The following is a 244,709-nucleotide window of genomic DNA, read 5'->3' on the forward strand; positions in this document are numbered from 1 at the left end:
AACCTAGCCAATATAAGATGGCAGACATTTCTTGGTGGCATCATGGGTCTTGAAGAGGAACCTGAAAGAGGATGATGTCCCTACCTGTTGGTCCAGGGAGGAAGTTCTGCATATAAGGGCCTGGATTTTGTGGTGCATTCTGCATTTCAGGGTTGGTCTCCTTGGCCCACAGTACTGCCAAGCCGGATGATGTGGATGAGAGACTTGCCAAATACCCTTTGGTTAAATAGAATATGCACTAAGCTGGGAGCAAGGAGGCCGTGAATTCTATGATCACCTCTCCCACTGACTGCTCTGTCTATTCTGTACTCTAAAACCTTTAGCATTGAACATAGCCTCATGCCCCTTACTCAGGTGGAGAGACAAGTATCTTGTTCTATATGTATCTGATATGAACATCAACAAATAGTCTCTTATTATAGGATAGGGAGAAAAAGAGGGAACTATCCATTTTTTTTTCTTCAACCTTCATCTCAAATAATTCATTGGAGTCCCTTTAACTGTATGTTCCATGCTAACTAATCCCCGATTTTACAGTCGCATTAGTAAATTATGCAGTGCTTCTCACTGATTTAGTTGCCTTCTCTGATCATTTAAATCTCTGCTATATCTTTACCATAGCCATAGTATGCCATACTTGGGTCTTACAGTTGCTAAAGCACTGAATGTGCTCTGTTGTTTTTTTTCTTTTCCATTAATGCACTTAGGTATTACAATACTTGTTTGTTTAAAAACTACTTTGACAGTTCACTTGACTCTGGATTTCATGCTGTAGTCATTAAGTGTGGATGCTGACTGTGTCCTGGGCAGTTATAGCTGCTATGATCACTCTCTGTCTGACTATTACACTTGTAATTAAGCAGAGAGTCTGGGGTGTTGAGACATTTACTCGCTCACTAACAGAAACAGTCCCTGGGATGCTTACTGTGTGCAACTGTGCAGAGGATAATTATCTCCTCTTAATGAGTTCTGTGGGAGCACTGCTGGATGATGTACATGGTGATATTGCTGGATCTTGGAAGCTGGATGTACCTGTTAGATTCTGCTGCTCCATTTAGCACCACAGCCTTTCTCAAGAGTGCTGTACCTTCATAATAGCGAAGTGGGGAAAGTGTTAATTAAATGAAAGTTTACCTAGCTGTTTTTCCTTCTCTAAGTAGGATTTAAGCAAACCTGTTAGAATTCCTTGATCTTATTCTCCCTGTTTCTTCCACTCACCTTACAGCCTGGCTATCACCAGCTCTGGGCATGATTGCACTCTTAAATCCCTCTCTTATATGATAAAATGATAAGGTGTATGGAGGAGACAATATTCTCTCTTTACTTCCCTGAACACAAACGGTGCTCTCCTAGGAGACAGGAAATCATTCAGAATTCCTGAGGCATACACAGATGTGAAGGCATGGAATAACTTTCTTCTTGCACCCATTCTACCTTTGATTGGTGTGAGTAATATCAAAAAAGGAGAAAAACAAATGGCCTATGGTAATGCCTGTGTCTTTGTAGGCTCACTGACTTCTGGGCACAGTACCAACATGGTCTGGATTGATCTAGTGTGGATTTGCTAAATAATGGGTGTGATTATTCAGATTTGTTTTAATACCTTCGCTCTCCAACCTCTCTTTTGGGGGAAGGGGTATCCTTTGACATCCCCACATCACATTCATGTCACTAGAGTCTTAGAAGGAAGAGAGTAACTTGACTCTTTGGCTGCTAAACAGTCTCTTCTCTCCCTGCTGTCCACCCACCCAAACAACAGTCACAGGGAAATCCACTGCACTACAGTTACGGTTCAGGCAGCAAAGCTGATCTGGATTAACTGACTCGATTAGTTACAAGCACGTAGATGAGGAGGTGGCAGGGGGTGTACTGTTCCTGTGTTAGGGTGTGTGACCTCCACATTACTGAGGAAGTAAAAGATTGCCTCTCCTGAAGGATACGAAGTCAGTGTCACTTCCTGATCTTTAAAAAAATGCTGTTCTCTGTGCTGAGCCCACAAGGATGAGGGACTAAGACTATGTCTACACTACCCAGCTTTTGTTGCTACAGCTGTGCTGCTAAAAGTCATGCAGTGTAGCCACTGTTTGTCTGTTCTCCTGCCGACATAAAACTTCCACCCCCAACGAGTGGAGTTTGCGTTGTCAGCAGGAGAGTGCATCTGACAACAATGCACTATTCACACTGGCACTTGTCGTGGCAAAACTTTTGTCTTTTCAGGGTGGGGGTGGGAGGACACCTCTGAAAGGCAAAAGTTTTGTCGTTCAATTGCCAGCGTAGACATAGCCTAAGGCCCAAGGCTTGCTGCAGTGAATTCAGGAGGAGTCTTGCCATTGACTTCCATGTGAGCAGGATTTGACCCTACAGCAGAAGCAGAAAGCAATTCCACCTCCCTGCTTCTTGACAAAGGGGGATTGGGATTGTGACACTAATTCCCATGTTCTTCAGAGAAATATTGTTATAGTATGATTATGGCATATCTAAGATGTATTTTATGCAAGATGGGTCATGTGAGATATCATTGGAAAGGTTATGATTTACTGAATATGATTATCATATTTGTATGCATGAATCATTTTGGTATCTGAAGTTAGGAATATTGTTGATGCACCTATTACAAATGTGTTTACACCTGGTGAACGCCCACTGGACAGAATACAAGCAGTCTAGATTGCTGGCTGGAAAGGGCCATCAGGAAAAACAATAGGTCTTTGAAGATGCTGATCTCCCACCTTCCTGGAAAGCCTTCCTGTGTACGCTGTAAATAGACTTTGAGTTATGGCTGCAGGGCCATGTGATCATATCATCTGATATTGGACTCCATGATAAAATTAGTACTTTTCCACTGACCGGGGGTGGGGGGTGGGAATCACACTGGAAGACAAAGGATTCCTTTTGCCATATGTAAAACCTATTTAAGGCCAGGGAGTGACATAATCGTGGTTCCTTCTTCACCGTCTGCCTGCCCAAGATGACTGCTGTAAACATCTAAGACTGAACTGGGGAAGAAAGGATTGAACCTAGGCTGGAGGGTGTTTTGTCTGTGAAAGAAATACCTGGGGTTTTAAGCTGCAAGCGAGAGCAGCTTGCCTTCAAGAATCTCTGCAATCTGCCTAAAACAACATTTAGGGTGAGAATTTGCTAGTTATAACCATTTCTTTAGTATATTAAGCTTAACTTGTGTGTTTGTTTCATTTGCTAGATAATCTGCTTTGATCTGTTTGCTATCACTTAAAATTTATCTTTTGTAGTTAATAAACTTGTTTTTGTTTTCTCTAAAACCAGTTTGTGGAATTCATAACGGGGGGGGGGGGAAAGCTGTGCATATCTTCCTCCACGTTGAGGAAGGGGACGGATTTCAATGAGCTTATGCTGCATAGTTCTCTGTGCCTCAGAAGATGATACAATTTTGGGTTTACACCCCAGAGGGGGTGTGCACTTGAGTGCTGGGCAATTCTTTCACTGAGCTTTCTCATGCAGAGCTGATCTCTGCATCTGTGTGAAACTGCAGCTGGGTGTGTTCCTACCTGTTTGTGTGCTGGTAAAGCCTGAGGGCTTGTCTGATTTGTCTCAGCAATACAATATGAAGGGAGCCCAGGCTGGTGGGACAAGCGGGCTCAGTGGTACCCCAATTCCAAGTGGCAGCCCAAGGGAAACCCATCACAAGGATGTTGCACCTCTTAAGGGGAAGACCGTAATCCTGAGCTGTGCTCATTCATTGCCCACAAATAGGTCAAAGGGAAGGATAACTCTGTCTCTGTGGTGGCAGAGCCATGTGCGGTGTGGGGGCAGTTCAGAAATGCTATGGTTACAGCTTGCCACTACTATGGAGGAGACCAGGATCAGCTCCTCAGACCAATAGCACAGTAGGGGAAGGGAAAGCTTTTCCTTGCTTAAAGGGGTCAGTGCAGATTACATAGGAGCAGCATGGGTAGGTTGGCTTCGGGGGGATTCTAATCTGCTGGCTATGGCTGAAAGAGGTTTGTCCCACAAAGGGACCAAGGGATGTGCTTTAATCAAAGGGGAGGGAGGGGATTTCTCTACAGATACACACTGGATTGAGGTGATTTGCAGCTAGTTAGGTCTTGTATACACAGGAAAGTTATAAAGTAAGGTGAGGACTTTAACTGGTAGAGCCCCCTCTCCCCCCAGGTGGACACTTATTTTAGTATAAAAGGGCCCTTTTCAGTTTAGTTTGTCATTTTGGAAGCAGTTTAAACCAAGCTGAAAAAGCCACTCTTATTCTGGAATAAAGGTGTCCACACGGGAAGTAATACTGAAATACTATAAAAAGAAAAGGAGTACTTGTGGCACCTTAGAGACTAACAAATTTATTTGAGCATAAGCTATCGTGAGCTACAGCTCACTTCATCGGATGCATTCAGGGGAAAAGTTATAAAGTAAGGTGAGGGCTGAATATTCCCCCTCTGCACCCCAACCCACTGCCTCAACCCACAGCCTCCTCCTGCACTCCTGAATATTCCACTGAATGCATCCGATGAAGTGAGTTGGAGCTCATGAAAACTTATGCTCAAATAAATTTGTTAGTCTATAAGGTGCCACTAGTACTCCTTTTCTTTTTGCGAATACAGACTAACACGGCTGCTTCTCTGAAACCTGAAATACTGTAGTGGTTTAATGATACCATTGTAATTACATGGAATAACTGGTAACACTTTCCTGTATGAACAAGCCCTGATCTCACTTAGACAGCAGCAGAGTACAAAATGGTGTGTGCTGGTGGGGAGGGAAAGGGCAGACTGGCCATTGGAACCCTTTGGGTTTTGCCCAAGTCAGTTTTATTTGCTACCACATTTGTTTCCTTGATGCAGCTGCCAAACTGAAATAGTGTCAGGTCTCAACAAGAGTGAAATTATAGCCCGGATAACAGCCCATTGCAGAGGGGCACATGCTGCAAGTTCAAGTGTCTCATTGTGTGAGTGTGAGCTGTTATTTCTCCAGAGACCGAGTATGGAAGTTGATGGACTGCTGATTGCTTTTAGCATGCCCTGCGTTCCTGTTTGAGGGTGAGGCACTTTGAAATACCTCAGAAACTGTCTTGAGTGGGAGAAAGCAGCAGCCACTAGCTATTGTGCTAGTGGCCCAAAACAAGGGCTCTTGCTGCAGATCATCAACCACAATAATTTCCATCGGAAGGCAGGATTGAATAGAGCTGGTCCTTTCCAGGCCCTCAGCTGCTGTAACAGATGAGCTGTCTGGCTGTCTCCAGCTGTTGCTCTGCCTTTTCCTCAGAGAGAAGGACTTAGTCTGAAGGTTGTCTAACAATAAACACGTTTAAGGGAGACCCAGATCAAAATATTTGCTGTCACCTAACAATGAGCATTGATAAACTTTCCCCGGTTGATCTTGTGGTGTGAAGGATTTCCAAAGCCTGAACTTTCAGTCATTGTCACTGAGTTGCCATTTTACTCTCTCAGTTTGAGCCACTCCTCCCCTCAGCTTGCATTAGGACAAGCAGCCCTAGAACTCTGAAATCCATGGGCAGTGGGTACTATAGGCTGGGGAGGCTGAACTTTCCCAACCAGTCTGGTGTGGCCTCATCCACACCCTACCCCCAGACCCCCTCTTCCGTGGTCCAGGCTGGCTGGGGCTGGGGCGGCACCACCTGCCCCGTGCTCTGAGGCTGGAGGCTCTGCAGCCGTGTTGCCCGGCTCAGGTTGCCAGGCATCCGGTTTTCGACTGGAATGCCCAGGAGAAAAGGGATCCTGGTGGTTCCGGTCAGCACTGCCGACCGGGCCATTAAAAGTCCAGTCAGCAGTGCTGCGGGTCTAAGTCACGCTAGTCCCTACCTGTCCTGGCACTGCGCTGCACCCCTGAAGTGGCCAGCAGGTCCGGCTCCTAGGTGAGGGGGCCATGGGGCTCCACACACTCCACACACCATCCCAAACACTGGCTCCAGATTCCCATTGGCTGGGAACCACAGCCAATGGGACCTGGGAGGGCGGTGCCTGCGGGTGAGAGCAGCGCGCGGAGCCTCCTGCCCCGCTGCCTAGGAGCTGGACCTACTGGCCATTTCCAGGGCGCAGCACGGAGCCAGGACAGTCAGGGAGCCTGCCTTAGCCCCACTGACCAGGAGCCGCCCAAGGTAAGCCCACACCCTAACCCCGAGCCCTATCCTCCTCCCCAGCCCTGAGCCCCCCCAAACCTGAAGCCCCCTCTTGCACCTCAAACGCCTCATCCCTGGCCCCACCCCAGAGCCTGTACCCCCAGCCAGATCCCTCACTCCCTCTGCACCCCAACCCGCTGCCTCAACCCACAGCCCCCTGCTGCACTCCGAATCCCGCATTCCTGGCCCCACCCCAGAGCCCGCACCTGCAGCCCAGAGCCCATATCCAGGGGTTAGCTGGAGCCGGTTTGCAACAGTTTGCGCGAACCGGTTGTTAAATTTTGCAGCCGGTTGAGAACCGGTTGTTAAAGGGGTGGGCAAACTCCTGTCCTGCCCATCCCGCCCCAGCTCTCGGCTCCCGCTGTGAATATGTACTCACCTGGTGACACTGTGCGCCTTTGGCGGCATTTCGGCGGCGGGCCCTTCACTCGTTCTGGGTGTTCGGCGGCACTTCGGCGGCAGATCCTTCAGTGCCGCCGAAGACCCGGAGCAAGTGAAGAACCTGCCACCGAAGTGCCGCCGAAGACCCGGAGCGACTGAAGGAACTGGATCTTCAGCTTCTGGCAGCTCATCACTGCCCGTACCCCCTCCCACGCCCCAATCCCCTGCCTCAACCCACGGCGCCCTCCCACATTCCAAATCCCTCAGCCCCACCTCACAGCCTGGAGCCCCCTCCTGTAACCCAAACCCCTCATCCCCAGCCCCACCCCAGAGCCTGCACCCCCAGCCAGAGCCCTCACCCCCTCCCACTCACCAACTCCCTGCCCCAGCCTGGAGCCCCCTTCTGCACCTGAAGCCCTCATTTCTGGTCCCACCCCGGAGCCCACATCCCCAGTTAGAGCCCTCACCCCAACTCCCTGCTCCAGCCTAGTGAAAGTGAGTGAGGGTAGGGGAGAGCAAGCCACCGAGGGAGAAGGAATGTAGTGAGTGGAGGGTGGGGTCTCAGGGAAAGGATGAGGAAGGGGGTGTGGCCTCAGGGAAGGGGCGGAGCAGGCATGTTTGGTTTTGTGCAATTAGAATGTTGGCAACCCTATGCCCAGTCACATGGCACTCCAGGGCTGGGGGAGCTCGGATGGCCATGGGCTGGGGTGGGGTGGGGGAGACTGTCAGCTGTGGTGGGGGTGCTCGGGGCTCCTGTGGGGGAGGAAGGGGCAAAAGGGGAGGAAGAGAGGCAGGGCCTCAGGCAGAAGGGGAGGGGCTGGGGGTTAGCCGCCCCCAACGGCTGGTTCACCAGCCGCCCATGCTGAAATCCCTTTCTTCTCTTCCCCTCCCTGCCACTGCTGCTTTCTGTGATAGGGCCTTGCTAGAGGCAGAGGCCACTGGGGTGAGGCTCTGTTTTTAGCCTCTCTTCTTGTCTGCCCTTCTGCCTCCCTGTCTGCTTGCTTAGTGCTGTCAGTTCAGAGATTTGTTCCTAATTAAATGATTGCAATTCTTGGCCAGACAAGCAATGCCCAGTGCACACTGCAGTAGGATCCACCCAATAACAACTGCTCCCTCCTCCCATCTTCTAACAGCATTGAATTGCATTTGATAAGCGATTGTGGATGAGACAAACCAGCAAGACTGGAATCAGTGATTGCTGGTAATAAGCCGGGAGAGAGAAATGGGCCTTGCATCCAGTCAAGAAGGACTTCAACAGTCTGTTCCATGTTTTTGTGTTGAAGGTCTCCTGGAAATCTTACCTAGTGGACTAGTGGACTTTCCCTTTCAGAGATGCAAGATGACCTCTTTTCCAAGGCGAATTCCACATTTCCATGCTGCAAAATCCCAAAAGAGGTAATTCCCCAGGAATAAAAAAGTACAGCTATATGGAATGTCCATTGAATTGGGCTGAGAGCAGCATGGAGAAGGTGTAAAGATCCTTAAAATTCCTGAACTGTGTCAAATGCATCCACTCAACAGAAACCAGGAAGTGGACAGGGAGGCAGGCCCGTTGCATATATTTATTAATGATAAACATTAAGGGGTGTATAAATAAATCAACTAGCACTGCTCATAGTAGACAGCAATAACAGCCAATCTCCTGTGACAATTTGGGGTTCCACCCAGACCAGTGAGGGGTTGGTCACTGCCTGCCCTGCGACTCTGGATACCTTCAATGCTGTGCTGCTGCAGACTCCAACAGCCAGCAGATAAACATGCAGGTCCTACCCTGGCTTCCCCTGCCAAGTTACTGCTTGCAGAGTGACCCCCAACACCTCCTGCAGTCCTAGATTTCCCTAAAACTGGCTCCAGCAGTGTCCAGCCCTCTCCTGGAATGCTCAACAAAGTTATTTAGTTTGCTGCTCCTTTAAAGAGCCAGAAACACCATCTTGTGAGCTTGGCTGGAGTTAATAATCTCTTCAAGTCAGTCAGAGTACTGGGCTGGTTTAGATAAAAAGTAAAACAAATTTACATAATCAGAGAGTTTTTAAGTGAGTTTGGCATGCCAATGTGCTTTTCATTGTCTTTGGTCACACCTTGCTCCATTTACATGGGAGACCCATGCACAACTGCATTCCTGTGTCTGGAAAAACCCTCTTTATTAACTCCCCCGACATGCCTGGTTTAAACACATTTTAATCATAATTCCAGCAGCTCTGTGTAATTATTTGTGAGTTGACCGTACATACATCACACACGAAGATTAATCGTCAGTGAGCTGTTAGATGTCCAATGACATATTACATGACACCCTATAGATGCAGATGATAACAGTAGCAAGTTGGGGAACATTGAGCTGGTCAGGCCAGCTGACACTTCTGGTTTAGGGGATGCTCTTTGGGTCTTATCCCTTACCAAGCATCCCAACCCACCAAGTGGAAAAAACTTTCCAGCCTTAGCCCAAGGTTAAAGAAATGCTTGGCTGAAAAGATGAACCTTGGAGGCGATCAGGATCTGGCAGACCAGCAATGGGAACACCCTCGAGTTGGGGTGTGGGGGGGTATCCACTGAGAGTGCCCTATCACCTACTCTGTTCTCTTAGGAGACATCTTAACCTGAAATGCTCCATCTCTTATTCTCCTGGGTTCAGAGACCAGAAAAGAGGTTCTCAGGGAGCTGCAGGTGGTTGAGCAAGAAGACAGAGGTTGGAGGATAAAGTCCAGTTCCTTGGAGACATAATGTCTTGCAAACACACAAAGGATTTTCCCCCACACCTTCAGTTTTATTACTGCAGCTTTTCTAGTTGGGAGTTACAAATCAACACCTCCCAGGTCCACCAGTCCCTTGCAGGCAGGAGAGGGATAGGAAGAGAGAAGAATCAGTTGGGGAAAGGAGGGAAGTGTCAACTTAAGAGAAGAGAGAACTGCTGGGCTAGGCAGCAAGGTAGGCAGGGGAAGAGGAGGAGGCTTGCACTAGAGAGAGATACAACCCTAGAGCAAAAAAAGAGGCTGGGACAGCAAGCAAGAGGGAGGGGAGAGAGCCAGGGTAGGAGGCAGAGAGAGATGAGGTGAGGAAGCAGCCTGGAAGGCTGAAGGCTGTACCCTGCCCGTCTGCACTTGCCTCCTGTTGGTTTTGAAGGTGGGTCAGAAATTCTCGGGGCACATTCTCTTCCCCTCACTCCAGAACAAGGAAATAGAAGAGAGAAGAAAGCAAAATCACAAGCTGCTGCTGTGAGCTTTTATCCCCTTCCTTCCCTTCTCTGCACTGAAACGACAGAGTTGTGCTGTGCAGATCCTTCCAGTGCTGCGCCGCTCCAGACCTGCTCCCTGGGAAATAGAACAGGGGAAGGAGGGAGAGGAGGAGGCAGCTAAACCCAGCAGCAGCGAGAATGTGAAGCCTGAAGAAGCTTCTGGCCACTTTGCTCAGGAAGAAGGATGGAGATTCCCAAAGCTCTCAAGTGCCTGACCCTGCTGCTGAGTTTGTTACCCTGCCTCAGATGTGTGGAGGTAGGAGATTTTTTTTTAAAATATATCTCCCTTGTAATGTAACATGGCTTTTTAATATCCTGTGCAAGGGGACATTGCACTTAGCAAATATGCTCTCTGAAGCACCCTGCTATCTTCTGTCCCTGGACCAGGGGGTTTATGCTGGGAGGAGGGCTATGTATCTTCTTTTGCCTATGAAAAAGCATAATCAGAAAATACAACCCACAGGAAGCTGAGCAGGGTGCATGGGGTGCAGCTGCTTTGGCTCATGTTTTCTCAAGCACTGCAGTGACCAAAGCAGGAGGGTCTCTTTGTCTCTGCCTATTGCCGATAGATTAATCTCCCCTATTACTGTTGTGGACTGATAATTTATAGCTACATGGACCTGGGGCCAAGGATGTAGGACAGGCTGTTTGCACTCGTGCTAAAATGTGAGGGGGCTAAGGGGACCAATCTTTGGTGAGAGGGCTTTGGAAGGAGCACATTGCTCCATGGGTCTGGACTGCAGTCCCTTCCTTCACGATCAGTCTCCAAGTTGTGGTGGATCCATTCTCCATGCAGTCCATTATTAATCCAGCCTATCACATGCAGACTGGCCTGGGCATGCACATCCTGTGGGAGCGGGGAGTTAGGAGACATGGATTCTGGTTCTGTCACCTGTCTTGCTGTGGGAGCTTGGGCAAGCACAGGACTCCTGTGGCTCAGCTTGCCCGGTTCTGAAAGGGGAGAGGCATTCCCGTCTCTGTAAAGTGCTTTGAGATCTTCAGATGACTGTGGCTATAAAAGTACAAAGAATTGTTGGTTTACTCTCCATTGTGTAGGCTCAGTGCTGTATGATACACACACAGAGAGGGGCTCCCTGCTCAATGGAGTGTAAAAATCTAACTGCTGTTTACACACACATACACACATGTACCCCCTTTCCCCCGCCCCAAACACAGGCCCCTCCTCATCCCAGCTAATCTGGCATTTCCAGAAATGTCATTGATACATTTCTGATCTAGAATTTCAGGTCTGGCTTTTCTGGGGTGATCTTGGTGCTGTCCCATTGTCGACAGCACCTGCTGATCAGATTCAGTTCTGGCATAAGCAGGTCTGACCCCTGTTGAAACCAGTGGGAATTGCCTCAGTTTACTCCAGAGATGGATGTGGCCCACAGTCTTTAATACAGGAAAAGAATTAGCTTCAATCCCAAATTGTTCTCTCCCCCCTTTACAGAACAAGAGGTGAAGCTGAGAGAGACAAAACCATGGCAGCTCCAGTAAAAAGAGAGAGTGAGAACAGCTTCCGATGGCTAGACTTCTAAAGATATACATGCCCCCACTCTGTAAATTAGTGATCCTTGCACATGTAAAAAGCTGCTGGTTATTTAAAAGTAAACTCAAGTGTGAGGAGCTAGGAAATATACTTCAGACTCTTTGCCTCAGGCTGTTGCCACTGGTCTGGGAAGAGCTTACACCTGCCTGCAAATCCTGTGAAAGCACGAGGTCATGTCAGAGTGGAGTTCGCCCTCCCCCAGCCAGCAATGGTGTGGATACCATCAGAAAGCTTCTGCTCATGCTACGGTATGCAGCTGGAGCTAGGCAGCAGCCCCAGAAACCTCAGAGCTTTGTTTCATATCCCTGGTGCTTGTTCCTAATATGTCAAGCCCTGTTTGGTGTGGTGTGGTGTGGTGTGAGGTATCATTACACTTCTTCAAGCCCTGAACTGTATTAAAGGCAAAATCTTAAAGTTCCTGTTGAGTTCCCTCTTACAGACACTCATTGTTTTGTGTGTGGGTGCGCTCTCTGAGTGTGAACACTGACTCCTGAGGGCACCACCGCATCAGGTAGATGCTCTATCTTCAGACCTGTTCACTGTCACAGCCATAGGAAGCCACTTCCATGGTTTGTGCAGGGAGAGAGGGAGGGACTACTAATACATTTTTAGAGGGCATGACTATTTCTTTCAGTCTCCCCTTTTGCCCCCTACATCTTGGTCAGGCCCCTGTTTCTCCCTTCCTCTCCTGCTTGCTCCAGCTCCCCATGCCTCTCAGAGCGCTTGGATAAAAGCCTGGAAATGACACGCAGCAGCCCTTTAGCGGCATGGTTGTTGTAGGAAGGGTAAGCCTCTGCAGCCTACAAATTATTCATTTTGTTATTCGTGGGCAGAGCTGTGATTGGGCTCTAAGAGGAGTAATAGGGGAATCAGGGAAGAGGCGGTTACTAGGGTGTGTTTCCCCAGAGCAGCCAGAGGCTGAGCAGCTTTCATGACTTGCCCATGTTTATTTCACAGGATAATCATCTCTCTGCTTTTGCTTTGTGTTTCTTTCCCAGGCTCTCCTGGGATCGCAGCCCAGCCAAAACCATTTGCAGAGTGCAGGTAAGAACAAGAAGTTATTAATTCAGTCGCCAGTCAGATGCCTCACTGTGCCCTGAGACCATGAGCAGAATGGAAACTGTTGGCTTGCTCTCATCCTCTGTCTTGTCCCATCATCGTGCCATTTTCTGCTCTGTTGCACGCTTGGGTTTCTGTTTCTCTCCCTCCTTTACATTTCCAGCCTCATTTTTTCTTCATCTCGAATACTGCTGCAGTTTTCTCTTCATCCCACATTTTCTTTCCCTTTCCTCTCTCTTTGTCTCTTTCACATTGTCTCCTTCTTTAATCCATTTTAATAAATATTGAGGTCTTACCGACCCCTCATCATGGCTTTGTCAGTGAATCCAAGTCAGGCTACAGATCGTCTTCCAAGTGACTCTCTCTAGACATTTATGTTGCTTTCTTCACAGTGTATCTGTACCTGCTGATATACATGGCACCACAGCCCATTCCAGCTGGGCTTGCAAACCTCTCTGTTGTTTTCAAGGTCAATGGCACAGTGTAATTCTTCTGTACACATCAGCTCTTTGTCGTACAGGACATATTTATCCTTGCTGTTGCAGAAGGGTTTGCTAAGGGTATTGGCTTCTGGTTGTTTATTAAATGAATAGAGCTATTATACTGAAATTCATTCCAGGGTCTTCTCCCACATGTTGCACTTGGAGAGACCTATCTGGTATAGAAAGCCAATTGTGTTTTTCCCTCTCTTATTCCAGATGAATGAAGGAGGATTTCAATCTGTCACAAAAACTACATATTTAATTTACTGACATTTTTTTCACAGGCAGGAATTTTGGATAAACACTGGTCTGGATTTTTGTGCCTGCTTAGAATGGGTTTGCTGTACTCCCCGTAAACCCACTGCTTTCAAATAGACAAGCTGATGTACTCATGTAAATAAAGAACATGCATGTAGTGCATGCTGGAATAAGAGTCTCCACATGGGGGGACTATAAATTCACCCCCTCCTTTGCAGAATCTGATTTCACAGGGGCCTGGGTCTGGCTCATCTCAAAGATAAAGTGTGGCTTTCAAGTAGGCTTATGTCCAAATGTAGGGGTATCTTATTCAGGAGTCAGAGTGGGTGGGGTGAGAAGTAGTATTAGTGGAGCTTGCATTCTGCCTACCATCCCAAAATAGCTGGGTGTCTTCATTAGGGTCCAGAGTTAACACTCATTTCAGATGATAGGGGAGTTCACAACTCTCAGTGCTATTATTTTTCAGGAAACATTTGATTAGATCACATTTACAAGGCTTTCTTCACAACCCCAGGGCAGAGAGTCTTGATTTGTAAAAGAAAATGAAGGTTCAATGTTGCAGAAATGGAAGGAGCCAGCAGAAGAGGGCTGTTATGTGACACATACTGGCTTTATCCAAGCCCTTCTTGGCAGCAAGCCATCCTGAAAGCTTCCTTTCTGTCTCCAGGGTCCGGCTTGTGTGGCATTGGGCCCCTCGGGTATTACAATGGCTCATTGGCTGTCACTGAGTCTGGGTCGGAGTGTTTGAACTGGGCAGAGTTCCCTGATTATGTCCAGCAGTACCCAGACAGGGGCTTAGGGAACCACAACTACTGCAGAAATCCAGACGGGGGAGCCACGCCTTGGTGCTTCTACCGGCTTGCTTCTGGAGTGATTGGCTGGGCCAGCTGTGACTGTAATCAGGGTAAGTACCCCTCAGCATCGCTTGGCTTGGGGGTCTTGGCTGCATGCTCTCAGACCTTATCCATGGGCAGGTGGGGGCGTGGGGGGAGAGGGTAGGTGGAGGTGCCAAGATGCATACAGCTTGGTGTTGGACCCAGAGCAATGAGCACAGCACAATAGTTGGTCAGAATTTTCAGAAAAGTTTGGCTTCTGTTTAGGCCACTAACCAAGGACTTGTCTCGATGAGAAAATTATACTGGTATAAGGTAAGGTGTGAATTTATAACCCCAGTGTGGACACTCTTATGCCAGTATAAAAGCATCTTTCTCGGCTTATCTTAAACTGCTTCCAAAGAGATATAAGCTAAAGTCAAAAGAAGCCACTCGTAGGCCTGGTCCACACTAGGAAGTTAGATCGCTATAAATATGTTGCTTAGGGGTGTGAAAAATCCACCCCCTTGAACAACGCAGTTGAACTGACCTATACCCTGGTGTAGACAGCGCTAGGTCGATGGGAGAATTCCCTCATTAACCTAGCTATGGCCTCTTGGGGAGGTGGATTACCGATACCGACGGGAAAACCTCTCCTGTTGGTGTAAGTAACATCTTCACTGAAGCTCTACAGTGGTGGTGGTGCAGCATTTTAAGTATAGACAAGCCCTTGTTCTGGAGTCTGAGGCTATGTCTACACTATGAACCTTACAATGGCACAGCTGTACCAGCTCCCCTGTAGCCACTCTTCACCAGCAGAAGAAAGCATAGGCACTGGAACTAGGGGTGCTGCTGCATCCCCTGGCTTGAAGTGGTTCCCATCATATCCAGGGTTTACAGTTTGGTTTTATGACTCTCAGTACCTCCACTATACAAATTGTTCCAGCACCCCTGGGAGAGAACTCTTCTGCTGGCATAATTAAACCACCCGCAACAAGCAGCATTAGCTATGTCAGCAGGAGAGCCTCTCCTGCCGACACAGCGCTATCCACACCTGCACTTTTGTCGGTGAAACTTATGTCAGTCAGGGGTGTGTTTTTTCACACCCCATACCAACAAAAGTACCAGTGTAGATGAAGACTGAGGGTATGTCTGCACTACGAAATTAGGTCGATGTTATAGAAGTCGATTTTTAGAAATCGATTTTATACCGTCGATTGCGTATGTCCACACTAAGTGCATTAAGTTGGCGGAGTGCGTCCACAGTACCGTGGCTAGCATCGACTTTTGGAGCATTGTACTGTGGGTAGCTATCCCACAGTTCCTGCAGTCTCCACTGCCCATTGGAATTCTGGGTTGAGCTCCCAATGCTTGATGGGGCAAAAACATTATTGCGGTGGTTTTGGGTACATATCGTCAGTCGTCCCTCCCTCTGTGAAAGCAACAGCAGACAATCATTTCACGCCTTTTTTCTGTGCAGACGCCATACTGCTGTCAGCAGACGGTGCAGTAGGACTGCTAACCGTTGTCATCATCCACCGCTTCCGCTGCAACTCTGCTCTGCTGCTCTTGTCTCAATAGCAAATTTCTCCATGTTGTCTGTCATGTGCTCCCGGGTACTTGTGTTCTTCCTCGGGAAATGTGCGTGGTGCTAACAGTCGTCCTCCACCACTTCCGCTGCAACTCAGCTCTCCTGGTGCCATGAATCCATCTCGCAGGTCTTCTTGTTGTTCTGTATAAATATCTATTCTCGTGGCAACCATCATCATCCATCGCTTCCGCTGCAACTCTGCTCTTCTGCAGATGCCACACTCCGGCAAGCTCAGCTCACCGCTGCTGTTGTGAGCATTGCAAACACCTCGCGCATTATCCTGCAGTGTGTGCAGACCCTGCAAAAGCAGGCGAGGAGGCGACAATAGTGCGATCACGAGAGTGATGAGGACATGGACACACACTTCTCTCAAAGCATGGGCCCTGGCGATTTGGACATCATGGTGGTAATGGGGCAGGTTCAGGCCGTAGAACTCCGATTCTGGGCCCGGGAAACAAGCACAGACTGGTGGGACCACATAGTGTTGCAGGTCTGGGATGATTCCCAGTGGCTTTCGCATGCGTAAGGGCACTTTTTCATGGAACTTTTTGACCTGCTTTCCCCTGCCCTGAGGCGCCAGAATGCCAAGATGAGAGCAGCCCTCACAGTTGAGAAGAGAGTGGCGATAGCCCTCTGGAAGCTTGCAACGCCAGACAGCTACCGGTCAGTTGGGAATCAATTTGGAGTGGATAAATCTATTGTGGGGGATGCTGTGATCAAAGTAGCCAACGCAGTCACTGAGCTGCTGCTATCAAGGGTAGTGACTCTGGGAAATGTGCAGGTTATAGTGGATGGCTTTGCTGCAATGGGGTTCCCTAACTGTGGTGGGTCGATAGACGGAATGCATATCCCTATCTTGGGACTGGACCACCTTGGCAGCCAGTATGTAAATCGCAAGGGGTACTTTTCAATGGTGCTGCAAGCATTGGTGGATCACAAGGGGCGTTTCACCAACATCAACATGAGATGGTCGGGAAAGGTGCATGACGCTCGCATCTTCAGGAACTCTGATCTGTTTGAACAGCTGCAGGAAGGAACATACTTCCCAGACCAGAAAATAACTGTTGGGGATGTTGAAATGCCTATAGTTATCCTTGGTGACCCAGCCTACCCCTTAATGCTATGGCTTATGAAGCCATACACAGGCACCCTGGACTGTAGTCAGGAGCAGTTCAACTATAGGCTGAGCAAGTGCAGAATGGTGGTAGAATGTGCATTTGGATGTTTAAAAGCGCGCTGGAGCAGTTTACTGACTCGCTTAGACCTCAGCGAAACAAATATTCCCACTGTTAATTGCTGCTTGCTGTGTGCTCCTCAATCTCTGTGAGAGTAAGGGGGAGATGTTTATGGCGGGGTGGGAGGTTGAGGCAAATCGCCTGGTGGCCAATTACGCGCAGACAGACACCAGGGCCATTAGAAGAGCACAGCTGGGTGCCCTGCGCATCAGAGAAGCTTTGAAAACCAGTTTCATGACTGGCCAGGTTACGGTATGACTGTTCTGTTTGTTTCTCCTTGATGAAAACCCGCCCCCTTGGTTGACTCTACTTCCCTGTAAGCCAACCGACCGACCCCTCCTTTGATCACCACTTTCAGAGGCAATAAAGACAGGTTTCAGAGTAGCAGCCGTGTTAGTCTGTATTCGCAAAAAGAAAAGGAGTACTTGTGGCACCTTAGAGACTAACCAATTTATTAGTCTCTAAGGTGCCACAAGTACTCCTTTTCTAGAGGCAATAAAGTCATTATTGTATCAAAATCATGCATTCTTTATTAATTCTTCACACAAATAGGGGGAAAACTTGCAAAATAGCCCGGGAGGGGTGAGTGAGAAGGGAAGCACGGTGTGGGGTGGTGGATGAGGGGAGGAGGGAAGGACCAGGCCACACTACAGTTCAAAACTTATTGAATGCCAACCTTCTGTTGCTTGGGCAATCCTCTGGGGTGGAGTGGCTGGGTGCCCATAGCCTCCCCCGCTGCGTTCTTGGGCATCTGGGTGAGGAGCATATGGAACTTGGGGAGGAGGACAGGCGGTTATACAGGGGCTGCAGTGGTGGTCTGTGCTCCTGCTGCCTTTCCTGCAGCTCCACCAGACGCCTGAGCATGTCAGTTTGCTTCCCCATTAGACTCATTGCATTGCATCCTGCCTCCTTTCATCACGCTCCTCCCTCCTCTCATCGCATTCATTTAACACTTTCCTGGACTGTCATTGGTTGCCTCCACACATTCTGCTGAGCTCTTTCAGTGTGGGAGGACTGCATGAGCTCTGAGAACATTTAATCATGAGTGCGTTTTTTTCGCCTTGTAATCTGCGCTAGCCTCTGGGACGGAGATGATAGGGGGAGCGTAGAAACATTTGCAGCTGTGGGAGGAAAAAAAGGGAGAGTAGTATTTAAAAAGATACATTTTAGAGAACAAAGGGAAGACTATTTCACACTGAAGCAAGCAATTCACATTACATAGCACATGTGCTTTTGGTACAAGGTCGCATTTTGCCTCTTATATTGAGTGCCTGCCAGTTTGGTGTGAGACATCACACACACTCAGCTGCACAACAGAATTTGGCTTGCAGGCAGCCATGGTAAGGCAAAGGGTTTCGGCTTCTTCAACCTTCAAAACGTGGGAACGGTTTCAAACAGCAGCGCCCTCCTTTCCCATACCAAGCAAAGCCTGTTGGGTTGGCCATTTAAAAGGAGGGGCTGTGGTTTTGGGGTGAATGTGCAGCACAACCCAACCCCAGCCCCCCCAGTTCTCTGGGATGATCGCTTCACACACACACACCCACAACTGCATAGTATCAGGAAATATCCCTGTCAGCCAAAGGTGAACAGCTCAGCATGAACAGGTCTCCCCCCACCGTGTGGCTAACAGCGTGGATGATTTCTTTTCAGCCAAAGGCAAACAGCCCAGCAGGAACGGGCACCTCTGAATGTCCCCTTAAACAAATTTCCTGTATTTGAACCAGGTGGCCGTGAATGCTATCACTCTCCTGAGGCTAACAAAGAGATAAAGAACGGATGTTGCTTGAATGCCACCAAGGGCCAGGCCCATTCGCTGCAATGCTTTGTTCTGCAATGATTCCAGACTACTTGCTACTGGTTTGGCGTGGTAAAAGTGTCCTACTATGGAGGATGGACTAAGGCCGCCCTCCCCAGAAACCTTTTGCAAAGGCTTTGGGAGTACCTCCAGGAGAGCTTCATGAAGATGTCCCTGGAGGATTTTCGCTTCATCCCCAGACACGTTAACAGACTTTTCCAGTAACTATACTAGCCGTGAATGCATCCCAAGTCTTCAGGGCAAATTAATCATTAAACATGCTTGCTTTTAAATCCTGTATTATATTTACAAAGGTACACTCACCAGAGGTGCCTTCTCCTGCTTCATGGTCTGGGAATCCACCTTGGGAGGGTTGGGAGGTTATTGGCTCCAGGGTGACGAACAGTTCCTGGCTGCCGGGGAAAAGGGATTCTTTGCTTGCCTGCTGTGCGCTATCCTAAACCTCCTCCTCATCATCATCTTCCTCATCCACAAAATCCTCATCCCTGTTGCGTGGGGCTCCCCCCTTGCAGGTATCCATGGACAGTGTTGGGGTAGTGGTAGGGATGCTCCCTAGAATTGCATGCCGCTCATCATAGAAATGCCATGTATGGGGCTCTGACCCGGAGCGACCGTTTGCATCCTTTGTTTTTTGGTAGGCTTGCCTCAGCTCCTTAACTTTCATGTGGCACTGCTGTGTGTCCCTGTTGTAGCCTCTATCCATCATGCCCTTGGAGATTTAGGCATATATATTGGCATTTCGTCTTTTGGAACGGAGTTCTGCCTGCACGGATTCATCTCCCCATGCAGCGATCAGATCCAGTACCTCCCGTTCGGTCCATGCTGGAGCTCTTTTGTGATTCTGGGACTCCATGGTCATCTGTGCTGATCAGCTCGCCATGCTGGTCAAACAGGAAATGAAATTCAAAAGTTCCCGGGGCTTTTCCTGTCTACCTGGCCAGTGCATCTGAGTTGAGAGTGCTGTCCAGAGCAGTCATAATGGAGCACTCTGGGATAGCTCCCAGAGGCCAATACCATCGAATTGCATCCACAGTACCCCAAATTTGACCCAGTCGATTTTAGCGTTACTCCCCTTGCCAGGGAGGAGTACAGAAATCAATTTTAAGAGCCCTTTAAGTCGACAAAACAGGCTTGGTCATGTGGACGGGTGCAGGGTTAAATTGACCTAATGCTGCTAAATTCGACCTAAACTCGTAATGTAGACCAGGGCTGAGTGGCCACATGGGAGCTATACCAGTATAACTATAGCAGTTTATAATTATACTGGTGTAACTATAGCAGTGTATAGAAGAAATATGTAGAAGCTGGCCTTCTGTGAAAATCTGGCTATTAGTGTCGCAAGGGAAGTGACTGTTGTTTTACAATCTGCCCCTTATTCCAGTGCCTAAGTGAGAGCTGAGCCCTTTAGAAAATCTGGCCCCAGTTGTGGGTGCCGATCCCTTGAACATTTGGCCTCACAGCCTTATTTGCAATGTGTTAGGAAACGGTATTTCAACCCCTTTTTAAAAACACCATTTCAACAAAACTAGGTTCCACCTCCCCGCACTGGCACAAACACTTTCAAATATGGCTTCCTCCAGATGAGAGGTGCCTCCTATGGGTGGGGCCTGTGTGCCTGCCCGTCCCTCCTGCGTCACTTTCTTTTTCCTCAAAGCCATTTCTATTTGAGGCCAGCAGAGTATAGCTGTGTGTTTCTGTTCCAGTGCTCAAAGCATGGGTGGAGGTGTGGGGAAGGCCCTTCCCAGTAACTCTCAGTGGCGTGAGGAGGTTTCCAGGTGTTGATGGAGATCTGTTCTATTGTAGCACTTTAAAGGGAGTGAATTCCTGCCTCCTCCTTTTCCTGGTGCAATTGCAGAGGAACAGCCCATTGTTACTGGCCCTCTAGTCATACCGCTTCCTGTGGGGCCATTGACCTTGGGGGCAGTCTAGTGCACATTCAAAATTCCTGATTGGTTACACAATCAAGTGTCTCAGTGTAGGAGTTTCAGAGATTGATAATACCTAAAGCCCTTTACAGTCTATACCTCACAGCTCATTACAAAGATGAATAAGTGGAGTTATCCCTATTTCACAGATGGGGAAACTGAGGCATGGTGCTAAAGGCAGATCCCAGGCCTCCTGGCTCCTCAGTCTCCTGCTCTATCCATTGTACAGCCCTGGCTCTCAAAAGAAGGTGGCAAAGGCCAGCCTCCCAAACAGCTGTCACCCACGTGGGGAAGGTGCCGGTGTGGTGCTTCTCCATACAGCATTGCCTGAGGAATAGCCCTGGAAAATGGGGGTGAGAGAGGCTGGCTGCAGCTCAACCGCAGCATGGGAAATCAGGGTGTCCAGTCCGTTTCCAGAGCCATCTTGCACAGTGCCTGCTGAGAGTGCAGCAGGGAGCACTTTGGCATCAGAGTCTTTCTTTCGGAAGGTGCTGTGCGGCTGTCTGAAGGTGGCAGGGTGGAGCTGTACTTCAGCGGACTCTGGGGTACCATCTGTGCTGACCATTGGACAGACTGGGATGCCAGCGTGGTCTGCAGGCAGCTGGGAGTCAGGTAGGAACTTTAGAGGCAGATTCCAGGGATCACCCACAAAGGAGAACAGTCTCTGCCTCCTTGGTATCTGAATTTGCTCTGTCCCCTGGTCTCCCAGTGAGCAGTGCTGAATGTACGCTGCTGTTTTCCTTCTGTGGCCATGGCCCATCCCCTGTCCAGACCCTCAGTCACCACTGCAAGAAGAGAGTCTAGACTACCAAACCTCAGTGACTTTCTCTGAGAGATTCCCTCCCAAGCCCCATCCCTTTCCCCTCCCACCGGAACAGGGAGGGGGTAGAGTCTGGAGAGAAGGAAGAGGCTTTGCTAATTCACACTGGCACCCCCACCTGCCTTACAACATGAAATAATGGTGAAAATTCCATTGGCTCTGCTCCCACAGCAGGTGAGAGACTGGCTCCTCTTCCTGCCAGGGAGGCCTGGCCCCTCCCTCTGGAACCTGCAGCCTTTCTGAGAAAGGAGCAACCTGGCACAAAGGTTGCCTGTGTGGCAGGATGGTTTTGGCCTTGGGCTGGAAGGTTTCTACTGAATTTTGTATCCCCTGGGAGTGGTGCTGGCTAGTGACCTGGCAAAGCAGCTTTCATCACATTGGAGGACCCAGTGAAAAGCTCAAAGGGCCCCCAGAAGGGGAGTGCTGACACAGTGCCACCAGTTCTGTGGGAAGAGCCAGGAGCTCATGCTTAGCTCTGAGGTCTCAACAGTCAGTCTGCTGAGCTGCCCCCTGCTTTGGAAGTGGGGAGGTTCTCCCCCTACGAAGGGGGCTCTCCTGGATTCTTGGAGGTCAAGGTCACTATGCCCGCCGATCTGCCTCCTTCGGGGTGGTGTTTCAGCACTGCCCCAGATTCTCCAGGGGGAGGAGAAATATGCTCTTGTCTCCTCCTGAACTTGCCCCGTCTCAGAGGTTGCTGCCCTCCCTTCAAGCAGCTGGCCCCACTCCCTGGTGATGTATGAGTCTACCTGAGCTGCGGGCAGGGCTTCTACCTGAAAGAAGGAAGGAAAAAAGAGGGTCAATCAGGAGCCACTAACGTCCATGTGACCATGAAAATAAAAGGAAGGCCCATGACTGGCTAATTACTTACCCCCAGCCTTGCGTTTATGATAACTGAGGCCAGTGGAAATGAGTGCAGCTGCACTTTAAGACATTGCCTACAGCTGACAAGCTCCACAAAGAGCAAAACCAGTCAGGATCCTGTAACACTGTCCTACAGAGCTGCCAGTGTCCCCTGGAGAAGCTGCTTGCCAAGCCTTCCCTAAGAGCAGTGATTTGAATCCTCTTCCAGCCGAGGCCCCACTTTACAAATAGTAGAAGTTTCAGGACTCATCTTCTCCAAAGGGGGAGGATGGGTCCTCATGTGCCTCCTTGCGAACCCATGTTGCAGAGAATCAGCCCTGCTTCTCTCCCTGCTGTTTGTTTCTGTGCCTCGTTCTTTATCGCTGGCATGACGAGCATATCTGTCCTTTAGACCCACCTGCTCTCACTACTTTCTGCCTTTGAGACGTGATCCTTTCTGTGTGACTTCCTTATGTCTTCCACAACAGCTGCTGGGAATAGGGAAGGCTTCTGTGCCTGTTGGTGGCTTGCCACTTGGTTTCAGATGGCAGCCTTGGGTGCATGCCCGCCTCTTTGGGCTTGGTGCATATACAGTACATTGTGGCCGGGGTCCAATGTAGGTTCAGGTCACAGGCACCATGTGAAAATGTGGGAGTGACAGAGAGGGGGGATGGTGACTCAGATAGTGCCAGAGATGTTAGTATTATCCTTGTGCTCTCCTCTCTGTGCTCAGTGAGATAGGCACAGCTAGGAAGAACTTCCTTGCTGCCTGGGGGCCGGTTCCCCTCCGTCTGCAGTCAGCAAACTGCCATGGGGATGAGAAGGCCCTGCTGCAGTGTGGCTACCAGGAGGCTGCGTCCGGAGCCTGTAACCAGGGAATCGCAGCAGCGGAGTGCGTTCCTCCTGCAGGTAAATCCCCAGGGAAAGGAGCTGGGACCCCCATCCCTCAGTGCCAAGTGTCCCAATTCACAGTGTTGCCACCAGGATATAAAATCTCAGCTGGCAAAGTTGCGGGGATGGATAAGATGGCGCAGGCTTGGCTTGGTCTACTTACTGCAGTAAAAATGGACTCCAGTTTCCAGCTGAGGATCAACCACGCCCTCCCAGCCCTGAGCACGCAGAGGGGAGGCATGTGGGGGGAGAAGGAAGCTGCCCCACTTCTCCCACAATCTGTTCCTAAACAATGAAAAAAGTCAGCAGTGAGCAGCTCACCCTCGGTAGGGGTTCCCTGAGCCAGGCCTCTGCCCCAGGGAGCATAGCCCCTGCTCATCGACGTCCCTTGAATGTCTGTGGTGAGCCATCTCTTGGCAAACAGCCCCACCACCACCACTAGGGGAGGGCTAACAGCACGGTCACTAGTGGTCAGAGGTGGCTGGGAGAGGCCAGGGCAGAGGCTGGTTCATCCTGAAGCCCTGTAATGGGTCTGCATCCCCAGTCATCAGATGCACTCTCTCTCTTCTGCTTGCTCCCTTTTCTGAAGAGCAGGTGCTGGTGCCCCGCTGCGGCTGGCTGGGGGAAAGGAGAGCTTCGCGGGGCGAGTGGAGGTCTACCACGACGGCAAGTGGGGCACCATCTGTGATGACCAATGGGACGACCGGGATGCCGAGGTGGTTTGCAGGCAACTGGGGTTCAGGTAAGTCCCCTTCTGGCTGGTGATGGAGTTCGGGGAGACTTCGGGACGTAAGAATTGCCAGAGTAAATCAGACCCATGGTCCATCCAGCTCAGGATCCCATCTCCCACAGTGGCCAACAGCAGCTGTGTCAGAGGGAAGATGTTCTTGTCATCCATGTAAATGTCTAGTCCTTTGATGAATCCTTCCAGTCACTTAGCCTCAGTAATACCTTTCAGCAATGCACTTCACCTGCCACATGTGAATGGTGCATATTGTCTTTGATCAGTTTTAATTGGATTGCCTTTCAGTTTCACTGACTGTCCCTTTGTCCTTGTGCCACACGAGAGGTAGAGGCAGCTCCTATTCACCTTCCTCTAGACTTTTCAGTGCTTTGTATGGGAGCTGCTTGGTGCTCAGCACCCCTGAAACTCAGGTCACTCATAGAGGTGCCTAAATAGGGACTTCAGAGCCTAACTGTAGATTTGATTTTTGAAAATCTTGGCCCTGGGAGTTTGAGGCGTAATATTGATAGAACCATCAAACCTTTGGAGTTTTGCCCATCCCTGATGTTGAAATGTCATCCTTGACCTGCCATGTTTCTGGATCATCCACGTTGCCAGAAAATTGCCAGGATATGATGTAATCATGTCACCACTGTTCAGACATGAATAAATGGATTTTACTTATTTACTGTCATGTACCAATTGCAAACTCATCTTTGAGATACTGAGGTTTCACATTGGGCTAGTGAATGGGCAGGTCACTGTGACTGAAATGCAGATAAGCTGTGGAATGAGCTAGAGGATCCCGGACTCCCAGCCCCTGTGCTGTAGCTAGGGCCCCAACCAAAGTAGCATCCCTATGCACAAGACTTTGTGTCCCACATAGGCTAGAGTGGGGGGAGGGTGTATCTTCCCTCCCTCTGTGTGTGTCTGTGTCCTCTGTAGTGGGACTCCAAAGGCCTTCTCGTGGGCTCACTATGGGCAGGGATCCGGCCCAATCCTGCTGGATGAAGTGGAGTGCTCAGGGAACGAGTTGTCACTGGACCAGTGCAAGAAGAATAACTGGGGACAGCAAAACTGTGATCACATTGAGGATGCAGGAGTGTCCTGTGACCCCTTCACAGGTACAGATCCACCTCACCTCTCCCTGTGCATCCTGTCCCACTCTTGTATTCCACAATCCTTTCAACAGGTATAGTCTGTCCCCCCTCCAGAGCAGGCACCTCCTTCCTGCTGGGCCTGGGTGCACAGTGGGGCAGAGGCAGGAGCAACTCAGAGCCAGACAATGTAGCCTTCCCACTGTCTTGCATGGGTGCAGCAGAGGCCGAGGGGAGTACTAGCCTGTGCCTTGTGGGCGAGCACATCTGCAAGGCCTTTGTGCAAAGTAATGGGGTGTTCCTCTGCTGAGTCTAACACACACTCTCTCTCTCTTCCCGCTCTCAGACTGCACACAGCCGTCAGCAGAGGAGGGTTCCTTTCTCCTTTACTAATTGCTTGCCTTTTCCTGTCCCATCCTCTCCAGAGGGCACAGTCAGGCTGGCAGGAGGCCGCACCCCCAGCGAAGGGAGGGTGGAGGTTTATTACAGGGGAGACTGGGGCACGGTGTGTGATGACGGCTGGACGGCTCTCAATGCCCAGGTGGTCTGCAGGCAGCTGGGCTTCAGGTACTGTAATGATGGTATTTAGAGAGGAACTGGTTTTACAGGTGACTAAGTTCCCTATTGGCAAGGTTTAAGCGCCATGTCCCCTCACTGGGAAAGCTGGGCCTTAGCATCTCCTGCCCGTGCTTTGTTAGAGAGCTGATCTCCCTGCTACCAGCCTTCCCAGGAAATGGTGAATCCTTTCTCGGGCACCTTCCGGGTTAGAGAGCTGGGCAAGTGCCAGTGCCCATTCCCAGGCAATGCTAAGCATGAGCATCTCTGCCCCTGATAGGGTGACCAGGCTCCTATTATCCCCCATCCCCTGCCCTGATTTTTCACACTTGCTGTCTGGTCACCCTAGTCCCTGGCCCACTTAGAGTGTCCATGCCTGTTGCCACCTTCATGGATTCCTCCCATTAAAGAAAGAAAGGTCTGTGCTTCTAAAGGATACTCCTTACGCTTCCAGCTGTATAACCTTGGACTGTGTGGGCTCATCAGCTCTCAGTTCAGATGGGTTCAGCTGGCTCAGTACTTGAATGGGAGACCTGCAAGGAAAATTGCAGTGGTGTTTGTGATTGTGGAGATGGTGCTTCCCTTTAAGCCAGTACTGAACTGATGCCCCAAAGGGGTGTGAGGAGGTGCTGCCTTTTGGATGAGATTTAGAACTAAAATAGTCTAGCAACCCCTAGTGAGAATTGCAGAGCACATGCAAGTGTGATTGTATGACCGATGGACACCAAGCAGTGGACTGGTTTTATCAGGTCCCCCGGGAAGCTGAGCCTATGGAGATGTCCCAGCTCCTCCCTCACTCTCTCCCATGTCACTGACTGTCAGTCAATGGAGTGGGTTACGAAGGTTTGTCTCTTTTACCATTGAGTTTTTCTCCATGTTGGTCTCCTTGGCTGTGTGGGTTCTTGAGGAAACAGGGCTCCAGCTAGATCTGGGAGTTGGGTCAGAGTGCAGGGTTCTGGGGAGTGGTGTGTTTGACGTGCTTTTCCATTTCCTTCTCCTAGTGGCCCTGCCAGCCTGGCATCTGAGGGGGAGTACACACTTGGCCAAGGCTTTATCCTTCTGGACGACATGGCTTGTACAGGCACAGAGTTCTCTCTCCTGGACTGTCCACACAGCAACTGGGGGCAGCATGACTGCTCGCATGCCGAGGATGTGGGGGTCCGATGCTCCCCTGAAACCAACAAGATCATTGAAGGCACTGCTGGTACCTTGTTCTGCCTCTTCCAGTGGAGGGTGCGGGGAATGGCTTACTGTTCCATCCCTTCTGGAGATTAAGGCAGGGGCAAGAGCACTCCTAGTCTGTGGACTGCTCCATGGATGGGGTTGCTTATGGGGAAGGGATTCCTGTGGCCTTCCTGCTATGATTATGCACCTGCTGTGAAGAGTCCCAGTTATCCCACTGAGTTGATGGTTCCACATGCTAAACGTGATGCACTGTGCGACCATTTCCTGCTGACGCTAAGAGGTTACATTTTCTAACGCATGTTCCGCATGGCCATTGGCCTGTTCTTCTCATGTCCCCACCAATCCCTTGATCCCACCCTGACACCTCTCCTCCCCACTGTGCTGGCCTAGCTCCCCCTTCCCTATGTGCAGTTTTCTTTTGCAAATCCATGTGAATTCTTCTGGCAGTGACTCCACCTTATAAACAGAAATGAAACCCTGGGAGCCACAATTGCTGCCCAGAATCCCATTGCTCAGTAGCGGGACGCTTAGACCTTGTTTACAGAGGAACATTGTACCCTTTAACTAAACCAGTTTAGAAACTGCTTAGTAAATTAGGGCTTGCAAAGAAAAATGGACTTAGGTTAAATGGATATCAGGGGCTGTTAAGTTGAAATCAGAGTCCATGCAAGGGGGTTACACCCATTTAATGAAATTGGTATGTAAATGGATTTAGTTAAGTTGGTTCAATTTCCTCATGTACCCAAGGCTTGATTCCCCATAGTCTTCCCTACAGCAGGCATACCCTGACTCTTCAGCTGGATTTTGTCATTTGGCTTTACAGCAGGATTTCTGGCCTTTCCCAGGGGGAGGAAGCCTCTCTCCCCACTTGAAATAAGCTCATCATTCTATTTCCAAGGTGCATGTGCACTTGCCCAGTGTTGGCTCCATATTTATTAACTTTCCCCCCTTCTCTGCCCTTTCATGTTCCCCGCTTTATTCAGCTTTCAGAACATAGTCTCTTCATGGTTATTCCATGTATGGTAAATTAATTTCTTATGCCCAGTGCCCTACCTATTTAGCAGGGATGTGGTGGAGGGGGTGGACGCTGCTTTATAAATTGAACTATTGGTGTTTCCTGGTTTCTGATGTCAGTTCTGTGGATCTCAGCTTTCTGTCCAGGTCCCAAGTCTCACTCGATGCGTTTCCCTTTGTTATGATCACTGGGCTTATTCTCGTGCAGGGCCCCCTGTGCGGCTGGCGGATGGAGAGAGCACCAAGGAGGGGCGGGTAGAGGTGTTCCTGAATGGGCAGTGGGGCAGTGTCTGTGACGATGGCTGGACAGACAGGGATGCAGCTGTGGTTTGCAGGCAGCTGGGTTACAGGTAAGAGGATCAGTAGGTGTAACTTGTAAGCAGGGGTCATTTCACCAGGATGGAGATTTGGGCTGTTTTGTATGTTTGAGCATTGCTGTGTGTACAGGAGAACTGTACTCTCACACACACCCTGCAGCTGTGGGGTGCTGGGCAGGCTGTAGGATTGGAATAGTGTACGACTATGCAGAGAAACCGATATTATTGCCACAAGAGTCTTTTGCTTCATACTCAGGGTATGTCTACAGTGCAGCTGGGACCGGTCTTCCCAGCCTGACTAGACAGACACAGGCTAGCTCCGCTCAAGCTAGTGTGTGAAAAATAACCGCATAGCCAGGGTTTGCACGGGCAGCAGCTTGGGCTAGTCACCTGGGTACAGAGTTGCCTGGACCCTTTGGGTCCATACTTGAGCCTCTAGCCTGAGCCACTGCTCCTGCTACCCCAGCTACACAGCTATTTTTAGCGCGAGTCTGTCTACCCGAGCAGGAACCACGTCTCCCTGCTGCAGCGTAGATGTACCCTCTGTGAAGATGGGTCATCCCTTGTCTCATTGCAGCGGCGCAGCAAAAGCCAGGACGATGGCATATTTTGGGGAGGGGCATGGCCCGATCCATCTAGACAACGTGGAGTGCAGTGGCACAGAGCGCACACTGGGGGAATGCGCCACACCCCATAGTGGGATTCACAACTGCTGGCACAGTGAAGATGCTGGTGTGATCTGCGACTATATGGAAGAGAAGGCCCAAGACACCAGACACGCAGGTGCTCCTGCCCCTTGCCCTGAAGTGTCTCCTGTTGGGAGAAGCTGGGACTGAGCAGATGTGAGCTTCCCAGCAGCTAGTGCAGCTATTCTCCTTGTCTCAGTGTCTTCTGTTAGAAATGTGGCCTGAAGTCACTGTGCGCTGCCCACAGCCAGCACTGCTGCTCCACCCCTTATAGTGCCTCTGAGCCTGCAGGAACTCCAGGCAGCCAGTGTTTCTGCCCCATTTTGCAGTGCGCCCTCCTATGCAGAGTGGCAGTAACTGTGCTCTCCCTTTGGTCTCTAGCAGGCTGAGGAAGTGGATTCTGCAGCAAGGGCTGAATGGCTCCTGCCCCAGGCCTGGAGCTAGAATCACAGCGAGTAACCACCTCCAGTCAATTGCAGGGCCGGATTAACCTTTTGTGGGCCTGGCGCCAAACATATTTGTGGGTCCCCATGGGGGCAATGGAGCATGGTGTGGAGAGGTCAGGTCCCTGGAGCTATGGGCCTGCCAGGGGCAATGGGGCATGGCGGGGGTGGCCCCGCTCTGCTCAGGCCAATGTGTGGGCACTCTTTACAAACCGGCAGCCGCCAGATGCACACTGCCCCACCCAGCGCTGTGCTGCCAGTGTGCCCTTTCCCCTCGGGGGCGGGCTCATGCCATGCCACGTAGCCCACCACCTGCCCAACAGCCCCCAACTCCCTATGCCCAGCGCCCCCCATCCAGAGACCCCCCCAGATCACTATGTCCAGTGCCCCCAATCTGCTATGCCCAGTGCCCCCCGCCCAGAGACCCCCCCCCAGAGACTCCCTACCACAAATGCAGTGCCTTGCACACCATCATCCCTGCGCAGCGCCCCCACCTGCCCACAGCCCCACAACTGCCCAGCACCCCCACACAACCCCATCACAATTGCCAAGCATCCCACACAGAACGCCCCCTGCCTAGTGCCCCAACACACTCACAGATCTCCCCCACCCCCCACTGTTCTTCCTCACAGACCCACCACCACAACTACACAGCACTCTACACAGACCCCCCCACTGCCCAGAACCCCAAAACACACAACCCTCCCCCATCACCCAGCACCCCCAACAGACCCACCCAGTACCCCAAAACACACAAATCTCCCCCACTGCCCAGCACCTTCCACCCCATCACAGAGCCCAGCACCCCGCTACAGACCCAATCCCCCGTGCCCTGCACCCCTGGTCTCCTCCCAGGGCTAGCGGACCCAGAGCAGCTCGCATTCCAAAAGCCCTTTCACAGTCCAACTCCCATCCCCAGCCCGAGTGGTGCTGGGGTAAGCAGGGCTCAGCGTCCGGCCTTACTGGGGGATGGAAGCTCTGGCCAGGGGCCCCCTGCACACCCAGCTCTGGGAGGAGATGCTGCTCTCCAGTGTGCACAGGTTCTGGCATCCGCTGCCCCACGCCGGCTCCTACTTTGTTGGTCTCCCAAGGGGTGAAGAGAAGACTGCAGCCGGCGGGCCGTGGCGGGCCGGCAGCGGGGAGGGGAGCCAGCGGGCAGGTGGAGGCTTATTCCGCTTCCCCCCCAAGGAGGGACAGCAGAGCCAGAGTGCAGCACAAGCGGAGTGGGCTGGGGCCCCTTCTGAGCATGGGCCTGGCACCACTGTAAACTTGGTAAACTGGTCAAATACCATTCTCACCATCCCCACAGAAACAAGCGTGCTGCACATATGGCTTTCACAGCAAAGTTCTTAATCAGACCAGTCCACTTCCTGGAGGATGAGGGATCCCAGGGAGAAGGGGCAGGGGGTGGCTTGATGTTTGTCAGTTAAGCAAAGGGGGGGCTGCCTAACCGCTCTGGTTTTGCTATGCAGGTTCAGCATCTGGCACGTGTGGGAGGCGCTTGCTTTACCGTCGCAAGAAAAGGATAATTGGTGGAGACAAGTCCCTCAGGTACTGTCCTCTGATGGCTGGGGAGAACCGAGCTGGCACCAACTTGCCTGCAAGGAGGCAGGGATGTGTCAGGCCATGCCAGAGGCAATGGTGCTTTGGAGAACCCTATTTTCTTCCCACAGAATGCAGGTTTCCCTAGGACAGCCACATACCATAGGGGGCCAGAATGGGGAAGCTGCTATTTTCTGTTCTGTGCTGCTGGCCCAACAGCCCTGGAGACTGAACTCTGTGTACCCACAGGATAGGGGCTGCAGCCGTGCAAGCTTTCCCCCTGCTACCTGGGTATGAGTGGTTCAGTCTCCATGGCCAATTCAGTCTGAGGCCCCTCTGCTGAGGCTATCATGGGGGGCAATTAATGCCAGTTGTGATAATGCTCTCAGTGACGGGGATGCTTTCTGCCTGGGAACAGAGCCACTGGGCTAACTCATTATACACAGACCACCCAGAAACACCTAGGATGACTCTGGGTCTCTGATGATCTGGCCCAGATTTTAACTGATGCCTCTCACAGCCAACTTCTAACAGAAAGCAGCTTGGAGCAAGGTGTTGATATATGTTTTGATGTTGATATATGTTATTGATATATGTTTAAGCTGCCATCAGCGCCCAATTAGTTGGTACAAATTACCAGGCGAATAATCTCCCTTATCCCGCAATGCAGTATCTAGCTGTAAAAGTAAGGGGATGTTGTTGTGCCCAGGGTCCCAGTGGGGGCTAGCTCTGGTCACTCAATTAGGGTGAACCTCAAAGAATGAGGCAGACAATCCCCATAAAGCTGGTGGATAGTCCAATACTTAGATTTACCAAGCCAGCCTAAAACAGCTTCTTTATTACCTTATTGATTACTCAGAAGTCTAAACAACACAGTTCCCTTAAAGTGATCCTACCTCAGGCTTCTATCCAGTACCCATGTCAAATATGATGAAAATTTCTGTAAATTTTATTTCATCATATACAGAAAATGTTCCACCAATCCCAAAGGATGGGACACATTATCTCCCAGGTTAATGAATGTTTCAGATCTTACCCAAATACATGCTACAGCCATTAATAATTAAACGAAAATGTATTAAAAAACAACAGAGAGAGAGTATGGTTAAAAGATCAATATACATACAGACATGAGTTCATAGAATCATAGAATATCAGGGTTGGAAGGGACCTCAGGAGGTTATCTAGTCCAACCCCCTGCTCAAAAGCAGGACCCATCCCCAATTAAATCATCCCAGCCAGGGCTTTGTCAAGCCTGACCTTAAAAACTTCTAAGGAAGGAGATTCCACCACCTCCCTAGGCAATGCATTCCAGTGTTTCACCACCCTCCTAGTGAAAAAGTTTTTCCTAATATCCAACCTAAACCTCCCCCACTGCAACTTGAGACCATTACTCCTTGTCCTGTCCTCTTCCACCACTGAGAATAGTCTAGAACCATCCTCTCTGGAACCACCTCTCAGGTAGTTGAAAGCAGCTATCAAATCCCCCCTCATTCTTCTCTTCCGCAGACTAAACAATCCCAGTTCCCACAGCCTATCCTCATAAGTCATGTGTTCCAGACCCCTAATCATTTTTGTTGCCCTTCTCTGGACTCTTTCCAATTTCTCCACATCCTTCTTGTAGTGTGGGCCCCAAAACTGGACACAGTACTCCAGATGAGGCCTCACCAATGTCGAATAGAGGGGGACGATCACGTCCCTCGATCTGCTTGTTATGCCCCTACTTATACATCCCAAAATGCCATTGGCCTTCTTGGCAACAAGGGCACACTGCTGACTCATATCCAGCTTCTCGTCCACTGTCACCCCTAGGTCCTTTTCCGCAGAACTGCTGCCTAGCCATTCGGTCCCTAGTCTGTAGCTGTGCATTGCGTTCTTCCGTCCTAAGTGCAGGACCCTGCACTTATCCTTCTTGAACCTCATCAGATTTCTTTTGGCCCAATCCTCCAATTTGTCTAGGTCCCTCTGTATCCTATCCCTGCCCTCCAGCGTATCTACCACTCCTCCCAGTTTAGTATCATCCGCAAATTTGCTGAGAGTGCAATTCACACCATCCTCCAGATCATTTATGAAGATATTGAACAAAACCGGCCCCAGGACCGACCCCTGGGGCACTCCACTTCACACCGGCTGCCAACTAGACATGGAGCCATTGATCACTACCCGTTGAGCCCGACAATCTAGCCAACTTTCTACCCACCTTATAGTGCATTCATCCAGCCCGTACTTCTTTAACTTGCTGACAAGAATACTGTGGGAGACAGTGTCAAAAGCTTTGCTAAAGTCAAGAAACAATACATCCACTTCTTTCCCTTCATCCACAGAACCAGTAATCTCATCATAGAAGGCGATTAGATTAGTCAGGCATGATCTTCCCTTGGTGAATCCATGCTGACTGTTCGTGATCACTTTCCTCTCATGTAAGTGCTTCAGGATTGATTCTTTGAGGACCTGCTCCATGATTTTTCCGGGGACTGAGGTGAGGCTGACTGGCCTGTAGTTCCCAGGATCCTCCTTCTTCCCTTTTTTAAAGATTGGCACTACATTAGCCTTTTTCCAGTCATTTCTGCCCTGCCTGTCCTTCCTGAACAGTTTATAACCATCCATGACAGTACTCCAGTCATGTGAGTTATCCCACCAAGTCTCTGTTATTCCAATCACGTCATAATTCCTTGACATCACCAGGGCCTCCAGTTCTCCCTGCTTGTTTCCAAGGCTTTGTGCATTTGTGTATAAGCACTTGAGATAACCTGCTGATCGCCCCTCATTCTCAGTATGAGGCAGGAGCCCTCCCCTCACAGACATTCCTGCCTGTGCTTCCTCCCGGTATCTCAATTCATTGCGATTCAGATTCATACTATAGCTTTGTAGTTGCAAAAAGAGTTCTTTCAGAAATAGTTCATAGGTTATAGTCCTATGTCCAAATATCATATTCAGGGTGTACCAGCATAACTGGGAACTCAGTCTTGCAACTCAAACTTCCCGTGATGAAGCCTAAGCAGATCTGAGATGACAGAATCAGAACCCGAGGATCTTTTATCAAATTTCATGTCCTTTTTGACAAGTTGGAGTTCAAAAGGTAATGAGTATGACTTTGAAGGAGGTCCATCACCGGTACTTAGCTATAGAATTAACATAAGGCAAGTTGCTTGTTCCTCCACCATTCAGAGGTTAGTTGCTATACATCTCAAAGAGAGATGAATACAGAGATATCCCATGTTTACAATTCATTTAAATGCTAGAATGTTCTTTTGATCTCTGAATTATCAGAATACAGCATAGACAGGGACTGTTGATTATATCATTGACCCTACTCATACATATGTAAATACACAAACATTATCCCTCCACAGGTTTTTTGAGGGTTATTTATTTTGCAGGATGTTTAACCCTTTCTGGCCATGCATCACAGTTGTCAAGAATGGATCATTGTTAGTTATGTGGGATTATATAAGAAGTTAGCCTAAGCGCCATCTGTCACAAGGACAGGGGCAATAATAATATATTACTGTATTCTAATGTTCAGTTGAATTAAGGAATAATTGCTACAAATCAGCAGGAATGCTGTTACCAAGGGATACACCTTCATATGTGGGGAACAGAGATAAACTATCTGTATATAAGAATACGCCCACTGATCTTTAACTCTACATAAACTGTTGAACTGAGTAGTACCTAGACTTGCTTCTTTCCAGCAACCACACTTAAGCCCACATCCAGCCATGGATATATAATTGCCTATTGTTCATGGTTGGAATCTTACACCTTTCTCAGACAAATCAGGTGCCTGCCTCTCTTGGAGTCAGGATACCAGACTAGTTGAACCATTAGTCAGATCTGGTATGGCAGTTCTTTTGTTCCATCTACAAGCAACCTGGAAAATACTAGCAATTGTCCTTCCTTGCCAGCTTTGGGCTGCAATTGTTCTATTACCCCTTTCCCTAAGGGCTCCTGGAGACTTTCTCTGAAGTCCAAGATTCTTCATGCTCAGTCCCACCACCACATTATGTGTGTTAAAGCAACAGTGATGCCCAGACTCTAGCTGCGAGCTGAAAGGCATTGCAATACTGGTTTCTATTTTCTGCATTTTGCAACTTGTGTGTATTCCAAAGTGCCTGTGGGACAGTCCATCACGGACTCCAGTCCTCGTTACCTGTCCCCACCAAGTCACTTGGAATGCTGGTTTCTGCTTTCAAAGCTGAGGACAGGGATCCTAGGCCTGTTTCCTGTCTGCCCCAAAGCAGTGGCTGTCAATGCTGCGGAAGCTGGAGGCGATACTGCTGGAATTGCTCCTTGATTTTCATTGTGCTCCCAGTGGTGAGTACAGCTTCACTAACTACCTCCCTCCAGTGGTGATTCCTGACGTTACCTTGACTGAAGAGCTGCACTAAGGGAAGATGAGAAGTGGCTGAGGAGAGATGGGGCAGTGTGGGTGGGGCAAGAGAGGACAGCAGCATGCCGTTGTGTACGTGCTGCCCATCATTCCTCTGTTTCTCTTTCAGAGGTGGTTGGCCATGGCAGGCCTCACTGCGGCTACAGGGGTTTCACAGAGACACTCGTCTGCTGTGTGGAGCCACACTGATCCACAGCTGCTGGGTCCTGACTGCAGCGCACTGCTTCAAAAGGTAATGGGGGGGGGGAGTTTTGGTTGAGGGAGGCATGAGCAAGGGACAGGGAAGATAATCCCGTGCTTATCACTGCCCTGCCCCCACCTATAGCAGCAGTTCCATCCAAAGAGGATGAGATCTCTGAGGAGCGGGGTTCCTGGAAACAGCTGCAGGAGCCATGAGCTCTGTGCGCTCCCAGCACTGCTGCTGCTAGAGAGGCCAGCTGAGAGCAAAGCCATGACCCAGGGGTTACTGGGCTATTTGTATGGGGCACGTGAGGGGATAGCCCCAGGACAGCTTTGCGTTATCCCTTGGCGTTCATTCGTGCTCAGCCTGTAACTTCCAAGTGCTATAATGTGGAATAAACCAGCTCTTTAGCACCCTGCCTATAGTTTGAGGAACAGTAAACTGGGGTGGTCAGGAGCCTGGAGTGGCTCTGGTCCAGTCACATGTTCCTGCTGCCTCAGTCTAGAGCAAAGGTCCCCAAAGTGTGGGGTGTGCACCCCTAGGGGTGTGTGGAGGAACATTCAGGGGGCTGCAGCAGGTCCGGGATAGCCCCCACAGGGGCAGGGAGGGAGCACCACCCAGCCCCTCCCCACCCACAGCTCTACTCCGGTCCCGCCCCCAGCCACATCCCCCAGCCCCACGCCTGACCCCAGCCCCAGCCTCGGCACAGCTCTGCTCCCGGCCCCATGCAAGCCCCCAGCCTTGGCTCCTGGCCACTGCTCTGTTCCCGGCTCAGAGCCAAGGCTGGGGTCAAGGCCGGGAGCAGAGCTGCACCTAGCCATGGGCCTGGCTGCCGGCCCCCACTGCAGCCCAGCTGCGTCTCTGTTCCCACCATCAGCCTCTGCCCCAAGCCACGGCCCTGCTCCTAGACCCAGACCCACCCCTAGATGTGGCCCCAACCTTGGCCCCCTGGCCACTGCCTGCACCCCACCCCCAGAGCCACAGCCCCACTCTCGGCCCTGGCTTGGTGTGAAGGGGGCAGGGGGGGCGGAAGGGCATGTACAGGGGTAAGGGGGGTCACGACCCTCAAAAGTTTGGGGACTGCTGATCTAGAGGGTCCGGAAGACCATTCATAGCCTGGTTTATGTCAGAGAGTTGGGGTGCTTGGTGGCGGCATGAGCAGATGTTCCCTTCCCTGCTAATGGGAACCACCAGTCCCCTGCTTAGCACTGACTTGCTGGGGACTGGGAAGAGCTGGCTCTGAGGCAGCTTGTGAAGTGGCCAGACAGCAATGCTCTCACCTGGTGTGCTTGTGGGCATTGTAGTGGTACTGAGACCTTTCTGCCGGTGGCATGGCCCTGGATCCAGCAGCGCAGTGCTCACGCCCCAGGCGGTCACCACATGAGCACTCAGGTGGCTCTTTGTTGCCTGGCCAGGTTTGGCACTGATGTGCGCCGCTACCGGCTGCGGGTAGGCGATTACCACACAGGCGTGAGGGAGGCGTTTGAGAGGGAGATGCCCATCGAGAGGATCGTCCTTCACAGGAACTACCGGTCCAGCAGCAATGACAATGATATTGCCCTGGTCAGGATGCGGGGCAGGGGTAGCCACTGCCTCTCCTTCAATCACCATGTCCTGCCCATCTGCCTCCCTGACAGGAAGGAGAAGGCTGCCATTAACAGTCAGGCCTGCATTATCTCCGGCTGGGGAGACACAGGTGAGTCAGAGGTAGATGATGCTCATGGGAGCAGCCTCAAGGGAGTGGGGGCTCAAATGTTGGGATATTCCCAGGTGAAAGGACTTGTGAGGGAGGAGCCCAGACAATACTGCAGTTGAAGGGATGGGCGGATACCATGGTGTGGTATAAGAACCCGAACAGAATGGATGCGCTGAGATGGAGGCAGCATGCTCACCCAGCACACCTGTACTCAGTAGTCTGGCTACTAATTCATTTCTAGATGCAATTCAAGGCAGTGTCCCTGATTCTCTTACTCTCTTTCTGTGCCCAGTGCCATTTTGTATTCTCCTCTTCTGGGGTCTCTCAGGGCCTCAGCTGGAATGCCTCCTTTGGAGCTGTGTGCCACAGAGACCAACGTAAGTTTCACTGACAGAAGCACTGGTGAGGACAGCACTGTCGGCAAGAGATACTACGTCAGCGGGAGAGCTACCGCTGCTCGTTAGGGGTGGTTTAATTATGCCGGCAGGAGAGCTTTCTCCCGCTGGCATGGAGCGGCTACATGGGAGACCTTACAGTGGCGCAGCTGCAGCGGTACAGCTGTGCTGTTGTAAGGTCTGTTGTGTAGACATAGCCCAAGTGGTGAGTTGTGCTGTTCTATTCTGTTTCAGGGAAGTCCTATTCAAGAACATTGCTTCAGGGGGCAGTGCCCCTTCTCCCAAGAGAAGATTGTGAGGCTCGTTACAGGGGCAAGTTTACTAACCGCATGATCTGTGCTGGAAACCTCTCTGAAGATAAGCGGGTGGACAGCTGCCAGGGTGACAGCGGTGGGCCGCTCATGTGTCAGAGATCAACTGGACGCTGGGTCATTCTGGGGATCATTTCCTGGGGTTATGGGTGTGGCCGGAAGGACTCCCCTGGAGTTTACACTAAGGTCAGCAAATTTGTGCCCTGGATCAAGAAAGTGACCAAGCTATAATTCAAGTCCCTGAGCATTGAGATCTTCAGCATTTAATCCCTCTTGCCCCTACAGAATTAAAACTTTGGCCCACACTTGGGAAATGTAGCTTCCTTCTACCTCCGCGGGGGGCTGCTGCTTCTGTGTGTACCTGAGAGAGACTTGTTTTGACCTTGAACACTGAGAAGAGACTTAACCACCGCGGAAAATAATTATGCCTGTCTCTTGGAAGTATTTCCTCTCACCGTTGGCCCTAATCTCTGAAGCAGGGAAGTGGATATGAGCTGGCAAGACAGATAGCTTTGCTCCTGTAGCTATCAAAATCCTGTAGAAAAATCATACTTGTCCCTCTGCTCCTGGATTGGGGGGATGGCTCTGTCAATATCACCTACAACTTTTGCATGCTCACACACTTTGGGCTTGTCTGCACTTGGAATGCTATAGCGGCACCGTTGCACCACTTCTGTGTAGACACTACATACGCCGACGGGAGGGGTTCTCCCATTGCCATAGGAATCCACCTCCTCGAGAGGCGATAGCGCTGTCTACATGGGAACATAGGTCGGCTTAACTACATCACTCAGATGTGTATTTTTCACAGTCCTGAGCAACGTAGCTGGGTCGATCTAATGTTCTAGTGTAGACCAGTTCTTTGATGGCACTGCAATAGAAGATGAGATCCACGAGAAATGCCACCAGTCTTTGCTGCAGGGATCTTTGGAGTGGATTGCTTGTAGCCACTTCCCAGACCCTACCTCTTGGGCAGCAGGACTGGGTTGGGAGGAGCAGGACGAGGAGGCTGCACATGTTTTCCTCTCCTCTCCCACCCCCAAGAGGTTTTTTTCTCCCTTTCCATATCCCCATGAGGGACTTGCTCTCTCTGAATATGAACTCCACTCCCATATTGTCCCTGGGAACACTTCTATCCCTGCTAGGAAACTCAAAGCCTTCCACATGTGCTCCCCTGACCACATATGTTCCAAATTTTCTCAGTGTTGTGAGACTCGTGATAAAATTGTAAGAGCTGGCAATATTCAGTGTTTTTTCTTAAAGCTCCAGCTCTTGGAGTCAGATGATCACATGAGAATCCTTCCTCGTTTAAAAAAACCCCAAAGTATCTAGCCATCATGGTTGCAAAGAGAAACTTGAAAATGTGACCACCAAAGGCTGAAAACCCAGAAGGTAAACAACTTCCCACCCTATCTTTTGTTAAAGCCACTCTCAAATGTTTGGGTCATGTTTTGGCAATACCTTTGGTGTATTTACCCCTGAGAGGTAGGGAAAGCCTGTTATCCCTATGGGGGGGAAGTGAGACAGGAAATCTGTAGCAGACCAGGGCCTTGAACTGAGGTCTCCTGCAGCTCCACCTAGTACCTTACCCACTGGACCAGCTCTACTTGCCTTTGTAGCATGACCCTTTTCATGCCCCTCAGGAATCAGAAGTCCAGCTGGTATAAACTGGTATAAACTGATGTAGCTGTATTGCTGTAGCTACACACTAAGGATCTGGCCCTGTGGTCTCATTATGAACAGAATTAATGTGATCTTATGAGACAAGAGGGGTTGTGATACTCACCAAAGTCTTCCTTGTTTTCTGTTTCTCCCACCCTGGGGCGGGTGACGAATGTAAGAAAATCCTAGGACTTCATTTCTTTACTGGAGTCAACTTACGCTTTTTGAGTAGGTGGAAGCAAATGAAGACCGACAGGAGGGCTCAGTGTACCCGTAGTTGAGGCTGCACACAGCAGAGCCAGGCGCTAGAGAACAAATTAGAGCCACAGATGATAAGCAATAATACCTGACCAAGGAGTTGAAGATGGTGCCGTATATCCATGCCTTCAGCATAAGGCTAGAGGATAGGACCTGTGGTTCTTGTACCAGCTGCGCGTGCTTTGGGTTCAGTGTCACATTGGAGGGTATGCATTTACGGGGGTCACATGCACGTACCTGCTGCCATCATGCCTGGGAGGGTGTCTGCACAGGTTGCATGTAAATATACTATCAGTTGTACAATAGCAGTGTCCATATTTTCACACCTCAGTGCAAGAATAGGTGACTGACACAGGGGTTATGCACTTAGTGGGTGAATTAACAAGACAAACGTTGCTAGTGTCACAGTGCATGAACGCTGTGTTACAATAGTAACCCTCAAGGCACATGGTGGTGGGGTTCCAGACACGTTTTAGCTTTGATAGGCAGCAACCGTACACCACATTTGCCTTAGCTCCACCGAGAGACCTTAGTGTAAAGGGAACCTACCAGGTTAAAAATCTAGCAGATTTCCCCACCTGTGAGTTCTCTCTCACTCTCTCCCGGGTTTGCATGGTGGTTGGGTTGTGAATGCTGTAGCAGCAGGAGAGTGAGTTTGTGTGTGTGGTTTTTGGAGGGGGGTGAGGGAGTGAGAGAACCTGGATTTGTACAGGAAATGGCCCACCTCGATTATCATACACATTGTGAAGAGAGTTGTCACTTTGGATGGGCTATTACCAGCAGGAGAGTGAGTTTGTGTGTGGGGGGGACGGAGGGTGAGAAAACCTGGATTTGTGTTGGAAATGGCCCAACTTGATGATTACTTTAGATAAGCTATTACCAGCAGGACAGTGGGGTGGAAGGAGGTATTGTTTCATGGTCTCTGTGTGTATATAATGTCTTCTGCAGTTTCCACGGTATGCATCCGATGAAGTGAGCTGTAGCTCACGAAAGCTCATGCTCAAATAAATTGGTTAGTCTCTAAGGTGCCACAAGTACTCCTTTTCTTTTTGCGAATACAGACTAACACGGCTGTTGCTCTGTAGCAGCAGAATGTTTCAAACAAGTTTCTGCTGGGATTGTTAAACTGTGTCTGTTGGTTGGGGGATGGGACTTTGTACAGAACTTGACTTTGAGTCAGATCTGATTTGTCAGTGCCCCTGTTAAGGGCTGAGTGTCTGCAGTGCCATATATATGAAGAGCATCTACAGTATTGTAACCATGTGACCTGCACCACCAGGCCTGACCTGTGTAGAACGGGGTGTGTGGCTCCTTGTGGGTTTGCTGTCCCGCAACTGCTGGCAGAAAATCCCCATCAGACAGATCCACTTGCTTCCTCCCTCAATTTAAATGACATGCTGGGGGGAGGGGAGGCCCTAGGGAATGGGGGGGTGAATATTTCCTAGAATTCTGGTGTTTACAGTGGAGTGAATTCTGCCACTGATTTCCACAGCAGCAGTGACAGTAACTGACTGGGGCACACATTTTGGCTTGGCTTTTACTTAGGGCTGACGAAAGACACTGTTCTCAGCTCACGTGGAGTTTCTGCTTCTCCAGCTGCTGACACCTCTACTTCGCAGCCTTGCTGACCATCTAGGCCCAGAATCCCACCAGGCAGAGTTTTTCTTGTGAAGGGAACAAAAGTCTCTGTATTTAGCTCCATGGACTTGTCCAGCTAGAAGGCAGGGCTGATGCAGGGGACCCAAGTAAAAAGTTACCATTTAGCAGACACAGGCCGGCATCGCCTCTTTGAGCCTACCATGTTCACACTGGTCTTTCTCCTGTTCTTCACAGTCACCATTGAAGTTGTGAGAAGCTTTCAATAAGTCCCTGTATGCTACGTAAAGCAGAATGAATGAGGGGGTATCACTTGTACATCATCTCATTCATTTTCCATGCTCCTTACCAGTACCCAGAGACAAGTCAAGTCTATAAATACTGTTCTTAATTCTCCTGACTTGCCTGTTTCAGAACAGCTCTCTTGCTAGTTAATTTGGCCTATAATTCCACTTTGACTTAAGGTACCTTGTCACAGGGGAGTAATGGAATGGCCTGGTTGAATCAGACCCGTGGTCTAGTCCAGTCTCCTATGTCCAGGAGTGGCCAGTACCAGATGCTTCAGAGGAAGGTGCAAGAAACTCTGTGCTGGGCAATTAGTTGAATAACCTCTCCTTAGGGAAGCTTGTGACTGATTCTTGTACCCAGTTAGTGGGTAGTTTATGCCTGAAGGTGGTTGAGGGGTCATAACTTTTTTTTGACTCCTGGCTAAGGTGACTTTCCCCACTTCCCACAGAAATGTCTAATACTTTAGTTAATTCAGCTAAGCTCTTGGCCTCTGCTGGCAATGCATTCCACGTATTAATTTTGATGCTACACAATACGTAATTTCCTTGTATTGGTTTAAAATGTATACCTTTCAGTTTCATTGCATGGCTCCTGTTCTTGTGTTCTTACTTATTAGTGTAAATAGGAGTGCTTGTTTTCTCTATACCAGTGGTTCTCAAAGCCAGTCCACCGCTTGTTCAGGGAAACCCCTGGAGGGCTGGACCGATTTGTTTACCTGCCGCGTCCGCAGGTTCGGCCGATCGTGGCTCCCACTGGTTGGATGAAATGAAAAATCAATCAAGTTCTTAAAAGAAGAATTTTATTTAAAGAAAAGGTAAAAGAATCACCTCTGTAAAATCAGGATGGTAAATACTTTACAGGGTAATCAGATTCAAAACATAGAGAATCCTTCTAGGCAAAACCTTAAATTACAAAAAGACACAAAAACAGGAATACACATTCCCTCCAGCACAGTGAATTTACAAGCCAAAACAAAGAAAACCTTATGCATTTTCTAGCTAGATTACTTACTAACTTTACAGGAGTTGGAGGGCTTGCATCCTTGATCTGTTGCCGGCAAAGGTATCACACAGACAGACAAAAGCCTTTCCCCCTCCCCCCTCCAGATTTGAAAGTATCTTGTTCCCTCATTGGTCATTTTGGGTCAGGTGCCAGCAAGGTTACCTTAGCTTCTTAACCCTTTACAGGTGAAAAGATTTTGCCTCTGGCCAGGAGGGATTTTATAGCACTGTATACAGAAAGGTGATTACCCTTCCCTTTATATTTATGACAGGGCTTAGTGCCAAAGCAGATGGCTGGTAGAATGTTCAATGTGGATGTTGAAACCAAATCCTGAGTCAGCAGAACAGGAGCACTGACTCTCCAGATTTTGTAGCAGTATAGCTATTCCCGTTAGAAAATACCAGCCCAACCCCTATAATGGACACAGTTATACTGAGGTAAAGGTGTCATAGCAGACTAGCTTATTCTCCTTCCTGTGTAGAAAGAAGACATACTGGTATAAGCAACTTTATACTGGTGTCAGAGCATCCGGTCAATGGGGTTGTGCCTCTCAGTATCCTAGTAGTTGGTAAAACGTGTGTGGCCTTCAGAGTTGCTGGGCGTGGGGAGACAAAACCCAAACAAGTGTAGTCTTTTCCCTGGCCTCCCTCCCCTCTTGAAAACCCACCTGTTGTGTGCAGGGAGCATGAGAAAGGGGCCCCTCTTTATCCTTGCAAGACTGTAGCCTGTCTTCTGACATGAAGAACAAACAGCTGCTGTTTGCCAGCTTTACCAAAAGGGAAGCTATATTACCATAAAGTGTGAACCAAGCGTAAGGACTGATTATTTCTTTTACTGTCCATAGCTGCCAGTGCTCTGGTACAGGCATCAGGGTGGCTTTGGCTCAAATAGCTGAGCTGGAAGGAAGGTGTCACTCAGGCCTGCACTCAGATTAAGGAGCAGGCCGGGGGAACCAGCTGGCAAGAATTAAAACTGCAACAAATTAAGCCTGCTGCAAAGCCCTTGCTGAACACCAGGGATCCTAGAAACCTGTTTGCTGTGGAAAAATACAGAATTTGTGTTTTTACAGAGAATCTTTAGTTTTTACATTTTGTGAAAAAATAAAAACATACAGAGTAGAACCCAGTTTATCTGAGCCTTCATTATCCAGCTCTCCATATTAAGCGAACCAGGGCTGACTGCCCAAGCCTCATGCAGTAGAGCTCGGGCTCTCAGTCCCGGGCAGCCGGGCTCCCACCTGGGGCTGACAGACACAGAAGTATGTGGCATATGCAGTTCTATTAATTGTATTATAATGATTGATAGCACTGGCAGTCTTCAAACTTGCTTAAAAATTGTAAATATATCAAACATTGCATTCAACTGATACCTATATATATTGTGGCTAGGGAAACTAAAGTTCAGCATTTCATTTTAATCATGGAAAAACATGGATTTTTATGTCTTTTTATTGGAGAATTTTGGGTTTTTTTAAAAACAAGGATCCCTACTGAACACATTGGAACTCCAAACCCGTGCAAGCCCAGGAGGGGTCAGGAGCCAGCAGGTAGCTGGCAAGTGCTTTGCTGTATAAAGGTCATACAGCAGCTCCTCTGTATTTATGTGCATCAGATATCATGCTGGATGTTGGGCATTCCTCCCTTTGCTGGGTAGGGTAACAAGCACTGCAAAGAGATTTGCAATATCAGCTTGCCCTGATTAGGGTGGTGGCAAGAAGGTAAAAACAGCCACCAATATGGATCTTTAGATGACTGGATTGGCCTGCTGGAGTCATCTGCAGAGAGCTACATTTCTTCTTCTAGTGATGTCCCCGTGGGTGCTGCATTTCAGGGGTTGGTGCGTCCCTGTGCATTTGATCAGAGAATTTCCAAACCAGTGCCCATCCAGGTCACACGTGTACAGTCCCTGTCTCACGGAGCCGTTGGTGCCTCATCTAGCACGCCTGTGACTTGATCCCCTCAGTTCCTTCTCAACCATCCTCTGCCTGAGATGGAGCTCCCAGGAGTGTCATGAAGTTAGCTCGTTTACCATTAAAATAGTTGACTTAGCATAGTTTTAACTTATCAGTTCGATTACTTACCCTTTTCCCCATTTTCTTTCCTAGTTACAAAAAAACAAAACACCTTTTCTTTTTCAGAGACTAGCTAAGATCATCCTTGGAGTGAACTGGTGTCTTTTCAGTTATGCCTGGTTCATCAGGCTTTAAGCGCTGATGGCATGTTGAGATGCCATATCAGTGTTGGACAGACACTCACAGTTTGATCCACCTGACTCTGAAGGGGGGGGCAAAGCCAAGAGGGAGGAAAGGACATTGTAGCAGGATGGTCACCCTCTCCTGTCCTGAAGGGCTTGAAATCAGCCCTGGGAGAGGGCTGTGGCTGGGATCAAGCAGTTCCCAGGCTGATTGAGGGAAGCAGGCTCAGCTGTAGCCACGCCCCAATCAGGGCTCAGCTGGCCCTTAAAGAGGGCAGTGGGCCAGGAGCAGACAGACTCTCTCTCTGCCTTTAGAGGGAGCAGGGTCTGGCTGCTGGGGAGTGTACCTCAGATGAAGCAGGGCTGGGGGAAGGCCAGAAGAGCTGGGGAGGTCTAGCCTGGAAACTCCCACAGACTGCAGGCCTAGAGTAAGGCCAAAAAGGGTACTGGAGTTGCAGGGGGCAGCCCACGAGTAGACAGAGGCAGCAGGTCCAAACCCCCCTTGCCTGTGATAAGTGTCTTATATACTGCAGTCTGCCCCAGTGACCCAGGACTAGATGGTGACTGGGCAGTAGCCATCTCCTGAGGCAAGGTGGGGATAGGGGGTTGGGGGTTCCCCTGGGAGGGGCAGACCCAGATCTGTGGGGGCACTGCCAGGGGGCAGCACCCCAGGGAAAGGGGCACCAGGGTCCAGGAGGAACACAAGGGCCAGCGGCAGCGAGACACTGGCCTGCAGAGGGTGCTCTGGAGGCTAGAAGAGCTAATTCCCTGAGAGACAAGCAGGAGGCGCCACAGGGGTGAGTCTCGCAGCATTACAGAGATGATAAAAGGAAGAGATGTTTTCCATGCTCTTCCTCTCTCTTCTACCTACATCTACAGACCCCAACACACCAAGTGACTGAAGCGCTGATCAAAGGGGAGAGCCCGGCTGAAGAGCTGCCAGCCAGCCTGTGGTGAGAAGCATCTAAATTTGTAAGGGCATTGAAAGTGTTAAGATCAGCTTAGAATGCATTTTGCTTTTATTTTATTTGACCAAATCTGACTTGTTATGTTATGACTTTTACTCACTTAAAATCTATCTTTACAGTTAATAAATTTGTTTGTTCTACCTGAAGCCGTGTGTTTGGTTTAAAATGTGTCAGACTCCCCTTGGGATAACAAGCCTGGTACATATCAATTTCTTTGTTAAACTGATGAACTTGTACAAGTTTGCAACATCCAGTGGGCGTAACTGAACACTGCAAGACAGAGGTTCCTAGGGTTGTGTCTGGGACTGGAGATATTGGCTAGTGTCATTCAGTTGCAAGTAGTTGGGAGCAGCTTACATGCCAGAGGCTGTGTGTGAACAGCCCAGAAGTGGGGGCTCGCAGAGCAGGGTAAGACTGACTCCCAGAGTCAAGGATAGGAGTGACCTAGCGGATCACCAGTCCAGACAACACCTTCCTGTATTCTTTCCCAAAGTTCTCAAGAGTACACAGACCTCAGTATTACATATCCTGGATGTTAGACCTGCACTAGCATTCTACCTCGATAGAACTAAGCCTTTCAGAAAATCCCTGAAGCACTTTGTGTCCACTACCAAACATTCTAAAGGAGCCACAATTTCCACACAGAGACTTTAAAAATGGATCTCAGGGTGTATTCAAACTTACTTTAACTCATCTACTGTAAATAGTGGATTCTCTATAACTTAAAGTCTTTAAATCATGGTTTGAGGACTTCAGTAACTCAGCCAGAGGTTAGGGGTCTATGACAGGAGTGGATGGGTGAGGTTCTGTGGCCTGCAATGCGCAGGTGGTCAGACTAGATTATCACGATGGTCCTTTCTGACCTTAACATCTATATGGAGACTAATTAAAGACTCAATGCTTTCAATAGCTGAGAGCTTCCCATTTCCTCCAGCCAGACAAGGGAAGGTCTTGTGTGCTGCCAGCTATTGAATAGTTTCTGTGAGCTGTCAGCTGAGTCCCTTTAGCTTCCCAAGCAGTTAAACCACAAATAGTTTTCTAAACTCTGAAGATCCTTTTCCGATTGCTAAGGCCTTGACTACATAACAAAGTTTTGTCAACAAAAGTAATGTTGACACTCAAATCGACATAATAAAAATCAGAATGTCATGTTCACACTCACTCCCTTTGTTGGCAGAGCATGCCCACAGTGGGGGCACTATCATCGACAGTGTGAGTAATGCACAGTGGGTACTGTGACAAAGTTCCTGCTCTACCTTGGTGGGTCTTGCACTTATTGGCGGATTTGCTCACCTTAGAGCTTCACAGCAGCCCTCAGCTTGGCCGTTTTTGTGAACCCACAGTCCAGGTCAACTCCTCCTGTGTCTGACCAGGAGTTGGGAGCATTTGGGGGGAACCTGGGCCCACCCTCTACTCTGGGTTCCAGCCCAGGCCCCTGTGGAATGCAGCTGTCTAGAGTGCCTCCTGGAACAGCTGTGTGACAGCTACAACTCTCTGGGCTACTTCCCCATGGCTCCTCACATGCATACCACAAACTGAAGTGAGCTCCTTTTTAAAACCCAGGTGCCCTGATTAGCCTGCCTTAATTGATTCTAGCAGCTTCTTGATTGGCTGCAGGTGTTCTAATCAGCCTGTCTTAATTATCTCCAGAAGGTTCCTGATTGCTCTGGAACCTTCCCTGTTTCTTACCAAGGGAAAAGGGACCTACTTAGCCTGGGGCTAATATATCTGCCTTCTATTACTCTCCTATAGCCATCTGGCCCAACCCTGTCACAGTACCTATCCCACAGTCCAGTTCAACACCTTCTGTCGCTAGGTGTTGTGGGAAGGCGAAGCGGATCGTGGCTGATCTTGGGACCAGGCTCAAGGTCCCATGATGCATTGCTTTCTGTCCCAGCATTCCATGGGCTTTCTTTCATGGCATTTTTGCAACAGCCCTTGTTTGTTGTGCACTCTGGCATCTTTGTGAGAAGGGATGGATCCTGCACTGCTCTCCTGTGCTCTGTTATCTCTCATGAGGACATCACGGATGGCTGTGCAGTTATTCATGAAATTCCTGACTGAAGAAGACTCCCAGGTGCCTGACATTCTGTGTGATCTGGGTAGGAGCAACTTTAGATTGCTTTTGGCATTCACAGAACAGCTGCAAAGGGTAGATGGTCACTTCTGTGCTCAGAAAACAAGCCCAGAATGGTGGGATCATATCCACATGCAGGTGTGGGATGATGAGCAGTGGCTACAGAACTTTCGGATGTGGAAAGCCACCTTGCTGCAACTGTGTGCAGAGTGTGCTCCAGGTGCGGCACAAAGACCCCAGAATGAGAACTGCCCTATCGATAGAGAAGCATGTGGCAATTGCTGTGTGGAAGCTGGCGGCTCCAGACTGCTACCAGTCGGCAGCAATTTGGAGTGGGGAAGTTGACCAATGGGGCTGCGTTAATGCAAGTGTTAAGGGCAATTAATCACATTTGGCTATGAAGGACCATGACTCTTGGAATTGTGTATGAAATAGTGGATGGCTTTGCAGAAATGGGATTCCCTAACTGTGGAGGGACGATAGATGGCACACACATATTCCCATTTTGGCACTAGACCACCTTGCCACGGAGTACATCAACAGGAAGGGGTACTTCTCCCTGGTGTTGCAGGCACTTGTGGATCACCGTGGGTGTTTCACTGACATCAGCACAGTGTGGTCCAGGAAAGTGCATGACGCACACATCTTCAGGTACACCGGCCTGTATAGAAAGTTACAAGTGGGGACTTTCTTTCCAAACCAGAAGATTACAGTGGGGGAGCCCAGAGGGGCCCAACTCAAGTGAGGGAGGATTTGAGGCAACAGTTTGAAAATGACAGGTTTCAGAGTAACAGCCGTGTTAGTCTGTATTCGCAAAAAGAAAAGGAGTACTTGTGGCACCTTAGAGACTAACCAATTTATTTGAGCATAAGCTTTCGTGAGCTACAGCTCACTTCATCGGATGCATACTGTGGAAACTGCAGAAGACATTATATACACAGAGACCATGAAACAATACCTCCTCCCACCCCACTCTCCTGCTGGTAATAGCTTATCTAAAGTGATCACTCTCCTTACAATGTGTATGATAATCAAGTTGGGCCATTTCCAGAACAAATCCAGGTTTTCTCTCCCCCCCCCCCCACAAACTCACTCTCCTGCTGGTAATAGCCCATCCAAAGGGACCACCCTCTTTACAATGTGTATGATAATCAAGTTGGGCCATTTCCAGCACAAATCAAGGTTTTCTCACCCCCCCCCTTTTTTTTTCCAAAAACCACACACACAAACTCACTCTCCTGCTGGTAATAGCTTATCCAAAGTGACCACTCTCCTTACAATGTGTATGAAAATCAAGGTGGACCATTTCCAGAACAAATCCAGGTTTTCTCACTCCCTCCCCCCCCACCAAACACACGCACACAAACTCACTCTCCTGCTGGTAATAGCTTATCCAAAGTGACCACTATCCCTACAATGTGCATGATAATCAAGGTGGGCCATTTCCAGCACAAATCCAGGTTTTCTCACCCAAATCCCCTCTCCCCCCCACACACAAACTCACGCTCCTGCTGGTAATAGCTCATCCAAAGTGACCACTCTCCCTACAATGTGCATGATAATCAAGGTGGGCCATTTCCAGCACAAATCCAGGTTTTATCACCCAACCCCCCCCCCACACACACACAAACTCACTCTCCTGCTGGTAATAGCTCATCCAAACTGACCACTCTCCTTACAATGTGTATGATAATCAAGGTGGGCCATTTCCAGCATAAATCCAAGTTTAACCAGAACGTCTGCGGGGGGGGGGGTAGGAAAAAACAAGGGGAAATAGGCTACCTTGCATAATGACTTAGCCACTCCCAGTCTCTATTTAAGCCTAAATTAATAGTATCCAATTTGCAAATTAATTCCAATTCAGCAGTTTCTCGCTGGAGTCTGGATTTGAAGTTTTTTTGTTGTAAGATAGCGACCTTCATGTCTGTAATTGCGTGACCAGAGAGATTGAAGTGTTCTCCGACTGGTTTATGAATGTTATAATTCTTGACATCTGAGTTGTGACCATTTATTCTTTTTCGTAGAGACTGTCCAGTTTGACCAATGTACATGGCAGAGGGGCATTCCTGGCACATGATGGCATATATCACATTGGTGGATGTGCAGGTGAATGAGCCTCTGATAGTGTGGCTGATGTTATTAGGCCCTGTGATGGTGTCCCCTGAATAGATATGTGGGCACAATTGGCAACAGGCTTTGTTGCAAGGATAGGTTCCTGGGTTAGTGGTTCTATTGTGTGGTTGTTGGTGAGTATTTGCTTCAGGTTGGGGGGCTAGGCTGTCTGTAGGCAAGGACTGGCCTGTCTCCCAAGATTTGTGAGAGTGTTGGGTCATCCTTCAGGATAGGTTTCAGATCCTTAATAACGCGTTGGAGGGGTTTTAGTTGGGGGCTGAAGGTGATGGCTAGTGGCGTTCTGTTATTTTTTTTGTTAGGCCTGTCCTGTAGTAGGTGACTTCTGGGAAAGTGAGCGTGGTCACTTTGGATAAGCTATTACCAGCAGGAGAGTGAGTTTGTGTGTGTTTTGGGGGGGGAGGGGGGGAGAAAACCTGGGATTTGTGCTGGAAATGGCCCAACTTGATTATCATACACATTGTAAAGAGAGTGATCACTTTAGATAAGCTATTACCAGCAGGAGAGTGGGGTGGGTGGAGGTATTGTTTCATGGTCTCTGTGTATATAATGTCTTCTGCAGTTTCCACAGTATGCATCTGATGAAGTGAGCTGTAGCTCATGAAAGCTTATGCTCAAATAAATTGGTTAGTCTCTAAGGTGCCACAAGTACTCCTTTTCACTTTGAAAATGAGAACCAGTCATGTATATCTCTTTGATTGGTGCTGCAATGTTACATTACACAGAGTTTTCCTAGAAAGCAATGGTGACATTTGGGGCCTTACATTCTAGTAAGCAAATGATTAAAATGCCTGTGCATGTATTGGTAGTGCCTGCTATCTCAATTTGTAGGAAACAAATAAAGACGAGTTACCATTTGAAAACTTCGCTTTTATTGCGCAAGAAACAGTGCACACAAAGATGCTTGGTGGGAAAGGAGGAACCAGGGAAGGGCAGACTTTCACAGCTGTGTGTAGGTCCAGCTATCATTGTGAAAGTTGTCCGAGGGGGTAGAGTGAAGGGGAAACCGAGAAGTCCTGGAAAGTGGAAAGGACTGTGCAGGCAGAGTTTGCGGGGGCATGGAAAAGAGTTTTGAATGTACTTTAGGGGAGGGCGGGCATGAATTCTGTCTGTAGCATTATTAAGGACTTCAGCATCTGCATTTGCTTCTCCATTACTTTAATCATCTGCTTAATTGCGTCCTTAACAAACGCGTGATTCTTTTTTCCGTTCTGCCGTTTGGCTTCCCAGCACTCCTTGTGTTCCCTTTTCTCTGCACTGGAGCAGTGCAGTACCTCCCAGAAGATGTCTTCTTTGCTGCATCTTGGGCTCTTTCTTACCTGGCAGAAACGCTCAGCCAAGGTGTGTGGGGTGTTCCTGGAGGACACATCTGCCAAAGTACAGGGGACAATGCACAGAAGTTGGATTATTAAATTCACACACAGCATTGAAACATTTCAGTAAAATACACCTTTTGCAACATAACAATCACTTTCTCACTGACCCGTGGCAAGCACACATCTCTGCAAACACCCAAAGCATGGTGAGTGTTGGTGGGCATAGGGGGGGTGCTCCACACAGGGAAAAAGAGTGCACACTCTGCAAGGGTCGTGCTGCAGCAGACTAGGGAAAAAAATTTTAAAATTCTCCCACACTTTTCCACATGCGGAATTCATTCTAGCAGACATCTCACTGCTGAGGGTAAGCAGGGAAGCGAGGGTACATCTACTCCATGCTTGTGGCTTCTGCCCTGTTCCCTGTGCTGCTCGCCTGTGTGTCGCTTTGGTCCCTGCACAAGTGATGGCTGAATGGCACGGGAAAGGAACAAAGCAGCTCTGCTATGGAACCTTCGGAAGAGGGTTGCCGAGTACCTCCAAGTGAACGAGCCTCTGACAGTGCGGCTGATGTGATTAGGCCCTGTGATGGTGTCCCCTGAATAGATATGTGGGCACAGTTGGCAACGGGCTTTGTTGCAAGGATAGGTTCCTGGGTTAGTGGTTCTGTTGTGTGGTGTGTGGTTACTGGTGAGTATTTGCTTCAGGTTGGGGGGCTGTCTGTAGGCAAGGACTGGCCTGTGTCGCAAGGACTGGCCTGTCTCCCAAGATCTGTGAGGGTGATGGGTCGTCCTTCAGGATAGGTTGTAGATCCTTGATGATGCGTTGGAGAGGTTTTAGTTGGGGGCTGAAGGTGATGCCTAGTGGCATTCTGTTATTATCTTTGTTGGGCCTGTCCTGTAGTAGGTGACTTCTGGGTACTCTTCTGGCTCTGTCAATTTGTTTCTTCACTTCAGCAGGTGGGTATTGTAGTTATAAGAATGCTTGATAGAGATCTTGTAAGTGTTTGTCTCTGTCTGAGGGGTTAGAGCAAATGCGGTTGTATAATCACATCAGCCACACTATCAGAGGCTTGTTCACCTGCACATCTACCAATGTGATATATGCCATCATGTGCCAGCAATGCCCCTCTGCCATGTACATTGGTCAAACTGGACAGTCTCTACACAAAAGAATAAATGGACACAAATCAGATTGTTAGGATATAGATATTCAGGCCTGTCTGTAAAGGCCTGTACTTTAAGAATTTACGTGTATTCTTATCACTTGGCTAGTTAGAGGTATAAAAGAAAGAATCAAAATCACTGTCTGCCAGTGTAAGGTCCTTATCTTACTGTGACAGTCTGAGGCCCTGTTCTTAGGCTAATGCCTTTCGCTAAGCAGCAGAGGCAGCCATAAGCTAGGAAGCGAACAGTCACATCCTCACATTCCAAACTAGTCACATTGAAATAAGGTGCTGTTGGGCTGTCAGGCACTATCAGGACAGGATTGTATTCCTATCACCTCCAGAGAAAGGGAAGTGCCTAGAAAATGTAAAAGGAAACTTAGTTTGATAGCATCCTGTCTGGCAAGAACTCACTTATCAATAGCTGGGATGTGAAATCTTCACTTCTGTATTGTTTTGTCATTATAGTTCCCACTTTGCTATTGTTTGTCTGTATAATCTCTGTCTGGTTCTGTGATTGTTTCTGTCTGCTGTATAATTAATTTTGCTGGGTGTAATCTTAATTATTGTGGTGGGATATAATTGGTTAGCTAATCATGTTACAATATGTTAGGATTGGTTAGTTAAATTTCAGTAGAATGATTGGTTAAGGTATAGCTAAGAATATTACTATATAAATTAGAGGCAAACAGGAAGTAAGTTGGGATTCGAAAATAAGGAAAAAGGAACTTGTATTTAAGCTTGCTGGAAGTTCACCCCAATAAACATCGAATTGTTTGCACCTTCGGACTTCGGGTATTCTTGCTCTCTGTTCATGCGAGAAGGACCAGGGAAGTGGGAGAGTGAAGGAATAAGAATTATAACATTCATAAACCAGTCGGAGAACACTTCAATCTCTCTGGTCACTCGATTTCAGACCTAAAGGTCACAATATTAGACAAAAAGACTTCAAAAACAAACAGACTCCAACGAGAAACTGCTGAATTGGAATTAATTTGCAAACTGGATACAATTAATTTAGGCTTGAATAGAGCCTGGGAGTGGATGTGTCATTACACAAAGTAAAACTATTTCCCCATGTTTATTTCCCCCACCCCCCACTGCTCCTCAGACGTTCCTGTTAACTGCTAGAAATGGCCGACCTTGATTATCACTACGAAAGGTTTTCTCCCCCCCCCGCTCTCCTGCTGGTAATAGCTCATCTTAAGTGATCACTCTCCTTACAGTGTGTATGATAACACCCATTTTTTCATGTTCTGTGTGTATATAAATCTCCTCCCTGTATTTTCCACTGAACGCATCAGACGAAGTGAGCTGTAGCTCACAAAAGCTTATGCTCAAATAAATTGGTTCGTCTCTAAGGTGCCACTAGTCCTCCTTTTCTTTCATTCTCTGGGTTAGGTCCTCTTTCCACCACCTCCAGGCCTGCTGAAGTATCCACGGGGCTCTTGGTGGAGGAGGTGGGGTCGCCAAGGATGGCGTCTAGCTCCTTATAGAACTGGCAGGTCTTAGGTGAAACACCAGAGTGATGGTTCGCCTGCCTCGCCTTATGGTACGCCTGCCTCAGCTCCTTTATCTTTGCTCTGCACTGCAGCATGTTCCGATCATAGCCCTTTTTGCACAAGCCTCAAGAAATGTGCTTGTAGGTATCTACCTACGTCTCAAGCGCAGCTGGGACTGAGAATAGTAAATATGGCAGGCGACCAGCTTGGCTTAACCGTGAAATCCTTGGTGATCTTAAACACAAAAAAAAGCTTATAAGAAGTGGAAGATTGGACAAATGACCAGGGAGGAATCTAAAAATATTGCTCAGGCATGCAGGAGTGAAATCAGGAAGGTCAAATCACAGCTGAAGTTGCAGCTAGCAAGGGATGTTAAGAGTAACAAGAAGGGTTTCTACAGGTATGTTAACAACAAGAAGGTAGTCAGGGAAAGTGTGGGCCCCTTACAGAATGGGGGAGGCAACCTAGTGACAGAGGATGTGAAAAAAGCTAATGTACTCAATGCTTTTTTCGCCTCTGTCTTCATGAACAAGGTCAGCTCCCAGACTGCTGCGCTGGGCATCACAGTATGGGGAGGAGGTGAAAGAAGTGGTTCAGGACTATTTAGAAAAGCTGGACGAGCCCAAGTCCATGGAGTCAGATGTGCTGCATCTGAGGGTTCTAAAGGAGTTGGCGAATGTGATTGCAGAGCCATTGGCCATTATCTTTGAAAATACATGGCGATCGGGCAAGGTCCTGGATGACTGGAAAAAGGCTAATGTAGTGCCCATCTTTAAAAAAGGGAAGAAGGAGGATCAAGCGACTACAGGCCAGTCCACCTCACCTCAGTCCCTGGAAAAATCATGGAGCAAGTCCTCAAAGAATCAATTTTCAAGCACTTAAAGGAGAGGAAAATGATCAGGAACAGCCAGCATGGATTCATCAAGGGCAAGTCATGCCTGACTAACCTAATTGCCTTCTATGATGAGATAACTGGCTCTGTGGATGAAGGGAAAGCAGTGGACGTGTTATTCCTTGACTTTAGCAAAGCTTTTGACACGGTCTCCCACAGTATTCTTGCCAGCAAGTTAAAGAAGTATGGGCTGGATGAATGGACTATAAGGTGGATAGAAATCTGGCTAGGTCATCAGGCTTAACGGGTCAATGGCTCCATGTCTAGTTGGCAGCCTGTATCAAGCGGAGTGCCCCAAGGATCAGTCCTGGGGCTGGTTTTGTTCAATATCTTCATTAACGATCTGGAGGATGGTGTGGATTGCACCCTCAGCAAGTTTGCAGATGACACTAAACTGGGAGGGGTGGTAGATACGCTGGAGGGTAGGGATAGGATACATTGGGACCTAGACAAATTAGAGGATTGGGCCAAAAGAAATCTGATGAGGTTCAACAAGGACAAGAGCAGAGTCCTGAACTTAGGACGGAAGAATCCCATGCACTGTTACAGACTAGGGACCGAGTGGCTAGGCAGCAGTTCTGCAGAAAAAGACCTAGGGGTTACGGTGGACGAGAAGCTGGATATGAGTCAACAGTGTGCCCTTGTTGCCAAGAAGGCTAATGGAATTTGGGGCTGTAAAAGTAGGAACATTGCCAGCTGATCGAGGGACGTGATCCTTCCCCTCTATTGGGTGTCTGGATTACTGTGTCCAGTTTTGGGCCCCACACTACAAGAAGGACATTGGTGAGGCCTCATCTGGAGTACTGTGTCCAGTTTTGGGCCCCACACTACAAGAAGGATGTGGATAAATTGGAGAGAGTCCAGCGAAGGGCAACAAAAATGATTAGGGGACTGGAACACATGAGTTATGAGGAGAGGCTGAGGGAGCTGGGATTGTTTAGTCTGCAGAAGAGAAGAATGAGGGGGGATTTGATAGCTGCTTTCAACTACCTGAAAGGGGGTTCCAAAGAGGATGGCTCTAGACTGTTCTCAATGGTAGCAGATGACAGAACGAGGAGTAATGGTCTCAAGTTGCAGTGGGGGAGGTTTAGATTGGATATTAGGAAAAACTTTTTCACTAAGAGGGTGGTGAAACACTGGAATGCGTTACCTAGGGAGGTGGTAGAATCTCCTTCCTTAGAGGTTTTTAAGGTCAGGCTTGACAAAGCCCTGGCTGGGATGATTTAACTGGGAATTGGTCCTGCTTTGAGCAGGGGGTTGGACTAGATGACCTTCTGGGGTCCCTTCCAACCCTGATATTCTATGATTCTATGATTCTAAGGATGTGGAAAAAGTGGAAAGAGTCCAGTGGAGGGCAACAGAAATGATCAGGGGGCTGGAGCACATGACTATGAGGAGAGGCTGAGGGAACTGAGATTATTTAGTCTGCAGAAGAGAAGAATGAGGGGGGATTTGATAGTTGCTTTCAACTACCTCAAAAGGGGTTCCACAGAGGATGGATCTAGACTGTTCTCAGTGGTACCAGATAATAGAACAAGGAGTAATGGTCTCAAGTTGCAGTGGGGGAGGTTTAGGTTGGATATTAGGAAAAACTTTTTCACTAGGAAGGTGGTGAAGCACTGGAATGTGTTACCTAGGGAGGTGGTGGAATCTCCTTCCATAGAGGTTTTTAAGGTCAGGCTTGATAAAGCCCTGGCTGGGATGATTTAGTTGGGGATTAGGTCCTGCTTTGAGCAGGGGGTTGGACTAGATGACCTCCTGAGGTCCCTTCCAACCCTGATATTCTATGACTGTACAGCCTCCTCTCCCCAAATACTGAGCAGATCCAGCAGCTCCACCGTGGTCCAAGCAGGAGAGCATTTGGTGCGATAACCTGCTATGGTCACCTGGGAAGATGTGATGAGACCTCTCTATGCCGAGCAAACAGGAAATGGAATTTCAAAAATTCCTGGGACTTCTCGGGGGAGAGGTTGTTTACCTGGCTGCAGGGCAGTGGAGTTCAAACTGCTGACCAGAGCGGTCACAATGGGCATTGTGGGACGCCTCCTGGCACAGGCACTGACTTTCCAATATGCCGGTTGGTGCTCGACTCCCAGCTCTGCCTCAGGCCCCGCCCCCATTCCACCCCTTCCCCCAAAGCACACCCCCATCCACCTAAACCTGGGAGGAAAACATGAAGACTGTGATAATGGTGGAGTCATTCTCTCTGCAGAACCCAGTGATCTTCACCCTACCAAAAGCACGCAAGATGTTACTTTAAGTTTAGCCATAGTAATTGATGGTAGGTTCTCAGAAATTTAAGTCACTACATTCCTTCTTAGCCCAACTCACTGAGAAGAGAGATTTATTTCCTAATCAGCTAGCAGCAACTGAGTCAGCTCAAATTACAAACACCTGTCTTCAATTCCTGAAGACAGTCCGCCTATTTAGAGAGAGATGTAAATATTGAAAATAGAAACTGATTACTTAAATCTAGGACCCCTGAATCTCCCTGAAGGAGAGGAACCCTCTCCTTCCCATTCAATGAGCCTTTTTCTTGAATGGATCATAGCTACTAGATTTACAGGTGAAAGAGAATTTAGCAAACAAGACTGATCTCCAATTACCCACATAATTTTAAAAACAGGCTACAAGACTACCATGAATGAGATCCTACTTACTCGGGCATGGAACAAACAAAAATGAGAACTAGTTTTTGTCCCATTATACAGTGAAAGAAAGATGTCCGAGATATACCCAGCAGCCCTGCCATGTTTAAACAAAAACTTTTATTTAAGAACTGAAATCTCTGAATCTTAAAAGCAGGAAAAACTGTGGGAAGGCACATATTGTTAAATTGAATGCTCACATGAGTTTGAAATAACACTATTTGTAAACACTAATTACTTTATGATTAGTCACATGGCTTATATGGAGCTTCATTAATTGTTGGAGATAACATCTTCTGTGTTTGTATAATGACCCTAAACTTTGAAGTCTCTAACTGAGAGCAGCCTACACTTATGAGCTATAGCCTGTACTAATTAGGAGAGCCTGTTCAAAATACTATTGATCATTTTTGTATAGATCCATGCCTGAATATTCAGAGTAGCCTTTCCTTTCCTGTACTGTCCTGATATCCCTCTGTTGAAGTCCTTACAGCTGACTAAGTGCTAAAATAGGGTAAACTCAGGTTCCTCATCAGTCCAGTTTAAAAACATTTGAATGACATAGGGCCCAATTCAGTGCTTAAGTACTTTGCTGAATCAAGGCCATAATGCAAATTTTGCTATGGCCGATTTTATTTAAACAGTAAGCAAATTTCATAGCACTTAAAGCTCCCTCTCCTAGACATATAATGAGGGCATAGAGAGGGCTATCTGCTACCTTGCTAGTTTTTCATCACTGCTAATTAGCCAAGAACCACTAAGAGTTTACTACTGGTTTTGTGGTAACTGTAATGACTGGATGTTTGGTGTGTCTTTAATAGTGGTTGTTTATTAACCAGTCTGCTTGCTTTGCCCTCAGCAGGATGTTACGGAGGCATGAGTAGCAGTTCCATAATGAAGGTATGTTAAAGAGCCCCCTGAAGCAGCACTTCAGTTCATCTTTTTTCCTGTTAATTGTAACTGGGTTCTACAATTATAATATAGCTTGTGTGTGAGAAAACTGCTGCAGTTTAGAAACTTCATTTAATTATTCCATTGGGAACAGATTGATAATGCAGTCTCCTTGTAAAAGGTGTTACTCTAAGTAGCAGCATTGCACACTAGGAAGCAATACTATACCAAAGAGTCTATTTAGACAATTATTTCTATACAGACATTAAACAAAATTATTTCTATACAGACATTAAACAAAATGCCGTTTCCTCACCTCATCTCTTTTGCAGTGATCAAGATTCTCTATAAAGAAAAGGAGGACTTGTGGCACCTTAGAGACTAACCAATTTATTAGAGCATAAGCTTTATGCATCTGAGGAAGTGAGCTGTAGCTCACGAAAGCTTATGCTCTAATAAATTGGTTAGTCTCTAAGGTGCCACAAGTCCTCCTTTTCTTTTTGCGAATACAGACTAACACGGCTGTTACTCTGAAACCTGTCAAAAGATTCTCTATGTGGAATACCAACAATGTTATTCACCTTTTCTTTCTTAAGACAGAGAAAATATGTTTTTCTCTAATTGTGGAAACATGCAAATATCTCGGCATATAATCCACTGAAAAGAGATCATAGAATCATAGAATATCAGAGTTGGAAGGGACCTCAGGAGGTCATCTAGTCCAACCCCCTGCTCAAAGCAGGACCAATCCCCAATTAAATCATCCCAGCCAGGGCTTTGTCAAGCCTGACCTTAAAAACTTCTAAGGAAGGAGATTCTACCACCTCCCTAGGTAACGCATTCCAGTGTTTCACCGCCCTCTTAGTGAAAAAGTTTTTCCTAATATCCAACCTAAACCTCCCCCACTGCAACTTGAGACCATTACTCCTTGTCCTGTCCTCTTCTACCACTGAGAATAGTCTAGAACCATCCTCTCTGGAACCACCTCTCAGGTAGTTGAAAGCAGCTATCAAATCCCCCCTCATTCTTCTCTTCTGCAGACTAAACAATCCCAGTTCCCTCAGCCTCTCCTCATAACTCATGTGTTCCAGACTCCTAATCATTTTTGTTGCCCTTCGCTGGACGCTCTCCAATTTATCCACATCCTTCTTGTAGTGTGGGGCCCAAAACTGGACACAGTACTCCAGATGAGGCCTCACCAATGTCAAATAGAGGGGAACGATCACGTCCCTCGATCTGCTCGCTATGCCCCTACTTATACATCCCAAAATGCCATTGGCCTTCTTGGCAACAAGGGCACACTGCTGACTCATATCCAGCTTCTCATCCACTGTCACCCCTAGGTCCTTTTCTGCAGAACTGCTGCCTAGCCATTTGGTCCCTAGTCTGTAGCTGTGCATTGGGTTCTTCCGTCCTAAGTGCAGGACCCTGCACTTATTCTTCTTGAACCTCATCCACACCATCTTCCAGATCATTAATGAAGATATTGAACAAAACTGGCCCCAGGACCGACCCCTGGGGCACTCCACTTGACACCGGCTGCCAACTAGACATGGAGCCATTGATCACTACCCACTGAGCCTGACAATATAGCCAACTTTCTACCCACCTTATAGTGCATTCATCCAGCCCATACTTCTTTAACTTGCTGACAAGAATACTGTGGGAGACAGTGTCAAAAGCTTTGCTAAAGTCAAGATACAATACATCCACTGCTTTCCCTTCATCCACAGAACCAGTAATCTCATCACAGAAGGGGATTAGATTAGTCAGGCATGACCTTCCCTTGGTGAATCCATGCTGACTGTTCCTGATCACTTTCCTCTCATGTAAGTGCTTCAGGATTGATTCTTTGAGGACCTGCTCCATGATTTTTCCGGGGACTGAAGTGAGGCTCACTGGCCTGTAGTTCCCAGGATCCTCCTTCTTCTCTTTTTTAAAGATTGGCACTACATTAGCCTTTTTCCAGTCATCTGGGACTTCCCCTGTTCGCCACGAGTTTTCAAAGATAATGGCCAATGGCTCTGCAATCACAGCCGCCAATTCCTTTAGCACTCTCGGATGCAACTCGTCCGGCCCCATGGACTTGTGCACGTCCAGCTTTTCTAAGTAGTCCCTAACCACCTCTTTCTCCACAGAGGGCTGGCCATCTACTCCCCATGTTGTGATGCCCAGCGCAGCAGTCTGGGAGCTGACCTTGTTAGTGAAGACAGAGGCAAAAAAAGCATTGAGTACATTAGCTTTTTCCACATCCTCTGTCACTAGGTTGCCTCCCTCATTCATTAAGGGGCCCACACTTTCCTTGGCTTTTTTCTTGTTGCCAACATACCTGAAGAAACCCTTCTTGTTACTCTTGACATCTCTTGCTAGCTGCAGCTCCAGGTGCGATTTGGCCCTCCTGATTTCATTCCTACATGCCCGAGCAATATTTTTATACTCTTCCTTGGTCATATGTCCAACCTTCCACTTCTTGTAAGCTTCTTTTTTATGTTTAAGATCCGCTAGGATTTCACCGTTAAGCCAAGCTGGTCGCCTGCCATATTTACTATTCTTTTGATTCATCGGGATGGTTTGTCCCTGTAACCTCAACAGGGATTCCTTGAAATACAGCCAGCTCTCCTGGACTCCTTTCCCCTTCATGTTAGTCCCCCAGGGGATCCTACCCATCCGTTCCCTGAGGGAGTCGAAGTCTTCTTTCCTGAAGTCCAGGGTCCGTATCCTGCTGCTTACCTTTCTTCCCTGTGTCAGGATCCTGAACTCAACCAACTCATGGTCACTGCCTCCCAGATTCCCATCCACTTTTGCTTCCCCCACTAATTCTTCCCGGTTTGTGAGCAGCAGGTCAAGAAAAGCTCCCCCCCTAGTTGGCTCCTCTAGCACTTGCACCAGGAAATTGTCCCCTTCGCTTTCCAAAAACTTTCTGGATTCTCTATATGTCTATCAGGAAAATTAAAGTCACCCATGAGAACCAGGGCGTGCGACCTAGTAGCTTCTGCGAGTTGCCGGAAGAAAGCTTCATCCACCTCATCCCCCTGGTCCGGTGGTCTATAGCAGACTCCCACCACTACATCACTCTTGTTGCTCACACTTCTAAACTTAATCCAGAGACACTCAGGTTTTTCTGCAGTTTCGTACCGGAGCTCTGAGCAGTCATACTGCTCCCTTACATACAGTGCTACTCCCCCACCTTGTCTGCCCTGCCTGTCCTTCCTGAACAGTTTATAACCATTCATGACAGTACTCCAGTCATGTGAGTTATCCCACCAAGTCTCTGTTATTCCAATCACGTCATAATTCCTTGAAATCACCATGACCTCCAGTTCTCCCTGCTTGTTTCCAAGGCTTTGTGCATTTGTATATAAGCACTTGAGATAACCTGCTGATCGCCCCTCATTCTCAGTATGAGGCAGGAGCCCTCCGCTCACAGACGTTCCTGCCTGTGCTTCCTCCCAGTATCCCGCTTTCCCACTTACCTCAGGACTTTGGTCTCCTTCCCCCGGTGAACCTAGTTTAAAGCCCTCCTCACTAGGTTAGACAGTCTGCTCGCAAAGATGCTCTTCCCTCTCTTCGTAAGATGGAGCCCGTCTCTGCCCAGCACTCCTCCTTCATGGAACACTATCCCATGGTCAAAGAATCCAAAGCCTTCTCTCCGACACCACCTGCGTAGCCATTCGTTGACTTCCACGATTTGACGGTCCCTACCCAGGGATAGTCATAGTCAATGTTTGTCCAAATTTATCAGTAAAACACCTACTGCGTTATTTCTCCTCTTTGGGAAACCCATAATCCCATGCTCCAGTTCATTCCATGTTATGTCATTTAAGCTTAATGCCAGTTCCTGAAGTAACCCCTTAGTCTGATTATTCATTCGTCTATTTGTATTGCATAGAATTGTAGGACTGGAAGGGACCTTGAGAGATCATCTAGTTCAGTCCCCTGCACTCATGGCAGGACTAAGTATTATCTAGACCATCCCTGACAGGTGTTTGTCCAATCTGCTCTTAAAAATCTCCAATGATGGAGATTCCACAACCTCCCTTGGCAATTTATTTATTCCAGTGCTTAACCACCCTGACCGTGAGGAATTTTTCCTAACGCCTGACCTAAACTTCTCTTGCTGCAATTTAAGCCCATTGATAACCTCAGAGGTTAAGGAGAACAACTTTTCTCCCTCCTCCTTGTAACAAACTTTTATGTACTTGAAAACTGTTATGTCTCCTCTCAATCTTCTGTTCTCCAGATTAAACAAACCCACTTCCCTCGTAGGTGATGTTTTCTAGACCTTTAATCATTTTTGTTGCTCTTCTCTGGACTTTCTTCAATTTCTCCACATCTTTCCTGAAATGGGGTGCCCAGAACTGGACACAATACTCCAGTTAAGGCCTAATCAGGGCGGAGTAGAGCGGAAGAATTACTTGTGTTTCCTTACAACAATCCTGCTAATACAACCCAGAATGACGTTTGCTTTTTTGCAACAGAGTTACACTGTTGGCTCATATTTAGTTGTGATCCACTATGACCCCCAGATCCCTTTCTGCAGTACTCCTTCCTAGGCAGTCATTTCCCATTTTGTATGTTTGCAACGGATTGTTCCTTCCTGAGCCCTGATCTACACTAGGACTTTAGGTCGAATTTAGCAGCGTTAAATCGATGTAAACCTGCACCCGTCCACACGATGAAGCCCTTTATTTCGACTTAAAGGGCTCTTAAAATCGATTTCCTTACTCCACCCCTGACAAGTGGATTTAGTGCTTAAATCGGCCTTGGAATTTGGGGTACTGTGGACACAATTCGACGGTATTGGCCTCCAGGAACTATCCCAGAGTGCTCCATTGTGACCGCTCTGGACAGCACTCTCAACTCAGATGCACTGGCCAGGTAGACAGGAAAAGAACCGCGAACTTTTGAATCTCATTTCCTGTTTGGCCAGCGTGGCAAGCTGCAGGTGACCATGCAGAGCTCATCAGCAGAGGTGACCATGATGGAGTCCCAGAATTGCAAAAGAGCTCCAGCATGGACTGAACGGGAGGTACGGGATCTGATCGCTGTATGGGGAGAGGAATCCATGCTATCAGAACTCGGTTCCAGTTTTCGAAATGCCAAAACCTTTCTCAAAATCTCCCAGGGCATGAAGGACAGAGGCCATAACAGGGACCCAAAGCAGTGCCGCGTGAAACTTAAGGAGCTGAGGCAAGCCTACCAGAAAAACAGAGAGGCAAACGGCTGCTCCGGGTCAGAGCCCCAAACATGCCGCTTCTATGATGAGCTGCATGCCATTTTAGGGGGTTCAGCCACCACTACCCCAGCCGTGTTGTTTGACTCCTTCAATGGAGATGGAGGCAACACGGAAGCAGGTTTTGGGGATGAAGATGAGGAGGAGGAGGAGAAGGAGGTTGTAGATAGCTCACAGCAAGCAAGCGGAGAAACCGGTTTTCCCGACCGCCAGGAACTGTTTCTCACCCTGGACCTGGAGCCAGTAGCCCCTGAACCCACCCAAGGCTGCCTCCTGGACCCGGCAGGCGGAGAAGGGACCTCCGGTGAGTGTACCTTTTAAAATACTATACATGGTTTAAAAGCAAGCATGTGAAAGGATTAATTTGCCCTGGCATTCGCGGCTCTCCTGGATGTACTCCCAAAGCCTTTGCAAAAGGTTTCTGGGGAGGGCAGCCTTATTGCGTCCTCCATGGTAGGACACTTTACCACTCCAAGCCAGTAACACGTACTCGGGAATCATTGTAGAACAAAGCATTGCAGTGTATGTTTGCTGGCATTCAAACAACATCCGTTCTTTATCTCTCTGTGTTATCCTCAGGAGAGTGAGATATCATTCATGGTCACCTGGTTGAAATAGGGTGCTTTTCTTCAGGGGACACTCAGAGGAGCCCATTCCTGCTGGGCTGTTTGCCTATGGCTGAACAGAAATGTTCCCCGCTGTTAGCCACGGGGAGGGGGGAGGGTTGAGGGGGTAGCCAGGCGGTGGGGGGAGGCAAAATGCGACCTTGTAATGAAAGCACATATGCTATGTATGTAATGTTAACAGCAAGGTTTATCCTGAAAGAGTGTAGCCACTGTTTTATAAAATGTGTCTTTTTAAATACTGCTGTCCCTTTTTTTTTCTCCACCAGCTGCATGTGTTTCAATGATCACAGGATCTTCTCCTTCCTAGAGGCTAGTGAAGATTAGAAAGAAAAAAAAATGCACTCATGATGAAATGTTCTCTGAGCTCATGCTGTCCTCCCACACTGACAGAGCACAGACGAATGAGTGGAGGCAAATAATGTCAGAGTGCAGGAAAGCACAAAATGACCGGGAGGAGAGGTGGTGGGCTGAAGAGAGTAAGTGGTGGGCTGAAGACAGGGCTGAAGCTCAAATGTGGTGGCAGCATGATGAGAGGAGGCAGGATTCAATGCTGAGGCTGCTGGAGGATCAAACCAGTATGCTCCAGTGTATGGTTGAGCTGCAGCAAAGGCAGCTGGAGCACAGACTGCCACTACAGCCCCTGTGTAACCAACCGCCCTCCTCCCCAAGTTCCATAGCCTCCACACCCAGATGCACAAGAACGCAGTGGGGGGGCCTCCGGCCAATCAGCCACTCCACCACAGAGGATTGCCCAAGCAACAGAAGGCTGGCATTCAATAAGTTTTAAAGTTTTAAACTTTTAAAGCGCTGTGTGGCCTTGTCCTTCCCTCCTCCACCACCCCTCCCAGGCTACCTTGGCAATTATCCCCCTATTTGTGTGATGAATGAATAAAGAATGCATGAATGTGAAGCAACAATGACTTTATTACCTCTGCAAGCGGGGATCGAAGGGAGAAGGGGAGGGTGGTTAGCTTACAGGGAAGTAGAGTGAACCAAGGGGCGGAGGGTTTCATCAAGGAGAAACAAACAAACTTTCACAGCGTAGCCTGGCCAGTCATGAAACTGGTTTTCAAAGCTTCTCTGATGCGAACCACGCCCTCTTGTGCTCTTCTAACCGCCCTGGTGTCTGGCTGCGCGTAACCAGCAGCCAGGCGATTTGCCTCAACCTCCCACCCCACCATAAATGTCTCCCCCTTACTCTCACAAATATTGTGGAGCACACAGCAAGCAGTAATAACAGTGGGAATATTGGTTTTGCTGAGGTCTAAGCGAGTCAGTAAACTGCACCAGCGCGCCTTTAAACGTCCAAATGCACATTCTACCACCATTCTGCACTTGCTCAGCCTGTAGTTATCATAGAATATCAGAGTTGGAAGGGACCTCAGGAGGTCATCTAGTCCAACCCCCTGCTCAAAGCAGGGCCAGTCCCCAATCTTTACTCCAGATCCCTAAATGGCCCCCTCAAGGATTGAACTCACAACCCTGGGTTTAGCAGGCCAATGCTCAAACCACTGAGCTATCCCTCCCAGCTCCTGACTACTGTCCAGGCTGCCTGTGTATGGCTTCATGAGCCATGGCATTAAGGGGTAGGCTGGGTCCCCAAGGATAACTATAGGCATTTCAAGGTCCCCAACAGTTATTTTCTGGTCTGGAGTAAAGTCCCTTCCTGCAGCTTTTGAAACAGACCAGAGTTCCTGAAGATGCGAGCGTCATGTACCTTTCCCAGCCATCCCACGTTGATGTTGGTGAAACGTCCCTTGTGATCCACCAGAGCTTGCAGCACTATTGAAAAGTACCCCTTGCGGTTTATGTACTCGCCGGCTTGGTGCTCCGGTGCCAAGATAGGGATATGGGTTCCGTCTATGGCCCCACCACAGTTAGGGAATCCCATTGCAGCAAAGCCATCCACTATGACCTGCACATTTCCCAGGGTCATTACCCTTGATATCAGCAGATCTTTGATTGCATGGGCTACTTGCACCACAGCAGCCTCCACAGTAGATTTGCCCACTCCAAATTGATTCCCAACTGACCGGTAGCTGTCTGGCGTTGCAAGCTTCCACAGGGCTATCGCCACTCGCTTCTCAACTGTGAGGGCTGCTCTCATCTTGGTATTCATGCGCTTCAGGGCAGGGGAAAGCAAGTCACAAAGTTCCATGAAAGTGCCCTTATGCATGAGAAAGTTTCGCAGCCACTGGGAATCGTTCCAGACCTGCAACACTATGCGGTCCCACCAGTCTGTGCTTGTTTCCCGAGCCCAGAATCAGCGTTCCACAGCATGAACCTGCCCCATTAGCACCATGATGCATGCATTGGCAGGGCCCATGCTTTCAGAGAAATCTGTGTCCATGTCCTGATCACTCACGTGACCGCGCTGACGTCGCCTCCTCGCCCCGTATCGCTCTGCCAGGTTCTGGTGCTGCATATGCTGCTGGATAATGCGTGTGGTGTTTAATGTGCTCCTCATTGCCAAAGTGAGCTGAGCGGCCTCCATGCTTGCCTTGGTATGGCGTCCGCATACAAAAAAGGCACGGAACGATTGTCTGCCGTTGCTCTGACGGAGGGAGGGGCGACTGATGACACGGCTTACAGGGAGCTAAAATCAACAAAGGGGGTGGCTTTACATCAAGGAGTATTTCAGGCAGGACTTCACGGAGGGTTCCAATAAGAAATGGTGCACCTAAGTTATTGTTCTTATTGGAACAAGGAGGTTAGTCTGGCTTCTGATTGATACATGGCTAGATTTACCTCGCTGCACCTTCTCTGTGAGTGACTGCAGTGTGACCTAGAGGAATGAGTCCCCTAGGCAGGGGAGGGGGGGAAGCAAATGAGTACAAAACAAATCTTGTCTATTTCTTGTTTTGATCCACTCCATCTATCTTTTACATCTTTGGCTGGCAGCAGACGGTGCAGAAGGACTGCAAGCCATCCACATCTCATGGCTGCTCGGCAGAAGACGGTGCAGTAGGACTGCTAGCCATCCTCATCTCTTGCCTGCCTAGCAGAAGATGGTACAGTAGGACTGCTAGCAATCCGTATTGCCTGCCTGCTCACCATAAGATGGTTCAATAGGACTGACTGCAGGACTAAAGAGAATGACCTGGTCAAGTCACTCCAAATTTAGTCCCTGCGCCCATGTTTGCCCAGGGACTCCTGGCCAACGTGGCCAGGAGCACCTCGGACATGACGATGACGGCTACCAATCATATTGTATCGTCTGCTGCCACAAGGCAATGGGTTGCTGCTACTGTGTAGCGATGCAGTACCGCATCTGCCAGCACCCAGGAGACATATGGTGACAGTGAGCTGAGCGGGCTCCATGCTTGCCGTGGTATGGTGTCTGCACAGGTAACTCAGGAAAAAAGGCGCGAAACGATTGTCTGCCCTTGCTTTCACAGAGGGAGGGTGGGAATGGGGGCCTGACGATATGTACCCAGAACCACCCGCGACAATGTTTTAGCCCCATCAGAGTGCTCCATTATGACTGCTCTGGACAGCACTCTCAATTTAGATGCACGATTGTTTGCCGTTGCTCTGACGCAGGGAGGGGCGACTGATGACATGTCTTACAGGGTTGGCTTCAGGGAGCTAAAATCTACAAAGGGGTGACTTTACATCAAGGAGTATTTCAGGCAGGACTTCACGGAGGGTTCCAATAAGAAATGGTGCACCTAAGTTATTGTTCTTATTGGAACAAGAAGGTTAGTCTGGCCTCTGATTGATACATGGCTAGATTTACCTCGCTGCACCTTCTCTGTGAGTGACTGCAGTGTGACCTAGAGGAATGAGTCCCCTAGATGGGGGTGGGGTGGGGAAGCAAATGAGTACAAAACAAATCTGGTCTATTTCTTGTTTTGATACACTCCATCTATCTTTTACATCTTTGGCTGGCAGCAGACGGTGCAGAAGGACTGCATGCCATCCACATCTCAGGGCTGCTCGGCAGAAGATGGTACAATACGACTGCTAGCCATCCTCATCTCTTGCCCGCCCGGAAGAAGATGATGCAATAGGACTGCTAGCCTGCCTGCTCACCATAAGATGGTTCAATAGGACTGACTGCAGGACTAAAGAGAATGACTTGATCAAGTTACTCCAAATTTAGTCCCTGCACCCATGTCTGCCCAGGCGCTCCTGATTGACCTCACACAGGCGACCAGGAGCACCTCGGACATGACGATGACAGCTATCAGTCCTATTGCACCGTCTGCTGCCACAAGGCAATGGGTTGCTGCTACTGTGTAGCAATGCAGTACGTGTTTGCCAGCACCCAGGAGACATACGGTGACAGTGAGCTGAGCGGGCTCCATGCTTGCCATGGTATGGCATCTGCAAGGTAACTCAGGAAAAAAGGCGCAAAACGATTGTCTGCCCTTGCTTTCACGGAGGGAGGGAGGGAACGGGGGCCTGACAATATGTACCCAGAACCACCCGCGACAATGTTTTAGCCCCATCAGGCATTGGGATCTCAACCCAGAATTCCAATGGGCAGCGGAGAATGCGGGAACTGTGGGATAGCTACCCAGAGTGCAACGCTCCGGAAGTCGACTCTAGCCTCGGTACTGTGGAAGCACTCCGCCAAGTTAATGCACTTAGAGCATTTTCTGTGGGGACACACACACTTGAATATATAAAACCGATTTCTAAAAAAACGACTTCTATAAATTCGACCTAATTTCGTAGTGTAGACATACCCTAAGTGTAGTACTTTGCATTTGTCCTTATTGACTTTCATCCTATTTACTTCAGACCACTTCTCCAGTTTGTCCAGATCATTTTGAATTTTAATCCTATCCTTCAAAGCACTTGCAACCCCTCCCAGCTTCGTATCATCCATAAACTTTATAAGTGTACTCTCTATGCCATTATCTAAAACATTGAAGAAGATATTGAATAGAACTGGACTCAGCTGATCCCTGCGGGGCCCCACTCAATATGCCCTTCCAGCTTGAATGTGAACCACTGATAAGTACTCTATGGGAATGGTTTTCCAATCAGTTATGCATCCACGTTATAGTAGCTCCATCTAGATTATATTTCTCTAGTTTGTTTTTGAGAAGGTCATGTGAGACAATATCAAAAGCCTTACTAAAGTCAAGATATACCACATCTACCGCTTCCCTGCCCATCCACAAAGCTTGTTACCATGTCAAAGAAAGCTATTAAGTTGGCTTGACACAATTTGTTCTTGACAAATCCATGCTGACTGTTACTTATCACCTTATTGTCTTCTTGGCGTTTGCAAATTGATTGTTTGATTATTTGTTCCATTATCTTTCCGAGTATGAACGTTAAGCTGACTGGTCTATAATTCCCTGGGTTGTCCTTATTTCCCTTCTTATAGATTGGCACTATATTTGCCCTTTTCCAGTCCTCTGGAATCTCTCCCACCTTCCATGAGTTTCCAAAGATAATCGCTAATGACTCAGATATCTCCTCAGTCAGCTCCTTGAGTATTCTAGGATGCATTTCATCAGGCCCCGGTGACTTGAAGACATCTAACTTGTCTAAGTAATTTTTAACTTGTTCTTTCCCCATTTTAGCCTCTGAGCCACCTCATTTTCACTGGCATTCACTATGTTAGATGCCCAATCACCTTCTTGGTGAAAACTGAAACAAAAAAGTCATTTAGCACTTCTGCCATTTCCACATTTTCCCCCCTCATTGAGTAACGGGCCTACCCTGTCCTTGATCTTCCTCTTGCTTCTAATGTATTTGTAGATGTTTTCTTGTTACACTTTATGTCTCTAGCTAGTTTAATCTCATTTTGTGCCTTGGCTTTTCTAATTTTGTCCCTACATACTTGTGTTATTTGTTTATATTTATCCTTTGTAATTTGACCTAGTTTCCACTTTTTGTAGGACTCTTTTTTGAGTTTCAGATCACTGAAGATCCCCTGGTTAAGCCATGGTGGTCTCTTGCCATACAGTCTATTTTTCCTACACAGTGGGATAGTTTGCTCTTGTGCCCTAAATAATGTCTCTTTGAAAAACTGCCAACTCTCTTGAACTGATTTTCCCCTTAGGCTTGCTTCCCATGGGAACTTACCGACCAATTCCCTGAGTTTGCTAAAGTCTGCCTTTTTGAAATCCATTTAGGGCTGTCGATTAATCACAGTTAACTCACTCGATTAACTCAAAAATTAATTGCGATTAATCACACTTTTAATCTCACTGTTAAACAATAGAATACCAACTGAAATTTATTAAATATTTTTGGATGTCTTTCTACATTTGCAAATATATTGATTTCAATTATAACACAGAATACAAAGTGTACAGTGCTCACTATATTATTTTTTTTTACAAATATTTGCACTGTAAAAATGATCAACAAATAAGCAGTATTTTTCAATTCACCTCATACAAATACTGAAGTGCAATCTCTATATTGTGAAAGTGAAATTTACAAATGTAGATTTTTTTTGTTACATAGCTGCACTCAAAGCAAAACAATGTAAAACTTTTGCACCTACAAGTCCACTCAGTCCTGCTTCTTGTTCAGCCAATAGCTAAAACAAACAAGTTTGTTTACATTTGCAGGAGATAATGCTGCCTGTCTCTTATTTACAATGTCACCTGAAAGTGAGAACAGGCATTTGCATGGCACTTTTATAGCTGGTATTGCAAGATATTTATGTGCCAGATATGCTAAACATTCATATGTCTCTTCGTGCTTTGGCCACCATTCGGTATCAGGTGAATTGAAAAATACTATTTCTTTTGTTTTTTACTGTGCAAATATTTGTAATCAAAAATAATAATATAAAGTGAGCACTGTACACTTTGTATTCTGTGTGGTAATTGAAATCAATATATTTGAAAACGTAGAAAACATCTAAAAATATTGAAATAAATGGCATTCTATTATTCTTTAACAGTGCAATTAATCACGATTAATTCTTTAATCACTTGACAGCCCTAAATATATTATGTTTATTGTGCTATATAGTATATACCTATTGGTTGTGTTTAACAGGAGGTCAGACTAGGTCAGCAGTTCTCAAACTGTGGGTTGTGAGCCCATTTTAATGATATCACCAGGGCCAGCATTAGATTTGTTGAGACCCAGGGCTGAAGCTGAAGCCTGAGTGGCAGGGCTCGGGCTTGGACTCGGGCTCCAGCCCCCTCTTCCCCAACCCAGGGTGGTGGGGCAAGGCATCAGGCTCTGCCTGGGGTCACATAGTAATTCTGGTTGTCAGAAGCGGGTCGCAATGTAATGAAGTTTGAGAACAGCTGGAGTAGGTTATCATAAGGTCTCTTCTGACTTTATAATCTATTAACCGCATCCTGTGGTAATTGAAGGGGAGTTGCTACATTGATACATCAAATCTTATCCTGTGGTTACATTAATCACTACTGATGAGAGAAGTTATTCTCTTGCTTTCTAGCACAAATATTTAACAGTAATTTTAAGATCTGGTATATATAATATCTTTGGTTTCAGAGTAGCAGCCGTGTTAGTCTGTAGTCGCAAAAAGAAAAGGAGTACTAGTGGCACCTTAGAGACTAACCAATTTATTTGAGCATAAGCTTATTGATTATGTCTCTAAGGTGCCACTAGTACTCCTTTTCTTTTTGATAGTATCTTTGATTACTCAATTTTCTATCAGAGCTACTTACCAGTGACTCATTTTACAATAATGAAACCATTTTTGAAGTAGCCTTTAATGTTATGCTAACACCCATATTATATACAGAATTCCACTAAAGAAAAACTCTCTGAAGCCTTCTTTCTATCTTTATCGGGAAAGGATTAGACAAAGACTGGAAGCTGCTAAATCCAAAAGGAAGCGTTTCTATTCCAAAATTCATGATTCCTCAAACTAGTTTTTGTTTTTCACTATTTCAACCTCAATGTTCAACTTCTGAGATCATTTCAATGCTTCTCAGATATGCACCTGTAAATGTCTGGCTAGAAGCACAGGAATCAGAGATTAAATAACCACATGAATATTCCCTTTCTACATGCTAAAAAAAATAAAGTACTAATAGAACAGAACTAAGTGCTCTTTGTGGATTGTGTCCTCCTAGCGCACACACGGGGGAGATCTCCAGTGCATTCTAGATCACTTCACTGAAGCATCAAAATTGTTTGGCCTCACAATTAGCCTGGAGAAAACTGTGGTGTTGTACCAGTCATCTTCACCACTCCATGCTATATCCCCTACCATATCCATTAGTGGAATCCAACTAAAGCAAGTTGGCAGTTTTACCTTTCTCGGCAGCAATGTCTCCAATGATGGATCTCTTGACAAAGAGCTCATGAACAGGATACAGAAAGCTTCTCAGTCACTAGGAAAGCTACGTAACAAAGTCCTGAAATCCCACAACATAACTCTCTCAACAAAAATAAAACTTTATAATGCTTTTGTGCTCACATCTCTCCTCTGCAGCTGTGAGACCTGGACACCATACAAATGGGATATCAAACAGCTAAAGGCCTTCCATATGTGGTCTCTGCGTGCCATTATGGGGATCCGCTGACAGAACAAAATTACCAACCTGGAGGTTCTCCAAAAGTCAAATGCCATAAGTATTGAGGCCATGCTGATAAAAGCCCAACTACACTGGGTTGGACACATCATTAGGATGCCTGAATATCGACTTCTCAGAAAAATTTTCTATGGAGAATTGGCACAACGACATCAGACTCAAGGCCGCCCCAGAAAGCACTACAAGGATGGCATCAAGAACAGCATACACTTTGGTGCAATTAAACAGGATGATCTTGAGAAGACTGCATTAAATAGATCAGCATGGCAACACACAAAACTCAGAGCTTTTCAAGCCTTTGAAGAGGACAGAAATAATCGATTGTTAGCTGCAAAGGGAAATTGGTGAGCTGCCAAGACGCTCACCAATGATTTTGTCTGCCCGATCTGGTCACAAGCATGCGCGTCACACTTTAGACTTCAGAGTCACTCTAGAACCCACAAAAAGAGAGAGCATGAAAACATCATCGTCAAATCGACGGACTACACACACACGCTAAAAAAATAAAGTATTTGTTCCATCCATCAGTGAACATAACAGCAATATTTTGAAATAAGTGACAAGGGGACAGTCTATTCCCCATCGATTTTGAGGGAGAAAGCATTTAGTATATTATAGGAATTACCATTATGACAAATCAAGAGTCACTCTAGCAGAACAATTGATCTTGGAAAATAAACTACTGTCTCCAACAGCAATTGATAATTGGAACTTCCCAAGAAAAAAGAATTTAAACTGAACAAGTTCAGTTGCAACTTGCCAAAATTATCACATACCCCTAGAGCATGCTCATTCTTTGTATCTCCTCTACTGGTTTAATGGCTTGGCTACATTTACCTTTTATAGCACTCTAACTTGCTGGCTCAGGGGGGTGAAAAATCACCCCCCTGAGCGCAGCAAGTCTGAGCACTTTAAAGCGCTAGTGTAAACAGACTCCGAGCTAAACCCCTTGTGGAGGTGGATTACCAGGAGCGCTGGGAGAGCTCTCTCCCAGGGCTCGCGCACAACCACATTCGCACTTCAAAGTGCTGCCATGGGAGCACTCCCGCAACAGCGCTTTGAAGTTTCCAGTGTAGCCGAAATAGTTGGCTGTATGCTTTTAGAAATCTGCCATTCCACTAAAGCCCTGTCTGCTTTACCCATACTTGTAATGGCAGACAATAAAAATAAGTGATTTAGATAACGATATTTTTAAATTTCTGCAATAAACTATTCTCCCTCAGAACTCCTACAGCAACAGGAAAAAAAAAAAGGATTTGAGAACCTAAAAATGCCACAGATAATGGAAGAATAATACAGTTTCCATGAGAAATAGCAGCTTTAAATTTAATAAACAGACCTTTCAAATGCACAGCACAAAGCAAAGACCCATCCCATTTGTTCTCCTTTGCAGGTCACCTTTAGAGACTACGCAATGTGCGAGAGGGAAATTAAGTCCAGTTAAAATCAGACCTTCGATATCCCAGCTGGGAGAACCTCATTGTTGCAGGATATGAAATCCCAAGCTCAGCTGTTCTTGCTATTGAGTTTGTCTAGCAGACTCAGAAAGGATAAATCTTACATTTGCACAGTGCTTTCCGTACCACTGGAAAATGAAAACTCTTTACAAATTCTATCCATTATATCCCGCACCCACCACTGAAATGCAGCCATTTCTGGGGTGGAACGTGCAATGTTTGATAGTGCACAGCAACAGTTTAGAACAGGAAATAGAGCAGGTGCAAGATCAGTTTTCCCCAACTTGCAGATGCTGAATTTGGAAGAGCAAGTATAAGGAGGAAGAATAAGATTTGTCTAATTCTCTTTCTTTCCCCTTCTTAAATACTGTGGTACTGTCATGCACAGCATCCTAAGGAAGAAAAGCTCACTGACTATTGAGTAATTTCTGCAGGGCTCTTTGTTGAATTTTCTCCTGACTTGCAGAGAAGTGTTGAAACTGTCAGATGTAGTTTCTCATGCTGTCCTCAAGAATAACTTTACCCTTTGTCTATGGGGAGAACTTGATAGGAAAATATGCCCATGCCTCATGCAATGCACACAGCTGGAAAAATTAACACAAAGGAGCTTCTTTATTACAGTGCGGGTTCATAATCACACCTGTACTCCCCTGCATGCTGGTCAGAGGAGAAAGCCACACACTCTGGATGGGTTGTACCAGCTTAAAGCAGCACATTTCTTGTCTGTTGAAATGCTTTTCCAGATCTCTGGCCACATGCCGCTTGCCTAATGACTTTCCTTGCATCTTCCATGCTATCAACACCCTAATGTTTCTGTGAAAGCCACAAAACATCACTTCACACAACAGTCCCACAACTTCCACTTGAGATGTTCTACAGATATGAGGGGAAATCTATGTGGGGGCTACTCTTGTTTTCAATGCCCACCTATTTAAGCAATTGCTTTTAATACACCTTAATGTCAAGGCCCCATGTCAGACCACAGAATCCCACCCTTAGGGTTGTTTTCTATTCATAAAAGTATGTCTCTTCCCACCTCCATTAGAACAAATATCTTGGGTAGAGATTTTTCAGAGCAGATGCAAGCCCCCAGACTGACTTGAAAGTTTCAACTTTGAACTTTATTTCTTCAGATCCCCATGATCTTTAAAGTCACAGTAGATTCAAAGCAATGCTGTCTATGATCATGCCTATTGTTGGGAGTATTGATAAGGATCCTATCTCTGTAGTAGCTGGATAGCTTTTAATCTCAGCTATTTAAAATGTAATACATTTACCCTAGTACCTGGGGCAGACACCATGACGACAGAGTGCTGCTATTTTAAACTCCAGAAGAAAGCTTTCTGAGTGGGATGAAAGCAAGTGCTAGCAGTTAATAAAGATTACTTTATTAACTGGTCATTACTGTATCAGACAGTGCCTCCCCAACATAGTTCAGGCTTAAATGTACTTCTGACAGAAAGAAAAGGAGGACTTGTGGCACCTTAGAGACTAACAAATTTATTAGAGCATAAGCTTTTGTGAGCAACAGCTCACTTCATCAGATGCATTCAGTGGATTTAAGCTTTCTTGAGCCTCATTGGGGGATTTTTCCACTGAATGCATCCGATGAAGTGAGCTATAGCTCATGAAAGCTTATGCGCTAATAAATTTGTTAGTCTCTAAGGTGCCACAAGTACTCCTTTTCTTTTTGTGAATACAGACTAACACGGCTGCTACTCTGAATTCTGACAGAAGTAAATTCTAGCTGTGAGGTCCTGGTAGGGAGACTTCCTTGACTTTAAGCTTTCTTGAGCCTCACTGGGGGATAGTTAACAAAATTGTTCTACTTAAACACAGTTGTTGCTAAAATGAGAAGAAGGTTGTTTCCTTGAACTATAGGAATAGGGATTCATGTTAGATAACTTACTATTTTCTAGCCAAGGGATTTGGGTATGCATAGTTTATCAAGTAATACCAAATCCACAGTGGTCAGGAAAATCATCCTATGAACCTGCTAACTACAATGGTGGTATGGCTCCCAGTGAAAGATGTGAGAGAAAGAAGAAAAATGGAAGTATAATGGACCTCAGTTCTCTGGCTGCTCACAGGCTACAGTCATTGAGACACTACACTCTCCTTCCAGCTGGAGAATCCTTTTCTTCTCACATTGTTCAGTGACCTTGGATGCCCGCATCAAGTTCTGCTTTGCAAGCTAGCAAAGAAACCTAATTCATTGTATTAAAGCTCACAGGCAGTGCCTAATTTGTAATGAAAGATGCCGGGGCTGAAGCAATTATTTTACATTCATAACTGATGCAGCAAGCACCAGAGGTGCCAAGGCTCTGAACTGCCAAGCCCTGGCACACATTAAGCACTGCTCCAGGCCAGATTTTCAGCTGGTGTATGTTGGCACAGCTTCCGAGAAGTCAGTAAGCCACAGCTGTTTACTCCAACTGGGGATTCAGGCCCTTGTGTTTAGTTAAAAGCAGCCTTCTCTATCCTCCCCTCAACACTATACAAGGGACCAAGCACAGTAATTACCCAATTATCTGACTATGTTATTAGCACAAAGAGTAATTACAGCAGCCATTGTTAATTAATAGTATCTCTTTTACTAGCAAGAAAACAGGAAAAGTCTCTGCATATTGGAGATTTTGAACTGGTTGAATAAAATTATTGTAAAAAATCTACCAAAGAATCTTATCTAAAGGAATGTTTATTTAAAAAAGATGGATTTCTATCCTCCAGAAACACACTCGGACCCCCATCCTACACACCTTTATGTATGAGCTGCTTTAGTTTAAGCACATAAGAACTCCCTTTGAGATCAACAAGGATATATATGTACTTGAAGTTAAGCATGTGTTCAAGTATCGCAAGATAGGGGCTTTAGTGAGGGGTGTGGAAGTATAACATTGTATAAGTATAACATTGTATAAGGGGACATGCTGGATACATTGTATATGAGAGGGCATGCCAAAACATGTTACAAAGTATCTGAGGGAGCATACGTAGGGACAGTTAGCTTTTGAATGGAGAAGCAATTAAGATAGAGCCAGCACGTCTAAGAAGCGGGCATCAGAAAGGAAGGTGTGAAGGGCAATTAGTTAAGTTAACTGGAAGCTGTTAAAGGAGATTGTTAAGGGTGGCAGGTAATTGAAGATACGTGACTGGTCTCAGGGATCTTGAAGGGTGGCGACTAAAATCTTTTTCTTCTTTTGTCTGTAACTTCTCTGTAACTTGTTCTCCAAAAAAATGTATAAATTAAGAGACACAAGCCCCATTCGGGGGGCTCACTTCTAAATGTCTTAGTAGAGCAGCTTTGCTAATAAAACAGAGTGGTCTGATAAATTGTGAGTCTGAGTCAAACTTTGACAATTTGGAGGTCCCACCGAGATGGCAAGCGGCTTCACTGAGGCTGTGTGATTCCTGACTGCCTTGCAGGACGATCGTGGCAGCCGGCACCTGGACGCTTAGTCCAAGCGATCCTCCACAAGACAGAAAGGTACACAGCAGCAGCGCAGTCTACGCCATTGAACTTGTTGGTTCCCACTCTGTTCGGGTAGGGGTCTTTGGATCCAGCTTCTGGAATCAGACGTCTCAGGTAATTATTATTTTGTGCTTTAACCGGTTTGAGGACTGTCTTGTCTTTGTGTCTATCCGTCTTCCCCGTGGTGTGTGTGTGAATCTGGGAGCCATCTCTGTCCGGAGACTGGCTGACCAAGGGGTCCCCGTCCCCATGGTCTGAATAAGTGGAATCTGCACAGCTGCAGCTGCACCACACCTTGGGTATAACCCCTGGTGTGAAAGCAAGGGCAGCTGAGGCAGTAGCCTGTGGGCTCCTTTCTGTGTGTTGCACCGGGTACCGCTCTGCTGAGCCCGAATTTCCTTCTTCTGTGAGTGCTGTGTGAAGTCCTCCTGGATGGGTAATCAGAAGTCTAAGGTAGAACAGTTCCCTAAGGGAGCTCCAGCTTATTTTATGTATTTTAGGAGGGGTCCGGACTCTTGTAGGTTTCTTGAAAAATGGTCCAAATTAGCTCTAGAGAACCCCAAATTACAGTGGCCACTGTTAGGTTCTTGGGACAAGGATCGAGTGGACGCTTTAAAAAGCAAACTCGTCCTCCCAAAAACCAAATTGGAGAGAGGAGAAGTAGACTGCTTCATGCAGTGGTGGGAAGAGGCAAATCGTAGGTAGACTGAGTCAAAACTCACCTCTCTTAAAAATTCTAATAAAAAACTAACAGTTCAATTGGATGCAGTCTCTCCCACCACTAGTCCGAGCGCTCCCCTTTGCCCAGTCCTGTGCAATGATCCGGATCAAACCCCACCCCCACCATACTCCTGCGCAAATAAGAAATCAGAAAAGGAAAAGTCATCAGTGACTACAGATAATGAAAGTGAAGAAGATACCCTCATTGGCCTCACAGCTCTGCAAAATATTATGAAGAAGAAATCCAAAGCAGACTGCAAAGATTCTCTTGACATCTCTTCTTGGAAAAGAGAACCTGATGGGAGGTTAATGAGAGACTCTGATCAAACTGTTGTGGCACCCTTACGAGTCCTTAAGATGGGAGAAAGTGAGTCCATATGGGATTATAAGCCCTGGACTCGTACGGAACTTTTATCTATAGTTAAAAGTTTTCCCAAACCACAGGAAAACTCTGTCAAATTTGCTGAGGAGTTTCTGTTAATCTGTGAAACCTATGAACCCTCTGAGACAGATTTCCTCCAACTGTGTAAATTGTTAGCTCCTGCCAGTTATTATGAAAAATGGTTGGCTGCTGCAGACTGGCCAGCTGAGGCACGCCACTCAACCATAAAAAGTACTGGCCCAGATTTGGCATACAGAGACCGGTGTATGGCTCTTTGGAAGCGCCTGCATCAAGCCATTCCCAAAGTGTGGTCTCCTAAAACAAACTGGACAGCAATATGTTGCTGTAAGCAAGGGCAAGACAGACGACTATAGGTCCCGGCTAACTGATATTTTCCTACAACATTCAGGAATACAAGAGCCCAATGTAAATGGGCAGGGGGCCTTGGCACATGCATTTGTTGATGGTCTTCTCCCTGCCACAGGCAGCATGTTAAAACGAATAAGTGTGGGATGGGAGACTGAAACCATGGACAAATTGCTGGCAGTAGCAGAGCATTGCAACCGCACTTTAAAAGGAAAGGAGGAACAGTCCTCCCAAAAGTTAATGGCTCTGCAGATACAGCATTATTCAGGACTAAGCAGACCACACCGGGGACAGGGACGGGGTTGCGAAAGGGGGCGGGGGGCTGGATTAACTGGGGTTTGTAACTACTGTAAACAGCCTGGACACTGGAAAAAAGAGTGTCCAAGACGACCTAATAATTGTATGGGAAATCAAGTGAATCCCCCGCTGGTTCCTCCAGCTGATCCCCAACCCTATTTTTCACCCCAACAATGACGGGATGCTGGGGAACCTCACAAAGTTTTAGCTCCCTTATTACCTCTGTCCCCTACTGGAGAATGTGTCCTGACTGTAAATGATCTCTCTCTCCCTTTCCTTGTTGATACTGGAGCTTCTCTTTCTACAATCCGCACCACTGACTTGCCTGAGGTTCCCTGATCTGGAAAATCTGTGTCTGCTGTTGGCATTACAAGGATCCCTACCTCTTTTCCCCTCTCAAACCTTTGTCTTTTCAGGTCGGTCCCCTCTCTGAGGAGCATGCATTCCTCCTCTCTGATTCCACCCCTGCAAACCTTCTGGGATGGGACTTGCTATGCAAACTTGGCTGTTCTATTTACTGCTCCCCAGATGGTGTCTATCTGCAAATCCCTCAGTCTTCCTTATGTGATTCTGTAGCCTCCCTGCTGTCTGAAACTTCCCTCTCCACTCCGGTCCCTTGCTGTCCCTTAACTCCATCCCTATAGCGCCTAATCTCTCAGGTTCCTTCCTCCCTATGGCCATCTCACCCATCTGAAGTGGGCCGATTAAATACTGACCCAGTTCGGATTACTGTAGACAATTCCAAACCTCTGCCTCGCCTGTCTCAGTATCCTTTGAATCCTGAGGCAGAGGCTGGGATTGCTCCAGTTATATCTGCATTAAAAGAACAAGGAATTATTGTCCCTTATTCCAGCCCCTGTAACACCCCTATCCTCCCAGTTCAAAAGGCTGATGGCAAATCGTGGCGATTTGTTCAAGACCCTGCTACCCTCCTTCCTTTACCTAGTGATGGTGAATCCCATGACTGCCTTGCAACTGTCTCCGCTATCACTGTCCCGCGCCCCGACCTTTCAGATGTACCTTTCCCTAACTCTGACCTGGTATTATTCACTGATGGGTCCTGTTATAGAAATGACCAAGGCCACCTTCTTGCAGGGTACGCTGTGGTCTCTCTCTCTGAGACCATAGAAGTTGTGCCCTTACCCTCTGTGACCTCTGCCCAGGTGGCTGAACTGATTGCTCTAACCCGTGCCTGCTTTCTAGCCGAGGGGCTCTCTGCCACTATTTTTACTGATTCTCGGTATGCCTTTGGGGTTGTGCATGACTTTGGCACCCTCTGGCAGGCTCGAGGTTTTCTTACCTCTACTGGTACCCCTATCAAGAATGGCCCCTACATTGCCGCCCTCCTGTATGCAGTTTTACTACCGTCTGCCTTGGCAATTGTTAAGTGTACTGGCCACTAAGCAGCAGACACCGAGGTGGCAAAAGGTAATGCACTTGCTGATGCTGCTGCAAAACATGCCGCCACTATAAAACCTTCACCAGAAGCGTTTCTTGGTCCCCTCTCTGTCTCTGTAACGCCACCATCCCTGTCTCATCTCGCTCAGCTCCAGGATTCTGCCCCAGAAACAGAGAAAGACTCCTGGAGTGCTTTGGGTTGCTCTTTGCATTCTGATTCCCTTTGGCGATCGCCCATTGGTACCTTTGTAGCCCCCCTCTCACTCTACCCGTCTCTAGCCGCCCTGCTACATGGTGTTTTGCATGTCGGCAAGGAGGGGATGGTCTCTGCTATGAGTAAGGCGGGGTGGTGGTCTCCCCATTTCAGCTCCTTTGCAACCCACCACTGTGCCACTTGTTTCAGAGTAACAGCCGTGTTAGTCTGTATTCGCAAAAAGAAAAGGAGGACTTGTGGCACCTTAGAGACTAACCAATTTATTAGAGCATAAGCTTTCGTGAGCTACATCTGAGGAAGTGAGCTGTAGCTCACGAAAGCTTATGCTCTAATAAATTGGTTAGTCTCTTTGGTGCCACAAGTCCTCCTTTTCTTTGTGCCACTTGTGTTACTTGTCAAAGCCACAATGTAGGCAAATCTGTAAAAGTAACACAAGGGTTCCGGGGTTTGCCTCAAGCACCTTTCCTACACTGGCAACTTGATTTTGTACAAATGCCAAAGTGTCAGAAATATGAATTCATTTTAGTTATAATATGTCTGTTTTCGGGTTGGATTGAAGCCTTTCCCTGTCGCAAAGCTGATTCATTGTCCATTGCAAAATGTCTGTTAAACCACATTATCCCTACCAAGGGAATTCCTGCCATTTTGTCTAGTGACTGAGGAACACATTTTACTGGAAAAATTGTTCAACATCTAAACCAGGTATTACATGTCACCCACCTGTTGCACTGCCCTTACCATCCACTTAGTGCAGGGGCAGTTGAAAGGCGAAATGGTGAGCTTAAAAATAAACTGGCAAAAATCTGCAGTTCCACAGGGTTAAACTGGCCAGCTGCTTTACCACTGGCCCTTATGGAAATTCGGTCATCCCCATCCCAGAGACACAAATTGAGTCCATTTGAAATCATCATGGGACGCCCTATGCGAACAATGGCTACTATTACCCCAGCCCCAGACCTAAACCTAACTCACAGCACGCTCCTCCAATACTGCAAAGGGTTAATGCAAGCTGTGAGCTCCTTCCATTCGCAGGTGCGAGCAGCTTGGCCGACGGAACCCACCTCTGCTGCCTGTCACACTCTTGAGCCTGGTGATTGGGTCTACCTGCGGCACCACCTTCGGAAGCACGCCTTGGAACCCCGGTGGAAGGGTCCATACCAGGTACCGCTCACCACCCAGACAGCAGTGAAATTATCCGGCATCGCTGCATGGATCCACGCCTCACAGTGTAAGCCAGCACCACCTCAAGGGGACCAAGCACCTCTGCAAGACCACGCAGGACCAGCTTCAACCCCAGAAGACAAAGAGGAACAGCCTGCAATACCTTACAATCTGCGCTCTCGTAACGGTTGCCAGAAGCAGAGGGTAAGCAGACAGCAGGACCCAACAGACAAGAAGCAGTAGTGAGCCTAGCGCCTGCTGCCTGGTGGACGTAAAACCGTGACTGCTGTTCCCTCGAAAGGGGTTGTCGGAACCAGAAAGAGTCCTGCTTCCAACATGTGTCCTTTGAGAAGCTTAATCCTCAGCTACTGTGTCCTGAGGGTCTGGGGAATCCAGAGTGACAGTGACAATTCTTTCATCCAACAACAGGTGCAGATAGCCCAGATCCTGAATATTTCTAATTGCTGGGTCTGCAGCCACATCCCAGCTCACTCAGAAGCTAGTATCCCCACCATGGCAATCCCTTTGAATTCCTCAGAGCTTGCTGGAGAACCCTATCCGCTTAAAAGGACATGGAAGGAAAATGACACTTGGGGGCTGGAAAAAACATATGTTCCTAAACTTATAAGTGTGGTGAAAGGAAAGGGCCACTGGTGCTGGGTGTGTAATGGGACAGGGCTGAATCTAGGGAGGAGCAGCTGTCTCCAATACATCGTGTCCCATGGTGTATGGGACTATTCAAACAAGGTTGGAGAATGGCAAACCGGGTATGGAAAGATAAACTTCCTCTCAACCTGGGATCAAACCAAAGATTCAATCTCTTGCTCCCCCTACAGCCTCCCTGAGAAAAACAGCACCATCTACAAATGTCATGTGAATGCTACCTCTTCTCCCAGTGAAAATCATCCTGTGCCCTTTGGGGGATACTATTCCTCCTTCGTAAATTCTTACATGTCAAAGGGTTGCAGTCAACCCTTCCCAGCTTTAATGGGACATCATTGGGTTTGTGGGGAAAATGCTTACACTGTGTTACCAGCAAATTGGTCAGGTATCTGTTATCCTGTTCAGCTTTTCCCACAATTCCGGGTGCTTCAATCCCTCCCACGAAATCGCCTCCGTAATTTCAGGCGAAAAAGGAGGGACTTGCCAGATGCTAAATGGTATGTGGATAACATAAGCCCCCTAACTTGGGAAGAAACTGTTGGCATTTCTTTAGTCCCAGTAGGGGGGGTAATCCACCATGCAAAAAGGCTTTTAAGGTTACAAGCTGTGGTTGAGATCATGGCCAATGAAACAGGAGAGAGCTTAAAAGCTCTAGCCAAAGAAGCAGGAGCAGTCCGACAAGTGGCCCTCCAAAACCGTCGGGCATTAGATATAATACTGGCAGCCAAAGGAGAGACCTGTGCTCTAATTGGAACAGAATGCTGTGTATACATACCTGATAATACTAATGAGGTAATAAATTGTGCTAGCCATCTGGAGCAAATTGCATACCTTCCCCACGAAGAACCAAGTTCCTTGTGGAAATGGATAAGTAACTTATTCAATTTCTCTGGTCTGGGAAACTGGTTGTTTCAAGGAATCCTGACTATCCTGTTTGGAATTCTAATAATCTTTGTGTGTTTTCAATTGATTTCTTGTTGTATCCAAAACTGCACAAGACACACCATCCATCAGGTTACCCCTAACCAGAGTGCTAATCTAATGTTGTTAAATGTCACCAGTGAAAGTAATGAAAAAGAACGATTGATGTATGGAATCCAGTAAGTCATTGGTCATGGGCGTAGCCTTGACCAAAAGGGGGGATTGTGGAAGTATAACATTGTATAAGTATAACGTTGTATAAGGGGACATGCTGAATACATTGTATATGAGAGGGCATGCCAAAACATGTTACAAAGTATCTGAGGGAGCATACGTAGGGACAGTTAGCTTTTGAATGGAGAAGCAATTAAGATAGAGCCAGCACGTCTAAGAAGCAGGCATCAGAATGGAAGGTGTGAAGGGCAATTAGTTAAGTTAACTGGAAGCTGTTAAAGGAGATTGTTAAGGGTGGCAGGTAATTGAAGATACGTGACTGGTCTCAGGGATCTCGAAGGGTGGTGACTAAAATCTTTTTCTTCTTTTGTCTGTAACTTCTCTGTAACTTGTTCTCCAAAAAACTGTATAAATTAAAAGACACAAGCCCCACTCAGGGAGCTCACTTCTAAATGTATTAGCAGAGCAGCTTTGCTAATAAAACAGAGTGGTCTGATAAATTGTGAGTCTGAGTCAAACTTTGACAGGGGCTTTAACAGGAATCCCTGACAAAAGCAAAACAACCATATTAAAGGAATAAACTGACAAGGCATTATATAGTAAAAGTCTATGTAAAGGAACATTAAATAAATAAATTCCCTATATACCCAGCCATCATCTGAGATACCTTCTTATGAAGACAGTCCAGAAGAATTGTTCAGATTTTTTAGAACACAACACCACACCACATTAGGTTGCATGAAATCCTGGACAGGGTCGTCTTAATTGACTTTAGAGCTGGTGAAGTATTTCTTTTCTTTACTGGCTAGGACAGCAACCTCCCCCCATTGCCAGTACTTTGGACTCAGAAATAGAGTAAGGGAATGATACTAGACTTATGCCCCATGGCCCCCACTGCTGCAGACATTTACATACATATGAGTAGTCCTACTGCACTCAGGTGAACTACGTACATGTATAAGTTAAGCATATGTTTGCAAGTTCAGGATCTTAAATGCTATGGCGATAGGTACCATAGGAACCTAGATAGATCGTGTACCCTTTAGCCACAAGAGCAGTTCCCCTTGAAATCACAGATACATAAAATAGCAATGTTAAGATATTGCTTGCCAATCAAGGCCTGCATGCTAAGTTAATGTGTAAAATTAGACAAATTCTGAGAGTTTCTAAACCAAGTAGCTTTGCTCCCTTTAAAGAGGTTTACATCCTCTCCCCCAGCACCACTGTTTCTCATTACTTCTGTCTTTATCTCCTTAGATCCTTTCCCCCTAGACTCTTATCTTTCCCCACCCTCACCTTTCCAGCCATAAAAAGAGCAATGCGCACACTGCCTGAGTTTGGTAGACATTCATTTATTCTAGTCCAGACAAAAGACTTAGTACTGACCATTCCCCAAATTCACACATTGGCTTTAAAATAATCTCAGACAAACAATGTAAAAACAAGCACTTTCAACACTGGGATAACAGGGGGAAAAGGCTTATATAGAGGCAGTGCTCTTTTACTATATTAGCAGTGTGATTTTTCTAGGTCTTCCCTCACAAAACCATAATTCTCCCAGCTCCCTTTTATTTATACCTTTTGTCCAGTAGTCGGTGGGATCACCTGTGTTCTGGGTGAAGCAATGTATCTAGCTCCACTTTAGATGTCTCCTTATATAAATGGAATGGGTGGTGGCTCCTCCTTCCTAATATTAGTGTTACTCAGAATATCTAAACCCATTTTACACCCCCACCCCCTCCACAGACCTAGCTTCCTCCAAGCTTTGTTAGAGCAAGAAGATTCTTTCTTGGTCTGAGGTAAGCAGAATGGGCTTTATAGTTTTATTTGACTGCTGAACATGACTCCTTCCACTAAATATTATTCCAGACATAATATTCATGCAGGAATTCCCCTCATCTTATTTCCTTTGTGTTCTCTTCTTTTCCCATAGACTTTCTTCCCCAATTAAAAACATGTACTTTTAAAGTTAAAATTTCATTGTGGGGTTCTTTGCTTGTTCTGTGTCCAGGACTTCAGATCAAATGAGAGTGAAGTTAAGTTATTCTTGTTTCATGCAGCATCACCAGTAATAGATGTTATGAGCCAAATTCTGCTCTCAGTAGCATGTGTGCAGCTCCATTGTGTTCAGTGGGTTTGCACAGGCATAACTGATAAATAATTCCATTGATGCACAAGAAGGAATAGAATCCAGGTCACTTCCTCTTGGTTATGTTGGCTCTCCAGGGTTAATGGAGTAAAATGTAGTAAAAGTTTATTTTAGTCACTCAAGTGATTGACACTGATTGACTGATACATGCCCGAGCAGATCTGCTGAACAAAGGGTGTTTTTTTTAATAGTGTTGCTCAGAGTAGAATTACCTTTCAAAAAGATACTTTATCCCTACAAAGAGTGCTTGATTCCCAGTCTCTGTTTTGGAATTGTTTGCTTAGCTTGGTGCTCTGCTCTGCTACATATGTGCTACGGACAGAAGCCAGCTATGCAAAAGGAGAGTATTGGATACGTTTACTTTTAGAGTAATCTTAGACAGACATTCCAAAAGGTGTATAAAATTCCCACACACTTTTTGTAACAAGTCTTTTGGCTAACCCTGCTGTTTTGGGCAGCATCCCTGCCTACTGGCAATCAGTTTCAAATGCATGTTGTGGTGTTTAGATGTTGCTTGTAATTATTAGAGTTGGGAGCACTGGCTGTTGGGAGTCTGAAAGGACAGGAAACAGGAAGGAGGGGTGAGGAGTTGAGAGGCTGGGAGAAAGCTACAGAGGGTGCAGCAGCAGCTTGGTACAGAGGTTTCCACTTTGAAAATAAAGTCCTGCTGAAGCTTGTTAGTACCTTGCCTGGTTGATACAACATTTTGGCAATGAGGATGGATCTTCTGCCTCTGAACCCACCTGCACCCTTTCTGCAAAGCCCAGGTGAGCCTCCAAATGCTTTTACTACCTGGATCCATATGTTTGAGACTTATCTGCTTGCAATCAGTACTACAGAGATTTCTGAAGTAAGAAAGCATGCTCTGCTAATCCACTGCCTAGAGCAGAAGGGCAGTGTATATTTTACACTTTTCCCCTTGCAGATGATAAATATGAGACTGTGCTCACTGCATTAAAGAATTTTTTTGTGCCAAAAGTGAATGTAGTACCTAATCGCTACAGATTTTGCCAGTGTGAGCTGAAATGAGGGAAAACTATGATGCACTATATTGCTTCCCTGAGGAGTCTGATTGTAATTTGTGACTTTGGGAATATGGCAGATAAGATGATTAGAGACCAGCTCATTGAGAAAACAACCATGCTTCATGTAAGAGAACACTTACTTCTAGAACCACAACTTACACTAGAAAAAGCAATAAGCATTGCTACTCAGATTGAGTTAGCTACAGCTGAAGCCAAAATAATGAGCATGGATACGGGAGGCACAGTCCAGGCTGTGATTCCTTTGCAGAAAAGTTCACTGCAGACCACTGCAGACACACAATTGCAAGAGGAAAACTAATGAAAAACCACCGAATCAGCAATTTCAAAATACAGTAAAAGCATGTTTTCACTGTGGATCCCCACAACACCTTGCAAGCTACACAGGATATCCGGCAAAAGTAGCTCAGTGCAATCACTGCAAAAAGATTGGGCATTTTGCTAAAGTATGTCGCAGCAGCCAGTTCAATCAACAGGTGCATGCAGTTACAATACCAGATGTTACTGTGCTGAGCGTGGACAAAATCACTACTGCACATATTCCAGAACAGATAAAGTGCACTGTAAACGTTTCTGCCATACCCTCAGGCAAACCACACTCTATTCAGCTAATGTTGGACACTGGCTCAGCAGTATCTATACTACCCGATTCCCTCTATCTGCATTACTTTAAAGATGTGCTTCTTACTGAACCCAAACTTCACTTGGTGTGCTATTTGAAAAACCAGATTCCAGTACATGGCTGCCTGCCAGTTATAGTTACTTTTGGTGATTGCTGTGTAACTACAGAATTCTACATTGTCCACAAAGGCACTCCTATCCTTGGCAGAGATTTATTGGCTGCTTTAAATCTCAGGGTAATTAATGGATGAATTGATCTTCCTCAGCAAAGCACTTTTGCGGTACACACACCAGTTTCGGCTGGGACCCAACACAAGGTTGAGGAGAAACTCGGCTGTGCTTATGGGTTTCTGCATAAAGTTAAAATGCGGAATAATGTGATGCCTGTAGGACAGAAGTTACGGCGCTTACCATTTTCAGTCAGGGAAGCTGTTTCAGAGGAACTTAGAAAACTTGTTCAAGAGGACATTATTGAAGAGATTAACTTCTTGGAATGGGTTTCACCTGTACTAGTGAGGCAGAAGAAGGGTGGAGGCATTCGCCTTTGTGTGGACTTAAGGGAGCCAAGTAAAGCTATTGTGATTGACAGCCATCCTCTTCCTCACATAGAAGTATTTGCAGAACTCCGTGGAGCAAAGATGTTTTCTACTCTTGATTTGCAGAGCACATACCACCAGGTTATGTTGCATGAAGATAGCAGAGACCTCACAGCATTTAGTACACATGAGGGACTATTTCGTTTTAAACGTGTTCCATACGGTCTCGCACCTGCCCCAAGTGCCTTTCAAAAAATGATATAATTGATTCTGAAGAATCAACATGGAGTTCAGTGCTATCTGGATGATATTATCATGTTTGGAAATACTTCTGAGGAGCATGACAATAACCTGCAGTATGTACTAAACTGCATCAGCACAGCAGGCCTCCAGCTCAATAGATCCAAATGCAAATTTAGGCAAAACTGAACTCTCCTTTCTTGGGCATACAATTTCACAGGCTGGACTAAAACCTAATCCAGATCATATCCTGGCAATTTCAAATGCTCCTTGTCCAACAGATTTGCAAACCTTACGTTCCTTCTTGGGTCTTACCTCCTTCCTAATTATGCTTCTGTCACTGAACCGTTACAGGAATTACTATGGAGAAATTCAAACTTAGCGTGGACAACGGATGCACAAGCTAGTTTTAAAACGGTGAAAGACTTGATTGTACATAGTCCAGTACTTGCACTATTCAGTCCTGCGTTGCCCACAATTGTAACTACTGATGCTTCTGATTATGGACTTGGGGCTGTTCTTACACAATTGCATGAGGACAACACAGAGAGGACTGTTGCATTTGCTTCAAGGACACTAAGTAATGCTGAGAGAAAATATTCTACAGTCAGAAAAGAAGCAGTTGCTTGTGTCTGGGCTACTGAAAAATGGAGAACTTACCTGTGGGGCCGCACATTCAAGTTGCACACAGACCACAGCCCTTTGATAACGTTGCTCACCACAAAAGGACTGGGAAGAGCATTACCGTATTGCTCGATGGTCTGCAAGACTACTCTCTTTCATTTATGAACAGCAATATAAGCCTGGACACCAAAATGTGGTAGCTGATTGCCTTTCTCGCCTGCCTTTGCCTTCACCAGATGGTTCACCGGAGAATGAGGATGTAGTAGTTGCGCTTATTACAAGCACTCTCACTGCAGTTACAAGAGAACAATTTCAAGCTGCTTGTTTAGCGTGTCCAATTCAACAAAAACTATGGGAATTTCTGACAAAGAGATGGCCCAGTCACCCTAAAAACCTTGACCCAGTTTTGCTGCCTTATTTTAGAGTTTGGGATGAGCTTTCTTTGTTTGATGGCTGTGTGCTATGAGGCACGCACCAGCTCCTTGTGCCAGAAGAATTACAGTCAAAACTCATACACCTGGCACATGATACTCATCAAGGAATTGTCAGAACCAAACAATGACTACGGGATCTGTATTGGTGGCCAGGGATGGACTCTCAAACTGAAGCACTCATAAAATCCTGTGTCACTTGCCAAATGCATGATAAGACAGCAGTGACATGTACCCTTCCATTATAGCCTGTTCCTCTTCCTGAATCTGCATGGAAAAAAGTGGTGATTGACATTGTAGGACCCTTAGACTGTCATTATGCCATCACTTTAATAGACTATTTCAGTAAATGGCCTGAGGTAGTGTTTACATCGCAAATCTCTTCTGTTACAGTAATTAAGTTCGTCTCTTCAGTTTTTAGCGGGGAAGGTAACCCCAAAGAACTGGTTTCAGATAATGGTAGTCAATTTACTTCCCTGGAGTTTGAAACTTTTCTAGCACAGAGGAACATTTTACACACAAGGTCATCCCTATATTACCCTCAAGCCAATGGGGAAATCAAACGGTTTAACAGAAGTTTGAAAGAGGGTATGCAAAAGGCTAAACTGGAAGGGCGATTGTGGATACCATTCACTACTGATTTCTTGCAAGCATACCGGGCTACATGACATGCCACAATGCAAAGATCAGCCACAGAGTTACTGCATGGGAAACAGATGAATAGTAAACTGAACATTGCTGGATTGTTAAAGGCACGACCTCATGCTGCAAACGAGGATGAGGTGAGAAAAACAGTTGAACAGAACCAAGCAAAGTCTAAGGCTTTCACAGACAAGTGGCGAGGTGCTAAGGAACCAAAGTTTGAGTGTGGTTCCTTCGTTAGAATATGAAAACCTGGAATTTTACGCAAAGGGGATCGTAAATTCACAGCTCCTCTTAAAATCATAGAGAAGAAGGGACCTTACACCTATTGACTTTCTGATGGGCGGGTATGGAATGCTTCTTACCTTGCACCTGCCTACGCACCAAGGGGAGACTATGCCAACACCCAGTCTGCATTGGATGACTTCACCATAGTACGAACACAACAAGACATTGCACTGGAACCGGGACTTGAGAGATGGCCTGTCAGACCCAGACGACCACCTGTCTGGACTAGAGACTGTGTTATGTAGTATCTACAGTGTTTTCAGTGTAATATTTCTGTCAACAGTATAGTGTCTTGTTTCATATTTGTTCCTGTAGTTAGAACAACAATGTTTATTTTAATTGGGAGAGTTTCTTAAGAGAGGAGGGAATGTGGTGTTTAGATGCTGCTTGTAATTATTAGAATTGGGAGCACTGGCTTTTGGGAGTCTGAAAGGACAGGAAACAGGAAGGAGTGGGGAGGAGTTGAGAGGCTGGGAGAAAGCTACCGAGGGTGCAGCAGCAGCTTGGTAAAGAGGTTTCCACTTTGAAAATAAAGTCCTTTTGAAGCTTGTTAGTACCTTGACTGGTTGATACAACACATGTGTGTAAGGTACTGGCCACTGACTGTGTCAGAGCAGCCACCTGAGCAAAAGGAGCTCACAAAACAGCGACACGACTGCCTGTCCTGAGGAATTCCAACAGTATAGAGGGCCTTTCCCACCCAGCACAGAATTGGATCTATGCCCCATCTTCCCATGTACACATGAGCCTGCTTGCAAGGGGTTACCCAGAGTTTATTGCACTTTTGGGGAGGTGGGTCTTCCTTCTTCAAAAGCAGTGAGGCCTAGGTGTCCTGTACCTTGGCTGCTGCAAGACCCATAGAGGCCTTGGATGGAGATGCAAGTTAAAGCATCCCAGGAAAGTGCGTGAGTTGCATTTTTCAAGGCTGGGCCTGTATCTGGAGTCTGACCCCCTCAAAAATGGGGGCTAGGATCCAGACTTGGGACCTTATTCAAAGATAAGAGGGGAGGGAAGCCCAAAGCTGATAGAAGGGGAGAGAATGATGGGGGAACATGCACCAATTTTGTACATATAACAGGAGGGAAAGCAGCATCAGCAGAGAGATCTGGCAGGAGCTGGGTTTGAGAGGCATTTATTAAGTGATCGCTAGAGGGGTGCAGCTGAGTGGGAGGAGTGAGGATGAGCAAAAGCCTCAGGATTCAGCAGGGGTGGAGGAGTGGAGAGGAAGCAGTGCTCATCTCCCTGTGCTTTGGGGAGTTCTGCCAGCATCTGGCCCTGAACAGTCTTCAGTGGGAACTGCCCACATGTGTCCTGCAGGGGATAAGCTTTCCCTGCTTGTATTGGGTGGGGGCAGCACCTGCTCTCCTCCACCCCTTGGGTGTTCTGGGTCACCCTCACTCTGAACTGTTAGCTGGTAGAAGACTACAAATCGCAGCATGCATTGCGAGCTCTCCCCACCCCCAACTACATATCCCAGCATGCTGTGTGAGAGCCCACTCCCTACAGGAACTACACATCCCAGCATGCAAGGTGAGCGCCTCCTGTAGGGTAACCTGGTGTCCGCTTTCCGACCAGAACACCTAATCAAAAAGAGACCCTGGTGGCCCTGGTCAGCACTGCTGACCAGGCCGTTAAAAGCCCGGGCGGCGGCAGTGCTGCAGGGCTAAGGCAGGCTAGTCCCTACCTGTCCTGGGGCACTGCACTGCGCCCTGGAAGCGGCCAGCAGGTCCAGAGCCTAAATGGGGCCCCCCCCACTCCTATTGGCTGGCAACCGGCCAATGGGAGCTGGGGGGCGGTGTCTGTGGGTGAAAGCAGCACATGCCACAGAGCCTCCTGCCTCCCCCCCCCCCCCCCCAGGAGCTGAACCTGCTGCGCCACTGACCGGGAGCTGCCCGAGGTAAGCCCGTGTCCCAGCCCTGAGCCCCCCCCAAACCCTAGAGCCCGCACCCCCAGCCTCACCCCATTGCCCCCTCCAACACCCTGAAGCCCTCATCCCCAGCCCAGAGCCCTCACCCCCTCCTACACCCCAAAACCCTGCCTCAACCTGCAGCCCCTTCCCGCACTCTGAATCCCTCGGCCCCACCCCCCAGCCTGGAGCCCCTTCCGGAACCCCAAGCCCCTCATCTCTGGACCCATCCCAGAGCCAGCACCCCCAGCCCAGAGTCCTCACCCCTCCCACACCCCAACCTCCTGCCCCAGTCCAGTGAAAGTGAGTGAGGGTAGGGAAGAGCAAGCCACTGGGGGGGGGTGTTGTGAGCAGGGGCAGGGCCTCGGGGAAGGGGCAGGACAGGGGCGAGGCCTCGGGGAAGGGTCAGGGCTAGGGCCTTCGGTTCTGTGTGATTAGAAAGCTGGCATTCGTCGCCTCCCACCCTACAGAAACTACACATCCCAGAATGTTGGGGAGCGCCCCCTCTCTCTACAAGAACTACATATCCCAGCATGCCATGTGAGGACCCCCTCCCTATTGGAACTACACATCCCAGCATGCACTGTGAGCCTCCCCTCCCTATAGGAACTACACATCCCAGAATGTCTGGTGAGGTGTTTTCCTCCAGCCGGTGGGGACTGCCAGTCCCAGCATGCACGCGGGCCCCGTGGCATGCTGGGACTGGCGGTGGCCGCGGGGCGGACGGCTGCGAGCGGAAGCCGGAAGCGGCGCGGCGGAAGCGGGTCCCGGCTGGAGGGGGGTCGGCAGGTGATACTGGGCAGCGCAGAGCCATCTTACCCGGCCGGGGACGGGAGTCCGGCCGCTGCCTGCGCCAGGAGAGGAGCCGGGACCGAGACCGGGCTGCGGTGGAGCCTGCGCGGGGAGCCGGGGCCATGGGGCGCTAGGGACCGGCAACCCGGAGCCGCGCGGTCCCAGCCCCGGGAGGCGGCGGCAGCTCCCCGTTCGTGTCCGCCAATCGCTGGAGCGGCGCCCCCGCACTTGCCCGCTGGCCCCATGGGGCAGGAGACGCTGCCAGCACTCTGGTAGCCACCCCCGGGACACCGCTTCTTCTCCCCCCTTGGGGCACCGCGCCTGCCCTCCAGCACCGCCTGGGCAGCCCCCCTCGGCCACTGACCCCTGGGGGCACCGCTCCCCCATCTCCGGGCACTGACCGGGGGTACCACTCCTTTCCTCTCTCCCCCAGGCACCGACCCCAGCGACACGGCTCCTTTCCTCCCCCGGGCACCGACTCGGGCACTGCTCCTCCGCAGAGCCCTCCAACCTTCCCCTGCCCAGGGCGCTGCTTTTCCCTTCGCTCTTCCCCCTAGCCCTGGGGCTGCTTCACCGGCGACGCGCCCCCTGCCTCCTAGGCAGTGCGTGAGAACCACCCCTCATTCCGACCCCTCACGAGAACAGGGGAGGTTTTACATCCATTCAAACGCAGAGAAGTGTCCCACCCTACCCCCCACTACCTTTTTTGTGATGGGGAGGTTTTTTGTTTTTTTTTTGCACTTGTTGTGAGAGAAAAGCACAATCTCAGGGAGACCTGAATCTATAGTGAAACTTAAAAGAAACAAACCACCCCTTCCCTCCCCCCCCCAATCAGACTCTCCAGGTCACTTGCAGCTGAAACCTTCAAACTTTTCTGTGTCTGTCAGACGCATGCCTGTGTCACGGCTGGAAGCATCAGTCAACAGACTAACCAAGTCCTGGGGTTTAAGTATGTTTTGTGGACATAAAAGTTTTTAAACTTTTTAAAGAACTTGGTATCTTTGGGATTTTTATGAGTTTCCCTTATTTTATGTCACTTTCCTGCTCTCCCTGCTTGAGACAGCTGTTGCTTTGTTTTTTCCCTGGTGTTGTAGTACAGGGACCTGAGTGGAGCTGGACTTTTAATTCTTGATAAAAGTTGTCCTGGAGTCACGTTGATCCATCTGTCTGAGTGAGCAGATCTGTCCCTTTCCTTCCTCGTGTCTATTGGATGTGATGGAACTCATGTTTGCAGAGTGGGAGGACGGGGAAAGGTTTTCGTTTGAAGACTCTGACCGCTTTGAGGAAGACTCCCTTTGTTCCTTCATCTCTGAGGCAGAGAGCCTTTGCCAGAACTGGAGAGGATGGAGGAAGCAATCAGCTGGACCCAATTCCCCTACTGTCAAAATGAAAGGTGAGAGCACAGTTTCACTGGGATGTTCTGGGAATTTGAGTGAAACTTCTGGGCCATGTGGGGATGGGGAAGCATGTAGACATGTTGGAACCATCCAAGGCATGAGCCAAAATCAGTTGCCTAGTAGGGGTAGCTTGTGAGTAGAGGTTGCACAAAATTGTGCTAGAAACTTGGATGCAATGATGGTTGCCTATTGGAGGAGATTGTTAATGCGGGTTTTCTGTAGTGCTTTTCTGTCTCAGACCATGTTTGCCAAAGCTGTTCTTGGGAATTTGGAGGGAAAAAACCAAAACCTACGTTGCAATAAGCAAGGTGCATACTTCAATGGGAATAATTAGTCACAGGCTCCCAGTTGTGTTTAACTGAATAAACTGCTACATAAAGATTGTCTTACTACAACAAACGCTCTAATGAAGTTGTGTGTTGGCTTCCCCCCCAACCAGTTTGTGTACAGTAGTCCATTTTCGTGTTCACTCTTCTGTATTTCACTTTATCCTTCTAGTGCCTGTAGCAAACTTTCAGCAGTAGCTGTTGAGCAGGCAGGTATGGAGACCTTATTGCAAGGAGTGACTGAGCTAGTACAGTAGTGTGTCAGCTCTGCCCCAAAGTTGATTATATTCCTGCCCTACTGACAGTTATCCCCTTCTGGCTGGAGAAAGCCTAATATACCGTACCAGCCTCCAGAAACTGATTTCCAAATAGTGGTAGCTGCTAACTTTTTGTCTGAGCTGATATGCGTTTGTATTAAACCATTTTATTGAACAATTGTATTAAATCATTTGTCTCAAGTGACTTTACCTCACAATTCAGGTACTGATCATACTGAATAGAGCCAGGCATAATGCTAGCAGAGCTATTTCAACCTTGCTTACATAATGACCATTTCTCTTTGTCCTGTGTCCCTCCATAGCTCTGTCAATCCCCATTAATTCTGACCTGTGTGACCTCACCTGCTTTTCTATTACTGCACTCCCCACAGCTCTGCACCTTTATCCTGAACTATGGCACTTACTGCTTTTCCAAGCCTAGGTCCTTCTTGAACAGAGAATGTTGTTTGTAATACGTTGTGCTGAAATATGGTAGTTTTGTGATGTGCATAAATGTCCGCTTGGCATTAGATTAGGACAAGAAAATGCATTTTACTTTGAACCATCATCTTCACATGACAGCCTAATTTTTCTCTGCTTAGTGAACTAGAACACTGGCACTAGTCCAGGATATTTAACCTCCTTTGTCTCTCTCTGCTGAGTGTCATGGGGCTATGAACAATGACGGGGAAGGAAAGGAGCTTGGAAATCTTGCCGAATGAAAGTGCAAGCTGGATGTTTTTTTGAGGTGCTGCTGTCATGATACATTTTGGTTTCAGTTATTGAACACTCCCAGGTAAAATGAATAAGGAATGGTAGCACCATGAAGTATCTAGCAAAGCCACATTATACTGACATATAGACACCAGCGCCCTGTTCAAAGCAGCATATAGACAACATGGCTTTTTTGTTTTTGTATGTTTCACTTTAAATCTGGTTGCACACGCTGAGGCACTGAAAGAGAAGGTGTCGTAGAGCTGAAAAAGTCCCAATGCAAAGAGGAAAGTCCCCTCTAGCTCTACAAAGATAGGGGTGTGAGACTGGTCCATGCAGGGTCAGGGGTCAGATTGTAGGGAAAAAAAGGTGGAGGTACCCTTTCAAACACTGCCCACAAAATAAGGGCTGTCCACGAGTCGCCAAAATGAGGCAGTGTTCACCACAGATTGTGCAGATGTTCAAAATACAATTGTGTGTGCTGCTGGACTCTCTTGATTTCTGCTCCCCCTCAGTGGGGCTTGAATATTCATTCCCATGGGCTCTTCTGGGATACTTTGACATGGTTTCTTCTTGACTTAGTTGGAAAGAAGTGGTGATATCTCCCAATTGTCATCCACTGGTGGCACCAAAATGAGAGAGCCACTCAAAGTCAATTGTGCAGATCTGTGATCCTCGCTCTCCTTTCTAACATGAAAAATAAAATGGTTGAAATATATAAATTATCACTAAAGCCTTATTGAGAGGAATGGGGCAGTTCACACTTCTGAGAGCGAAGGTTCCAGGCTTTCTGCAAATTCACATGGAGAGCTGTACTGGTTATACTTGGTTCACATTTCTGAGGTTTTCTTTGCAACCATAACTACTAGAGACGTACTTTTCTTTTAAATGGAAACTGATATTCTGGAGACGACGACGGTAACTTCAGAGAGGTGCTAGTTCTGCATACGGTGTGTGCTGGCTGTTTCTAAGCAGTACTCAAGGTTAATCTGTGAAATGTAAAACATGCGCTGTGTTTCACTTCATAAGCATATTTATTCATCTAACACAGAGGTACATCGTTTAAAGAAATGAAAAGCACACACAAGAACACAGCATAATTAGGGCATTTGGTAGCAAATGTAGACTGGATTTTCCTGAGAGATCCACTGTGTTACTGGAAACAGAGTAGTTCAGTCCTTTTTATGCTCACTCAATCCACCTACCATGAGGCTGAACGTAGAAGTGTAGGGCTGGAAAGGACCTTGTAAGGTCATCAAATCCAGCCCCCTGCACTGGGGTAGGACCAAGTAAACCTAGGCCAGCCCTGGCAGGTGTTTGTTTTAACTTGTTCTTAAAAACCTCCAATGATGGGATTCCACAGCCTCCTTTGGAAGCCTATTTCAGAGCTTAACTATCCTCACAGTTAGGTTGGATATTAGGAAAAACTTTCTAAGGTTCCCTTGCTGCAGATTAAGCCCAATACTAGTTTTAGTAAAAAGAAAAGGAGTACTTGTGGCACCTTAGAGACTAACCAATTTATTTGAGCATGAGCTTTCGTGAGCTACAGCTCACTTAGCTGTAGCTCATGAAAGCTTATGCTCAAATAAATTGGTTAGTCTCTAAGGTGCCACAAGTACTCCTTTTCTTTTTGCAAGTACAGACTAACACGGCTGTTACTCTGAAACTAGTTTTAGTGGACATGGGGAAGAATTAATCTCTCTCCTCTTTATGACAACTCTTACCATATCTGAAGACTGTTATGAAGGCGCCGCGCCCCCCCCCCCCCCACCCCCGGGGTCGTCTTTTCTCAAGACTAAACGTGCCTATTTTAACCTTTCCTCACAGGTCAGGTTTTCTAAAGCTTTGATCATTTTTGTTGCTCTCCTCTGTACTCTCTCCAGTTTGTCTTATTGTGACACCCCAAACTGGACACAGTACTCCAGCTGAGGTCTCAGCGGTGCTGAGTAGAGTGGAACAATTACCTTCTGTATCTTGCATACAATACTCCTGTTAATACACCCCAGAATGGGATTAGCCTTTTTCAACACTGGATTACATCGTTGGCTCATGTTCAATTTGTGATCCACTTTAACCTTGAGATCTTTTTCAACACTACTATTGCCTAGCCTGCTAGTCCCCAATTTGTATTTGTGCATTTGATTTTTGTTCTTCCAGAGTGAAGTACTTTGCACTTGTCTTTATTGAATTTCATCTTGTTGATTTCAGACCAATTTGCCCATTTGTCAAGGTCATTGTGAACTCTAAAGTGCTTACACCAACCCCCAGCTTGGTGTCTTCTGCATATTTTATAAGTGTACTCTATCTGGAATAGACCTCTCTGGAATTCTGCTAGATACTTACTCCCAGTTTGATAATGAACCATTGGTAACTGCTCTTTGAGTACAGTTTTTCTGTCAGTTATGCACTCTCTTCTGGTGATTTAATCTAGACCATGTTTCCCTACTCTGATGGGTGGTTGTGGAAGGATATTTGAACTTCTCCAGTGTGCTTTAAGGACTCATAGCTGTACTGCTTTTTCAGGAATGTTTAGGTGTACTGAATGCTCATACATCAGAAATTTAGGATAGTTACACCTGCTAAACTCTCATAGCATTTTAATTGCTCAGTATGAGCAAGTGGCAAAAAGACCTTCTTGTCATACTTTCTCTGTATTCTGGGATGGCATTTTCAGCAGTCACACAATGTGTTTTTGCTTTCTTTTCAGATAGTAGAATCAATAACGTTAAGTAGGAATCCATTTTGTCCCCTGTATGGATGCTAATACTTGTTGAATCTACACTAGCACTCATTAATTCAGCTGAACAGGTAATACAGTTACTCCTCACTTAACGATGTAGTTATGTTCCTGAAAAATGCGACTTTAAGTGAAACGATGTTAAGTGAATCCAATTTCCCCATAAGAATTAATGTAAATGGGGTGGGGGGTTAGGTTCCAGGGAAATTTTTTTTGCCAGATAAGACTATATTTGTCTGTGTGTGTAATACACACACAGTATAAGTTTTAAACAATTTAATACTGTACACAGTGATGATGATTGTGAAGCTTGGTTGAGATGGTGAAATCAGAGGGTGGGATATTTCCCAGGGGGATGCCTTACTGCTAAATGATGAACTAGCAATTGACTGAGCCCTCAAGGGTTAACTCGTTGTTAATGTAGCCTCACACTCTACAAGGCAGCAGGAATGGAGGGAGAGGAGACAGCATGACAGACAGAGACACACGCACAGGGTGTGTGTATGTGAGAGAGAGAGAGATGCGCATTTCCCCTTTAAGTATGCTGACCCACTATTAAGTACACTGCCTTGTAAAGTTAATCAGCAAGCTGAGACCACAGCTGCTGCCAGGAAGCTCCCTCCATCCTAAGCCTTGTCGTGTGTCCCCCTGCTCTATGGAGATGGGGTAAGCGGGGAGCAGGAGCAAGGGGGAGGGGAACACCCTGACATTAGCCCCCCCCCCACAGCAAGTAGGAGGCTCCAGGGAGCAGCTCCAAGGCAGAGGGCAGGAGCAGCACATGGCAGTGGGGAACTTAGGAGAGCGGGGAGCTGATAGGGGGGCTGCCGGTCCATCCTGGTTCCAAGCCCCCACCAGCTAGCTGCAATGTGCTGCTCTTCCTGCAAGCAGTGGACAAAGCAAGCGGCTGCCAAATGACATTATAAGGGAGCATCGCACAACTTTAAATGAGCATGTTCCCTAACTGATCAGCAACGAAACAACGTTAACCAGGATGACTTTAAGTGAGGAGTTACTGTAACTTCATTAGGGAGTTTCAGGAAAACATTCCCACTGTAGTTAAAGCTTTTGAGAGCAACTAAAAATCCTTTCTAACTTGCTATTTAACAACTCTTGGCAATAGTATACATTTTACTTCAGAAGAATTGTTGATTTCATTACTTCAGTCCATTCAATTGTTTGTTCCTACTTCTTAGACTCAGGTCATAAGGGACTATCATGATCATCTATTCTGACCACCTCCACACGGCAGACCACAGAACCTCATCCACCCACTCCTATAATAGTCCCCTAACCTCTGGCTGAGGTACTGAAGTCCTCAAATCATGGTTTAAATGCTTGAAGTTAGAGAATCCACCATTTACACTAGTTTAAACCTGAAAGTGATCCGTGATCCATGCTGCAGAGGAAGGTGAAAAACCCCCAGGGTCTCTGCCAATCTGTCCTGGGGGAAATTCCTTCCTAAGCCCAAATATGGTGATCAGTTGTACCCTGAATATATGGGGAAGACCTCCCAGACAGACACCTGGGAAAGAAATCTCTATAGTAACTCTGAACCCTCCTCTTCTAGTGTCTCCATCTTACTCAATGAAAGTGAAAAAAGATATAGTCTTACACCTGATGTTTGGTAATTGCTTGTTTGTGGTGTTGATCAGCAGCTTTCAGATTTACCAGTTGGACTGAGAAACCAGGCACCTTGTGAATTCAGCACCGTGAAGACTGAAAAATAAGTCGAGCTAGCCAGCTTTCCACCGAACCATGTTATTAAATGACTTTCCCACCTCCGAGAAATTTATGGAATTTAGCAAACCAAACCCCTGTAATGATTCACAGCTCCACCCCTCCCATATTATTTGACCCCACCCATTAGCCATCCAAGGACTACGCCCAGCCTCCTTCCCCTCTAAGCTTCAAAGCAATTTTTTATTTTCTAATAGGTATAACAAGGACCTCAGTGGTCTCATCATAGACCTTTTAATTTGTTTAAAATAAGTTAAAATTTTCATTTACACTTGAAACTAGATCCTAATATTTCTAGTATGAAAAATCTTTTCAAGCATATGATGTTCATGTAAACACTTCTGTGGTAGATAAAACAGCCCAAAATCCAATTGCCTCCCCTCCACATGTGCACACACAAATCCATTGTGTTGGGTTTTTCTGAAAAATGTTTTTCACGTTCCTGTCTTCCCACCCCCAGTCTCTTCTGTCTCAAGTCTCTCAAGGACAGATGTTTACCAAACACTTAAGAAGACTGCCAGGAATACTGAAGAACCGTGAAGTATTGTATTGCCAAATCTTTTTGCTCAATTTGTATTTGTGCATTTGCACCAACTTCTCCTGGAAGTATAATGACAACTCAGACCTGTGTAGTGATAAAACTCTATTCATACACAGGCAACTCGTGTGAAGAAAAGCTTAAATTTGCTTTTACAGCAAATTTGAATAGTTATACAGTGTGTTATGAAAGGCTAGAACTTGTACAGAGAAATTGTGGCAGCAAGTGGTCATCTAGAAAGCATCCTCATTAGCTGCAGAAGGTTAGTAGCAGCAGGTTTAACTTAATAGGCAGCAGGTTTAAAACAAACAAAAGAGTATTTGTTTGCACACAACAGAGTCAACCCATGGAACTCCTTGCCAGAGGATGTTGTGAAGGCCAAGATCATAACAGGGTTCAAAAAAGAACTAGATAAATTCAGGGAGGATAGGTCCATCAATGGCTATTAGCCAGGACGGGCAGGGATGTTTGCCAGAAGCTGGGAATGGGTGACAGGGGATGGATCACTTGATGATTACCTGTTCTGTTCATTCCCTCTGGAGCATCTGGCATTGGCCACTGTTGGAAGACTGGATACTGGGCTAGATGGACCTTTGGTTTGACCCAGTGTGGCCATTATGATGTTCTTGTGGTAGGACTCCTTTGAAGGGGTATAAATTGGAAAAAAGCCTCTGTCAAACTACTGGTAATACCCACTGTGTTAAGTTTGGGGGGACATGCTTTGAAAAATCAAACTGGAATGATACAGTACAGAGCATCTGGAACACTAGAAGGTTTGGCAGAGAGACCTGAGGGAAGGCTGGGGGCATGATCAGTTTAGAGAAAAGACTCAGAGATAGACAGAACAGTGTCTAAGTTTGTAAAATGCGATGTAAAGAGGACAGTGACTAAGGGTATGTCTTCGGCAGCGCTTTAATGTGGCTGTGTAGTTGTGGCACCAGCGCTGTGAGAGAGGTCTCCCAGCGCTGTAAAAAAACCCACCCCCACAAGGGGAGTAGCTACCAGCCTTGGGAGTGCGGCTCCCAGCACTGGTGCACTGTCTACACTGCCACTTTACAGCGCTGAAACTTGCAGCACTCAAGGGGTGTTTTTTTCACACCTCTGAGCAAGAAAGTTTCAGCGCTGTAAAGTGGCAGTGTAGACAAGGCCTAATTTTCATTAGTTAATAAGGACAGAAAGAATTAATGGGATCCAGAGAGCAACAGCCCCTCATTCTGCTACAAAGTCTTCCTGTAAAACATGCAACACATTAAAATTAATCATAGGTCAAACACTAAGTACCTAAAAGTAGCAACAGAAACTTGTAGTGTTCTTTTCTGAAGTTCATGTGCTGTCCCTTATGTTTTACTGCTCTCCAAACTGGAGAGGTCTATTGAGGTATCTGAGGTATTGTCTGTGGTGTACTATATACAGATGTAGAAGAACTTGGGGGTGGTGATATTTAAAATACGCACTGCATAGCCTGCTGCTGTGGTGCAGCTTTTTACTAGCGTATTGCATGGCCTGAACGTACTACTTCTATTTTGTTTGTGTTGTGGGAAGAGGGGTTTTTGCAAGTAACCCAGTCTTTATGCATATAGAATACACAAGATACAACACACCTGCTCATCATGTCCGAACTGGTTAATCAAATCTGTCCATATAGAACTGCAAACATTATAATGTACTACTGCTCCCAAATATATTAACAGAGCAACTGTTAAAAACCTGGTGGCCAGAGTGCAAAAGCCACACGTAAACACTCAGCGAAAGTTTACAGTAAAGTAAACCCTTTAAAAACTAGAGAAAATACCACAAAAACACATGATCTGATGAGAGATAATATACTGCTGAAAATAGGTCTCCTCACATGATGATGTTAGGGGGAGGACTCAGATGCTAGCAGTATGTAGACTTCTCTAGACCAGTGTTTCTAAAAAAAATAGTCCATGGACTGGCACCAGTCCCTGAGATCTCTCTGACACAGTTTAGGAAGGCAGCAGGCTAGTCCCTGGTATCAAAAAAGGTTAAGAAACATTGCTCTAGACTATCAGTCAACCCAGGGAATGTTGTTTCACCTGTTTTGTGGTGGGTATTGCAGGTGCCAGTGGCTCTTTAAATAGCAGCAAGGTAAACTAAAGTTAATTAGGAAACAGTTCGTGGATTATTAGAATAATTGCAACTATGGAATAAGCTGTATGGGGAGATTATGGGATCACCAGCGCTGTAGAGAATATAAGCGAGGCATTAGGTATTATTTTGTCAGGATTGGTTTTTTCCTGTGTTTGTAGTGTGCCTAGAACTGGGGGGCTTGGTTTATGACTAGATTCCCTAGACACTAAAGTAACACCACTGGTTTACAATGACTATAATAATCTTCAGTGCAGAAATGTGGGCCACAGAAGCAACACAGAGTTCTTTCCCAAACTCAGCATTTTGCTTTTGTGATTCAGATGGTACCCAGTGATATCTCCATCTTTTAGGAGTCTTTTCCTATTAGGTGAATAACTATCTAAAGCATAGGCCTGCCTCTTCACCTGCATTATACTCCGCACCCCCTTTAGAAGCCAAAAGTAATTATTTCCAGGCTCCCTTGAGACCATTTAGTGTGTGTGTGTGTCTCTGTCTCTGTCTCTCTCCCAAGAATGAGAACAGGAATGAGATCATAAAAGGTTTAGTGGGGAGAGGTTTGATTTTTTTTTTTTTTTACTAACTACCATTGGGTTGGACATTGGAAAAACTCAGATATAACCCTCCCCCTAAAATTACACATTTTGATTCCCTTTCTTTCACTAGTTTCAGAGTAACAGCCATGTTAGTCTGTATTCGCAAAAAGAAAAGGAGTACTTGTGGCACCTTAGAGACTAACCAATTTATTTGAGCATAAGCTTTCGTGAGCTGTAGCTCACGAAAGCTTATGCTCAAATAAATTGGTTAGTCTCTAAGGTGCCACAAGTACTCCTTTTCTTTCACTAGTGTCTTGTGGGTTCCTGTCTTTGCCTTGGTTTGGAATTTCTCACCTTTTTATTCAGAGGTCTTCCTGGATTCCCTTTTACTACTTAATATCTATCCTTGCCCACACGTCTTGTAGAGACCCTCTGATTGCTGGAGGATTGGAGATCACAGATGCGTCTGTCAGCCTGAGTTTCCAAAAGAATTATAGTAATCACACCTTTCCTTCTAGGGACTGAGTGCAAGGCTGTTTTACCCCAGGGGATGAGGATCTGTATTTGGTCCTAAACTCTGATTTGCTGCTAAGCCCCCTTCTATTTTCTGTTCCTTCCCTTTCTACCTTCTTTGTTTGGGTAACTCCTCACTTAAAGTCGTCCCAGTTAACATTGTTTTGTTGCTGATCAGTTAGGGAACATGCTTGTTTAAAATTGTGCGATGCTCCCTTATAACCTCATTTGGCAGCTGCCTGCTTTGTCCACTGCTTGCAGGAAGAGCAGCCCGTTGCAGCGAGCTGGTGGGGGCTTGGAACCAGGGTGGACCAGCAGCTCCCTATCAGCTCACTGCTCCCGTAAGTTCCCTGTGCGGCAGCCGCCCAGCAGGCTATCAATTGCTGGCAGTTCAGCTGTCCCTCCCCCCGCTAGCATGTGCTGCTCCTGCCCTCTGCCTTGGAGCTGCTCCCTGGAGCCTCCTGCTTGCTGTGCGGGGGGGACAACTAATGTCAGGTTGTGCGCGCACACACACACACACAGTCTCTGTCTGCCATGCTGTCTCCTCTCCCTCCATTCCTGTTACCTTGTTAATGGAGCCTCACACTCTACAACGAGTTAACCCTTGAGGGCTCAGTCAATGGCTAGTTCATCATTTAGCAGTAAGGCATCCCCCCGGGAAATATCCTACCCTCTGACTTCACCACCTCAACCAAGCTTCACAATCATCATTGCTGTGTACAGTATTAAATTATTTGTTTAAAACTTATACTCTGTGTGTGTGTATATATATATATATGAGTCTTTTGTCTGGCAAAAAAAAATTTCCCTGGAACCTAAGCCCCCTATTTACATCAATTCTTATGGGGAAATTGGATTCGCTTAACATTGTTTTGCTTAAAGTCGCATTTTTCAGGAACATAACTACATCGTTAAGTGAGGAGTTACTGTATTTAACCTATGCTCCTGTGCATAGCTTGTTTCCCATTGGTAACAGCAGAAGCGGTGTTATCTTTGTCAGTTTCATTCTGCTGGGCCACTGGTATGATCTGGTGCTGTGGGCATGGAGAGCAAGGAGAGACTAATTGTATTGCTGTCACAGCCACAGCTAGTCCAGCTCCTGCCCCCAGCGCGTCCCTGGGTCACCAGTTAGAATAGCAGTGTGGAACTAACAAAGACCTGCTGCTGCTCTGATGGTTACAAATATAGATATGGGAACATGTGATTCCTCCCTCCATTAAAACTGTGTGAGGGGCGGTAAAGCCATGACTTTTGCTGCAGTGAGAAGAGCTTCTACTATGTAAGAGTTTCCCAGGTGATTTATTGAATTTCAACTTCTAGGTTTGCTAAGCCTGTTCTCAAAACAGCTAACCTTTCTAAAATGAAGATGAATATTTTCAACTCTCTCAGCTGATCATTAGTGATGTTACATGTAAATTGTTCTGTCCCCAAAAGCAGTTATTTGGCTCCTTAAAACTTCCAGACTTGGTTCATCTCCAAAATGGCTTGGTGGATTGATGAGACTAAAGTGGCAATAGTCCAAGTTATACAGATCTGTGTTCTGTATTTGCACTGTCTCTGGTTCAAATGTGGTGAATGTAATCTGTTTCAAGAGCCAGTGGTCAAATGCAACATACTGTGACAATTTATAACTTTGGAACTCCAGTTCAGTTTGAAGAAGAGCAACAAAACCAGAAGATGTTACATAAACAGTTTACAGAGAAACATTACTTTTTTGTACATTTTTCATGCAAGCTATGCCTCCCAGAATGCTTTAGTTAAACAGAGGAATTAGGAAGACAAAGTAAGGGAGGTTTTCAGGTGAGATTTGAGAAAGTAAAGGCTGTTCCACTTACCAGGTAGCTACAGAAAAGGCTTTCGTGTCAGTAGTGGCAAGACTGAGGAGGGACCTGAAGCTTTGCACTGCCTCACTGAGAAGAATAGTTAATGTGTGTGGATCACTTTGTTCTTAAGGTGTGGTTTAATAACCATATTGTAGTTACCTTAATGTGTCAGCAAATGCATGCTTAGTATAATGACTTAAATATTCAAAGTGGTTTTTTCCTGAAATACTGAAGTACCATATGAAAACAGCTATTCGGTATCACTGAGCTTAGGCATATAGGCTGCTATGATGTCTAGGGTTTCTTTTTAAAATATATGTATAATTAAGGGTTACTGTATAGGATATTAATGAAAACTGAGATGCCCTGACATGTTTTCATATATGCTCAGAGTTGAAGGTAGTCCTAAAGGCTCATAGTAGGTAGTTGGCATGGATGTCATGTAATGCTACTGATTAGTCTCTAGTCCATACTAGGTTTTTGATTGCTCCTAGGTGCTGGATGATAGTATTTTTACTTGTTTGCTGTGGAAAAAGATACACACAAGCTCTGGAATACACACCTAAACATATTTTAAACTGCCTTCACTAAATAAGGACACTCCACTAGAGAGAAAGCTTGCATCATAGAACCTGCTTCAGTACGGGCGGGCAGGGACGGGACCCCCTAACTGCTCACCTCTAGTTGTCCCTGACCACCTCACACTAGAACCCAAATGTAGTATCATAAAAAAATTACAACTCATACTTGAGGAGGACTGCATCCTGAAATAAATCTTTCCCAAACTCCCTCGTCTGGCCTTCAGACAACCTCCCAACCTCTCCAAACTCATCATCAGAAGCAGGCTCCCCACAGAGCAGGACCCACCAGCTCAAAGCGGCACCAGACCCTGCCAGAATAACAGATTCAAAACCTGCCGATGTATCTCCACTGCTACGATGATCAATACCCTCCACAACGCACCTTTCAAGATCCATGGGTCCTACATGTGCCTATCACAACGTGGGGTGTATCTCATCCCGTGCACTAAATGTCCCAAAAACAACAGCTATGTGGGTGAAACGAGGCAATCACCACACTCTCGAATGAACTCGCACAGGAAAATGATAAATGGCAAAAACACCCAATCACCTATGAGTGAACACTTTTCACACATTTTCGTTCAATATCTGACCTCTTAGTCCTGATCCTCAAAGGAAACCTGCGCAACACTTTCAAAAGACAGGCCTCAGAGCTTAAATTCATAACTCTGCTGGACACTAAAAACCTTGGATTTAGCAGAGACACTCTTTTTACAGCTCATTACAGTAATGTGCAACGTACCCTATTGTCTGCTAACCTTTAATTGCCCTTTTCATTTTAAGTAGTCTCCTACAGCATGTATGAAACCCCTATGCTAAACAATCTGTCCTGCCTTGTATTTAGCTCAGATGCTCTGTTTACTTTCTCCAAATTGGACAAAGCTCTCTGTAAAGCTTGTCCCTTCCACCAACAGAAATTGGTCCAATAAAAGATATTCCCTCACCTATGTTGTCTCTTTCATACCCTGGGACCAACACAGCTACAACAGTGCTACAAACAGAAAGATAATCAAACAAGCAAAATGTTAAAAAGGAATATGAAGCCACTGGAAGACTTGCAGCAAAATTGAAGAAATGAGAAAAGTGCACAGGAAGGATCAATGAGTGCTCCCCAGAACGATTGTGCGGATGACACCTGGGTATTCCTGGGAGATCTGGGAAGGCCACTACCTGAGCTGATCATGACGAGACACGTTATCGCTCCATAGTTCATATTGAAGCTGGCTTTCTATTATAAACTTGATTATTCTTGCACTTGGACACACACAAACACTCTCTCTCTCTCGCTCATTTGTTTCATATTATAAATATTATGACATTTCATGGTGTCTTATCAGAGGGTGGGTATTTTTATGGAGACTTGGAGAAATCATACAAATATCTTGGATTTCAAAATTTCCACTGTTTAACTTAGTTCAAAGGGTTTTATGAGGCTTTTTTTTGTCTCCCCATATCTCAGAAGTAGCCTGTCTTAACAGTCAAAACTGATTTATCTTTTGGTGCTTGAAGTGTAAGAATGTCTTTTAGTATGATTTCAAGGGTTATTATAGTAATTAAAAACTTACAACTCATTTCACACAAATACTGAAATCTGTTTAAGCCTAAAATCCAATTATAAAAGTTACTTAAACGGTTTGTCATGGTAAAAAAGCGAATGTTGCAATTTTAGTTGAAACCGCCTTAACCCATTCATCCCTTTCCAAACCCCCCCCGACCCAAAATGAATGGCACACATTTTATCAAATAGATTAGGTTAAACAGTCTTTCCTTTGATTGAATTGATCTTTAACATTTTTAAAGAGGAATATACACAGAATATGGATACAATTATTATCGAAATAGCACTGGGTCTTGTTTTGATAAAGCATGTTATACATAATCTAAATTAACTCTTGTGAAGCGCTGTGCTCTGGAGAAATGGGTGGCAGTCAAGAGGCCCTGGTTCTCGCCAGGACTTGTGTGGCCTGGGTTGAGTTGCTTTTTTCTCAGTTTCCTGAACAGTAAAATAGCCATACTTATTTACCCACCTCACATATATTTTGTGAGGCTTAATTAGCTAATGACTGTATAGGGCTTTTAACACAAAGTACTAAAAGCGCTAAGTATCACTAGATTTTCTGTCTTCTCTAAGCACACTTTTCTATAGAGCATTAGGACGTTTTGCAGAAGCAAACTGCTTGTTAAAACTTAGAGACAGCCTAGCAACTTTATCTTGGCTTTTAGATGACCGCACTAAAAAAAATTCAAACAAGAACATTTTGTAATCAAACAGTTTAAATTAGGAAAAGTCAAATTAATTTTAAAGCATAAGCACTATTTTGGCAAAGCTATCAACTGATTTCTTTATATCTTCCAAAAGCCTTAAGTTGCTGAATAGATTCAGTGCCCTGGGGAATTTCTAAATTCTCCAGGTCACAGGAAATTAGGAGAAGCCACTAATTTTATCAGCTGTTTAAAGTTTAGGGGATGTGAAAGGAAATTGACTCATCCGAGCCAATGAAGTACTTGCATTTAAAATTAAGTGCTTACGATTTTCGTTGCAAAAATATTTCACTGGCTCAGCCGGGAGGTGGTTTCCTATTACTGCCCAAAAACTTGGCTGCGCTTTAAGTCAGTTTATCTGGCTATCAGCTGCTGGAAATTTAAGACATGAGGCAAATGTAGATTCCAAAATTAAGGCAGTGTCCAGTTATGCTCCAAGGAAAAGTGCTGAAGAAAACTTTGTGAATGACACAGTTTCCCAACCTATAGCTGTTGGGAGCCAGGTGCAGCTGAAAATATTATATGCCCAGCATATGCACTTTCCTAGGTGAACTCCTACAGCTTGGCAAGATCCAAAAATTGAAGTGAGTGATGGGTAGAATAGCAGACACATCTGCTTGTAGAGGCCATGAGGCTCTGGGGTAGGATAGAGAACACTGACGGAGATCATGTGCTTCTCCCTGTAGCACACTTGCCACAGAAGATGGAGCTTCAACTACGATCTAAGGACAGGCTCTTTCCCAGTTGAAGTGGGGAGGGGATCTGGACATTACCTCTAGATGGACCAATATCTTGTATCATTCTTTTGTCTGGGTTTAGTTCTCTGTCAGGTGTATGGTAAAGTTTCCTAGCCCCTCTTTGTAAGTGACAGTGCGGGAAATGGAGAGATAAAGGGAATAACACAGGAAAGAAATAATGTGGGATTTTTGGAACAAGAAATGGTATAAGGGAAGAGTTAGATGTCACAATGCAGTGGGGGGAGAGAAGTTTAAAAAAAAAAGTCACTGAAAAGAATGTAAGAATGCCATGATCTATTAGACTATAAAGTAAAATTAAGACTGTAAGGAGATGATGTTACAAAACGAACCTTATCCAGAATTTCTAAGTGTATATAATGAGAATCTCAATGACATAGTCCATCCATCCTGCATGACTTCCAGATGGAAAAGATGAAAAGCAAGAATTGGGTGGGGAAAAACTGGAGTCACAAGTTCTTGCTCCATTTCCTGTGCAATATTGAAACTCCTTCTGCATATATCATGGTCATGCCCCTTCTTTCAGAAATCTTGGTAAGAGATCAATATTGCACTGTGGAATTGCAAGGACTAAAAGGGCTAGTGTTCCAGAATCTAATTTATCAGGGGTTGTTACTTGACTTCCCACCAATAAACTACTGTAAAGAGTTAATTGTGACTCTGTCTGCTAGACTTGTGATTTGGGGGGGTAGGCATGTCTTCACGGTTGGAGATCTAGCAAAGGAATGGAAAAAGTGAGACAGCCTTAACAGTAAATATAGCCAACTTACCATCTGGCCTCTTTTTAAATATATTAATGAAAACAATACCAGCGTGTGGCCAAACCATTCTCAGTGGCATCTTGTCAATTTGTATGAGAGAACCAGACTCTTCCTTGAAGTAAATGTGCTAAGGAAAATTTTGCTGAATCTATGAATACTGTGTGTGACTTTATGGCATCTTCATGCTTTATTTTTTCCGTATGTTGGACTTACTGTTCAGTAATAAGAAAAGGAGTACTTGTGGCACCTTAGAGACTAACAGATTTATTTGAGCATAAGCTTTAGTGAGCATAAGCTGTAGCTCACGAAAGCTTATGCTCAAATAAATTTGTTAGTCTCTAAGGTGCCACAAGTACTCCTTTTCTTTTTGCAGATACAGACTAACACGGCTGCTACTCTGAAACCTGTTCTCAGTAATGTGACTTTTCTGTTAAGTGATGGCTATCAAGTAGACTAATCCTTCCATCGTCTAATTTTCTTCTTCCCTAAAGAAAATCATCTTTGGTATTGGGAAGTGTTTGGACTAGGCAACTTTCTGAATAGTCTTACCCCTAATTTACAGAATTTCATCTGGTTCATCCCCTGGAGGCCAGTGCAAGGGGATTAGATTTTTCGTGCTTTCTCCAGACTAGCTTAAATATTCTAAGTGATATTTCTCCTCTCTTGGGGTACTATTCCACTCTCTCACCTAAATCTTATTCTTTTTTGAGTGTCCTCTGAATATTATCACTCATGGGATGCTCTGACTGGTACAGCCTGAGCAGTAGAACTCAGGCTTCAATGCCTTCCTTATCCTTTCCCTCAGTAAACATCAAATGTTTCTGGGCCAAGGTATAAAAGGGGATGGTGCTTCAGCTGCCTCATTTTCGTTCAGCCAGTCATGGTTGGAAGGAAGTGGAGCTGTTCTGGAATACTGCCAGATCCTCACAATTACTAGTTAGTTTAGTTCGTTATAATTTTAGATTTAACTTAGAAAAGTCTTTGGTGCCAAGATGGCATAACCGAAGACAAAAAAGCCCAGATTTAAGAGATGCATTTCATGTCCAGCTGTGTTTCTGGTGTCTGATACACATGCAAGATGTTTATCATGTTTTGAGTGAAGGAAATGTTTGCTTTGCTCCAAAATGTTTGCTTTGCTTGACCTTCATGATGTGAAATGAAGAAGGAAAGACAGAAGAGGCTTCAGGCCATCTTACTCCAGAAAGCTCTGTCAGCACAGTTGACTGGAACTGAGAGACAGCAAACTTCCAACAAGTCTCGGAGACTGCCATAGTCTGAGCAAGGAAAAGTCAATCTGCATCTTTGGCACCGAGTACTAAGGAATCTGGTAGAGGAAAGGCTACTGCATACATAGAGTACCTAGTGTTATCAGACTCTGTCTCTAGGCCCAATCCACAAGAGTAGAACAAGGCTATTATAGTGACTGCAAAGACTCTATCCTTGTTGGTGTCGGCCTCCTTGTTAAGAGGCCATCTATACAAAAAAAGGCCCACCAAGTCTGGGTGTATTTAAAGAACCTGGCCCCAGTAAGGAGACTCAGTCTAAAATCAGGAGACACTCTTCAGATCCGATTGTTTTGGATACAGAAGAGCTGGATCAAAAAGAGAAGATGAAACAACCTGTTATGTAGGCTGAGGATACGACTCCAAATACTGAGGCTCCAAGGACCTGGTACTGCTATGGATGATGGTTGTGATGCTGACAGGCCAGATGCCAGCATATGCCAGAGTCTCAGAAGAATTCACCTGTATGTGAATAGTAAGTGTTAGTATAGGTTCAAACTAATTCACTCGTATGCTGATGCAGATCAAAGATGTTGATTCTTTTCGCCTGTAGTTCGCTATTATATTACTTCTACATTCTGTGTACCCTGTAATTAAATAACCTTAGATCAAAGATTGTGTTAATGAAGACTGTATTCAGGTGTTAGAACTTCATGAAAACTAATGGAATGTTACATGTATTGTTCTTGCTCATCTATTCTTATATAATGGCAAGCACATGCATTGTATATATCTCTGTAGCTATATTACTCCTCAAAGAACAGTGCTAACTTCAAAGCAAGGACCATTGAGTTCACAATGGGAATTCAGACTGTCTTCATTCCTTGTGCACAACCAACAAAGGAAGGCCCATGTGGGTACAAGGTGTCAGCTAATCTTCTGTATGAAGAAGTTATAAAATATGGAGTCAAGGCAAGATCCTTCATCTCTGAACTATTTGGATACTCCCAGGGAAGCGTGCCGGATGCAAGATAAAGATCACCAAAGTTATTCTGGGTAACCCCGAGAGACTTAAGGAAAACTAGCAGATTATTACATCTCTGCTGTAATTGTGGACTTACATAGACTCACCCGGTAATGTATTTTACCTGCTTTAGTCTCTCAATAACTCTCATTTCTTCTTAGCTAATAAATCTTTAGTTAGAGAATTGGCTACCAGCATTGTCTTTGGTAAGGTAAGATCCAGAGTACCAATTGATCTGGGGGTAAGTGACCTACCCTTTTGGATTGGGAACCTGAAATGGTGTGATTTTTGGTTTATGTAACCATTATCACTAAGCCCAGTTTGTCTGGGTGATAAGATATGCTGGAGAGTCTTAAGGGGACTGTCTGTGACTCAGTGGTAAAACTAACATAGTGATTCAGGAGTTCACATTTGTTACTGGCATGGTGAAATCTAATTATAAACTATACCACCAGTTTGGGGTGTTTGCCCTGTTTTTTGACAGTCTGATCGGAGATTGGCACTCACATTTCAGAGCCACTCCAGATAGCTCGACAATGGTTATGGCACAGATTTGTTGATTGGCTCTGGGTCCGTCTTGGTCGCTAGTGAATGCATGTGTGTCGCTGAGATTTTACTGGCACCAATTCAAATAGGTAGTCCTCCAGAGAAGTGGAGGGGGATAGTTAAGGTTAAAATATTTCTTGTAATTCTATCACCAAAGACTCCTTTTGGCTCTCCAGAAAAAAGGGTTATTTCCATATCCTTCCTTCATCATAGAAGGTTACTATTCTCCAGTTCCCTCTGAACCAAGAATGGGTGTGGATCAGAAAATGAATCTGAAGAAGAAATCTTATAAGCAGACTTGGTTACTTGTTCTGTATCTGTATGGGCAAAGGCATTTTCAGTATGTGGAGTTTTGGCTGGAGCAGCAATCCCCTGCTTGGTTTAGGATGTCTCACTGGCTTTCTGTTCCTCATCAGGAAATTCCAATGTGTATTAATACTCCTTCGCTGACTTGGTACTGCGAAGGGATTCAAGCTTTGGATCCAAAGGAGTTGGATCAAGTGGTCCATCAAAGTCCTGCTAGATCTTCTACATTTGTAACAGATGTTTGTCAGAGGAAGAATGAATAATGAAGATTCAAGAGTCAGATCTAGACTCTGGGTACTTAACTTCTCCAAATGAAAGGGTAGGGGTTTGGCTTCATCACCTTCATATGGTGCGATGCTCTTCCGTCAACTAGTGAGTCAGATGACAAGGACATTATAGATTCCTTTGATTCATGTTGATTCATGTTCACATCCTGTATTTGATATTTTAGAAGGAGCTATTGACGAAGTTATACTTCAGTTATTGGAAGGACTGTCAACCAGCAAAAACAATTTGGATTCCATCCTCCTCAGCTCAGCCTATGCTAAAATAGGCTGATAAACTGGACTAGTTTCCTCAGGAAGGTCTTGCTGTGTTTCATACTCACTCTTCTCCTAATTAACTGGTGGTAGAGGCTGCGATGCACAGATCAGAGTGCTCGAGTTAATTCTACTCCTAATAAAGACTGGAAGAGGCTGGATGTTTTTGAAAGAAAGGTATTTTCCTCAGCAACTTTAGGCATGAGAATAGCGAGCTGTCAAGTTGTAATGGTGAGATATCAATATCATCTGCAGAGAAAGATGTCTTTTATGCATATTTTGCCTGAGGAGCACTGAAAATTAGCAAATGCTCTTTTGATATAAGGACAGAATGTTTCTAAGTATCAGTTGTGGCCTACATCTGACTCATCAGCTGCTTCAGCCAGAGCAATAGACTTTTATTTCTTTAAGAAGACCTGCTTAGCTGAGAGAGGTGGGTTTTCCTACTGAGATAAGGATCTGAATTGAGGATCTTCTGTTTGAAGGAGATGGATTGTTTAGTGGACAGACAGCTGAAGGGCTGGAGAAAATGAAAGCTATGACATCTATGGCTAGATCTTTGGTTTTTTTTCCTCCTACAATTAAGTGACTGTCATCTGTTCCACTGTCAGAAACAATCCCTGCATTCTTCATTCCTCCTTACTCCTATCAGAAGGAATTATTAGCCTCAACATCATTCTCATAACTGCAACATCAGCAAAAGAAGAGGTCTTTTAAACATCAAAATAATAAGGGGAAATCTGCAACTACAATGTCTGCTACTACTACTGACTACTAATTTGAATGATAGGTTACACACTACAGTTAACTTCTGTACCAAATGACTAGAGGACAGCTAATCTGACACGAATTTTTAAAAAGAGCTCCAGAGCTGGTCCTGGCAATTCAGGCCCGTAAGCCTGACTTCAGTATTGGGCAAACTGGTTGAAACTATAGTAAAGAACAAAATTGTCAGACATATAAATGAACATAATTTGTTGGGGAAGAGTCAGCATGGTTTTTGTAAAGGGAAATCATGCCTCACCAATTTGCTAGAATTCTTTGAGGGGGTCAACAAGCATGTGGACAAGGGGGATTCAATGGATATAGTGTACTTAGATTTTCAGAAAGCCTTCCCCTGAGGTCCCTTCCAACCCTGACAAGGTCCCTCGCCAAGGCTCTTAAGCAAAGTAAGCTGTCATGGGATAAGAGGGAAGGTCCTCTCCTGGAATGGTAACTGGTTAAAAGATAGCGTGTGAGAGGGGAGGGCTCCTGCCTCATACTGAGAACGAGGGGCGATCAGCGGGTTATCTCAAGTGCCTATATACAAATGCACAAAGCCTGGGAAACAAGCAGGGAGAACTGGAGGTCCTGGCAAAGTCAGGGAATTATGATGTGATTGGAATAACAGAGACTTGGTGGGATAACTCACATGACTGGAGTACTGTCATGGATGGGTAAACACTATTCAGGAAGGACAGGGAGGCCAGAAAAGATGGGGGAGTTGCACTGTATGTGAGGGAGCAGTATGACTGCTCAGAGCTCAAGTATGAAACTACAGAAAAACCTGAGAGTCTCTGGATTAAGTTTAGAAGCGTGAGCAACAAGGGTGATGTCGTGGTGGGAGTCTGCTATAGACCACCGGACCAGGTGGATGAGGCTTTCTTCCGGCAACTCGCAGAAGCTACTAGCGTGCACGCCCTGGTTCTCATGGGCGACTTCAATCATCCTGATATCTGCTGGGAGAGCAATACAGTGGTGCACAGACAATCCAGGAAGTTTTTGGAAAGTGTAGGGGACAATTTCCTGGTGCAAGTGCTGGAGGAACCAATTAGGGGCAGAGCTCTTCTTGACCTGCTGCTCAGAAACTGGGAAGAATTAGTAGGGGAAGCAAAAGTGGATGGGAACCTGGGAGGCAGTGACCATGAGATGGTCGAGTTCAGGATCCTGACACAAGGAAGAAAGGAAAGCAGCAGAATACGGACCCTGGACTTCAGAAAAGCAGACTTTGACCCCCTCAGGGAACTGATGGGCAAGATCCCCTGGGAGAATAACATGAGGGGGAAAGGAGTCCAGGAGAGCTGGCTGTATTTTAAAGAATCCTTATTGAGGTTTCAGGGACAAACCATCCCGAAGTGTAGAAAGAATAGTAAATATGGCAGGCGACGAGCTTGACTTAACCGTGAAATCCTTGCTGCTCTTAAACACAAAAAAGAGGCTTACAAGAAGTGGAAGACTGGACAAATGACCAGGGATGAGTATGTAAATATTGCTCGGGTATGTAGGAATGAAATCAGGAAGGCTAAATCACACCTGGAGTTGCAGCTAGCGAAGGATGTTAAGAGTAACAAGAAGGGTTTCTTCAGGTATGTTAGCAACAAGAAGAAAGCCAAGGAAAGTGTGAGCCCCTTACTGAATGAGGGAGGCAACCTAGTGACAGAGGATTTGGAAAAAGCTGATGTACTCAATGCTTTTTTTGCCTCTGTCTTCACAAACAAGGTCAGCTCCCAGACTACTGCACTGGGCAGCACAGCATGGGGAGGAGGTGGCCAGCCTTCTGTGAAGGAAGAAGTGGTTTGGGACTATTTAGAAAAACTGGATGAGCACAAGTCCATGGGGCTGGATGCGTTGCATCCGAGAGTGCTAAAGGAATTGGTGGATGTGATTGCAGAGCCATTGTCCATTATCTTTGAAAACTCATGGCAATCGGGGGAAGTCCCGGAAGACTGGAAAAAGGCTAATGTAGTGCCAATCTTTAAAAAAGGGAAGAAGGAGGATCCTGGGAACTACAGGCCTGTCAGCCTCACCTCAGTCCCTGGAAAAATCATGGAGCGTGTCCTCAAGGAATCAATTCTGAAGCACTTAGAGGAGAGGAAAGTCATCAGGAACAGTCAGCGTGGATTCACCAAGGGCAAGTCATGACTGACTAATCTAATTGCCTTCTATGATGAGATAACTGGATCCGTGGATGAAGGGGAAGCAGTGGACATGTTATTCCTCGACTTTAGCAAAACTTTTGACACTGTCTCCCACAGTATTCTTGTCAGCAAGTTAAAGAAGTATGGGCTGGATGGATGCACTACAAGGTGGCTAGATTGTTGGGCTCAATGGGTAGTGATCAATGGCTCCATGTCTAGTTGGCAGCTGGTATCTAGCGGAGTGCCCCAAGGGTCGGTCCTGGGGCCGGTTTTGTTCAATATTTTCTTTAATGATCTGGAGGATGGTGTGGATTGCACCCTCAGCAAGTTTGCGGATGACACTAAACTGGGAGGAGTGGTAGATATGCTGGAGGGTAGGGATAGGATACAGAGGGATCTAGACAAATTGGAGGATTGGGCCAAAAGAAATGTGATGAGGTTTAACAAGGACAAGTGCAGAGTCCTGCACTTAGGACGGAAGAATCCAATGCACCGCTACAGACTAGGGACCGAATGGCTAGGCAGCAGTTCTGCAGAGAAGGACCTAGGGGTGACAATAGACAAGAAGCTGGATATGTGTCAACAGTGTGCCGTTGTTGCCAAGGAGGCCAATGGCATTTTGGGATGTATAAGTAGGGGCATTGCCAGCAGATCGAGGGATGTGATCGTTCCCCTCTATTCGACACTGGTGAGGCCTCATCTGGAGTACTGTGTCCAGTTTTGGGCCCCACACTACAAGAAGGATGTGGAGAAATTGGAGAGGGTCCAGCGAAGGGCAACAAAAATGATTAGGGGTCTGGAACACATGACTTCTTAGGAGAGTCTGAGGGAACTGGGATTGTTTAGCCTGCAGAAGAGAAGAATGAGGGGGGATTTGATCGCTCCTTTAACTACCTGAAAGGTGGATCCAAAGAGGATGGATCTAGACTATTCTCAGTGATAGCAGATGACAGGACAAGGAGTAATGGTCTCAAGTTGCAGTGGGGAAGGTTTAGGTTGGGTATTAGGAAAAGCTTTTTCACTGAGGGTGGTGAAACACTGGAATGCGTTACCTAGGGAGGTGGTGGAATCCCCTTCCTTAGAAGTTTTTAAGGTCAGGCTTGACAAAGCCCTGGCTGGGATGATTTAGTTGGGGTTGGTCCTGCTCTGGGCAGGGGGTTGGACTGGATGGCCTCCAGAGGTCTCTTCCAACTCTGTTATTCTATGATAAGAAACAAAAGGTAGGAATAAATGGTCAGTTTTCAGACTGGAGAGAGGTAAATAGTAGTGTCTCTCAGGGGTCTGTACTGGGAGCAGCCCTATTCAACATATTCATAAATGATCTGGAAAAAGGGGTAAACAGTGAGGTGGCAAAATTTGCAGATGATAGAAAATTACTCAAGATTGTTAAGTCCCAGGCAGACTGCAAAGAGCTACAAAAGGATCTCTCAAAACTGGGTAACAAAATGGCAGATGAAATTAAATGTTGATAAATGCGAAGTAATGCACATTGGGAAACATAATCCCAACTACACATATAAAATGTGTCTAAATGTTGGGGGTCTAAATTAGCTGTTACCACTCAAGAATGAGATCTTGGAATCATTATGGATAGTTCTCTGTAAACATCCACTCAATATGCAGCGGCAGTCAAAGTGAATAGAATGTTGGGAGTCGTTAAGAAAGGGATAGATAAGACAAAATATTGTATTGCCTCTATATAAATCCATGGTACACCCATATCTTGAATACTGCATGCAAATGTAGTCACCCTATCTCATAAAAGATGTATTAGAATTGGGAAAGGTTCAGAAAAGGGCTGCAAAAATGATTAGGGGTATGGAACGGTTTCCGTATGAGGAGACTGGGATTTTTCAGATTGGAAAAGAGATGACTAAGGGGGGATATGATAGAGGTCTATAAAATCATGATTGGCATGGAAAAAGTAAAGTTAGGAAGTGTTATTTATTCCTTCTCATAACACAAGAACTAGGGGTCACCAAATTAAATTAATAGGCAACAGGTTTAAAACAAAGAAAAGGAAGTATTTTTTTTCACACAAATGCACAGTCAACCTGTGGAACTCTTTACCAACGGATTTTTGTGAAGGCCAAGACTATAACGGGGTTCAAAAAAGAACTAGATAAATTCATGGAGGATAGATCCATCAATGTCTATTAGCCAGGAAGGACGGGGATGGTGTCCCTAGCCTCTGTTTGCCAGAAGCTGGGAATGGGTGACAGGGAATGGGTCACTTGATGATTACCTGTTCATTCCCTTTGGGGCACCTGGCATTGGCCACTATTGGAAGACAGGATATTGGGCTAGATGGACCTTTGGTCTGACTCATGTTCTTATGTTCTATATGTTCTATACTTTCTTCAAGACAGCAGATCTGACATGAAGACACAGAGCTGCAGTCCAGTGTTATTAGACACTTTTATGCCCCTTCCCGCCCATTTGGGGACTGCTTTTCCTATTTTACTGTCAGGGCAATCAATAACATCAAACAGGTGGATTCTAGAGAAGAATGCATGTGATACTCCATACAGTTCAAAACCCTTTCTTGTCCCAAGCCTATCCCTCTCCTGCCCCCCAGTCAGGGATGCAATTCAAGAGAGCCTGCTGAGGGAGGAGATTGGTTTCCTGTTACAATCAGGGGCAAGCGAAGGGGTCACTCATAAGCACAAAGGGAGAGGGTTTTATTTGCATTATTTCTTGATTCTGAAAAAAGGTGGTGGATCTGGCTCCATTTTAGATCTCAGAAAATGAAACAATGTTATAAAATTTTTGTTTCCGCATGTTGTCTCTAGCATAAGTCCCTTCTCTTTCCCCCCAGGATTGGTTTGCACCTTTGGATTTAAAAGATACATATTTCAATAAGACCATGTCATCACAGGTATCTACATTTTATGGTAGGAGAAAACCACTTTCAATACAGAGTCCTATGCTTTGATCTGTCCTTGGTTCCAAGGGTATTTTACTCCTGGGGGAATTCTGAGCCAAAAAATTAAAAATACTCCACACAATATTTTAAAATTCTACATATTTTATTGTCAAAATAACACCGTATAATCATGCCAGTTTCAATTATTTGGTAATATATTTTAAAATATCTCTCAGCAAATATGTCTAACAATACAGACAACACGAGATTATGGAAATGTTTTTTGGCATAGATTTCTTATTAGGCATTTGAATACAGAATTCTAAGTAATTTATTTAAACTACAATACAGAAATGTATTTCTCGTACCCCCTCAGAAGCAGTGCAAAGGCTTGGGGGAGTCAGGGGTAATGGAGATGCTGATGGAGAGGGAAAATTGCTGGGAAGGAGCTTGGTTGTGAACTTGGAGGGTTGTTGGGTGTGGGTGGGAGAAGTATGGAACAGGGTTGTGTTTTTTTGGGTGGGAAGGGATTGTTAGGGAGCCTCCACCATGCAGATCCTGGCTGATTCCTAGCCCCTCTCAATCAGGCACATCTGTTCCTGTCCACATGTGTCCCTGCACTCCCACTCAGCCAACCCCTCCCCATCCCATGTATCCATGCACCTCCCTTCTCTGTGTCCCTGCACCCCGCTCCCCTGCACCACAACTGCTTTGTTCTGGTGCCACAGCAGCCCTGGTGCGCGAAAGGAATAACTGCAGCACCTTTCCAGCAGAATGTATTTTCTGTGGTGGGGGAGTGTGTGAGGCACATGAATTCTGAGTGTACGCACTGCTGCAGGATTCCCCCAGGAGTAGTATTTACAGAATATCTCTCTTTGGCAGCATATGTAAGGAAGTGCAATTTTTGTATATCCATACCTAGACTATTGGTTAATAAAAGTATTATTGAGGAAGAAAAAGATTACATAGGATGTAAAGCAGATAAGTTTACTTTTTGCCAATCTGGGTTTATGCATGCATTGGGAAAAATCACTGTCCATCTTGGAGGATTCCTTTCATAGGGACCATACTGGACTTTGTGGTGGTCAAAGCCTTTCTTTCCAAAGAAAGGTGTGTAAAAATAAAATTGGCTGTACTTTCTGCTCCTGCAATCCCTACAACAGATATTATTCCTCTCCCCTTTGATTGATGCGTCTTTCAGCATTGACCACATCAGTGACCATCTACCCACTAATCTCTAAATGAGGGAACTACAGCACTGATTATTTTATCAGCTACAAATCGGGCATAGATTTGCATAAAAAATTCAAAATTCTACAGCGGATGTTAACAACATAAAGTGATGGATGGAACGGTCTAAATGTAACAGAGTATAGCATTCAGTCTTCCTATGCCATCGTTAATAGTTACCACAGATGTATCTACTCTGGGATGGGGGACTTATTTAGGTAACAATCTGATAATCAGCAGGCATGGTCACCAGGAGAGAGAAACTTCAGTGCTCTGGAATTGAGAGCAATAAGATCGGCTTTAAAATCACTTCTGCCTTGCGTAAGACACTGTGGTTCAAATGACAGGTTTCAGAGTAGCAGCTGTGTTAGTCTGTAGTCGCAAAAAGGAAAGGAGTACTTGTGGCACCTTAGAGACTAACAAATTTATTTGAGCATAAGCTTTCGTGAGCTACAGCTCACTTCATCGGATGCATGATGCATCCGATGAAGTGAGCTGTAGCTCACGAAAGCTTATGCTCAAATAAATTTGTTAGTCTCTAAGTTGCCACAAGTACTCCTTTTCTCTTTGTGGTTCAAATGATGACAGACAATAAAACAGCATTATATTATCTAAACAGGCAAGGGGAGAACCCATTCTCTAGAGAAGAGTTTTTCAATCCGTGGGTTGCGGCATGTCAGGTACTGGGTCGCCTTGCTCTGGTCAGCACTGCTGACCGGGAATTTAAAAGTCCCGTTGGCGGTTCTGTCCAACTAAGGCAGGCTAGTGCCTACCTTTTCCAACACCACGCTGTGCCCTGGAAGCGGCCAGCAGTGGCTTCTAGACAGGGGGCCACGGGGCTCCGCATGCTGCCCCCATCCCAAGTACCACCTCTGCACTCCTATTGGCCGGTGCCTGCAGGTGAGAGTGGCGTGAAGCCACTTGTGCACTTCCGCCTAGGAGTGGGACCTGCTGCTGGCCGCTTCTGGGGCCCAGTGAGGTCCGTGGCGCCAGGACAGGCGGGAAGCCCGGCTGCGCTGCTGACCAGGAGCCGCCTGAGGTTAGTCTGGTCCCCAATCCCTTGCCCCAGCCCTGAACTCCCCTAAACCTGGAACCCCTTCCTCCACCCCAAACTCCTCATCCCCAACCCCACCCCAGAGCCCACAGCCCAGAGCCCAGACCCCCTGCTGCACCCTGACCACCTGCCCCAGCCTTGAGCCCCCCCAACTCAGAATCCCTTCCTGTACCCCAAACCCCTCATCCCTGGCCCCACCCCAGAGCCTGCACCCCCAGCCCAGAGCCCTGACCCCCTCCTGCACTCCAACTCCCTACCCCAGCCCTGAGCCCCTCCCACACCGCAAACCCCTCATCCCCAGCTCCGTTGAGTCCCAGGCATCAACAATTTTCCTCAACTGGGTCCCCCAGAAAACAAAGTTTGAAAACCATTGCTCTAGAGTTGTGCAGAGAGGTAATGTCTTTATGGAATTGTTGTATAACACACAAGATTCACCTGATAGCAATTCATGTATGAAGGGAACTAAATACATTTGCAGACCATCTGAGCAAGTCAACATCTCGTATACAAAACTGGTTGCTGAAGGACGAAGTGGTATCACACCTCTTCAACACGTGGGGAACCCCTAATAGATTTTTTTGTTTTGTTTATGCCTCCAGCATCAACAAGAAGCATCAGAGAATTTGTAAAACTCAGACTTCTTTGAAGGTGTCAAAAAACATGTAGACAAGGGTGATCTAGTGGATATAAAGAAAAGGAGTACTTGTGGCATCTTAGAGACTAACCAATTTATTTGAGCATAAGCTTTCGTGAGCTACAGCTCACTTCATCGGAATGATCACTTCACTCACGAAAGCTTATGCTCAAATAAATTGGTTAGTCTCTAAGGTGCCACAAGTACTCCTTTTCTTTTTGCGAATACAGACTAACACGGCTGTTACTCTGAAACTAGTGGATATAGTGTACCTGGACTTTCAGAAAGTCTTTGACAATGTCCCTCACCAAAGGCTTTTAAGCAAAATAAGGAGTTATGGGGAAAAAGGAAAGGCCCTCTCATGGGGTTAAAAGATAGGGAAACAGAGTAGGAATAAATGGTCAGTTTTCACAGTGCAGAGTAGTAAATACCAACATCCTCAAAGGATCTGTCCTGGGGCTGGTGCATTTCAACATATTCATGAATGATGTGGAAAAGGGGTTAAACAGTGAGGTGGTGAAGTTTGCAGATGATACAAAATTTCTCAAGATAGTGAAGTCCAAGGCTGACTGCGAAGAGTTACAAAGGGATCTCACAAAACTGGGTGACAGGGCAATAAAATGACAGACGAGATTCAATATTGATAAACGCAAAGTAATCCATGTTGGAAAATGTAATCTCAACTATACATACAAAATGATGGGGTCTAATTTAGCTGTTACAACTCAAGAAAGGGATCATGGAATCATTGTGGATAGGTCTCTGAAAACGTGTCTCAACGTGCAGCATCAGTCCATAAAGTTAACAATGTTGGGAATCATTATGAAAGGGATAAGTAATAAGACAGAAAATATCATAATGCCACCATATAAATCCATGTTATGCACACGCCTTGAATACTGTGTGCAGTTCTGGGTGCCTCATCTTAAGAAATATATATTCGAATTGGAAAAGGTAAAAAGAATGGCAACAAAAATGATTTGGGGTATGAAACATCTTCTGTATGAGGAGAGACTAAAAAGAATGGGACTTTTCAGCTTGGAAAAGAGACAACTAAGGGGGGATATGATAGAGGTCTATAAAATCATGATTAGCATGGAAGAAGTAAATTTAGGAAGTGTTGTTTACTCCTTCACATAACACAAGAACCAGTGGCCACCCAATGGAATTCAAAGGCAGCAGACTTAAAACAAAAATAAGGAAGTACTTCTTCATACAACACACAGTCAACCTCATTGCCAGGGGATGTTAAGGCCAAAATTGTAACTGGGTTCAGAAAAGAATTAGCTACGTTCATGGAGGAAAGCTCCTATCATGGCATTAGCCAAGATTGTCAGGGATGCAACACCATATCTGGGTGTCCCTAAGCCTCTGACTGGGCTGGGATTGGATGACAGGGGATGGATCACTCTATAATTGCCCTGTTCTGTTTATTTCCTTTGAAGCATTTGGCACTGGCTGCTGTTGGAGACAGGATAGTGGGCTAGATGGACCATTGGTCCGACCCAGTGTGGCTGTTTTTATGTTCTTAAAGATTCTGCTTGCGAGCAGGCAGAGACAAAGGATCAGGGATCAAGAGCTTTTGTATGCATTTTGCCTCATTTCCATTATTCAAAGAGTGTTAAAATAAGAGAATCCCAGAGTAATTTTGATCGTGCTGTTGTGGGCCAAGTAGCAGTGATACCCAGACTTAGTTCATCTGTATAGAGGGTTATACAAACTTCTGCCATTAATATTGGGGGGGGGAGGTTTAGATTGGATATTAGGAAAAACTTTTTCACTAAGAGGGTGGTGAAACACTGGAATGCGTTACCTAGGGAGGTGGTAGAATCTCCTTCCTTAGAGGTTTTTAAGGTCAGGCTTGACAAAGCCCTGGCTGGGATGATTTAACTGGGAATTGGTCCTGCTTTGAGCAGGGGGTTGGACTAGATGACCTTCTGGGGTCCCTTCCAACCCTGATATTCTATGATTCTATGACTCTATGATTGGACTTGTTGATACAGAAAAAAGGAAATTTGTGTGCCAGTCAGATCTTGAGTTTTTTCACCTAACTACATGGTGGGCAAAGACTCTGGGACTACTAGAACAGTCTTATTCTCTAGAAGTGCAAAATGTACTAATTAATTCAAGGAAAGATTCCACACAATAACTTTTAATGAAAGTAGAGGTTGAGATTCAAAAATTTAAAGCTTTATAACCGTTAAACCACAAATTGTCAACATCATGTGTCAAAATATACAAAGTAAATATCTTTAAATGAAACTCAAATATGTGCTCAAGCTGCATTTTTTGTACTTCGCCCCTTACGTAAATTTCAATTATCAATAGAAATATTTGTCATTGGTTTGTGTGTGTATGGTGAAATCCAAGTTTACCAACGTTTACGAATAAAAATTAATCCTTCCAAGCCTATTCAAGATTCTGGAAAGGTCTTAATTTATATCCAGTATTCAGGAATCCTGTACCGTCTTGGCATTTAAACATAAAGCTTAACTATCTGTTTGAACCTATGTAGAGCTGTACTTTGTTCTATTTATCCATTAAGATAGTCGCCTTGAGGGCTATTCCTTCAGCAAGGCACATAAGTGAATTAAAAGCGCTAATGGTGGACCCACTATTGACTGTTTTTCAGAAGGATAAAGTAATTCTCTGTACACACCCAAGATTCTTACACAAATAATATCAGATTTTCATATACATCAATCTGTAATATTACTCGTATTTTTTCCCAAACCTCACACTCAGGAGAGTGAGGCTATATTATGTGCACTAGATGTTGGAAGGGTTTTAGTTTTCTATTTAGTTCAATCTCCAAATTTGTCCCTTATGAAAAGAGGAATAAAGGGAGAGCTGTAACTGTTCAGACTCTTTCAAGATGCGTTAGAGCAGCGGTTCTCAAATTTCATTGCACCGTGACCCCCTTCTGACAATAAAAATTACTGCTCAACCTCAGGAGGGTGGACTGAAGCCTGAGTCTGCCCGAGCCCTGCTGCAGGGGGGGGCAAAGCTAAAGCCCAAGGGCTTCTGCCCCAGGCGGGGGGCTTGTAACCTGAGCCTTGCCACCCAGGACGCAAGCCTTTGGGAGTCAGCTTTAGCCCTGGGCCCCAGCAAGTCTAACACCAGCCCTAGTGACCCCATTAAGACGGGATTGTGACCCACTTTGGGGTCCTGACCCACAGTTTGAGAACTGCTGGTTTAGACTATGTATTAAAAAAACCAAAAAGCTGATAAGATAATGGATCTCCCTCTTCCTGAGGGAATTAAAGCTCATTCTGCTGGATCAAAAGCAGCTTCTGTGGCATTTCCTAGACATATGCCTTTAATAGAAATATGCAGAGCAACAATATGGAGTACAGTCCACACATTTACTATGCATTACTCACTAAACTTAGAATCTATATCAGATGCAAAATTTGGTGAGGTAGTATTGCAGTCCTTATTTGATTAGGACTCCATGTTTCCCACATCCTGGGTCACAATTACTGCTTGTCAGTTTATCCTGTGACTGGGACTATGCAGAGGACACTCAAAGAAATGAAGAAAAGGAGGACTTGTGGCACCTTTGGGGACAATGTATACCTTCAGATCAGCGGCACTGCTATGGGTACCCGCATGGCCCCACAGTATGCCAACATTTTTATGGCTGATTTAGAACAACACTTCCTCAGCTCTCGTCCCCTAAAGCCCCTACTCTACTTGCGCTATATTGATGACATCTTCATCATCTGGACCCATGGAAAAGAAGCCCTTGAGGAATTCCACCATGATTTCAACAATTTCCATCCCACCACCAACCTCAGCCTGGTCCAGTCCACACAAGAGATCCACTTCCTGGACACTACAGTGCTAATAAACAATGGTCACATAAACACCACCCTATACCGGAAACCTACTGACCGCTATTCCTACCTGCATGCCTCCAGCTTTCACCCTGACCACACCACACGATCCATCGTCTACAGCCAAGCTCTGCGATACAACCGCATTTGCTCCAACCCCTCAGACAGAGACAAACACCTACAAGATCTCTGTCAAGCTTTCTTACAACTACAATACCCACCTGCAGAAGTAAAGAAACAGATTGATAGAGCCAGAAGAGTTCCCAGAAGTTACCTACTACAGGACAGGCCTAACAAAGAAAATAACAGAACGCCACTAGCCGTCACCTTCAGCCCCCAACTAAAACCCCTCCAACGCATTATTAAGGATCTACAACCTATCCTAAAGGATGACCCAACACTCTCACAAATCTTGGGAGACAGGCCAGTCCTTGCCTACAGACAGCCCCGCAACCTGAAGCAAATACTCACCAACAACCACATACCACACAACAGAACCACTAACCCAGGAACTTATCCTTGCAACAAAGCCCGTTGCCAACTGTGCCCACATATCTATTCAGGGGACACCATCACAGGGCCTAATAACATCAGCCACACTATCAGAGGCTCGTTCACCTGCACATCCACCAATGTGATATATGCCATCATGTGCCAGCAATGCCCCTCTGCCATGTACATTGGTCAAACTGGACAGTCTCTACGTAAAAGAATAAATGGACACAAATCAGATGTCAAGAATTATAACATTCATAAACCAGTCGGAGAACACTTCAATCTCTCTGGTCACGCGATCACAGACATGAAGGTCGCTATCTTAAAACAAAAAAACTTCAAATCCAGACTCCAGCGAGAAACTGCTGAATTGGAATTCATTTGCAAATTGGATACTATTAATTTAGGCTTAAATAGAGACTTGGAGTGGCTAAGTCATTATGCAAGGTAGCCTGTTTCCTCTTGTTTTTTCCTACCCCCCCCCCCCCCAGATGTTCTGGTTTAACTTGGATTTTAACTTGAAGAGTGGTCAGTTTGGATGAGCTATTACCAGCAGGAGAGTGAGTTTGTGTGTGTATGGGGGTGGGGGGGATGTGAGAACCTGGATTTATGCAGGAAATAGCCCAGCTTAATTGTCATGCACATTGTGTAAAGAGTTATCACTTTGGATGGGCTATCACCAGCAGGAGAGTGAATTTGTGTGGGGGGGTGGAGGGTGAGAAAACCTGGATTTGTGCTGGAAATCACTTTAGATAAGCTATTACCAGCAGGACAGTGGGGTGGGAATAGGTATTGTTTCATATTCTCTGTGTATATATAAAGCCTGCTGCAGTTTCCACGATATGCATCTGAAGAAGTGAGCTGTAGCTCACGAAAGCTTATGCTCTAATAAATTGGTTAGTCTCTAAGGTGCCACAAGTCCTCCTTTTCTTTTTGCGAATACAGACTAACACGGCTGTTACTCTGAAAGAAATGAAGGTTACTTACCTGAAACTGGAGTTCTTTGAGGTGGATTCTGCATATTCACGCTCCCCGTCCACCTTTCCCTTTTTCTTGGAGTCCTGCTTACCAAAGGAACCAGGGCCCAGGTGAAGGAACTGAATAGCTGAAGTGCCCCTGCCCCTTTTATACCTGTGACAGATATGGCAATTTCCTGCTATATCCTTGGGAGACCTTACTGCATTACATTTAAATGTGTTTGGGCTTCTTTGTGTTAAATGCAAATATGTATTATTGTGGGCCATGTTTGTACGTAACTGCTCTAGAGGGGAGATGTGATGTGAGGCCTGGGAGTTCAAAGTGTTATACTGAAAATGTGCCAGACAAGAAATGTATGTTTGGGACAATAAGTGTTAAGTGGGTTTCTTGAGGAATACATAGGGGATGGTTAATGCAAATTCCCCACTGGGTTATGCAAAAACGGTGCCTTTTGAAGCTATGCCCTGAGGAGAAGGTTTTTGCTGGGGACTGGAGATCAAAGGCCCAAGCTGTATAAAGAAATGAACTGTCCAGCTGGTGGATCTGGTTCTGAATCTGAGAAAATGATGAACTTGTAACCTTGGGGAAAACCCAGTTGTGGGTTTTGAAGAACTGACATCTACTAGAGCCTGAGGTTGGAGTTAGGGTGACCTCTGGTAATCTTTTAGCCTGTGCGTAGGTTCTTTTATTGTTTTTTAATATGGTTTCTTTGTAATGCTTTCACCTTAAGAATGAGTGTGCTTGCCTAGAAAGAGGTGGGTGGTAACTGGCAACTGTGGCAGTTATGCTGTTGATAGCCATTGGCGAGAAAGCAAAGCGCAGGCGCTGGCCTGTTCAGGAAGTCTGGCTTGCTGGGGATAGTAGCAGTGTAGGCAAGGAATTCTGCAGGCTGGAAATGCCCCAGTCAGGAGGAAATGACACATGGGTCTCCACCCAGATAAGTAACGGCTGGGAGCCAGAAGAAGTCTGAGGGTGGGTGCCCTTGGTAGACCACAGAGGGGAATACAGGTTCAGAGGCCTGAAACTGTGACAGTACCCTCCCCCTAGCATTTTCAGAATTCGTTCACTCATGGAAAGGGTGAGGGAGGAAAGGAAGGTCAGTGCTCCCACCAACACTGCTTGTAAGTGGAGTTCTACCATTCAGGTCAAAACATCCCATGAGTGAATAGGCAGAATTCATCTCAGAGAACTCTGGTTATAGGAAAGTAATCTTCATTTTCATACTCTCACTCCTTATATCTTGCTGAACAATTCCTTTCTTTCCTTGGCCAAATATATTCTGGCTATTCTCAGGGCTTGAAAATCACCTTGCCTGTGGCAAATAAGCTTTTCCGAGAGACTTCTGCAAAATCTAAGTTTTCACTGAAAAAAAATCAGTTTCTACATCTTATGGTTGCTAAGATAATCTTCCAAACACTTGGGTTTGCAGACATGTCTACTGCTTGTGCTACTGTTAAAAGCTTTTCCTTTTGCAGCTGCTATTCAGAACCCACTGGGCAGCAGTGAAACTATGTCAGTTTCAGTCTGCTGCTGCTTGTGGAAAGTCCTGAGCAGTAGCAGAGGCAGGCAATAGGAGCTATTCACTGGGGAGGAGAATCCAAAAACAGGTTGTGGGCAGAATAGAAAAGTATATGGCTTGTGTAACATCCAGAAGACCTAGGGAGGTGTAGAATAGAAAAGGCACACACCAGTCACAGCAACCAAAAAGCTGAGGAGTTGAAGGCAGGAACTAATGAAGAGAATGTTTTTTCTCTTATATTAGCTGATGTGGGTTAGGAAGGAGGCTTCAAATATATCCTACACCTACTAGTGAGGCTGATCGAAACCTCCAGGCAGAGTCCATAGGCAGCATCCTGGTAGGAGTCTCAGCACCCTTCCCTTCAGTAACAGTTGATTGGAAAGATAGGCTTCTCACCTGATTATTGTCCCTGGACAGTGGAGTCCCACCACATCTTTTGTATCTTTTAATTTATTTATTTTGCTAGTTGATTTGGTTCTCTTGTATTTAGTTTGTTTAGAAAAGGAGTACTTGTGGCACCTTGTGCATCCGATGAAGTGAGCTGTAGCTCACGAAAGCTTACGCTCAAATAAATTGGTTAGTCTCTAAAGTGCCACAAGTACTCCTTTTCTTTTTGCGAATACAGACTAACACGGCTGTTACTCTGAAACCTTTGTTTAGAAAGTTCTTCAAACGATGTGTGGGCACTTGGTAGTAAGGCAGATGGGTGAATGAGTAGGAAGAGGGAGAGACTAGGTTAGTGTTGCTAACTATCTGCACTGGGTGGTTTAAGTTCCATATTGCCTAAAAGCTTGTTCAAATCTTGTTCAAAACAATCAAATGGCATTGTTAAAAAACAAATTTCAGAACAAATTTCCATTCCAAGCAGTTCTCATCTCACAATGAAATTATAAAATTTGCAGCTTTTGCTTCCATCACACTTTCTCCAAGTTCTGTGGCTCATGTTACCTACATGGAACTGTATTTGTCCTTAAGCTGTTCAGTAGGCACAAAAACAAATACTGTGCTTTTGACTTCCAACTGGATCCTTGAGCAGGTGTGTGTGATTCTCCCCTCCCCCTCCCCGATGAATAATCAGTGCACAAGCTTGAACTGGTGTTGCTACAGGTTGATCCAAATGAGACCCTAATTGAAGAACGATAGTTTGAATTATTGTAATTTCCAATCAAATGCTTGTGGGATGCTTTGATTACTGATGAAAAGAGTTGGGTAACCATTTGGCATTTTAAATGCCATGATGTTGCTGTTGGTGAGTTAATTACAATCAGCAACTGCAGCGATGGACTGAACTTAGAATCTTATGAAAACCTAATTACTTGAAAAGTCCTAGAGGATGTGATTCAATAATTCTCTTTTCAGTTGCAGCAAATTATATGGAACTGTGTTAATCATTACCTGATATATGGGTCAATATATGCTGAGGTGATGTGGGCTATAAATCTGTTGAAAGGGCCTTTTCTGGAGTCTCAGGGGAGCCACACTGAGGTTAATCAATTAGGGTAAACTGCAAAGAATGGGGCAGACAATCCCCAAAGCTGGTGGATATTCCAATACTTAGATTTACCAAGCTAGCACAAAACAGCTTCTATAATACCTTATTGGTTATCCAGAAGCCAACGTTGTAGTTCCCTTAAAGCAACCCAGCCTCAGGCCTTCACCCAGGCACCCAACTCAAATATGATGAGGATTACTGAAATTCTTATTCATCATATAAAAAAGTTCTACCAATCCCAAAGGATCGGACATATTACCTCTCAGGTTAATTAATATTTCAGATCTTACTCAAATACACGCTTACAGCCGATTCTTATTTAACTAAACTAAAATCTATTAAAAAAGAAAAGAGAATTGGTTAAAAGATCAGCATACATACAGACATGAGTACAGCTCTGAGATCAGATTCATAGTAGAGATTGTGAGCTTTGTAGTTGCAAAGAGGTCTTTCAGAATTAGTCCATGGGTTATAGTCCAATGTTCATGTTCAGGGTGATACAGAATGGACTGGGAATCTCAGTCCTATGACTTAAGCTTCCCCTGCATGAAGCATCAAGCAGATCTGAGATGAAAAGGATCAGGACCGAAGGGTCTTTATACAGTTCAGGCCTTCTTTTGGCAGCTTGGAGTCCTTTATTGAACAATAGGCAATCATGGAGACTTTGAAGTAGACCTGTTCCCTAAGCATCACCAGTAATTAGCTACAGGGATTAACATAATGCAGTTGCCTGTTTTCCACCATTCGCAGGTGATTTGCTATACATTTCAAAGAGAGATGAATACAGTGATATCACTATGTTTACAGTTCATGTAAATGTTAAGATTTCCTTTTGATCTCTGAATTAACAGAATACATCATAGACAGGGACTGTTCAATTGCACTTAAAGCAGGTCTGTACAAAGGTCAGCTAAGCTGCTTATTCCTCCAAGGACAGGGGCAGTTTGATTTCTTTGGCAGGTGGTGAGCAACAAGTGTTTGAAGACTTCCTGCATAAATGTAAAAGGGTTCTCCCTGTAGCAGTTGGAGAGAAGTGTGGAAAATCCACACCCCTAAGTGATGCAGTTATACCAACCTAACTCCTGTTGTGGACAGAGCTATGTCATTGGGAGGGCTTCTCCTGTTGGCATAGCTACTGCCTCTTGGGGAGGTGGGGTACCTAGCCCTGTGGGAGAAGCCCGTTGGAGTAGATAGCATCTTCACTAAGCGCTGCAGTGGTGTAACTGCAGCACTGTAAATATAGACAAGCCCTAATATGTTGCAGAGGTCTTGGGAGAGTCCTTCCATCTGACAGACAAATATCTCAGCCTATATTTGACCAACATCTCATAAAGCTGTTGTGCTTTCTTTATCTTGTCTTTCCCTCCTTGCAAATGTTAAAGGTGTGCTTGTAGTTAGCTCTTCCTCCATTACAGCCTAATGGGAAGATGTGTTTCACACCTACCCTGACTTTCCCTTAAAAGCTGCTATACCAATTCCCTTTCCATTGTCTCTATCTTTTTCTTTAAAAACCCTATCAGATCATGGAGGAGGAATCTGCTGTACCTTTGTGACATCAGGTAATGCATACTGGGAGTCGCATAAGTGTCCTGTCCTAGACAGAGAAAAATCAAATTGGTGGCTTCATATAGGGCTGGTGGAAGGTTCTGGATTGACAGCCTTGGAAACTGGTGTCTGCAGCAACCCCACAGGTAGTGACAATGCAAGCTTCCCCACGTCTCTGCCAGTATGCTGGAACCCTGAACTGGAATGGGGATAACTAATTTTCCATGGTCCACTCGTTTCTTGATATCTCTGCTAAGGCTATCCATAACATTGCTAATTCTGAGTGGGTTTCGTGATACCTCTGCAGGCCTGGAGTCAGATTTTTAAAGGCTTTTAAGCTCCTAAAGATGTAGATAGGGGCCAAGTGGGATTTTAGATGTGCCTAGACACCTACCTACCACTGACTTTAATGAGAATTAGGCACCTAGGATCTTTTGAAAAGCCCACTAGGTCCCATCTGCATCTTTAGACACCGAAATACCTTAAAATTCTGGCTCTTAGACCTCCAATTCATGTTCCATTGGTCACCAAGCCCTCAACAGATGGTATCTGCTTTTGGTTACTGATCTGGGCTCAAGTTGAACTTTTGACTTGGAGGTGAAAATCCACATATACAATTATCTGAGCCATCCATTTAAAACAACTTCCCTCCAAACTACCATGATAAAATTAGCCTTCCTGACTCATTCAGTAATAAAGCACTTCAGTGTTTACCATCACATTTGTTTGGCGTAAGTGATGCTGCAGTCAGATTTAGGCATGAGGAAGAATCTGGTTAGAGATTAATTGTGCACACAACTCTTGATAACAGGCACTGATGGGAAAAGAAATACAATAAAAGTATAAGCTGCATGGTATTTGGTAAGGCTGTCTGATACACCGGAGGTGGCAGGGTTTCTCCATAGAAAGAGATACTAGGTCAGGAGTGGAGTCTGATTTTTCTGGTTTGGGCTCCACCATTTATTTTACCTGTGTTTGGAAACACTTGGCTCTTCTCTGTCATTGATACAGCTTTGAAACAGGGATATTTCAAATGTTACGACATGAGCATGAGTGGCTAATTTTATGTGATCTGTGGCCTCAGTGTATATTGAATGGGGGAGTGCAAATAACTGGCAGCACTGAGTATTCCTATAAGAGAACAGCAGCTGTTTGTTCTCTGTGCTCTGAATACACAATATCAAGGTTATGTAGCACACATTCTGCAAGGAGAGAAAGTAAGATTAGCAGTGCAGTGAAAATGACTAGCCTGAAGCTGGTCTGCTTCACTGGCTGTAGAGTTATTCAGAATGCAATCTGCTCAGTTTATCATGCAGCCTTGGCCAGCTCTGGCACAAGTACTGATTTGTAGCACTGTCTGGCTTTACAAAAACCTGCTGTTCATTTTAGGATCCTAACAGCTGTGGGTACTTGCCACTGCTGCTCTTTTTCTGAAATGAACCCTTGCGGGGACAGGATTGAAAAAAATGTGTTCTTGGATTGATCTGCTGTGGAGAACCCAGACAAGTTGTGGATGCCTTGTTTTTGCTGATGCTGAGTGGCATGTTTTGGATCTCAATCATGCTTGAGATTTGACTGGATGAAAGAGAGGCAAGGAAACAGTTCCTTGATATTTAGCTCTGTAGGTTCTGAGCTCATGCAGAGACAAATCGATCTCATCTGGTGTGCTTGGATCATTCAAAAAGCATCAGTAGAATACTAGACACTGAGAACTTGGCTGTTAGCACAGACACAGCACAGAAGATTGACTTTCCCTGACAAGATTGGGTAGATGTGGATGGGAGAAGCAGTAGAGTTAAATGGGAAATGTGAGTTGTAGTTCTTCCTTCCTTCCTTGCTTGAGATTTGACTTGTGTTTGGAGAAGTTTTATGTTGCCTCAGAGCTTAAGGTACCCTGAAGTTACTTTGTACATGTGTGTAGCCAGCTACCTGGAGTAATGCACATTGGGAAAAATGATCCCAACTACACATATATAATGTTGTGGTATGTTATCATTCAATACAGAGATCTTGGAATCATCGTGGATAGTTCTCTGAAAACTTCAGCTCAATGCGTAGCAGTGGTCAAAAAGCCTAACAGAATGTTAGGAACTATTAGGAAAAGGGTAGAAAATAAGACAGAAACTCATAATGCCACTATATAAATCCATGATATGTCCACACCTTGAATATGGGGTGCAGTTCTGATCACCCTGTCTCAGAAAGAATACCACTGGAACTGGAGGAGATTCAGAGAAGGGCAGCAAAGATGATCGAGTATGGAATGGCTTTTATACGAGGAGAGACTAAAAAGATTACGGCTGTTCAGTTTGGAAAAGAGACTATTAAGGGCGATGTGATAGAGGTCTACAAAATCATGAAAGGTGTGGAAAAAGTGAAGAGAAGTGTTACTTACCCTTTCCCACAATACAAAAACCAGCAGTTACCTGACGAAAATAATAGGCAGTGGGTTTAATACAAATGAGGGAGTACTTTTTCGCACAATTAACCGATGGAACTCATTGTCATGAAATGGTATGATGTCCAAAATTATAACTGGGTTCAAAAAAGAACTAGATAAGTCCTTGGAGGATAGATCCATCAATGGCAATTGGCCAGGATGGTCAGGGATGGTCATGTTTGGGGCAGTCCTAAACCTCTGACTGCCAGAAGCCAGGACGGGAGGATGGAGGTGGATCTCTTACAAATTGCTCTGGTACTGGCCGCTGTCAGAGATAGGATACTGGGCTAAATGGACTATTGGTCTGATGCAGTATGGCAGTCTTTATGTTCTTAACTAAAATTGTGCACTGGGCTCTTCTCACTAAGCCAGTACGTTTTTCTGGGATTTGAGTTCAGTAATGAAGGAACGCGCTAGGCTTTCTGTCATGGAATTAAGAACTTGCAGGAGCTGGCTTTCTCTCCCTTTTCCTAACCTGTTTGCAGTTATAAAATGTAACATGGAAGGGTGAAGGGGAGCAGACACCTCCCAGTGATATCAGTGGGTCGCTTCTGCTTATGCCAGAGGTGAATCTGGCCCCGTGTTTTTAGGATTACATATTGTATATGACGAAGGGATGATTCTTTTGAACGACTTGCCACTGAACTTATCATTGCTGATGTTGGAAATAGAAGGTGGGAGAAAGGGCAACTCCCTAGATGCACTGCTTCGAAACACATCCATTTGCAGGTGTGCTCACTCTCGCACATACTGCTGTTTGATCTCTTGAAGACATACTCTTGCATCACTGAACCAATAGGTGCTGCAGAAGAATGTGGCAACCTTTCTTTTCCCATCTATGGGTAGTCAGGAGGCCTGGGACCCCAGAATTGCCCACTGTGCTCCCAGTAGTACTTTATTTAGTTAATTTGTGATCTCTCCCCCTTTTTGATTCTACCGTGGCTAGCGTAACTCTTGGCTACTGTGCTGGAAGGGCAGGTATGGCAGCTACTCTTAGTTTGGTGGATGGTAGAATATTGCTGTACTACCAATCAGGGGGGTAGATTCTTGGTTCCCAGACCGTTTTACATCTCTGGTGTTGCATATGTGGAGCATGGTGAGCTTCAAATTGATGGATCCGGCAGCCGAGTATTCGCTCTCCAGCACTCAGCCAGGAACTGAATTTGTTGCCTCTGGTATTTAACTCTGCTCTTGTGTGGGCATGGGGCTGTGAAAAACTCTGAGTCTAGTAAAGAAAATTCTGAACTCTTCTCCAAAGGAATCCTTTTCTCACAAATGTGCCTAAAATTCAGAAGAAGCAGACTCTTCTCTTATTGTAAGTCTGCTGTGCATGCTAATAAAAGAACCATCACCTATGACCAGCTTGCGTACTCTTTTCAAGACTGTTTTAGCCTTAAAAAGTAGGAGAGTTGTAGTTGTGGGGGGGAGTGGGGGTTGGAACTAGAGGGTCTCAAAGGAAGCTTTTATGCAGTTTGGTCGTGACTGTTTTACACAAGAACTGAGGGTTTTTGCTGGGGGCAGCAGAGGAACAGGAATAGAGGGGAACTGGCATAGAAGCAGAGATGGGATTCAATGAATGTTAGCAGCTGTTTTAAGCAAAGCTGCAGTCGGGGGTTTAGCACAATGTCCTATTGATCCTACTTCTACTCTCCAGCTCAGTGTGGGAAGAAGAGGCTGCAAGTGTTGACTCATGAGAAATAAAATAGTCAGAGGCTGTCATCTAAGAGCAGATAGTTTATTCCCTCTCTTTTCCCTGCACCTGGATCCTGTTACCTAATGAAATGCTCTAATAGGCACTCTGCTGCCGGAGTGGGATACTGATTTGATTTCGGGCTTAAACCACCATGTTATGTCTGGACCTTGCTAACGGGGTTGCTCTGGTGGATTTGTTTTAAGCCCCGCCAGCTGTCTCTTTGGAGAAGTTTTCACTTTAAAGATAAACCTTTCACTACTCAACCATGTTTATGTTCGATGGGTTAGAAGAAGCCTGCCTCTTTCAGACACGTCCACCCCACCTTTTCAGAGCTGCTAACTTCTTGTGCGGGGGGAAGAGACTTTGGAAACCATACTATCTAGGAACAGTTCTGTAAATCTGTATGTGGCAATGTCCAACAGCAGTCTATGTATTTAGGTATTCAGTGTCCGTTTGTAATCATTCACTTTCAGTTGCTCATGACTTTCTCAAACAAATTCCTTTTGGGCTTAAGTTTCCATACTTAGCACAAAGGTTCTTTCTTAAAGTTGAGCGAAATTAGCCTAGCCATTTTTTAAAATTTTTTTTAGTTAAGTGCTCAGGAAAAAAACAAACACCCTATAAAGGTGATCAGAAATGTTGTGCTTTCATAACTTAGATGGCCAAAGTTAGAAACTTCAGACTTGGCTGATTTGTACCTATTGATACCTAAAAAATGTATCCAAACTCAACCCAGTTTCCTTAAGTATTTTTAAAGTTGTGTGTTTAAAATCTGCAACTTTTTGTTTGTGAAGTACAAGAAAATGAATATTCCTATTCAGTTTTTGGATGCATTTTCAAGAGTTGCCTGAGGAGAAACCTCACTTGTTGCCTCAAAAAATCAAATAGTTCCTAAACTCAAAACCAGACAGGGCATGTCTACACCACAGACTTAAGTCAATATCCAGTCGCTACAGAAATTAAGTTGGTAGTGCATGTCTACACCATAGTTCTTATATCGGTGGAGCATGCCATCACTAGCAGCACTTGTATTGATGCTGATAGCAATGCACCGTGGGTAGCTATCCAATAGTGCAACTCACCACAGGGGATTTTGGGAACAGCTTGCAATGCCTCATGGGACCAAAACATTTTCGCAGCGGGGACTGGGAACATGGCTTTAACGTCCCATGATGCAGTTTTCTCCCCCACACTCCCTGATCTCAGCTGCAACTGATAATGTTTTGTGCCATTTTTCAAAAGGCTAGCATAGCCACGAGTATGCCATCTCCTGAGAAGCACGGCTCCCACTCAGCTGTGCAGTATTATTGTGAGCATTACAAACACCACATGTAATGGTGTTTACTTATCCTACAGTATTTCCAGAGCTGGGAGAGGAGCCGCCACATGGAACATGACAACGTCCTTCAAGTAGCCCTTCTGGAAGCCATAGAATGAAACAATTCCCAGTTGTTGCTGGCAATTGCGCAGCATCTGTTTCTGGTCCTGAGAAACAAGCACTGACTGGTGGGATTGCATTGTTATGCAGTTATGGGATGATGAGAAGTGGTTGAAGAACTTTCATATGTGGCTACTTTCCAGGAACTGTGTGCAGAGCTCTCCCCAGCCCTGCAGTGCAGCGACACTAAAATGAGACCCACTCTGACAGTGGAGAAGTGAGTGGCAATCACTATGTGGAAGCTTGCAATGCCAGGCTGCTACCAATCAGAGGGGAAAAAATTTGGAGCTGTGGGGGCTGTTGTGATCCAAGTATGCAGGGCCATTAATTGCCTTTTGCTAAGAAGGATAGTGATTTTTGGCAACGTGCAGGAAATACTGGATGGTTTTGCCACGATGAGGTTCCCTTACTGCAGTGGGGTAATCGATGGCATGCATTTCCCTATGTAATGGTCCTCACTCAGGTTCTGGTTGGGAAGCATGGTCTAGTGGTCATAGCCATAACCCTGGACTGCCAAGGGGTTTGTGGGGAGGGGAGCCTGGGCCCTTCCACTCCACCAGGCTCTGGCCAAGGGCCTTTTGGGCTACCAGTAATCTGGCAACCAAGGCTGCTTAAGGCTGTCCTCCCTGGGTCTCTTCCTCTTCTCTACCTTTCCCCCCCTCGGGGGTCAGCTCAGTCCAAGGCCTTTGCCTGGTGGTGAAATCCAAATGAAAAGACGTAAAAGGGAATTTCCAAGGTCACAGGATACTTCCCTCTCTGGTTATCTCTTGGGTGGGTCCTCCCTTCTCTCAAGGAGGGCCTGTTTAAGCTTCTCGCTGCTCTGCTGAAGCTGTGGGCTGCAGGTCTGCTCATCTCCGTCTCTGCCACCCAAATGAGCTACTTCTCTGCCTTTTAATTCCTCCAGCAGATGGAGTATTTGCTTCAGGTGATCGCTTAACCCCTTGTTGCTCAGTACACCCCATCACACCCTAACTTGGCAGCAGACCACCTTGCAGAAAGGGATACTTTTCAATGGTGTTGCAAGCACTGGTGGATCACCGGGGGCGTTTTACCGACATCAATGTGGGAATGTCAGGGAAGGCACATGATGTCCACATCTTTAAGAACGCAGGTCTGTTCAGAAAGCTGCAAGTGGGGTTTTCTTTCCAGAATGCAAAATTACCATTGGTGACATTGAAATGTCAATATTGATGCTGGGAGACCCAGCCCTACACCTGGACAGCAGCAACGAACAGTTCAATAATAGGCTGAGCAGGTGCAGAATGGTGGTTGAATGTGCCTTTGGCCGTTTAAAGGGTTGCTGGCGCAGTTTGCTTACTAGGTTAGACCTCAGTGAAAGCAATATCCCCATGGTTATAACTGCCTGCTGTGTGCTCCATAATATCTGTGAGGCAACGGGTGAGAAGTTTCCACAGGGACGGAGTATGGAGGCGGATAGGTTGTCTGCTAATTTTTGAGCAGTCAGATATCAGGACAATAAGAAGAGCATTTGGAGCACTGCCTCTTAGGGAGGCTTTGAAAACCAGATTTAGTAGTGACCCACAGTAATGTGCACTGCTTCTTGAGTTCTGCCTTCCCATACTGTGAAACGTGCTGTGCCTGCTGGGTTTCTGTCTCCAGCAAATCCCCTCCGGTTTCTCGGTTTCCCAGTACCTCTCCTTCCCCCATAGTGTGAAGTAATAACGATTATTTCATTCTCAGGACCTGGACTTTTATTGCACAAACATATTAGAAGTGAAATATCAAAAAAAGAATGTAATCTTGGTCAGTCATTGGAATAAAATTTGGAGGAGAAAAACATAGTGATCTAGTCTTTTAGATACAGTAGCCTTTTATTGCTAGTACCCTCCTCCAGTGTGGAGTGGAAGGGAGAGGTTTCTCTTCCCCCCCACCCCCCTTGCCTCATGTTTGGGAGAGGGGGAAGGGGAATATGGCAATGCAGGAATGTCGTTCCTCAGGTACTACAGAGTGAGTCTACCCTCAAGGTGTTTCTCCTGAAGTTCTACCAGACACCTCTACATGTCTGTTTGTTCCTTTAGAATCCCCAGCATCTCCTGCTGCGTGCCATGCTCATGCTTCTGGGCTTTTCTCCTGCTCACAATGTCCATATCCAGTTTTTCAGAGAGAGAACTCCTCCATGCTCTCTGCTTGGTGTCAGCTGTCCCAGAGGCGTTCATAATCTCATTTAAACATGTCATCACCTGTTCTCTTTCACCTTCTTCTAATCTGGGACAATCTTCCGCTGGTGTGGAGGATGAGCTGAAGGCTCATCTTTCATCTGTAAGACATGGAAAGCACAAAGCAATTATTGTCAGTTCACAATCAGGGTCTAGTGCACAGCTGATATATAAAAATCACCCCCCTTATTCCACTGAAGTACAATGCAGAACATTTTCATTTACACAAGGTGTTCATTGAACTGGCTTGCTTTACCAGGCATGGTGAATATGGCCTGGGAACATGGGCACCGGACCGTCTGGAGCATTGGGTGGGCCACCCGCAATGGGAGCTCAGATGGCAGTGACTCCCTGCTCTTTGTAACATGGATGTTGTGAGGCAGTCGGGGACCACTGTTGACCATACGAAACTGCAAGCCTTGGCAGAGGCGGCTCAGGCAGTGGGCCTGCGGCGGTAAGAATGCACAAGCAAATTTCCCTTTCTCCCCCACCAACCTCCCCAACCCTTTCCCCCACACCCCCCATCAACTGCTGGTAGTCATGGCCCAAAGCTTGCAGCTTCTACGCTCAATGCCAGCCCCTGCCACCTAAATCACTGACATGTCTGGGAAATCGTGAAGGAGCGGAAAAGCACAATGTGGGTGAGATCACATGCACTATTGTTTGTTGTCAGAGCAATCAGAATGAAAACTGCCACCATCTCCCTAGGTGAGCCTAGCTGAAATCACTCTCCTGAGGGTAAGAGGCGGCAAGGGTACAGATGCTGCAAACATGCTGCTATGCTATGTACTGCAGTGATGCCAGGAGAGTTACTGCTGGAGTGGCGTGGGAAAGTGTGCTATCACGGTGGAAGACATAAGGCAGCCTTCCCCAGAAACCTCCTGCAATGGATTGCAGCGTACTGTCATATATAGAGCCCTACCCAATTCATGGTCCATTTTGGTCAATTTCATGGTCATAGGATTTTTAAAATAGTAAATTTCATGATTTCAGCTATTTAAATCTGAAATTTCACCATATTGAAATTGTAGGGGTCCTGACCCAAAAAGGAGTTGTGGGGAGTTTGCAAGGTTATTGTAGGGGAGTTGCAGTATTGCACCCTTACTTCTGCACTGCTGCTGGTGGCGGCGATGCTACCTTCAGAGCTGGGCAGCTGGAGAGCGGTGGCTGTTGGCCGGGAGCATAGCTCTGCAGGCAGCGCTGCCGCCAGCAGCAGCACAGAAGTAAGGATGGCCTGGTATGGTATTGCCACCCTTACTTCTGTGCTGCTGGTGGGGCACTGCTTTGAGAGCCACTGCTTTTTGGCCACCCAGCTCTGAAGGCAGTGCAGATGTAAAGGTGGCAATACCATGACCCCCCTAAAATAACCTTGTGATCTTCCCTTTTGAGTCAGGACTCCCAATTTGAGAAATGCTGGTCTCCCCCGTGAAATCTGTAATATTGGGTAAAAGCACACAAAAGACCAGTGGAGGGAGGTACCCAGATTTCATGGTCCGTGATGCATTTTTCATGGCCATGAATTTGGTAGGGCCATAGTCATGAAACTTCCCTGGAGATCTCTGTGGAGGATTCCCGGGCCATCCCTGTGCTTATAAACAGTCTTTTCTGTGGGGCACCTTCTGCCTAACTAGTGCGGCCATTGGGAAACAGACAGCCACTGTACCTCATTTTTTTTAAAAATTACGCATACAGTATAAGAACATGATACACCCCCACCCCCAAATATTAATTGGAATTGCAGATGCACCAGAGGAGCCTTCCCCAGCATCATGCTTAGCCGCGATGCTGTTCTGTGACTTGCTGGACTGCTCGAGGGTTTCAAACAGCTCCTGGCTGTCTGGGAGAATGGATCCCTGCTCACCCGTCTCCCATTCCCCTCTTCCTCATCCTTGGCCAAGACCACCACCTCAGTGTTGCCTGCGGTGGCGAATGACTGCAACTCTTCAGAGGTATCCACGCTGCTCTTGGGGGTGGTGGTTGTGGGTTGCCACTGAGAATTGCATGCAGCTCATTGTAGAAGCAGCATGTCTGCAGTACACAACCAGAACAACTGTTGACCTCCCTTGTCTTCTGGTACCCTTGTCAAAGTTCTTTGATTTTCACACACCACTGCTGTGTGTCCCTGGTGTAGCCCTTGTCCCCCATGCCCCACGCAATCTTTTCATATATGTCTAAGTTTCTACGGCTGGATCAGAGCTATGCTTGCACATACTCTTCTCCCCACCGACCAATAAGATCTACCACCTCTGGTGTACTCCAGGCTGGAGTGCGTTTGGGGTGTTGAGTTGCCATGATCATCCATGCTGGTGAGCTCCAGACACTGAACAAATAGGAAATGGGAATTCAAAAGTTCCTGGTGTTTTAACAAGGGAGGGGCTGTTCCATGTGTACCTGGCTGCTGAGCAGCAGAGTTGAAAACACTCATCAGAGTGGTCACAGCAGAGCATTGCGGGGTGCACTGTCTACACTGCCGCTTCGTTGACCTGCCAACATCAATTAAAGTGCTATGCCTCTCGTGGGGGTGGAGTAATTAAGCCAACACAGCAGGAGAGTTTTGTTGGTGGAATAGACCTGGTAATGTAGATACAGACATTATTAGGTTGATGTAAGCTGCCTTACATCAACTTAACTGTGTAGTGTAGACCAGGCCTCAGTATCTCAAAATGTATATGCTTATCTAAATTATCTACACATCATCTGATTTCTAAGGAAGCTGTGAAGACAGCAACAGAAAACAGAAGAACATATTGAGCCATCAAATATTTTGGCTAACCCAGTGCTGTTTTTGATCGATAAAATGGAATCCTCAACATTGATTCTATATTATAAGAGAGACAACGTGGGTGAAGTAATATCTTTTGTTGGACCAGCTTTTGTTGGTGAAAGAGACAAGCTTTTGAGCATCCTGGGACCAACATTGCTACAACAAAACTGCAGATCATATGTATTATAAATTATTTGTCTGAAAGATGCAGCTTCAAGGTGTGTGTACTTGTAAGGGTGAATTAGTTACCCTATTCTTCTAAAATTAGCTCTTTGCAATATGTGAGACCATATACAACCACTTCTTAAAAATATTTACTGTGGTCGCTGTAACTTAGTAGAAGTCATGTAGAGATATTAATTTATTTTTCCACTTAGAATGAGATTTTAATCCCTGACCCTAATATGGTATCTGGTATGCATGTTCCAGCAGTTGTTGGCTCTTGCCCACATCTGCTGTGTCCAATATGTTTTTAACAAAATTATCTGGTGCTTATTCCACTTCCATAATTGTGCATAATCTAAATCTAAAACATCTTCCTGTGGCTTAGCTGTGATGTGGGTACCAAAACTTTTTCCTATTTAGTTTTAAATTTTAAAATGATCTTTGCATCTGCTTCTGCTGCTTATCTCTCACGGAATCATACACCTCTATTTTTAAATGTCTATTAGCTGATGTGGAGTGAATTATGAAATCAGAGGTTTATATGACTTCAGATAGGGGAAAAAGCAGCATAAACAGATCTCATAAATGCAGATCCCATTTTCATTGCAATGCTGTTAGTAAAGTGAGAAGGAAGTAGGAGAAGCAGAATGGTTTCTAAATAAAATATAGTAAGAGAACCAAAAAAAGTGCCAGCATGGCTAAACAACAAAGTAAAAGAAGCAGTGAGAGACACAAAGTCATCCTTTAAAAAGTGGAAGTTAAATCCTAGTGAGGAAAATAGAAAGGAGCACAAACTCTGGCAAAAGAAATGTAAAAATATAATTAGGAAGGCCAAAAAAGAATATGAACAAGAGCCAGCCGAAGACTCGAAAGTACTAGCAAAAATTTTTGTAAGTACATCAGAAGCAGGAAGCCTGCTAAACAATCAGTGGGGCCACTGGACGATCGAGATGCTAAAGGAGCACTCAAGGACAATAAGGCCATTGCGGAGAAACTAAATAAATTTTTTGCATCAGTCTTCATGGCTGAGGGTGTGAGGGAGATTCCCAAACCTGCGCCATTCTTTTTAGGTGACAGATCTGAGGAACTGTCCCAGATTGAGGTGTCATTAGAGGAGGTTTTGGAGCAAATTGATAAATTAAACAGTAATAAGTTACCTGGACCAGATGGTATTCATCCAAGAGTTCTGAAGGAACTTAAATGTCAAATTGCTAAACTACTAACTGTAGTCTATAACCTATCATTTAAATCAGCTTCTGTACCAAATGACTGGAGACTAGCTAATGTGACGCCAGTTTTTAAAAAGGGCTCCAGAGGTGATTGCAGCAATTACAGGCTGGTAAGCCTGACTTCAGTACCTGGAAACTGGTTGAAGCTATAGTAAAGAACAAAATTTTTGGACACATAGATGAACATAATTTGTTGGGGAGGAGTCAACATGGTTTTTGTAAAGGGAAATCATGCCTCACCAATCTACTAGACTTCTTTGAGGGGGTCAACAAGCATATGGACAAGTGGGATCCAATGGATATAGTGTACTTAGATTTTCAGAAAGCCTTTGACAAGGTCCCTCACCAAAGGCTCTTAAGCAAAGTAAGCTGTCTTGGGATAAGAGGGAAGCTCCTCTTATGCATTGGTAACTGGTTAAAAGATAGGAAACAAAGGATACAAATAAATGGTCAGTTTTCAGAATGGAGAGAGGTAAATAGTGGTGTCCCCCAGGGGTCTGTACTGGGACCTGTCCTATTCAACATATTCGTAAATGATTTGAAAAAAGGGGTAAACAGTGAGGTGGCAAAATTTGCAAACGATACAAAACTACTCAAGATAGTTAAGTCCCAGGCAGACTGCGAAGAGCTACAAAAGGATCTCTCAAAACTGGGTGACTGGGCAACAAAATGACAATGAAACTCAATGTTGATAAATGCAAAGTAATGCACATTGGAAAACATAATCTCAACTGTACATGATGGTGTCTAAATTAGCTGTTATCACTCAAGAATGAGATCTTGGAGTCATTGTGGATAGTTCTCTGCAAACATCCACTCACTGTGCAGTGGCAGTCAAAAAAGCAAACAGAAAACTGGGAATCATAAAAAAAGGGATAGATAATAAGACAGAAAATATCATATTGCCTTTATATAAATCCCTGGTATGCCACATCTTGAATACTGCGTGCAGAAGTGGTCGCTCTATCTCAAAAAAGATATATTGGAACTGGAAATGGTTCAAAAAAGGGCAACAAAAATGATTAGGGGTATGGAAAGGCTGCCATGTGAGGAGAGATTAATAGGACTGGTACTTTTCAGCTTGGAAAAGAGACAACTAAGGAGGGATATGATAGAGGTCTATAAAATCATGATTGGCGTGGAGAAAGTAAATAAGGAAATTTTATTTACTCCTTCTCATAACACAAGAACTAGGGGTCACCAAATTAAATTAATAGGCAACAGGTTTAAAACCAAGAAAAGGAAGTATTTTTTCACACAATGCACAGTCAACCTGTGGAACTCCTTGCCAGAGGATGTTGTGAAGGCCAAGACTATAACAGGGTTCAAAAGAGAACTAGGTAAGTTCATGGAGGATAGGTCCATCAATGTCTATTAGCCAGAAAGGACAGGGATGGTGTCCCTAGCCTCTGTTTGCCAGAAACTATGAATGGGCGACAGGGAATGGATCACTTGATGATTACCTGTTCTGTTCATTCCCTCTGGGGCACCTGGAACTGGCCGCTGTCAGCAGACAGGATACTGGGCTAGATGGACCTTTGGTCTGACCCAGTATGGCCGTTCTTATGTTTCAGTTTTCCCATGTGGTATCAGTGAGCCTTTCTATGATTTCAGACGGGATGTCTATAGCTGATGGTCTGTTCACCCTCTCTCTTTCTTCCTTTCTTTCTGCCATGATTGTAAGGGATAAGCTTTTCTGCAGTTTCTCTTGGATCAGAAGTTGAATTCTGTTAGGCACAGTGATCATTTGTACTTCCAAACTAGAAACCTTGCACTTTCCTTTTTTTATAGGCCAATTTTACCCTTCTGAAATGGTGGTGATCCTTTTGAGATGAAATAGGTATAAAAACAGGTTAATCCAGTTTCAGCATTGAAATTCATAGAATGATACTAATTAGATCTATGCGGACAATTATAGGTGAATTCCATGAACAGTAAAATACAATATTATATGGAATGTATTCTCCCCTACTAGCATTGATTTTACTCGGTTAGCCCTATTATAAGCTTCCTGCCCCAAGCATCTTGCAGTTCAAGGCCTCGAACTTGCAAGCTGACCCTTCCTCTACACAGAGCCTAATTTATGTCAGCCCCACATGAATGCAGAGGTTGCCCCATACTGATCGGTTTGCAGGATCGTGGCCTAATTAGGCAAGAGAAGAATTAGGGAAGAGATGGCCAGCCCTCTGTGGAGATAGAGGTGGTTAGGGACTATTTAGAAAAACTGGACGTGCACAAGTCCATGGGGCCAGAACCGTTGCATCCGAGACTGCTGAAGGAATTGGCGGCTGTGATTGCAGAGCCACTGGCCATTATCTTTGAAAACTCGTGGCGAACCGGGGAATCCCGGATGACTGGAAAAAGGCTAATGTAGTGCCATTCTTTAAAAAAGGGAAGAAGGAGGATCCTGGGAACTACAGGCCAGTCAGCCTCACCTCAGTCCCTGGAAAAATCATGGAGCAGATCCTCAAAGAATCAATCCTGAAGCACTTGCATGAGAGGAAAGTGATCAGGAACAGCCAGCATGGATTCACCAAGGGAAGGTCATGCCTGACTAATCTAATCGCCTTTTATGATGAGATTACTGGTTCTGTGGATGAAGGGAAAGCAGTGGATGTATTGTTTCTTGACTTTAGCAAAGCTTTTGACACGGTCTCCCACAGTATTCTTGTCAGCAAGTTAAGGAAGTATGGGCTGGATGAATGCACTATAAGGTGGGTAGAAAGCTGGCTAGATTGTCGGGCTCAACGGGTAGTGATCAATGGCTCCATGTCTAGTTGGCAGCCGGTATCAAGCGGAGTGCCCCAAGGGTCGGTCCTGGGGCCGGTTTTGTTCCATATCTTCATAAATGATCTGGAGGATGGTGTGGATTGCACTCTCAGCAAATTTGCGGATGATACTAAACTGGGAGGAGTGGTAGATACGCTGGAGGGGAGGGATAGGATACAGAAAGACCTAGACAAATTGGAGGATTGGGCCAAAAGAAATCTGATGAGGTTCAATAAGGATAAGTGCAGGGTCCTGCACTTAGGACGGAAGAACCCAATGCACAGCTACAGACTAGGGACCGAATGGCTAGGCAGCAGTTCTGCGGAAAAGGACCTAGGGGTTACAGTGGATGAGAAGCTGGATATGAGTCAGCAGTGTGCCCTTGTTGCCAAGAAGGCCAATGGCATTTTGGGATGTATAAGTAGGGGCATAGCGAGCAGATCGAGGGACGTGATCGTTCCCCTCTATTCGACATTGGTGAGGCCTCATCTGGAGTACTGTGTCCAGTTTTGGGCCCCACACTTCAAGAAGGATGTGGATAAATTGGAGAGAGTCCAGCGAAGGGCAACAAAAATTATTAGGGGACTGGAACACATGAGTTCTGAGGAGAGGCTGAGGGAGCTGGGATTGTTTAGCCTGCAGAAGAGAAGAATGAGGGGGGATTTGATAGCTGCTTTCAACTACCTGAAAGGGGGTTCCAAAGAGGATGGCTCTAAACTGTTCTCAATGGTAGCAGATGACAGAACGAGGAGTAATGGTCTCAAGTTGCAGTGGGGGAGGTTTAGATTGGATATTAGGAAAAACTTTTTCGCTAAGAGGGTGGTGAAACACTGGAATGCGTTACCTAGGGAGGTGGTAGAATCTCCTTCCTTAGAGGTTTTTAAGGTCAGGCTTGACAAAGCCCTGGCTGGGATGATTTAACTGGGAATTGGTCCTGCTTCGAGCAGGGGGTTGGACTAGATGACCTTCTGGGGTCCCTTCCAACCCTGCTATTCTATGATTCTATGATTCTAAGTGTCAGCAGAGGAACAGAGATAGCTACTGAGTGAATGGCTGATAGGCATGGCACACATATTGTTAGCTCTATGGGTAAAGGGATACCTTGTCTTTGGAAGGCAGGGCTGAGGATAATAGGCTCAATGGAAGAAATGTGTGTTAGAGAAAGACTTGGAGGGGAAAAAGAACAAATACCCTATTTTCAGTTACTTTCTATTAAAATAAATCCTTTGAGCTGTAATTTCTCATGTTCATTCTCAGGCCAAAGGTGAGTGTTTTAAAAAAGAATTTTGCTAAATTTTGTTCCTCTTTGTTTTAGGTACTGAACTAAAGGGGAAAAATGAGGAGGTTGGGGATACATATTTAAATGACTAGTCGCCTTTTTGGGTTCTGATCATTTAGTTTGAAACTAACTTTTTCTTGGACTTTGTGCTCATGAGACAAGTGCCTTAGATGTGCTTACAGAAATGTAGTTCACAAAGTTGCGTTTTGCATATCTAAACCCAGATGTTTAATTAACCAACATAAATTTTGGTTGATGTATTTGTGTGGGGCTTGAAACTTAGAGAGAAAAAAAATTGCTGTAGTTTGTAATTCTTAAACACCAGGAAGTAGCTTTTCAGAGAGGAGGAAATAAAGGGAGAAGAAGAAAACAAATAGACACGTGAGAACACAGCAATACTGAAGACGGAAATGGGCAGAAATTAGAAAACAAAATGACGACTTCAGGTTTCAGATATGTTTATGCATGTTACAGTCAAACGTAGCGAGTATTTCCATGGCACGTAGCCCATATCTCTTAACTTCTTTATTTTGGGGAGTGGTATGGAGATGGTAGAATATTGTTGCTGACGGGACTTGAGTCACACAACTACTTACTTCTGGATAGAGTTGGTTTTTCTAAAAAAATTACATTCCACAACAGCAGATATTTTTTCCCTCAATTGCAGGCCATGGAGAAACATAGGAAAATTGTTAATGTTAAGGAAGCATTACAGTTGAAATCTGCAAATCACAATTTTGTAACCTAATTTTTTTCCACTGGCCAGCACTGCATCCTTCTTCTTTCCCTATCTGGACTGTTTCTACTGCATTGCTTCACCTCACCTTGCTTGTGCCCTTGTTTCTTTTGTAGATGCGCTGTAGTTCTCCATTCTGTGTATGTTGCATGTTACGTTTCAGTCTGCAGCACACAGTAGACGGCGTGGCTTGGGACAGTTATAACATCCAGGTGCCTGAGGTAGCAGAAATCGAGAAAGGTACAAAGTTTATTTTTAAGGAGCAGTGCTGAGAAGCTGCAAGTGGTGGGGCTGGTTTTACTATTTTTTGGTGAGTCTGCAAAACATTTTTTCAATGTTGTCCTCCCACCCACGCACCTTACACAAATATAAGAAAGTCACAGCATCCAGAAGTTTTATCACCATATACAAGATTAGCCTATATTCTGGAAGGATCCCCAAGGTCAGACTTCAGTGCATGACAATACTTAAATAACTTGTTCTATTGGGGAGGAGCGCTAATGACACTGAAAATCATGGATTGAATAGAGACACTGGATTTATAGCTTGTTACAACAATCTATAGCCCACTAACTGGCCCCCTCCCATCTTTTTTCCCTATGACTGTAGAATTATTAATGGTCCACTTTGCCTTGAATGGTCCCTTAAAATATATGTTCACTACTTAATGCTAAACAATCTGTTCCCCTTTGTATTTAGCTGTGACACGCTGAGTACATTTCCCATACCTGACGAAGAGCTCTGTGTAAGTTGAAAGCTTGTTTCTCTCACCAACAGAAATTGGTCCGATAAAAGATATTCCCTCAATCCAATAAGAAAAGGAGTACTTGTGGCACGTTAGAGACTAACCAATTTATTTGAGCATAAGCTTTCGTGAGCTACAGCTCACTTCATCGGAATGCTCACGAAAGCTTATGCTCAAATAAATTTGTGCCACAAGTACTCCTTTTCTTTTTGCAAATACAGACTAACACAGCTGCTACTCTGAAACCTCAATCCAATGATTCCCACAGTTAAAGTTGCAAACGGGTTTCTGTTCAATGCCCAGTCTTCAAGCCTCTTTAAAAAAAAATGCACATGCAGAGTTAGATTGGCTTGAAGACTGGCACACATGCCTCAAGTCGATGAATGTTGGGGTCTTCTGCTTAAGGAGTTCCTGATATACAATCCTCTTCCCCCCTCCCCCCAGAATAAGCCCGATTTTAAAATTCCTCTTTCTCTCCCTACCCCATTTTCCCTCTATTATAAGAATCTACACAAACTTATACTGTTAGAATTCCCAGGTTGAGATCTAGTGTCTGATACCATGATCAAGTTTCAAAATCAACACATTGAAAAATAAGGATTTTTTTTGGCTCTGTGGAAGGGGTCCTCAAACTGGTGTGAGCTATGTTTGGCTTGTGAGAGAGAGAGAGAGAGAGAGAAAGAAAGAAAGACACCTTTCCTCACAAAATGCCCAATAGCCTATGGAAAGGAGCACTGGCTGGGCATCAGGACAGCTGCCATGAGTTCATCTGCTCTGCCACTGACTGCTCTTAATATATCTGTACACTTAGCAGGCCTTGTTACTGCCCATGGTTTCTTGGAAAGCAGCAGCTATCATTCCTTCCAAACATCTTATAGATAAGAGAGCTGAGAGGCTGCACAAGGCTGATTTAGGTAGAGCTGGGACTAGAACTCAAGTTTCTTATATGGTGGAACCAGGTCTCAGTTACTTAGTCAGTCACATGCTGCCCTTCAGAATGGTCAGCGCTGTTGTTAGCATCCACTGCTCTAATCGCGAGGCCACATTCCTCTCTCAGAGCCAGGAAGAGAACCCAGGAATCCTGACTCCTAATATTCTACTGCTGTCTAGCACACAGCTGAATAACTCCTTTGCAGAATGTTTTAGCCAAAGTGGAAGAGGGCTGTGGTGTGAATTTGAAGGCCACATTTCAATCCCTTACTGCAAAGGAGCATTGACTAGGTGACCCTTGCGGTCCCTTCTAACTGTATGGTTCTATGATTATGGTTCCATAAGATGGCATGGCTCTTAAGAACATAAGAACGGCCATACAGGATCAGACCAAAGGTCCACCTAGCCCAGTATCCTATCTTCCAACTGGTGCCAACACCAGGTGCCCCAAAGGGAATGAACAGAACAGGTAATCATCAAGTGATCCGTCCCCTGTCGCCAATTTTCAGCTTCTGGAAAACAGAGTTCTTCTGCCAACTGAGTTCAGTTTGCAGCTAAATTTCTTCTTAAAACTAGGGTTTTGCATCCTCTAGATATATACCCAAAAAGTCAAATAAGTATTAAAATTGTTAGGTAAAGGGCCAAATAGATGCTTCTAGGAGAGCCAGGAATAGTACGTAGGTCCCTTTTATCTACTTGGGGAATGTTTTTATGACAGATTGACAGTCTCCTGTAATATCCTGAGCATACCTTGTGGAATTAAGTTAAACTTTATTGAACTTTGGGTATATTGTATTAAAAGTGCAATTGTCTATGTGGTGTTAGGGCACTGTATATACTTTGTCTAGTAGAGGGGGGCATGCTAGTGTTCTTCCTCTGTTATTAGTCCATTTAAGCCACCTCCTGGTGAGGTGTGCATATACTAGTTCAAACTGGATTTTCCAGGGACCAACAGCCAAAGAGAGGGTTTTTGGATAAATAGCCCCATTTTAAACTGGCTCATTATTTTCTTCCTGATCCTGAAAATGGACAGGACCCCTGGTCCATGGAGGGCCCCAAACCTTTGGGAAGAGTTGGAAGGACTAGGCTTACTAAATTCTAATAAGACTGTATGGTTGTTCTGAGCTGAAGTGGTGATGAACTGGTAACCACAAGGAATCCCTGTTGGGTAGCAAGTTGAAGGACTGTGCCTGCTAGTATCTATGTTTGGTGAACTCTGGTAAGTTTTTTGGCATGCATGGTTCCTAAGGTCCCTTTATTGCTTTTAATACATTTTCTCTGTAATGCTTTTTACTTTAAGAATACAGTAGGCTTTCACAGAAAGTGCTGCGTGATACCTCTTACCTATAGCAATTACACCTGTTAACTGCCTCTGAAAAGATAGCAGACAGGTGTCCTCGGGCAACCTGTCTGTGCTGAGAGTAGCTGTGCATGGAGCTGCACAGCCTGAAAATACCCCAGTCAAAAGGGAGGGAGATAAAGGTCTCCAGCCAGAAAGGCAACAGCTGGGGAGCACCCTTGCTTTACCACTGAGGGGAAATATAGATGCAGTTGCCCTGAACTGTGACAGATTTCACTACAGAGTTAACTCAAGTTATCCACACTGAGTTGCTCCTCTCAAGTAGCCTAGTTTGAGTGGAGTTGGCCTGCATCCACACTGCAAGGAGGTAGTTTTAACAGCTGACTAGTTGTGCTAACTTGAGCTGTATCCTGTAAACACCCCCTATGTCTCTTCTCCCCCCACCTCCCAAGGGTCAGCCAACTAGAATTAAAAGCACCACCATGCTCGATGTAAGGGGTTTTTGTGTGGATGGGACTCGAGTGAGGGGCAACACTCTAGGTAAGTTTGCAATGAAGACAAGCTGTTAACCATGCTGAGACAGTAAGAGCAGTCTAAATCTACGTGTTTGGCTATGCTGTCTGTACAGTGGAGCCTCCTGCTGCATACTCACCTATGCAAAGCACTGAGAGATAGACAGCTGCATTTGCCTAACAAATAATTGCACTTAAATACATTTCGGTGTGTCAAATGAGGACGGCAACTACAAGAACACAAAGAATGATTCTGTGGTTAAAATCATAGAATCATAGAATATCAGGGTTGGAAGGGACCTCAGGAGGTCATCTAGTCCAACCCCCTGCTCAAAGCAGGACCAATCCCCAATTAAATCATCCCAGCCAGGGCTTTGTCAAGCCTGACCTCTTCTAAACTTCTAAGGAAGGAGATTCCACAACCTCTCTAGGTAACGCATTCCAGTGCTTCACCACCCTCCTAGTGAAAAAGTTTTTCCTAATATCCAACCTAAACCTCCCACACTGCAATTTGAGACCATTACTCCTTATTCTGTCATCTGCTACCACTGAGAACAGTCCAGATCCGTCTACTTTGGAACCCCCTTTCAGGTAGTTGAAAGCAGCTATCAAATCCCCCCTCATTCTTTTCTTCCGCAGACTAAACAATCCCAGTTTCCTCAGCCTCTCCTCTTAAGTCATGTGTTCCAGTCCCCTAATCATTTTTGTTGCCTTCCGCTGGACGTTTTTCAATTTTTTCACATCCTTCTTGTAGTGTGGGGCCCAAAACTGGACACAATACTCCAGATGAGGCCTCACCAATGTCGAATAGAGGGGAACGATCACGTCCCTCTATCTGCTGGCAATGCCCCATCCCAAAATGCCATTGGCCTTCTTGGCAACAGCGGCACACAGTTGACTCATATCCAGCTTCTCATCCACTGTAACCCCTAGGTCCTTTTCTGCAAAACTGCATCCTGCCCCATGGACTTGTGCTCGTCCAGCTTTTCTAAATAGTCCCGAACCACTTCTTTCCCCACAGAGGGCTGGTCACCTCCTCCCCATGCTGTGCTGCCCAGTGCAGTAGTCTAGGAGCTGACCTTGTTCGTGAAGACAGAGGCAAAAAAAGCATTGAGTACATTAGCTTTTTGCACATCCTCTGTCACTAGGTTGCCTCCCTCATTCAGTAAGGTGCCCACACTTTCCTTGACTTTCTTCTTGTTGCTAACATACCTGAAGAAACCCTTCTTGTTACTCTTAACATCTCTTGCTAGCTGCAACTCCAGCTGTGATTTGGCCTTCCTGATTTCACTCCTGCATGCCCAAGCAATATTTTTATACTCATCCCTGGTCATTTGTCCAATCTTCCACTTCTTCTAAGCTTCTTTTTTGTGTTTAAGATCAGCAAGGATTTCACTGTTAAGCCAAGCTGGTCGCCTGCCATATTTACTATTCTTTCTACACTTCGGGATGGTTTGTCCCTGTAACCTCAATAAGGATTCTTTAAAATACAACCGGCTCTCCTGGACTCCTTTCCCCCTCATGATATTCTCCCAGGGGATCCTTCCCATCAGTTCCCTGAGGCTGTCAAAGTCTGCTTTTCTGAAGTCCAGGGTCCATATTCTGCTGCTCTCCTTTCTTCCTTGTGTCAGGATCCTGAACTTGACCATCTCATGGTCACTGCCTCCCAGGTTCCCATCCACTTTTGCTTCCCCTACTAATTCTTCCAGGTTTGTGAGCAGCAGGTCAAGAAGAGCTCTGCCCCTAGTTGGTTCCTCCAGCACTTGCACCAGGAAATTGTCCCCTACGCTTTCCAAAAACTTCCTGGATTGTCTGTGCACTGCTGTATTGCTCTCCCAGCAGATATCACGGTGATTGAAGTCTCCCATGAGAACCAGGGCCTGTGATCTAGTAACTTCTGTGAGTTGCCGGAAGAAAGCCTTGTCTACCTCATCCCCCTGGTCTGGTGGTCTATAGCAGACTCCCACCACGACATCACCCTTGTTGCTCACAATTCTAAACTTAATCCAGAGACTCTCAGGTTTTTCTGCAGTCTCAGAGCTCTGAGCAGTCATACTGCTCTCTTACTTACAATGCAATGGACAATGATTAAGACAATGGACTGGGAGCCAGGAAAATGGCTTTATCTTTTACTCTCTATGTGATGTTTGGCAAGTCACTTAAACAAGGACGCTCTGGAGGCGTCTACTAATTTTGGCTCAGGTCTCTGTACTTCAGAGTCTTGGTGTTTCAGCTAATAGTGAAAGGGTTGGATCTGTGTCAGGGATAGGTGTAGGTCAAGAATACTCTGCTGTTCAAGGATGAGGAGGCAGGGGATCAAATAGCCATGGAAAAAGTGAGCTGGATGGGCAGGGATAAGGCCAGGTCTACGTGTCTGAGGTCAGTATATAGAATTCCCTGGAAAACTGGAGGAGGAAGGATGGTCTTTTGGGTAAGGTACTGGACTGGGACTTGGTTCGATACCTGGCTCTGCCACAGATTTCCTGTGTGAGGTTGGCAAGTCACTTAATCTCTCTGCCTCAGTTTCCCCCTCTGTGGTTGACTTGGGACTGAGGAGCATTCTAAAGCATTGGGAGAGCCTACATTCCCAATCATGCTCTGCTCTGGGATTTTTCTGTACTGGGGGGGATACTTGAGCATCCCATGGACTAGTGTTGTGCTTTGTGCAACTGCTGTTAACTTTTTTTCTAACTGACAATAGTGCCTACACTCCAGGTTTTTCATAGCCATGCATGATTTTACATGTTTTCCCACACTTTTTGTGACCTGGCATTTCAGCCGTAATTCTTCATAGTCACCTTATTGCTGTATCCCAGTGGTGATCAAGTGTGGGAATGATGTAGGCCAATGTTTTGCTTAGTGTGATGTATTTAATTGTCAGTAGTGCTTACGCTTTGTCCTTTGACAAAATGAAGACTCTCTTTAAAAGAGATGTTGTATATGCAAGCTCTCTGTGGTGATGACTATGTCTCGGGCTCTGTTGTCAAAGGATGACCCTGAGGCAATAATCAGTATTGTCTGTGAAGATTTGATTTCCCAGCCATGAGAGAGTAAACCTGTCTTGTTGACAGAGAGATGCTAGAATCTCATGGCAGCCTGGCTCATTCACATGTTAAATAAACAAAAACAAGGAAATTTCACTTTAGAGTAAACTTGAGGGAGGAGACATGACCATTAGAAAAATCAGTGACAGACTTTCAGCCCTGGCCACTGGGTTCTAAAGGCTTACACTTTTAAAGTGATCTTTGCAAAGCAAATCATTTGAATCATTTATAAAAACACAAGTTGAGATTGACCTTCACATTTGTAGGTTTCTCAAAATGAGGGGCCCTGACGTTGTGAGCCCCGAAATCCAGGCTCTGCCATGCTGTCTGTCCCTTTGCAATAGGATGGTGATTGTGTCAGTGTTTTGGGGGACTGGTGAGTCAGGATATAGAGTAGAGAGCACCTCTCAGTCTCTCATTTAAATCCTCCCAAAGCTAAGCAGTGATTTTAAGGGTATGTCTGCACTAAAGCAAAACACCCGTGGCTGGCCATGTCAGCTGACTTGGGCTCTGGCTGCTTGGCTATAAAACTGTGATGTAGACGTCCGGGTTTAGACTGGAGCCCAATCTCTGGGAACCTCAACCCTCACAGTGTCCCAGAGCCCAGGCTCAGCCCAAGCCCAGACATATACACTGCAGTTTTATAGCCCCGCAGCCTGAGCCCTGCGAGCCTGAGTCAGCTGACACAGGCCAGTCACAGGTGTTTTATTGCAGTGTAGACATACCCTAAGTTGCTACCATTTGATCGTTGTGAAATGGGGCGGTGGTCTGTAATAAAGTGGGAATTTTCTGTAGTATTTTGAGTCCTGTGTGTGCCTCTGTTTCCCCTGTATGTTTCATGGCTTCTCAGTGGGGGAAAAGGACTGAGTTTGCTCTCAGGGAAGGCAGAGAGACATAGGGGTGTGTGTCCGTCTGTCTGTCCTCTCTGTCTGGATGGAATAAATAAGGCTTGTCAACAATTGAAATGTAGACGCTACATACACTGATTTGTAAGTGTAGATAATCTACCTCCCTGAGAGGTGGTAGCTAGGGTGACGGGAGAATTCTCTCATTGACCTAGTGCTGTCTATACTGGTGGTTAGGTTGACTTAACTATGCCATTCACGGGGGTGGATTTTTCACACCCCTGAGCAATGTAGTTAAGCCGACTGTAAATTTTCTGGTGTTGACCATGCCATAGAGTCATTATGGAACAGGCTGAAACAGACTCAGATCAACAAGGGATCCAGAGAGACAATGCAAGCTCCAGTGACTAATGGAGTGACACACTCAGCACGGAAGCTAAGCAGAGACCCCAGCTCAAGAACAAAGAACTGGAAGGTGTGACATGGGGGCTAAGTTGGCTCTGGAAGAACTAAGCTCAGGTCTACACTGCAGACCTATATCTGTATAACTACATTGCCCAGGGATGTACAAAAATCCATACCCCTGAGTGATGCAGTTAGACTGACCTAACCCCTTGTGTAGACAGCAGCATGTTGGCAGGAGAGCTTCTCCCGCCGACATAGTTGCAGCCTCTCGGGGAAGTGGTTTAACTAGGCTGACGGGAGAACTCGCTCCTGTTGGTTTACAGCGTCTTCCTTAAAGCGCTACAGACGCATGGCTGAATCCATGCAGCTGCGCCAATGCAGATTTTTAAGTGTAGATATGTCCTAAGAAGGTCTGAGAGAGACAGAGCCTGAAAGTGGAATTCACTACAGTTTGGCTGGGACTCTGGGCTGACCAGAATGGTCTATGCTTTAACTTTCGTTTCTCTGTTAACCTAAGGATTTCCTATGCTGTGTGCCAATTGACTAATAAGCCCTACTGTTCTGAAAAGCTGTTTGAGTGCCACTGCAAATACTGGGTGAGGAACATTAGTCACTGAAGAGTGTGCAAGTCTCTACCAGGAGTCTGTCTCAGTTGGACACACTGAGCAGAGCTCACGGTGTGAAGCAGGAGTGCTGAAGCCCAGAGGTTCAGACCTGGTCTACACTAGAAAATTAGATCGGTTTAACTACATCGGTTAGCCTTTTAAGTATAGACAAGCCATCGGTCTCAGGAGATGTTAAGGATCTGTGGCCTACCCTGAAGAAAGAATGAGATCCCCTGGGGGTTGAGCACTCTGAAGGAGCTGCCCCAAGAGACTATTCCAAAGCTGGGGACATAGCATCGATCCTGTGAATCCATGCCATGGTCTCATTCCTACTCCCAGTGGGTAGATATGCACAGCACATAAACCGCCATAATAACTGGCACTCATTCACTGCCTTCACTGAGACTCAGTTCAGTTTTTGTCACCAGCACTAAAAATTCACTTAGAGAGAGACAGCTTCAACTTGCTGTCTAAACAAGTTTTTTGAAAATACTAATGAAAAGTTAAAATTTGTTAGTCTCTAAGGTGCCACAAGTACTCATTTTCTTTTTGCAAATACAGACTAACACGGCTGCTACTCTGAAACCTATAATTAAACATTGTTTCAGATACTTCACTTGCCCCCAGATCCCTTTGTCAGCTTTTCCAGTTTCACAATCACATTTCAAAGTTTTTAGATCTTTTTTTCTCCTCTGGCATTGTGTGAAAGACCCAGACAAACAGGGAAAACTGACTCAAAACAAAGTGCTGTTGAAAGGACAAAGGGATGATTTTTAAAAAATATTTTAGTTATAGTAATCTTAGGCGTTAATTTGTGCCTGCATTGTTACCTAGTGTAGTAACAAATGTGATTTTAAAATTTCATCCTGTCTCACAAATAAAATGGCCATGGGGTTTTGATGGCCAGACAGTTGCAGATGGTAGAAAGCACTTGACGGAAAATGAGAATGGATCTAGTCTTTCCTCCTCCAACTCTGGTTTCACTGTTAACTGTAAAGGAAGGGACACCCTATTTCCTTTGTAATTCAGTTATGCTTAGATCTTTTGGATTTAACTATGGGATTAATGCACCACAAAATAGGGACACCCCCTTTTCAAGGCAGATTAAAGGTCAATGTTTCACATCCCTCTGGTGTTGGAAAAACAATTCTAGTCTGTAAAGGACTGACTCCATTAACTGCCCCTCTAATCAAAGGGACTGCTGCTTAGCATGTCTAGTAATTTCAGTGTAATCAGATGATCAGAAATGTAGATGTTTGAAAGCTGTGTATGCTCTTTCCATCTGTGTTCATGTAATCCCTCAATTTGACAGGCCTGTTTGTGTTGGGGGAGATCTTGGCTGTTCTGCTGCATGCATTTTCATCTCATCCTATCCCATCCTCTCAAGTTAAGAGTGCTGACTGTTCTGACTGGAGGACTGTCTCTGGGCAGAGTGAGGGAAAGCGCTTGGTGACATCAGTGCTTGGGTTTTCCTTTGAAATGTTGCCTGGAGGCTGGTGGGCAGGGAGAGACTGGGGCTGGATTGGTTTACATTCTGCCTGCCAGCAGAGGTTTAAAAGCTGGTTAGGGAGATTAAGAGACATAAAACATGGAATATCTGAAACTGTATTAATTAGGCACTGGACAAAGAAGGCTTTGGCAGGGGTAGGAGGTGGGGGTGGGGTGGGCAGTGTCTGACCAGGGCCACTGTCCCAGTGTGGGGATGGAAGTGGGTCTTAGCAAAGCAGTGGGGTGCTTGGAGATAAGTCCATTCCAGTATCTCTGGTTTTAGGGCCCAGGGCTGCAGTTTCAAGAGTGCAGGGTAGGCTGGATCCCTGCCACCCTGAGTAGTTGTGGGATAAGATTCCCTTAATCTGATAGCTAAAAAATGTAGGTTTCAGAGTAACAGCCGTGTTAGTCTGTATTCGCAAAAAGAAAAGGAGTACTTGTGGCACCTTAGAGACTAGCCAATTTATTTGAGCATGAGCTTTCGTGAGCTACAGCTCATAAGTGAGCTGTAGCTCACGAAAGCTCATGCTCAAATAAATTGGCTAGTCTCTAAGGTGCCACAAGTACTCCTTTTCTTTTTGCTAAAAAATGTATGGGCTGATCTACATATATAAAATGTATCTGACTGCATTGCTCGTCCCCTTCATAAGGCACTTCTGTTCTTGGGTAATTATTTAATATTTGTATTCCCCTAGCACCAAGTGCTCCCGGTCAGGATCAGGGTTCCATTGTGTTGAGTGCTATACAGATGTGTGCAGAGGCACTATGCCCCTTCATTTAAGAATGAACAATGTAAAGAGAGGTGGCAGTGAGAGGACTAAAACCATACACTGATGTGTATTTATTAGGGCTGTCAATTAATCACAGTTAACTCAAGTGATTAACTCAAAACAAATTAACTTGATTAAAAAATAATCATGATTAATCACAGTTTTAACCACACTGTTAAACAATAATAAAATACCAGTTTAAATTTATTATAAATACTTTTGTATGTTTTTCTTCATTTGCAAATATATTGATTTCAATTACAACACAGAATACAAAGTGTAGAGTGCTCACTTTATATTATTTTTATTAAAAATATTTGCACTGTAAAAAAGAAACAAAAGTAGTAGTATTTTTCAGTTCACCTTATACAAGAACTGTAGTGCAATCTCTTTATTGTGAAAGTGCAAATTACAAATGTAGAATTTTTTTTACATAACTGCAACTCAAAAATAAAACAATGTAAAACTTTAGAGCCTTCAAGTCCACTCAGTCCTCCTTCTTGTTCAGCCAAACTCTAAGACAAACAGTGTTTACAGTTACGGGAGATAATGCTGCCTGCTCCTTATTTACATTGTCACCTGAAAGGGAGAACTGGTGTTCTCATGGTGTTTGTTGTAGCTGGCATTGCAAGATATTTACGTGCCAGATAAACTAAACATTCATATGCCTCTTCATGCTTTGATTTTACAGTGCAAATATTTGTAATAAAAATGTGAATATAAAGTGAGCACTCTACATTTTGTATTCTGTGTTGTAATTGAAATCAATATATTTGAAAATGTAGAAAAACATCCAAAATATTTATAATACATTTAAATTGATATTCTATTATTGTTTAACAGTGCAATTAATTGCGATTAATTTTTTTAAACAGTTGACAGCCCTTTGTGTGTGTGTGTATATGTATTTTTATATTTATATATTTATATATATATAGTGACAAAGTTCCTGCTCTACCTTGGTGGGTCTTGCGCTTATTGGCGGATTTGCTGCCTTGGAGCTTCACGGCAGCCCTCAGCTTGGCCGTTTTTCTGAATTCACAGTCCAGGTCGACTCCTCCTGTGTCTGACCAGGAGTTGGGAGGATTTGGGGGGAACCCGGGCCCGCCCTCTACTCCGGGTTCCAGCCCAGGGCCCTGTGGAATGCAGCTGTCTAGAGTGCCTCCTGGAACAGTTATGTGAGAGCTACAATTCTCTGGGCTATTTCCCCATGGCCTTCTCCCAACACCTTCTTTATCCTCACCATAGGACCTTCCTCCTGGTGTCTGATAATGCTTGTACACACCTCAGTCCTCCAACAGTCCGCGTTCTCACTCTCGACTCCTAGTGCCTCTTGCTCCCAGCTCCTCACATGCACACCACAAACTGAAGTGAGCTCCTTTTTAAAACCCAGGTGTCCTGATTAGCCACCCTTAATTGATTCTAGCAGCTTCTTGATTGGCTGCAGTTGTTCTAATCAGCCTGTCTTAATTGTCTCCAGAAGGTTCCTGATTGTTCTGGAACCTTCCCTGTTACTTACCCAGGGAAAAGGGACCTACTTAACCTGGGGTTTATATATCTGCCTTCTATTACCCTCCTATAGCCATCTGGCCCAACCCTGTCACAATATAAATAATATTACATTAAATAGGTTAAAAGAAAGTTATTTAATTTGGAAGTTGATAACTCAAAAGTTAGGGAATGCCTGAGTTAAGGTTTCACAGGCAACCATAGGTCAGCCGCCTTCTGCATATGCATTATGATACAGTTTTTAATTATGTGATTGCTATGTCCCTACTTGAATTGCAGGATGACTGTCAAAAAATTGCAGCTAAGCTGTGGACAAGTCATGGAAAATTGTGGAAAAGTAATAACGGACCTTATTATTTGCGGTAATAAAGTCCATTCTGCGATTTTCTGCTGTTGGCCACCCGGGGCTGAGCATGGGGCCCCCTTCTGTCAAAATTGTGGTGGAAACCTAATGTTGTGGCATCTGTAATTTCCACAATATCACAAGTTAAGTAGAGCATTAATGATCACATAATATTTTTCTCCCACGGGATCCCTGCCTCATGTATTTCATTCGATAGTTCGTAAAATTTCTTATAAAGTGCCAGCCAGTCCTTGTCTGCCCCACAAGCTAGCCATTGTGAATTGGCCTTACTGATGAGTTCAGAGAGAGTCTTTCCTGCATATGAAGCATTGTAAACTCTTTGAGGCAGGGACTCTCTTATGATGTGTTTGTGAAGTGTCCAGCACAATCCTGCCCTGATCCTGGTTCGGACCGCTGGACACTCTAATATTAATGAATGATTAATATGACTGGAGATCAGCTAATTTCATGCCCGTGTGGCTTCTCTCCATTGTCTACAGTCTGGACCTGAAAGCTCAACTCACCATTTGTGAGTAGTCTTTGGCTGGAGTATCAGGAGCTGTTTTGTAAAAAGAAAAGGCTTTGTTCCCAGCCAGCCCATCAGAGCTGAATAGAGCAAAGGAGGCTACGGAGTGTAGTCCAGTTTAGTAATTATTTTGATGTGGTTGATATGTGAAAGGGAGGGATCTTAAATTATATAACCAATTCCCTTCTACAGATTAAAGAAGAGGATGGAGGGAGAGCAGTAGGGGAGTTGGTGTGGATTGGGAAGCTGGTGATCTAGGACCTCCTGATAAATTCACTAGTACCGTATTCCCAGTGGTACTGGTAAAAGTAAACTCTGCACTAATTAATGTCTGTGTATCTGCACTTAATACCAGTCACAGTTCGGTAGTATTTTGTGTAGAATAAACAAAATCCTATCATAATTCAGTTTTTCCTTACCAATTTTCTGGAAAAGGGGAGCATGAGATGGCAGAGTATTGCAGCTGAATCCCTTGGAAAGCTTCTCCTTTCTGGTTACCATGAGACACCTGTATCATGCAATCGTACAGGTCCTGGAGTGTGAGGAACTATGAGTACTTTACAGATTTCAATTTAGTCTTGCAGTGTTCCTGGAAATTAGGAAATACTGTGTCCGTTTTATAGTTGGGGAAGGTAAGGCTAGCCCAAGGTCACAGACTGACAAAACTGGGATTCACAAAAAGAAAAGGAGTACTTGTGGCACCTTAGAGACTAACCAATAAATTCAGAGTAACACAGCTGTTACTCTGAAAACTGGGATTAGAACCTTGGTCTCCTGACTCCCCTTCCTTTGCTTTAGCCACAAGCTCATCCTTCCTCCATTTAAAAGTTTCTGGGGTGGAAGGGAAGAGAATGTTTTCACTGACTGGGATTTTTAGATATGAGAGAAACTAGCCCTCTTATTAGGATTCATTGGGGCCATGGAAGAGCCTGTTGGGGGGGGAACCCCAGACCTTAAAATATAAATCTGCATCCCTTTGTAGCACTGAGTATCATAGCCAGGTGTGTCCAGCAGTATAATTAGTGAAGTCTCTGCAGTATCTTAAACTGATTCAGCAGCAGAGGGGGCTTGGGCTGTTCTTTGGGTTATACCATAATGAAAACATGCAATTTCCAATCTGGTAAATGGAAAAAAAGCCTAACCTTCAGGATTCGCCCCACAGGGTTCTTACAGAAATATGTGAAGTAATTTGTTACCTTTTCAATAAAAAGTCTGGCATGATTCAGCAAGTCCAGGTAACAAAACGTCTGGGTCATTGGAGCCTTATTGGGCCAACAGAACTCTCCACACACAAGCAGGTGGGTTCACAAGAGTGTGCAACTCCTGTGCCCTGGGGCTGGGAACAGACATTGGATTGGCAGGTGACTCTCCAGAAAAGTCTTATGCTGCCACTCCCTTGTAGCTAACCCAATTGGAGGAGAGAAATAAGAGGAGTAGCTTCCATTCCTTCTGTTTTCAGCCTCTGATTAGTTTGGCTCTATCTATGGGTAATTGTATCTAATATTGCTTGTCCTGTTAGATGGTTTGGTGATTCCACTGGTGGAACTGTCTGCGAAGCAGGTTGCGTTTCACATTCCATTCGAGGTAGTGGAGAAAGTCTACCCCCCCGTACCTGAACAGCTGCAGCTTCGGATCGCCTTCTGGAGCTTCCCAGAGAACGAGGAGGACATCAGGTAATATATTCTGTTCTGGTCGCATTTGTGCTTTGAAACAAATTGATCTCAATACAGGAGAGTCCTGGATCAAATTGGGGTCCCTCACTTTCTTGGTACCATTCTAATGCCTGCATCTTAGGCACATTTTGTGTAGGTTTTTCCTTAGTTGAATTTGTTGCTGAAGAGGCAGGATTTAACAGATCTGAAATTCTGAAAAAGACATGAATTCCTTTAGAGGTCTTTCAGGGTGTCTGTGGCAGTGAGACTAAGACTTGGGTTTGTGCTGTGGTGCTAAAAACAGTTGTGTAGATGTTGTGGCTTGGTCTGGAGGTTGGACTCTGAAGCCCATCGCCTCTAGGCCTTCACAGTCCAAGCTCCAGCCCAAGTCCGAATGTATACACACATTTTTAGCGCTGTAGTATGAGCTCAGGTCTGTAGACCCAGGCTCTGAGACTCACCTTTGCTAGTTGTGTAGACCTAGTCTTAGTTATGAATTGGAGAGGTATTGACCTCCTGGATGGCCAGAATAGGGGTGGGTCAGAGAAGTGGTTCGATTTCTTATGTGGTTTCAAATATATCAATGGTTATTTGATCAATAATCTTTCTGCTTTTGGTTCTTTTGGAATTTTGACTATCTGGTGGTTCTTCAGGAATTTCCCATAAATCTCTCCAGTTGAGGGATGCGAGCACGTGCATTCAGTGCGTAGCCAGAACCCTCTGCTAAAGCAGTGCTCTGGGAGTTCCTTTAGAAAGGGGCCCCCTTTCACTACTTAGATGAGAGTAAACATGTCTCACAGACAGGGGAAGGTTCCTACAGGAGGAGGAGTTCCAGATGTGTACAGTAGAGCTGTAGACGAATACAGGCAGCTAGTTTCAGTTTGTGATGACTGTAAAAAAACATCCAGTAACTTGCCTAATGGGTACAATGATAGCAAATCTCATTAAGCATTTTGGTGACTCTTAAAAAGGAATCTGTAGTCATGGTACATATTTGGAACCAGTGACACTGGGAACTGAAAAAGGGCCTGTAAAGCTAATCTGAGTCTCTGAAGAAGGTTTAACTTTAAAGCCTTTATGGTAATATGCAGGGTTGGCAATTTCCTGGGGAAAAACTGGTTTAGGACAGGGCACGGTAAATATCTGCTTAAACCCAGTTTGAACCGGGAAAGTAGAGGAAAAAATTGCATAGGGTCCAGTAAGCATAAAACAATTTTTTTCAAACTTTGGATACATCCATTCAAAACGGAGGAATAGATTTGGTCTGTCCACTACATCAAAGAATGCTAAAGAATGCTGTGTGCCCAAATGGACCTGGAGTGATAATCTGCAACTCTGCATACTTCTGATTGATTAATACTTCAAGCCTATAACTCTGCACTGTGGTTTTCATACAATCGAGTGTTTTTGACTGTTCTTTATATAAGATTAAATACTGAAATATGAGTCATGACATGTATAACTTCCTTGAGAAAATACCAAGCCAGTATGTATACCAGAACATTCCAATGTTCAATATTATAATTGTGTATTAATATTGCTCCCACTGCAGTTTTATTTTTATTTCTACAATCCTAAATTAATCTGTGAATCTGCTGCCTTGTGTAACCACAATTTGACTGTGTAACTAAAACTAAGTATAATGTGGTGTTCATTAACAAAACAGTTTTTAAAATAGAAAATGCCTTAAACTGTGACTAACTAGTTTTTCCCAAAGAGGTAAAAACCATTATTTTACCTGGGAGAAAATCGCCTCTGGTAAATACCATGCCATCCCTGGTGAAAAGTCAATGTCAATAACTCACAGGATCAGTTAGACAGCGATTAATGATTTTTGTAGATAAGGAGTTAGAGAAAAATGACAGAAAAGGATGGTCCCCACTTTAAAAGTGAAGCAAGAATGACTTTCAACAAAACCTAACTTATTTAAGACCCAAAAAAGAAGATGGTGTACAGATGTTTAAAAAATATAATGAACACTGTATTAACAAAATTGGAGACAGTCATTAACTGCCCAAAATATTGAAATTGCAACTAGTGACGACTTGGCTTTTTTGCCAGAGCAACATCACAACTACCATAAATTTGAAAGAGCCATTGCATTCTAAATCCCTATTGCATCCCTCAGCCCTGAAGAACCATTCTTGAGAAAGGTATGAAATTTCTCATCCTTCAGCTTAGCTGATTTTTTTAAAATTTAAAATAAAATCTGTGTAGTCGATTTGCATTAAGCCTGCATAAAAATATATATGCCTCTTTACATGATCAAAGCACTGTACAAACAATAGTTCATAAATTTCCTTTTAAACTTAATTTGTTATGAATGTTATTTTTAAGTGAGGAAAAGTGCTCTTAACATTTTGTGAAGAATTCCGTTAACAAAATCTTAAAATTTTAATCTAAAGCTGAATTTGAATCGCTCATATAGTTTGTGAACCAAATATTTTTTTCAGATACGTCCAATATTAAATTGCTGGCCCAAGCCTTAAAGTACTAACTTCAGATTTGATCCACTCATCTCAAAAATAACCATTCCTACTCACTCACCCCAAATCTGTAGCAAAAACAAAAGATAGAGAAGAACAACTATGGATTACTGATGACTAGGTCTGACAGTGCATCAGCTGGACGCTGTTCCTAAATGATACATCTGTCTCTCTCTCATACAGAACCACAGAGCCAATCTTCACTCGATGGTGCTATGGAGGCAGAACTCTTTACTGCAGTCACTCATCTCTTATATCTCACCTACCCAAATAACCAATTCAACAAATTCAGTTTGTGCCCTTTCATGTCTCTTGGCTAAAACTGTCCTTATGTATTCAAAGCAGTGAACACTTAGTGCTCCCGTAGGTTGGGAATGGGATGCAGTTCTGTTTTTTTCCAGTGAAGATTGTGTTTGAAAAGGAACTATGTTTGCTTTTCTTAGGTTGTACTCCTGCTTGGCGAATGGCAGTGCGGATGAGTTCCAGCGGGGGGAGCAGTTATTCCGGATGCGGGCTGTCAAAGACCCTCTGCAGATAGGTAAGAACGCTGCAGCTGAGCTTCTATAGGTATTTTATAGTCTCAGATCATAGCTCAGACAAAGGAGTAATGGTATGACCACAGACTCAAGATGAGCCTCCTTTTCCCAAAGGGCTCCTGTAGTTTAAAGCCTACAACAGGGGACCTGTAACCAGAAGCATCCTGGGTTAAACTTCCTGCTGAGCCGTGCACTTCTTCGCGTTGGAGCTCTGGACAAGTTACTTTGCTTCTTAGAGCCCCATTAGTCCAGGTGGAAAACTGAGTGAAAAGCAGGCACTTCCCTGACAATTAGATCTGAGCATCTCTTGGGGAAATTTCATATACTGCATGTGTCTCCATGATACTCTAATTTTTTTTATCAGTAACTTAATATATAACCTGGCTTTCTAATGGCAGGATGAAATTCATGCTGCTAGTAAAATAAGTGTGCTGCAGAGATGAAATGTGCAGTTATGATGAATCCATGTGTGCAGGTGTATGTATGTAATTGTACTACAAGAGGGGAAGGAAACCTGGTTTTCATCCCCCTCTATGCTCATCTTGTTCTTCTGCTTGTTACTGTAAGGCAAATCCTTATTTGTTGCATTTTTTTAACTAGGAAAAAAATTCCCATAACCCTCCTCTTTATAGGCAAGACAAGAAGGAATATCAAGTTAGTTGGCCACTGACTGATTTTAGACAGGAAGAAGTTAGGAGAAATAAGGACATTAGAATGGCAAATGAAAGAGCTAAGACAGTCAGATGCAGACGACCAAGGGTATGTTTACACTGTAATCAGAGGATTGAGTCTAGCACTGTAGACATTCGTGAGCTGCCTTTGATCTAGCTAGCTCAAATAATGATAGCAATGATGCCTTGGCAGCATGGGCAAGCTGCTTGAGTACATTCCCCAGGTCCCAAGCAGGCTTGTAAAATGTGTACTGCCCTGGTTTCATTGCTACTGTGCCTAAGTTACACCTCTGATTGGAGTGTAGACATTCCCTTAGTGTTGCTGTTTCTGGAAGATGGGCAAAATCAGGAGGGGGCTACACATGCATGAAATGTAAGCTGCAGGAGGACTTACAGCCGCTCACACATCTGCTGAAGATGAAACTGGGGAAGTTGAATGCATGTGCTATAGAGGAGAAAGATGGAAGAAGGTGGAAACAAGGAAGGGAAATTTGTATGGAGCTGTTCAATCTCACCGTTGCCGATAAATGCTCTGTTCTGGATGGATATTAAATGAACAGATTGAGGCAGAGGACCATCAGCCTGACAAGCTATTGAAAGGGAACCACAAAGCAGGGGAAAAGAAAATGGTCTTTGAGATGTCTGACTCAGAGCAGAATTGCAAACAGCCCCTTGGGTGTCAAAGCAAGGAAGAGGGATTTGAGAAAAAGGCATCTGGCAGGATTCTAGGGAATGTCCACTTAGTGCAGCCCACATGGGAAGAATCTCTTGCATGCATGAAGTTTTAACAGAACCAAGGACAACTTCAGGGGTCTTAGTAGTGGACTGGAACAGGGTCGATGAAAGTGGCTCCCGTTGATCAGAGAGGTGACATAATTTCTACCATTTCCCCTGATTGTTTTCTCTATCCTGTAAGCTAGTCTAAATCCATGCCATGGTCTCTGTGAGACACTAGATAAGTTGCTCAATAGCACGGGCAGGATTGGAAGAGATTTATAGACCTGATGCCATTAGCAGCCTAAAGGCATTGTAACAGCCCCTAATGGTCGTCTGCTGCTATAGACCTCATGGGCAAGTTGGAAGGTAGATCACAATGTTTTTTTCGTATAGAGGCAGCCTGTAAAAATGCCACTGCTCAGCACTCATAAGGGATTTCAACTAGTCCAGGACTGACTGTAATAACAATAGTTGGAGCTCTAGGGAAGGAGGCAGTGCTTCCTCATATTTGCAGAATATGGGCTATCAACCAGGCCAGTGACTAATCTGGAGCTAATCAGCGGAATCGAGCCAAATATGATTCATTTGAAGTTTGAGACCACTGATATCAGGAGTGAAATGCTGACAGGACCCTGAAGAAAGAGCCGTACAATAGCTATTGAGCTTCAAAGAAATGCAGAATGCGTTAAAACATTGGCTGAAATTCAATAATGCCTGGGAAACTAACAACAGAAAAGGACAAAGTATTTAATGTGGGGAGACTACCATCAAAACTTGTTCTAGTTATAAAAAGGCAACAGGGAGCAATGTTGGGTACTTTTAGGAAAGGGGTGGATAATAAAACAAAATATAATGCCACTATATAAATACCTGGTACACCCACTCTTTGAATACTGCATACAGTTCTGGTCACCTCGCTCAAAAAAAAAAAAGTTAGAATTGGAAAAGGGCAGAGAAGGGCAATGAAAATGAGTAGGAGTATGGAACAGCTTCTGTATGAGGAGAGATTAGAAAGACTGGCACTGTTCAGCATAGGAGAGATGACTAGGGAGGGGGGGTATAGAAGTCTCTAAAATCATGAATGCTGTTGAGAAAGAATAGGAAAGTGTTATTTATTCCTTCACTTTGTCATAACACAAGAACTAGGGTCACTGATGAAATAAATAGGCAGCAGGTTTAAAACAGAGGAAGTACTTCTTCGCACAACACACAGTCAACCATTGGTCTGACTAGTATGGCCATTCTTATGTTCTTAATGTAAAATTAACAAAGGACAGTAAAAATCATACACCAACTGGACCAGTGGAGGAGGATGGGGAGGCTTAAAAAGGGGGAAAGGGAGACTGCAAACTGCATAAGATAAAGTTAAGGGTCTTTTCATCTTGAAATGCAACTGGGCCTCTTTCAGCTAGTTGTGCACCCACCTTAAAGCCTCACTAAAATCAAGATATATCAAGTGCATTGGTTACCTCCTATCCAATAGGCCAGTAACCCTGTCAAAGAAGGAAATTAGATTGGTTTGGCATGATTTGTTCTTGACAAACCCATGCTGCTTATTCCTTATAACCCTCTTATCCTCTAGGTGCTTATGGATTGTTTATTAATTTGTTCCAGTATCTTTCCATGTATCAAAATTAGGCTGACCAGTCTATAATTCCCTGGGTCCTCTTTGTCCTTTCTTTAAAGATAGGTTTTCCATTTGCCATTTTCCAGTCCTCTGAGACTCATCCATCCTCCCTGAGTTCTCAAAGAAATTGCTAACGTTCTGAGATGGCTTCACCTAGTTCCTTAAGTATCCTAGGATGAATTTCATCAGGCCTTGCTGACTTGAACTCATCTAACATAGCTAAATATTCTTTAACTTGTTTTTTCCCTATTTTGTTTTGCGTTCCCTCCCACTAGTGGTTAATATTTATTGTGTTGAGTATCTGATCACCATTAACCTTTTTAGGGAAGACTGCAGCAAAATAGGCATTAAACACCTCAGCCATCTTGATGTCATCAATTATTAGCTCTCCTTCCTGACCAAGTAGAGGACCTATGCTTTCCTTTCTCTTGCTCCTAATACATTTAAAAAACTACTTCTTATTGCCTTTTATGTCCCTTGCTAGATGTAACTAATTTTGTGCCTTAGTCTTTCTGATTTTTGTCCCTATATGTTTGTGCTATTCTTTTGTATTCTCCTTAGCAATCCATCCATGTTTCTACTTTTTGCATGATTCCTTTTTGATTTTCAGATCATTTAGAGAGCTCACCACACATCTAACAACTGTGACAAAGTCAGGCCAGACGGCTGCAAGAAGATGCTCATATTAGGTTGCGGGAGGTGGGGAGCAGCCTACAGGGAGCATCCACTGAACCTGGGGCTCAAATAATTACGGTGGGCAACAGAAAAATAACAAGGATGGGTGTGAGGGTCAAAGGGTCAAAACTAGGGACAAAGAAGGGGACACTGAGCAGAGAATCCCGGACAGCACCCAAGGCTCCTCAAAGGTGTCAAGGGAGCCAGTGGATGCCAACCAAGAATCTGTGCCTGGAGACGTGAACACAGGGAGGAATGGAAATAGACCCCACAGTCATAGAGAACCCCCTCAGCCAGCATCCTCTTCCTGGGTTTATAGATAGCCACTTTGGTCATCGTGAAGAGGAGGTTGACGAGCGGGTCCTGCGACTTTGTGGGGCCACAGATAGAGTGTGCGTATATAAAGAGGTGGGGGGGGAGAAGTGTAGCCAAAAACATAAAAGGAGGTCCAGGAGGAGCCGGAATAGGGGCTGTAACCTGGCGCATTCAAGATAGGCATGCGCCAGGGTCTCCCTCATGCTACAAAAGGGACAGGTGTCAGGGATGGAGGTGAACCGCACCTGGTACACGCCCGTGCTCACAACTCCGTGAAGGAGCCGCCAGCTGATATCCCCGGTGGGCCGTGGGACTAGGGTAGAATACAGGCTGGCCCAACGAAGTTCCTTACCCTCACTAGGTGGCAACAGGTCCCGTCACTTAGTGTTGTGGCAGGACATGAAGATGAAGAGACAGAGAGCATGAGCGTGTACAGATGTGCCCTTGGCGCAGTTCTGAAGCAAACTGGTTGCAGGTCGTGCAGCCAGCTCAAGGCATACAGGTGGGACGGCTGGTTGGGGGGAGGGGGCTTACAGGACAGGGACCTGATGAAATGGTCCGGAGGGCCAGGGGTGTGGGATGGGCGGGGAGCCACCCTCCCGTAAGATCCTTTTGAGGTAAGATATGTTAGCCCTAGAATGTTAAAGGCCCCTTTTCCTACAAGCTGAAAAGAGGGACACCTGAATCCAATTAAGAGCTGCCTGAGACCTTTTAAAACCCCTCCTCTGGTGAGAGGAGGAGGAGAGAGAAAGACAAGCTGCTGCCAGGCTAGTGGCAGCAGGGAAATAGGCTTCTCCAGGGTAAGAGGTTGTGCTCCTTCCCATAGGGGAAGCCAAACCTGAGTGTTTGCTCGGGGAAGGACTGACACCCTGGGGCAAGCAACAGGACAACACCCCACCCCGCTGAGGAGGCAGGGAAAAGTATCCCCCTTTGTTTTTGTGTTTGAGAGACTGTTTCCTTTTTGTTTCGTGGAGGGTCACCCCGCAGGCCGACCCCAAGGCCTACCCTGAAAATACAGCCAAAGAGCACAGAAGAGGGAAGACCAACACTGCTCAGAGTGGGGCTGATTTACCCCAGGCCTGCCACAGCCCGAGGGGGAAGTGCTAAGTCTGATGAGACAAAGGACTTACCTTGCCACACAATGTATTTATCATATTCATTGTGGCACTTCTCATTGTTGCCATGTTACAAGGTGGAAAAAAACCCATACTTGAAAACAGTCTGTTCATTTCATTTTGAATGTAAAGAGATACATTCATAATGCAGTAGTGGCAGCAGCACTGACTGCTAGGTGGCATAAATGCTTCCTTTCTAATCCCCTGTTTTCACTTGCTTGTAACTTTCCAAACTTCTTCTTTTCTGAGTCTATGGGACAAATAGAACCTCAGCAACACCAGTCAGCAAAATGGCAACTTTATTGTGAAGAAATAGACGCTATATACATAAGACATCAGTTTAACAACTCTAGTGGTCTGGGTTAAGATGCCTTAGATAGGGCTAAGAAACATTAGTGTGAAGTGTTCTGCCTGTGAGGATCACACCTTCTTCTTAGCTGTCAAATTTGAAAGAAACTTGAGGATTTGGTGTTTAGATATTTGGAATGATCCTCTTTGATGTCAAACTCAAAAAATGCCACATGATCTTCATACTTGTTGACTGAACACTTACGCACTTTCCCTTACAACTAGCTTTCTAGCGCCATTGCATTTTTGCGGGGATGGCAGATCACCTCCAGTTTCTTGTACCTGATTTTGGAAATTATGAATGTATGTGAGTATATAGCTCCTTGTAATGTGCTCTTCTGGGGACGTGTAGAAAAATGGCATAGTGGCAAATATAGGGGTAAAGTGGAGAGTAAGAGGGAGAGAGACAGTTCTTTGTGTTTCTAGAGACTTCTAAAAGGTGACCAGCTCAACCAGGTGTGCAGTGGGCGTGCCTCTCCCCATGCTATCCAGCAGGGAGGGGAGAAATCGCAATTATGATGCAGTGTGATCTTCTAAGCAAACAGATGGGTAAAATAAGATTGATCTCTGAAATGGCTATTGAATGTTGAAGATGCTACAGGAAGTGTTCCTTTCTTCCTCCTCCTTTGCTATTACAACCATTCTCCCCTTTCCAAACTTCTGTAATAGGTCTTTCTTCATACACACGCAAAATGTCACTACGAGCTCTTTACATGAAGGTGTCACCATGTCTGTCCTTTTTCTCTGGAATTCTTCTGATGGTTCTCCTAGCATGCATAAGCTGATTAATTGCTGCAGCTCAGATTTGTGAAATGCTTAATTTTTGTTTCAGAGGGGTAGCCGTGTTAGTCTGTATCAGTAAAAAGATTGAGGAGTACTTGTGGCACTTAGAGACTAACAAATTTGTTAGTCTCTAAGGTGCCACAAGTACTCCTCGTTCTTTTCTTTTTAATTTTTCTTGTCTCCCCTGATATATTTCCTAGAGTAGTGAAGAGACTATTTGCGCTGTAACATCCAAATGTAGAGCATAAATTAGACCTGTAGCTGGTGATGAGCAGTAATTTTGTGGTGGATGCTTCTTTTCGTTTTGATTTTGTTCCACGTTTTTCTGCCAGTTTAGTGATTGGGTGGCATTCAAATGCACTAATCACCCAGATCAGGAGGAGGATTTGAATCCCAGTGCACAGCAGCAATAAAAAAGATAAACAAGGTACTAGCAAGTTTGTATTAGCATAGAGTTTAAGTACCAAGCAAGAGGTACTACACTGTATATGAATTGTTAGAGAATATTGTGTGCAGTGCTTATAGCAGTCTTGTAAATCATTATAAAATGTCAGTAGCCTGGGTGCATCTGCTTGCCCACCCTGAATGTGATGCTTCTGGGAGAATGGTTTTACATACCTGTGCAAAAATACGTTTTTTTTGTCGTCCCAGGTCAGTGAGTGTGTCGGAGTCTCCAAGGCTGAATATTATTATTTTGGAGGTGGTGCAGCAGAAAAGAGCACAGATACTAAGTCTGAGGAATTTAATTGAGGCTACATGAAAGGATTTGGGACTGATACTCATAGCTAAAAAGGGATATGCCCAGGTGACGGCGGTCTTCATGAGACATTTGAAAAGGACTTTGTTAGCCTTTTCCTGCTCCTGGCGTTTAAAATGTCTCAGTGAGTAACCAGTATTTGTAGAAAGAAAAGGAGGACTTGTGGCACCTTAGAGACTAACAAATTTATTTGAGCATAAGCTTTCATGAGCTACAGCTCACTTCATTGGATGCATTCAATGGAAAATATAGTGGGGAGATTTATATACATAGAGAACATGAAACAATGGGTGTTACCATACACACTGTAAGGAGAGTGATCTCTTAAGGTGAGATATTACCAACAGGAGAGCGGCGGGTGGGGGGTGGAGACAACCTTTCATAGTGATAATCAAGGTGGGCCATTTCCAGCTGTTGACAAGAACGTCTGAGGAACGGTGGGGGTGGGGGTGGGGGAATAAACATGGGGAAATAGTTTTACTTTGTGTAACGACCCATCCACTCCCAGGCTCTATTCAAGCCTAAGTTAATGGTATCCAGTTTGCAATTTAATTCCAATTCAGCAGTCTCTTGTTGGAGTCTGTTTTTGAAGTTTTTTTGTTGAAGAATTGCAACTTTTAGGTCTGTAATCGAGTGACCAAAGAGATTGAAGTGTTCTCCAACAAGATCTCTGTCAAGCATTCTTACAACTACAATACCCACCTCCTGAAGTGAAGAAACAGATTGACAGAGCCAGAAGAGTACCCAGAAGTCACCTACTACAGAACAGGCCCAACGAAGAAAATAACCGAACGCCACTAGCCATCACCTTCAGCCCCCAACTAAAACCTCTCCAACGCATCATCAAGGATCTACAACCTATCCTGAAGGACGACCCATCACTCTCACAGATCTTGGGAGACAGGCCAGTCCTTGCTTACAGACAGCCCCCCAACCTGAAGCAAATACTCACCAGCAACCACACAACAGAACCACTAACCCAGGAATCTATCCTTGCAACAAAGCCCGTTGCCAACTGTGTCCACATATCTCTTCAGGGGACACCATCATAGGGCCTAATCACATCAGCTACACTATCAGAGGCTCGTTCAGCTGCACATCTACCAATGTGATATATGCCACCATGCGCCAGCAGTGCCCCTCTGCCATGTACATTGGTCAAACTGGACAGTCTCTACGTAAAAGAATAAATGGACACAAATCAGATGTCAAGAATTATTCAAAAACCAGTTGGAGAACACTTCAATCTCTTTGGTCACTCGATTACAGACCTAAAAGTTGCAATTCTTCAACAAAAAAAACTTCAAAAACAGACTCCAACGAGAGACTGCTGAATTGGAATTAATTTGCAAACTGTATACAATTAACTTAGGCTTGAATAGAGCCTGGGAGTGGATGGGTCATTACACAAAGTAAAACTATTTCCCCATGTTTATTCCCCCGCCCCCCCCCACTGTTCCTCAGACGTTCTTGTCAACTGCTGGAAATGGCCCACCTTCAAAAGGTGTCTCCCCCCCACCTCCCGCTCTCCTGCTGGTTATAGCTCACCTTAAGTGATCACTCTGGTTACAGTATGTATGGTAACACCCATTGTTTCATGTTCTCTATGTATATAAATCTCCCCACTATATTTTCCACTGAATGCATCCGATGAAGTGAGCTGCAGTTCACGAAAGCTTATGCTCAGATAAATTTGTTAGTCTCTAAGGTGCCACAAGTACTCCTTTTCTTTTTGCGAATACAGACTAACACGGCTGCTGCTCTGAAACCTGTCAGTATTTGTAGAGGAAGTTGCCTTATGAAGAGAATGGGTATGCATATAGTAGCTATCCCTGAAGGGTCAGTGAGGTTTTTCCATCCTGCCTGAGAATGTAAATATTAGGGCTGTTGATTAATCGCAGTTAAATCACGTGATTAACTCAAAAAAATTAATCGCAGTTTTAATCTCACTGTTAAACAATAGGATACCAATTGAAATTTATTAAATATTTTTGGATGTTTTTCTACATTTTCAAATATATTGATTTCAATTACAACACAGAATATGAAGTGTACCATGCTCACTTTATATTATTTTTATTACAAATATTTGCACCTTAAAATGATAAAAAAAAAAAAAGAAATCGTATTCTTCAATTCACCACATACAAGTACTGTAGTGCAATTTCTTTATTGTGAAAGTTCAGTTTACAAATATAGGGGTTTTTTTGTTACATAACTACACTCAAAACCAAAACAATGTAAAACTTTAGAACCTACCAGTCCACTCAGTCCTACTTCTTGTTCAGCCAATTGCTAAGAAAAGCAAGGTTGTTTACATTTATGGGAGATACTGCTGCCTACTTCTCTTTTACAATGTCACCATAAAGTGAGTACAGGCATCCGCATGGGATTTTTGTAGCTAGTATTGCAAGGTATTTATGTGCTGGATATGCTAAACATTCATACGTCCCTTCATGCTTCAACCACCATTCCAGAGGACATGCTTCCATGCTGATGACACTCATTAAAAAAATTATGCGTTAATTAAATTTGTGACTGAACTCCTTTGGAGGGGAGAATTGTATGTTTCTGGTTCTGTTTTACCCACATTCTGCCATATATCTCATGTTACAGCAGTCTTGGATGATGACTCGGCACATGTTGTTTCTTTTAAGAACTCTTTCACTGCAGATTTGACAAAACGCAAAGAAGGTACCAAAGTGAGATTTCTAAAGATAGCTACAGCACTCAACCCAAGGCTTAAAAATCTGAAGTACCTTCCAAAATATGAGAGGGACGAGGTGTGGACCATGCTTTCAGAAGTCTTACAAGAGCAAGACTCCAATGCGGAAACTACAGAACCCGAAGCACCAAAAAAGAAAATCAACCTTCTGCTTGAGGCATCTGACTCAGATGATGAAAATGAACATGCTTCAGTCCACACTGCTTTGGATTGTAATTGAGCAGAACCCATCATCAGTATGGATGCATGTCCTCTGGAATGGTGGTTGAAGCATGAAGGGACATATGAATCTTCAGCGCATCTGGCATGTAAATATCTTGCGACACCAGCCACCATGTGAACACCTGTTCTCATGGTAGCTGTGCCATTTGTGTTCACAGTGCCATGTGAACGCCTGTTCTCACTTTCAGGTGACATTCTGAACACAAAGCGGGCAGCATTATCTCTTGCAAATATAAACACACTTGTTTTTCTGAGTGATTGGCTGAACAAGAAATAGGACTGAGTGGACTTGTAGGCGCTAAAGTTTTACATTGTTTTATTTTTGAGTTGAAGTTATGTTAAAAAAAATCTACATTTGTAAGTTGCACTTTCACAATAAAGAGATTGCAACTACAGTACTTGTATAAGGTGAATTGAAAAATACTACTACTCTCTTTTTTACAGTGCAAATATTTGTAATAAAAAATAAATATAAAGTGAGCACTGTACACTTTGTATTCTGACAGGTTTCAGAGTAGCAGCCGTGTTAGTCTGTATCTGCAAAAAGAACAGGAGTACTTGTGGCACCTTAGAGACTAACAAATTTATTAGAGCATAAGCTTTTGTGGGCTACAGTCCACTTCATCGGATGCATAGAATGGAACATATATTATATATACATATATCACACACACATACAGATAAGTTGGAAGTTACCATACAAACTGAGAGAGGCCAATTAGTTAAGATGAGCTATTATCAGTAGGAGAAAAAAACTTTTGTAGTGATAATCTAGATGGCCCATTTAGACAGTTGACAAGAAGGTGTGAGGCTACTTAACTTAAGGAAATAGATTCAATATGTGTAATGACCCAGCCACTCCCAGTGGCTATTCAAACCCAAGTTAATGGTATCTAGTTTACATATTAATTCTCCAACTCAAAGAATATTTCCAACACACCTCTGAACAACATACTAACCCACAGAATCCTTCCTACCAACACTACAAAAAGAAGGATTCTGCTTGGACTCCTCCTGAAGCTCAAAACAAGAGACTGGACTTCTACGTAGATTGCTTCCGTCAACGTGCACGGGCTGAAATTGTGGAAAAGCAGCATCGTTTGCCCCATAACCTCAGCCGTGCTGAACACAATGCCATCAACAGCCTCAGGAGCAACTCTGACATCATAATCAAAAAGGCTGACAAAGGAGGTGCTGTCATCATCATGAATAAGTTGGAATATGAACAAGAAACTGCTAGGCAGCTCTCTAACTCCACATTCTGCAGGCCATTATCCTCTGATCCCACTGAGGATTACCAAAAGAAGCTACACCATCTGCTCAAGAAACTCCCTGAAAAAGCATAGGAACAGATCTATGCAGACACATGCCTAGAACCCCGACCAGGGGTATTCTATCTGCTTCCCAAGATCCATAAACCTGGGAATCCTGGACGCCCCATCATCTCAGGCATTGGCACCCTGGCAGCAGGATTGTCTGGCTATGTGGACTGTCTCCTCAAGCCCTATGCTACCAGCACTCCCAGCTGTCTTCGAGACACCACTGACTTCCTGAGGAAACTACAATGCATCGGTGATCTTCCTGATAACACCATCCTGGCCACTATGGATGTAGAAGCCCTTTACACCAACATTCCACACAAAGATGGACTACAAGCTATCAGGAACAGTATCCCCGATAATGTCACGGCAAACCTGGTGGCTGAACTTTGTGACTTTGTCCTCACCCATAACTATTTCACATTTGGGGACAATGCATACCTTCAAGTCAGCGGCACTGCTATGGGTACCCGCATGGTCCCACAGTATGCTAACATTTTTATGGCTGACTTAGAACAACGCTTCCTCAGCTCTCATCCCCTAACACCCCATCTCTACTTGCGCTACATTGATGACATCTTCATCATCTGGACCCCTGGAAAAGAAGTCCTTGAGGAATTCCACCATGATTTCAACAATTTCCATTCCACCATCAACCTCAGCCTAGACCAATCCACACAAGCGGTCCGTTTCCTGGACACTACTGTGCTAATAGGTGATGGTCACATAAACACCACCCTATACCGGAAACCTACATGCCGCCAGCTTCCATCTAGGACACACCACATGATTATTTGTCTACAGCCAAGCTCTAAGGTACAACCGCATTTGCTCCAATCCCTCAGACAGAGACAAATACCTACAAGATCTCTATCAAGCATTCTTACAACTACAATACCCACCTGCTGAAGTGAAAAAACAGATTGACAGAGCCAGAAGAGTACCCAGAAGTCACCTACTACAGAACAGGCCCAACAAAGAAAATAACAGAATGCCACTAGCTGTCACCTTCAGCCCCCAACTAAAACCTCTCCAACGCATCATCAAAGATTTACAACCTATCCTGAAAAATGATCCCTCACTCTCTCAGATCTTGGGAGACAGACCAGTCCTCGCTTACAGACAGCCCCCCAACCTGAAGCAAATACTCACAAGCAACCACACAGCAGAACCACTAATCCAGGAACCTATCCTTGCAACAAAGCCCGATGCCAACTCTGTCCACATGTTTATTCAAGTGACACCATCATAGGACCTAATCACATTAACCACGCCATCAGGGGCTTGTTCACCTGCTCATCTACCAATATGATATATGCCATCATGTGCTAGCAATGCCCCTCTGCCACGTACATTGGCCAAACCGGATAGTCTCTACGCAAAAGACTAAATGGACACAAATCTGGCATCAGGAATCATAACATTCAAAAATCGGTAGGAGAACACTTCAACCTCACTGGTCACTCAGTAAAAGATTTAAGAGTGGCAATTTTGCAACAGAAAAGCTTCAAAAACAGACTCCAACGCGAAACTACTGAGCTTGAATTAATATGCAAACTAGATACCATTAACTTGGGTTTGAATAGCCACTGGGAGTGGCTGGGTCATTACACATATTGAATCTATTTCCTTAAGTTAAGTAGCCTCACACCTTCTTGTCAACTGTCTAAATGGGCCATCTAGATTATCACTACAAAAGTTTTTTTTCCTACTGATAATAGCTCATCTTAACTAATTGGCCTCTCTCAGTTTGTATGGTAACTTCCAACTTATCTGTATGCGTGTATGATATATGTGTATATATAATATATATGTTCCATTCTATGCATCTGATGAAGTGGGCTGTCGCCCACAAAAGCTTATGCTCTAATAAATTTGTTAGTCTCTAAGGTGCCACAAGTACTCCTGTTCTTTTTATATTCTGTGTTGTAATTGAAATCAATATATTTGAAAATGTAGAAAACATCCAAAAATATTTAAATAAATGGTATTCTATTCTTGTTTAACAATGCGATTAATTGTAATTAATTTTTTTAATCACTTGACAGCCCTAGTAAATATGTAATTGAATTCCTTCTATGTTTTCTCATGGAATAATTAGATTGGTTTCTTTTTAAAAGGGTCACTGTAATTTCTATTTACCATTTATTTTAGTTTCATAGAAGAAGATGCTTTAGTGCCACAGAATACAAGTTATAAAAATAGATATCTACAAAATCACAAGGAGGTGTGGACTTATCTTTACTCCTTCTGGAGCAATAATTCCTGGCTTGTTGAATGTTGGTGGTTTCTGTAGTGGACAAAAGTGCTAATAGGTGCTCATGCATAACAGAGAGCTGCCCCATTTTACTTATTTCAGCATTCTGAAAGTTCATCTGGTTAGAAGATTTTTCTTAGAATCATTTGGTTTGGAAGTAGCATCTTAGGGTTCATCTAGCTCATTCATCTTCAATATAGCAGGACTGAATTAAGTCATCCTAAACCATGCCTAATGCAGGTACGTAGTCCAGCCTTGAACATCTCTGCTGAACAAGGTTCCACAATTTTTGTGCAAGCTTGCCTGGCTTTTCCTTGGCTATAGATTAATCTCTTGCAAGGTGTAGATGGCTTGCTGCTAAAATGTGATATACATCTGACATCAGCCAAATGGGAAGAACCCAGTGCTGGAGACTTAACAAGTTGCTGTCCCAGTGTGATTGCTGTTCTAATAATCAGAAGAACTTTACTGTTTAACATTAAAGTACAATTTTAAAGTGCACATGCACAAGTGTTCCTTTGCATTCTGCACAGTGTCACACACTGATGCGCAGGGGACAGTAACTTTGGCCTATTCTCCAACAGGTTTCCACCTGAGTGCCACAGTGGTACCTCCGCAGATGGTGCCACCAAAAGGTGCATACAACGTGGCCGTGATGTTTGACCGATGCAGGATCACCTCATGCAGCTGTACCTGTGGAGCTGGGGCCAAGTGGTGTGCCCATGTCGTGGCCCTCTGTCTCTTCCGGATACACAATGTAGGCCTTTAAATACAATTCTGTCATTCTCTAGGTATCTTCCTGTAATGATGTAGGGGCTTAAAGCTCCATAACATGACCCTGCTTGCTTCTCTCCAGTGAAGTTATTCTTGACAGTTCCTTATCTAATGGCATGATAGTTGTGAGTCATGCAGCTTTTGAGACTGGAATCTTCGTATGGTAATGCAGGCCCTATGCATTCACAGTTTGAATCTAAAGTTGCAGAATATCTTTTGATACTGTGCATCCCACTGTGACTAGATAGGATATCCCACTCTGCCCTATTTAATTGTTCCCTAGGATTGTGTATTCTTCCTTCAATCTGCAAAGGGTCAGCAGTGGAGTAAATCTTGTGCTGGAAGTCTTTGTAAGCATGGGATTTCTTGGGATTTGAAAGCTGTTGTGCTGTTCAATCATCCTGAGCTGCATTTCAGTCAATCTTGGTCTCCGTATGCACTCACTCATTGAACAGACGGTGCTGCCGAGAGGGAGTCTGCTGCCTGCCAGTCTGACACCCAAAGTGAGAGTCTTGATTTTTTATTAGTGCCAGCCATGTGCATAGCAATGCACAAATATAATGAAGAGGTAGGTACCCCTTGCCCCAAGGTGCTCCAGTTGAAAATGGGCAGAATATAATGTTAAGACACACAAAATATACATGTGGAGGGTCTAGTCTTTTGTTGCAGATTTATCTGCTTAGTGGATTGTTTTTGAGAAGCTTTGCAGAAATACATTTTAAGGAGGGATTTGAGTATAGATTGTGGAATGGAAAAGTAGATTCTGCATTGCCATGGCGCAATTACAGTCCATAGTGGTTTTTAATCAATCCCAGGCCCTCTAAATACATAAAGAGATGCTAATTACCTGTTGAGAAATTCTCTAATAGTTTATCAGTGGTATTTCACAATGGATAATCATCATGAGCTTAAACTGATTCTTGCTGCCTTCAGTCTCCAGGTGGCAGCTGAGTATTTTAAACCCAATTTCTGCTCTCAAATGTTTTCTCCTTTGAAAAGTTGGTGTGGGAGGCTGAGAATAGGCAGCAGCTTTCCTGATTCACAGCATTAGGCAGAAAAAGGTTTGGAGCCCCCTATGCGTATGCCAACACTACAAAATTAGGTCGCATTTACAGAAGTTGGTTTTTTAGAAATCGTTTTTATATAGTCGACTGTGTGTGTCCCCACAGAAAATGCTCTAAGTGCATTAAGTGCATTAACTCGGTGGAGTGCTTCCACAGTACCGAGGCTAGCGTCGACTTCCGGAGTGTTGCACTGTGGGTAGCTATCCCACAGTTCCTGTAGTCTCCGCTGCCCATTGGAATTCTGGGGTTGAGATCCCAATGCCTGTTGGGGCAAAAAACATTGTCGCGAGTGGTTCTGGGTACGTGTCATCAGGACCTCCCTCCCTCCCTCCTTCTGTGAAAGCAACGGCAGACAATCGTTTCGCGCCTTTTTTCCTGAGTTATCTGTGCAGACGCCATACCACGGCAAGCATGGAGCCCGCTCAGCTCACTGTCACCGTATGTCTCCTGGGTGCTGGCAGACGTGATACTGCATTGCTACACAGCAGCAGCAACCCGTTGCCTTGTGGCAGCAGACAGTGCAATAGGCCTGAAAACCATCCTCATCGTGTCCGAGGTGCTCCTGGCCGCCTCGGTAAGGTCAGTCAGGAGCGCCTGGGCAGATATGGGCACAGGGACTAATTTAGGAGTGACTCGACTGGGTCATTCTCTTTAGTCCTGCAGGCAGTCCTATTGTACCATCTTATGGTGAGCAGGCAGGAGACGTGAGGATGGCTAGCAGTCCTATTGCACCATCTTCTGCCGAGCAGCTAGGAGGTGTGGATGGCTTGCAGTCCTACTGCACCGTCTGCTGCCAGCCAAAGATGTAAAAGATAGATGGAGTGGATCAAAACAAGAAATAGACCAGATTTGTTTTGTATTCATTTGCTCCCCCCTCCCTCCCTCCGTGAAATCAACGGCCGACAATCGTTTTGGTGAGGTCTGTCGGGGACACCTTGAAAACTTTAATGGAGATTCAGTCCTCCCTGAAATACCAGAGGGAGGGATAGCTTGGTGGGTTGAGCATTGGCCTGCTAAACCCAGGGTTTTGAGTTCAATCCTTGAGGGGGCCATTCTGTGTGACAGTTGTTTTTGTTTCTCCTTGATGTAAAGCCACCCCCTTTGTTGATTTTAATTCCCTGTAAGCCAACCCTGTAAGCCATGTCGTCAGTCGCCCCTCGCTCCGTCAGAGCAACAGCGGATGATCGTTCCGTGCCTTTTTTCTATGCAGACCCCATACCACGGCAAGCATGGAACCCACTCAGATCACTTTGGCAATTAGGAGCACGTTAAACACCACACGCATTAGCCAGCAGTATATGCAGCACCAGAACCTGGCAAAGCGAAACCGGGCGAGTAGGCGACGTCAGCGCAATGACGAGAGTGATGAGGACATGGACACAGACTTCTCTCAAACCATGGGCCCTGGCAGTGCGGGCATCATGGTGCTAATGGGGCAGGTTCATGCTGTGGAACACCGATTCTGGGCCTGGGAAACAAGCACAGACTGGTGGGACCACATAGTGTTGCAAGTCTGGGACAATTCCCAGTGGCTGCGAAACTTTCGCATGCGAAAGTGCACTTTCATGGAACTTTGTGACTTGCTTTCCCCTGCCCTGAAGCAAGAGAATACCAAGATGAGAGCAGCCCTCACAGTTGAGAAGCGAGTGGCGATAGCCCTGTGGAAGCTTGCAACGCCAGACAGCTACCGGTCAGTTGGGAATCAATTTGGAGTGGGCAAATCTACTGTGGAGGCTGCTGTGATGCAAGTAGCTCACGCAATCAAAGATCTGCTGATATCAAGGGTAGTGACCCTGGGAAATGTGCAGGTTATAGTGGATGGCTTTGCTGCAGTGGGATTCCCTAACTGTGGTGGGGCCATAGACGGAACCCATATCCCTATCCTGGCACTGGAGCACCAAGCCAGCGAGTACATAAACCACAAGGGGTACTTTTCAATAGTGCTGCAAGCTCTGGTGGATCACAAGGGACGTTTCACCAACATCAACGTGGGATGGCCGGGAAAGGTACATGATGCTCTCATCTTCAGGAACTCTGGTCTGTTTCAAAAGCTGCAGGAAGGGACTTTCTTCCCAGACCAGAAAATAACTGTTGGGGATGTTGAAATGCCTATAGTTATCCTTGGGGACCCAGCCTACCCCTTAATGCCATGGCTCATGAAGCCATACACAGGCAGCCTGGACAGTAGTCAGGAGCTGTTCAACTACAGGCTGAGCAAGTGCAGAATGGTGGTAGAATGTGCATTTGGACATTTAAAAGCGCGCTGGTGCAGTTTACTGACTCAGTTAGGCCTCAGCGAAACCAATATTCCCATTGTTATTACTGCTTGCTGTGCGCTCCACAATATGTATGAGAGTAAGGGGGAGACATTTATGGCGGGGTGGGAGGTTGAGGCAAATTGCCTGGCTGCTGGTTACGTGCAGCCAGACACCAGGGCGGTTAGAAGAGCACAGGAGGGCGTGGTGCGCATCAGAGAAGCTTTGAAAACCAGTTTCATGACTGGCCAGGCTACGGTGTGAAAGTTCTGTTTGTTTCTCCTTGATGAAACCCCCCGCCTCTTGGTTCACTCTACTTCCCTGTAAGCTAACCACCCTCCCCTCCTCCCTTCGATCACCACTTTCAGAGGCAATAAAATCATTGTTGCTTCACATTCATGCATTCTTTATTCATTCATCACACAAATAGGGGGATAACTGCCAAGGTAGCCAGGAGGGGTGGTGGAGGAGGGAAGGACAAGGCCACACAGCACTTTAACAATTTAAAACTTTAAAACTTACTGAATGCTAGCCTTCTGTTTCTTGGGCAATCCTCTGGGGTGGAGTGGCTGAAGGCCCCCGCACCGCGTGCTTGGGCGTCTGGGTGAGGAGGCTATGGAACTTGGGGAGGAGGTCAGTTGGTTACACAGGGGCTGTAGCGGCAGTCTGTGCTCCATCTGCCTTTCCTGCAGCTCACCCATATGCTGGAGCATATTAGTTTGATCCTCCAGCAGCCTCAGCATTGAATCCTGCCTCCTCTCATCACGCTGCCACCACCTTTCAGCTTCAACCCTCTCCACAGCCCTCCACCTCTCCTCCCGGTCATTTTGTGCTTTCCTGCTCTCTGACATTGTCTGCCTCCACACATTCATCTGTGCTCTGTCAGTGTGGGAGGACAGCATAAGCTCAGAGAACATTTCAAATGTGAGTGCGTTCTTTTCTCCTTCTGATCTTCAGTAGCCTCTGGGAGGGAGAAGATCCTGTGATTCTTGAAACACATGCAGCTGGTGGAGAAAAAAAAAGGGACAGTGGTATTTAAAAAGACACATTTTATAGAACAATGGGTACACTCTTTCATGGTAAACCTTGCTATTAACATTACATACATAGCACATGTGCTTTCGTTACAAGGTTGCATTTTGCCTCCCCACCCCATCACGTGGCTAGCCCCTCAACCCTCCCCCCTCTACGTGGCTAACAGCAGGGAACATTTCTGTTCAGCCACAGGCAAACCGCCCAGCAGGAATGGGCACCTCTGAATGTCCCCTTAAGAAAAGCACCCTATTTCAACCAGGTGACCATGAATGATATCACTCTCCTGAGGATAACACAGAGAGATAAAGAACGGATGTTGTTTGAATGCCAGCAAACATACACTGCAATGCTTTGTTTTACAATGATTCCCGAGTACGTGCTACTGGACTGGAGTGGTAGTGTGTCCTACCATGGTGGATGGAATAAGGCTGCCCTCCCCAGAAACCTTTTGCAAAGGCTTTGGGAGTATATCCAGGAGAGCCACAAATGCATCATTAAACATGCTTGCTTTTAAACCAAGTATAGTATTTTAAAAGGTACATTCACCAGAGGTCCCTTCTCCCCCTGGCAGGTCCAGGAGGCAGCCTTGGGTGGGTTCAGGGGGTACTGGGTCCAGGTCCAGGGTGAGAAACAGTTCCTGGCTGTCGGGAAAACCGGTATCTCCGCTTGCTTGCTGTGAGCTATCTACAACCTCATCATCATCATCTTCTTCATCCCCAAAACCTGCTTTCGCGTTGCCTCCATCTCCACTGAAGGAGTCAAACAACACGGCTGGGGTGGTGGTGGCTGAACCCCTAAAATGGTATGCAGCTCATCATAGAAGCGGCATGTTTGGGGCTCTGACCTGGAGCAGCCATTTGCCTCTCTGTTTTTCTGGTAGGCTTGCCTCAGCTCCTTAAGTTTCACGCGGCACTGCTTTGGGTCCCTGTTATAGCCTTTGTCCTTCATGCCCTGGGAGATTTTGACAAATGTTTTGGTATTTCGAAAACTGGAATGGAGTTCTGATAGCACGGATTCCTCTCCCCACACAGCAATCAGATCCCGTACCTCCCGTTCGGTCCACGCTGGAGCTCTTTTGCGATTCTGGGACTCCATCATGGTCACCTCTGCTGATGAGCTCTGCATGGTCACCTCTGCTGATGAGCTCTGCACTCACCTGCCGCTTGCCACGTTGGCCAAACAGGAAATTGAAATTCAAAAGTTCCTGTCTACCTGGCCAGTGCCTCTGAGTTGAGAGTGCTGTCCAGAGCAGTCACAATGGAGCACTCTGGCATAGCTCCCGGAGGCCAATACCTTCTAATTGCATCCACAGTATCCCAAATTCGACCCGGCAAGGCCGATTTCAGGGCTAATCCCCTTGTCAAGGGTGGAGTAAGAAAATCGATTTTAAGAGCCCTTTAAGTCGAAAAAAGGGCTTCGTCAAGTGGACGGGTGCAGGGTTAAATCGATTTTACACTGCTAAATTTGACCTCAACTCCTAGTGTAGACCAGGGCTATGTGACAAAAGCAAACAAGCATCTCTTCCATCAGAAAGGTTTTGCTTATTATTGAGAGCATCGTGTTGTTTGCATATACTGAGTGCAAAAAGGAAGCTATATGTAAAGGGTATTGCTATATGCAGACATACCCAGATTCAGAACTATACCAATTGTCAATGCTATCTTACTCATTGAAATGCTCTCACTTTATTCCAGTTTACATTTAGGTGGCTTCTGCTGGGAGATTGTGAAAGAATTTATGGAATTGGCTTTTGCTGTGTCTCTAATCTATTTCTTAAAAAGCCTGTAATGAAGTGAAACTGAATTTAGCATTAGAATGAATAAGCATCTAACAGTGTAAGTGGAATGAGTGGTGATCCACAGAGCTGTTTCCTTTGCCAAAAGCTAAAAAAGAATGGCCTGTTTTAGAGGTTTGTTTGTGAATTCTTTGCCAGTGTTTGTGGAACTGCTAGTAACAACAGAGCTTATTCCCAGCTGTTAGCAGAATTTCCATGACAAGGGATCCTTTTTTTAAAAACAGGTTGTATAAAACTAAGTCCTAGATGGTTTGAGTTTAGGCTACAATATTGTCTTATATGATTACAAGGAAAATCCATATTCACATAGAGCCAGGAACCTGTGCTACGAACCTGCTAGAAACACCTGTGCTTAAACATGGCTGTTACTAGCACTGATTCAGTCATCGGTTGGACAGGGCTTAGTTCTGTCCGACCTTGTTGACAGTAGTACTCTTACATCTCCTCTCTTCTCTCTCCAGGCATCTGCAGTATGCTTGCGAGCACCTGTTTCAGAGTCCTTGTCTCGGCTGCAGAGAGATCAGCTACAGAAATTTGCTCAGTACCTGATCAGTGAACTCCCACAACAGGTAAGTGGAGACAATCCTATAGAATCATAGAATATCAGGGTTGGAAGGGACCTCAGGAGGTCATCTAGTCCAACCCCTGCTCAAAGCAGGACCGATCCCCAATTAAATCATCCAGCCAGGGCTTTGTCAAGCCTGACCTTAAAAACTTCTAAGGAAGGAGATTACCACCTCCCTAGGTAACGCATTCCAGTGTTTCACCACCCTCCTAGTTTTTCCTAATATCCAACCTAAATCTCCCCCACTGCAACTTGAGACCATTATTCCTTGTTCTGTCATCTGCTACCACTCAGAACAGTCTAGAGCCATCCTCTTTGGAACCCCCTTTCAGGTAGATGAAAGCAGCTATCAAATCCCCCCTCATTCTTCTCTTCTGTAGACTAAACATCCCCAGTTCCCTCAGCCTCTCCTCATAAGTTATGTGTTCCAGTCCCCTAATCATGTTTGTTGCCCTCCGCTGGACTCTTTCTAATTTTTCCACATCCTTCTTGTAGCGTGGGGCCCAAAAGTGGACACAGTACTCCAGATGAGGCCTCACCAGTGTTGAATAGAGGGGAACGATCACGTCCCTCAGTCTGCTGGCAATGCCCCTACTTATACATCCCAAAATGCCATTGACCTTCTTGGCAACAAGGGCACGCAGTTGACTCATATCCAGCTTCTCATCCACTGTAACCCCTAGGTCCTTTTCTGCAGAACTGCTGCCGAGCCATTCGGTCCCTAGTCTGTAGCGGTGCATTGGATTCTTCCGTCCTAAGTGCAGGACTCTGGCAATGTCTTCGCCCCTTATCGCACCCCTTCCTACTCCATATCAGACTCTACCCCTGTTCCCTACTATCCCCGTTCTGTGTCATCCCCTCATTGACTCTCAAGTTGCAGTGGGGGAGGTTTAGATTGGATATTAGGAAAAACTTTTTCACTAAGAGGGTGGTGAAACACTGGAATGCGTTACCTAGGGAGGTGGTAGAATCTCCTTCCTTAGAGGTTTTTAAGGTCAGGCTTGACAAAGCCCTGGCTGGGATGATTTAACTGGGAATTGGTCCTGCTTTGAGCAGGGGGTTGGACTAGATGACCTTCTGGGGTCCCTTCCAACCCTGATATTCTATGATTCTAACCCTGTTAAACTGAGATCCTTCTGGGTTGCTTTGATCTCTCTGTGTAATGTTTTCCTTCCCAAACAGCCAATTACTGTTCCTGATCACTTTCTAATAACTGGGGAGGCTTTCTTTTGTTGTTTACCACATGGTTTAATAGTTATTTGTTGTCAAGTAAAAGATTAGAAATGTGCCCTAAAAGGGGAGAGGAGAGTGATGCTTAGTCATCTCAAGAAATTGGATATCACCTGGGCATAAACAGGTGTGTAGCTCATGGTTATGAAGATCATACATCTGCCAAAACAAAAGAAATTAACAAGGGGGAAGGGCATAGTGTTCAAAGTACAATTCAGTGTTTGGTTGCCACTTTATTGTGTATGAATTTAGTGCTGATGAAAGCAGCATGATTTGACAGTCCTGAGAACTGTCTACAGAACATATATAGCATGGCCAGCGGCAGTGAAGGATTCCCCACCATGCCTCACCAGTGTTTCAACCCTAATCTAAAGAGGCCACCCCACCTGTAAGGGTGAAAGGATAGTTCAGTTTCTGACTCTGAGCTGTTCAATCTTGCCATCTCTGCTGAGGCTTGCAAAGCAGAGGGACAGCTATGATGGGCTTTATGATGTGGATATCACAGTACTTTCAGACGGGCTGCTGAACAGTCATTGGATCATACTAACTTTTGGTCTCTACCAACCTGGGCTGCATGCAAACCAGTGAGGATGAGATGTAAGGTTTTTACTTAAGCTGGCGTTTCTTAACCAGTGGGTCAGGAGCTGAGAAGGGTTGAAAATTTTAGCACAGTTGGCAAAGAAAATCTCACTCCCCCACACACCCTGACCCTTCAAGGCCAAGTGTTATCTGTCTGACTCTTGAAACACGCACAAATTATATAGGCTTGTTGTTGGTGATATATTTTTTTTTTATTCTTACTTTTACAGTAAATGTAAGGAGGTCTTGAAAAGTTTGAACTGAGAGTAAGGGGTTGCTAATCTGGAAAAGTTGAGCAACACTGGCCTAAGCCACTCAATCCCCCTGCTTCCTCTATATTTATTTGAATTTATGTGCATTCAGTGCACAGTGGGTGCACAGCTTATTTCCACTAGGGGTTAGGATACTGTTAAAATGTGCACAAAGCCCCTTTAGTAACTCATTGTTCTTATTAAAGTTCTATGTAAGTAAGACTGCAACCACCAAAAGTATTAAACTGCTTAGGAGCAGAAAATAGAGCAATCACATCAATGTAAAGACAATAACATACAGGTACTGTCTCTTTGCTGTAGATAGACCGTGAACCAGTACCAGTTACATTTCTTCCTGCTGGTGTATGTAAGAGAACCAGCCTTTCTCGCCCCCTCCAGATTTTGTGGATTTAGGTATTTGGGCAGTGATTAGAAAAAGGCATCCGGAAACACGAGTAGTGCTGCTGGCAGTTGTTCCTTAGCAATGAATGAGCTGGTATAAGGGAAGGTGTATTATCTCCTTCAATAGTGCATGCCCGCTGTGACCCCAAGAACAGCTGGATGATTAAATTATTACCATTTTACCAGATGATCTGATCGGATGTTGCCCAACAGGAAAGTTTTAGGCGTTATTGGAAAATCTATCTTAATCTGTTTAATATAATCTTGGATCATTTTCACTTCCCAAAGGGCCTTTGATAAGGGAGGGAATGCCCCAAACTCATCCCGCAGCCCTCAGAGTGTTGGGGATCAAGGTGTCTTGGGTGTGGCTGCTTGTGAGGACTTTGTGTATACAATGTAAAGCATTGGTTCTGTGAACCACTGGTGGTCCACAGAGAGCTGGAGTGTCACATGAGGTGGCTTTTTCCACTTATTTCCAGTTGATGAAATATTGCCACAGAGAAGCTATTCACTCACAAATGTGGAGGGGAAGTGGTCCACTGGCGCATGAATGTAACGGGTGGAGTTCTTGAGATAATGTCTGTGCTGTGAAAAAAGAAAGCACTGATGTCAATCATTTGGAACTTGTTACCCAGTTCTCCTTCTGAGGGCTACCTGCACTGGGGAACCCAGTCTCCCTATTTCAATTAAGCACACAAGTTCGTTTGGCTGAGACATTGCTCCCTCAGGCACTTGTTTCGTGTAGTGAGTATTCCCTTCCTGCTGCAATTCCTCAGTGCTGCAGCCTTCAATGTGTGAGGTTGTCTTAGCAAGTGATTTCTCACCTCTCTACATCTTGCAAAATATAGTAATGGGAAAGCTGCAAGAGCCACCTAATGCCTAGCCTGTTTCTCCAGGTGCCTCATAGACACGAAATGCCCCCACTGAACAGTTGTGGTTATTGTTTTCCTTCAGTCTGTTTATAAGTGAAGATTGGCCCATATCATTCACAAATTTCTTACTATGTAGGAGGATGTGCAGTGTTTTATGCTTTAGTCTCAGGTACACGATCATGTTTACCCCAACATTTTGCTGTGCAAAGTGGGGGTATGTTGAGAGTGGAGGCCTGTCTTTGACCCTCTGTTGTATCACTCTTAAGTTTGAGCTATCTTCATAATCCATTGTGCTCATTGTGAGCATGAATCCTGGTAGCAAATGGATCCAAAACTGCAGCCCTATACTAGTTTGAAAATCAGGAAAGCCAGCCTTCCTCCCTGCATTGTGGCTCCTAGGAAGGCTGGACTAAACCTAGGTTTTAAAGCTCCAAATCACCTGGAGACAGTGCTATTCAGCTTCTTAGGGAATGACTTGGGGATAAGAAATGGAAACACATATAGTGGGTACAAGAAAATGGTGGTGGTGGCCTCTCAACTGCAGCCACTCAAAAGAGAAGCTTGGAATTTTACTGCTGTCTCCCATTCTCCCCCAGAAGGTTTGATAAGCCACTCCTTTCCGTGTTGCTTTGGTTTACCTGTTAGGATGCAAACTCTATGATGCAAACTTTGCATAAAGGTTTACATTAAGAAGAAAGGTGAAAAAGTGGAATGACTAGGGTTATACTATGGTATCAGCAATAGTGCATGGCGTTCCCTCCACTCTCCTGTTTTTTGAAAGGGCTATTACATGTGTCCAGCATGCAAGAACCTCTGGGTTGAAAACTAGGAAAGGAGCCCTGTCAGGGTTCCCTCCCCACTCTGAACTCTAGGGTACGGATGTAGGGACCCGCATGAAAGACCCCCCCCAAGCTTATTTCTACCAGCTTAGGTTAAAACTTCCCGAAGGCACGAAGTCTTTGCCCTTGGATTAGATAAAACGCTGCCACCACCAAGTGATCTAACAAACAACTAGGGAAAGGACGACTTGGAGTTCCTATTTCCCCAAAATATCCCCCCAAGCCATTGCAACCCCTTTCCTGGGGAGGCTTGAGAATAAACAAGATGATCACAAACCAGCCTTGGATTTTTAAGACCCAAAAAACCCAGTCAGATTCTTAAAAAACAGAACTTTATTAGAAGAACAAAAAAAGATAAGAGAACAACTCTGTAAGATCAGAATGGAAGATAATCTTACAGGCAGTCAGATTCAAAACACAGAGAATCCCTCGAGGCAAAACCTTAAGTTACAAAAAGACACAAAAACAGAAATACACATTTCCTCCAGCACAGCAAATTTCACAAGCCAGAACAAAGAGAACCTAACACATTTTCTAGCTAGGTTACTTACTAACTTTACAGGAGTTGATTTGCATCCTTGATCTGTTCCCGGCAAAGGTATCACACAGACAGACAAAAGCCTCCCCCTCCCCCGCCCTCCAGATTTGAAAGTATCTTGTCCCCTCATTGGTCATTTTGGGTCAGGTGTCAGCAGGGTTACCTGAGCTTCTTAACCCTTTACAGGTGAAAGGACTTTGCCTCTGGCCAGGAGGGATTTTATAGCACTGTATACAGAAAAGTGGTTACCCTTCCCTTTATATTTATGACAAGCCCTAAAGGGTAACCTGGATTTAAGTGTTTTTAAACTGCTCTGACAAGCCAACAGTTCCTCAGTAACAATAATGAAAATCAGAGTAGCTTCTTGGTTTGTTATGACAAGGCAAGACATGCAGATTTACTTTCAAGTCACATTCAATATGTTTCTCTTGTGTTTTAGATTCTTCCTACTGCTCAGCGCCTACTGGATGAGCTGCTGTCTTCTCAGTCCACTGCCATCAACACAGTGTGTGGAGCCCCAGGTAATTTGGATAGTTTTTCTCTGATTTGATTCTCTGTTATCTGCCTCAAGGATGGGAGCAGATATTTCTCCGTTGGGTGATGTTACTAAATTACTGGGACACTGCTCCTGAGATTGCTGTGGGAAGACAAGGAAAGGGGATAAGTATAAGGATATGTGTAAACAGAGTTACTGGAGGGAACTGCTGGTGCTGCAGACTGATGAGAAGGCATGGTGTGGAATCTTTAGATACTGCACAGCTTGGCTATTTTCAGTGGAAGATACTTTCCATTAACCCATTGTGCAATGACTGCAATATGTTTCCAGGCCACATGAACAGTTCTGAGACTGTTGCTTTCTGGATGGGATGAAGTTAAGGCGCCTTGCTTATATGTGGCCTGCAATTTCTTGGGTTGTGGGGTGTAGACTGCATCTCTCCGACACCTGCAAACTGTGTATGTTCTTTCTCAAGATCCCACTGCTGGTCCCTCAGCCTCAGACCAAAGCACCTGGTACCTGGATGAATCTACTTTAAGTGACAACATAAAGAAAACCCTTCACAAATTCTGTGGGCCCTCTCCTGTTGTCTTCAGGTAAACTGCGTCATCTTCAGAGTAAGGACTGTATTCCTGCCTACAAAGGGTTGCGGAACATGGACTCAGAGTCCATGGGAGTGCTCTCCTTTGCTTCTACATGGACGTATGGTGTATAAGTGAGCATCGTGCCATGAAACTAAGGATGCTTAATTGTGGGGTCACTCTCCAGGTAATGTTCTCTGTCTGTGCATGTCTGTTGCAATGTTGAGTCTCAGTAGATAAAAACCCTCTCTAGCACTCATTTAGTCTGTGCACAATGTGTATACATATAACTTGCCTGTTCCTGTCTGACTCCTGTTATGCTTACTCTTAAGTGACATACATTTGTCAAAGCCCCTCTCAAAATGGAAATATTTGATGGCCCAGAATCTATTTTTGTGCTGCTGTGCTCTGTCGTCTTCATTCCTGTTCTCCTTCCCCTTTCACTCTCTCAGTGATGTGAACTCTATGTACCTCTCCTCCACGGAGCCACCAGCCGCTGCCGAGTGGGCATGTCTCCTGCGTCCCCTGAGAGGGAGAGAGCCTGAGGGGATCTGGAACCTGCTCTCTATTGTTCGGGAGATGTTCAAGAGAAGGGACAGCAATGCAGCCCCTCTGCTGGAGATCCTGACTGACCAGTGTCTGACCTATGAGCAGGTATTCAGTCCCTCCTGGGGAAGCAGATCAGCCACTGGGGAACCAGTCAATGGTGATGACTGTTCAATGCTGTTAGAATTAATGGCTTGGAAAAATTTAGAGTCTTTGTGCATTGTGGGAGAGGCACATTCCCTCCAAAGTGAACTGCTCTTCAGTGAGCTGCTGTGGTCAGACTTTGGGTGCTGGATAGGTGATGCTCACAACTCCATTGCACCCCAAGATGATGTCAAATATGTGTATTTGTGTTAACACTGGTATGTGGTTTAAATCCTTTTTGTCATCTCTTGCCTGTGCATCTTTTGTCCAGTCAGTGCAGTTTACTCTGTTGATTTTTCCAAAACAAAGTCCCATCTGTTATGACCATTACTTTTGTATTGACTTTAAGGGATATGGTTGGATGACAGAATTTCAAACACTTTGGTTATTTGGTAGAAAATAGCTTTTGGAAGCTTTGAGCCTTTACTTTAAATCTGTTAACAATAGCAATAATAACAATTTTTGTGTGAATTTAGTGGTAGGGAAAAGGTTCATTTTGACAATCCTAGACACTGAGGTTGTCACTCCACATTGCAGGTGTAACCATGGGTTTCTTCAGTGCATGCTTTTCCCCCCATTACTCTATCATATACCTCTACCTTAGTTGGAGTGGGGAAAATCAAAGGTTTCTCTCTCCATGCCCATTCAGTCCTTGCTCTGTCTGATGATGTAGCTAAGAAGAGAACCATTTGTGAGAGTGGATATTATCTAGGCATCTGTTCTCTCACAGCCAGACTGAACCTACAAAATTCATTTCACATAGGTCACTCAACTGCAACCAGGAGGTGGTAACTTTAGTCACTACCAGTGTGCTGGATTTGCCACTATTGTACTGCAGAGTATGTTTTATAGCTCTTTTCCCTATCTCCAGTCATTCTGCTCTTGTTCTCATTCTTGTCTGAGGTTCCATCCAGCTCTGTTTCTATGGGTCCCTTCTTTGTATGCCTCTGCTTTAATGCCCATAATTCATTTAGAAAGAAATAAAAAAACAAGGCATTGCATGCCTAGCAACAGAATTTACTATTCCTGATTGTCATTTACGATTTACTTCCAGAATTCAGGTCCTCCAGCCTGTGCAAATGTGGGGTGGGTGGGACTCGGGAATCGGATGTTTGGGCACAGCTGCATTGAATGTATCTTCTTCTGCAGATAACGGGTTGGTGGTACAGCGTGCGAACATCTGCATCCCACAGCAGTGCTAGCGGGCACACTGGCCGCAGTAATGGTCAGTCGGAAGTGGCTGCTCATGCCTGTGCCAGCATGTGTGATGAGATGGTGGTTCTCTGGAGGCTGGCTGTCCTAGACCCAACCATCAGCCCACAGAGGTAAGCACCAGGATCAGATAATCTTTAATGAATTCATTAAAGAGTCCAGTCCAACCCCCACTATTTAGCTCTGTGGTGCACACGAACTCTTAGCTTTCTTTCCTTACATGTCTAGTGATTGCCTAATGAGGAAAGTATGATTCAAACTGTTCTGCTGTCCATCCTCATGGCCAAGATGGGCTCTAATGTCCAAGATAAACTTAATCACTTTCAGCTTTAATTGCTAGTATTACTCTGTGTTTTTAACCCTGATTTCCAGAGTGAATAATTTGTCTCTTGTCTGTGTGGTTCCTTTTAACATGCAAATATGGTTATGCACTTAATTTTTCTAATCTGTCCTGATGGAGAGAGCCTTTCTGGAATGGCATTGCCCTGAAGGTTTCAGTTCAGTGATAACACCCAGCCTCCTCTTCATAACTGGTTTCTGGAGTTTCTAGTTTAGAACTAACGTGATCTTTGCAAAGTATCTTGCATTGTTTTGCATTACATTTCAGGTCATGCTGGGTCAGCCAAGTGGCAAAGGTGTCCAGATACAGTTGTATTTTTGGTTTATCCTGCTGTACTTGCTGTATATTTTAGCTTAGTATAGACTGCTGATTTGAGCCCTGGATGCATGTATGTATATTCATTATGGTATTGATGTATGTTTAAGGATACTGGCCCCTGCAGGATACCATTTTGTCTCTGCCCCATTCTGATGTAACACTGATAACTCATTGCCTCTTATTAGTCAGTCTTCCTTACTATACTAGTCAGACCATACTTCTTCGGTGTCTGTGCTGCTTGGGCAGTGCTGTCAAATGCTTTGCTGAAATCTAGTTTAACGATACGCCCAAATTGCCCTCACCGATCTACCCTGTTTCTATATTGAAAATGCCTATTCAGTTCAGTATGGCATGATCTGTTTTATCAATCTGTAGCTGTAACTGGCTAGATTCCTCCACATGTCACACATACATTGTAATGCTTTCTTAGTACTTTAACTTGCAATTTAGTAGTTTCACAGGTTTCTTCTTTACCCAGATCATTCATTATTCTTAAACTTTTTTTAATAATTGGAACTATATTTTGCTTTCTGCAGTCTTGTGTATATTCCTCATGTGTATTCCACGATGTAGTGACAATTATTGCTAGTGGTCCTGTTTCCTCAGCCAGTAGTTTCAGGCCTCTGGGATGAAGCATGATGGTTTATAAACCACAATACTTTGCTAACTTGCACACAATTGACTACCCTCTCCATTTAGCAATAATTGAATAGTAGATGCTGTGTTCAGGTCTCATGTTAAGACTTCTTTATTTTTTACAAAATTTCATAGCTTATGTCATGTTTTATAAAATGTTTGCAGTATTAGGCAAGATATGATGTAGTGCGTTGTCTGTTTGTTATGAAAGATCATAAACAAGAAAAGTTAACTCTTGGTTTGTCAGAATTAATGAAGCCAGGATGATCATTTTGGCATATTTGCTTTTTAGCTCTTTGTTCACTTTCCAATCTTCTAAATTATTATTAAACATTAATATAAAGTCATAACTTTGTAGGATACATCAGTGAGATTAAAAAATTGTGATCTCTGCCCCTAGAGAGTTTACAGTCTGAAATAGAAAAAAAAAAATACCCAGAGAGACAAAGAGAAGACAGTAGGGAATCAGGCATGAGGTTTAAATCAAACAAAAATGTGAGTTATGTTATGTAGTCTGTAAAACATAAAAGTTGTTTCCTTGTTTATAAGGCAGAGTCAAATCATTCTTCCCTTCTATATAGTGGATGTCTATCTTAACGTTCCAGTCATCTGATTAATTCCAAATTGCTAAAAGTTCGTACTTCATTTCAAGCATAATTCAAGTGCCTCTTGCTTTATTTCCAATTCTTCTACAGTTTGTATAGAGTCACCAGAAAGGTGCCCACTTTCAATTCCTTTGACTTGTTTTATTCTCATTCCTGCATGCTGTTTTTCAGTGGAGCATAATGAGGCTTGCTACAGCCTTCACAACTTGTTGCAGCTTCCCCCTATCCTAATGGTACCTTTTCTATGAGTAGTTTCCCTGCCCCTTGCTACCTTTTTAACTAATCCCCATCAGCCTGTTCCTAGCTAATTGGTTTTCTTAGTGGTCAAATGGAAACAGTTGGTGGTATAGAGCTCCTTTTATCCTAATGAGTCCAAACTCTTACATCCCTTGCTCAGTTTACCACCTTTTGCTTCTGGGACTGATAAAATCACTAGAAGATTGAGATGTTCAGTTTTGTTCCCCAGAACTCTGGAATCAATGGCAAAGGTAGGAGGGGGGTTCACTGAAAAACTTGGGATTTCCCCAGTGCTTTAGCAATGTTTTCCTTGGCACTTTGGATGGTTTGTGTAGGCTTTAGTGTTCACGAGAGGCGGACCAATAGCACTGATTGGAGCCAGGCATAGTACAGCTTCAAGCCCTGTGCAAACTTTCTCACTTTGCTTTGCCAGTGATTCTTATTCCGGATGTACAACAGTTCCCTGTTGTAGTCCTTCGCTGTTTACCAGAGTGCTAATGTCACATCTGTGATGGGTGAACTTTGGGATGTAGCTGCTCAGGACCTCACAAGCCAGTGCTTCATCCTGAGCCTCCAGTCTACAACACATTCCCATGTTTGACTTGGCAGCATTTGGCTTCCATGGCATGGGCCTGTGTAGAAGCTGATTTTTGACACGTCTCTTTCCTTTATCTTCTCTGTGCTGTTTTCTGACCGACTATGCCATTTATGCTAATTCAGCAGAAGGGTTTTCTGGGGGAGGATGAGGTATTCTGTGAGGTGGGGGGGGGGTTTTGTCATGGTATGTTTTATGACTGCTTTCTGATCTGTCTTCTCTTCCCTCTCCTCTTCCTCCAGGCGCAGGGACCTTTGCACCCAACTCAGACAGTGGCAGCTGAAAGTCATAGATAATGTCAAGAGGGGGCAGCACAAGAAATCCCTAGAGAAGCTCTTCCAAGGTTTCAAACCAGCTGTGGAAGCCTGTTACTTCAACTGGGAGGAGGCCTATCCCATCCCTGGCATCACCTACAGCAGCACTGATAAGAAGAATTCGTTCTGTTGGGTAAAGGCCGTCCAGCAGAGGAACTGTCGGTTGCAGTGTGTGGAAACCACGTGTGAGGCTGGCAGAGGCCATGGGCAGGAACCTGGGGGAACCTGTCTGCAGCCAGGGGACAGGTCACGCCCCTCTTCGCAAGAGCCAGCTGTCCGTCCTAAGGAACTTATTGGGAAGCGGAAAGTTGTCACTGAAGCCCCCCAGAGGGCTCTGCGCCGACTTTCAGCGGAAGGAGATAAGGTGGTTTATAAGACAGCAGTAGGCAAGGCCAAGCTGCCAGTGGGGAAAAGCTTAGCCAGTAAACATAGTGGGAAACGCCGCATGAGCAGTGAAGACAGCTCTCTGGAACCAGACTTGGCAGAGATGAGCCTGGATGACAGCAGCTTGGCTCTGGGGGCAGAGGCCAGTAACACCTTCAGTTTCACAGAGAGCCCCCTGAATAGGAGCTACAGAGACACCTTTGAAGATGACGGGGGGGTGTACTTCTCGGAGGGTCCTGAGCCCAGCATCCGGAGCAATCCTGCTGCCAAGAAAGCTCCAAAGGATTCCGTGGAAGAAGTGGGCAGTGGAGACGACGATCTGCCTTCTGCAGATGAGAACGGTGCAAGCCGGAAGCCAGCAGTGGGAGAGAATGGTGCAGCAGGGGGCGGGGAGGAGGGAGAAGAGGAAGATGATTACCAGGTGTACTATCTGAATCCACAGGAGGTGGCCAAGGAGGAGGAGGACAAAGCAGAGGGGGGGAATGAAGAGGAGCAGGACATCTTTGCTGGTATAAAGCCCTTGGAGCAGGAGAACAGGATGGAGGTGAGCTAGCTCTAGTTGGAAAATAGCAACGTGATTATTTTTCTTAGTTTTTGTGAGTGTAACATATATAAAGTAAGTTAAAAGAACATTATTAAGTTTGTGAAGACAGGCAAGAATTAAAGTTGGTTGTGCTACATTGTTTTGGTCCCCATTATGATAGTCTTTATGCTGTTTTTTCCTGACCTCCGCGGAAGGGTGAGATTTGGTATCACACGTTCCATTTGAGGCTCTGGAGGGCAGTGTGTTCTAGTGATCGCAAACGCTTCTACCCATTTCCCCCAAAGCTTGACCCTTCTGTCCCTGGCCTAGTTTTGTCTGTTCCCCATCCCTGGCTGCTTTTTCCAGTCTCCTCACCTAGCCATTTCTAATCTCCCCTGCCCTTAGATTCCTTGTGCCAGGTTTCCGGCTCCCCATCCCAGCCTCCTTGCACAGTCATTTCCAGTCCCCCACAATCACCCGGTTCCTTGTTCCCAGCCCCGTCTTCTCCCCTCCCCCACCCCCCCAAATCAACCCAGCTCCTTGTTCCCAATATCCTTGCCCAACCAGTTCTAGTTCCTCCCTCCCACCATCTTGTCTGACCAGTCTCATTTCCTGTCCCCACTGGCTCCCAGGCCCAGTCTCCCTCCCCAGATTCCTTATACAATCTCAGCATTGTTTACCCCAGCTCATTATTAGATCTCTCTCTCTCACCCCACTGGTTCCCAGTCCTAGGTTGCTTGCTCTGCTGGTCCTAGTCTCCCCTCCCCCTCAGCTCCTCATCTAATCTGTCTGTCTCCTGCTACCTGCTGGCTCCCAGTCCTAGTCTCTTGCCCAGCCAGTCCCTCCAACTTCCAGCCTCAGTTTCCCTCTCCCTCACCAGCTTGCGGTCCGAGTCTTTCCTCCCTTCTCCAAGGTGTCTTTTTTCCAATCTGCTCCCCAAACCCCAGGTCCAGCTCTTGTCACCTCTGCGTTCAAATTACACAGGTTTCTTCTCCATACTGCTTGGGCCTGCAGAGCAGACACTGAAAGCACAGGAGAGGCAGGCTCCCTGCTCTCAATTCTGATGCCCAGCCCTGGCTGCAGCAATCCAGAGGGGCAAGTGCAGATGAAGTCCTGTGAAGCTCAGCCCCATGTGGATAAATTTTGGGGGAATTTATCTGCGAAGCTCTAAGTCTCTCACAAGCATGGGCAAATGGTGCTTTTTTCCCCCAAAGGCTATAACTTGGCTAAATTTGGGTGGATTTTAATGGGAACATCCAAAGGCACATCTCTGACAAAGACCACTCCCCTTCCAAATTTCAAGTCTCTGCTCCTAAGCATGGGGACACTAGAGCTCCTCAAAGAAAATGTTAAACATGAACAAAACTAACATATTTCTCCTAGCCTCGCTCTGGAACAGCTGAATTGCTGAAAATGTATTCCTCTTAGTCTGAGGCAGACACCCAATCAGGAAAATTTCAGCCCAAAAAGTTAGTTTGATAAAATGACAAGCAAATGAAAACAGGGTCTTATAAAGGCAAATGTCAGGCAATCTTAATAGGTTGTGCTACCAGTCCTGTGTATCAAAACCTCAAAAGTATGCCTGGAACTTCGCAGATGAGTGGAAGGAGCTTATGTCGAAGTAGACAGTGCACTGAGGAAGGGATATTGGGATGCTAGGAAAGGGGGAGAGAGAATTAATTATACATGTTGATTTTGATTTTTGTTTGGGGTTTTTCCCCACTCTATTCATAGGCACTTAGATATTTATGAAGATCAGAAGGGGCCCCTGTGATGATCTAGTCTGACCTCCTGTATAATGCAGGCCACAGGACTTCACTGAATTGATTCTTGTTTGAACGAGAGCATATTGTTGAGAAAAATGTGCAATATTGATGTAATTGCCTCTGTTAGCGCTTCGAGGGAAGGGGATTAGACCTCTTGGAAGCTGTGTTTTTGAGACACGTTGGAGAGCATGGTGGACCTGTTCCAGGCAGAGGGGCTGCATAACAGAAGGCAGGAACATGAGCGTTAGATACAAATCTGAGCTCAGATCAGTGTTTAACTCTGTTTTTAGTGACACCAAATGAGAAAATGGGCAGGATGGAGTTGACTCCCGCTGTGAGGCGCGTGGACTAAATCTGATCCTCTATCCCTTTATTTTCAGATCCTCTTTGCCTGTGCAGAGGCTCTCTATGCACACGGATATAGTAATGAAGCATGCCGTCTGACTGTAGAACTGGCCAGGGACCTACTGGCCAATCCTCCAGATCTCAAGGTGGAGCAGCCCCCAACCAAGGTAGAGAGGTGCCTTTGTGAAAAGAAGGGAGGGTGGGGAGGAATACACGGGATTGCCAGCCCCAACAATTCAAAAATCATGAGTCATATGGAGTTTGCCCTAAAATCATGAGGTTAAAAATAATTATATTGTGTTTTGGTCTTGATTTTTTAACTCTCGCTGCCTGTCCACTGTGTCAAGGGCACAGAAACACTCGGGCAGATGAACAGAATTTCACGATTCAGCAAGACTCAAATGCAGTAATATTCGCTGGTGGTGGTTCTTCTCTCTGTACAGGGCTGTACCAGGCCTTGGTCTGCCCTGAACCCCCTTTAGATCAGACTTCTCTGGCTGTTCAGCATTTCACCTGAAAAAGGGCAATGGGTCCTTCAGCATGACTTGAAGGGACTTTCAGTCATCCCTACCCTCACTAGACCCGGCGCCTCACACAGCCTTCCTATCTCTGCCTGCACTCAAGTGTTCTTGTCTGCCAGATGGGAACCACAATGAACAGCTCCTACCAGTGGTCCCTTGTGGATCTACACCTTCCATTTGAACAAAACACTTGATTTAACATTGCACCCTGGAAGCATGTTTAAAGCAAATGTCACTGTGTGCTATATAATTAAATGCCAATACCAAAAATACGGCCTTGTTTTTCCATAGCCCTACATTCACTTCACTTACCTGGTCTTCATGGATTTTCCGTACCTCTTCCGTATTTAAACCCTCAGTCACTTCCTTTATAACATGCACTATTGCTTGGACCCTGAGAGAGCAAACTCCTCTGGAAGTTGAGCACATGTTAACAATGCATTTTTAGTCTCTAGAGTTGTCTTCTAAAGTGGTGGAAGCTTTGGGATCTCGGAGTAGAGAATTGGAAGTGGGAGGAAATGAGAAAGGAAAGGATGGCTGGGAATCCACATGGCATTAAGCCAACTACGGTTGTCTTGGTGGTGTCCCTACCATTGAAAGGGAATCAAGGTTATAGAATCATAGAAGATTAGGGTTGGAAGAGACCACTGGAGGTCATCTAGTCCAACCCCCTGTTCAAAGCAGGACCAGCCCCAACTAAATCATCCCAGCCAGAGCTTTGTCAAGCCGGGCCTTAAAAACTTCTAAGAATGGAGATTCCACCACCTCCCCAGGTAACCCTTCCAGTGCTTCACCACCCTCCTAGTGAAATAATGTTTCCTAATATCCAACCTAGACCTCCCCCACTGCAACTTGAGACCATTGCTCCTTGTTCTGTAATCTGTCACTGAGAACAGCTGAGCTCCGTCTCTTTGGAACCCCCCCTTCAGGTAGTTGAAGGCTGCTATCAAATCCCCCTTTACTCTTCTCTTCTGCAGCGTAAACAATCCCAGTTCCCTCAGCCTCTCCTCATAAGTCATGTGCCCCAGCCCCTGATCAGTTTCGTTGCTCTCTGCTGAACTCCCTCCAATTTGTCCACATCTTTTCTGTAGTAGGGGGCCCAAAACTGGACACAATACTCCAGATGTGGCCTCACCAGTGCCGAATAGAGGGGAATAATCACTTCCCTTAATCTGCTGGTAATGCTCCTGCTAATGCAGCCCAATATCCCATTAGCCTTCTTGGCAATAAGGGCACACTGTTGACTCATATCCAGCTTCTCGTCCACTGTAACCCCTAGGTCGTTTTCTGCACAACTGCTGCCTAGCCATTCAGTCCCCAGCCTGTAGTGGTGCATGGGATTCTTCTGTCCTAAGTGCAGGACTCTGCACTTGTCCTTGTTGAAACTCATCAGATTTCTTTTGGCCCAATCCTCCAATTTGTCTAGGTCACTCTGGACCCTATCCCTACCCTCCAGCGAATCTACCTCTCCCCTCAACTTAGTGTCATCTGTGAATTTGCTGAGGGTGCAATCCATCCCATCATCCAGATCATTAATGAAGATGTTGAACAAAACCGGCCCCAGGACAAACCCCTGGGGTACTCCACTTGATACCAGCTGCCAACTAGACATTGAGCCGTTGATCACTACCCATTAAGCCTGACGATCTAGCCAGCTGTCTATCCACCTTATAGTCTATTAATCCAATCCATACTTTTTTTTACCTTGCTGGCAAGAATATAGTTGTTATATAGTTTGTCCAAGCCAGCACCCACCTGCTAAAATGGTCCAATATTGGAAGAGATGGCTTAGTGAGGAGGCAGGAGCCCCCATTGCATTGTCATCTGAGGGAAGGGTAGACAGATGCTGTGGGGGAGGAGCCATCCATAACCAGTGGTAATTGGGATTCTGCACCAAAAGAAGGTAGCATGTAAAATTGGGTCTGTTTCATCACCCAGAAACTGCTGGATTATGGAGGGGGACAGGGCAATAGGTAGAGCCAGGACAAAACAGTGCTTCCAGAATAATAGGTGCGTGTTCTCCTCAGTGCACAGGTGGGGAGGAGCTCCTGCAGGCAGGAGCATAGGGGGAATCACCGGCACATCCTTGCACTGCATTTCAATTCATTTCCTAACAAACCTGTTATGAACTACTCCTCACACAGGGGAAGAAGAACAAGGTGTCAACCAGCAAGCAGACATGGATGGCAACCAACACCCTGTCCAAAGCTGCTTTCCTGCTGACAGTGCTGAGCGAGAGGCTGGAATACCACAACCTGGCCTTCCGCATTGGCATGTTCGCCCTGGAGCTACAGAGGCCTCCTGCCTCTACCAAGGCCCTGGAGGTATAAAGTGGCTCAGAAAGACTGTACCTGTGAGCAGCACTGCGCTGCTGGGGTTTCCCCCTCATGCTCAAGTATTCCTCGTTAGAGTTCTGTGCATCAGGTCCTGCCTTTAGGAGTGTTCTCAGAATTAGTCTTCACAGAGCCAAGCAGGCACTGAGTGAGTCCGTGAGTGACCTAGAATTTGTGTAGCAAAGGTTACTCCTATGTTGAAGACACCTTGGGCTAAATCTGTGGGAGGAAGTTCAGCGCTTGTCTACAGGAGAAAGTTGCAATTGTTTACCTTAAGAGGTAAACTTAAAATGATTTAATTAAACTGATGGAAACCCCTGTGCGGGCACTCTAAACTGATCTGAAATAAAGCCATTCTGGTGTTCCCCACAGGGTTTGCACTGGTTTAACTAACTCATTTTAAATTTCACACCTTAGGGTAAATTGTACTATGTATTTAGACATCTGAATGCGTACACAACGGTAGGTACACAACTTCACACACTTTAATTAATGCCCATAGGCCACCTTCTGTAAAAATGTGATCTTTTCAGATCTTGGTTGTATGAGTTGCTGCTCCTGTCACTTTCTGACTTGCAAGATTGCAGAATCCCCTGAAGGTGCAGATATTACCAGGCTCCTACTAAGGAATAAACTTATTACCCTAAGGTTATCTACATTCATGCTTAACAGTGTCTGCTGAGAAGATTAAATGTGGATCTGGAATTCACTGAATGCTTAAGCTGGCATGGGAAACAGTGCATTAAAAATGGAAAGAACACTACAGTGGAGAATAACACACTGTAATCCAACAATCTTTGTTCAGTGGAATATGTACTGGAATATTGTCCATTCCCCTCTTGGACAGTCCTTTCCTCCTCAGTTGTTGTATTGCACAAGATAACATCCTTCTCTGTAGGACTGGGAATGATCTGCCTTTCTAGTGACCTATCTGGCTGGATGCTTCTCCGTATGTCCTGATGAAGACTACTGACCTTTTTTCCCCAACCAGACCTCAGAGTAATTGGTTGGAAAGGGAAGATGACGAGAAGGTTGTGTATAGAGTAAAGCAAGTCTATTAGACTTTCATGTCCTATGGGCCGGCCTCCAACTGGGCACCATCCTCACTATTGTCTCTGTGTGGGAGAAGGCAGGGAGTGGCATGAGATCAATGGATTGTATGCTAATGAATCAATAAAAACTGTTTCAGGGTTATTCCTATATTTGATCATCTGCGTAGGGCAAGATGGTTCTATGACCAACGGTCTGTGATGGCTTTTTTTGCTTCCTTGTGGGTACCCTCAGGTGAAGCTGGCGTACCAGGAGTCTGAGATTGTGGCCTTATTAAAGAAGATCCCTTTGGGCACTAATGAGATGAACACCATTCGAGGAAGGGCTGAAGAGCTGAGAGAAGGAACCTTGTGTGATTACCGCCCTGTTCTGCCTCTCATGCTGGCCAGCTTCATATTTGATGTCCTATGTACTCCAGGTACTGTCCCAGTTGGTGTGTATGCAGAAGGGTCACGTTCCTAGACTCTGAACCTTGGGGACCAAAAGAAGCTTTCAGGGAAAATCTGCACTTCCCTTATGATGATTGCATCCCATTCTTACTTGTTCACCCTAAAGTTATACCTACTTCTGCTGTTCCCTCCACATTGCTATGGAGACTCTCTCTCTTCTTCAGTACTGACCTCCTTCCTAGCTCCCCTTTCATACAAAAACATTGGGAATCTTATCACATTTCTGACCCATTTGTGTCCCTGTAAAATAGTCACAGAGCCTTTCAATATATTTTTTACGACCCCACTGCTGCTTCTGTTGGAGGAAACAAATACATTAGCCATCAGAAAGAGAATTTGGCTTCCAAACCCATTCTGAAGCAGAGCTTGCTAGGGTTGGAGGGGTTCAGTTGAGGGAGAGGGAGAAAGCAGCAGACCCATGCCATGACCTTAGGGCTGGAATGGTGGTTTGAAATGGGAGCACAAACCCGAGACAGATCCTAGAATACATTCTGCTTTTGGGTCCTAGCTTCCTACAGCTGGGCACTAACTGTCTTCTCCTGTCTCTCCAGTGGTTTCTCCGACAGGGTCCAGACCCCCAAGCCGTAACTGGAATAATGAAATGCCTGGAGATGAGGAGCTTGGTTTTGAGGCAGCTGTTGCTGCTCTTGGTAAGAATCCAGCTCTTCCTCCACCTCAGAGGAGGAGGAGGGCTTTTCTCATTCACATTCTGAATCCTGCCCCCTTTTGTGGAGTGAATTGATGCCTGTTGACCTGGGTTTCATTGGTGCAGAAGTGGAAGTGTTTTGGTGGGATATTGTCAGAGCTGGGGAGGGAATCTGGGTGTGGGAAAACAGGAGATCCTGGGTGTCAGGTTTGAGGTGCATTGTGGGAGAAATGCAGCTGAGGACTGAAATTGACAGGTGGGCTGTTAAAGGGGTAGAGAGTGTGTTTTCAACCATTTTTGTTGCTATTTGCCTGAAAGAGTTGCCAGTTAAGCATAGCTGGAGCCTGAACAGTGCAGAGATTAACAGGCAGTCAGTTCAGAAGGGGTTAAACCTCAACAATAAAAACCCAGTAGAATTACTCCGTGGGATACTCATGGTTAGCTCAGACTTGGCTCAGTCTTCATGGGTGAGTTACACAAAATTCCTGGCTTCCAATTCATGTGTTTTAGCAAGAAAGTGGTGGTGTGTATAGCAGGCTTGTGGTATTACATACGTGAGTTTAAAGTAGTATATGTGTGATGTTATCAGAACAATTTTCTTTCCTCCACCACCTCCTCCCCAGAAGGAAAGATACACTGATAGTGTTTGAATGTCTGCTAAGTGGCCGCTGCAGAAACTGGAGGCGGCAAAGAGCGTGAGCAGTCTGAGTGTCTAGTATTCCACTTCCTTTGTCTCCAGGAAGGAGCCTCAGGCAGGCCTGGACGTTCACCTTTTGGCCTGTCAGGATCAGGTTACCCTGGCAGTTGCAGTGCAGAATTCTGGGACAGACTCCAGCTCTCATTCTCAAGGGCATAAACTATGTGTAATGTCAACAAGCAAAAGAGGGCGAACTCTTTTCTTCATGACTAATAGGGGGAGATGAACAATAGAATACAGGGAAAGAGGTAAAATGTATCAGACACTCTTAAGCCTCTTGAATTCACCTGTCTCTGCATCCTTCTCTTCTTGGCCCTGCAGGCATGAAGACGACTGTGAGTGAAGCAGAGCACCCTCTTCTCTGCGAAGGAACCCGAAGAGAGAAGGGTGATCTGGCTCTAGCTCTGATGATCACGTACAAAGATGACCAGTCTAAACTGAAAAAGGTGTGTCCCTTTAAGTGATCAGAGCTGAATTACCCTGTGTCATATCCCACTCATAGCCTTAGGGTTGCATTGTATTGCTTGTATTCTCCTTCCAAGGCAAAATCTGAGTGCATACCGTAAGTTACTCTGCACAGGCCTAATTTCCAAGGGGTTCCTAAATTTCAGCCTTTCGTCACACATCTCTCACACTTCGTTCTCATTCACTACATCATCCTTCATCCATTAGGATGCTGTTGCCTGTGCCTTTGGATTTTCTGGGTAGTTCTGTATCTGCTCTGGGTGCTGGCTCAGTTTTGCCCCAGGGATATTGGCCTGCATTCTTTGCCCTGCCAAAGTGTTAGTCCTGTGTTCTTTGAGGTATTGGGCTCTGTTTTACATGTTGTCCTAATGCCAGTCCACTTTGCCCTGTAACCCGGGTACATGTACAGAAAATTGTAACCAACATTTTACTTCATACAACAGAACCTCAGAGTTATGAACACCTTGGGAATGGAGGTTGTTTGTAACTGTGAAATGTTTTGAACTCTGAACAAAAAGTTATGGTTGTTCTTTTGGAAGTTTACAACTGAACATTGACTTAATACAGCTTTGAAACTTTAATTTAAATGAAATGAGCACAGAAATAGTGTTCTTACTTCATCAAATCTTTTTTTAAACTTTCCCTTCATTTTTTTTAGTAGTATACATTTAACACAGTACTGTACTGTATTTGCTTTTTTTTTTAAACTCTGCTGCTGCCCGATAGCGTACTTCTGCTTCCAAATGCAGTGTGTGGTTGACCAGTCAGTTTGTAACTCCAGTGTTTGTAACTCTGAGGTTCTACTGTAATATATCCCAACTCAGCTGCATGTGTACACGTGTATATCTTATTTGGACTTGGAAGGACATAATTGTGCAGAACAATTAAAGAATTGCTGATTCTTCATGAAAAACTTTGAAGCCCATTCTATTCAGAAACAATTCTATTCTTCTAGAGTATTTTCAGCATTTTTCTACCTTCTTAAAGAGTTTACCTGTTCCGCTGCTCTTTCCCCTATTTCATGTTACAATCCTCTGCCTGTGGCATTACCAGTAATCTAGACGTTAGTTCACTGAGACATCAAAATTGGTTACTTTTGTGTGAATGAACAACACAAATTGTTTTCATGCAAATGTTCCCTAGTAATAAAAATGGAAAAGTAAGGATCAGAAACTATTGTTAAAGAATAATAGAGTGCATTTCTCTAGTATATAGAAGTCTCAAAGGCCTTTCAACACTTCTGTACAGTAGGTTGGTATTAAACTGAGGCACAAAAGTGTAATGACTTGGCCAAGGTCACCCAGTGAGTCTGTGGCAGAACTGTGAATAGAACCCAGATCTCCTGGCTCCCAGTTCTGTGATTTAACCACCCGATGAGAATCAGAATTGTTTCCATATTGAATGTTGGAGGGGTCATTGGATTTTTAAGATGCATGTAAATGGAGGAGGAGTAGTCGGTACCATTTGAGTCTACCCTTACACAGTGGTGCAGTCATGTGAGTATGGAACCTGTCTGGCTGATCTCAGAGCCTGCTTTTCCTAAAGGAGCTGGACATGTATTTTCTTGACATTCTTGTCTAACAGAATTTATTTTCCCCCAGTAAGAAGCTGAATTAGTACCTTGCCAGTATCCTTTGGGATAATGGGTGTTTTCTCACTCTGCCTCTAACCCAATTTTTCTCCCCCATTAAAGATTTTAGACAAACTGCTAGACAGAGAGAGCCAAACGCACAAGCCACAGACTCTGAGTTCCTTCTACTCATCCAGCAAGCCCACAGTAGCCAATCAGAAATCTCCTTCCAAACATGCTGCCCAATCCACCACAGCTATCCAGCAGCTTCCAGGGACGTCAGTCACTCAGCAAGCAGGTGTAACCACTGCAGTCCAGAGCAGTCCTTCTGAAAGCTTTGTGGAGAAGAGTGCACAGGGTAAGAGATCTGCTGTTCCAGTGGGATCATGCAGAATGCCCTGTACTTACTGACGGGAAGGGAAACGAAAGTCCTTGTTCCTTTTGGGAGGAGGCCAGGGCTGATTTGTGCAATGGTCTGGATAATCAACTGTCACTGAACTCCATCTACTGCACTTTGCTCCTAGGGTAAAACTAACCGCCCACTTCAAGCATTTCTGTCCACTCTCGTGTCACAGAACAATTCACTCAACTCTTCAAGCTTCCTGTCTCTGGAGAGCTAATGATAAACTGGGTCCTGATTCATTTAAAAAGACTGCTCTAGTACCGTCTTTTATGTTGGTATTACAATGCTGTGGAGTTACAAAAAAAAAACCTATGTACAGCTTCAGGGGCATCTGTGACATCAACAGACTAGAACAGCAAACTAGATGAGAGTGGGAAGTAAAGGTGAAAGGGAGTTAACAGTGGGAGAGGAGCATAAATTCCCCTCCCTGAAGTTTGTTTCCCCATGTGCTCTGTGCCCTTGCTTTAATGGAAGACATCACATGACGTGTATGGGAATGGCATGCAGCTCAAGAGAGGTGTTCCCTTCTAACCTTCTCCTACCAACACTGGTTATAGCTGGAGACGATAGCAATAGCTACAGGAAAGGTTGCTGTAGCATTTCTATTCTAAACACCTGGCTTCAGCTGTATGGAACTGTCTGAAAGTTTGAGCTGTTAAACTGAACCGTTCTAAGCCTGGTCTCTGACAATGGTTTTTTTTAACTTGGAAGGAAAACAGTTGATTGATTATGAACAAAAGGAATTAGAAAAATACATTGTTCTCCCTTTACTAAAAAAAAGGTCTTGACCTTTCTTTGAGCAGCTAAAACTGCTGGGGCAGGAAGTTTGTCATGGAAATAAATCTTCTTGGTTGGCTGCAAAAGTACAAGCTGTCCTCTCTACGTATGACACGATGGCTGCATCCCCCAGGAGCTTGGGGGGAGGCATTGTCTCTGTGAGCTCTTGCTAGGATGCTGCAGTTCTGCGCAGTCCCACTGCAAGGCTGAGGCTTAATGCCACAATTTGTCCTCAAGTTTTGAGTGGCAGAAGTGTTTCGCTGGCTCTTGTGGAAAAACTTCATGGCTCAGTAAACTTTAAGTGCTGAGTGAATTTTTTCCATGTGACCCAGTGGGAGCCTGACACCACTAGAAACATTCAATCATAGAATCATAAAATATCAGGGTTGGAAGGGACCTCAGGAGGTCATCTAGTCCAACCCCCTGCTCAAAGCAGGACCAATCCCCAATTAAATTATCCCAGCCAGGGCTTTGTCAAGACTGACCTTAAAAACTTCTAAGGAAGGAGATTCCACCACCTCCCTAGGTAATGCATTCCAGTGTTTCACCACCCTCCTAGTTTTTCCTAATATCCACCTAAATCTCCCTCACTGCAACTTGAGACCATTACTCCTTGTCCTGTCATCCACTACCACTGAGAATATTCTAGATCCATCCTCTTTGGAACCCCCTTTGAGGTAGTTGAAAGCAGCTATCAAATCCCCCCTCATTCTTCTCTTTCACAGACTAAACAATCCCAGTTCCCTCAGCCTCTCCTCATAAGTCATGTGTTCCAGTCCCCTAATCATTTTTGTTGCCCTCCGCTGGACGTTTTCCAGTTTTTCCACATCCTTCTTGTAGTGTGGGACCCAAAACTGGACACAGTACTCCAGATGAGGCCTCACCAATGTCAAATAGAGGGGAACGATTACGTCCCTCGATCTGCTGGCAATGCCCCTACTTATACATCCCAAAATGCCATTGGCCTTCTTGGCAACAAGGACACACTGTTGACTCATATCCAGCTTCTTGTCCACTGTAACCCCTAGGCCCTTTTCTGCACAACTGCTGCCTAGCCATTCGGTCCCTTGTCTGTAGTGGTGCATTGGATTCTTCCATCCTAAGTGCAGAACTCTGCACTTGTCCTTGTTGAACCTCATCAGATTTCTTTTGGCCCAATCCTCCAATTTGTCTAGGTCCTTCTGTATCCTATCCCTACCCTCCAGCATATCTACTCCTCCTCCCAGTTTAGTGTCTTCTGCAAACTTGCTGAGGGTGCAATCCACACCATCCTCCAGATCATTTATGAAGATATTGAACAAAACCGGCCCCAGGACCGACCCCTGGGGCACTCCACTTGATACTGGATGCCAACTAGACATGGAGCCATTGATCACTACCCGTTGAGCCCGACAATCTAGCCAACTTTCTCCCCACCTTATAGTGCATTCATCCAGCCCATACTTCCTTAACTTGCTGACAAGAATACTGTGGGAGACAGTGTCAAAGGCTTTGCTAAAGTCAAGGAACAACACGTCCACTGCTTTCCCCTCATCCACAGAACCAGTTATCTTGTCATAGAAGGCAATTAGATTGGTTAGGCATGACTTGCCCTTGGTGAATCCATGCTGACTGTTCTTGATCACTTTCCTCTCCTCTAAATGCTTCAGGATTGATTCCTTGAGGACCTGCTCCATGATTTTTCTGGGGACTGAGGTGAGGCTGCCTGGCCTGTAGTTCCCAGCATCCTCCTTCTTCCCTTTTTTTAAAGATGGGCACTACATTAGCCTTTTTCCAGTCCTCTGGAACTTCCCCGGATCGCCATGAGTTTTCAAAGATATTGGACAATGGTTCCGCAATCACATCCGCCAACTCGTTTAGCACTCTCGGATGCAACGCTTCCATATTATGCATATCTGTGGCTTTGCCCCTCCTGCATATGCATTACAGTGTAGTATAGTTTTTAGTTACATGACCATGTACTAATTGCTGTATTTCCCCCCTACGACCTTATTTATACATGATGAGGAAACAGTTTAAATAACTTGCCCCAAACCCCATAATAGGTCAGTGTCAGAGCCAGGAGCTGTGTTACCACCGTAATGTAATAAGGGATAACTTGGATTTTCCTTGGCAGTTGCAATTGGAACAAGTGACCTTCTAGAAAAAGCTCTTTTCGTGCTGTATGCTGAATTCTGACCTTTGCTTATTGGAAATGTCCTGTTCTCCTTCTGAAGAGCATGTGGGGAAGGAGAAGGTGGACAAGGCAGGACCTGAATCACAATGTAAAGTGTCTTCAAATCCTGGGGCAGGATTATGTATGTGGAACTCAGATAAAAATACCAGAGCACCCTGTCTTAACTCAACTGAGGAGTAAACCTGTACATGTAAAAGCCAGCTGTGCTTTTAGCACTCATCTCCGAGGATGAGAAAAGGAGGATCTGTATCAAACTCCAGATCTGGCAGATTATCCTTCACAGCCCCAGGTGCTTCACTGCTTACCTGGCTTCATTTCTTTTGAGTGAGAGAAGCAGTGTTTATGCCTTTACAAAGGCATGGGGGTGTTCAGAGACATCTGGCTTCACATACGTTTCAAGACTTGTTTCATTGTCTCTTGCTGCTTTCCCGTTTGTCCAGAGAGCTCTCAGAGGTCTCCTTGCGAGCCGCCTGGGGAGTCCAGTGTCGTGAAACAGGAGGGGAAGGTTCCCAGTCGTCTGGCCCTTGGAAGTCGAGGTGGATACAATGGGAGATGCTGGGGCTCACCTGTCAGGCAGAAGAAGAAACACACAGGTATGAGGTTATCAAGTCATGCAGCATTCAAAGCTGTGCTAGGCCCTCTGCAGGGACAAACCAGTTCACCCACCTTTCCACTCTCTTGTCAGTCCCTCCCCTCAGTGAAAAAAGCAGTTCTTATCTGTGTGTAAGCTCTTATTGGGGTGGGGACACAGGTCTTTCCCTGTAAAGTCCCTTGTGTTTAACACAACCTGTGGTCTGGCTGGCGAATTAGGTATGTTGGAACTGAATGGATGCACTGTTTCCACAGTGCCCCCAGCTTCTGCTGGCCCAGGGAGCAGGGCACCATGCTTTTGGGCTTTGTGCCAAACTCAGATACGCTGCCACTGGCTCACTGGCTGAGTTACCCCCCCTTTCTGCTGCCTTCTGTGGGAACTGGGTGTGTTTGGGGGTAAGTTGTCTTGGGATTGCGGGTGGGGAAAACTTCTGTTTAAATTGGATGGGATGTTAAAATACCGTATATACAATGGGGACATTGTACTGCATTCTTTTGATAAAACCATAAAATAATACACAGTCTGCTGGGCTTGGTGATCGATGTGTACAATTGCTTTGATTCTCGTCATCGAAATGTACCAAAGATCTACGCGGAGTGCGCATGGCAGGGAAGTATGTGCAATGGGCTTCCCTTTCCCCTCTGTCGGGGCGCTGTGGACTTCTCTGTATTTTGAAACTGCAAAATCAGTGCAGGATTGGTTGGATGAACTGGCCAGTTTTGTCTATGAATGTACATTCCAGTTGTGGTTTGCAAAGAAATAAAACCCTCCTTAGCTGTTTACCCTGCCTGTGGTGTGAATGGCTTGGGACCTGTTCAGGTGTGCAATGGTCCCAGAGAGGAGCTTGCCCATTGATATGCCCTCTGTTGTCTGTGGTGTTGTAGGCATGGCCAGTATTGACAGCAGTGCTCCCGAAACCACCTCCGACAGCAGTCCAACCCTCAGTCGGCGGCCCCTTCGTGGGGGATGGGCAGCCACCTCCTGGGGCAGAGGACAGGACAGTGACAGCATCAGCAGCTCGTCCAGTGACTCGCTGGGCTCATCGTCCTCGAGTGGCAGCAGGAGAGCCAGTGGTGGAGCACGTGCAAAGACTGTGGAAGTTGGCAGGTAAGATCCATAGTCACTGTCATGTGTTCTTCCCTTAGTACATGACACCTCGTGGCTTCATTGGTCCGGAGTCAAGTGTACACACGGACATGTGTACGTTTGTGGAATGCCTGTTGGTGAGAGCTTGCTGAGCCTGAAGAGAGGAGCTCTGTGAGTGACCTAGGTGCTTGCTCCTTTCCAAGTGGTTCCTGTATCTTGTCATTCCAGGTATAAAGGGAGGCGGCCGGAAAGCCATGCACCTCATGTCCCAAACCAACCCTCAGAAGCAGCTGCTCACTTCTACTTTGAACTGGCCAAGACAGTTCTTATCAAGGCGGGTGGAAACAGCAGTACCTCCATCTTCACTCATCCCTCCTCCAGTGGTGGGCACCAGGGGCCCCACCGCAACCTCCATCTCTGCGCCTTTGAGATTGGGCTCTATGCACTAGGGCTGCACAACTTTGTCTCCCCCAACTGGCTCTCTCGAACCTACTCCTCCCATGTCTCTTGGATCACAGGTTAGGGCAGCATTATTAGGGGGCTTTTATCTGGTGGAGTGGGGAGCTTGATCTTAGTAACATCATTGACGAGACACTGATGCACACAGCTGCAGCCTGCCATGGACAACTGCACACACCAGGAGGCAAGGGTTTGCACAGGTGGTCCTTACTACAGCTTGGGGAGGATTCTGGTGCCAACACCTGCTTCTTGACTTAGCACTGTGGCTGATTATGGTGCACAGAAGTCTCTGGGCATGCAGGGATCCATAGGATTGTCTTAGTGGGATAGGGCCTCTCTTTGAGGATCTCTGCTGACGAGGCACACTTGCTAAGCGTTGTGGCTGAGCGTGTTGGAGACTTTGACCTTCCCCCTCTACCCCATTACACTCAGACCTTCTGCTAGCTTCCCCACTGTGGCTTGGAGAGCTCAGATAGCCATAGTGGAAAGCTAAAAGAATGTTGATGTATTTCTCATATAAGGAAAAGTTAGTTCCCTTTTCTCAGGCTGGAATATCCCCCAGGCCCTCTAGAAGTGTCTGACTCCTTTCTGTGCATTAGCATACATTTAGGCATTCTCCAGGCCATCTAAGGGGAATGTTAATCCAGTGGCAGTGGGGAGCACTTGGCTAGTTTATCCTGTTGCTGCCTTCCACCTTCCCCCTGTAGACAGAGCTCTGGCCTACCATGACTGTCCTGCTGGTCAAGCAGCTGCACAGAGCTGTGTCTAGGATTCAGCAGTGCTGCTGTGTCACTACTAGTGTGATGCAAGTGTGTGAACTCCCTGCTTATTCAGGGCCCTGCCTTTGCCAGTCGGACAGGAAGCTAGAGGAGAGCGCCTGGGTTCCACCTGCCTTCCCCAAAGAAAGCCTTGTACTTTGGGGAATTCCAGGCTTCTCCCCCCACAGAGACATGGCGTCTCTAACCTTAACCCTCTTGATAATATGATCCAATGGCTGGAAGTGGAAGCTAGACACATTCAGACTGGAAGCAAGGTGCACATTTTTAATCTTTGGAACAGTTTACCAAGGGGCATGGTGGATTCGCCAGCACTGACAATTTTAAAATCCAGACTGGGTGTTTTTCTAACAGATCTGCTCTAGAGATTATTTGGGGGCAGTCTCTGGCCTGTGCTAGGTGAGCCCAATGGGTCTGTGATTCTCCCCAAAAGAGCTGATTGGTGCTGTGATTGAGTCTGTTGAGGGTGGTGTGTGATGCTTGTCCTTCTCTTTCCCTCTGGTTACTAGGGCAGGCCATGGAGATTGGCAGCGCAGCCTTGAACATTCTGGTGGAGTGTTGGGATGGACACTTGACTCCTCCGGAAGTGGCGTCATTGGCAGATAGGGCTTCAAGGGCCAGGGACTCCAACATGGTGCGAGCAGCTGCTGAACTGGCCCTCAGCTGCCTGCCCCATGCCCATGCCCTGAACCCAAATGAGATCCAGAGGGCCCTGGTGCAGTGCAAGGAGCAGGTAAGCATCGCTTCCTGGGGGCAGTCTGACCTCAGAAGGTTCTGGACATGCCAGGGAGCCAGCTGTTATCAGTGGGATTGACTCCTCCCTGCCTTGTGAAGACAGAGTAACACAGCGCTGATTCCAGTGCTGCATTATAGAGGTTTCTCCTGTCCTTTGTGGGCAGTCTCTGGTTATTATCTTGCTGGCTGCTTTGGGCAGCATTGGCCATTCTGAGGCATGTTGCAGTCCTTGGTATCTTACCTGCTGCAGTTTTCTTCTATCCCTCATGCTGCTGGGTTTGTTTTCTCCATTCTCTGCCCCCCTTCTCAGGATAACCTGATGCTGGAGAAGGCCTGCATGGCTGTGGAAGAGGCAGCCAAAGGAGGTGGGGTGTACCCAGAAGTCCTGTTTGAGGTGGCACACCAGTGGTACTGGCTCTATGAACAGACTGTTGGTGGGACCCCGGCGCAGAGAGAAGGAGCCACTGGTTGCAGCGCCAGTGGTGCCCGGGCAGCCTCTGAAGCAGTGCGCGGATTGACAGACAGCAGGGCGGCTGCTGAACCCACCACTGTGACAGTGGCAGCCGCAGTGACAGCAGCAGCGACAGTAGTGCCGGTGATCTCTGTGGGGTCAACTATCTACCAGCAGCACACGATGGCCGGGCCAGCCATGGCCCATGCACACACCCAGGGCCTGCATCCCTACACTACTCTCCAGACCCATATACCCTGTAACCCCCAATATATTGGACACCCAATCCAGCACATGCCGCGCCCAGCAGTCTTCCCTGTGCCAGGCTCGGCGTACCCCCAGGTGAGTCCCCATCAGTGGCCTGGTGTTCTATAGATAGTCCTCTGCATTCATGGTAACCTAGCTCAGCTTCTTAGAGAGGAAACAGAGTCTAGTGGGGTGAGCCAAGATCTCTGGAGCTCCAGTCTCAGCTCTGCCACTGATTCACTTTGCAAGTCACGTCAGCTTTCCCATCGGTAAAGCAGATTTATTTACTTACCTCCCACGGGTAGGTAATGCATGTAAAGCGATTTGAGAACATTAAGGGTAGTATCAGCTATTGGCATTACAACTGGTATTGCTATGGTGCCCAAAGTATTCTAGGCACAGTACAGAAATGTCCCAGCCCTGAAGAGCTGGCAGTCTAGGCAGCAGAGTGGGATGTGACGATGGAGTAGGGAGGAGTAGGAACTGGGTAAACTTTTGGGAAACGGGGAGCCTATATAGGAAGGATGGATGGGCTCCACCTACACCAAAATGAAACCAGATTGCTGGCACTTAAAATTAAAAAGAGCATAGAGCAGTTTTTAAACTAGGGGCTGGGAGAAAGCCGACAGGTGTGGAGGAGCACATGGTTCAGACAGAGACATTCCTTAGGGGAGCATCTACTAATAGAGATACTCTGTCCTAGTAAGGAGGAGAGTATGGAAGATGAAAAATACAGGTAGGATCTGATGAGAAACATTCAAATGATAAAAAGTCTCATTCAATTACATCATGTAATGGGTGGCAGCTAAAAAGTGACAAGTTTTTAAAGTGTTTATATTCCAATGCTAGAAGTCTAAATAATAAGATGGGTGAACTAGAGTGCCTCATATTAAATGAGGATATTGGTATAATAGGCATCACAGAAACTTGGTGGAATGAGGATAATCAATGGGATTTGTACCAGGGTACAAAATATATTGGAAGGACAGAACAGGTTGTACTGGTGGGGGAGTGGCATTATATATGAAAGAAAGCGTAGAATCAAATGAAGTAAAAACCTTAAATGAACCAAACTGTACAATAGAATCTTTATGGATAGTAATTTCATGCTCGAATAATAATAATGTAGCAGTAAGGAGATATTACCGACCACCTGACCAGGATGGTGATAGTGACTGTGAAATGCTCAGGGAGACTGGAGAGGCTATTAAAATAAAAAACTCGATAATAATGGGGGATTTCAACTATCCTCATATTGACTGGGTACATATCACCTCAGGAGAAGACGCAGAGATAAAGTTTCTTCACACCATAAATGACTGCTTCTTGGAGCAGCTAGTCCTGGAACCCACAAGAGGAGAGGCAATTCTTGATTTAGTCCTAAGTAGAGCATAGGATCAGGTCCAAGAGGTGAATATAGTTGGACCGCTTGGTAATAGTGACCGTAGTATAATTAAATTTAACATCCCTGTGGAGGGGAAAACACCACACTGGCTCAACATTGTAGCATTTAATTTCAGTAAGGGGAACTACACAAAAATGAGGAGGTTAGTTAAACAGAAATTAAAAGGTACAGCACCAAAAGTAAAATCCCTGCAAACTACACGGAAACTTTTTAAAGACACCATAATAGAGACTCAACTTAAATTTATATCCCCAAATTAAAAAACACAATAAGAGAACCAAAAAAGTGCCACCGTGGCTAAACAACAAAGCAAAAGAAGCAGTGAGAGGCAAAAAGGCATCCTTTAAGAAGTGGAAGTTAAATCCCAGTGAGGAAAATGGAGAGGAGCATAAACTCTGGCAAGTGAAGTGTAAAAATATAATTAGGAAGGCCAAAAAATAATTTGAAGTACAACTAGCCAAAGACTCAAAAAGTAATAGCGAAATTTTTTAAGTACATCAGAAGCAGGCAGCCTGCTAAACAACCAGTGGGGCCACTGGATGATCGAGATGCTAAAGGAGCACTCAAGGACGATAAGGCCATTGCGGAGAAACGAAATGAATTCTTTGCATTGGTCTTCGTAGCTGAGGATGTGAGGGAGATTCCCAAACCTGAGCCATTGTTTTTAGGTGACAGATCTGAGGAACTGTCCCAGATTGAGGTGCCGTTAGAGGAGGTTTTGGAGCAAATTGATAAACTAAACAGTAATAAATCACCAGGACCAGATGGTATTCACCCAAGAGTTCTGAAAGGTTTCAGAGTAACAGCCGTGTTAGTCTGTATTCGCAAAAAGAAAAGGAGTACTTGTGGCACCTTAGAGACTAACCAATTTATTAGAGCATTAACTTTCGTGAGCTACAGCTCACTTCATCAGATGCATATCGTGGAAACTGCAGCAGACTTTATTTATACACAGAGAATATGAAACAATACCTCCTCCCACCCCACTGTCCTGCTGGTAATAGCTTATCTAAAGTGATCATCAGGTGGGCCATTTCCAGCACAAATCCAGGTTTTCTCACCCTCCACCCCCCCCACACAAATTCACTCTCCTGCTGGTGATAGCCCATCCAAAGTGACAACTCTTTACACAATGTGCATGACAATCAAGTTGGGCTATTTCCTGCACAAATCCAGGTTTTCTCACATCCCCCCCACCCCCATACACACACAAACTCACTCTCCTGCTGGTAATAGCTCATCCAAACTGACCGCTCTTCAAGTTTAAATCCAAGTTAAACCAGAACATCTGGGGGGGGGGTAGGAAAAAACAAGAGGAAACAGGCTACCTTGCATAATGACTTAGCCACTCCCAGTCTCTATTTAAGCCTAAATTAATAGTATCCAATTTGCAAATGAATTCCAATTCAGCAGTTTCTCGCTGGAGTCTGGATTTGAAGTTTTTTTGTTTTAAGATAGCGACCTTCATGTCTGTGATCGCGTGACCAGAGAGATTGAAGTGTTCTCCGACTGGTTTATGAATGTTATAATTCTTGACATCTGATTTGTGTCCATTTATTCTTTTACGTAGAGACTGTCCAGTTTGACCAATGTACATGGCAGAGGGGCATTGCTGGCACATGATGGCATATATCACATTGGTGGATGTGCAGGTGAACGAGCCTCTGATAGTGTGGCTGATGTTATTAGGCCCTGTGATGGTGTCCCCTGAATAGATATGTGGGCACAATTGGCAACGGGCTTTGTTGCAAGGATAAGTTCCTGGGTTAGTGGTTCTGTTGTGTGGTATGTGATTGTTGGTGAGTATTTGCTTCAGGTTGCGGGGCTGTCTGTAGGCAAGGACTGGCCTGTCTCCCAAGATTTGTGAGAGTGTTGGGTCATCCTTTAGGATAGGTTGTAGATCCTTAATAATGCGTTGGAGGGGTTTTAGTTGGGGGCTGAAGGTGACGGCTAGTGGCGTTCTGTTATTTTCTTTGTTAGGCCTGTCCTGTAGTAGGTAACTTCTGGGAACTCTTCTGGCTCTATCAATCTGTTTCTTTACTTCTGCAGGTGGGTATTGTAGTTGTAAGAAAGCTTGACAGAGATCTTGTAGGTGTTTGTCTCTGTCTGAGGGGTTGGAGCAAATGCGGTTGTATCGCAGAGCTTGGCTGTAGACGATGGATCGTGTGGTGTGGTCAGGGTGAAAGCTGGAGGCATGCAGGTAGGAATAGCGGTCAGTAGGTTTCCGGTATAGGGTGGTGTTTATGTGACCATTGTTTATTAGCACTGTAGTGTCCAGGAAGTGGATCTCTTGTGTGGACTGGACCAGGCTGAGGTTGGTGGTGGGATGGAAATTGTTGAAATCATGGTGGAATTCCTCAAGGGCTTCTTTTCCATGGGTCCAGATGATGAAGATGTCATCAATATAGCGCAAGTAGAGTAGGGGCTTTAGGGGACGAGAGCTGAGGAAGCGTTGTTCTAAATCAGCCATAAAAATGTTGGTATACTGTGGGGCCATGCGGGTACCCATAGCAGTGCCGCTGATCTGAAGGTATACATTGTCCCCAAATGTGAAGTAGTTATGGGTAAGGACAAAGTCACAAAGTTCAGCCACCAGGTTAGCCGTGACATTATCGGGGATAGTGTTCTTGACGGCTTGTAGTCCATCTTTGTGTGGAATATTGGTGTAGAGGGCTTCTACATCCATAGTGGCCAGGATGGTGTTATCAGGAAGATCACCGATGGATTGAAGTTTCCTCAGGAAGTCAGTGGTGTCTCGAAGGTAGCTGGGAGTGCTGGTAGCGTAGGGCCTGAGGAGGGAGTCTACATGGCCAGACAATCCTGCTGTCAGGGTGCCAATGCCTGAGATGATGGGGCGCCCAGGATTTCCAGGTTTATGGATCTTGGGTAGTAGATAGAATATCCCAGGTCGGGGTTCCACGGGTGTGTCTGTGCGGATTTGATCTTGTGCTTTTTCAGGAAGTTTCTTGAGCAAATGCTGTAGTTGCTTTTGGTAACTCTCAGTGGGATCAGAGGGTAATGGCTTGTAGAAACTCGTGTTGGAGAGTTGCCGAGCAGCCTCTTGTTCATATTCCGACCTATTCATGATGACAACAGCACCTCCTTTGTCAGCCTTTTTGATTATGATGTCAGAGTTGTTTCTGAGGCTGTGGATGGCATTGCGTTCCGCATGGCTGAGGTTATGGGGCAAGTGATGCTGCTTTTCCACAATTTCAGCCCGTGCACGTTGGCGGAAGCACTCTATGTAGAAGTCCAGTCTGCTGTTTCGACCTTCAGGAGGAGTCCACCTAGAATCCCTCTTTCTGTAGTGTTGGTAGGGAGACCTCTGTGGATTAGTATGCTGTTCAGAGGTATTTTGGAAATATTCCTTGAGTCGGAGACGTCGAAAATAGGATTCTAGGTCACCACAGAACTGTATCATGTTCGTGGGGGTGGAGGGGCAGAAGGAGAGGCCCCGAGATAGAACAGCTGCTTCTGCTCGGCTGAGAGTATAGTTGGATAGGTTAACAATATTGCTAGGTGGGTTGAGGGAACCATTGCTGTGGCCCCTTGTAGCATGTAGTAGACCGCTATTCCTACCTGCATGCCTCCAGCTTTCACCCTGACCACACCACACGATCCATCGTCTACAGCCAAGCTCTGCGATACAACCGCATTTGCTCCAACCCCTCAGACAGAGACAAACACCTACAAGATCTCTGTCAAGCTTTCTTACAACTACAGTACCCACCTGCAGAAGTAAAGAAACAGATTGATAGAGCCAGAAGAGTTCCCAGAAGTTACCTACTACAGGACAGGCCTAACAAAGAAAATAACAGAACGCCACTAGCCGTCACCTTCAGCCCCCAACTAAAACCCCTCCAACGCATTATTAAGGATCTACAACCTATCCTAAAGGATGACCCAACACTCTCACAAATCTTGGGAGACAGGCCAGTCCTTGCCTACAGACAGCCCCGCAACCTGAAGCAAATACTCACCAACAATCACATACCACACAACAGAACCACTAACCCAGGAACTTATCCTTGCAACAAAGCCCGTTGCCAATTGTGCCCACATATCTATTCAGGGGACACCATCACAGGGCCTAATAACATCAGCCACACTATCAGAGGCTCGTTCACCTGCACATCCACCAATGTGATATATGCCATCATGTGCCAGCAATGCCCCTCTGCCATGTACATTGGTCAAACTGGACAGTCTCTACGTAAAAGAATAAATGGACACAAATCAGATGTCAAGAATTATAACATTCATAAACCAGTCGGAGAACACTTCAATCTCTCTGGTCACGCGATCACAGACATGAAGGTCGCTATCTTAAAACAAAAAAACTTCAAATCCAGACTCCAGCGAGAAACTGCTGAATTGGAATTCATTTGCAAATTGGATACTATTAATTTAGGCTTAAATAGAGACTGGGAGTGGCTAAGTCATTATGCAAGGTAGCCTGTTTCCTCTTGTTTTTTCCTACCCCCCCCCCCCCCCCAGATGTTCTGGTTTAACTTGGATTTAAACTTGAAGAGTGGTCAGTTTGGATGAGCTATTACCAGCAGGAGAGTGAGTTTGTGTGTGTATGGGGGTGGGGGGGATGTGAGAGAACCTGGATTTGTGCAGGAAATAGCCCAACTTGATTGTCATGCACATTGTGTAAAGAGTTGTCACTTTGGATGGGCTATCACCAGCAGGAGAGTGAATTTGTGTGGGGGGGTGGAGGGTGAGAAAACCTGGATTTGTGCTGGAAATGGCCCACCTGATGATCACTTTAGATAAGCTATTACAAGCAGGACAGTGGGGTGGGAGGAGGTATTGTTTCATATTCTCTGTGTATATATAAAGTCTGCTGCAGTTTCCACAATATGCATCTGATGAAGTGAGCTGTAGCTCACGAAAGCTTATGCTCTAATAAATTGGTTAGTCTCTAAGGTGCCACAAGTACTCCTTTTCTTTTTAAGAGTTCTGAAGGAACTCAAATGTGAAATTGCAGAACTACTAACTGTAGACTGTAACCTATCATTTAAATCAGCTTATGTACCAAATGACTGGAGGCTTGCTAGTGTGATGCCAATTTTTAAAAAGGGCTCCAGAGCTGACCCGGGCAATTACAGGCCAGTAAGCCTGACTTCAGTACTGGGCAAATTGGTTGAAACTATTGTAAAGAACAACATTGTCAGACACATAGATGAACATAATTTGTTGGAGATGAGTCAACCTGGTTTTTGTAAAGGGAAATCATTCCTCACCAATCTACTAGACTTCTTTGAGGGGGTCAACAAGCATGTGGACAAGTGGGATCCAGTGGATATAGTGTATTTAGATTTTCAGAAAGCGCTTTGACAAGGTCCCTCACCAAAGGCTCTTAAGCAAAGTAAGCAGTCATGGGATAAAAGGGAAGGTTCTCTCATGGATTGGTAACTGGTTAAAAGATAGGAAACAAAGGATACAAATAAATGGTCAGTTTTCAGAATGGAGAGAGGTAAACAGTGGTGTTCCCCAGGGGTCAGTACTGGGCCCAGTCCTATTTAACATATTCATAAATGATCTGGAAGAAGGGGTAAACAGTGAGGTGGCAAAATTTGCAGATGATACAAAGCTACTCAAGATAGTTAAGTCCCAGACAGACTGCAAAGAGCTACAAAAGGATCTCTCGAAACTGGGTGACTGGCCAACAAAATGGCAGATGAAATTCAATGTTGATAAATGCAAAGTAATGCACATAGGAAAACATAATCCCAACTACACATATAAAATGATGAGGAATAAATTAGCTGTTACTACTCAAGAAAAGAGATCTTGGAGTCATTGTGGATAGTTCTCTGAAAACATCCACTGAATGTGCAGCGGCAGTCAAAGAAGTGAACAGAACGTTGGGACTCATTAAGAAGGGTAGATAATAAGACAGAAAATATCATATTGCCTCTATATAAATCCATGGTACGCCCACATCTTGAATACTGTGTGCAGATGTGGTTGCCTCATCTCAAAAAAGATATATTGAAATTGGAAAAGGTTCAGAAAAGGGCAACAAAAATGATTATGGGTATGGAACGGCTTCCATAGGAGGGGGAGCTTAATAAGACTGGGACTTTTCAGTTTAGAAAAGAGATGACTAAGAGGGGATATGACAGATGTCTGTAAACTCATGACTGGTGTGGAGAAAGTGAATAAGGAAGTGTTTTTACCCCTTCATGTAACACAAGAACCAGGGGTGACCCAGTGAAAATAATAGGCATCATGTTTAAAACAAAAGGAGGTACTTCATGCAACGCACAGCCAACCTGTGGAACTCGTTGCCAGGGGATGGTGTGAAGGCTAAAAGTATAATTGGGTTCCAAAAGGAATTAGATGTGTTCATGGAGGATAGGTCCGTCAGAGGCTGTTAGCCAAGATGGTCTGGGATGTAACCCCATGCTCTGGGTGTCCCTAAACCTCTGACTGCTAGAAACTGGGACTGGAAGAAGGGGGCATCACTCAAAATTGCCCTGTTCTGTTCATTCCCTCTGAAGCATCTGGCATTGGCCACTATCGGAAGACAGGATGCTGGGCTAGATGGACCTTTGGTTTGACTCAATATGGCCGTTCTTATGTTCCTATGACTGATACCCAGCTTCCTTTCTAGGGTGTCCACCCAGCATTCATAGGAGCACAGTATCCCTATTCTGTAACCACACCATCTCTGGCAGCTACAGCAGTGTCATTCCCCGGTGTGCCCGTCCCATCCATGACACAGATTGCAGTGCACCCGTACCATGCAGAGACAGGACTGTCACTGTCTTCCAACGTAGCAAGTGAGTATCTTGGCCCCCAGACGCTGTGTGTGTAGAAGTGTGGGTCATAGTCTTCCCAGCTTTATCCCAGACAGGACCCATGCATCTGGGACAGGACTATCACTGTTCAGAAATGTGCCTAGTGTGTGCATCGCAGCCCAGAGATGCACATGCAGAAGGAGGTTAGATCCATGGTGGGGAAACACCTAATGCACCAATCAGAAGTAAACTAGCAAGTGGAACTTCGGTGTCGATCTGTTGAAGTTTCCGGAGTTTGACCCCTGAATTGAGGCAGACACCTGCTAGCAGTCTGACTCCAGATAACTGGATGAGCTTTATTTCTCTCTCCTCCTGTCTGCAGTCCTTCAAGTAAAGGAAGGCATGTGTGACATTTGTGGTGCTGTGAGGTCAGCTTTCAAGAGGTACTTGGAGCAGGAGGCAGCAAAACTTCTGCCACAGAGACTTCCAAAGCCTTCATCATCTTCGTGAGAGCTTGGAAATGGTCTTGCCCCAAATGCACGTCCTTAGGAGAGAGAGTTGTGTCAGCAGGAGTACTTCAGGGACAGTCTCTTAGTGACTGCAATGCTGCAGTTTGGCTGGAGTTCAGCCAGTGTGCAGTGCTGGGAACAGCTGCTGTGTGTGACTGTCACTGACCTGCTCCTGTGGGGCATGGCTCTGGCAGGAGATAGCTGGACCTGGGCTGAATTACACCATCGCTTTCTACGAGAGCAGTATTGCATTTGGAAGTGGGCTAGTTCTTACTGTAAGTGCTGGCAGTGCCTCCCAACCAATAGAGTTCTGGAAGAGCCAGCACAGTGGGGCATTTGCTAGACACGTTGTTGTCCACCCTCCCATCCAGACGCTCAGGGAAAAGGGGCTTTTCTTTCTGCTTTTTTTTAACTGATGTAAAAATGACTAGAAAAACCTTGGAGGTCTCAGGAACTTAAAACTCCCCAGGTCTGCTCAGCCCAGCACCTTTACTTTCAGCTTCAGACTTCAGCTTTTAGCAAAGCTTTTGACACGGTCTCCCACAGTATTCTTGTCAGCAAGTTAAGGAAGTATGGGCTGGATGAATGCACTATAAGGTGGGTAGAAAGCTGGCTAGATTGTCGGGCTCAACGGGTAGTGATCAATGGCTCCATGTCTAGTTGGCAGCCGGTATCAAGTGGAGTGCCCCAGGGGTCGGTCCTGGGGCCGGTTTTGTTCAATATCTTCATAAATGATCTGGAGCATGGTGTAGATTGCACTCTCAGCAAATTTGCGGATGATACTAAACTGGGAGGAGTGGTAGATACGCTGGAGGGGAGGGATAGGATACAGAAGGACCTAGACAAATTGGAGGATTGGGCCAAAAAAAATCTGATGAGGTTCAATAAGGATAAGTGCAGGGTCCTGCACTTAGGACGGAAGAATCCAATGCACCGCTACAGACTAGGGGCCGAATGGCTAGGCAGCAGTTCTGCGGAAAAGGACCTAGGGGTGACAGTGGATGAGAAGCTGGATATGAGTCAGCAGTGTGCCCTTGTTGCCAAGAAGGCCAATGGCATTTTGGGATGTATATGTAGGGGCATAGCGAGCAGATCGAGGGACGTGATCGTTCCCCTCTATTCGACATTGGTGAGGCCTCATCTGGAGTACTGTGTCCAGTTTTGGGCCCCACACTACAAGAAGGATGTGGATAAATTGGAGAGAGTCCAGCGAAGGGCAACAAAAATGATTAGGGGTCTAGAACACATGACTTATGAGGAGAGGCTGAGGGAGCTGGGATTGTTTAGTCTGCAGAAGAGAAGAATGAGGGGGGTTTTTATAGCTGCTTTCAACTACCTGAAAGGGGGTTCCAAAGAGGATGGCTCTAGACTGTTCTCAATGGTAGCAGATGACAGAACGAGGAGTAATGGTCTCAAGTTGCAGTGGGGGAGGTTTAGATTGGATATTAGGAAAAACTTTTTCACTAAGAGGGTGGTGAAACACTGGAATGCGTTACCTAGGGAGGTGGTAGAATCTCCTTCCTTAGAGGTTTTTAAGGTCAGGCTTGACAAAGCCCTGGCTGGGATGATTTAACTGGGAATTGGTCCTGCTTCGAGCAGGGGGTTGGACTAGATGACCTTCTGGGGTCCCTTCCAACCCTGATATTCTATGATTCTATGATTCTGTGTAGTGGTTGTGACTCTCAGCTTAGCAAAGCCGTTGCCGTTCTCTTCCCTGATGTGCTGGAGCCAACAGGCTGTTTGCTCATCCTAGGTTAACGTAAATGAATACAAACTGCTCCCTCTCTGACTGCCAGGATGTGACTTACGTGAGTTTGGATTCTCTTGCAGTTTACGTACTCTCTAGTTTTTAAAACACTGTTTCCAATGCCTGGATACCATTCAGAAAGTGCTTAGCCATGTGATGGTGTCTAGCTCTGGGTGATGCTCAGCACACCTGTAGGGGTCAGTCTCCCTGGCTTGCCTTGGCAGGGAATTTCAGTTAGCTTTGTAATTTGTGTTGCCGACACCTTTCTGTCTGCTTGTGTGATGAGGTCAGACAGATCTGGTCATGAGACACACACTGTCTCTTGGGGAGTGTGCATCTGACACGTGCTCATCTCTTAACTAATGTACACAGTGACAGAGAGCATATTTTGAAAAAAACGTGAATGAGATGAAATGAGGAGAATATAGACTCCTCTCCAGGCTGACTTGCTTAGCCAGATGGATGTAGTTGCGCATAGGGAGGCTGTGAAATAATGGCATCTACTCTGAAGCTGTGAGGCGTGCCACAACTCTCCCTATTAATGCCCTTCTCTGGGGGAGATTCAGATCAACTTTGATCCCTTGCCTGAGTCCACCTTATTGACTCACTTAATGTTAAGATTGTACATGCACAAATTAAGTCACATAACATACCAGATTCTACCATGTGTACTTGGGGAGATGTCCCTCTCAATTCCTTCTCTGCCCTCAGAGCTTTTTTAGAGGTTTTCCCACTGTTTGCGTATTGGTGCTGGCTCTGGTGGAAGCTCTGCTGTCATCTCCATGGTCAGAGCTATAAAAGCACCAGTGGCTGGTCTACAATAGGACACTCACCACACTGAGCTTTGTTGGAGTCACAGCGATGCTACAGCGACACTGCAGATGTAGCTGAGGAAGGGGGAATGGACCCCACCTCACCTCACCCTTCTTAATAGTGTTCCTTCTGAATGACTGTCCCAGCCAGCTCTCAGTGGAGAACTCAGCTGAAGTACCCTGGGCAGAGGCCCACCTCCTTGGGCAAGTCACCAGCAGAGGTGTTACTTAAGTAAAGGCACTGGAGTCAGCAGCTCTTGTGACTCATGCTGCCCTCTCTGTTCACACGAGTTGCCCACTGTTCACACAGACATTGGTCTGAAATGTCATTTCAGTTTTCCTCAAGCCCAAGTTGCAAGGAAATCAGATGCACCATATTAATGAGCCCTAGCGTCTGTAGTACATGGTGTGCAGAGTGGGGCAGGAATGCATGCAAACTGACCGTCTTTAGGAGACTCAGTCCCTGTTTGTTAAGCAAAATATGGATCTTATTTTCACTCTGCCTTGCAACCCAGCTTTTTCCAGTCCACTTAAAAGGTGTCTCTGCTGTTCTCCACCAGTATGATTGCAGCTTTCAAATGGGGCAGTTAGCAGGATGGCATGGGCGGAGAAAGGGGTGCATGGGTCGTGAGGGAGGTGGTAAGTTAAGAACCTTTTCCTAGGCTTGATTGTATGTTCTAATGCTGCTGTTTCTTCTCTCCAGTAGGGAGTGTCCATGCGGGATCGACATTCCCAGCAATTCCGGGGGCTTCCTTAACGGCTCTTTCCTCGCAGCCCAACTCCCTTGTTACAGGGGGCTTTCCTTCAGAGGATGAACAGCACAGTCAGCCTGTGAGCCCCCAGGGTCTGCAGTACCTCCACTCTGCCTACCGAGTTGGTAAGGACAGCCAATCGTGGCTCCCATGGCCCTTTCGAGAGGGCTGCAGGAGGCTCTCACCGCTGTATGATAATTCCCTGCTGCACCAGTCTGGTAATGATGGGACCATCATCCCCTGAGGAAGGCTTGTTCACTGTCACATGTTGATTCTGAGGTGTGGAGGCAAAGCAATTTCAGACTATCCAGTATCTCTGCTGAGCACTGTCAGTCTACTGTAACTATGCAGACAGGGAAGGGTAGATAGACATGCAGTGGGGAAACAGTCCAATAATCCAGCAAATGAATGTTCAGGAGTTTGGGTAGGTTATGAAGGGGATGAATGAAATACAGCTCTGCAGGCAAATGAGTGTTCAGCAGCCATGCAGGAGACTGGGATTCAGTTTCTGCAGCTCCTAGCAGAGCTTTTAAGCTATGGCCATGCCTCTAGTTCTCTCTCTCCCTGGGCCAAGCGCACATATGCATTCCTGGGCAAACTGGCTACAAGACACTAAATAATCCCCCAGAAACCTTCCCTGGACTGTCTGGCCTGGGGGTGTTAGAACCCCAGGGCCTGTGACCGGTCACAGATCATATTAATGTATATGGTGCTGTAAATTTTACAAACACATTCCTGGAAGGGTGTCTACTGCAAGACAGGGATGACAGACACAGGACAGTAGGTTGGGGCAGGGAGAGCCAGGGTAAATCTGGGGTGAGAAGCTGGAAGGGAAGGGTGCCTGGAAGAGAAGTGGCTTTTCAGGAGTGCTCTGAGGGAGGAGAAGATGCTCATCAGCCAGTAACAGGGGGAGTTGTTCGCATAATTGCACATCTATTCCACTTCAGGGGTGCACATGCCCCATGCACTAGCATCAGAGATTTTTCCTTTAGCGCATACGCTCTCGGCAGCCTCATGCTGCTGCGCCATGGTATAAAGGGCAAAGCTGCCCCCAACCCCTGTCAAGTCCTCACCGCCTGTGATGGTTGTCGGCGCTGTCTACCTTGCTACTGCAAGTGTTCTCCCTTTCTGAGTGTTTATATTGGGTGTCATTTTTTTTTTACTAGTAGGTTTCCTTGTTTTTCAAACTGGTGTATTAAATGCTTACTGCGGTTCCTACCTGTTTGGGGTACCAACGCCCCATCCCGGGGCATGCATCAATCCCCAGGCTTCAAACCTTGTGATGGAAGCAAGAAGCCAGTGCCAGTCAGTGACCTGTGCTCCAGGTGTTGAAGTGCCTAGGAGAAGCTCACACTGGGGACAGGTGCCAAATCTTCAGGGACTTTAGGTCTAGAACTGAAAAGTCGGACTAAAACACCTTCATGTGGAGGCAGCTCAGCACCTACCCTCAGCCTTCCTGTTTTGGGTAGTGAGGCACCAAGCTCCTCTGCTTTGAGTAGGAGCACTCCTCCTGTCATGGCAGAGTCTCGATGCTGAACTTCTTCTCTGGTAATGAAGAAGCAGCACTGAATACTGCACTGAGGGAACATGTTGTCTAGGAGATCATGGTCCCTAGCACTACAGTCCAATGAACAAGCTGGGAAGGAGGATAGTGTGTATGTGCTTCGTGCCAAGGCACTCCCCAGTCCAGACAGCTCCGGCACTGGTATGGGTGCCTTTGAGACCGACCTCTGAGGAATGCTGTTCTGTGGTATTGTCATCTTTGGCTCTCCCACTGCTGTCAATGCTTGAGGCATGTGCTGCAACAAGCCATCTGCCGAGTCTCTTGGTGCCAGCTATGCTGGTGGTTCAAGAGACATCTCATCCGGTTCTGAGTGATTCTCGCATGTATTTGCCGGCTACAAGAATTCAGTACCTGGTATGGCAGGCACTTCTGGACACTCCGGTACCCCCTCGTACAGTACTGTCGAGATGCAGGTAGGGAAAGATTTCCCTGATGCTGTCCTCTCCGGACTCCTCGCACCAAGAGGCTCCACACCTCCTTGGTCGGATGACTCAGGATTGTTGTCCGAGTCAGAAATTGGGTTTTATGTGTTGCGGCTACATCACGTAAACCATCATTCTCCTCCAAGAAGTTTTCACCTCAGGTATCCAGCAGAACCTCCGTGTTGGTTGGCCAGTAGGGAGCCACTCTGTGGCTTTATCAGTGGCTCTCTTGGAACCTATGGGGTTTTTCCCCTGCCTCCAGATTGTCTATGAACCCTCCCTCCTCTGCATCCTCCGGCAGATGTCATGAAGCTGCATGGCAAGAGCTGCAGGAAGCAGCTTCCAGTACCGAGCTTGGTACTGAACATGGGTAGTCTGCCCCAGTGACTCCCCCTTTGGAGGAATTGGGGGAAGCTCTACCTCAGCCAGCCTTGGGCGCATCCTCCTGATTGCTCGATGAGGCAGTAGCATCCGGTGTTTCCTCACCTCCCCCAAACAATTACAGGACCCACCAGGGCCTCTTAAAGAGGGTGCCTTCCTCCTGAGATATCCCAGTCTCCTGCATGGCTGCTGAATGCTTGTTTGCTTCAAGGAATAAAGGGAAAAGTTACAGGAGGGTGTCACCTGTGCCTCTTTCGTTCGCCGTGAGCTCATCCAGACAGCCTGGGAACACCAAACAGTTAGTTTGACATTCTCATCAAGGACAGTTTGCCAGTTTCTCCTACCCTGGTGTTTTCCGACACGCTAGCCTGCTTCCTAAGTGATTAGTCCCACATGCAAAGCCTCACACAGCCAATGAGGAGAGGCAGCTGCACACTCTAGATGTCAGGCACACCCTGGTGTTCTACCTGGAACGCACCAAGCCCTTCCGCAGATCGACCCAGCTCTTTATTGCGATAGCAAAAGCGGGGGGATTAAGGGCCTTCTGGTGTCCTGTCAGAGGATTTCAAATTGGATCACCACCTGCATCCGTACTTGTTACGAGTTGGTGCAGGCTGTGCCTCCACTGACAGTGAAGGCTCACTCAACCAGGGCTCAGGCCTCTTCCGCTGCCTTCCTGACACACGTCCCTGTCCAGACCATCTGCAGGGCCATGACGTGGTCTTTGGTACACTCATTCACAGCGCATTATGCCATCACCCAGCAAGCCGGAGATGTCACTGGATTTGGCAGAACTGTGCTGCAATTGACACGTCCATGAACTCCGAACCTGCCTTCGATGATACTGCTTGGGAGTCACCTACAATGGAATGGACATGAGCAAGCACTTGAAGAAGAAAAGACAGTTACTAACCTTTCGTAACTGTTGTTCTTCGAGATATGTTGCTCATGTCCATTCCATGACCCGCCCTCCTTCTCCACTGTCGTAGTTCTGGCAAGAAGGAACCAAGAGAGGAAGGAGCCAGCAGTGCTTCTTATACCAGTGTGTTCGTGCGCCACTCCATAAGGCTCCAGAGCCGGTCCCCTATGGATGCCACTGAGGAAAAAACTTCAGACACTGTTGCATGTGGTGAGCATGCACACCTAACATGGAATGGACATGAGCAACATATCTCGAAGAACAACATTTACGAAAGGTAACTGTCTTTTCTTACAGATAACACTGCAGCGATGATCTGTGTGAACAGAGAGTGGGGTTCAGTCATTGCTTCTGGGTCAAGAAGCAATATTGCTTTGGAAGTTTTGCATCAACAGCTCAATCCACCTCAAAGCCTCCTGCCTTCTGGGTGTCCAGAAGAGTCTGGCAGACCTGTTGAGAATATCATGTACCAGTCACCATCAGTGGCCTCTCCACCCAGATAGTCCTACACGTTTTCCAACCCTGGGGTGTTCCCCACATAAACCTGTTTGCAACTTGACGACACATCAGCTTTGTTCATGAGGGGGTCATAGTTTGAGGTCTCTGATGGACACTTCTCTGTAGTCCTGGAAAGACAATCTAATGTATGCATACCTTTGTTTCAGCTCCTACCCTGGGTGCTGTTAAAAACCAAACACAGCCATGCTTGCATTATACTCAATAGCACCTCCGTGGCCTCGCTATCACTGATTTTCCACACTGCTGACCCTCTCTACCAGGGTTCCACTGACACTACTGCCAGACCTGGACCTGATCTCACAGGACCACGGTCACCTCCTTCATCCCAACCTGGAGGCCCTTCACCTTACGGACTGGATGCTCCATGGTTAACACCTCAGGAAGAGTTCTGTTCAAGGGATGTGCAAAATGTCCTCTGGAATAGTAGAAAATCTTCTCCTAAGTACACTTACCTCTTGAAGTGGAAAAGATTCTCCCTCTGGTCTCGGCAAAAAGGTGTTTCTTTGTTCCAATCTCCAATATAACATGTACTGGACTATTTGTTATACCTGCAACAGCAAATTCTGGCCATTAGTTCCATCAGGGTGCACCTAGTAGCTCTCTCTACTTTCTGATGTCCAATTGGTAATCGCTTGCTTCTTCGCAGCCCCATGTCACTTGGGTTTCTGAAGGATCTGGATCATTTGTATCCCCAAGTAGATGACCTGATTCCCCCCTTGGGATTTAAACCTGGGTCCACCCTTTGAACGACGGGCTACCTATTTGTTACTTCATCTGTCAATGAAAGTAGCCTTTTTGATCGGAAATATGTCTCCAAGGAGAGTAGTAGAATTGAGAACCCTGTGTCTGATTCACCGTATACAGTCTTCTACAAGGTCAAGGTATAACGTTGCCCTTGTCCGAAATGTCTCACCGAGGTAGCTTCTCACTTTCACTTCGATCAGGCAATATACTTATCAACTTCCTTCCCTAAGCCTCATACTCCTAAGGAGAGACTCCACACACTGGATGTTAGGAGAGTGTTGCAGTTTTAGCTGGATACGATTAATCTGTTCAGGTCATCCTCACAGTTGTTTATGGTGATTGCAGAAAAGATGAAAGGTCTTCCAGTTTCATCCCAAAGAATCTCGTTGTGGGTTTCCTCCTGTATATGTTTGTGCTACGACATGCCCAGTGCAGCACCACCGAACTGGGTTCTAGCACATTCAACCAGATCTCACACAGCCTCTGGATCCTTTCTAGCTTAAGTGCCCGTTCTGGACATTGGTAGAGCTGCAACTTGGTCTTCAGTACATACGCTTGCTTTTCGTTATGCCTTCTCTCAATGCTATAGAAATGGTTCCAGATTTGGATGTGTAAATCTTCAGTGATTATTCAGATAGACTTTGATCCCACATCCTGGTTGAATGGTGTGTGACTCCCCTGAAGTGGAATGGACATGTGGAATCACTCGAAGAAGAAAAACGGGAGCCGTTGTTCTCTGAGATGTGTTGCACGTGTCCATTCCACAACCCGTCCTCCTTCCTCTCTCTATTGGTGGAGCCCTGTGCAGATACAAAATTTGTATCTGTATCCTATCCACAAAAATGACCTGCAGATAGCCGCAGATTTACAGGGTTTTAGACATATAATTTGGATCTGCATTCCGCAGAAATGGCCCACGGATGCAGATATCTGTCACTATAAAGCGGATAGCTGTGGATTTGCAGAGCTCTATCTATTGGAGTCTGTCCAATAAGAAGGAACTGAGGGGACTCCGTTCTGGGGCAGCTCTGTCCTTTATGTCATTGTGGAGCAGTGTGAGCAGAGGGTACACCTGCTGCCCTGACAGGTACTGCTAAGGGAAAAATCTCTGGTGCTAGTGCACTGGGTGCACACACCTGAAGTGGAATGCACATGTGCAACACATCTCCTAGGTACCAAAACGGTTAGTAACCGTTTTCTGGTTGCAGACACAGAGGCAGGATGATGATAGGCACCGAGTAGAAGTGGTAAAAGAGAGCACTGAAGCGTGAATGGGGGGAATGGGGTGGAGCCCTGTAGGTGGGGACAAGGAGCTTGAAATGGATGCTGTTTAAATGATAAGCCAGTGAGAGGATGGGGAAGGCTGCAGCTAGGAAGAGGAGTGACCAGAATGGAAAAGCTGAAATGACGGAAATGTGGGCATTGCAGCATAACTGCATGGTCTGTCTCTTGCAGCTGAATGTGCTGCTTTAGATTGTCTGTTACTGCCGGACCACTGTGTCCAGTTCTAGTGTCCGCAGCTCAGGAAGGGTTAGCTGGAGAGGGTTCAGAGCAGAGCCACGAGTACGATTAAAGGGCTGGAAAACGCGCTCAATCTGGTTAGCTTAACGAAAAGAAAATTAAGGGGTGACTTGATATGTCTAGAAGTACCTACATGGACAACAAATACTGGATAATGGGCTCTTCAGTCCAGCAGACATAGGTATAGTAATGACCAAAGGCTGGAAGATGAAGCTAGACAAATTTGAGACTGGAAGGAAGGCACAGATTTTTAAGAGTGAGAGTAATTTACTTTTGGCACAGCTTACCCCGGGGTGTGGTAGATTCTCCATCACTGGCGATTTTTAAGTCAAGATTGGACGTCTTTCTAAAAAACATGGTCTCGTTCAAACAGGAATTACTTTGGGGAAGTCCTGTGGCCTGTGTTATGCAGGAGGTCAGACTGTCCCTTCTGGCTGCGTGAGCTCTGAGTCCATGAACAAAGGGGAACCAATAGCAATGCTATTGGGATGTGCTGCTAGGATCCCGAACTGCCAGCTCACCTAGCAAAACATTTGGGGCCCTGCATGCAACCAGAACTGCCAAGAGCACTAATGAAGTCCCTTTGCAGCCCCAGTGAGCTGTTTGCTATGCAGAGATTTCCAGCCTGGGATTGGTGTGGGGTTGCTAGCTGCCCTTCAGCTCCACCTGTGTTAGTTATCTTCAAGGTGTGCACTTTATCTCCTGGGGAGCTGTTTGCTGCTCTGTATGCAGTGGGGATCTGCTCTGTATGCAATGATGGTGGAGCTGTGTCGGTCCCAGGATATTGGAGAGGCAAGGTGGGTGAGGTAATCTCTTTTATTGGCCCAACTTCTGCTGGTGAGAGAGACAAGCTTTCAAGCTTACACAGAGCGGTTCCTCAGGTTTGGGAAATGTACTCATTGGATCTGATGTCAGCCTAGGCGACAGTATAGAGCTAAGTCAGCTGGATAGGGGAAGAATCTCCATGGGGCCAGGGTGCCTCTTCCTTGCTTGGTTGGAATGCTGTTTGACTCTGACTGCCCCATTCCCGCAGGGATGCTGGCACTGGAGATGCTTGGCCGGAGAGCTCACAATGACCATCCAAACAACTTCTCCCGCAGCCCACCCTACACAGAGGATGTGAAATGGCTTCTGGGGTTAGCTGCCAAGCTAGGTAAGGAGCTGGGGAGCTCTCTGGCCCTTGCATGCAGGGTTCTGTGCCCTGGAGGAAGGCCCTGTTTTCTTATCTCCTAGGGCAGAATCAGTGGTCCTCAGAAATGAACAACTGCACCAGGAAAGAGTTGGTTGGGTCCACTTCTGCCTCCGTTCCCTGGGGTGTTTGGGAGAATCCCAGCTCCCCTCAGCCCATTTGATGGTGGCCTCTTTGGATTCTGTAGCAGGTTAAGGATGAAATTCCAAGGTGCTGCATGAGCACATGGAGTTGGACAGGACACAGTGCTCCAATAATGTTATTAATTAGCATTTTCAATGGCCCCTAGGGGTTGCAGTCCAGGCCACAGACTTAAGACACCCTGTGCCACCCCTGCCTTTCCTGGTATTCATGTCCTCTGAGACCCTCTGTAATGATAAATGCCTGACTCACCAGGAGAACTGTGTGGAGAAAGGTAAATTCCATTTCACTGAGGATTTGAAATTGAAATTCTATGTGAAAGGGAATGGAGCCCAAGGGCAGGTGGATTGCACTAGAGCTGTGGACCCTGGCAGCCCTGGGACCATGGAAGCCTGGGAACCCCACATGCATGCAGGCAGGAAGGAAACCCTGTCTGGTTTCTTTGGTAGTTCAGCAAAAATGGGACCATCTCCACAAAACATTCTGATTTTGCCAACTGGCAGATTGCAACAAAACACTGTTCCATCAGGATTTCTGAACAGCACGTTTATCTCCAGTTCTATTTCCCCAGCCCTCTTTGGTCTGGTCTGAACAGCAAATTTCTGATTCTCCCACTTAGCCACCCCCGGAAGCTGGAAGAGCAGGCCTAGACGACAGTGCTCAAGGCCCAGCTACACTTGGGCTTCCACTGTTAGCATCGCTGTGGAGCTGCACTGGTCGTAGTGCAGTGGTGGAAACTCCAAAATTGTCCAGTTTTACGAAGGACTTAATGTTGTGTGTCCTTGTGTCCCAGGAGGGAAAGCAGAGGGAATGGAAATGGAAATGGAATATACTGTCCTCTTGCTGGCTAAGTGTCTTGGTGGTTGGATGATTCCCCCCCCCCCCCCCAATGCACAGTTTCCTTTCATGTTTCTTTAAAGGGATGTCAGTTGGGAGCAATGCTGTCTCTCCTCACCCCTGATAGATACCTATGAGTGTGAACTCTTGTCCCCTGGAGTGGGGTTGTGTTTCCTGGTCTCTGCCTCTCCCTTGTATGGGAAGTGCAGCTTCAGATGCTGGTCTTTCCGACTGGAGCCAGTGCTGCCACCTTGGGAGCTGATTGATTTCTCATGGGTTGGTTTCTCCTCTCTCGTTAGAATCATAGAAAATCAGGTTTGGAAGGGAAGTCAGGAGGTCATCTAGTCCAACCCCCTGCTCAAAGCAGGACCCATCCCCAACTAAATCATCCCAGCCAGGGCTTTGTCAAGCCTGACCTTAAAAACTTCTAAGGAAGGAGATTCCACCACCTCCCTAGGTAACGCATTCCAGTGCTTCACCACCCTCCTGGTGAAAAAGTTTTTCCTAATATCCAACTAAACCTCCCCCACTGCAACTTGAGACCATTACTCCTCGTTCTGTCATCCGCTACCACTGAGAACAGTCTAGATCCATCCATTCTTGACATCCTGTTGCTCTTTTCCCCCCTTTCTTGTGCAGGTGTAAACTATGTACATCAGTTCTGCGTTGGCGCAGCCAAGGGGGTGCTGAGCCCTTTCGTGCTGCAAGAGATCATCATGGAAGCGCTGCAAAGGCTCAACCCTGCCCATGTCCACAACCACCTGCGCACTCCAGCCTTCCACCAGCTGGTGCAGCGGTGCCAGCAGGCATACATGCAGGTAGGGTTCTGCTTGACCCCTGCTTCCAAAAGCTGCCAGGCTAGTTTCTCTGCAGCTGCAGGCACTGCTCTGGCGCAGGGAGGGAGGGGAATCCATTGGCTGCTCTGATTGGGCTGATCTGTCTAGCTTTCTGAACTGGTGCATCACATAGGAAATCTCTTCCCAGCACGGAGAGACTGTCTCCAAAGCACGCCACAATATCCATTCTTCCCCTCCCTGTCCCACCTGCACCTGCCAGCTGGAGTGTTTGCCTCAAGGTGCCTGCTCCTGTCTCCAGCCCTGTGGAGGAGCATCTTACCCCATTGCTCCATGCACCCTGCTCCTTTTGTTGTTCTCTTCCTTCCCCGCTTCTTCCTGCCTCCAAGTTCTACCTTATTTTTCACTCTTGCATCCTCTTTTCCCCGCTCCCACTCCAGGTTTTCTCTCCACATCTCCTGCCCAACCTGGCTGCCACTCTCCCTCTGTCTGGGTCTCCTTTTACCATTTGTAGCCCCCCTTCTTCAGGTTTCCAGACCCCTTTCTATCCTTCACCCCTTCTTCCGCATTCCCATTTACAGGTGTGTAGCGGAGGCAGACTGGCCAGTGGCCTGGGGTTTATTGAAAACAGGACAAATCCCAGTTTGTGGCCAGCTGGGATACCAGGGCTGTACCTCCAAGCCAGGGCAGTCCTGGCAAAAATGGCCAGGGGACCAATCCACACACCTGTTGCTCTGTGAATAAATTATCAGAGGGGTGAGGACACTGATCTAATGTCTCTGTTAAATATACTAACCTGCCACCTAGAGGCTGTTTGGTGTAACAGATCTCTGTGTGAGAACTACCGAAGCTTGGCTTGAAATGTTTTCGCAAAATACGCAAAAGGAACACCATCCCATGCACTGGGCCAGCAGCACTGGGGCCTCAGCCAAGAGACTGGTGGGGGTGACTGATTCAGGCCCCTGAAGCAGAACACTTGGAGTTACCCTGCAGTAACTCAAAAGGGATAGCTTCCCGTGCCCTGGTAGCTGCGAAAAGGAGGTGTGGAGCAGACACCATGAATGTGCTGGGGAGGATGGAACAATAAATGGCCCTTGTGTGTAACCTGCAGAATGCATGTGGCCTGGTGGAGGAGCTGACTCGGGTGGGAGGGATTTCCTTATCCCCTCAGCATTTTCTGTGCGGCACTCTGATAGGTTCTCTCCTTCAGGGGCTTTGTAGTAGCTGCCTGTTGCAGTGTAAGGTGGGAGACCTGGCTTTTCATTCAGTGTCCCCATTGGTTTCCCTGGGGTGTGAGGCATAGCACTGTCATCTGTTGTGGTAGCCATCCTGCTGGTCAGAGCCTCTGAGTCTTGGTGCTGCTCTTGGTAACCCTTATTGCAGAATCCTGTGATGTTTCATCTTGGGAGCAATTGAGCCCTGCGCTGAGCACTTCACAGCCAGTGTTAAGGTGGAGAGAGCAGACACCTTAATGCTGTCTCCTTGTCCCCCCAGTACATCCACCACCGGTCGATCCACCTCACCCCAGCTGACTACGATGACTTTGTGAACGCCATCCGCAGCGCCAGAAGCGCCTTCTGCTTGACTCCCATGGGCATGATGCAGTTCAACGATATCCTCCAGAACCTAAAGCGCAGCAAGCAGACCAAGGAGCTGTGGCAAAGGGTCTCTCTGGAAATGACCACCTTCTCCCCGTGACAGCAGGCAGAACGCTACGGACTTGCAGACCTCCACCCTGGGTAGCTTTAGTTCCAATCACACCATCGTTCCTTATGGTGTCTTTTTTATTTTAGTTTTAACTTGTTGGAAACCACTGATCTGATGTATTTATACCGTGACATTCCTCTCCAGCGCCACCGCATAACAGTGCTCGGCTTCACTTGCTCTTCCTCCTACCCCCCGCAGGCCACGGCCTTCGTAAGGGGTGGGAAATGAGAAGCAGTTGAGCTGGTTTCCCTGCGGTGTATCCTTGATTTTGCCCCGTGCCCCCGAGGCTGTCCCACGAGCGGTTTGCAGTGTGTGCGCGCGCGTGTTTGAGGGCTGGGAGAGTTTGTCTTCAAACAAATATTTATTTTGGCATTTATAAATGTGTAAACTTCTTTTTCTTGTATGGGCTTCTCTCTCTTCACACGCCAGCTTCTGTCAGGGAGGCTGGGGCCGCGCTCTGCAGAGCCAGAGCTCCCAGGCCATTCCTCACAGCACCATCTGCTGAGAGAAGCTGAGACTGGAGTAGCAGGGAGCTTCTCGCTGCCCAGCCACCTCCACAATTGCCTGAAGCAGCTTCTGATAGGAGAGGCTGGGGCTTGGACAGTCGTGCACCGGGACGGTGCTCAGCTGCCTGGAGGCCTGGCTGAGATGCTGGGGCTCTTTCCCAGGAGTGTTCCTGCCTGGGCTCTGCTGGCTCCATACGATGTTCTGAGTTGTACAATCGTGTTCCTTTGGCTGGGGTATTACTCTCCTGTAATCAATTTCTTATCCCTTGTCTCTTCTCGTTTCCTGATTAAACACTCGTTTTTCTTAGACTGATTCCCTCTTCTCTCGGCTCTGGTGGATCAGTATAGCTCTTGAAGGGCTCACAAGTAGCTGTCGCATTTGGGCGAATCCAGGCTGGTAGAGGTGGGTGTCGGGGTCCACTTTCAGTAAAACTATGGCAGGTTGGAGAATCTTTTGCCTGGCACAGCCCTGGAGGAGGACTTTTCGCCAAACGGTTCAATAGACAGCACCTGGCCTATCGGAGGCCGGGGAGTTCCTTCTCAAGTCTCATGGCTGAGCGTAAAAGGAGTGGGGATTCCTGTGTGTTCTTGCTTAACATTCACTGGCCACCAGGTTCCCTCATCAAGGCTTGAATGCCAAGGCTCCTGTTTTGTTAATTTATTAGTGAACGATAGAATAAGTGGCTCTTACTGTACATAGAGCATCACGTCTACAAAGTCCCGTACCAACAGAAACTACTCTCCCTTAACTGCACCTAACCTTTATATGGTATGTAGTCAAAAATATTACCTCTCTGCTCAGTTTAAAGAGATGCTCAGCTGAATAAGTGGGTGAGACTGTGATGGACATGCTACAGAATGTTCATTTGAGAAAACAATTCTTTTTATATCAAGGAAATGTTAAGAGTTGCTGCCATGTTAAATAGACATGTTAAAAATATCCTTTCATGTGTTACTGCTGGCCCCTCAGATCATTAAACCTGAAAGGAAATTAAGAATCTCCTGCACTTTTCACTAATTATGCATTTTGCTCTTCATTTGCCTTGGCCAGTACTGACAGAGTTTCACACTCTGTGTTCTTGCTGCGTTTGGGCTTCGAGTGCCATCGGGGAATGTTTTAATAAAGTCATAGATTTTTAAAGCCAGAAGGGACCATCTTGAGTGCTGGAGAATCTACCGCACTCCTTTGTAAGTTGTTCCAGTGGTTATTTATTCTCACTTGAAGTGGATGAGAACGGTTTAAGTTCGGTGGTAATGCTTGTTGGCTAGAGACCACAAAGGTACAACTGATCCCTCCCCTTGCTCCTTTCTTTGGATCACCTGGCTGTCTCCATTTTCAGCACTACAGATAACATGAGTCAAACCCAGTGGTCAGTTATGCAGTGTCAGTCTCGCAGCGTACTTGAGTGGATAGCCAGGGTACTGAAAGCTCCAGGGCTCATCATTCATGTGCTCCGAGGCAGAAGTGCTCCATTACAGTTGTGGGTCATAGTATATGATCGTTACCCCCCACCCCCACCAACTGGAGACCAATGGCAGGTTTGTCATAATAGTCCTTGCTGAGAGGCCAGTTAGGCAGGGGCATCATTTCAGACTGGAGCCAGGGGGGTGGATTTTAACCATAGCAATTAGTTGACAGGAGCCCTGTATCTAATTCCTATCCAAAAGAAAGAAAATTAAATAAATATTAGACCCACTCAGCTCTAATACTAACATGTTCCGACATCTTGCGGCAAGTCACTTAAAGGACACTGGTTGGGTGTAAAATTTTGATGTATATTCTTACTTTTTTACTGACTTTGTAGAGAGAGAGAGAGAGACCCCCCATCAGGACTCCTGGATTCTATCTCAGCTCTTGGAGGCGTCTAATGGGTTACAGCGGGGGAGGGGGACAGCTACATCTGGGTTCTATTAAAGAACATCTGAATAGGCTATACTGGGTAAACCAATGATCCATCTAGCCCAATATTCTGTCTTCCGACAGTGGCCAATGCCAGGTGCCCCAGAGGGAATGAACAGAACAGGTAATCATCAAGTGATCCATCCTGTCACCCACTCCCAGCTTCTGGCAAACAGAGGCTAAGGACACCATCCCTGCCCATCCTGGCTAATAGGCATTGATGGACCTATCCTCCATGAACTTATCAGAACCCTGTTATAGTTTTGGCCTTCACAACATCCCTGGCAAAGAGTTCCAGATGGTGACTGTGAAGAAATACTTCCTTTTGTTTGTTTTAAATCTGCTACCTATTAATTTCATTTGATGACCCTTAGTTCTTGTGTTATGTGAAGGAGTAAATAATATTTCCTTAGTCAATTTTTCTACACCCTGATTTTATAGACCTCTATCATGCCCCACACTTAGTCATCTCTTTTCCCACCTGAAAAGTCCCTGTCTTTTTTAATCTCTTCTCATATGGAAGCCGTTCCATCCCCCTGATCGTTTGTTGCCCTCTTCCAAATCCAATCTCTTTTTTTGAGATGGGGTGACCACATCTGCACGCAGTATTGAAGCTGTGGGCGTACCATGGATTTATATAGAGGCAATATATTTTCTGTCTTATTATCTATCCCTTTCCAATATTCAGTGAGCTTTTGATGCCCACTGCACATTGAGTGGAGGTTTTCAGAGAACTATCCACAATGACTCCAAGATCTCTTTCTTGAGTGGTAACAGCTAATTTAAACTCTCTCATTTTGTATGTACAGTTGGGATTATGTTTTCCAATGTGCATTACTTTGCATTTATCAACATTGAATTTCATCTGCCATTTTGTTGGCCAGTCACCCAGTTTTCTGAGATCCTTTTGTAGCTCTTCACAGTCTGTCTGGGACTTAAGTATCATCTGCAAATTTTGCCACCTCAGCTTACCCTTTTTTCCAGATCATTTATAACCGTCTCAGTACAGACCCCTGGGGAACACCACTATTTTCTGCTCTCCATTCTTACCATTTATTCCTACCCTTTGTTTCCTATCTTTTAACTGGAGTGTCTGGCAATGCTTTCAGGCTCATCTGAGCCTTAATTTAATAATGCCTTTTGTTATCTTAATCACCCTGCCTCTCTCTGTAAACAAACTCCCTCCCCAATCGTGGAAGCTGGGAGCAGCACAGAACTCATCACATATCACACTGTAGAGCTCCCTCTGGGGCTAGGGCATGTGCTGTGAGCGGACCTCAGGTACAAAACATGGGGGGAGGGTAGAGCCCCTTGCCCTCCCTAAATGGTGCCCCTGCAGTTAGGGTCTCTCCTGCTAGCAGAGTGGTATTTCCCCTTTGAAACAGCGGCTCCAAGAAATTTGTGCTAATCTGGCAAGTCAATAGGATCTAGTGGGCAGGGAATGTCACCCAAGAGAGGCTCTTAACACAATGCAGAGAATGGACTCTTCCCCAGACTCCACTGGTCTCCTGGCTATGCACAGGCATGGCTTAGGTTCACCCCATTTCCTGGTGGTCTCCTTTATATCAAAAATGGCCAGCACATATATAGGTTTTGGGCAGCTGTGCTCAATAAAGGGCTCTCCCTGCCCCACCCCCAATCTGCTCATGGAAAGCTCCTGGCAAACACCACACCCTTTAAAATACAATGTGTGCTTGGTTCTTCCTGATTGCTGTCACCTGCAGCTTCCCAAGAGGAAGGTTGGTCTTGGAAGTAATTAGTTCAGAGACTCTAGCCTCAGGGTGAACACTTTAGGCAAGCTGCTCTTACTAAAGTTTTCCTAAAGCCATTTTTAATCCAGTGGCTCAGTTTGTTTAGGGGGTCCACTCTCTGCACCAAAACCCATGCACCCTGATCAGTTCCTTTTGGGTCAATCTCAGGCTGTGGTTAATACATTCTCAGCTGTTGAGCGTGTTCTGGCCCCCTGGCTCCATTTTGCAGCTTTTTAATTTTAGGCTTGTTCTAGCTTCTGGGAGAGGGCATGGGTGTGCGTTATTTCCTTTGTCTGCAGTAACTCCTGTGTGTTCTCTTGTTACTTTGTGAGCTTACTGGGCTGTGATAGCTCCTGGCGATTGTCTAGAGCACCAATGCAGGAAAACTAGTTTATTTGTGAACTTGAACTAGATAAATTCATGGAGGATAGGTCCATTAGTGATTATTAGTCAGGATGGACAGGGATGGTGGCCCTAGCCTCTGTTTTCCCTCTGGGGCACCTGGCATTGGCCGCTGTCTGAAGACAGGATATTGGGCTAGATGGACCTTTGGTCCAATCCACTATGGCCATTCATTTTGCCTAATTTGGAGCAACTGCTCTGACCAAACCCTTTCTGAGTCTCTTGGTAAGCTCTGTATTATTGGAATGAGACACTGTCAGGCTCCAAGTTAACAGAGTCACACACTAAGGCCAGGCTGGTTCTTCAGTTCCAAGTTGAATGTCTAACCTGATCTTGTGTTCATAGGGGTAGAAGGCTTTGGCTGGGGAATGGGTGGCTACTTCAACAAATGTGCCGGCGGGGGTTTCTGTTTTAAAACCAACTCTTCTCCATCAACTAGACTAGATATGAATAGCCATAAAATGTGATTTGTCCAAAGCAGTGGCTCTAGCATAAGAGGTAAGAATGAGTGAACTAGTTTCTGTGGTAACATAGCTGACATCTCCATTGGAAAAAATAGCCCCTTCCCAATCTGAACGGAACAGCTGTGAAAATGTTACAGATTTGAGTCCAAGACCAT

The 244,709-nt window shown here is 45.8% G+C and overlaps 2 protein-coding genes across 8 annotated transcripts; both read left to right on the top strand.

The window, feature by feature from the left end:
* The first annotated feature begins 7,799 nt into the window (after nucleotides 1-7,799).
* Nucleotides 7,800-45,580, top strand: LOC140914606 (neurotrypsin-like). 5 transcript variants are annotated; one of them, XM_073352865.1, is made up of 16 exons: nucleotides 7,800-7,900; nucleotides 9,764-9,993; nucleotides 12,288-12,333; nucleotides 13,756-13,992; nucleotides 20,956-21,079; nucleotides 22,861-23,036; nucleotides 23,608-23,760; nucleotides 24,688-24,866; nucleotides 25,265-25,406; nucleotides 26,396-26,598; nucleotides 27,729-27,943; nucleotides 28,488-28,693; nucleotides 30,512-30,590; nucleotides 35,084-35,206; nucleotides 36,571-36,851; nucleotides 37,481-40,468. In XM_073352865.1, exons 2-16 carry the CDS (start codon nucleotides 9,922-9,924, stop codon nucleotides 37,786-37,788), a joined length of 2,544 nt encoding a protein of 847 aa, XP_073208966.1. In that variant the 5' UTR covers nucleotides 7,800-7,900; nucleotides 9,764-9,921; the 3' UTR covers nucleotides 37,789-40,468. The 5 variants fall into 5 exon arrangements, with proteins under 5 accessions (XP_073208966.1, XP_073208969.1, XP_073208967.1 ...); XM_073352868.1 differs by lacking the exons at nucleotides 7,800-7,900; nucleotides 37,481-40,468 and adding an exon at nucleotides 45,436-45,580 and having other exon boundaries at nucleotides 9,115-9,993; XM_073352866.1 differs by lacking the exon at nucleotides 7,800-7,900 and having other exon boundaries at nucleotides 9,115-9,993; nucleotides 23,613-23,760; nucleotides 27,802-27,943.
* A 47,304-nt stretch (nucleotides 45,581-92,884) lies between these two features.
* On the top strand, nucleotides 92,885-240,344 carry ZSWIM8 (zinc finger SWIM-type containing 8). Of its 3 annotated transcripts, XM_073352871.1 has the most exons (26): nucleotides 92,885-94,386; nucleotides 163,458-163,611; nucleotides 166,520-166,614; nucleotides 180,728-180,900; nucleotides 187,528-187,635; nucleotides 192,782-192,863; nucleotides 193,314-193,434; nucleotides 193,872-194,073; nucleotides 195,259-195,434; nucleotides 198,295-199,294; nucleotides 201,420-201,551; nucleotides 204,050-204,229; nucleotides 205,523-205,706; nucleotides 206,289-206,387; nucleotides 207,402-207,526; nucleotides 209,239-209,473; nucleotides 212,912-213,064; nucleotides 213,948-214,170; nucleotides 214,378-214,667; nucleotides 215,894-216,117; nucleotides 216,430-216,912; nucleotides 224,847-225,015; nucleotides 228,745-228,918; nucleotides 235,897-236,016; nucleotides 237,670-237,848; nucleotides 239,319-240,344. In XM_073352871.1, exons 1-26 carry the CDS (start codon nucleotides 94,209-94,211, stop codon nucleotides 239,520-239,522), a joined length of 5,463 nt encoding a protein of 1,820 aa, XP_073208972.1. In that variant the 5' UTR covers nucleotides 92,885-94,208; the 3' UTR covers nucleotides 239,523-240,344. The 3 variants fall into 3 exon arrangements, with proteins under 3 accessions (XP_073208972.1, XP_073208973.1, XP_073208974.1); XM_073352872.1 differs by lacking the exon at nucleotides 235,897-236,016; XM_073352873.1 differs by lacking the exon at nucleotides 163,458-163,611 and having other exon boundaries at nucleotides 94,250-94,386.
* The last annotated feature ends 4,365 nt before the right edge of the window (nucleotides 240,345-244,709 follow it).

This window comes from Lepidochelys kempii, chromosome 7, assembly GCF_965140265.1.
Source record: "Lepidochelys kempii isolate rLepKem1 chromosome 7, rLepKem1.hap2, whole genome shotgun sequence".
In the NCBI taxonomy this organism is placed as follows: domain Eukaryota; kingdom Metazoa; phylum Chordata; order Testudines; family Cheloniidae; genus Lepidochelys; species Lepidochelys kempii.

Coding starts and splice junctions, on each gene's coding strand:
- LOC140914606 (XM_073352865.1), top strand. CDS start 9,922: ATGGAGATTCCCAAAGCTCTCAAGTGCCTGACCCTGCTGCTGAGTTTG. Junction 9,994..12,287: donor CCTGCCTCAGATGTGTGGAG/GTAGGAGATTTT, acceptor TTTCTTTCCCAG/GCTCTCCTGGGATCGCAGCC. Junction 30,591..35,083: donor GGTGGAGACAAGTCCCTCAG/GTACTGTCCTCT, acceptor TTTCTCTTTCAG/AGGTGGTTGGCCATGGCAGG.
- ZSWIM8 (XM_073352871.1), top strand. CDS start 94,209: ATGGAACTCATGTTTGCAGAGTGGGAGGACGGGGAAAGGTTTTCGTTT. Junction 166,615..180,727: donor CAAAGACCCTCTGCAGATAG/GTAAGAACGCTG, acceptor ATTCTCCAACAG/GTTTCCACCTGAGTGCCACA. Junction 214,171..214,377: donor AAGACTGTGGAAGTTGGCAG/GTAAGATCCATA, acceptor TTGTCATTCCAG/GTATAAAGGGAGGCGGCCGG.